The sequence below is a fragment of the Hibiscus syriacus genome, unplaced genomic scaffold (assembly GCF_006381635.1).
Source record: "Hibiscus syriacus cultivar Baekdansim isolate YM2019G1 unplaced genomic scaffold, ASM638163v2 tig00110940_pilon, whole genome shotgun sequence".
Taxonomy (NCBI): Eukaryota; Viridiplantae; Streptophyta; class Magnoliopsida; order Malvales; family Malvaceae; genus Hibiscus; species Hibiscus syriacus.
The window spans coordinates 105,427-325,947 of record NW_024062923.1 but is presented as its reverse complement, the minus strand read 5'-3'; the positions used below and the strand labels follow the sequence as shown (position 1 = coordinate 325,947).

General features: G+C 33.7%; 21 protein-coding genes and 4 pseudogenes across 24 annotated transcripts; 14 read left to right on the top strand and 11 right to left on the bottom strand.

Annotated features, from left to right (window-relative positions):
- Positions 1–21,973: 21,973 nt before the first annotated feature.
- Positions 21,974–22,836, top strand: LOC120147546 (ethylene-responsive transcription factor ERF017-like). The gene has a single exon (XM_039160895.1). The coding sequence runs from the start codon at positions 22,006–22,008 to the stop codon at positions 22,681–22,683; it is 678 nt and encodes a 225-aa protein (XP_039016826.1). The 5' UTR covers positions 21,974–22,005; the 3' UTR covers positions 22,684–22,836.
- Positions 22,837–24,988: 2,152 nt separating this feature from the next.
- LOC120147596 (DNA cross-link repair 1A protein-like) lies at positions 24,989–29,988 on the bottom strand. The gene is made up of 10 exons (XM_039160927.1): positions 29,200–29,988; positions 28,914–29,111; positions 28,065–28,490; positions 27,846–27,909; positions 27,131–27,348; positions 26,909–27,022; positions 26,425–26,530; positions 26,099–26,310; positions 25,868–25,971; positions 24,989–25,174 (listed from the first exon to the last, which is right to left on the bottom strand). Exons 1-10 carry the CDS (start codon positions 29,890–29,892, stop codon positions 25,030–25,032), a joined length of 2,280 nt encoding a protein of 759 aa, XP_039016858.1. The 5' UTR covers positions 29,893–29,988; the 3' UTR covers positions 24,989–25,029.
- Positions 29,989–35,736: 5,748 nt separating this feature from the next.
- On the top strand, positions 35,737–40,477 carry LOC120147435 (3beta-hydroxysteroid-dehydrogenase/decarboxylase-like). Of its 2 annotated transcripts, XM_039160818.1 has the most exons (12): positions 35,737–36,102; positions 36,196–36,285; positions 36,361–36,494; positions 36,593–36,763; positions 36,852–36,977; positions 37,140–37,219; positions 37,782–37,980; positions 38,233–38,338; positions 38,900–39,074; positions 39,269–39,425; positions 39,904–39,970; positions 40,209–40,477. In XM_039160818.1, exons 1-12 carry the CDS (start codon positions 35,871–35,873, stop codon positions 40,352–40,354), a joined length of 1,683 nt encoding a protein of 560 aa, XP_039016749.1. In that variant the 5' UTR covers positions 35,737–35,870; the 3' UTR covers positions 40,355–40,477. The 2 variants fall into 2 exon arrangements, with proteins under 2 accessions (XP_039016749.1, XP_039016750.1); XM_039160819.1 differs by lacking the exons at positions 38,900–39,074; positions 39,269–39,425; positions 39,904–39,970; positions 40,209–40,477 and adding an exon at positions 38,445–38,701 and having other exon boundaries at positions 38,233–38,394.
- Positions 40,478–40,996: 519 nt separating this feature from the next.
- On the bottom strand, positions 40,997–41,415 carry LOC120147545 (endoribonuclease Dicer homolog 3-like). Its single transcript, XM_039160894.1, has 2 exons — positions 41,315–41,415; positions 40,997–41,230 (listed from the first exon to the last, which is right to left on the bottom strand). Exons 1-2 carry the CDS (start codon positions 41,347–41,349, stop codon positions 41,014–41,016), a joined length of 252 nt encoding a protein of 83 aa, XP_039016825.1. The 5' UTR covers positions 41,350–41,415; the 3' UTR covers positions 40,997–41,013.
- Positions 41,416–45,741: 4,326 nt separating this feature from the next.
- Positions 45,742–48,316, top strand: LOC120147640 (fatty-acid-binding protein 2-like). 2 transcript variants are annotated; one of them, XM_039160959.1, is made up of 11 exons: positions 45,742–45,803; positions 45,837–46,279; positions 46,391–46,610; positions 46,706–46,781; positions 46,889–46,991; positions 47,192–47,260; positions 47,361–47,397; positions 47,503–47,577; positions 47,691–47,742; positions 47,934–47,978; positions 48,055–48,316. In XM_039160959.1, exons 1-11 carry the CDS (start codon positions 45,759–45,761, stop codon positions 48,150–48,152), a joined length of 1,263 nt encoding a protein of 420 aa, XP_039016890.1. In that variant the 5' UTR covers positions 45,742–45,758; the 3' UTR covers positions 48,153–48,316. The 2 variants fall into 2 exon arrangements, with proteins under 2 accessions (XP_039016890.1, XP_039016889.1); XM_039160958.1 differs by having other exon boundaries at positions 45,759–46,279.
- Positions 48,317–49,330: 1,014 nt separating this feature from the next.
- Positions 49,331–56,882, top strand: LOC120147459 (annotated as a pseudogene).
- A 6,387-nt stretch (positions 56,883–63,269) lies between these two features.
- LOC120147554 lies at positions 63,270–64,750 on the top strand. The gene is made up of 3 exons (XM_039160898.1): positions 63,270–63,650; positions 64,047–64,366; positions 64,400–64,750. Exons 1-3 carry the CDS (start codon positions 63,409–63,411, stop codon positions 64,519–64,521), a joined length of 684 nt encoding a protein of 227 aa, XP_039016829.1. The 5' UTR covers positions 63,270–63,408; the 3' UTR covers positions 64,522–64,750.
- Positions 64,751–64,858: 108 nt separating this feature from the next.
- LOC120147458 (DNA polymerase zeta catalytic subunit-like) lies at positions 64,859–65,546 on the bottom strand. The gene is made up of 2 exons (XM_039160837.1): positions 65,408–65,546; positions 64,859–65,187 (listed from the first exon to the last, which is right to left on the bottom strand). Exons 1-2 carry the CDS (start codon positions 65,442–65,444, stop codon positions 64,859–64,861), a joined length of 366 nt encoding a protein of 121 aa, XP_039016768.1. The 5' UTR covers positions 65,445–65,546.
- LOC120147457 (DNA polymerase zeta catalytic subunit-like) lies at positions 65,487–67,522 on the bottom strand. Its single transcript, XM_039160836.1, has 8 exons — positions 67,377–67,522; positions 67,221–67,303; positions 66,864–66,930; positions 66,725–66,774; positions 66,494–66,606; positions 66,344–66,386; positions 65,854–65,942; positions 65,487–65,550 (listed from the first exon to the last, which is right to left on the bottom strand). The coding sequence occupies exons 1-8, from the start codon at positions 67,486–67,488 to the stop codon at positions 65,487–65,489; spliced, it is 621 nt and encodes a 206-aa protein (XP_039016767.1). The 5' UTR covers positions 67,489–67,522.
- A 16,131-nt stretch (positions 67,523–83,653) lies between these two features.
- LOC120147609 (auxin-responsive protein SAUR76-like) lies at positions 83,654–84,175 on the top strand. The gene has a single exon (XM_039160938.1). The coding sequence runs from the start codon at positions 83,690–83,692 to the stop codon at positions 84,059–84,061; it is 372 nt and encodes a 123-aa protein (XP_039016869.1). The 5' UTR covers positions 83,654–83,689; the 3' UTR covers positions 84,062–84,175.
- A 7,253-nt stretch (positions 84,176–91,428) lies between these two features.
- LOC120147456 lies at positions 91,429–92,811 on the top strand (annotated as a pseudogene).
- A 191-nt stretch (positions 92,812–93,002) lies between these two features.
- LOC120147766 lies at positions 93,003–96,322 on the bottom strand (annotated as a pseudogene).
- A 5,206-nt stretch (positions 96,323–101,528) lies between these two features.
- Positions 101,529–101,981, bottom strand: LOC120147455 (auxin-responsive protein SAUR71-like). Its single transcript, XM_039160835.1, has one exon. It carries the CDS (start codon positions 101,979–101,981, stop codon positions 101,529–101,531), a length of 453 nt encoding a protein of 150 aa, XP_039016766.1.
- An 11,329-nt stretch (positions 101,982–113,310) lies between these two features.
- Positions 113,311–116,561, top strand: LOC120147437 (2Fe-2S ferredoxin-like). Its single transcript, XM_039160822.1, has 8 exons — positions 113,311–113,484; positions 113,737–113,817; positions 113,993–114,063; positions 114,985–115,100; positions 115,767–115,873; positions 116,048–116,097; positions 116,189–116,271; positions 116,361–116,561. The coding sequence occupies exons 2-8, from the start codon at positions 113,760–113,762 to the stop codon at positions 116,473–116,475; spliced, it is 600 nt and encodes a 199-aa protein (XP_039016753.1). The 5' UTR covers positions 113,311–113,484; positions 113,737–113,759; the 3' UTR covers positions 116,476–116,561.
- A 6,914-nt stretch (positions 116,562–123,475) lies between these two features.
- On the top strand, positions 123,476–127,961 carry LOC120147446 (3-oxoacyl-[acyl-carrier-protein] synthase II, chloroplastic-like). Of its 2 annotated transcripts, XM_039160828.1 has the most exons (14): positions 123,476–124,046; positions 124,467–124,672; positions 124,741–124,944; positions 125,316–125,426; positions 125,515–125,610; positions 125,693–125,738; positions 125,831–125,910; positions 126,223–126,291; positions 126,426–126,510; positions 126,652–126,806; positions 126,889–126,969; positions 127,186–127,245; positions 127,367–127,479; positions 127,578–127,961. In XM_039160828.1, the coding sequence occupies exons 1-14, from the start codon at positions 123,626–123,628 to the stop codon at positions 127,648–127,650; spliced, it is 1,800 nt and encodes a 599-aa protein (XP_039016759.1). In that variant the 5' UTR covers positions 123,476–123,625; the 3' UTR covers positions 127,651–127,961. The 2 variants fall into 2 exon arrangements, with proteins under 2 accessions (XP_039016759.1, XP_039016760.1); XM_039160829.1 differs by having other exon boundaries at positions 127,367–127,961.
- Positions 127,962–128,025: 64 nt separating this feature from the next.
- Positions 128,026–129,840, bottom strand: LOC120147454 (annotated as a pseudogene).
- A 10,080-nt stretch (positions 129,841–139,920) lies between these two features.
- Positions 139,921–145,804, top strand: LOC120147399 (auxin response factor 19-like). The gene is made up of 13 exons (XM_039160771.1): positions 139,921–140,263; positions 140,774–140,886; positions 140,990–141,085; positions 141,481–141,537; positions 141,668–141,823; positions 141,931–142,015; positions 142,355–142,445; positions 142,539–142,703; positions 142,810–143,005; positions 143,178–143,316; positions 143,413–145,163; positions 145,333–145,523; positions 145,600–145,804. Exons 1-13 carry the CDS (start codon positions 140,221–140,223, stop codon positions 145,778–145,780), a joined length of 3,264 nt encoding a protein of 1,087 aa, XP_039016702.1. The 5' UTR covers positions 139,921–140,220; the 3' UTR covers positions 145,781–145,804.
- Positions 145,805–153,235: 7,431 nt separating this feature from the next.
- Positions 153,236–154,032, top strand: LOC120147403 (ethylene-responsive transcription factor ERF017-like). Its single transcript, XM_039160776.1, has one exon. The coding sequence runs from the start codon at positions 153,305–153,307 to the stop codon at positions 153,908–153,910; it is 606 nt and encodes a 201-aa protein (XP_039016707.1). The 5' UTR covers positions 153,236–153,304; the 3' UTR covers positions 153,911–154,032.
- Positions 154,033–155,893: 1,861 nt separating this feature from the next.
- On the top strand, positions 155,894–157,318 carry LOC120147404 (20 kDa chaperonin, chloroplastic-like). The gene is made up of 5 exons (XM_039160777.1): positions 155,894–156,122; positions 156,400–156,579; positions 156,678–156,858; positions 156,968–157,035; positions 157,130–157,318. The coding sequence occupies exons 1-5, from the start codon at positions 155,940–155,942 to the stop codon at positions 157,301–157,303; spliced, it is 786 nt and encodes a 261-aa protein (XP_039016708.1). The 5' UTR covers positions 155,894–155,939; the 3' UTR covers positions 157,304–157,318.
- A 3,880-nt stretch (positions 157,319–161,198) lies between these two features.
- Positions 161,199–162,249, top strand: LOC120147402 (FCS-Like Zinc finger 13-like). The gene is made up of 2 exons (XM_039160775.1): positions 161,199–161,780; positions 161,908–162,249. Exons 1-2 carry the CDS (start codon positions 161,287–161,289, stop codon positions 162,065–162,067), a joined length of 654 nt encoding a protein of 217 aa, XP_039016706.1. The 5' UTR covers positions 161,199–161,286; the 3' UTR covers positions 162,068–162,249.
- Positions 162,250–171,802: 9,553 nt separating this feature from the next.
- Positions 171,803–172,973, bottom strand: LOC120147401 (protein TIFY 10A-like). Its single transcript, XM_039160773.1, has 3 exons — positions 172,783–172,973; positions 172,221–172,679; positions 171,803–172,133 (listed from the first exon to the last, which is right to left on the bottom strand). Exons 1-3 carry the CDS (start codon positions 172,907–172,909, stop codon positions 171,970–171,972), a joined length of 750 nt encoding a protein of 249 aa, XP_039016704.1. The 5' UTR covers positions 172,910–172,973; the 3' UTR covers positions 171,803–171,969.
- Positions 172,974–178,591: 5,618 nt separating this feature from the next.
- On the bottom strand, positions 178,592–181,319 carry LOC120147400 (probable polygalacturonase). Its single transcript, XM_039160772.1, has 5 exons — positions 180,704–181,319; positions 180,444–180,564; positions 179,906–180,154; positions 179,514–179,667; positions 178,592–179,289 (listed from the first exon to the last, which is right to left on the bottom strand). Exons 1-5 carry the CDS (start codon positions 181,100–181,102, stop codon positions 178,764–178,766), a joined length of 1,449 nt encoding a protein of 482 aa, XP_039016703.1. The 5' UTR covers positions 181,103–181,319; the 3' UTR covers positions 178,592–178,763.
- A 1,209-nt stretch (positions 181,320–182,528) lies between these two features.
- On the bottom strand, positions 182,529–184,033 carry LOC120147614 (CENP-B homolog protein 2-like). Its single transcript, XM_039160941.1, has 3 exons — positions 183,734–184,033; positions 183,503–183,701; positions 182,529–183,232 (listed from the first exon to the last, which is right to left on the bottom strand). Exons 1-3 carry the CDS (start codon positions 184,031–184,033, stop codon positions 182,529–182,531), a joined length of 1,203 nt encoding a protein of 400 aa, XP_039016872.1.
- Positions 184,034–184,676: 643 nt separating this feature from the next.
- Positions 184,677–185,323, top strand: LOC120147615. Its single transcript, XM_039160942.1, has 3 exons — positions 184,677–184,811; positions 184,891–185,012; positions 185,092–185,323. The coding sequence occupies exons 1-3, from the start codon at positions 184,688–184,690 to the stop codon at positions 185,308–185,310; spliced, it is 465 nt and encodes a 154-aa protein (XP_039016873.1). The 5' UTR covers positions 184,677–184,687; the 3' UTR covers positions 185,311–185,323.
- A 19,908-nt stretch (positions 185,324–205,231) lies between these two features.
- Positions 205,232–205,782, bottom strand: LOC120147650. Its single transcript, XM_039160964.1, has 3 exons — positions 205,694–205,782; positions 205,382–205,552; positions 205,232–205,311 (listed from the first exon to the last, which is right to left on the bottom strand). Exons 1-3 carry the CDS (start codon positions 205,775–205,777, stop codon positions 205,258–205,260), a joined length of 309 nt encoding a protein of 102 aa, XP_039016895.1. The 5' UTR covers positions 205,778–205,782; the 3' UTR covers positions 205,232–205,257.
- Between the last annotated feature and the right edge of the window lie 14,739 nt (positions 205,783–220,521).

Below are 220,521 nucleotides of genomic sequence, written 5' to 3'. Positions count from 1 at the left end.
GAGGATTATTTTGTTCTTATTTTACTTATCTTTTTAGTTACTGTTTTTACCAATTATCATTGCCTCAACATTTCACCATACTCAACATTAAACATCCATCATTGCCACTGCATTTCCATTTGCTACACCATCACACCATCAATCCGCATCCACCAGCATACACATATCCATTGCTGTGACATTTGTATATATCAAGACTAACTATACTTAGATAGAATATTGCATTGCTTTGGTTAGACTTTTGTGATTTCACCCAATCCCTGTGGAGACGATACTCACTCATCATTATATTACTTGAGCGATTGTGTATACTTGTACATTATTTGCGTATATTTTATAGTACTCACAACACGCGAACAAGTTTTTGGTGCCGTTGCCGGGGATTGGCAGCCTAAAGTTATTTAGTTTTGCCAGAGCATTTTATTTTGTTTTGCATTTTTATTTTTGTATAGTTTACTTGATATTTTTGTTTTATTTTTCAGGTTTATTTAGTGTATGCCTAGAAGAAATTCTGAAGAGCCTTTGGAACCAATAGAACCTGAGATTGAAAGACTCTTTAGAAGAAGAAGACGTGCTCAAAGAAATATGTATCAGATTGGAAACCAAGGCATTGGTCAAGATGACGGAAATCAGAATGCCGAGGCATTAAACAATGCTGAACCTGCTATCAGGCCTCGTGTTATTCGAGATCATTTAAATCCGATGTTGGATGATCTGAATCCTGGGATTGTGGCACCCGAAATTCAAGCTGCACATTTCGAGCTGAAACCAGTCATGTTCAACATGTTGAATTCCATTGGGCAGTTTGGGGGTATGCCAACTGAAGATGCCAGGCAACACATTCGCAATTTTCTGGAAGTTTGTGATTCTTTCCGCCAAGAAGGAGTGCATGAGGATTTTCTGAAATTAAAGTTTTTTCTGTATTCATTGCGTGACCGAGCAAGGGCTTGGTTGAGTGGTGTACCAGCCGGTTCGATGGAATCATGGGCCGATCTTTGCAAGAGCTTCTTATTGAGGTACAACCCACCGAATATGAATACGCAACTAAGGAATGAAATATCATCTTTTCGCCAGGGCGACGACGAATCCATGTATGAGTGTTGGGATCGTTACAAGAGTTTGCTTCGAAAGTGTTCAAATCATGGTTTTCATGATTGGACTCAAGTAGTCATGTTCTATAATGAAGTCAATGCACCCACGAGGATGTTACTGGATGCCTCGGCAAATGGGACATTGCTGGATAAATCACCTACGGAGGCGTTTGATATCTTGGACAGAATTGCTAACAATGATTATCAATTTCCTTCCTCAAGACTTGGGAGTGGGAGGAGAGCACCTGGAGCATTCGAGTTAGAAGCCAAAGATTCGGTGTCCACTCAACTCTCCGCTATTACTAATATGTTGAAAAACTTACAATGTTCCACTGATGTGAAGGAAGTGAAAACAACTAGTCTGGCATGTATGTTATGCCAAGGCAATCATCACGAGAGCGAATGCCCAACCAACCATGAGTCCATCAACTTTGTTGGTAATTACAATCGAGGCAGCAACAATCCTTACTCAAACACTTATAATGCTGGATGGCGTCAGCATCCTAATTTTTCACGGGGAAATCAAGGAGCCCACAATGCTAATCAACCTACTAGGCAGCAGAATCACAATGAGCCTCAAAGTTACCAAAATGCTATGCCATGGCATAATGCTAACAAAGGAGCTTCATATTCAGCGAGCATAAGTTCCTTAGAAGCTACAATTCAAGAATTCATATCTACTACGAAGACAATGCTGCAAGACCATTCTACTTCAATTAAGAATCAAGGAGCTTTACTTCATAGTCAAGGCGCCTTACTTCAAAGCCATAGCTCGTCTCTGAGAGCTTTGGAAGGTCAAGTTGGTCAGATTGCTACGGCATTACAAGAGCGTCAGCATGGACGTTTGCCAAGTGATACTGAAGTCACTAAAGGGCCTGGAAAAGAGCACTGCAATGTGTTAACTATTAGGAGTGGAACACAAATCAATCGACAAGTCAAGGATAGTGGGCCACAACAAGATGATTCTAATCCCACTACTGAAGCTGAATTACAAGATGATAGAGTTTCTGAGAATGACAAGGAGGAGGATTCTGCCAAGGTACCAGAATCTGATGCTAAGGCAAAAGAAAATTCTATTCCTACAGCTAAGGAAGCTAGACCTTCCCCACCCTTCCCGCAAAGATTGAAGAAGCACAATGATGAAGTTCAGTTCAAGAAGTTCGTAGACATTCTTGATCAGCTCCATATCAATATACCTCTCTTGGAAGCTGTTGAACAGATGCCGATGTATGCCAAATTTCTGAAGGACATCTGTACCAAGAAGAGGAAAGTAGAGACTGTTGCCACGGCAACAGAATTTTGTTCTTCATTGAGTAAGTTACCGCCAAAGAGAAATGATCCGGGCAGCTTCATTATTCCTTGTTCAATTGGAGCTAATTTCGTTGGAAAGGCTTTATGTGATCTTGGTTCAAGTGTCAACTTAATGCCAAAATAGATATTCTTGAAGCTTGGCATAGGAGATGCAAGACCCACCTCAGTTATTTTACAACTTGCCGACAAATCCCATGTTAAACCTGAAGGGAGAGTCGAGGATGTCATAGTAAGGGTGGACAAGTTTGTGTTTCCAGTCGACTTCTTAATTCTGGACTGCGAAGTTGATGCCAAGGCACCAATCATTCTGGGAAGACCTTTCCTAGCCACTGGACGTATCTTGATAGACTGTGAAAAAGGTGAACTCACCATGAGAGTGGCTGATCAGTGTGTGACTGTCAATGTTTTTAGAACGCTCAAATATGTTGATGACACTGAAGAATGCCAAGGCATTTCTGAATTAAACTCAGTGATTGAAGAAGAGACTGAACATCTTTGCCAGAACAACTTCATTCAGCTAGCAGAAAATGAATATTGGGTGGATGATGAAAGCTTAGTGGAGTCCGACGACTTTCCAATTTTGGAGGAGCAATCTAGCTTAGTACAAGTTAGATCAGGTATGAATTTTGAACCTCTGAATTTTGATGAATTCATTTCTCCTAAGCCTTCATTAGTGCATGCACCCAATCTAGAGCTTAAGACTTTGCCAGGGCATCTTAAATATGTTACTTAGGTAGCGATGAGACTTTACCGGTGATTATTTCCGCTAACCTTACTGCTAACCAAGAGCAAAGTTTGTTAAGTGTTTTGATGTAGCATAAGAAAGCAATTGGTTGGACTATGGCTGATTTGAAAGGCATTAGTCCCACGATCTGCATGCACAAGATTATGCTAGAAGATTGCCACGGTAATTCAATTGAACCACAAAGAAGACTCAACCCTGTTATGAAGCAAGTGGTGATGAAAGAAATTCTGAAATGGCTTGATGCTGGAGTGATCTACCCTATCTCCAATAGCTCATGGGTGAGCCCTGTCCAATGTGTTCCGAAGAAAAGAGGCACGACGGTGGTTACGAATGAGGATAATGAGCTATTACCCACTCGCATTGTTACCGGATGGAGGATATGCATGGACTATCGAAAACTCAACAAAGTTACGAAGAAGGACCACTTTCCTCTACCTTTCATCGACCAAATGTTGGATCGATTAGCTGGCAAAGCATTCTATTGCTTTTTGGATGGGTACTCGGGGTACAATCAAATTGCCATCGCACCAGAGGACCAGGAGAAGACTACATTTACTTGTCCCTATGGCACTTTTGCCTTTGGGAGGATGCCTTTTGGACTCTGTAATGCCCCGGCAACGTTTCAGCGCTGTATGCAAGCTATATTTTCAGATATGGTTGAGGATTTTCTGGAGATCTTCATGGACGATTTTTCTGTTTGTGGGGATGATTTTGAACGATGCCTCGACAATTTAGCAAAAGTTCTCAAGAGATGCGAGGAGGCTGAGTTGGTCTTAAACTGGGAAAAATGTCACTTCATGGTGACTGAAGGTATTGTATTAGGCCACAAAATTTCACACAAGGGTATTGAGGTAGACAAGGCGAAAATTGAAGTGATTGAAAAATTGCCACCACCAACTTCGGTCAAGGGAATAAGAAGTTTTCTTGGACATGCTGGATTTTATAGAAGATTTATCAAAGACTTCTCCAAGATTTCTAAGCCCTTGTGCACATTGCTTCAACAAAACCAACCCTTTGTGTTTGACGAATTATGCCTCGGCGCATTTACTGAGCTGAAACGACAACTGATCTCGGCACCCATTGTAGTCCCTCCCGACTGGACATCGCCATTTGAGCTGATGTGTGATGCAAGCGACTATGTCGTAGGAGCTGTTTTGGGGCAACGCCGAGGTAAAATTTTTCATGTTATTTATTACTCTAGCCGTACTTTAAATGAAGCACAATTGAACTACACCACCACTGAGAAAGAATTACTTGCCGTAGTATTTGCTTTTGATAAATTTAGACCTTACCTAATAGGCACTAAAGTTATTGTTCACACTGATCATTCGACCATAAAATACTTAGTGAACAAAAAGAATGCCAAGCCTAGACTTATTAGGTGGATCTTACTTTTGTAAGAATTTGACTTAGAGGTAATAGATAGAAAAGGAACAGAAAATCAAGTTGCTGATCACTTATCTAGGCTAGAGAACAATTCTGAATGCCATGACACTGTAGATATCCAAGAGGAATTTCCTGATGAGAAAATTTTATATGCAGCGACAATCCCGTGGTACGCTGACCTTGTTAATTTTCTTGTTAGTGGAATTGTGCCTTTTGATTTGAATAGTCAGGCTAAACAGAAGTTCAAGCACGATGCAGGGCACTATTTTTGGGATGAGCCATATCTGTTCAAACATTGTGTCGATCAGCTCATTAGACGATGTGTACCTGAAGAGGAACAAAGTAATATTTTGTACCATTGTCATTCGGCCCCAAGTGGAGGCCATTTTGGTGGAACAAGGACTGCTGCTAAGGTCCTGCAATCAGGCTTTTACTGGCCAACTTTGTTTAGAGATGCCCAAGCATTTTACAAAGGATGTGATCGATGCCAACGGACTGGAAACATCTCCAGACGACATGAGATGCCGTTGCAAAATATTTTGAAGATAGAGTTGTTTGATGTATGGGGCATCGACTTCATGGGACCATTCCCATCTTCTGAAGGAAAATTATATATTGCTTGTTGTGGATTATGTGTCAAAGTGGGTGGAAGCAATAGCAACTTCAAAGAATGACTCCAAGACCGTACTCAAGTTTTTGCACAAGTATATTTTCACTCGGTTTGGAGTACCTCGTGCTATCATCAGTGATGAAGGAACCCATTTTGATAACAAGTTGATTGCCAAGGCATTGTTGAGATATGGAGTTCGACACAAGATTGCCACGACATATCATCCGCAGACAAATGGCCAAGCTGAGATATCTAATCGAGAGATCAAGCAGATTTTAGAGAAAGTGGTGAACCCAAAGCGAAAGGATTGGTCGCCAAAGTTGGATGAAGCACTTTGGGCATACAGAACAGCATTCAAAACTCCTTTGGGGATGTCACCCTTCAAGTTAGTGTATGGTAAAGCTTGTCATCTCCCGGTTGAGCTTGAACATAAATCTTATTGGGCTATCAAGCGATTGAATTTCGATGCTCAACTAGCTGGGGAGCAGAGATTATTAGAACTTAATGAAATGGAAGAGTTTAGAGCACAAGCATATGAGAATGCTCGGATATACAAGGAGAAAACCAAGAAGTGGCATGACCAAAAACTGATGCCACGACATTTTCATGTGGGGCAACAAGTCTTACTTTATAACTCCAGACTTAAACTCTTTCCTGGGAAGCTAAAATCTCGATGGTCAGGGCCATTTGAGGTGCATTATGTCTATCCCCATGGAGCTGTTGACATCAAGAGAATAGACAATGGGAAGATCTTCAAGGTCAATGGCCAGCGTCTGAAAGCCTACAATGAAATTCCACCACCGCACAACAAGGACGTGTTACGGCTGCACGATACTGAAGCGTTCCCAGAGGAGAACCAAAATTCGATGCCTCGGCATAGAATTTGTGTCTGTGCATAAATAAAATTTAACATTCAAGTTTTTTCTTTAGTTTTATTTTATTTTATTTTGTAATTAATTTTTGATCTGATTTGTAGGGACCACACTGCTGCAAACCGTACAAGGAGCGGTTACCAAAGGGAGGAAAGGACAAAGCATTAATTGGAGAGATATTCTTTTGATTTGTTTCTTTTTAATTTAATTTCTGACATTTCTTTTCTCTTTCCACAGTTTTTATCCCATCACATCATTGCTTTTTGGCAGTTTTTCCTTCCCCATACACGCACAATCCCCACCCACTAATTTTTCTCTTTACCGTCCTATCACCCCTTTTCCCTCCTAAATTTTTAACTTTTTCTTTTATCTTTCATTATTAATTTTTCTCTTTCATTTTAACTTTTACCTTTTCTCTTTCTTTCATTCATCTTCTTTCTTTGTTATTTCTCCATAGCCGAAATACATCAAAGTTTTTAAAGCTTTTAAAAGCTTCTTCCTTTTTCATTTTTCTTACTTCAAAAACACTGAAAATGGTGCACTCAAGACCAGCTCCAACCGACACGACCGCTTGGCAACAGTTTGAGAACGATGAGGCTAAGGCTCGGTTCCAAAACTTCAAGAACCGAAAACTCTTTTTTGAGTTAGGATTTATTTTTACCGAGGAAATCGATGGTGGTTTTGGACTCGATGTTATGGACATCGTGACGCCACTCAATTGACAGAAGTTTGCTCGTCATCCTGGTTCGGTGAACGCCTCATTAGTTAAGGAGTTCTATGCGAACATTTTCAAGCCCAATCAACACTCCATCTTCGTTCGAAGTAAGCAAATCCATTTTACATCTACTGCTATTAATCGTTATTTTTATTTGCAGGATGTTGTGGATAACCATGCTATGTTCGAAGAGGAAGCAGATAGCAACACATACGATGGGATCTTGGAGGACCTTTGTTTCGAAAACACTGAGTGGAATGGTCGCCAGACGAGTAAATACTCGGTCAACCGGGAACGTCTTCAGCCGCGCGCAAAGCTATGGAATCATTTTCTCAAGCATAAATTAATGCCCACCTCCCACAACACTACGGTGCTACAGAATCGAATGCCGAGGCAAGGTTACTTGCTCTCGAGGAAGCTGTGACGCAGACTCAAGCTCAACTGCATGCTTTACACGGTGACATCCGTAACTTCTTTGGATATGTGAAGCATAGAGATGCTGTGGTGGAATCATTCTTTCAAGAAATCATTCCCCACGGACAACGGAATTTTCCTGGATTCTCAGACAAAATTCTGCCGGTATTTAATGCCGAGGCATCTCCAGAGCCTGAGCACGATGCACCTGATCCTCCTGTTGATGACCCTACTCCTGATACACACCGGTCCAAGACTCCTGAATATCCGCCCACTGTCCCTGTCGAAGAAACACCCAGCCCCGTCCCAGCACCCAATCCTTCTCCTGCACAACGTAGTGGTCGCCGCACCAAGACCACAGCTGGACGCATTGCGCACTATTACTCCAATTCATCCGAGTCCAGCCCAGCACCTATCCGAAAGCGCACCCGACGAGGAGCTGCTAGCACCTCCAAAGCACCACCATCACGTAAATATTGAGGTACCTCTTTTGCATCCATTTTCATTTAGTTGCATTTCATTGTATAACATATAGTTTATAGATAATTTAGTTCTCTTTAAAGCATTGAGGACAATACTTCCCTTAAGTTTGGGGGAGGTATTGTTCTTGGTAGGGCATATGCATGATAGCATTAGCATAGTATTATGCCATGGCATCAGTAAATGGTAGGACAGTTAGATAAAATGTTTTGAGGATGCCCGATGATGATAATTTTGTTAGGCTAGAATCTGAATGTAAATGACTGTTGAGAATGATAAAACTCACTCTAGGGCTTGATGCTTGGTGAAAAATATTTACACGATTTGTATGTTCTCTATACTTAGAAAATTTAGGAAATTTTTATGAAGGAACTTTAGTTAGTCTTGGCATTGAAATATAGTATGGTGTTTAAAAGGAAAATCAAAAACAAACTCCCTTAGAAATGAAACTGTGAATAAATGCTTAAGCATAGCTGTAGAGGGACACTCCTCTTTGCCGTGGCATTTCCTGGAACTTTCTTTAATAAATGGAAGCCTCGTGCATATGAGTGAATGAAAGAAGTCACGGGATGACTCTACATAACTAGCTCGGGGATGGAAGGTATGCTCCCTTTCATCTAGAGTGTGGGAGAGTAGGTGTGATGAGCTGACTTCCTTTGTAACAGCATCAAAAAAAATCAAAGAAAAGGGAGTAAAAATGTGCTTAATGATAAGTAAATGCCTTGACAAAAAACTAGGGGACTTGATTAGAAATTGTCTAAATTCGCTAAGTATAGATTGGATACAATCACGCACACACACTACCACAAACGATTTTGACCTAGAGAAAAGTACTTGAATTCTTGATAAGTCTAGCATGTTGAAGCCTATCGTTATGAGGGTTGAAATTCAATTTTGTCCTATTGTCTTACTATCGAACTTTGCCATGACATTATGCTTATGTAACTGCTATCCATTGCTTGAGGACAAGCAATAGCTTAAGTTTGGGGATGTGTTAACTTCCTAAAAATGCTACTTTTAAAGCCCTTTTCACTTAAGTTATTGTTTGTTTAAAAGCTCATTTTAGTCATTTTAGGATCATGTAGTTGCATATAGTTGCATTTGTGGTGGTTGTACTATTTTATTTCTCAATGGTGATGTTTGAGGGAAAGGTGCAGTTTGTCTATGGTGTGCAGGGAATAACAAGAAAAATGATTCTTTGGGAAGTAATGTCGCGGCATCACACGTTGCTAGAGCAGATTGAAATGCCTTGGCATTTCTGGCGTAGAAAAGGATAAAAAGATATTTCTGCATCAGGACAGCTGGCACTGGACAGCTGTCCCTGCACTTGTAGGACTGCTGTAACCGCCTGCCAGAGCTACCAATGGACCACTGCCACTTGGAGGATAAGATTCATGCACAAAATGTGATTCTAGGGGTATGATGGGTATTTTGCACCCAACAAACTCATCATTACCCCTAGATATTTTATTTATTATATATGACACCTCATGGGAGAGAGAAGAAAGGAGAGGGAGCACACGCATAGAGCAGAAAAATCAGATTTTTATTTTTTTTTTCCTTTCTTCTTCCTTTGAATATTCCTCCATTGATAAAGCTCCAAGGAGTGGCAAGCTAGGCGTCGAAAGGAGCTAGCGAGCTAGGTGGTTCGTGGTGGCCGAGAGGAGACCTCCGGTGGCACGTCGAAGGCTTCTTCTCACTTCCCTTTTTGCTGCTATTTCTTTATATTATTTTGTGGGTTGTTGGAACGAATTTTCATGACTTTGTGTTTGGATATTTCGAACCCCACCATGAACTAACTTATTTGGTGGTGGTTGGTTGAATGGTTGTTTAAACTTTATTTTTAATGGTATATTTAAGTTTATTTTGGTTCTTTATTTGCTTTGCTTATGAATGCTTCGCCATCTAGGCTTGTAAGAGGCATGGAAATGTCCATCTCTTAGATGAAGGTTAGGTATTCGGAAGAATCCTAAACTAAAAATACTTGTAAGTATTCGGAAGAAACGCAAGATAAGATCCTCATAAGCAATGGGTTATGGTATTTTCAAGGGGCTTTGAACCGGCCTAGGAATATTATAACTTAATCCCTTAGATCTCGGAAGACTAGGATAGGATTTCAACGACTAAAAAGGGTGTCTTTATCAATAGGGTAGGTTGTCCAACATCGTTGAGTGAGAGCAGATGCCTTGGCATCCTATTCTGTTAGGTTCTTTTGAACATCTTAGGAAAGCCCTGTCGAGTAAGTAAAGACCAGTTAGCTTAAATATACTTGAGAAATAAGTTTAGCAACCTTAGACCAATCCCTACCATTCATTTCATTGGAAGCTTGTCACGTGAGGATTATTTTGTTCTTATTTTACTTATCTTTTTAGTTACTATTTTTACCAATTATCATTGCCTCAACATTTCACCATACTCAACATTAAACATTCATCATTGCCACTGCATTTCCATTTGCTACACCATCACACCATCAATCCGTATCCACCAGCATACACATATCCATTGCCGTGACATTTGTATATATCAAGACTAACTATACTTAGATAGAATATTGCATTGCTTTGGTTAGACTTTTGTGATTTCACCCAATCCCTGTGGAGACGATACTCACTCATCATTATATTACTTGAGCGATTATGTATACTTGCACATTATTTGCGTATATTTTATAGTACTCACAACACGCGAACAATATTCATATATTTCTTTTTATTTGTTCAATTAAAAATACGAGCTAAACGATTTAGTTGGTTAAAAGGATGGTCATTATCTCTATAGGTTTTGAGTTCAAGTACCTACGGTTATAGAATATTTGTGCATTCATTGTCAAATGGTTAAACGTCTTTAAAATATATACAACTACTTGTAATTACCCTAGATTAATTTAAAAAGGTAAATTGTGTGTTTAGTACCAAAATTATTAGTTTTGGTCCATTTTAATATCTAGTCTTTCAATTTTTTTAAAATCATACCTAACATTTAGTTTTGTTTCATTTTAGTACCTCACCACTAAAAACTTAACGACACTACATTTTTATGGGTAAATTACAACATTCATCACTCAACTAACTTCTCACTCCTATTTTGTTACTAAAGTTTAAAAATTTTCAATTTAACTGATCAACTTTCAAATTGCTATTATTTTAATCACTCTAATTTATTTTATTGAAATTTTTTGACATGATATTTTTATAAATATATAATAAAAAATAGAAAAATAAATTTGAAAGTAAGAGTAATTAAATTAGGAATAATTTGAAAGTTAAGTAATTTAATTTAAAAAAAATAAATTTGTGTGACCAAAATAAGACTGAAAAAATAGTTAAGTGATAAATAATGTAATTTACCCATAAAAAGGTGTTACTAGAGAGGGCATGGGGCGGTTTGGGTCAAATTTTTTGTCCATCCAACTCGACCCAAAAACTTAAACCTTCCACCTGACCCGAACTCGACCTGAAAATTATACCCATTTCACTCTATTTGACCATAAATAATATATTTATTTAAAAATATTATTTTTATTCAATAAAAAGAGGGATTTAATTAAAAAATATATAGGGGTATTATTGTAATTATCCCTAAATATATAAGGTAAAATTATATAAAAAAAAATTGGATTAGGTCGGGTCGGGTATTTTTCACCCTAAACTCGACCCGGATTTTTTAAAAAAATCCAACCCGATTGGGTCGGAACCCGTTAAGTTCGGGTCTCATGCCCATCCCTAGGTTTCACTTACAAATGACTGTTAAACTTTTAATGACGATGTATTAAAATGAAATAAAAATCAAACGTTAGGTGTGATTTTGAACAATTGAAAGTTTAGGTAATAAAACATATCAAAACTAACGTGTAACTTACCCTAAAAGGTTAGTCAATTAATTGTTGTGTTGTGTCTATTAATCTGATATTTAAGTTTGTTATTCGTCCTGGCATGTTATTATGAAATAAGAATTAATCATTTTTGTTTGAGAAAATAACCTCAGTGACCAAAAATGCCTTATAATATACGATTTTAACCAACTTTTTTTGGATTTGCCAAAATGACCAACTAAATCGCAATGCGATCGATAATTCGCAACGCGATCTTCGGTATCGCAAATCAGTTTCCAGATTCGCAACGCGATTCTGACTATCGCATTGCGATTTCCCAAATTCGTATTGCGATTTTCCTAATTCGCATTACGATTTTCCTAATTCGCATTGCGATTTTCCTAATTCGTATTGTGATAATCGCATTGCGATTTTCCTAATTCGCATTGCGATTTACGTAATCGCATTGCGATTTAGTAAATCGTAACGAGATTCTGACTATCGCAATACTGAATTTCAAATTCGCAACAGGTTTTAATTTCGCAACACAAATGTTTTGGGTATATAACTACGCAGCAGCAATAACTCATAACCTAAATCCCTAAATCGCAACTCATTCCATCTCCATCTATCACTCTCTCTGGCGACATCCGTTCCTATATCCAACGACATCCTTCCCCATCCGGCAACAGGTTTTAGTTTCGCAACTCGTTTGTTTAGTAAATTAATTTACAATAATGAAATCATCTAATGTTGATCATGTTTGGATATATTTGTGTTTTGGAGGGTCATGGGAGAATGTTCATGGTGTTTTACAATATATGTCTTTACACATGAATCTTCAACTAAAACTGTCATTAAAAAAGTTAACTTATGAAACTCTAATGTTACGTGTTGCAAATAAATTGAATTTAGAGCCCCTAAGTGGATTTAGGCTATCTTATCAGAGAAATGGTAAAGTTTATTTGTTAACCGAAAATGAAGATGTTGAACGATTCATTGCTTATATTAGTGTTTCAAGTGATGATGTTACATTGTATGTTGTTGAACCTAGAAGTAGTGAAGTTGGGTCAGTAGCGGATAGTAATCAACTAAGTTTTTCAACCCCAGTTTATGGTGCTCAAAATTTAATGCTTCCACCACAATTTTCATCACCAAGCAAATATTGTTTCACCACATTTCCAATACCAAACACAATCTCAAAACCCACAACCTTTCCCTAATCCAAATCCCAATCAACTTTCAGCACCAAATTCTGGTTTTCGTATTGACCAGTTAGACGATGATGAGCCAACAAAAAAAATTGTGAGTACTAGTCAGTATTCGAAATTTGATCTTGGTCAATACCCGGACTTTGATCTTGGTCAATACTCGGATTTTGATGATTTTTCAGAAGAAGAAACAGACCCTGCGTGTAATGATTTTGATATTGGTCAATACCCAAATTTTGATGATGAAACAGCCGTTGTCGAGGAAGATGTTGTTGATGATAATGAGGAGGAAGTTACGACTGTAAATGAATATGTTAAACATCCATTCTGTAATTCATATAACACTGAAGAAGAAAAAGAAGAAGAAGAAATCCCCAAAGAAAAGTCCCCGAAGAAAATGCCACGGGAGTATAACTGGAATATGCCAGAATTACTTCAGATACCAGAAGAAGAGTTGGTAAAGATAGCAGTTGATTGTTACACAAAAATTATTCGTATCAAGAAAGATGATTGTTTTGATACAAAGGAACACTTGAAGATAACTTTGTATACGAAATGTGTGGAAGATGGCTATCAACTAAAAGTTAACAAATCAAGCAAAGATGGTTTCGAAACAAGGTGTATGATTGACAAAAACTGTATATGGCGTATGATTGCAAAGAGGATAAAAGATTGCGAAATGTTTCAAGTTAGGACTTTTATTGATAAACATACATGTTCAAGAACCCAAGTTTTTCCTCACCATAGACAAGCAAACAAAAAGGTGTTGGGTGGTTTTCTGGCTGAGTTAATGTTTTTGAATGGTAGGGTATATCGGGGACATGAAATTATGACTGACATGAATGCTCGGTTCAAGATTAGTATCTCATATTCTCAAGCTTGGAGAGCCAAATGTTATGCCTTGGAATATTTGAGGGGGTCGCCAGAAGCATCGTTTGCCCAACTGCCGGCTTATTGTCACAATTTAAAGCTGAAAAAATCATGGGTCGGTAACTCATATCAAAACAGATAGAGATGGACGCTTTGAGTTGCTGTTTATCGCCATTGGTGCTGCGGTTAGTAAATCAATATAATTTTGTTGACTCATTTTTGTTAGTTACATGCATTTCACATTTAAATGATTATATTTCTTGTGTATATGATTTTGTAGATTCGTTCGTTTATTAATTGCATGCGCCCAGTTATTATAGTTGACGGAGCACATTTAAAAGGTCGATACCTTGGAGTAAACTTATTAGCAGTAGCCATGGATGCTAACAATGGGATACTGCCAATAGCTTACGGGGTTGGCAAATCTGAAACCTCTGATTCATGGACATGGTTTATGGGGCATCTTAGGGATTGCATAGGTCCTATTAGCAATCTGACAATCATATCTGATAGGGCAAACTCAATTGACAACGCTGTTAGAAGGTGTTTCCCAGATGCTTTTCATGGACTTTGTGGTGTTCATTTGTATAGAAATCTAAAATCAAGGTATCCTGGTATAAAAAATCACAAATGGACATACTGGAAGGCTGTAAAAGCTTATCGGGAAGTGGATTTTAATAAGCATATAAACTGTTTAAGACGTGTTTTGCCTCAGTGTGCTCAAACACTAGAAGATGTCGGGTTTGAAAGATGGTCAAGAGTACATCAACTTGGAGCAAGATATGGTTTCATGACGTCTAATAGTGCAGAATCAATCAACGCTCTAAGTCGTCATTCCCAGAAATTACCCATTACTATGTTAATGGAGTTTTTTCAAGCCTCTATTCAACAGTGGTACTACAAGAAAAGAAACCATGCAAGTATTATTTCTTTAAATTCGTAACTTATCATATATTTTACTAAGTATTATTTATTTAAATTTACAGAAACATTGGAACATCGTGTTACACCATGGACAGAAAAAAAGATAACGAAACGTGTTGTGAAGTCAACGTCATGGAGAGTTGAACCATGTTCAAACACTTTGTTTGAAATACTGGATAATAACTTAAATGGGCTTGTCGATCTAAATGCAAAGACGTGTAGTTGTATGAAATGGAAAACATCTGGTTATCCGTGTGGCCATGTTATAAAAGTTTCTCTTCATCTAAACCAAGATGATTCAAGCACATACGCTATGGATTGCTATACTACAGAAGTATATCGACAGACTTATGGCGAGATTGTCTACCCTATTCCACATCCTTCTAAGTGGGACATACCAGATGACTTACAAACAGTTTTGCCACCAGCCATGGACAGAAGGCTACCTGACCGACCAAAAAGTCACGATCGTATACCGTCTAAGGGTGAAGAGAAGAAGAGATCGACATATAGTCGGCGCAAGGAAAGTGGTCATATAAGGTTGACATGTGGATCACCAGTGCCATCACAATCATCTTTTCCTCTACCAAAATATGGATCCTCATCAAAATCCAAAGCTCATATGGTGTCAAGCAAAAGGCAATCAAAATCGCAATCATCTTTAAAATCCCAATCACAACCGGCTTCACCTTTTGGGACTGTTAACTTAGGTGATTTTTAAATGCAAACGTTGTATTATGTGGATTTTATGTGTGAACTTTTAACATTTTCAGTTAGGCATGTATTAGTAACTTGAGTTTGAAAATTGCTATGATCTGTTCAGTTGTTATCACTTATTAGGCATTCATTTGACTATCGTAACACGTAAATGACGTTCGCAATCATCTTAATGTCTATCGCAACGCGGAAATGACTATCGCAATGCGAAATGAAAATTGCAACGAGAGAATCGCAATGCGAAATGAAAATCGCAACGAGGGAATCGCAAAGCGAAATGAAAATCGCAACGCGAATTTAGTTTCGCGTTGCGATTTTAGTTTCGCGTTGCGATTTTGTCGTTGCGATTTTCATTTCGCATTGCGATTCTCTCGTTGCGATTTTCATTTCGCATTGCGATAGTCATTTTTGCCTTCAACATAATGCAGATTGAAATCAACAAAATCAACCATTACATTTCAATCAATTAAACAATCACAAATAAGAATTATGTTCACATCAATTAAACAAATCAACTTTTATAAATCATCTTTTACAAATTAATTAAACAATCAAAAAATAAGCAATAATTCTTATTTATTTCCTCATCTACTATTGAATCAACTTTTGCAGCCATACATCATTTTCACGCAGCTCACTTCTGAGATTAACCTGCAGAAACCAAACATTTGCTCAAACAACACTTTCTACACATCTAAAACCTACAAACAGCAAATTATTGAATTCTAGGTACTTAACTAAACATTTTCAAACCAAAAGCCTATAAACTTACCAATTGTTTATGGACATTTTTATAACGCGGATGCAGGTAGGCAGCGTCTCGTATATATCGATCTAGCCATATAATGCCGAAACCATAAGCCTACTACGACTCTATCTCTATCGGTGGGAGAAAGATACTTTATACTTCCTGTGATCAAACGCTCCAACGCTAAGCATACGAGAGGACCACAATCCCCTCTGGGTCCATTCGTTTGTTGTGGTGCGGTCTCGTCTATACTAACTGTAATATTGAGCTTCTTTGGCTTCTTGTTTCCAGACTTAGTCCAATAATTAATTGCATCCAAGAATTTAGCCAAATGAGAGCTCCATCCCTTAATAATATCTCTTAAATCAGCCAATGATATGTAATTTATCATGCTGTCATATACTATTGCCTTAAGGGATGGGAGCTGAAGCTCGACGAGAAGCCAATGTTTACGTTCCAAAACAGGGATAAACACATGCAATCATAAGTAATAATTCATTCATTTGCGCACTTATTTATGAATACCTTTAAACTCAATCTAAAATAAATACTAACCTTATCGACCTCTCATTATGCAGGATAAAGTTTAGCTTGTCCATTGCCCAACGCAAATGATTCATCTCGTTGATTCTTCAAGTGAACGGCGTTAAAAGACGTCGGTATAATTGTATATCGTGTATTTCTTTTATTTTTCTTAAGTTTCCTAATTATTAGAAGACGTGACACCCACGCATCGATATGCTGTTTTACAAAAAAAAAGACATATATTAGTAACTTACATAAATTTAAAAAAAATAATCAAATTGAAATATAAGAAAAATATAAGACTTACCCCTCCATCGAAATAGCCATTGTCTTCGACCCCTAATAATACACCCCACCAAGACCGATCAAGCAACAAATAGATATCATCGTTGAGCTTGCATATGTCAATGAAACACCCCTGGCTCCGCTCATGTAGATAAAATTCAACTGCGGTCTTAGCCCAAAGGGTGTTATCCAGAATTGTGTCCGGTAGTTGTCTCCTCTCCACTTCAGATATCGGAATGGTACTGGCCGGTAACTCATACGAGAGCCAACTATCATCCATCATGTCCGGTACGTCAGAGGGTTTTTCAAGAATCTTACATATGACGCCATGTGAATCGGGCTCTTGAATGGTGGGAGGGACCTCTTCAACGATGACAGTGACCTCTTGAACGGTGGGAGGGGACTCTCGAGGAATGATATGGGCCTCTTCAACGATAGGAGTGGACTCTTGAGGGATGACAGGCTAGTCGGGCTTCTTCTTGCGGTGTCTTCGCACTATTGGGGTGTACGGAGACTTAATAGCACGTGCACGTCGTCTGATGCGTGAACTCTGTCGTGCAAGAAAAACCCGACGTAAAGCATCCACCTTATCGGGCCGCTAAATAATTAAATACAAAAATCAGTAAATAAACAGACATGATATTTAAACAGTGAAAACAAAGACAAATATGTTTCAAACTTGCATTGAATTCACCCAAGTCATTATTCTATCATGGTTCACAAAATGCATCAGATAACAAAGACAAATATGTTTCAAACTTGCAACACTATCAACTTAGTATTTGTCTTTGTCTAATGGTTGAAGTAATGCAATTCATTCAAGTTTCAATTTACAGAAGAAGAATAGTTTCTGGAACTTAAAATCGCAACGTGAAAAATGACTATCGCAACGCGAAATGAAAATCGCAACGAGAGAATGAAAATCGCAACGCGAAAAGAAAATCGCAACGAGAGAATCGCAACGCGAAATGAAAATCGCAACGAGAGAATCGCAATGCGGAATGAAAATCGCAACGCGATTATAGTTTCGCGTTGCGATTTTTGATTTCGCGTTGCGATTTTCATTCCGCGTTGCGATTTTCGTTTCGCGTTGCGATTTTCATTCTCTCGTTGCGATTTTCATTTCAACCAAAAGATTTGCTAAAATATAGTTTCAATAATAAACTATTTCTTCTTCTTCTGCAAATTGAAACTTGAATGGATTACATTACTTCAACCAAAAGACAAAACAAAGACAAATACTAACTTCAGAGTATTAAAGAATACACAGTTTAGCAGAATTGACAGCAAACAAACAAATTTACTTTCAACCAAAGGACAAAACAAAGACAAATATTAACTTCACAATGTTAAAGAATACACAGTTTAGCAGAATTGGCAGCAACCGAACAAATTTACTTTCAACCAAAAGACAAAACAAAGATAAATACTAACTTCACAGTGTTAAAGAATACACAGTTTAGCAGAATTGGCAGCAACCGAACAAATTTACTTTCAACCAATAGACAAAATAAAGACAAATACTAACTTCACAATGTTAAAGAATACACATTTTAGGCAGCAACCGAATAAATTTACTTCAACCAAAAGACAACAAAAGACAAATATTAACTTCACAGTATTAATAAACAGTTTAGCAGTATTGGAGGCAACCGAATAAATTTACTAAGCAATCTAAGTGAAATGGTTAATCTAAGTGAAATTATGAGTAAATTTATCATCAAGTTAAATATGGAAAATCTTAAACTTTCCTCGTTGCGTAGAGTATGAAGTCGTGGAGAAGAGGCTCGATGATGTGGCGGGATAGGTGATGGCTCTCGTTGTAGAGGTGTATAGTCGGGTCGATCAGGTGATGGCTCTGGGTGAGGTGATGGCTCTCGAAGTGGAGGCTGCTCATCATTCGTGCCATCAAGAAAACGCTGACTAGCTTGCCACCAATCAGTGGCAAGCTCAGCCTCCGTGGGTGCAGTCTCATTAATGGAGTGTTGGCCTCCTAAAAATATAAAAACTCAAACAAAGTTAAACATATACTATTAATAACTTGGTTATATATGATAGTATTTGTGTTAACTTACATTATTTATTGTCGCATATGGTATTAAGTCTTCCCAATCCAACAGACGTTTCCTCTTCCAGGAAATAGCCCTAGGAATATCATTTGAAGTTTTTAATGCATATGTCCGCATGCTGGGGAAAGCCTCGAATATCCAAATCTACAAACAATATAATAACAAACATTAGTAATTGTTAAATAATTAATTATAATTTTGAAAACATTATATAGAAATTCTTACCTTAAAGGCCCAAACAAAGCCTGACAAAGTGTATTTCGACCCATTGCCACGCAAACTTTTGCGGTCATCAAAGGTAGACGACAACTTAGTCCAGGTAGCTTTCCATATATATGAACCCCACGGAAACAGATTCCATGCATTTAGGTCCTCTACCAATAATATTAGCTCCTGAGGAATAGGTTGTCTGGCCTCTCTGCCTAAAAAGCTGGCATACAAAAGTACTAGAATGCATACTCGGACAACATCGACGTCATTCATCCGAGTAAAACCATCTTTCTTATTAAACAATTTCTTCAGGTCGTCGACGTGTAAGTTCGGCTTCTTTATTGACTCATCAGGAAAAACCCTGGATAACCATGATGGGCGGGTGATATGACGAGTGTACCGGCCTACATCATCGTGTCCGAATCGTAGACCAGTGATTAAGCATAACTCCTTCCGCCCAAAATAAGTATACGCCGGTGGAAAATGAAACCATATCTCTTCCTCACCACGTTGTATACTGTCGGGTAGATCGCTAGTCATGGTCTGAAGCCACAAATGGGTCAAATTAGCATCTCCACCCGGATGCTGTACTCTCAGCCATGGCCTGAAGCAGATTTCCTCAAACAATTTTCTTTGTGCAGGTGAAAGCTTCGAAGCAATTGTAGTGGCTAGGCTAACTTTATTCCTTAATGTCAATGAAGCCGAAAAAAATTCTACAAAAACAATAAACATACCAAGTTATATATACCAAAAAACTACACTATGAAGATATACCAAAAACAATAAACATAAATAGTAGTTTATTCTTGAAACTAAAATTTACAACACTGTTTTGTCTTTTGGTTGAAATGAAAATCACAACGAGAGAATGAAAATCGCAACGCGGAAATGACTATCGCAATGAGATAATCGCAACGCGAAATGAAAATCGCAATGCAATTTTGGTTTTGCGTTGCGATTTTCATTTCGCGTTGCGATTCTCTCATTGCGATAGTCATTTTCGTGTTGCGATTTTCATTTTCATGTTTCGATTTTAAGTTTAGAAACTATTCTTCTTCTGCATTACTTCAACCAAAAGACAAAACAAAGACAAATACTAACTTCACAGGGTTAAAGACTAAACAGTTTAGCAGTATTGGCAGCAATCGAATGAATTTAATAAGAAATCTAAGTGAAATGGTTAATCTATTATTGAAATTATCAGTAAACTTATCATCAATTTCAATATGAAAAACCTAAAATAATGCAAAATTTTTAAAATAAAAATAATTAAAAAAACTAACCCTCGGAGGTTGATTTTCCATTTCTGAATGATTGTGAGGGATTTCTGACCGTGAATGGTTGTGAGGGATTTCGCCGGAGATGGGGACGGAAATCTTCGGAGATGGGGACGGATTTCGCCGTAGAGAGTGAGAGATGGAGAAGTGACTGAGTTTTGATTTTAGGTTTTAGGTTATGAGTTGTGATTACGGGATATACTGTGGACGGTTCAGTTTCCGATATATTAATATATTCGTGTTTGGAATTTGAAAAAAAATACGCGTTAATACGAATGGCGCTATGAAAATCGCAACGCGAATTAGGAAAATCGCAACGCGAATTTGGGAAATCGCAATGCGATAGTAAGAATCACGTTGCGAATCTGGAAACTGATTTGCGATACCGGAGATCGCGTTGCGAATTATCGATCGCATTGCGATTTAGTTGGTCATTTTGGCAAATCCAAAAAAAGTTGGTTAAAATCGTATATTATAAGGCATTTTTTGTCACTGAGGTTATTTTCTCTTTTTGTTTTAGACAGACTTTAAGATATATAATTTAAAATATTAAAATATTGAATATTTTATAAGATAATTATTTTTTACTGCCAGACACACATATTAATACAAGTCTTTATAATTAAATTATTTGACTTATTCATAAACTCTTCTTAATTAATATCTTTTTAAAATAACCGAATTGTGGGTCCAATCGATTAAACGGGAAATCCAAAATGAATATTCAGCCGCCAAACAAGTTAGCGTAACTATTGCTTTACTCGTAGGTCTTCAAAATTATTTTTATTAATATTAAATTAACTTCCAATAACTACAAGTTAAAAAACTATAATCTATTGAGTGGTAGGGGCGTTGTAAATGAGACAAGAAGGATCGTGAGTTATTTGAGATTGATTCGGTCAAAGCTCGATAAATACTCGACTCGAATGGATTCTACTCAAACTCAAGCTCGACTCGAGTTCATAACGAGCTGAAACAACCTCGAAAACATAATGTATTAAGATTTATTTTTAAAAAAATTATTAATAATATTAACATTTATGCGTTGATTTTTTAAAAAATACAATATAAAATGTATTTAAAGTTCAAGCTCGAATTTGAGTTTGAGCTTCAATCGAGTTAAGTTTAAGATCTTTTCTTTCATTTCGAGCTTTTACGAGCTTCAATTCATGGTTAAAAATTTGAGTCGAGCTCGAAAATTTTAGGCTCGTAAGTTTTCTAGTCGAGTCAAGCTCAGCAATATTCGAGCTCGACTCAACTTGTTTACAGCCCTAACTTCAATAATAAGAGTGAATGTTGTTTTGTTCTCTTCTAAAGACTCAAGTTCGAGCAGATGCATATGAATAAATAGCATACCTTTTAATCCTTTTAATCACCTAGGATTGTTTAAAAAAACAAATTGAGAAACTAAATTTTAAAGGTCTTGAAGAGTAGAGGGACAGGAAACAGAATTAGACCAATTAAGACGCGAGGCGACAAGATTTCATGCACGTGGTTTTCGTCTCCGGTCCCCCACCGCGTTTGATAGCTGTGCTTAGACCGCCAAGTATCCGCTCCCTTTACTCCTCTTCAACACGCTTCGATTTTCAACGAAAACGATACTCACTTACTTCACCTCCGGTCTTCACTCGTCAAACCTTCCCCCACCAATATATATAATATATATTTTGTTGCAAAAATGAACAACCGAAGGGATCATTTTGCAAGTTAAAATTTCAAGCTTTTCAATTGATGGTGAAGCCGACAATCTGCAAACAATCATCTTCAGCATCGCCGACGGAGTATGTCGACATAAACGGTAGTAATGGTAGTAACACTTCAAAGTATAAGGGTGTCCGGAAGAGGAAATGGGGGAGATGGGTGTCCGAAATCAGGCTTCCCAACAGCCGCGAACGTATTTGGTTAGGTTCTTATGACTCGGCGGAGAAAGCGGCAAGGGCGTTCGACGCTGCGCTTTATTGTTTACGTGGCCGCGATGCTAAGTTCAATTTCCCGGAAAACCCACCTGATATCGCCGGCGGGAGGTCGCTTAGTCCACCAGAGATTCAGGTGGCGGCGGCTAGGTTCGCCAGGGAGGTGGAAACCGGCGGTGACGATAACCATAATAATAACAACAGGATAGGGACAGAACAATATACGTCATCTTCATCGGTGTCGGTGTCGGATGTGACAGCTGTGACAGCACAAGTGGCGGAGAGTGGTCATCATGACTATATGGATTGGTCGTTTTTGAGCATGTTGGATAATACCAATTGTCATGGGATGTCCGATTATAGCTTTTATTTGCCTAGCGTCGATCAACTCTACACTCCTACGCCGCCGCAAATGTTACCTCCTCCGCCGGTTGACGACGACTTCGACGATGGAAACGCCGGCGACGCTTTTTCACCGTCATCGTTTCTGGGATAATCTATGATTTTGGCGATTTTTAGCTGCTAAAGTCACCGGTTTTCCCCAGATATACAGTAAGATTCTGATATTCCATTGACATGGCTCAAGATTTTTTTGCACTGTATTCATGGTTCCTGGATTAATTGCCTGTTGTATACTCACAAATATACCCATCCGGACCGTATATTCAAAATAATTAAATTTTATGAAATATAAAATTACTTAATCGAACATTTTTATAATGATAAAAATTAAAGTCCAAGTTAATTTTAATAAAATTTGAAAATATTCAACGTCATTTATAAAAATTTTAGTGCCGCACTGATACTTGGACGTTTCAATACTGAGGATATTTTATAAAGCAACAAAACAAAACCTCTAATTTCAACACGTGCTCAAAACCAATATTTGTTATGGGACCATAATTGATGTCACACCCACGAGTGATTAGATTTGTATGTATTTTGTTGATAATTATTTCTCGTTGTTTATTTGATGTTATTGATTTGATTCTGTTTTTATTTGTTTTTTATATGAACTTATTTTCTAAAGACAACTATAAAATATAAAATGATGAATTTTGTATTTTTCTACTTTAATAATCGTGGCTGAAGTCACGGACACTACTATTTTCGACATGGCAGAATCTGATGATCGAGTCAGCATTTTCTAGGAAGAGACCGACAAAATTATTTAGGGATTTTAAGTTTGAATCTTTAAGATAAATACTTTTGGAATAAATCTTTTGAATTGTTATTAGGATATTCTATTTTATTTTGAATATTTTCTTTTATCTTTAGTAAGTTTATCTTGTAATTCTCTTTTAATTTATAAAATTCTTTTCGAGTTTTATTTTATTAAAAGTTATTTTCTTCATCTTTATTTGTACATTTTTATTTTTATTTTAAAAAATATTAAGTATGATTTTAATCATGTTTAGGGAAATTTTTATTTAGTTAAAAGGTTTAGCAATGACTCAATTGATATTGTGGTAATTGAAAAACATTTAATATCTTCGGATAATATTCTTGATTTTCTAAAAACTCAATTTGACAAATTTGACACTCAGTCATCTCTTGAATGTGTTTCGATTTACAGTTTGGGAGAAAGAATTGATTAGTCGTAATTCAACTTCTTATGAATAAACTTAACAACGGTCCACTAAGATGAATAGAGATCGAGTTTGATTTTAAATGAGACACCATAACCCGAGATAAACTTTTCCAGCACTTAAAATTGTATTGGTACTAACGACGATAGTCGTGAATAGTCTAAATAAATAACGAGGGTTAAGTCTTGTAAATTATAACTAACATATATCCAGAAGTAAAATCTCTTTTGATAATAATTTTGATTTAAGACAAAGTAAGACTTAAACACAATTTTTAATCTATCATATTCTTTTAAAACATGATCAAAACAATTTAGTATTAAAAACTCCTTGGTTCTTGCGGATCGATCCTTCTCTTTACTACATTTTTATTTATTTTATCTGAGAATAAAAAATATTTATTTAACAATTACAACACTTGTGACACAAACCTTAAAAAATATATGTTATTATTGAAAAAACAAGAAAAATTAAACACCTATAATAAATACTAAAATTTTATTTAAACATAATTATAAATTATTGTAATAGTAGTTATTTATCATTAATTTTTAATTAGCTTTGAATATTTATTTATAAATTCTTTAATAATTATCGATTTGCTTGCGAGTCATTAATGATGTCGCTAGGATGGCAACGGGTCGAACTATGTGGGTTTTTTTTCAACCTGATCCGACCTAAAAATATGTATCATTCACCCCGAATTTGATTCGATTCAAAAATTATTAATCATTTATCCAATCCAAACCGACTCGAAAAATATATATCATCCACCCAAGTCCAATTCAACCCGGATTTTTAGAATATAAATACAATCCAACCCAATCCGGTATAAAATAAAAATTTAATTAAAAAATAGTATTTTTTTTTAAAGAAATTACATTATTATCTCGGGTCAGATCAGGTAAAAAAATTCACCCTCTACCCAAACCCAACCCAACCTAACCTCACTCCCTTAAAAGTCCAATCCGAACCCAAATTCTTTTTAAAAATACGACTCTATTAAATCGGACCGGATCAAAACCATCATTTTCGGGCTAAATTATCATCTCTAGATGTGGCAGACAATGCAAAGCAATATTTTGTGCTTAATAGTAAGAAAACAAGCAAAACTTACGGTTCTTATTCCATCTATGAGCTATATAAGACATGCTTAAATAGTTTTACAATTGATAATATGTTAAAAGTATAAATTGGTTTTACCTTGCAAAAGACATAATGCGGCTGCTTGAGAGATTAAAGTGGAGAACAAATCAAGAGAGCAACTGGGATATCATGGCTTTAGCAGAATCTGCCCCATCATTGTTGACACTTGGTATTATGTTTTCTGGAGATACAAGTTTAACAAAGTCTCTGAGCTCTGAGAAGCTGCTGTGTTCACTATAAGGTACTTCATACCTGGAAAATAGCATCAATTCTGATAAATGAGACCCTACATTGCTTACACTGCATTTTCTCTAAAGTATCTGTGCTTGGTACTTGTGATGGGGACACATATTTGGCTATGGTCACATGAGTAGAAAGGTTTGATATTCTAAATACATATATTTTTGGTTTAAGGGTGTATAAAGCCCTCAAACTTGTGAAAATAATCAATTAAGTCCCTGAACCTTTTTTTACCCTCAATTAAACTCTCAAATCAAGAAATTGAATCAATGAAGTCCTCAAATCGAGAAACTGAATTAATTAAACTTTTTAAGCAGTTTTGATTGTTAAGCCTTAGCAGTTTTTTCTATGTTATTAATGTGACATGATACAATATGGTTCTGCCACGCAGAATTTATAATTTTTTTAAAGAAAGCTTCTGAAAAAGATATATTGAAATTTGACAACACTATGATATGACAAGTAGCATAACGGATTCAAAAAGAACTGTTAGGTTTAGCGGTCATCAAATGAATGAATGAATGAATGAATGGAATTTTGAAGTAAATAGAAAAAATTGTCCAGGGGCTTAATTATTATTTTTCTTAAAAGTTTGATGCTTTTGGTACCCTTATGCCTACAATATATGTATTCCAGTGCAGTGCAGCTTCATATTATTAGTTGAATTAGACTTTGTTTACCAACAGATATGGATGAGAGAAATACCTTATGATGGTACCCTGCTGCCACCTTCTCCCAGGAGACTTCTTTTTGCCCTTACCAAAGGACCAACCCGTAGGAGAGAAAGCAACCACTAGACTGAACCGACGCTGAGAAGAAGACTGACAATGAGAAACTAAACAAAATATTTCTAATGTTGCAGCAAACTCATTTCTCATTACGTATATTTATCTCATGAAAGAAAAGAATTAAGGTAAAATATTGGATGTTCCTCACCGCATAGTGATTAGATACATGTTTCAGTCGTTTGAAGCTTGAAAGTGTCCACATAGGGACAACATGGATCTGGCTTTCCTGATCATTAGATGTGATCCACTGCATGTCTTCCTCTGAGAACCCCAAGCATTCCAATAGACGGAGCTTTGCTGCGGTGATGTAAACCTTTCTACGAAGGACACACGCGACCTCCAAGAATAGCCTCTCCTTTCCTGTTTTATAAAACCAGAGACAGTTATAAGTGCAGGCTTTATTTAATATATATATCCACCAGAGGTGAAAGCATGTATTTGTGCAAGTCAAAGAAAAGGAAGTGGAAATTCTACCAATTGTATAGCTGCCGATTAGAAATAGCGTCTTTGGGTTGAAAGTCTCTGCTTGGATTGCCTCGATGACAAATTGTATTACATCCTCTTGCTTTGGGAAGTCATACTGATTGACATCATGGCATGAGAAATAAATCTTATTTAGTTATCGATGAGAAATATATTCTATGGAAAGTTAAAGAAAACTACATAAAATATAAAATCTTGCATTCGAAGATTGTACGTGTAAACATGTCGACTGTAGACATGTGAACTTGGTCTCATGTTGGCATAGAGAACTAAACGAGAAGAGAGGAGATTTCCATAAGTTAATACGTACATTAGCTGATCTACAGCACAGAAGCAAATCTCAAACAAAATAATCATGAAACAATCATCAATACTAGAGCCGCATCCAGTTTAAAAATACCAAACATAGAATTAAAGAGCAAGTGAGCAACCAATTATTGTCAAAGGCAATGGAATTATTGATACAAAGCCTAACCTGAGGGTTACAGTAAGTTGTATCAAGGATTAAAGTATTTATGGGACAGGTATTCCAAATAGACATGCTTGCCATTTCCTCACTGTAGCGAAAATCTCCTGTGTGTAGAACAGCCTGGATACATAAACAAATGCAGACATGTTTAAGAGGGAGAAAAGGGCAAATTAATTGCAATTTGCAAAATGATTACAAAATGTCTCAAGAATTCGGTGAAGACCACACCTTACCGTTTGGTGGTTCAAAGAGTATCATGATGGATCCTGGGCAGTGATTTGCATCCAGACATGTTATGTAAATACCAGAAATATTGATCTTTTGATTGAGAGGTAAAACTTGCAACATCGCCCATGGGATTCCAAGCTTCAAATTTACAAGCCGTGCTGTGATTGAGGAGCAGTAAATTTTACCATGACGAAAAGACTTGGTTAAACCTTGATAATCTGCCAAGGAAGAAGAGGATAAAACATATTATTGTCCATGAATGAAAGGATAAAAATCTTGCAATATAACAGTGTTCAGGATAATGGAGTTGTTGCACTATCAAATATAAAGACAGAATAGAATGAACATGGATTTGTCTGCTCATTAAGTATAAGACATTGAAAGGTAAAGGCATAATGGAAAAGATTCTATTCAGTTCACTTTTGCATAAAATCGATTAAGTAAATATATATACACCGTAGCAGGTCAGTCCAGCCTAACAGTTTAGTTGGGTGTCTCCTATAGAATGGCTGTAAAAAAAAATACGCATAATCACAGAATATAAGAATAAAGTTATCCTTGCTGCGAGTCTGCAACTATTAGAAATTCAATTTTAGTGACCACCTCTCTAATAGGAACTTATATGAAAATACAAAGCTGGCTATCACAATATAAAAGTAGCTTCCTGCTGCATATTTGAGAATATACTGAATAAGAAAATTGTCATTGAACTTACGGTCCATATGGAAGTGTGTTAGAAACCAGTGGGAACAATCTCCTCTGAGATATCTGAAAGCATCCTGAAAATGTAAATTAGAACAAACATGAGAACCACCCAAAAAAATCATAAATATCAAAACACTATGGAGGAAATTATTAAATATATCTTCTAAAGCCTGATTCAGTTAGCTATCACATAGCTCCATGAAAGAAATTATGGTATAGGGACCATTACCACTCGAAATGGTGTCCCAGGAATGCAACACCATGAAGGAATATTTTTAAGTTTTCCATCTTTAACATGATTTTTCTGCACTGGCCTTCGACCAGAATTTGGTTGACCTTTGCCTGATGTTTGCTGTCCTTTGCCTGATAAATGCTGTCCTCTTGGTGGAGCACAAACTTTCTTCCTATCAGAAACCAAGCCAGGAAAAAAATCTGTAATTAACTTGTTTGCAGCTGGCTTAGTTGTTTCATCGTCTGCAACATTAGAAAGCCCAGTTTGCATCTTTCGTCTGTTGCTTCTGGCTGATCCGCTTTCATGACTGGGATGACTCACATGTGACTCAGCTGGATGGGAACCTTCTTTTCTGAGTTCACTAAGAGCGTGCACAATCTTCTTCCTAGGGCCAAGTGCAGTAACACCTATGTTTAACAAATCCTGCAAAAATGAAGAAAAACGAGGATAGGAGAGTTTTTGTAAAGTATGAAATTCTAGGACCAACCATAAAGATGGCTTCATATTATACAGAACAATTAACTATCGTTCATGATTACGGAACATTATGAAATTTCCGATCATAAATTCATATTATTTAGTAACCCCTCATGCTTGTCATGGATAGTCGTCTAACAATAGTATCTTCGTTATATTACCTCAAGGATCATTTATTATCCACATTCATTTTAGAGCGACAGAATAGTGAACCTTATGCTATGCCTGTTCATTTTTCTATTATGTGTTCATACAAATATCAAACTTGGAAACACAAAATAAAGGGAGAACAATGAAAATTTTCTAGAGCCCCATGTGGAACTATATATACCCTATACGAGTACCCAAGTGACAATCTAAGCAGCATACCTCTTCGGTCAACCACTTTAGAGTATCCCAATCAACCTCTTCTCGGACAAAAGTTTCAGCATATTTTGCTAATCCAAGATCATTTAGCCAGTTAACAACAGGGGAGACATCAACAGCTTGTCGAGGAGACAAATGGGGAACATTCACAACCTCAGGAAGGAAATGAAGCTCTTTATCAACACCAGGTTGAACAACAACCTGCGGAAAACCATTGTTACAGTAACAAAGCATGTCAAATAAACATTACTATAAATTTAATGTATAAGAAAATTATTATTGAACTTACTGTAGGAGCCGGATTCTCCACCTTGTCGAGACAATCATTGGTGTGAACCAGACGCTGCTTTTCATTCAAATGCGAAATATCAACCCCACAAAGCGGACACGGAACAGAATCGTTGTCTAGACCATTTCTTTCCTCTTCAATGCTATTGGCTTCTTCTTGCGACTCTTCTTCTTCCTTCACTTCGTCGCATAGCTTAAGTAACTCATCAAGCTCGTTATCTTCTTCACAATGTTCACTGAATCCCTCGCTTAATTCCGATACCGGCCTTATTAATCTCGACTCTATTGAATTACACAAATAACCCTTATTCAATTCCAATGACTCATTTTTCTTCTCGTCGCATTTTACAGTTCCAGATTCCATATTTTGAGCAGAATTCAACTCCACACTACAATCCATGCTGGAAGGTATTAGATCCAGGCCGCAAGTATCGTCCAGATCGGTGATATCGTCGGATCTAGTTTCCGGAATGGTGGAAACGACGGCGTTTTCTTTTCCTGGATTAGCGGAGCGTTTGCGTTTCTTGAAGGGAGTATGAGGAGTGTTGGAGGGTTTAAGGGGGTTTTTGCGTGAGGTAGATCTTAAGGAAGCTGAAAGGGTTTGAGTTGGGAGAACCTGAAAATCGTCGTCTTCGTCAACGGCGCCCGCGACGGCGCGGTTTGTAAGCTGGGATGCCGATGATCTTGAGAGCATTGCTTTAGTGTTTGGGAGAGGACTTGGAATTTGAAATTTTCCCGGGGGACAAGTTGGAGGGAAAATGGCCTACCCTCCTTTCATTTAAAGCCGAACCAAACCCGTCAACGCGCGTTGGTATTTGAATAATCAAACTTTTGGACTCATAATTCGAGTTCAACTGAGTGAACAAGATATAAAATGGGTTAATTAAGGGTAAACTACATAAATAGTCACTAGTGCTTGGGCAAGTTTTTGTTTTCCCCATTGAATTTTCAAAAGAAACAAGTTGTTCACTAATATTATTGATTTGTAACAAATTGATCACTAACGTCATCGATTTTTAACAAATCAATCACTCGATGATAACAACCATTAATGTGGGTGACGGAAAGCTCATGTGGCACATTAAATTAGTGGCATTACACTATTTTACCACAAGTTTGACTCTCCGAACTTCTTCAAATGATAATACCATAACACAACCACCATAAAATGTTGCAAAGTTGTTCGGTACAATAGATAGTGGTCGGAAACCACCCTAACTTGTGAAGCATCATCAGCCTACATGTGCAGGTATTAAATCCTCCATTCTGTAACATTTTTACGATGATTGTGTTATGGTATTATCACTTGAAGAAGAAGAGATCAGAAAAATGCTTGTCAAAAGTTTGAGGGAGTCAAACATGTGGTAAATGATGTTAGGTCACCAATTTAAATTGCCACGTCAACTTTTCGTCACCCACGTTAACTGCTCTTAACGTTGAGTGACTGATTTGTCACAAATCGACAACGTTAGTAATCAATTTATTTAAAATATATAAATAAATACTAAAAATAATAATGATAATGTCTTTCATTAATATACATTTAACCCTTAAGCTAATATTTTTACATATGCACTCAAATGCTTTGTAAATTATTGGACTTTTTATTGATTTAAATATATTTTTTATATCTAAATTAAATATTGTTTTATAATATTCTTAAGATTTTGTTATTCAATTTATTTAAATACATAAATAAAGACCATAATAATAATAATAATAATAATAATGTCTCTCCTTACTATACATTGAACCCTTAAACAAATATTTTTACCTATTAACTCAAAAGTTTTGTAAATTATTGGACTGTTTATTGTTTTATATATATATTTGTTATCTAAAATAAATATTATTTTAAATTTATATTTATTTTTTCACTCTATTACTAGTATTTGAATTAGATACATTTTCTTAAATTGGTACTTAAATAATTTTTATTCTTAAATTAATATCCAAACTTTAATTTAATTTATTGTTTTGATATTTTTATTAACATTTGGGTAAACTAAGTATCTTATACCTAAATTATCAATTTTAGTTCGTTTTAATAGATCAACTTTCAACTTTTTTAAAAGCATACATAATATTTAGTTTTTGTTTCATTTTAGTACCCGTTGTTAAAAACTTAATGTGTTTAGTACCTAAACTTTCATTTTTTCTTCAAAACTTAATTTAACTTTTGAACAGAAATACTAAAATGAAACAAAAACTATACTTTATGTATGATTTTAAAAAAGTTAAAAGTTTATATGTTAAAACGGACCAAAACTGATTTAGAAATATGCTTAATTTAAGAGATAAGTTGGAAATAAAAATTTTAGATATTGATTTAGAAAATAATGTCTGATTCAAATACCCAACAAATTTAATCCAAATTTATTTAACAAACTTGAATAGTAAATTAGTGTTTGGCAGACCTAAAAGAGCACGAGTACAAGCAAATTAAGTATAATTATTTACCTATGCTATGATTAGACTTTATTGTAAAGAATACGTAGCCTACATTTAATAATGTCCACGTAAAGATTGAGTCCCGCGTGCTCGATAATATTCGTACGATGCTTTAACAAAACCGAAATAAAATAAGTATATTTGATAGATTAATTAAATTATTTATTTATTTTATATATTTTTAGAGCATGAGTTTTAAATTTATTAAAAATAGTCTATTTTCTCTTTCTACAATTTCTCATTCTCCTCCTTTAGATAGGATTAATATTAGGGTAAAGTATATAAATCATCCTGAACTTTTAGGACACTTGTATTTTGGTCACCTAACTTTTAAAACTTGCAATACAGTCATCAAACTTTTAGTTCGTTTTCATTTTGGTCTCTGTTGTTACCTCCCGTTAGTTTTTACTAACGTGACGCTTAATCCTGTTAACTCCCCCTTTCCTTCTTCTTCTTCTTCTTCATAACCTGTAAAAGAGAATAATATAATAAAAAAAAAATGAAGAGTATGCACGTTCATGCAAAATAGAATAATGGGATCAGAAAAATGAAAAGTCAACACATTCATGATTCTTTTTTTTCTCTTTACCCATGAAATCTAACATGATGAAACATGTATCTTTTAAGTTTTTGCGTTTGATTATGGCATGTTCGATTTGGCTAGTTAGATAGATATCCCCAAGGGGGAAAATGGTGAAACATTTGTCTTTATGATCCATTGTTTGGCCTTAAATATCAAGATCTAAGTTTTTACTCAAATATGTAAAACTTCAAATTTCCAACAAATTTCAACAACAAATCACTAGAAAAGAATACTATTTTGGTACCATAAACCTGCAATGAAATAATAATCAAATTTCACACACCAAATTTACTCATGAAATCCAATAACATTTTTTCTTTTTCACCATTAAAATGACAATAAGCTACCTTTTTCTCTCTTTATAATTGCAGAGAGGGGAAAACAACCTCAACATCCCATAAACCTTATCCATATAATGAATCAAAAACTCATTTTCAATTTCCAGAAAATATCTCGTCATTCTTATAAATACCCATACAATAAAGGGGAAAACCCCTAATCTTAGAGCTATCATATTGAGTTAATCGATTGACTGAATCGGCCAAGAGGGGGGTGAATTGGCAATACAAATTTTGGTGGAAGCTTTTGCAGAAAATTGAAAGAAATTGCATAGCGATTTAGAGTGGTTCGACTTTATCAACCAAAGTCTACGTCCACTACCTTAGCTATCCACACTAAGGATTTTCCAACAAATTCACTAATTTGTTCTTTCTTTTGAGGCCAAAGAGATAACCTTACAACTCCCTCAAGAATATACCCCAATTCTTGAAAACACTCTTTTCTCAAAGAGAAATACAAATTTGCAAACTTACAAGTAAAACCTCACAAGGCAAATATGTTTGCACAATTCTAGAACAAAGAAAAAACACTCAAGAATAAATACAATTGAGCACAATAAGTGTTCTTGAAAGCAAAATGAATATTGAATGAAAAATAGGCTTGAAATGCTCAAACTTGAGGTTTGATGCTTTCTCTTTGATTCTCTCTTGATTCTAATTGCTTGATGTTTCTTGTTGTTGATCAATGGCTTCTAAACTTGTTTAAATACTCCTTGAATCAATTCTGAACGTTGGTGATAATTAGTGGAGTTAATAGAGCCGTTATTGTGTGAAAACAATTAATTTTCTGGGTGGGAGCGTCTCATGCATCGATGCATGACCATTATGCATCGGTGCAGCAGTGTAAAATTTCAAATATTTTGACCGTTGGACTCCTAGTGCATCGGTGCACTAAGAGTGCATCGATGCATGAAGTGCATTCGATGTTTGAAAAATAGCCTGGTGCATCGATGCATGGATTGTGCATCGATGCATCAAATGCATTCGATGTTTTAATTAAATCAGAGTGCATCGATGCATGGAGAGTGCATCGGTGCATGGAATGCATTCGATATTTCAATTTATTCATTGATGCATCGATGCATGGTATTGATGCATCGGTGCATGCCTTTGAAAAATTGATTTAAGGCTTGATTTTGGTTTTAAATACTTTGAAAAATTGTTTCAAAAATAGTTTAAGTACAAATCACAATTTTACACATTTAGTAAGGATTAAAATTGATCTTCAAAGACTTGGAGTAATAATTTGATATTCGATAAATTGAATCGAATATAAATTGTAAAATCATTTGTAAAAATCTTAAAATTCATTTAACTTAATTTGTTATATCGAAATATCAAAAATGTTTTTAACATATCAAAGATTGAAAATAAAAACTTTAAACTGAAGGGTAATAAAATTAACCAGAATGAAACATACCATATTCAATATAGCTTGAGAACAATAAGAAGAAGAAAAAGGGGTTGACGGGGTTGGATTCAACACTTGTTTCTCCATTATCAAAGGAAATGCCTATGGAGAAGAAGAAGAAAAAATAACCCGGAGAAGAAGGAAAGTTAATGGGAGTTAAGGAGGTAACGATAGGGACCAAAATAAAAACGAACTAAAAGTTTGATGATTATAATGTAATTTTTTAAAGTTGAGTGACTAGAATGCAAGTGTCCTAAAGGTTTGGGAACTATTTATATACTTTACCCTTAATATTATTGAAATTTATAAAAGAAAAAACCGAAGCATGTCGAGTCAAATGTAATAGAAAGGGTAAATTACTTAATATGACGTCCAGTTATTAGTTAGAATATACATAGGTCAATCAATTTTAAGAACTTATAATGAAGTCATTTAACTATTCATTTGTCATAAATAAGTCACTAGATCATTAAATATTAACTATGATTAAATCACTCAATTAACTTTTATAACAATCAGGCCATGCTTCAACATGTTAATCGTAATTAATATTTAATTGAGTTAAATTCAACTGATTAAATTATTGAGAATATATCTCAAAATTTATAAAATCACTCTATCTTTTTAAATTTATTGAACATCGATTTATGTCGTCTACTATCAGATGATCTCATTCTCAAGATATATTCTTCCTTTCATCAATTGAAATATTTTTATCGATCAGTTCATCGAATGGACCCCAATATTTGAGATGCCCAAAACTCAAATAAATTTCATTTTTAGATTTTATTTTTAATTAATTGAATGACTCATTTGTGACTATCTATTTATAAATTTATTAATAATTAGATAATTCAATAATCTTCCTTGTTTTTGACCATTGAATTAGATATGGATATGCAACATACGGCCACAAATAATTTTCTCACAATATATGGAACTGATTTACGTTTATCGGCGATCTTTCAATAGTTGAATATCTTGTCGTAGTTATTTTATCGTAGGATTCACATCCATTCGTATCTACCTATTGTTCGAGTTTTTAGATGAATTTTCAATCTTTTTCTTGTATAGTCCTTGTATAATTTTGAAGGACTAATTTTTTGTGTTAATAATTATAAGAGAATATATTAATTATGTGATTAATTTATAATTATATTTTTTTTGTAATTTTAGATGATTCTTTTCTTAATAAATTAACCGCCTCAATTTAAAATAGACTCATATACCAAACAAGTACCTAAAGTATATCATATTTTTCATTTAAATACATAAACTAATTTTTTGATCAAAATATGTACCTAAAGTATTTATTTTTTTAATCTAAGTACCTAAAGTATTATTTAATTAAAGCCACATGTCAACTTTTTTAGAACTTAGATGAAAATTTTTGAATAGTTTAGGTACCAAGTTTGACATAAAATATATTAGGTATCTATTTTGATCAAAAAGATAAATTTAAGTATTTATTTTGATAAAAATATTTTAGATGCTTAAATGAAAAAGTTTAGGGAATGAAAATGAAATGTTCAAATGTTTGAGGATCAATTTAGAATGATAGTCATAGTTTAGGGATAGAATTAGAATGTCTAAAAGTTTAGGGATTAATTTATAATGAGGGTCATAATAGGACAAGTGATGCAATTAACTCATTTGCTTTCGGATCGAGGCAGCCAAAGCTCAACGGTGTAAGCACGAGGCTGAACCGTAAAAAAGTAGAAAGGATGGACCTGATCATAAAAAAGAAGATTTTGCCTCGCCTACAACTTACAAGTCACACTTCTCTCTTCTCAAAGTCCAGATCGGCGATCTCTCAAAGATTTTCTACTCAATTCCCATTTCTTTAGCACGTCTCATAATTTCCAGTTACTGCTGGATTTCGGGGCAAAATGACGGGCGAGGAGAGATGGTGCGTCGTAACCGGCGGCAGAGGCTTCGCCGCTCGTCATTTGGTCGAAATGTTAATCAAATACGGCATGTTCTCTGTTCGAATCGCCGACTTGCCTTCTACAATTGATCTCGGACCGCACGAGGAGAATGGTCTACTCGGAGATGCTTTACGCTCCGGTCGTGCTGACTACGTTTCAACTGATCTTCGCCACAAAGCTCAAGTACTCAAAGGTCTCCATTAAAAAAAAGCCAATTAGTTTTCGGTGGATTTATTGGTAATAGTCAAATTTAACTGTCTCTCTCTCTTTTTCAAACGAAATGTAGCTTTGGAAGGAGTTGAGGTTGTTTTTCATATGGCGGCTCCTAATTCGTCGATCAATAATTATCAGCTTCATCATTCGGTTAATGTTCTAGGTATGATATATCTAGTTTTAGTGTTTCGGAATTTATTTGAGCTTTTATAATTTTTGTTACTACACTCTGCTGCAGGTACTAAAAATGTTATCGAGGCTTGCATTCAACTTAAAGTGAAAAGGCTTATTTATACGAGCTCCCCTAGTGTTGTTTTTGATGGGGTTCACGGAATCTTTAATGGGGATGAATCTTTGCCTTATCCGGCTAATGTACTAGTTTCAATCTATTTTCCTTTCTTTAAGTAGGATTTGGTTTATGTTTTTTTTTTATTGCTTGCAAGTTGCAATTGATTCACCCTTTTTCCCAGCATAATGATTCATACTCAGCTACGAAGGCCGAGGGAGAGGAATTGGTCATGAAGTCAAATGGGATTGACGGGCTTCTAACTTGCTGCATACGTCCCAGCAGTATTTTTGGCCCTGGGGATTTGTTGTTGGTTCCATCTTTGGTTGCGGCAGCTAGGGCAGGGAAATCCAAGGTGGTTATGTTACTTGTAGTAATTGTTTTCTTCATTAATGTCTGTTTGATAATTTGTCTTCTTATTCATTTACATTTCAATTGATTAGTTCATAATTGGTGATGGCAACAATGTATACGATTTCACTTATGTCGAAAATGTGGTTCATGCTCATATTTGCGCTGAACAAGCTCTAGCTTCTGGAGGAGAAGTTGCAGAAAAAGCTGCTGGGCAGGTACTCTTTTAATTACCTTAAGATTTTTTACTGTAATTGACATCAAATGAGATGAGGCTTCAGTGTTTCAAGATATAATATGCTTTTTATATAGATTTGTTTCAGTGTTTTGTTCCTAAAGTCAATTCCTAGCTTGATAGTGGTTATATGATAATTTGGCAGGCATATTTTATAACCAATATGGAGCCAATCAAGTTTTGGGAGTTTGTTTCTCGAATACTTGAAGGTCTTGGCTATCAGAGGTAATCTGAGTTCTGACTTCTTTCTACTTGTTTTCCAGTCTTGGTTCTTCTGATATACTACTGGATTTCCCCTAAACCACATCATAATCTGTATTTTTTTCTTCTTCCATTTTCATTATATAGATTAGCTTCATTTTTTAAAGATAACGGCAACATCATGTTGATGTTGTCTCTTTGTAAAACTAGCTGTAAGTAACTTCCTTTAAGATCCAGATTGACTGTTCAGGATTAGCACTCTTCCTGATATTGTTAACTTTTGTTGCGTCTTTCTTTCTCGTCCAAACCGTTCAAATCCTACAAAATTTCGGATTAGCCAAAAGACTGCTCATTAGCACGTATATCGTTGTTGCACTATGTGATTATAGTGGATTTTGCTTTATTTTTATTTTGAGGCTGTGCACTAAGGCACTTTTCGCAGATTATGTGTTTTCTCAATATGTTTCTGTGTACTATATTAATTTCCAAATCCATTTCCCTTTGATGAAAATTTAGGAAATAAAAACGGTTTTGAAACTGCTAATACCTAGGATGTTCCTCCTTTCTGAATTCCTGTACTTTTCAGGCCTAAAATAAAGATTCCTGCCATTATTATAATGCCAATTGCACATCTGGTGGAGTGGATATATCGGCTATTAGGCCCATATGGCATGAAGGTTCCACAATTGACACCTTCAAGAGTTAGACTTTTATCTTGCAGCAGATCTTTTGATTGTTCAAAAGCAAAGGATCGGATTGGCTATACACCAATTGTCTCACTTGAGGTCCTATCATGTTTCAGCTCCTCTTTTTTTATAATTGCAGCATTTTTTCCCCATGGTTGATTGTTCCATCTTGGTGGTGGTCCATGTATTTCACCAGTCTCATTCTTCTACTCCTAAGTTCAGTGTATTGTATCAGCTGCAAATGTGGTTATAAACTGGAAGTATTGGACAACATAGACTTATTAATGCTTTTTATTGTCTGTGCAATAATTGGTGGTTTATTTATGACAACGTGATTTAATAATGCTGCAGGATGGTCTACAGAAGACAATTGAGTCGTTCTCACATTTGAGAGCTGAAAGTCAACCTAAGAGAGAAGGGCCATCTAAAGCTTCAATCTATCTAGGACAGGGAAGGGGTATTTTTATTTCTTCCTGCTGCTTTTATGATGTCTGAATATGTAATATACTGCGGATACATCCTCACAAATCATAAGGTTGGCAGTTCCAATAGATTCAACTTGATTAGTCTAATGCAGTATACTACGGTTACATCCTCGTAAGTCATGACATACTCTTTCTCCGCAACACGGTGCTGCAGCATTGCTCACATAGTCACATTTCTGTTTGTTGTGTTGTTGTAGGTCTCCATGTCATTTTTCTGCTCTTTTCTTACTAGTATTTTGGAGAGTCAAAATTAAATTGTTTTAAAGGTTAGGATTTAAGACTCAGTATGAGGCTATCCCGTAATCTTGGACCATGAAATAGATGAATTTAGTGAGTTGAAAGCTAAAAGGCAGTTGGGGTAGTGCAGAAAGGCCTGTGCAATTCTTGTAATCAATCTGTAGATATGTTATTCAACTGATGTAGTACTTAGGCTGTTACACTGATAATGATGATAATCCATGTTATAAACTTATAATGGAATTGATATATTTATTCAGTCATGTGGATGTTTTACATTCTGTGGTTTTTTGCAGTTGCTGACACATTACTTTGGAAGAATAAAAGGCAGACACTGGCAGTACTGTTAGCATTGGTTGCAATTTACTGCAACTTCATTGCTTCGGGTGCTACCATTATTACCGCAGTTTCAAAGCTTCTCCTGTTGTCACTATTTTTATTGTTCATCCATGGCGGTTTACCGAATATAATGTATGTATACCAAACCACTTGGCTTAAAAAGAAAAGATTACCATAATCTTGGTCTTGAAAAATAAAAAAAAATAACGTATGCCCCAAATCAGACACTTTTCTTGATTTTATGTACTCTGGGTCCTGATTAACAAGCAAAATTTCCCTATGCTGAGCACAAGAAATGATGTAATTGATATTTTCTGACAATGCAGATTGGGATATACAGTAGAGAAAATTCCGGCATCAAATTTCCACTTATCAGAAGAGAAATCAAGGAACATTGTTATGTTGATGGTTTCGTCCTGGAATGATGGTGTTAATGCTTTGAAATCTCTTTGCAAGGGGAAGGATTGGATACTGCTCTTCAAGGTATTTTTGTGCTTTCGAATATGCTAGATTTGTACTCTCTGTTTTCTTAACTTAAAATACTATAAATTGATCGAACCTCATGAAAAGCTGTGTAAGACAATGCCACCTCTGGACTTCATCTCTTATGTTGCATGTTCATAGTCTTTTAGATGGTGAATGATTGATCACTAAACTTTGACTGGGTCCTAAATTCTTTGCGTTGGGGATCAGTAAATATATACACAATAGGTTCACTCTGTTAAACACGAGCTCATATGCTTAAACTACCAACATTCCTTTTCTCTTCCATTTCTTTGCCAGTCATCGGCCTGTCATGCTACTATTACCAGACTTAATTTATATGAGCTCATATGCCTAAACTACCAACCTTCCTCTTCTCTTATATGTGGTTCATTGTGAAATGCCAAACACTCTTAATGTGAAAAATTATGGTGGCTGTAATCATTTTGGCTTAACTTTTTCTCTGCCAATGAAACAGGTGGTTTTTTCTTTACTTCTTCTTAGCTTCCTCGGAGCCATATCTTTTCGGACTATTTTTGTCATAGGTTCGCCCCTTCTCTCACTCTCTTTCACATTCACATAGACACTGGAAAAGATGCTTAGGCACCTGCAAACAGATATCAAGGGGAAGGTATCTGTATAATTGAACATGGAAAAAATATTTATTAATACTCTAGGGCAGCAAATGTTGCCTGTCCTACATAAAATAATCTGAAATTTCAGTCCTTCAATAAGCTTATTCTTTATAATTTCCCCCCTGCAATGAAAAACTTATTACTGCAGGACTTCCGCTCGCCTTCATAGCTTTCTATGTGTACGACAAAAAGGAGCAAGAAATTGATTCTTTCATTCTAGAAGCGTTCTCGATGGTGCGCAAATTGAAATCTGGTGTTTCCAGGAAGATAGTGGCCTCCAAGAAGACTGACTGATAGCATACTACACCATTGGGAACCCTATTTTTCCTTGACATGATGGGGGGAAGTATTATCAATTATTTTGAGGATTTTATGCATATGAACATGTAACATTGCCACTTTGTAATTTAGCCATTTCAGTTCCGGACCATTCATTTCGAAACCCAAGCATATTTAGATCTATGGTATCACTTTTGTTCACTTGTATGTATTCCCTTAGGAATGTTTGATACCTTTTACCTTTTGGATTGTATACTGAAGTTTCTTTTGGGTTTGATTTGATGAATAAATGGACTTACATTATCAATTCAATTGATCAACCTCGTATATAAGTTCTGTTTCCATTTTCAATTTTAGCAAAGAAATTCAAATAGTAGTTCTTTTGGGTTACATTTTTGCAGGTTTTGCATTACAGCGTCTACAATTGTTTATGCCAACCGGCTTCGAGCGGTATATATTAGCGAAGCCACGGCAGAATGTGAAGGCCTGATTTTCAAACGAATTGATTTGTTTGGGAGTTATAAAGAAAGAGAGAAGGTATTTAATTAGCATGGCATGTTGGACTATGGACAACATATACATGAGAAATAGGTGGATATTTTGTTGCGACTCACAGTATCGGGGCAGCAAAGATAACAGGGATCACTTTTCATGGCATTCTCGACCATCTTGAGTTAGACTTCCAAGGTTTCCTCGATGGCGATCTTCCCACGCTGTTCAAGCTTGTAAAGCATAAACAATGCTGCAGAGTCCATAGAACTTTTCTTGTCAGCTCTTGTGTCTCCGGTGCATTCAATATTGTCATATCCCGGGACATTCAAGGTGATTTTCGACACAAAGCTGGTAAACCCTTTTCTTCTCTCAGCACCTTCGCCGATTTCCATTAGAGTGCTGCATAAGGAAAGGGTAACATGAGGCTAGAAACACTGGAGAACTAGCTACCTTGATTTGTATGAATATTCATAAGACAGATACCTTGATTTATGTTCTGTTGGTTGGATTGTAGGCATGGGCCATAGCAGTTTCTTCCAAAGCTCGAAAAGTGTGCTCCTTGGTCCTCCTTTCTTTTTCTTTATCGTTACAGAAACTATAACAACAACGAGAAGAGAATGTCACAGACATGTTTGAATCCTTCTTTGCTCTACCAGAGCACACCGAGAATGTAGAAATCTTCTCAAATCTTACAAAACAATGTAGCAATCCAATGACACTAATTTCACATTTGAAGCCTATCTAATTTATCGATCATGCACCCTATACTGATATATCCGTTTGATTTCTTTAGACAATGCCATTATGTAAAGACATGTATGCTCATTTGCTAATATATCAGTTTCTTTTTTTTTCACAATCGAATGTTACATACCCGGGGCTGGGGTGGCAAGGGTAGCACCGCATGCTTCCTTCGAATCATCAAGCAACTGAGTTCCTGCTCTCTTTTGCCTCTAACGGATTGTTGGTTCTAACGATTCATCATCAACGGTTTGATTTGAATCCACACAATCATGTTTCTTTCTCTTATGGGAGATTCCTCTGTTCTGTTGACATCGAATAACAGGAACATTGCCAATGCGAATGCCAACAATCAGTTCACACGACATGCACTGATGAATTTATGACTATATACCCATATGACTAAAGCTTAAAATGAACATGATTGCATATCTAAAAGACAGAAACCTAAAAGGGAATCGAACATATCAAACGCCCCCCTACAGAAATGCAGACTAGAGATGCATATGATCACCAATAGTAAAGCATAAATGCAGACTAGACGAAGGAACCTTATGATTGTTCATAGGAAGGTGGGAACTGAGGAGTGAAGAATCATTGTGAAGTTAATGGCTTTATGTGTGTGTACCTCAAGTTGCTTCAACAGATCCGAAGCTGCTTTTCCTTTTGCTACTTTTCTACTTCTATCAAACCCCTCTCCGACCAACAAATCATGATCCAGCTGCAATAGAAGCTCGGCATGCACCACTTCCCCCAAGTGTTTACATTTTGCTTTGATAAAATATCCAAGAGAGTCACATAGCTCGTTTAGTTCTCGAAGCGGAGGCAGCTCAAGCTTATCCGGGGTCACAATTGGAGACAACGGTGGTTCAAATTTCTCCAGACTTCGTCGAGATTCAGGTTCGTATCAATCAGAATTGCCCCAACAATACTTTCAACCAGGTCTCCAAGAGCCTGTAACAAAGAAGGTAGCATCATCAATAATTGCCTCGACTGAACGAGCCGTATGGTATACACGGAAAGTGTATAAAAAACAATAATAAAAAATAATAGAGCTATACGATACATCTCTAATTCTACTTATTGTTGAGTTGATGGCAAAAATAAATTACATTTTGATGATTAGGTCTACTTTTTGTTGGAATTAAACCAAGTGTCTCTTGTCTTTATTTATGTTTGAATTCAAGCATTAAACTCGTGTTCGGTGTTAATGCTTATGTGTAAAGCATTATGTTCGATACTATGATACATTTTACGACTGTATCCGATCTATTGATCGATTAATTCAGACCAGACACTGTAAAAATAAGGGTAACCCTCCTGACTCAATTAACTCTATTCTCAGTTACCAAGATTCGAATTCTTAACTTTACTTAAGGGATTTAGTATCTCATCACATTAGACCAATTGATTATTGGTACTAAAATACTGATATTTGCTTTCAAGTATTTATCATGTTTAATAAAATGTCACACACCGTATTCATGACTCTTCGTCTAAATCCAGAAAGATAAATTATTAGAAGTCATCAAAGTTATTATCGTTATCCACGTTGACCATCCACTCTAATATACGTATTTTTTTTCAAAATTTTTATTGGTTAAATTATATATTTAGTACCTAAATTATCAATTTTGATATGTTTTAATACAAAAACTTAACGTTTTTAAAAAAATAATACTTAACGTTTAGTCATCATTTCATTTTAGTACCTGCCGTTAAAACATAATGTGTTTAGTACTTAAACTAGTTGGTCAGTTTTAGTACCTAAACTTTCATTTTTTTTTCAAAACTTAACGTTAAATTTTGAACGGGGCATTAAAAGAAACAAAAACTAAACTTTTTAACAATATAATACTAAAATGAAATAAAAACTAAATTTTAAGTATGATTTTGAATTTTTAGAAAGATTAAGTTCTAAAACGAAATAAAATCAATAATTTAGATATTGATAGTGTAATCTACCCAATTATATTTTACCAATGCTCTCTCGTCACCAGAGTACTCATTTTTGCTTTCGAATATCGTCCATATCTAAAGTTCCATGTTCTATATTTGTTATTCTTTATTTAAATTAAGAAAATTTTTCATGTATCATACAGGTTCTTCTCTTGATATTGACTATCAAAAAGTAAATATTTTAATATGAACTTTTATAAAAGTATATTTTTTTACCATATAAATAAAAGGGTAAAGAACGTAAGTGGTCCCCAAATACATGTACTATTTATTAGCTCCCCGAATATTAAAAGTTACAGAATGATCACTCGACTATTCATTATGTTACAGACTTATCTTTTTTTATTAAAAAATTAGTGGTTGTTTAATCTGGACGTTAACGTGATGATCAAAATATGATAGTCATTTAAGATTTTTGGATCAAATTTTATCATGTCACGTTGAACAAGTTAACGTTCAACTCATAACATTGTTCATTTTTTAACGATGCCTCGAAAAATCATGAATAGTCGAAGAATTATTTTGTAACTTTTAATAGATGAGGGGCTTGATAAAATAATACCCTATAGATTTTTTAATAGTCGGTGACCATTTTGTAACTTTTAATAGTCGAAAGACTTAATAAAATAATATCCTATAATCGAGACCATTTACGTTCTTTACCCTAAATAAAAATATACTTAATATAAAAATAAATGCTTAAACTATGCCTCTAAAAATATTTTAGTACTTAAACTATGATTCGAAAAATATTCTAGTGCCTAAAGATTTTTCGCTAAAATTAGGTGCATAACATTTTCTCTATTACTATTTTAGGTGCGTAACGTTTTCTCTCTTATCATTTTAAGTACCCAGACATTTACTGTCATTAAATAATCAGTTAAGTTACACTTGTCACATTTTTTATATTTTTAATTTTTTAAAAATATTTTATATTAAAAAAACTAGCACATGTGTGTTTCTCCCCCTTCCCTCCCCCTTCTCCCTCCCCGCTTTTCCTCTCCCCCTCTCCTGCCATGACCAATTGCCACGGTCAAACACCGACTGCTACAACCGATCACCACATCTGATCAAATGATCGATTATTACGACTGATATAAGGTATTTTTATAGTTTTTAAACCCTAAAACAAATATTTTTAATTAAACTATTTTTGGGCGTTCAATCAGTTGTGAAAAGCATGGGGTTTTAGTTGTGGGTGGTTGACCGACCACATGTTGTTGAGTGTTCGACTAATTGATGGTGCTAGTGGTGATCAACAGTGACAAAGGGATTAAAATGAAATTTTTAAAAGTTTTGAAGATTTGAAAAAATATTTTTAAAAATTATATTTTTTATTTTAAATTAAATTTCCTAAAATTATCAAAACATGACATGTGTCACTTAAGAGTGATTTTTAACAGTGATTGACGTTAGACACTTAAAAATGTAATGTAAAATACGTTAATCACCTAAAATAGTAACTGAAAACATTAAATATTTTTTTAACAAAAAAAAAATTAAGCATTAAAACCACTTATTTTTATATTAAGTCTTAAAACTATAATAACATATACTTGATTTTGTTTATATAAATAAACGAGTTTTAGTTGAAAATAAAGCTAAAATAACTGAACCGTCGCTAATTAATTCAGTTTGAACTTTTGGTTACGATTCAGTGGGGCCAAAGCCGTCAGCGTCACCAGAAAGTTCACGATAAAGAAATAATAAGAAAATTCGTTTTCCCAGTTTTGCCCTTCCAAAATATTAATGTGATTTCCATCTTCCTCGCTTAACAGGTCGCCCGGCATATTCCTTTCCTCTCTCGATCAAATCAAAGTCTCACTTCTCTTTCACATCCAAAAGGTTTAAGGAAAGAGAAAATTTTGAGAAGAACCCTAACTTCCTTTATCAGCAATTTGAATATCTTGATCAACACGCGCATGGTTTTTTCCTCTTAATTTCAGGTACGTTTTTCGTTGCATTTTTTTTGAAATTTTTATTCACGGACATGTTGTTGATTTCCTTGGCTTCCAATTATTTGAACTTAAGATTTGTAGATTTTTATTCTTTTCATCTTTGGGTGCTTTTACTTATTGATTATTTTCTTTGTTTGTTTTAACTGGATCGTCATTTTCTTTTTTCTTTGTAGGTGCATTATTTCGAATTGGGTGGTGAATTTGACCACCCAATTTGCTCAGTTGAGGGTTAAGGTTGATGAATTGGGCATTTAGCTGAAGTCTAAATTATGTCAAATAATTGGTTCTTCTTCGTGGATTTAGATGGTGGGTCTCCGGATGTTTTTCCAATGGAGAACTTTGTTTCGAGTGGTTTGGGAGCTCATTTGTTTTCGCAGTTTAGTTCGTTTGTTGACAGCTCTTTGTTCCATTCTAAACAATTGTATGTGCCTGGTAGTCTCGCATTTCGAGAAGCTTTTATTAGCATGTCGAAGTTTACAGGGGCTGTTCTGTTTTGGTTCTCTACTATGTCGACCTCGAAGTCGAGCAGGGACATATCATCTGGTAATCAACGCGGTTTGAAATCTGGGAGTTGCAGATCTTCAGCTCTTGTTAAGCACATTGCTTCTTGTGAGAATAATATTGCTGGATTTTACTTTGCTTCTGGTTCAAGAGGCATGTTTGTCGCCCCACTTGTTATTGGTAAAATTTCGAGCTATGCAATGAGGAACTTCTTTGGAGAAGCAGAAGCATTCCAGCACATTCCTTTACTGTCATTAGCTGCTGCTGTGATACCACCATTAGATAACTTGTGAGTTATTTTATCCCCCCACAAATTACATTGTCTTTTTATCTTTCTGCGTCGTGTTTGTCTGTTAACTTTGTTTCTCATTTATTAAGCTATTTGATTTCATGTGATCAGATCTTCGAAGGTACTAGCTGTTCCCCTTGATAACACAGAAGTCCAAATGCCAGAATGCATGGACCGAAGGCCTTGTGAAGTTGGTCAAGGATGTGGCAGTCTATCATTTCTAGATTTGAACCGAAGACGACATGCTGTTGAACCCAGGACTGGCATTGAGTTCCCATCAATGTTGGATAACATATTTGATACATGGAATAATTCCAGTTTAGCTCCCGAGGTAAAACATTGAGGACAATGCTGTATCAATCCTCTACAATATGCTTTTTATCTGTTTTTTATTCAATAACTTGAGTAATGTCTCTATGCTTATAGGTGCTTGTAGGTACTGGTTCCAGAACCATGAAGATAATCAAAATTAAGTCTTTGAAGGTGTATGCATTTGGCTTTTGTAAGTACTTGTGGATTTTGCTTCATTCCTCCTACCTTGTGTTATTAATGATGTGCTTTTCCATGTGCTTCAACAACTCATACTTGTTTTTCTGTTTCCTTCCATAGATATTCATCCGTACTCTGTTTGCCAGAAATTGGGTGCAAAGTATGCTTCTATTCCAGTGGGTGAACTAAACAAACAAAATGATTTTTATCAGGATCTTCTTAGGTATTTAAGATATTCATGCTGAACTGATGGTAAATTATATATTTTTATAAGGACTTTGAACATTCATAAGTTGTGTGTTCGACTTCAAATTCAAGAGTTGGGACAGGTTTTAGGCTCGGTCCTATATTCTTGTTCCCTTTATCTTTGCAGACTATGTCTTTTCTTTGTCTATTATATCATGAATCTTTTCTTATATGCAGGGAGGATATTGGTATGACCGTTAGGCTAGTGGTAAACTGCAACGGGATGAAAGTCAATACAGTTAGAGAGTAAGTTCTTTTTCCCCATTTCCTGCACCCTTTAAGATTTTGCAAACTCGATGGTCTAATTGCATGCCCCTTTAAATGACTTCAATCATGTATGTTGCAGTGCTTTTGAAAAATCTCTTCGTGCTCGTTTAGTAAAGGTAAGCGACTGAAGTCAGTGGATTTATTTCCTTTCCCCATTTGTCTCTTTCTCTTTTCTTTTCTAGATATGCAAGAATTCTAACAAAGTTATTAACTTATACCAGACAAATCCCAACACAGATTATCATTGTCTCAGTACATTCGGTTCCTACTTCACTCAAGATATTCCATTACCTGCGGTAAATCCCCTTCATCCTTCATCCTTCATCCTTCATCCTTCATCCTTCAACTGTCTTTTCTCTATTTGATCTAATGTAGCAGCAAGTCAACTTAACTCTATCGGATATTGCAGGGAACAATAATTGACTTTCAAAGGACAACTGATGGACAACTAATAACCAAAAGTAAGTTTCTTTCTTGTTTTGTTTATCCCTTCTCCGACAATAACAACTTTAGCAAGACAATCATCTCAGGTTGTTTGTGCCATGTTAAATGAGTTAAACAAATGATCCAACTATTAGAAAATTGGCATTTTGTTTCCGAAATATTGTAAGAAGTATACCTGTGTCTTATAGCGAAAGTATTATTTTTGCAGTCGGAGGTAACCAGATTGGACCTGTCCACAGCAAGGATTTATGCAGTAAGTAAAATCCCTTCGTCCTGGCATTCCTTTACACCTTCAACTGTGTTGACTCTAATATTTGGTCGTGTGCCAGGGGCATTCTTTGACATGTACATCGGAGATTTCCCAGTGTCCGAGCAAGCAAAAGAGGATATTGGCCGAAACGTCGCGAGCATCATAAGGAGATGCTGAAGTGGCTCTTGTTTTTCATCACTATTTTTTTTCAGTTTTTTAGATGAGCAAAATGGATACCGGCACGAGGAGCTCGAGTCTTTCATGGATGTTTATACTGTACTTTCAGGGGGGGTTTGGCTGATGAACTAAAACAATGGGGAGAATCAGGAGAAGTCAATGCAGAACATTGCAATGGTTTTTGTTAGGATAGTTTTAAACACATGTTCTTTGTAGGTTTGGGATAATCGTAGGTTGAAATAGATGCCCCCTTACACTATATATTGTTGAAACAATATATTATATATATTTGTGGGAATGTTCCACTTATGTAAAATTATACGCGACTCCAAAACGACCTAAGTATATGAAAAATGAATCAAAAATCACAAGGATCGTACCACAATAACAGAGAAAATGTATCACAAAAACAGAAAAAAAAAGTATCGCAAGGACATAAATTTTTATTTAAAATTTTAAAAACTAAAAAAAGACATAATATATAAAAAAGAGAACTAATAATCGTCGACAGTCGACAATCAATATTAAGATTTAAAATTGGTGCCGTCGTCGACTAAACAAAACTAAAGAAGAAAGAAGAAAACGACACAAAAATATTGAAAGAAAATTAAGATGAAGAAAAGGAGAGGCAGTTTAGGTTTATTTTAATGATATAATTTCATAATATAATCTTGTAAACATTATTTGTAATTTATATTACAAAAATAAAACGTTATTTATAATATAGATATATTATTTTTATAAAATACATTAGTTGTTTTGGTGGGATATCAGATTGATAATGTCATCTATGTCATCGTATCATTACTTAATTAGTAGTTTAATGATATAATTAAAACAAACTAAAATTTCAATGCTTTCATCGAAACAATTGAAAGTTCAATTATTTATATACACATATAAATTATGGGAAGAATGCAATGTATTGTTTTAAGTTAAGTTTTTGCAGGCAAGAAGATGAGGGGTGGAGCTTTGAGCAAGGGGGAACCCCTCGTTACTCCACAAACAAATCACGTTCTTGATAATCCATGTTTAGTGTGCCTAAATACGGGTAGGCCTTCTTCTCTCCGGAGATGAACTCGACCTTTAAAATCACATTTTGGCTCATTCCATAATCGAAACCCAATGCTTAGAATTGGTTTTAGATATTAAATTGTTTTTGGAACGATTGTGTCTTCATGGGATCTGTTGTAGCATGGTTGCCTCTTCTTCTAGTGTACATAGTCGCTGTTAAAGGCCATGATTTTGACTACAGGGAAGCTCTCTCGAAGTCACTTATTTTCTTGGAAGCACAAAGATCAGGGAAACTGCCTCCCAATAATAGGCTAGCCTGGAGAGGAGACTCTGGTCTCGACGATGGCAAAGATGCAAATGTACCCTTTTTTGTCTCTTTGGTCTGCATGCATGTTGGTTTTGAGTGTTAGGTGTTTGGTGTTTGATTTTATGATTGAATGAATGCAGGAGGACCTTGTGGGAGGATATTATGATGCAGGAGACAATGTGAAGTATGGGTTGCCGATGGCATTCACGATCACGACCTTGGCATGGTCCGCCATTGCTTTCAAATCCGAGCTAAAATCTGCTGGTGAGTTGGAAAATGTTCGTGCTGCGATTCGTTGGGGCACTGATTATTTCCTGAAAGCCGCTGCTAAACACGACAGATTGTATGTGCACGTAAAAATGATCATCGAATATGCCAATTTCATTTATGTTCGATTGCATAAGTTTAAACTGATCCTCGTATTGTTTCAAAATGTTTGATGATTTGTTTCCATGTTGTTGTTGGGGGAAAAAGGTTGGTGACCCTGAAAAGGATCATCAATATTGGGTAACACCAGAGGATATGAAGGGTCCAATGCCTGTTCTGCAGATCAATAGCGACAACCCCGGAACAGAGATTGCAGGTGAAACTTCAGCCGCGATGGCCGCTGCTTCAATGGTCTTTAGACGCATCGATGCTCCCTATGCGCGTCATCTCCTTAGCAAAGCCAAACTGGTACCTATGTATTGGTAATGCTCAATTTGTAACAGACTTTTAATGGTTTTTAATTCTATGTTTAATAGAATTAAATTGTGATTTAGAAGTGATTATTTTACCCTCATTATTTAGCTTATAAATAGAGGGTAATTTCATTCACTTTGTGATAATCCCAAGCAATCATTTGCTTTGAAACACTCCTCTCTTTTGAGTGTTGTTTGAGTTGAGAGAAGAGCAATACCACCAAGTCCACTCTGGTTTCGGGTGTACGGAATTCGGAGCGACCATGTTAACCTCGGGGGACGGTCCGCCTACTGCAGCGATTATACACATCGGGGCGAATTCGTTTCTAGGGCAGTGGTTAATACCACGACACGGTTAATCGGTTCTTTATTTATATATTTCAATATATATCTTTCCTGTCAGTGCTAATGCCTCGTTTTGCAGTAGTCTATTTTACCAACAATTTAGAAACGAATTTCTACTGCTGTTGAAAGAATACTTGTCATGATTGATCATCGTTACAAGGATCTTTAATCCGAATTCAGGTTTGATCTATCTTGTTACTGGAAGCAAAAATGTTTTTATATGTTTTACCTGCCTACAAAATTGCTAAAGAAATATGTCGAGTTTAATCTTTAGTGCGAAGGCTATAAAACAGTGAGTAATTCTTTGCAATTTAAAAAAAAAACGCATGATATGCGTTAAAACCAAATGTTATGAGTTTTTTATATATTGAATAAAAGGCCAAATAGTTAGTCGGTTATTGCTTTTAAACGTCAACAAACACCATCTCTTAGCCCGAGTTTAGGTGGCGTTGGGGCTTTGGTAAGTTTTTTTTTTTTGGTGAAATATTTAATATCATTATTAGTATGATTAAAACTTCTGTTTTAATGACTTTTAAAATTTTAAAGTCGTTGAAAATCTCTTAATGTTATTAATTGTCTTAACGTTTGAAATGGTATTGACGTTAAGATGAATTAATATTCAACGGATTTATAATCATAATTAAGACAGTTTTTAATGCTAATTATGGTATTAAAGTTGAACGATATTTATAATAAAATAGTGAGAATTGTTGTTTATACTTTGGTAATTGAATTACATTCAAGTATGCACTTATGAAAGAAATGCAGGTAAGAATTGCAATTTCTGTTGGAAGTATGTTACATTTTCCATAGTGCAATGTTTTAATATGGTAAGATATATCCAATTGCAAGGTACATTATTAATATTTTGGGTTATGTTATTCAAAACATTGGAATGGTCGAATGGCAAAAGTTTTAATTTGCATGTATAATATTTGGTTCATGTGGAGATATAAAATAAATTATTCCCATGTGGGGTAATATAGTTCCTGAAAACTAAGGTGAAAATAATTATATCTATTTTTTACCGTACTAATAATTTCTTTTGAGAAATTTATAAAGATAACAGAATGGTAGCAATTTTGGAGAATCATGAAGATGATGATTTTTTGAACGAGAAGATTCTTCAAAATGATGATGCAAAGAATGATGTTGTATGCATGGTGAACAAGTCTATTTGGAAATTAAAATTATACCTGCGAGGTCAGACTATTTAGACTTGTTACTTATTAATTTGTGCTTATAATGATGCATGACTTAGTATAGATGTGCCTTTGAGTTAGTCTGTAAAACTTAGTGGAAATACTACGAAATGACATAAACCACTAGCAAAGACTAAGGTAATACTACTAAGGCTAAGGTGGTAGTGTGAGCCCAAAAAATATATATGCTTAATAAGATACTATTGTGAGTAAAAGTATCAAGCATAATTCTTTAAAGAGATCTTATTTAAAGAAAGAGGAAATTCACAAATAATTTATTGGAAAATAGTGTGATGAGTATGAAAGTGCATGTCTAGGATTGGTTCTATGAAGACTTGGTACTTAAGCGTGCCTAGTGCACCACCTCTCTTTCATAGAAACCTACATGGTGCATTGTTCATTACTATGCTCACTATTCCAATTTATAAAATACTATGACAAGATAAAAACTCTTAAAACTTAGTGCAGAAGTTAAAAGAGTATAGATTAATTTGGTTGAGTGGAATACCAAATTTAGTCATAGTAAATAAAATATATGATGATCTCTTTAAGGCTAATATGTTGAATATCATGAATGAAAATATGATAGACACTATTGCTACTAAGAGTGTGTTGTAGCTATTAAATCTCTTTAAGTGATTTTCCTAAGTAGAGGAAAGAAAAGAGATTATTTATTTCATAATGGTTTATGCATTTTAATCTTAATGATTTGTAACTTCTCAAAACTTTGAGAATATAATTATGTGTAAACAAAACTTGAGTTTGTTAAAATATAGTTTTATGGCTAAAACTCATAACAAACTTTACTCTAGTATGAGTGAGTATTTGTTTACAAGTTTTACAAGACACTTATGGATATCCTAAAATGTTAGAAATGTGGGGGGTGTCTTAAAATGTAGATTAAATGCTTAAACTTAAATAGAAAATATTCTATCAACTTCTTCTAGTATTTCTGCTAGGTCTTCTCAAGAAATTGATTTCGAGACTAGAAGAAGTAAAAGGCTATTTGGACCAAATTTTATCACTTCCTTTATTTCTGAGATAAATGATTTAGACTCTCTTTCTGATCATATAGCTTAAATATTATAAGAGGATCCTAAAAGGCTATAAGATCTATCGATACTAGTTCTAGAAAAGCGCTATTAATGATGAACTAGAATAGATAATGTCTAATCATACTTGAGAATTAGTTTATTTGCCTAGAGGATTTAAACCAATCTGTAACAAATGAATCTTCCGGAAGAAAATGAGACCAGATGGTTTGATCCAGTGGTATAAGGCAAGGCTAGTTGTCAAAGGGTTCACTCAAAAGTTTGTTTTAGACTACTTTGATCCTTACTCTCCTGTTATGAACATCTCAATGATCCATGCATTATTTGCACTAGTCTCCATTCATAAGTTACAAGTACATCAAATATATGAGAACAATGGTACAAGAAATTTCATAAAACTATACTTAGTTTTGGTTTTGTAGTGAATGGTTCGGATGCTTGCGTGTATTCGAGAATGTTTGATACTGATTGCGTCATCATAAGTTTTGTATGTTGATGACATGTTGATTTTCAGTTCTAACATTGAGTCCATTAACAAAACAAACGGTTTCTTGTCCATTAAATTTGAGATGATGGATTTGGGAGAAGTTGATGTAATCTTAGGAGTCAAAGTTACCAAAACTGAGAAGGGATTTTCTTTATGTCAAGCACATTATATAGAGAAAGTGCTAAAGAAATTTAACAATTTTTATGTCGTCCCTGTTCGAACTCCTTATGACCCTAGCATACATCTAGTTAAGAATAAAGGAAGTAGTGTTTCCCAAACTGAATATGCTAAATTAATCGGAAGTTTAATGTTCTTAATGAACTATACTCGGCCTGATATTGCTTATGATGTGAGTAGACTAAGTAGATATACTCATAATCCGAGTGGTGAGCACTGGATTGCGCTTAAATGCTTACTGAAGTATCTTAAGGGTACTGTGGATTGGAAACTTGAGTTTGTTGGCTTTCCTGCGGTACTTGAAGGATATTGTGATGCCAACTGGGTTTCTGATAATGATGAGGTAAGCTCTACGAGCGGGTATGTTTTTACTTTGGGTGGAGCAACGATCTCGTGGAAATCATCAAAGCAGACTTGTATTGCTCGTTCTATCATGGAGTCAGAGTTTATAGCTCTTGACCTAGCTGGGCAAGAAGCCAAGTGGCTCAGAAGCTTGTTAGCAGATATTCCGTTGTGGGGAAGACCGACTCCTCCAGTTTCATTGTTGTGTGATTCACAAGCTGCGATATGTGTGGCTAAGAACCAAGCTTACAATGGTAAGAAAAGACACATTCGTATAAGACATGAATCAGTTAGACACTTGATAAAGAATGGAGTGCTCTCTTTAGAGTATGTGAAGTCGAAAAGGAACCTAGCAGATTCACTTACCAAAGGGTTAAGTCGGAAGCTGGTCTTAGATTCATCGAGGGGATGGGTCTAAAGCCCATTGGTTAAGGAATTCATGGTGGATACCCAACTTAGTTATCTAAGTTCCATGTGGTCAAACGAAACCATGGAAAGACTCATAGTGCACATTCCTACTGCCTATCCCTATGATGAATAATGTGCATGCCCAGGATGAGCTTAATTGCTCTTAATAAATTCATAGCCCAGGCTTTGGGTGGTCTTAGTGAGAAAGACTTGATGAATTTACCGATTTTGGTTGAATATCTATTCTTAATAAGTTCATAACCCAGAGTGAGTGGGTAGGAAATGATGAACTTACCGACAGAAAGGTTGAGTTTGTTAAACTCTTAATAAATTCAAATCCAAGTATTTGGATGGTTCTAGTGAGAAGGACTTATTGAATTTACCGATAAATGAGGTTGAATATTTATTCTTAATGACTTCTTAGCTCAGAGTTTGGGTGGTTCATTTATAATGAACTTGAAAAAAGTCACCATACCCTTTGTGAGGTTGAACTATTATAAAAGCTCTTAATTATTTCATATTCCTTTTTTAAAGGGTGGTTTATGTTGAGATAAACTTGATGAAATAACCTATGTAAGTGAGAAGGGTTAGCCGCCTTCTATGAAAAATGTTGGGCCATTTTTCTAGCACACTTACTAGAATCCTGAGGTAAGATGGCCAAATATATACTTTGGTATATATATATCTTACACATCGAGGACTCAGGTGGATGAAGGGGTTAGTTGTGTGTTATGAGTTTACCCTCATCTTAGAAAGTTCCAGACTAGTTTCACTTATCTAAGAGAAAGATTGCTCATCATCACTATGTACTAGTTCCAGATACGTTCACTAGTGCTTAAGCAACTGATCTCGCTATTGCTCTTCTCGTGTTTTAACTTCATTGCTCTCATCTTTACGAAAGAATTCTTTCGCATTAGTGGGGGAATGTTGGTAATGCTCAATTTGTAACAGACTTTTAATGGTTTTTAATTCTATGTTTAATAGAATTAAATTGTGATTTTGAAGTGACTATTTTACCCTCATTATTTAGCTTATAAATAGAGGGTAATTTCATTCACTTTGTGATAATCCCAAGCAATCATTTGCTTTGAAACACTCCTCTCTTTTGAGTGTTGTTTAAGTTGAGAGAAGAGCAATACCACCAAGTCCACTCCGGTTTCGGGTGTACGGAATTCGGAGCGACCGTGTTAACCTCGGGGGACGGTCCGCCTGCTGCAGCGATTACACACATCGGGGCGAATTCGTTTCTAAGGCAGTGGTTAATACCACGACACGGTTAATCGGTTCTTTATTTATATATTTCAATATATATCTTTCCTATCAGTGCTAATGCCTCGTTTTGCAGTAGTCTATTTTACCAACACTATGTATATGCGTTTTCGTTCATGACCATTTCTCATTTCCTGTTTAACTGCAAATTCCATGACCTTAAAATTGTTTTCCTTCTCGGCAGCTTTTTGAATTCGCTGACGAACACAAGAAAACTTTCGACGGAGAATGCCCCTTCTATTGCTCCTTCTCCGGCTTCCTTGTAAACCTCTCGATCGATCAATTCCATGTGTGTATATATATATATATATACCTCAATAACCATAACTTCATGGTTGTGGAACACATTCAGGATGAGCTGTCTTGGGCGGCAGCTTGGCTTTACACAGCAATCCATAGTGACACGTATTTTAAGTATATCAAGGAAGAAACAGTTCCTGCAGTTGTGGATGAATTCAACTGGGACCTCAAATATGCCGGAGTCCAAGTCCTCCTTTCTAAGGTCCCTTAAACCCTAAACGTTATTTACAAATCTTCCATATTTAGCATTGAACTCGAGTATCTCACCTATATATGTTCTGCAATTATGCTGTCTTTCTTTCAAGGTACCCACGAGTTCCATACATTCAAGGAACATGCTGATAGTTATATTTGTGCAGCACTTCCCAAAAGTCCTTATCGAAGAATTCCCATGACTCCAGGTCTCTAATGGCCTCCTCTGTTATATATGTTTCGTTCTAATGAAAATGATATATATATATATATATATATATATTGGAGAACTGATTTGATTTGATGTAATATCAGGTGGTTTGATTCATTTGAGAGATGGAGCCAACCTTCAGTATGTTACTGGAGCTTCTTTCTTGTTCAGTATCTATGGCGATTTGCTTAGGAAATTCAACCAGAAGATCGATTGTGGAGGCAAACCTTTCGAGTCCAATCACGTGTTGGATTTTACTAAGCAGCAGGTGAATGAATCCGACTTAATTCGAATCTAAAATGACCCGAGCTTTAAATGATTTGAATAGTAAATTATTCTAAACAGGATCGGATAAAATCTTGTTCTACTTAGAGGGGTTGTTTTAAAACTATGCAGATGGACTACATATTAGGACAAAACCCACGAGGAAGATCATACATGGTCGGGTTCGGTAAGAATCCGCCGACACAAGCGCACCATCGGGGTGCCTCGGTCCCGTTATCGGAAGCCAAAACCGACGTCAACTGCGGCATGAGCTTCGCTCGATGGTTCAACAAAAATGCACCCAATCCTAATGAGTTGACCGGCGCCATCCTCGGTGGACCGGACATGCAAGATAAGTTCAGTGATTTACGTTGGACATCCGTCTACACCGAGCCATGCACTTAGGTTAACTCTCTAGCAGTCGGGCCCTGGCCAAGCTTACTCGCCATCATAACAAGTCATAGTTTTATTTTGGGATAAAACAATTTCTAATCACTAAATTTGACCGCTTTTTTAATTTGGTCCTTTTTCTTCACATTAATCCTTCATCTTTGTATTTATCTTCATTTTAATCACTTTGGTGACATAAAATTTTAAGATTATGTCACATGGAACTCTCAAGAGTGTCCTATCTTTAGTTTTATGTCTAGTTAAGTACAAGATTAATCCAAAATATTATTTAAATTTGTTTTTGTGATGGGCCTATTTAGATTGGTTAATAAATTTTTACTATTTTGATTTGCTTTTCTTTTTCTTTTATTTTCTTATTCATATCCAAATAAATACTTATTTCGGGTAAATATTAATTTATGTTTAAACTTTATTTAAATTCATTTAGGTACTAGAGAAATTTAATAGAATTAAAGGTACAAAAACTTAAAATTTTATATAATTGATATATTTTATTTATATTTTTTATTGATGATTTAATTTTATATCTTAAATTTCGTATTTCTTAAAATCTTAATATAACTTTTTAAATTTATATTCCTAATAATTTCTCATCTTCACTAATTTAGAAAAAAAATTGTATTTTCTCATTTCTTTTTTGTTTTTGTTGATTGGCAAAGTCATCAACTTTAATGTTGATTGCTGACTACTAGAATTCTTTATTGTCATTTTCTTTTTTACATTGCTTCTTTATTTTCTTTTATTTTTTTTATTTTCAATAAATCTACTTATATGACACGTTTTCATATGCCTTTGTAGCACACTTTCTTTTATCTTTTGACATATTTTTAGGTCATTTGGTTGTTTTTTTCATTTATCTTTTTTAAGGGTTGATATGACATCACCACGATTAATCAAGAAGACGTTTATATGATATTTTGTTGACATTCCTTGTTTTGGACTCTCGAATTGAATTCGGACACCCGATTTGTATTAGCGAATAGTTTTTCACGTTGCTCGAGTCTGATTAGCGATTTATCAATGGTCGTTCAATAGTTTGATCCCTTTTTGTGGTTCATTTACCGATACGATCAGATCTATTTGTATCTATCTTTGTTCGAGTTTCTTAATTATATTTTTAATCTTTTCTTGTATGGTCCTCAAATGATCTTAAGTTACTAGTTTTGTTTTAATGACTATAAAAATTATCCTAATTATGTATTTAACCTATGATTATGATTGTAAATCTTTATTATAATTTGAGATATTTTTTATTTTAAATCAAATTGATTACTTCTATAAAAAACATTTAATTATATTATTTACTCAATAATATATATATATATATTTATGGGTGTCGCCTACTTTCACTTCCCTATTAATTATAACCATTAATTATCATATTTCAAATACCTACAATGTACCTATCAACCACCGAATAACATTTTTGACATTTCTTCTCTTTTTATTTAATTATCCATTGAATTAATTATTTAAAAAAAAGCAGTTCAAATATTTAACGATTTTTTAATTTTCAAAATATTTATATTTAATTTTGTTTATACGTAAATATATGTATTTTAGTTTAAATATATTTTAATTTAAGTTGCATCATTTGTTATATTTACAATAGAATATCGCTGTAAATAATAATTAATTGAATTTAACGAGTAATTTAAGGGCATTTATTAAGTTGTTAATGAGTTGATTAGATGACATAAATCAAATTTTTTTCAATAAAGAAAATGGATCACAAAGTCACTTTGGATAAGGTTACCGTTCACTTGCAATATTATTATTTTGGGTAAAGTACACAAATGGTCCCCCGAGTATATGATATTATTTTATTAAGTTTTTCGACTGTTAAAAGTTACAAAATGGTTCTCCGACTATAGAGTATTGATTTGTTGAGTCTCTTGACTATTAAAAGTTACGAAATGGTCACCCGACTATTCATTATGTTCCAAACTTGTCATTTTTCGTTAAAAATTAACAATATTTTGAACCGAATGTTAACTTGTTGACTGTGATATGATAAAATATGATATCAGAATCTCAAACAATTATCATATCCTAATCATCATATTACCGTTCAACTTAGACAATTATCAATTTTTAACGGAAAAACGACAAGTTTGAAACATAATGAATAGTCGATGACAATTTGTAACTTTTAATAGTAAATGGACCCAACAAATCAATATTCTATAGTCGAATGACATTTTATAATTTTTAATACTCCAATGACATAATAAAGCATTACCTTATAACGGGGTGATCGTTTGTGTACTTTACATTTTTTTAATAATTTTTATTAAGAAGATAAGCTTAGCCTTAAATTGTAGGTCTAAGAAGATAAGGTTAGCTTTAAATTGTAGGATTAAAAAGATAAGCTTAGCTTTAAATTGTAGGGTTTAGGGGGTTATTTCTTCAATCAAATATTACTTTATATAATTAATACTTGATCTAAATTAATTGATAAATATAAAAAATATTATATATAATATTTTTTTCCCTTTCAAAAAAGGAAATTTCTTCTCTTTTTTCATGGAAAAAATAAAAGGGAAATTGCATTATACAATAAATTGGATCCATAAAAGCATTTAATGTATTTAACAAAAATTTGTACGGATATTTAAACATCACTTTCCTTTTCAGTTTTATAGTATAAAAACTCCAAGTAGATAAGGTTTGGTTTTATTCCATTTTTGACCTTTTTTTGTAATATGAATTTTAAGTAAAATTAAAAAAAATTAACTTATTCGATTTGAAAAATTAAAATTTTATTTGATTTTTTTCTAATTGAGTTTATAAAATTCGTATTGGGTCGAATTGTTTAGACTTTTATAAATTTAGCTATAAGTAGTTATAACATTATGATATTATTTGATTTTAATTTAAAATTAATATATAAATTATTAAAAGTTTCAAATTATTTGAATTTGAATTTATAGCTTAACTTGAATTTAATTTTTTAAGTTATATCGAGTTCATAAAATTATAAATCAAATTAATTAGAGTTAATTTTTTTCCGAGTCCAAAGAGGTGGGTTCCATGCAAGAAATGTGGATAAGGATGAGGCAGAGAGCACGGGGAGTTATAGCGTACTGCATCCTTAATACAGCACTAACGAAATACGTTATTGATTTTATTATTATTTTTTTAATAAAATCGATAAAAAATTATTTAAAATATTATTATTTTTATCTAAAATATTAATATTTTTTAATATTTTCAGTAAAGTGATTAATAATAACAAAATCGGTAGAAAAAAATAATAAAATTGGTAGTCCTTTATTATATATGTTAACAAAATCGGTAAAATGCCTAATAATAACAAAATCAATAAAAATAATAATGTTTTCAATAATTTTTTATCAATTTTATTAAAAATAATAATAAAATTAATAATATATTTTTTTAATCGTATATTAAAATTATCGTACGAGAGCGTGATACACGTGGGAAGAAGCAGGTCTTTGATAGACATCTTTCTCCGACTATAGTAAGGGGACACCTTCTTCAACGTGTCGTCATCATCCTATTTTCTCTTACATTCCTCCACGTGGCCTTTCACTTCACCAATAATCCACCTATTTATTATTAGATTTAATATAAAAATAAATACTTAAATAATATCTAAAATTAATTGTTTTGGTGTCTCAAGATTTAAAAAAAATAGGTATATAATATTGTTTTCGTTATATTTTAAATATTTATTATTAAAAAATCGTTAAGGGTTACGTGTTATGTTTATTTTTTTAATTTTTAAACTAAAAATATTTATTTTGAAAAAAAAATTAGAAACTCCTGTCGTGACCTTTCTTCTCTCGTTGCCTTCTCTTCCTCTGTCCACCCTACGTTCTCTCCATCCATCTCTCTTTTCAAACATCCTCTCTAATGACAGAAGAACGGGTTCTGACAACAGATGAATGGAGAATCACTGAAATCATCGATCAAGGAAAGAATCGTGACATTGTAATCATTCATGCGTCATGGGTAAGACTCGTCCCATGAAATGCACCTTGTTAAATATGTAAAAAATTTAAGTTTGATTGCTTGGATGTCTTTGTTAAACATATTACTAACTAGAGATCGGCTCTTCAAAATGAGTATTTCAACAGAATGGACATATGTAAACTGCAGAATCGATCAGGAAACAAGAAATCATATTTTCTGTTAATGCAATCTTGCTGTTCAACTCCGTCTTATCGCTTAATGGCTTGAAGAATACATTCACTACATGGGAAGAAATGGTTAATCAGGCTACTTCAACATGGAAAGGGAAATCCTTACTCATCACAATTCTGAAGATTTTTTGGACAACCTATATTTACACATTGTGGGAGGAAAGAAATCACAAAATTTTAAAAAGTCGTCACAGATCTTCAGATGAATTGCTCAAGGTTATTATTGAAGCTGTGCGAATCCAACTAAAGGGTAAAAATATTAATCGAGCTGATAGAATTAATTAATATTTGTATTGCATGGGGTATTACTTAACCAATCTTTGCCTTTTGTAAGCAAGTTGTGTATAATTATTTTGTATTGATCGGTTGATTGTATTTTGTAGCAGAACTCTGCTCTTTTGGAAAATAAAATTTGATTTATCAAAAAAAAAATTCAAGTGTTAATTTTATAAATATTTTTAAAATGATGTTTAATATGTTATTAATTTCTTTTAAGATGATATTTGTGTAAAAATGTTGACTTTATTTATTTATTTTTGTGGGAATTTTGTTTATATTAAAATCTTTAAATATTCTTTTGCAAATTATTTTATAACTCGATAAATTTTAATTTTTGCATGAAATTAAATAATACGTATAATCTAATATAAAAAATCTTTAAGGGTAAGTATTTTAAAATATAAATAATTTTATAAAAGTTGTATAACTATTATTTCTTTTTCAAAATGATGATGATGATGATCAAATGAATTATTATTTATTTTAAAAAAAATCAATAAAAATGCAATAAAAAAGAATTAAAAGTGAATAAAATTTAATAAAAAAATAATATAAAGTTAAAAAAATATTACCTCTTTATTTGAAATATTCTTTCTAATATTAATTTTAAAAAATATTAAATAAATATTAAATTCTAATTTTATTAAAAATGAATAAATATTATTAATTTTAAAAGTTTATTTTAATATTTTTTATATTTTTAAACAATTAATTTTAAAAGTCAAAATTTTTTCCAAAAATATATAAAATTTATAAATCTTTTAAATTATAAAATATTTATTATTATTATCATCATCATCATCATTTTGAAAAATAAATACTAGTTATAAAACTTTTATAAAATTATTCATATTTTAAAATACTTACCCTCAAAGTTTTCCTATACTAGATTATATATATTGTGTAATTTTATGTAAAAATTAAAATTTGTCGAGTTATAAAATAATTTGTAAAAGAATATTTAAAGATTTTAATGTAGAATGTTTTTTTTCACACACAAAAATAAATAAATAAAGTTGACGTTTTTATGCAAATATCACCATATTAGAAATTAATTACATATTAGGCACCATTTTAAAAATATTTACAAAATTAGCACCTGAGTGTTTTACACGTTTAGCAAGGATGTTATATCGGGAAATATAGTCTGAACGGTGTCTAACAGGGGAAAATTAGTGGGTAATTGTGATTTTTTGGGAAAATCTCCTCAATCGAATCATAGGTTTAATTGTTGGGTGTAAAAAAAATCAGATGCGATCGAGATTTTGACTGATTGACCGTAATTGTGATGGTAATAAGAGGATTGAAATTAAAGTTTTTCGAGATTTTGAGATTTTTTTTTTATAATTTCAATTTTTTTGAGTTTTTTAGAAAAATAATAATTTTATTTTTTTTAAATAATTTATTTTAAAATTTTATATTATTAACATATGTTATATAACAATCAAATTTAATGATAATTATAATCCATAATTTAAAAGTATAATTGAGAAAATCTAGACACATATTTTTAATAAAAAGAAATTTAGACAAGATAAGTAAAATTTGCATATAGTTTAAGAAATTATTTTTATATTTAGTGTTATGTTATTATTATTATTTTGGTGGGCCCGGAGTTTCTTCGTTTAATTACCTTTCCACCCTCGATTTAAAGCTGTTGCCACCAAATACCTTATCCAAATGTAATTTTATTTTAGAAAAAAAAAATAAAGTTTGGTTGTGGATTTTTATATTTTAATTCATAAATTATTACTATTCGATATAGCAATTCATTTTAATTATTTATAAATACATAAAATGTGTAATAATATATAAATATATTTTAAAAATTATTTTTATGGCTGTTGTATAAATACAATTCAATTATCAATCATTTAAATAATAAATAAAAAAATATAAAAAAATTATCCAAGAAAATGGCATATAAAACCTTGGTATCTACTCTTGTTTCCATTCTCTCTTTCGTTAATTATTTTTTCTTTTCTTTCTGTCTTTTTCGGTGGCTTCGGTTGTTTTGTTGTGTTTTAAGGAAGAAAGGTTTCTGGAATCATTCGTTCTTTTTCTCTCTGCTTTCGCTGTTTGTTTTGAGTAGCCGAAGGTACTCTGCTCGAGGAGGGATTTTACGCCGACTGCATTCGGCGACGGTGATGGAGTGCGCCACCTTTACTTTCAGATTCGAATCCACGGCGCCGAAAGGAAGGAAAGAGGAGGCGGAAGATGATTGGAGGAGCTCTTCGTCCACCACGACCTCGTCTTCGATCGGGAGGAACAGTGATGAGGTGTCCGGAAGATCATCGGACGGTGGAGATTGCGACGAGAATGAGGTTCAAAGCCGTTACAAAGGTGGTTCGAACATGATGGATTCGCTCCAACAGGTTTTGCCGATGAGGTTCGTTCGCATCTCCTCTCGATTTTTTTAGGATCAGAAAAGCATATATTTCTTAATCTTGAGTGATAGGTGTAGATCTGTGTCATATTAATTAGTTATTTATCATAATTATGAATTTCACGAAAAAAAATGTTAAATGAGTTATTTATCATACTTTGTTAGATTTTAATCTCATATTTTAGAAAAAATTAAGAATTTAATCCCCGGAATGGTAATTTTTTTTATTTAGTCCCTTTAAAATCTTTAAGTTTTCAACTAGAACAATGGTATAAATCCATTTATGCTATGCTCCCATAAACAATAAAATTAAAATAATAATAAAATTATCAATTACATATTCATATAATTAGATGAGATGTTAAATTCCTTAAATAAAACCAAAATTGGGTGTTACAGAAGAGGCATCTCGAGTTTCTACAATGGCCAATCGAAGTCATTCACAAGTTTAGCCGATGCTTCCTCAGCAGCATCGATCAAAGAAATGGCAAAGCCTGAAAACGCTTATACGAGGAGGAGGAGAAATCTATTAGCGATCAACCACTTATGGGACAAAAGCAGGCACAATAAAAGACCCATCAGGCCGCCGATCGGCTCGAGCACCAGCACATTGGCTCTAGCCGTTGCGATGAGTAGCTCCGAAAGCATCTCTAGTACAAGTGATGACTCCACTTCTGCATCGAGACCTCGGCTTCCTCTGTTGCACCCGCAAACCCGAACATCTTTCAATAACAACCACACCCCGTCTATGTCGCCATCGTCATCTTCGAGTGGCCGGAATCCCTCTAGTTGGCGGTCCTTCTCGCTGGCTGATGTCCGGGCATATGGTACGGTTATAGGAAGCACAAATCCAGACTGTGCTTTCATTTCATGATGAAAACCGACTTTTGGGAAACAGACTTGACAATAATTTGTTATGAAGTTTACACGTAGTTTGATGTTTATGCTCAAAGGGATCTAGGTGCATGTTTTATGCCTTTTTGTTGTCTAAAATGTTGCCCCAAGTTTCTGTATATTTCGTATTGACAATAATTTTTTTGGGTAAATTGTTTGTTTAGTACTAAAATTATCAATTCAAATCTGTTTTAGTATTTAAACTTTAATTTTTTCAAAATCATACCTAAAGTTTAATTTATATTTCATTTTAATATCTGTTCAAAATTTAACATCAAACTTTAAATTTTTTTTGAAAGTTTAGATACTAAAATAGATCAAAATTCATCCTCTATTATTGCATCTTCAGTGACAACATTATCAGCAACCAATGGCTGAAGCAGCAATTCATCTTCTAAACCCTTCTCAGAAGTGTTAGTTTCTTCAGCTTTTATCTTTGTTTCAGATGGTGTCCTTGATATTTTATTAAGCAATCCTATGCCGAGATATGAAGCTCTTTCAGCTAGAAAACCGAGAGAACAACCTTGTACATCCCAACCCATTAAAATATCAGGATCAAGAGAACATAAAATGTCCATACTGACCAAATAAGTGTTTTTCCTCATCGAAAACAAACACTTTAAACCCAAATATCCCATCATGACTCCTGCAATAAAATCAAGATGAGTATGAAAAGTAAAAAGGACAGAAACTTGATATGTGAATAAAATAGACAAAAAGTTTGTGGTGAAACTGATGTTGGCATTATTAGAAGGTAAATAAACCTTTCAAATAAAAGAAGACAATGACATCCAGAAACAAACTAATAACATGAAAGGATGCAGAATAAACCAATCAACGTGCTATTAAATCACAAACTAGCAAACCTCTGACAAAATCCAGCATTGCTATACAAAAGCACATAAACTTCAGTCACATAATCATAATCATTCTGAATTGCGAGAGCTATGACATTGACGGCATCAAATCGAGGATCAGGTCGTGGATCTCCTCTAGATTCTGCGTGAACCTGTCAGAACAGAGATCAACCTCAAAAAAGTATGGTAGATAGATTTCCAGCATCCCCATAACAACATTTTTAACACACATTTCTGCTGTAACATTGCATTCCTAAATTTGTTAAGCAATGGTACAAAACCATTTACTTGTTGTGGTATTTTAACAAAGTATTACAAAGCACAGTCTGTGACTCAGATTTGTGGAATGGTAGAGTATGACAAACAAAAGGGAAGTTCGCAACACATATGTACATGCATCAACGCGCACGCACATGATAGAGAAAAAGTAATTAGTGATTAACTGCAGTACTAACATCCACATAAAAGTACTTACAAGAAACTGGAGAATAAATGGAATGTGCGATTCATGAGGCTGTAAGATTTTATCCAATAAGGAACCTGCCTGAAAAACCATAGCCAATGACCTATGAGTTTGTTAAGTAAATTCCTAGATCAAAACTGATAAGAGCCTAAAATGTAAAAGCTTAAGCAGAAAGTGACAATCAAATGTTATCTACGAATTTCTAAGTGCCATGCAACCTAGGGAACAATTTCGAATTTGTTTTCTTTAAAATATCGAAACAAAGAATAAAAAATTTAACAGAGAAACATCAATTGATAAACATGATATTCTAATTAATAGGTATGCTAAATATAATAGACAACTTATGACTAAAATCATTTTACAGGTCAGCACAGATCTTAGAACGGATGAAAATAGTCCAAAACATTAAATCAAAGCAAATATGAAGTCCATGAATGAAAGTGACAACAAAACATTGAATAACATTAACAAGTCCCTACCAAAAGAAGATTGGCAGCACGAGAGACATCGTGAGGATGGTAGCTTTGATCACGTCAAGGTCCTCAATATCTAGTCTAAGTGAATACTAAACATTTTTTGTTTCAAAAAAAATAATGATAATAATATATTATAATATAGTCTTTGGATACAAGTGAATCTTCACAAATAGCTCTTCAGATGAATGATAACCATAAAATTTCTTTGCTCGTACAAGGGTGCAACCATGGACATGTTGCTGTTTTGAACCAGCAGCACCTTTCAGCTACAAGTTCAATTCAAAACAAATTCACATCAATCTGCTGCACCAGCAACATAGCAATCGAAAAAAGGCCAAAAGCACAAATCAACAATCACAACTCCATGAATTTAACTGAACATACCTTCAAGGCTTTTTCTAAGGTAAGAGCTAAGGCATGTGTGCATGCATCATCTGCTATAAATTAGATAAGTAATGTAATTTAAATCAAATATTACCCATACAATAGACAAAATGAAAAGAGTATCAAACATGCTCAGTACCTTCCAGGTGTGTAGGAGTGCTATCAGGTAACAGATCCGCCAATGGAGCATATAAATAAGGCAAAGCCTAGGAGAAGGAAAATGCAACAATCAAGACCTCATAAACAAGGAAGTAATTACAGTTAAACAAACTAACATGTAACAAGCACTACAAATGGTTCTTTCTCATTCATACTTAGAAGGCTCGATTTATAATACATGCAAATACATGATGAAGGCTGATAAGCTCCATTTGCTTGTCAATCTCCAATTACAAAACAAATAACAGCTCGACCATTCATAAAAAGACAACAATATTCTTAATTAATTACAAACCCAAGCCAATAATCAAGAAAGAAAGGAGAACAAGAATCTTACTCTATGAATATGCAAACAAGTCTTCTGACCAGCCGGTGTCGAACCATAAACTCTTATAACTGGAACTTCATCAACTTTTCCACCTTCAAAAATTTCAGCAATTGTAGCGTTATAAAAAACAACAGTAGCTGAACAAAATTGAAAAGGAAACGGTACCTTGAAAGCTACTGTAGCAAATATCGAAGTCGGGGATCGGCGGTGCCATGTAATGATCGATGGACACAATTCGAACGCTGAAAACGCTCGACTCCGACTGCGAGTTTGACATTTCGATTTCTCTTGTTTTCCATGAAAAACAAAATTAACAGAGCGTGAGAGATTTTGATAGTATCGTTTTAGCAGTTTAAAGAGCACAATACAGATACAATCAGAAAAGATGAAGAAAATAATATAATCTCTCTTGATTATATTAATTTTGTCATTTTTATTATAATTTTAGATGAAAAAATATTTAATAAAAATTATAGTTATAATTAATATATTAATAAATAAATTGTTGGAGTAAAGATATTTTTATTTATAATTAGATTTAAGTTTTGTTTGAAAAAAAATAAATTGATTAAAATAATAAAAATAAGCTATTTAAATAATTATAAACAAAATATAAGATTAAATTATAGTTTAAATACTTAAACGAACTTAATTTTTTTATAATTATATATTTTGGTAATTGAATTTATGTTAATCAAATGAATGTTGAAATTAATATTATTAATAATAAGATATTTGAGGAAATTTTATATATCACCTAAAATTAAATTAAATTCACAAATAACTCAATAAAATATTTTTTCTGGTGAAGATTGTGAGGAGTAGGGGTGTATTCGGTTCGGTTTTTTACCAAAAATTGAACCGAACCGAAATAAACAGGTTTTTAATATTTAAACCGAAATCGAAACCGAATAGTTAAAAAATTAAAAAAACTGAAATCGATTTTTTCGGTTCGGTTTGGTTTTTTTAACGGTTCGGGTTTTTCGGTTCGGTTCGGTTTATCGATTTTTTAATAAAAAATCACTTGAAACTATAATTTTTTTACAAAAATTGCCTATTCGGTTCAATATGGAACAAATGGGTTCCATATGAAAAATCCGAACCGAACCGAATCAAAAAAATAAAATCTTTAAACTGAACCGAAAATCAGACCGTTTAAAACCAAACTAAACTGAACCGAACCGTTTTACTCGATTCGTGTCGATTTTTCGATTTTCTCAGTTTCGTTGCTCAGCCCTAGCGAGGAGGCCAAAAACTTGTCAAAGGAATTGAGTTTTTAGCCGTAGGAACTTGGGCAATTTATCAGGAACGCATCCAAACTTCTTAGAGTTTCTGAAAAAAACATTAAAGTTTCACGCACATTCAATTATGTCCATACATTTTTCTAAATCTTTTAATTAAGCCACCAAATTCCGAATTTAATTAATTTTAACCCTATAAGTTTTACATTTAAGACATTTGGATCGAATAATTCAAATTAAACTGTTGTTCGACCCTCTAAAATTTAGAGCTAACTTTTTGCCCCGGGTTTGCAATGTGAGAATGAGTCTAGAGACAACGGGCCTCTTGAGACCCTATTCATTTCATCAGAATTGGGCCTCATTTGGCAGGCCGCCCTTACAAAGCATAGATTCAAAGTTGGTAAAATTGGCCCAATAGACCAAGCGAGTTAAACAACTATGTTATTAGGTTGTTTCCAAAATTAATTTAAATCTACTGCATTTATTACAGTAACATGAAACTCGTCGTGTTAATGTGTTAAGCTTCAATAAAATATATTTTTATTAAAACTTATTGCATGACAATTTCAATAAAATATTATATTTTATTAGAACTCATCACATCGACATGATAAAATTAAATAAAAAAACTATTATTTGGGCAAACTCATAATGTGAGCGTGATGAGTTTACCTGTACTATAATATTTGTCGTATATGCTAAAATAAAATCTGAATTGATCTAATGGATTACTTTTTTTACCTGCTTAACTTATCGGATAAATTTTACTTATTACATCCATTAATTTTAAAATAAATGACGTAGTGAGCCGGTTCATCTAATTTTTTTTCTTCCTGACACAGGCAGAAAAGTCATATCGAAAGGGGCTTTTTGAGTCCGGGTCACATGCTTGGGGTGGTTACATCACGAATAAAGCTAATTTGTTTTTTTTTTTTTAAAGATTCCTAATCAGCCACGTCACACTTCTCGTTTAACTTCTTTTGTTGTTACCAAATTAAATGACCAACTGCAGACCAATCCTCCCAAGTCCAAAAGGAAAGCAAGCTTTGCTATAAGTGGACTTGCCTTAATTAGGGATGAGAATAGGTCAGGTCGGTCTATAGGGGTTTACAATATGGCCTATATAAATTATGGTCTAATTTGACTTATTTAATAAAAATGTCAAGTTCTGGTTTTTTTTAAAAGTTTATTAAATTAAATAGTTCAGACTTAGGTTTATTAAAAAGCCTTATAAGTTTGATAGGTCATCCTATTTAAAGTGACTACTTTGTAAAATACGCTAAATTAGAGTGACTTAATAAGAATTTTACTCTAAAATTAATGACTAAACTGAAAATATTAAATGTTTATTATGAAACAGACTTTTATACAGGTCAGACCGAACTTAAATAAAAGCCTTTGACAGGCTGGCCTATTCTCATCCCTAGCCTTAACCACCCTTTTTCATTATTTATTAATTTAAATCAAATCCACCCTAACCATATCTTATAATAAAAATAAGATACTGAAACGTCATAGATGAGTAAATTAATAATATTTTAATTATTAATATGTTTGTTCATATATTTATATAAAGGATAAACTATGAAGATAATCTCTTATGTTTTCGGTCAGATCGATTTTAGTCATTAATTTAAAAATTAAGGGGAGAATGGTCCCTAATGTTATCGATCTATTCGATTTTAGTCTCTAACATTATCGATTCGTTCGATTTTAGTCCCTCAACCATTAACTATCGTTCGATTTTAGTCCCTCAACCATGTTAAGGACTTAAACAAAGGAGTTAATGAAAATTAATGACTTGGGGACTAAAATTAAATGGATCGATAATGTTATGGATCATTTCTCTTAATTTTTAAATTAGCGACAAAGGTCGAACATACCCTAAACTTAAGAGACTATTCGCATAGTTTACCCTTATATAAAAACACCTTATAGTTTTTTTGTGCTTAAAGCCGAGACATTTGGGAATAACAATAATTCTTTTTTTTTTTGTCCTCCAGATTCAAAGGTTTCGACCTAACTAATTCAAATCGACCTGTATCGTACACCTGCCTTTGGTAGGTGTGTCTCCCAATAGGGAATTTTTTGCATACATACTTAAAATCGAGACATTACTTAAACGGTATTAATTTACTTACCACATGAATTTATCCCGTTGGTACAACAAATTCTTTAAATATCGATGTAGCCTGGTTTGTGCATCGATACTTCTAATTAATAAATAATTTATTAAGTATTATTTTTAACTTTTTATGTGATCAGTGGCATAATATTTTGAATAAAAGATTTAATTCTAATTTTATTGGGGAAAATATAAGGAAAAGTTTAGAAACATCCTAAACATAATATAAAGGGCAAAGTAATGATCGTCGCATAGAAATAAGCGTAATTATGATATGTGGATGTGGCGGTCACCGAGTGGTTTTCATTTGCTCATACGGAGTTTTTCTTTTTCCACTAATTGATTAATTTCCCCTATTTTTTTTTAAAATAGTTTAGGGTAAAATATAATGTTAGTCACAAAGTTTAAGTTTTGTATTTATTTTAACACCTAATTTTAGAATATTTCAATATAGGCACTGAGTTTTGGTTTTGGATTCAATTTGATAAATATTATTTTGAAGATTTGAAAGCGTTCTCGAATTCAAGTAATTTGATAAATATGTTTGAAAAATGAATGATATGTGTGTTGTAGCGTAGTAAAAGAGTTCTTAGACTTCGCATATACCTTAAGAATAAAGGTGTTTTATTTTTTTTTCCTTTTTATTACTAAACACATCCCTCACGGCCTCACCAAAAAGGAATAATTCGTATAGCTGCAGTGATGGGTAATTTCATGGAAGAAAGAGATGTAAAGTTTATATGATTCTATTTGTTTAAAATTTTAATTCTAAAGATCACACTTTATATATCGATCCTTGAATGTTAAATCCTAAATTCTAAATTTTTGAAAGGAACATATAATCTTAAATTAGACAAATATATGTAAATTAAAATTTAAACAATCTATATGTCTCACAATTTCCCTTAATGTATTTGTTTGACTATAAACAGAATTATTACTACAAGTAGAATAATATTGGATTGAGCTTACACATAATAAGTTTTACACTAAAATAAATTTAAATTGGGAAATCTTCCATGATGAAAATCAGATTATACATATAGTAAGATTACACATGAATGAATAGGGATGAGCATGGGTCGGGTCGGATTTTTTGTTCATCCGACTCATGCCCATCCTTATTAATCGATATTGCTTTGTACTTATTCCAGATTAATAAAAAATAGCTGAATTTTGATTATGTATCATTATTTCAATGGTTCAATGGTTCGAGCACCATAGATGTAAAGTGTGTGAGAGTTCAATATCGAAAGGTTGAAGGTTATCTTTGAATATATATTGTATTGTACTTATCCCAGATTAATAAAAAAATAGTTGAATTTTGATTATATATCATTATTTCAATGGTTCAATGGTTCGAGCACCATAGATATCAGGGGTGTGAGCGTTCAATGTCGAAAGGTTGAGAGTTATATTTGAACATATATTGCCTTGTACTTACCCTAAATTAATTAAAAAAAGTTTCATAACTTTAAAACTGATATAATATGCTTGATTTAAAAAAAATAACTCTCAATCATTTGACATCGAACGCACACACTCCCGGTGTTTATGATGCTCGAATTCGGAACTTTAAGAAATAAAACAATTTTTTTACCACAAAAATTACTTGATTCGTGCTCTAAATAAGATAGATTAGCCAAAAAAATGTGACAATTTAATTTAGTTGCCAACTTCATCTTGAAATATATTCTTCATCATAAACTATTAAAATATTCTATGGAAAAAATGCAATAAATCATCAAACGGCAAAGGGCAGTTTACTTAAAACGACGAAAAATGTCAGGGCCCATTATCCTTTGGGTTAATGTAACATCTCAAACTACGGGTTAGTGATCAAATTATAAAATTTTAGAATTTGGGGATAAAAGTAGAATAGTTGAATAGTTCAATGATTTATGTGGAGATATTTCCTGAAAGTTGTTAGTAAATATTAAAGGAGTCAAATGGAAAATGAGTAACTGAACAAGGAAAATAATTAAATAATAATTAATATGTATTATAATACCCATGTGGAGAATAATTGAAGAGATAAGCTTCCAAGCAATTCTCTTCTTCATCTTCTTCTCTTCTCCACGTGAAAGCTCAAGCAAAAGGTAAGTTTCCTCATTAGTTGATTATTTGTTAATTTAAAGGTTGGGTTTTGATCTTTAGATGATAACTAAGCTTGAGGAAAGCTTAAGTTATCTTAAAATCAAAAGATAAAGGAGTTATGATAAATTAAAGAAAATGAGGTTTTAAGTGAAATTTTGAATAAGAAGGTTTAACTGAATTTGGAGGATAAATTTGACTTGTCATCTATGAGAATAAGAAGTTAGAAGTGTTAAAATTAAGTTTGAATAAAATGGAAATTTTGGTATGATTATTGATTTCTATATGAAGAATAGAATTTTGAAGTTTAAGATGAAATAAATAGATATAAATGAGTTAAGCATGTATATTTGAGTTAAGAATATGAAAGGGAATGAAACTTGAAGAATTGAAATTGAAAGAGTGAATTTTCATGCAATGAACAGTGATTTCTGAGTAGGTGCATCGATGCATGGATATTTCGAAGCTATTATGTATACCGATGCACCCATAGTGCATCGATACACTCTTAAAGGAAAAGCTTAAATTTGGTTTATTAAATTAGCCTGAGTTATTAACATCAAGTTATAAGGTTTAGGCTTCTGATAATCGTCTCAAAAATTATGCTTATGTAGAAATTGAACCTAAACAAGTTTCGGAACAATCAAAGAATTAGGATCAAATCAAAGCAAGGCTAAGGTGAGTGCAATTTAAATTGTACTTATGTGATTGACCAAACATTGGCTTGCGATGAGCCAATGATGGAGTTACTATGGTAAGAAGTAACTTATAAAATGTTATGTGATTACTATGTGTGCATTAGTATATAGAAATGATAAAAGCCATATGAAATGATCTATGTGAATACATGCATTTATGATACGTGTTATATGATATTAGATATATGTTTATACAAACATGTGGTATGTGACAGAAGAGAATGAACATGTGATTATAAGATCAATGATTACACGTACATGTGATACGTGACTGAAAAGAAAACGGTATGTGTTTATAAGAGAAAATATATGAATAAGTAATGTGAACTGTTATAAATGATAATGCCCGTGTTATGTGATATGAGAGCTAGGGGTATAGTTGACATGCCAAGGGTCAAGGGTTTACTTTTGTTCTTCGGGACATATGGACTGTTTACCTATGTTCTTCGGGACATATGGACTGTTTACCTATGTTCTTCGGGACATATGGACTATTTACCTATGTTCTTCGGAACATATGGACTGATTACCTAGGTTCTTTAGAACCTATGGACTGGTCCTTCGGGATAATTATTCGAGCTGTGCTGATAGCATAATAGTGCACAACCTCTGTAACACCCCCAACCCGTACCTGACCCGGCTACGAGTCTGAGATGTCACATTGACTTTTCAAAACCTTTACTTGAACAAAATAATGAATAATTTTTAAAACTTTTACTAAATACAATTGACTAATTTACATAAATTAGTATCATATGATTTTACAAAAAAACAATTCGAGTATATCGAATTCAAATTTTTATTTACATGCCAAATACATATATTTTCTGATTTAAACTTTGTAAAGGAGATACTGACATGTCTTGCTCCCCAATGCTCTCTATATTTTTCTCGAACCTACGTGTGAAATAATTACACGCTAAGTCGATGACTTAGTGAGGCAAATAAAACATATAATAGAAATCATAAAATATTCCATATAACAACCACATGAATATTTAATACTAACTTATCATACAAAATCATATAACAATTTCATACAAAAATCACACACCTTTTTATATAACAAATACACTCATGTACATATATCATCATCTACTTTCTTAGCATTATCATATATATTATTATAACTATTTCTATCATTATCATCTAATTATTTATCACCTGATCTTGTACTTATCATTTATGTATATCATATCACACATATATCATTTCACCAAGAAACACCCATAATTCATAATTCATGTAACCAAAAGCATATACATTATATATATATATATTGTATTCATGTTATCTCTTTGATTAGCCCATGGTACACTTGTGAGAACTATAGATATGTGAGTCTATAGAGGTTGTGCAATAATGTTGTCACCACAGCTCATATAAATGCACCGAAGTGCCGCGTAGAAATGCACCGTAGTGTCATATAATGTCCATAAGGACCACATATAAATTCCTTAAGAATCATATACATATACCAATGACCAAGTATGTGTCTCAAAGACCTCATAAATGTTCCAAAGAATATACAAATGTCCTGAAGGACCGCGTAGACCCTCGACTCTTGGCATGCCAACTATACCCCTAGCTCTCATGACACATAACATGGGCATTATCATTTATTTCATTTCAAATATTCACATAAACATGTAATTCACTTTCACATATCACGTATCACATAGCTTTTCACATAACTCATAATCATATGTCTTATCTCATAACATATACATGTTGTCGCCTATATAATTCATATCATTTCTTATACCATCACATAATTCATTTAATATACATAGATATCATGTAACATTATAATAGAAATACCTATAAGTCATATCACTTAGATTTCATATACATCTAGTCACATAGATCACTTTTGTATAGCTTATATCCACATATATTATCTACATGTATACCCAGGAATCAAATGGCATATACCAAATCATATAAATATATATATAGTTTATGCAATCACGTTACTTATACTCACATGGATCCATATCATAGAGCTTAGTTCCCTTGTACATGTTATCACACCGGCATATAATCTTATATCAATCCTATAGGTAAAAGATATTTATCTTTATCTCATTTTCCCTTTGTATCAGCTTACATGATTTATTATACTAACATGTACAATAACATATAACCCTTATCACTTATCTCACGTTATTTAATTATGAATTATTCTATCCATTTAATTTAGTTCTATATAGCTCCTATAACCTTCTCATAAGGTTTTATAGTTCTTCATTTTATAACTTCTATATCATAGTTTTCTTTTAAGCATATCATTTTTCCTATAGTGTTTATCCTATAGGTTCGTATCATCATTATGCTCATGTCCCCTAATTTATATATATACCATTTTCATAAAGTCTCTTAATTTATTATCTTCTGATTTATATATTATTCTCTTAAATATTCTCATATTACTCTATAGTCTGGTCTTATTTAACTCATCACCCATCTCATGTAGTCATAAATATATTATACTGATTCTCATAATTAATCAACTATACCCTGTAACATGTATGGTCATTCATCATATAACTTATTTCACTTCTCATGCAATCATATAGATCATTTATATTAGATCCTATAACTGATCACACTACATGTATTCACACAAATCATTTAACACCTACTGTAATTTATATCATATATACTCAAATCAAACATATACATATGATCATAAATTCATACATTCTAATATAGGAAATAAACTCGTCGCAAGTCTTATTTCCATTAAACATCATAAACTAACTTGTATGCACTCACCTGGGCCTCGTTTGCTTCGAATCAATCCTAATCCTTAGTTTGTTCCGGAACAAGCTTTCATTCTATATCTACATAATCATACATTTATACTTATCAGTATATTAATTGATATATTCAAAACTATCACTCCTTAGGCTAAGAGAAAAGCCAATTTCATCTTTTAATGAAGGTATGCATCGATGCACTGCACAGTGTATCGATGCATTCCCTAACGATGCATCGATGCACTACTTGTGCATCAGTGCATAAAATACATTCGATGTTTGTATTTTTGAGAGTGCATCGATGCACATTGAATATGCATCGATGCACACAACCTAGAAATTCCATTTTAAGCACGAAATTATTCAACTCTTCATTCAATTCTTCTATTTTAAGCCCCTATCATGTCCTTAAACTCAACTACCATTACTTAAACCAACTTATATCCATATAAACCATATTTATCTTCCATATTTCATCATGATTCTTAAAATTAAGAATCTTACTAAATTTTCAACTTTGTTATAAATCCTTTCTAACTTCATAAATCTCTTATTTTTATTGATAACAAGTCAAATTCCTTCTCAAAAATCACTTATTAACTCTTTTCCAACATTTCCTTTAAAAACTCATTTCCTTTAATCTTTCATAACTTCTTCATCTTTTGATTTTAGGACAACCTAAGCTTTCCATAAGCTTAAATATTACCTAAGGATCAAAACCCACTCTTAAAATTAACAAATAATCTGCTACAAGGAATCTTACCTTTGCATTGGAGCTTTCACTGGAGGAAGAAGAAGATGAAGAAGATGAAGAAGAAAAAGAGAGAAGAGATTTCTGGAAAAATCTCTCATCCTTATCCATATATATATCATTATTTTATTCATCTATTGGTCAAATGACCCTTTTGCCCTTTAATACCTTTTATAATTACTAGCATCTTCAAGGTAATATTTTCAAATAAATCATTGAACTTTTCAACTATTCCACTTTAATCACCAAATTCTGAAATATTATAATTTGGTCACTAACCCGGTATTAAGGATATTACAACCTCAATGTACTCATATACCTTAAGTTCTCACTGGTGTACATGGGCTAATAAAGAGATTAAACAAATATACTAAAGGTGATATGCATATGTGATTTATTATATGGAATAAATTACAGGATTCATGTATTGGTTATATGAAAGCATATATGTTTTAGTTATATGAACTGTATTACATGAAGTATATGGTGTTAAGTGTATTTCTTTATGAAATGTTTTGTGATTTTTATTATATGTTTTATATGCCTCACTAAGTCGTAGACTTAGTGTGTGATTGTTTCACGCGTAGGTTTTGAGAAGATGACGATTGATAAGAGTTATGCAAGAGAGGTCAGTTCTCATTTCCAAAGATTAGATCAGAAAAGAAATGTATAGTATGTATTTTGTAATAAAGAAAGTGGTTGGCATGTAAATAAAGGATTAAATCCAATATGTTCTAATCGGTTTTGAAAAGTCATACGATTGAGTTTTGTAATGTTTTAAATGTGTTTATGTAAATGACAATTGTATAGTAATGAACGGTTAAATTTTTACGAGTTTTATGAATGTTTTACGAAAGTCACTGTAGCAGTGCATCGATGCACAATTTTGCTTCGAATTTTTGATGCATCGATGCACTGTAGCAATGCATCGATGCACTGTAGCACTGTTCATGGCACTGTTCATAAATACATTTTTATCTCAAAATTTTATACCAAACACAATTGAACAATATATGATTGTATTTTCTTAATATAAGTTCAAATGTTCTGTTATTTTACAAGAATAAAGGTTTTGAAATATCAATGTGACATCTCGGACTCGTATTCGGGTCGGGTACGGGTTAGGGTGTTACATTTAATGGTATCAAAGCTACGGTTTAGCCGATTCTAGGCTAAAAACGAAGTCAAAAGTATTTTAAAAAGTATACATGCCAACACAAAGTGGAAAAAAATTCTGATCTGATAGTGTAAGGAGTATGTTGTCTTATTAATAGAGTTAAATTGTTATGTTATATAATAAGTGAATGTCTGAGAATGATTTATGAGATATATATGTTTATATGATATGATAGATGATATGTGAATATATGTAAATGACATCTATTATATGATATGAATTAGATGATCATATACACCCGTGATATGTGATAAAAGAAATAATATGAGCACATGAACATATGAGAGCTTTCAAGTGAAGCAGAAGATGATAGACCTGAAGGCAATAGCAATTCACCTGCCCTGGCCAGGTAGGGAGAAGAACTAACACCTCAGGGAGTGCCTGTATAAGATTAGAGAATGATTCATGATGTTAAATGATATTCTGATGTGTTTTCAATTTTATACTTCTATAATTCATAGAATGAATGTATCGAAAAGAGTTAAGAGCGCCCGATTTTAAGGGTGAATTTGAGGAAGGTTCTGTTGTTACAAACCTTTGGTTAAATGATATGAAGATAATGCTAGAAGGTGTTCATTTCTCCAAAGTGGAGAAATTAAATTGAGTAGTTTCGTTACTACGTGGGCAAGCTAGAATATGGTAGACAAATGTCACCATAAGAACGTTAAAAGATCAAATGAGGTGGTTAGAATTGTAGAAGAGTTCAAGAATAAGTGTATCAGTGATAAGTTTATAAGATGAATCAAAGTTATAAATTTGAAACAAAATGATAGTACTGTGTATAAGCAAGAGTACGGATATGATAAGGGTTTGTATTATAGAAGGAAAGAGTTAACGTTGGCTAACAAGATTTTGTGATAAAAATGTATTGTATACAATTGTATATTTTGATCTTAATAATGTGATATAGTGAAGGAAGTGAAGATTTGTATGGTTGAGTAAAGTTGAGGATTGATAAGAAGAGGTTAAGAATGAGTATATTGGTGATCAGTTTATAAGACAAAAGAAGTTACAACGTTTGATTTTGAAACAGATAAATAGTACTATGTGTGAATAAAATTTTGAGCTTGAAAAATTGAGTATGATACTGTGGAGAAAAATTTCGACGGAAAAGAAGGTATATGATTGGATGATTAGGGTTTGTGCCCTAGATTGAACAGTTGATGTTTATTAATTGTAATAGTAAAGGTGATAGAATATTAAGATTTGGAAAAGATATAAGGTTAAGTTAATTAAGTATGATGAATCTGAATTTGGTTGTGTATTCTGATCATATATATATGATGTAGACAAAGAAATAAGTATTTGTATAAGATTAAGGAAGAAATTATTAGTACAAGAGATGGTAAAGGAAGAGGTTTTGTATAAATAAAGGGAATTATCAAAGTTACAAAGATGCGATGAAGATCGATAATCAGTAATAAGTATAAGCGATATGATCAGAGTATGAGAGTCTGAAGAAAAGATATGATATATGTTACAAGGAGATTTTGATTTATGGTGGAGTAAAGAGATAAGGAAATTAAATGGAAAAAAGGAAATTAAAGGGTTAATTATGATAAAGGTTATATGGAAGTGTAGATGATAAGTTCGATATAGAAAAATGAAAAGTATGCAAGGTGATGAAAAAATTGTTTGATTTTATAAAGTATATGTTTAATCACAGTTGAAGAATATTTAAAGTTGTATTTTGGTCAAATGATGATGGAATAAGAATTTGTTTACTGTTATGAGGAATTAGAGATGGATTTATAATATTGAGTAATGAAAATGGATGTTACTGTTTATGTGATAAGTGACATGATATGAAGGTATAAAGGAAAAATGCAGAATCGAATGAGAAAAAGACAAAAATATATGAGGTTAATGGTTATTGTTTATATGATAAACAACAGTAGATGAATGAATAAAGGAAAAAGTTAGTTGAAGAACTAAAGGAAGGAAAGAGTAAATAAAGGAGACAACATAAGAACATTAAGAAATATGTTCTTATCAATGTATGTAATGAAAATTCTAGGATGAATTTTCTTAAAAGGATGGGAGATTTGTAACATCTCAAACTATGGGTTAGTGATCAAATTGTAAAATTTTAGAATTTGAGGATAAAAGTAGAATAGTTGAATAGTTTAATAATTTATGTGGAGATATTTCCTGAAAGTTGTTAGTAAATATTAAAGGAGTCAAAGGGAAAATGAGTAATTGAACAAGGAAAATAATTAAATAATAATTAATGGGTATTATAATACCCATGTGGAGAATGATTGAAGAGATAAGCTTCCAAACAATTCTCTTCTTCATCTTCTTCTTTTCTCCACGTGAAAGCTCAAGCAAAAGGTAAGTTTCCTCATTAGTTGATTATTTGTTAATTTAAAGGTTGGGTTTTGATCCTTAGATGATAACTAAGCTTGAGGAAAGCTTAAGTTATCTTAAAATCAAAAGATAAAGGAGTTATGATAGATTAAAGAAAATGGGGTTTTAAGTGAAATTTTGAATAAGAAGGTTTAACTGAATTTAGAGGATAAATTTGACTTGTCATCTATGCGAATAAGAAGTTAGAAGTGTTAGAATTAAGTTTGAATAACATGGAAATTTTGGTATGATTATTGATTTCTATATGGAGAATAGAATTTTAAAGTTTAAGATGAAATAAATAGATATAAATGAGTTTAAGCATGTATATTTGAGTTAAGAATATGAAAGGGAATGAAACTTGAAGAATTGAAATTGAAAGAGTGAATTTTCATGCAATGAACAGTGATTTCTGGGTAGGTGCATCGATGCATGGATATTTCGAAGCTATTCTGTGTATCGATGCACCCATAGTGCATCGATACACTCTTAAAGGAAAATCTTAAATTTGGTTTATTAAATTAGCCTAAGTTATTAACATCAAGTTATAAGGTTTAGGCTTCTGATAATCGTCTCGGAAATTATGCTTATGTAGAAATTGAGCCTAAAAAAGTTTCAGAACAATCAAAGAATTAGGATCAAATCAAAGCAAGGCTAACGTGAGTGCAATTTAAATTGTACTTATGTGATTGATCAAACATTGGCTTGCGATGAGCCAATGATGGAGTTACTATGGTAAGAAGTAACTTATAAAATGTTATGTGATTACTATGTGTGCATTAGTATATAGAAATGATAAAAGCCATATGAAATGATCTATGTGAATACATGCATTTATGATATGTGTTATATGATATTAGATATATGTTTACACATACATGTGGTATGTGACAGAAGAGAATGAACATGTGATTATAAGATCAATGATTACACGTACATGTGGTACGTGACTAAAAAGAAAATGGTATGTGTTTATAAGAGAAAAGATATGAATAAGTAATGTGAACTGTTATAAATGATAATGCCCATGTTATGTGATATGAGAGCTAGGGGTATAGTTAGCATGCCAAGGGTCGAGGTTTACTTATGTTCTTCGGGACATATGGACTGTTTACCTATGTTCTTCGGGACATATGGATTGTTTACCTATGTTCTTCGGGACATATGGACTGTTTACCTATTTTCTTCGGGACATATGGATTGTTTACCTATGTTCTTCGGAACATATGGACTGATTACCTAGGTTCTTCGGAACCTATGGATTGGTCCTTCGGGACAATTATACGAGCTGTGGTGACAGTATAATAGTGCACAACCTCAATGTACTCACATACCTTAAGTTCTCACTGGTGTACATGGGCTAATAAAGAGATTAAACAAATATACTGAAGGTGATATGCATATGTGATTTATTATATGGAATAAATTACAGGATTCATGTATTGGTTATATGAAAGCATATATGTTTTAGGTATATGAACTGTATTACATGAAGTTTATGGCGTTAAGTGTATTTCTTTATGAAATGTTTTATGATTTTTATTATATGTTTTATATGTCTCACTAAGTCGTAGACTTAGCGTGTGATTGTTTCACGCGTAGGTTTTGAGAAGAGGACGATTGATAAGAGTTATGCAAGATAGGTCAGTTATCCTTTCCAAAGATCAGATCAGAAAAGAAATGTATATTATGTATTTTGTAATAAGGAAAGTGGTTGACATGTAAATAAAGGATTAAATCCAATATGTTCTAATCGGTTTTGAAAAGTCATACGATTGAGTTTTGTAATGTTTTAAATGTGTTTATGTAAATGACAATTGTATAGTAATGAACAATTAAATTTTTACGAGTTTTATGAACGTTTTACGAAAATCACTGTAGCAGTGCATCGATGCACAATTTTGCTTCGAATTTTTGATGCATCGATGCACTGTAGCAATGCATCGATGCATTGTAGCACTGTTCATGACACTGTTCATTATTGTTCATAAATGCGTTTTTATCTCAAAATTTTATACCAAACACAATTGAACAATATATGATCGTATTTTCTTAATATAAGTTCAAATATTATGTTATTTTGCAAGAATAAAGGTTTTGAAATATCAATGTGACATCTCGGACTCGTATCTGGGTCGGGTACGGGTTGGAGTGTTACAGTTAATGATATTTTCACCCTCAAACCTTTTAAAAAGTTATTTTTGTCCTCAACTTTTTCCGTCAAATTTAACTCTTAAAATTTTATTTTATTTTTGTCAAATTGATTAAAGTGAAAAAAAAGACAAACTCATTAAATTGATGATAATTATTTTATATTTTTTTTCAATAACTATATTATTATTTTTTCCCTTTCATATAAAAATAAAAATTCAAAAAAAATATCTAAAATACTTAAAATTATAAAATATTTTTAAAAATAAATGACTAAAAATTGTCAAAATAAAACATATGAAACTTTGTAAAAAATATATAAGGTATTAAAAACTTTTTTCAGTTAATTTAATTTAATAAAAATTAAATTTACTTAGTATTGTTAGAGTTTAGGATAAAGTATACATGGACCCCGACTATAGGAATTATTTTATTAAGTCCATCGACTATTAAAAGTTACAAAATGATACCCCGATTATAGATTGTTACTTTGTTGGGTACCTCAACTATTAAAAGTTACAAAATAGTAACTCGACTATTCATTATGTTCCAAGCTCGTCATTTTCTATTAAAAATTGATGATATTCTAAGCTTAACTTTAACTTGTTGATTGTGATATGATAAAATATGATCTTAGAATCTTAAACGACTATCATATCTCAGTCATCATGTTAACGTCCAGCTCAGACAACCGTCAATGTTTAATGGAAAAGGACTAGTTTGGAACACAATGAATAGTCAGATGACTATTTATAACTTTTAATAGTTGAGGGACTTAATAAAGCAATATTCTATAATTAGAAACCTATTTTATAACTTTTAATAGTTGAGGGACTTAATAAAATAATATTCTATAGTTAGATAATCGTTTGTGTACTTTAACCCTAGAGTTTAATACCGAAAATCAAATTTAAAAAGAGATTTTAATATTTAGATTTAATATTAACAGAAAATTATAAATTAGACCCGTTGCCATGCTTATTCACATCTTATCCTAATGGTACAATCACATTTATAATGCAATTGACAATTTTATCCCTCCCAACTTCCTTTATAAACGAACCTTCTTCCCCTTTGCATAGCGCTCACAAAGCACCTGCTTCCTCACAAAAAAATCCTTATACCTCCCAATGGCAAAAGGCATCAACAAGCTGATAAAGCTCAAGTCAATTCTCAAGAAGCTAAACTCATTCAACCAAAAGCAAAGCCGTCCGCCGTCTTCCTCCGTAGTGGCTGCTTCCGATGTTTACGAATCGTCATCGGACGACGTCAACCTCCAGCCAGTCTACGTCGGAAAATCCAAGAAGCAGTACCTCATCAGCTCCGACGTCCTCGAGAACCCTCTGTTCCGCAAACTCGCGGAAGTGTCGGGCGAGGACGCCGACGCCGTTATCAAAGTTTCGTGCGAGGTTGTCTTGTTCGATCACTTGCTTTGGATGCTCAAAAACGGTGATCCTCAGTCGGAGTCTCTGGCGGAGCTCGTCGAGTTCTACGCTTGTTGAAAGATTGCTCCCGCGATCGATTGAAGGACGGTTCCCGTGGGATCGTTCTCATGGTACACAAATTTGTACATTATGTAATGAAAACAATGCATGTGATTAGGCGGTGTAGATTAAGAAACCAGGGATTAATAATTGTAGAGAAATGTTGATTTCGACGGTGAGGATTTAACCGAGTTCACGCCGGCTAAACTATAAGCCTGGCCGAAGATTATAGCAGCGTATCTACTGGCGGATGCATTAAGGGTCTGAAATTCGAATTTTCTTCTATTAATATTTATTTTATTAATAGTGTTTATCCTGAAAATTTATTATACCCACTTTTAAATATAAAATTTCTTCGATTATGACCTAGTTTATTGATGATATCAACCCAAATATTTTATTTATATCTATCTCGTTAAAAATTTTATATCCTTAACAAATTTGTTTCTACCTCAAAAATATTTCTAGATCCGCCACTAAGCGTATTGTTGTTCATTTTCAAATTTTCTTATATAACAACATAAGAGATTAATGTTTCATTTTTGCTACTATAATTAATCGCATTTTTAGGTTATATTTATGTTTTATTACACAATAACCCCTTTTTCATTTGTTTGGTTTTGTGTCTCACTTTATTTGTCAATTTCTAGTTTGTGACTCGAATCTCATAAGTTCAGCTCGAAAAGAATTAAAAAATATATAATTATTAGAGTTTAGGACTCGGATTTCATTGATTCGGATTAAAATGTTCGTAGTATGACATATTAAAGAAATAAATTAAGAGAAAAATTATCATAATTAAATGAAAGAATCGGCTTTCTCACTGAAAATACACATTTAAACAAGTGGATGAGCTATAGCCTATAAACAACTCAAATTAAAGTAGGATGCCTAGATTTGCCAATAACACAAACTATGAGGACCTTCTATATTATTTAACCTATTTTATTTAACTTACTAGATTATTACCGAATTAACCTGCTGGCATAAGCAGCACCCAGCCTTGCTTTGAAATTGCACCCAAATTTAAATAAGCATAATCAAAAGCCCTGAAATGTGAATTTTCCGTTACAAAACATAAGAGAAAATTAATTGGGTAAATTCACATTTAGTACCAAAACTATCAATTTTGATCCGTTGTAGTACCTAAATTTTAAAAAATTTAAAACCATACCTAACATTTAGTTTTTATTTTATTTTAGTACGTCGTTTTAAAAACTTAATAGCTATGCATTTTTATGGGTAAATTACATTATTCATCACTCAATTATATTATCGCTTCTATTTTGGTACTAAAGTTTTAAAAAAATTCAAGTAGCTACTCAACTTTCAAATTGCTCCTATTTTAATCACTCTAATTATTTTATTAATATTTTTTTGTGATATGACTTTTTCTTATTATTATTTTATTAATATATAATTAAAAATTAAAAATAAATTTGAAAGTTAAAGTGATTAAATTAGGAGTAATTTGAAAGTTAAGTAATTAAATTAAAAAATTTAAACTTTAATTACTAAAATAGGAGTGAGAAGACAGTCGAGTGGTGAATAATGTAATTTACCCATAAAAAGGTATCACTTGCAAATCACCCGTTAAGTTTTTAGCAGCGTGATGTTAAAACGAAATAAAAACTAAACATCATATATGATTTGAAAAAAAATTAAAAGTTTAGATATTAGAACGAACCAAAATTGATAATTTTGATACTAAACGCGTAATTTACCCAAAATAATAAGAAAAGGGCATAGCAAAGAAACGTGGTTGCAGAAAAACAGTGTCCATACCATGTTGCGAGACAGGAAGCCGGAGCCAGGAAGACGAGAAGAAGAACTTTTTAATTAAAAATTATGAGAGTTGATTAGCCATATAATTTAATTAAAAAATTGATAATTTTGATACTAAACCTTGTGGTCGTGGTATCGAGTCCCATGGTGGGCAATTCATAATTCTGACTACCGGAGGTCTTTCACGGAAGTTGCTCTCAACCTGGCGTTGGGGACAGCCTACTACCCTACCTCCCCCTTATCCCATTACATATGGGAATAGAGTTAGCTAATTTTTTATGGTGTTCAAACTGGTAATGATCGGGATATGTCAATCCTAAATTATGTAAATGTCGTGTATTATTTTCAAAATAGTTTATAATAAAAACTATATATTAAATTTAAAATTATGAGAGATTTATGATGTTTCTTATCAAAATTTATCATAAAAAACGATTAAAGATATTGTCAAAATCTTCGTTTATAATTTTTTTTAGAGAATTAAACGAAAAGTTTCACACTAATGATTGATTGCACCTAACCTCATGGCTTATTTTTTTCCCTTTCCTGAATCGATTTAGGTCTCACATTTAGTTTTCTAAGTGAGTCTTCCAACGAAAATTTTCTGCATACACAAGAATTCGAACTCGAGACATACTCAAGTAATATCAAACTACTTCTCACTTGAACCAACCCTATTTGGTAACTTCATAACTTATCTGACAGGTACATTAATCTTCTTATTTAGTTTTGATTTCATTGTACCACATATCCTTAAACTATGATTCTCATTTAAAAGTGATCCTTAGATTTTTGAGTATGCCAATTTCATCCCAAACTATAACATGCATTCTAAACTAATCAATGAACTTTTGAATATTTCAAATTCATCCCCAAACTGTGGCCCTCATTCTATATCACTCCCTAAACTTTTGAATATTCTAATTTTAACCTCAAACTTTTGAATGATTTCGAGGGGATGTTATTGGAACTTTCAAAAGTTCAGAGATTAATTTAGAATGAGGGTCATAGTTTGAGGATCGATTTGGAATGTTAAGAAGTTTAGAGACCAATTTAGAATGTGAGACATAATTTGAGAATATGTGTTATAATTTACTTTTTATATTTCGGTCCACTTTAGAATTACTAGAACTAGGGGTGCTTGATGAGTTGACCTCTATTAATACTCGACTCGGGTTGACTTGATTTGAACTCAAGCTCGACACGAGATCTTAACGAATTAAGGCGAGCAAATTTCAACTCGACTCAATAAGTTCGCGAACAACTCATTAATTTTTTTTTGTAATTTGGTGATTGCAAACAATAATGAATGGAGTGAAGAGGTGCTCATTTCATTAATTTTAGGATTGATTATTTATCATCGAACTTTTTTTAAGAATATTTTTAATATGTTAGCTTGACGTGTTTGTGGATTGTCACTTTAGTTTTAATATATTAGTTTGGTGTATTTGTTGATTGTTATTTTAGTGAACTTAACCAGCAACGAACTTAACCAGCAACGAGCTTAACGAGTCGAGCAACGAGCTTAACGAGTAATGAGTTGAGTAACAAGTTTTTTTCATGAGCATGGGCTGACCAAAGTTTTAACGAGCTTAACAAGAAACGAGTTGAGTCGTGCAACAAAAATTTTTAACGAACACGAATCGAACACTGCTCCACTAGTGATTGACTCGCTTGATAAGCACAGCTAACTAGAACATGCTTCTCGTTATATTTCGCATGGTGTTTATATTAACGAATGGGTGTTTAAATTAAATTTAGATTAAATCGATTAACAAATAAAAAATAGTTTATTTAAGATGATCCCACGTGAGAGGTGGTCGTGGAAATCGGATATGAAGTAATGATAGGCCCATGTTACACGAGGAATTTTTGTCCATATTTTTTCTTAATTATTGCTCTCCCTTCTGACATATATTTTCCTCTGTCTCTTACTCCCACACCCCCATGAACGCACATGCAACAGACGAGAGAGTTATGTGAACTTTCTTCTCCTCAATATTATATATATATATATATATATATATATATCATTGTTTCATCCGGTTGGTTTGGTCCACTCCCAAACATTATTTATACATATACACATTGAACCTTGTTTACATTATTATAACAAACGTCTCTTAATACGAGCAAAGGGTCGTTTAATGATTGAATTTAAGGTTAATATGATAAAGATATGTTCAATCGGACAACTTTATTTTACATGGTATATCGAATCAGAAGGTAATAAAAGTTTCGTTGGATAACATGAAAGGTGTGGATGATTGAGTGTTTATTCACGAATTTAAATTTATTTTAAATTCGATACACATACATCATTTTTCGATCCGATTAATGCTCGTATTAGCCCCACACCACATGTGTTTCTTCTCATATTTTCATTGGACCGTATCTATAGGAAATGAAGAAGTTAGGGTTTAGTGTTTATCACATTAAGTCCAACGGCATTAAGCCAAGAAGGCATGGGCATTGACAACCCTAGCTCCGGGTATGTTGTTACTCATGAAAGCCAAAAAACAATACTAAAAAGAGATCGGAAAACCCATGTTTCTTACGTATGAGGATGATTCAGACTAAAAGAGGTGCACATGCCATCGACAATTTGAACCGATAATATAAAATATAAAAGGTGAGATACGTTTATGTATTTAGGAAACTGACCCGAAAAGGACAAATCGGTGAAGGAGCAGATACACATGGATATGAGTCTTCGTGCCCGTTCTCTGCACTCAGATGTAGCTAAGAACCCATGTGATGAACTCCACATATCCATCATTTGCATGATGCAACAAGTTCTGATAATGTATGGCTACGGTTCAATTAACTTGTAAACAAATATTAGGGTACAGTACATAGATGGTCCCCGAGTATAGCGCATTATTTTATTAAGTTTCTCGACTATTAAAAATTACAAAATGGTCATCCGATTATTCATTATGTTTCAAACTTGTCATTTTTTTGTTAAAAAATTAATGATATTATGAGTTGAACATTAACTTGTTACTGTGATGCGATAAAATATGATCCTAGAATCTCAAACGACTATCATATCGCAGTCATCATGTTAAAGTCCAGTTTAGACAATCGCCAATTTTTAACGTAAAATGATGAGTTTGGAACATAAAGAATAGTCGGGTGACCATTTTGTAACTTATAATAATCGAGAGACTTGATAAAGTAATATTCTATAATCAGAAGACTATTTTATAACTTTTAATAATTGAAACCTTAAGGGTGCGTTTGATTCACGGAATGGAAGATTATCAGTGAGAATGTAAGATTACGAGAGAATATGATTACTGGGAATGTTGTATTTTGTGTTTGGATGGCTTAGCATGAATGTAAGATTAATGTAAAAAGGTTTAATGAAAGGGTAAAATTTTATTTTAACCCCTGAACTTCATATAAAATTTTAATTATAGACTTTTTTATGTAAATCTAAAATAGTTTAAGGATAAATTTGTAATTTAACATTCGTAGAATTTTTATTATTCAATGACAGAAAATGGATATTTAAAAAAAATTAAGGGCATTTTAGTCCAAAACACCGGGAATCCAACAATACCTAAGGAAATGAAGGTGATGACATTCCCGGTAATATATTCAAAAAAATCCACTATTGGTAATCTTACATTACCGGGAATGAAATTCTCGGGCTAACCAAACGGGGAATGTGAGATTTCATTCCTATGAGAATCCTACATTCCCCCATCCAAACACCCCCTAAAGGATTTAATAAAATAATACCTTAAATATTATAGGTAACAAGTAAACGATATATATATATATATATATATATATATATATATATATATATATATATATATATATATATATAATTTTAAGTAAAAGAATCTTAAATAATATCAAACATTAGAACTTTATCTACATCCTCCACGTATTTCTATTTTCCTTTTAATTTATCTTTTCGTTAAATAAATGACACCATAAAATTTTTAATTTAAACGAGACAAAATTCAAATCATAATCTCTACCTATAAAATTGTGTATGCCCTCTATTGTTAAATGCTATATAATTAAGGGTGTGGGTCATAACATAAATATGCTTGGGTCCTAAAGTCTTTGGCATTAAGTATTCAAGCATGACACTGGGGCCCAAATATGCTTGGGTCCTAAAATCTTTGGCATTAAATATTCAAGCATGACACTGGGGGGACAAGAAACATTGTATTGTAACAGTATGGTATTGGTTGTAGGCACTAGAATCCAAGAGTTCAACGCCAATTGAACCGCATGACATGTGACATGTTCCCAATCCCAAAATCCCACGGTTTCCCACCCAACAAAACTATGGGTTCTTGTATTCATTCTCTTTCAATCAAAAACAAGGCATAAATAAAATTATATGTATATATAGGATGGCAACTCAACCCGAATCCGACGGGTTCCGACCCGACTCGATCCGATCGGGTCGGATTTTTTTTAAAAAAAATTCGGGTTCGGGTCGGGTTTTTTTTTAATGCGCTGTTCGGGTCTGGTCGGGTCGGTTTAGGGTAAAAAAATCCGACCCGACCCGAAAAATATATATATAATTTTATCTTATATATTTAGGGATAATTACAATAATATCCCTCCATATATAATTTTTTTCAATTAAGTCACTGTTTTCATTGAATTAAATTTTTTTATTATTATTTCGGGTCGGGTCGGGTCGAGTTTCTAAGTCATATATTCGGGTCGGGTCGGGTCGGGTGAAACATTAATTTTGTCGGGTCGGGTCACGGGTGGAGAACCCTTTCTTCTCGAGTCGGGTCGGGTGGCCCAAAAACCCGACCCGACCCATTGCCATCCCTATGTATATATATATATATATATATAGGAATATTTTATTTCATAAGTCGTGAATGATTCATCTATATTCATTTGGATGGAGAATTACGGTCGATGAGAAAATGATTGTCAATAAGTTATTGAATGAAGAATAAGGTAGATTATTACAAGGAAGAATGAAGTGGGTTGGTTGAAACAATTCATCATTTCCGGTTTTGATCGGGGATATTTATAATATCTTTTAGTGTGTGTCGATCGTAAAATCATCATGTCTAATTATAGGTCTGTAATATCTTTGTACCTATTTTGACCGAAAATATACTTTAAGTACCTATTTTGACCAAAAAATATAACTTTAGATACTTAATTTGACTAAAAAATACTTTAAGTACTTGAATGAAAAAAATGATATTCTTTATATACTTATTTGTGATATAAGCTCCCTAGAGTCTACTTTGTCCAACTTATACTTCAAGCAAAAACTTAAAGAGTCAAAGCCCATCGTTTCCTAAGCAAAAGAAAGAAAGCCCACCAATCATATTCACCTAAACATGGCCTATAGATAATGATTTACCAAATCCATAGGCCCAAACCCATCTTCCTAAAGCCCTTTACCGAGCCGACTCAGTTGCCCCATTTTCCGAACTCAGCTAGTAACCGTGCCTGTCATGGCAACTATCTTCCACCACAAACATTACAGTTCCCGGAGAACACAGCCGACTTTGCCTTCGAACCATTTCTTTTGCATTACGATCCTATAAAAACCAAAACCATCTATTGATTATGACGAAATAATCAATCCAGAAATGTGTCAAGAAATGAAAACCACCCTCTTCCTCTGCTTCCTCACTACTGTTTCTGCAACTTTCCTCGTTCCCGGAGTAACTTTCGGCCCCAACTACACCGCAAATTCACCGGTTGCACCCAATCTCGAGTCATGGATCGCTGCCAACATGAAAGAACTCCAAGAAAGGCGAGCCAACGACGTTGCTGATGCCTTGTTCAGCGGCACCGTTCTGGATTACGTCCTGGTTAACGCCGAGGAAAGGGGGTTTAAACTAATCGTCGTGAAAAAAAACAGAACCGGAGACTTTGAAAAAGTGACCGCGGCCGTGGATAGCATCCCTTTACGGAACATGCAAAGGGTGGTGATTTGGATAAGCGGAGGCTACTACTTCGAGAAGTTCACCATTACTAGGACCAAGAATTTCGTGACCCTTTTCGGAGACCCTCTTGATATGCCAAAGATAGTGTTTAATGGTACGGCGGCGGAGTTCGGTACGTTGAATAGTGCGACTGTGGCGATGAACAGTGATTACTTCGTGGCTGTTAACATTGCTTTTATGGTAATGTTTTTCAATTTCTCATTTATTACTCAGTTTCCTCACTGGAGAACGTTATATGGTAGGTTTTCTTGGTTTCTTTTTCTTGGTGAATAGAATTCAGCTCCGATGCCGGACTGCTGGAAAGCTTTGGCGCAAGCGGTGGCTATGAGAATATCGGGAAACAAAGCTGCCTTCCACAACTGCAAGTTCATAGGGTTCCAAGACACATTGTACAACGATAGAGGCATGCATTTTTCAAAGACTGCTACATTGAAGGCACCGTTGATTTCATCTTCGGAAACGGCAAATCTCTTTATCTGGTAAGTTTCCGAACCCTCTAAATCGTACCAAATTCATGTACTGATCTATGCTTCTTTTTTACAGAACACCACGATTCATTCGGTCGCGAAATACCCGGTGTGATCACAGCACAAGCAAGAGAAAAGGTTGAAGACGACAGTGGATTTACATTCCTTTACTGCAACATTACTGGTTCGGGCAACGGCACAACATACCTCGGTCGTGCATGGAGGCAAAGGACGAGAGTCATCATTGCTTTCACTTACATGGGCAACATCGTACACACCGAAGGCTGGTCGACTAATAAGCACCCTGAGCGTAGCAAGTATGCATGCATATATTTCAGCTAAGTTCACGTATTGTTTCCAAATATGATTTGGTTTAATGATTTTGCAGGACCGTGTACTATGGCGAATACAAGTGCATGGGACCGGGGGTTAGCTCGACTGGTCGAGTTGGATTTGCCAGAATTTTGAGCGAGGTTGAAGCTAGACGCCTAGACCTTTTCAGAGCTTAGCGTATATCAATGGCAGCAATTGGCTTCTACCACCTCCTACAATGTGACCATGTATATACATTGTACAAATATGTTGTTTTGTAAGTCCGATGGTGTGGATGATAATAGAAATTCGGATTTAAGGATGAATTTCGAGACCATAAACTAAACGAAAACGAAAAAGTAAACCATTCTTTATTGCAATCAATGGGACAAACCCCAAAGTTCAAAACATTCCAAGGGGAAAAGGAGGAAACTCGCAAACAACATTTATGAGAAACAGTTTTGTTTACTCAACAGCAAGAGGAACAGTTTTGACCTGAAAAGCACCACACAAGGAACGGATTAAACAATGTTCGAACATGAATATTTCGAGAAAAATGAAGAATCCGAATAATATACCTGCTTGTTATACATCAATGCATGCAACATCTCGATGTAACGCTTGCGGCCGCGTTGTTCGAGATAAGAAACATGTTTGGAGAAGCCATAAACACTAGTGAGAGTCAATAGCTTCTCAGAGTAAATCTGCCATGTATACCTACAAGGCAAAAGCAAATTAGAAATGGTATATGGTTTAATACGTAAAACTTTAAGATCATGCGAAAGCTTATTGCCTACTTCTCCTGTATGCGTTTCAAGCCTCCCTGAGAGATCTCCTCCCAATAGGACGGATCAGCCTTGCATTTTTCGAAGAAATTAACGAGAGTTTCGGCAGCTGCATCACTGTTATAAGGGTTGATGTTGAACCCCGATTTGCCGTGGACAATAATCTCAGCAGGGCCTCCATAGCATGTTGCAAATGTTGGTAGGCCACATGTCATTGCTTCAACCACAGTCAAGCCAAAAGCCTCGTATATAGCAGGCTGAACGAATGCGCCCTTGGTGTCGCAAATGTAACGGTAGAGCTCGCCATTTCTCACTCGGTTCATCTGGGATGACATCCATCTGAATTGTCCATTCAGCTTGTATTTCTCGATAAGTTCATACATCTTCGTCATTTCAGCCTTCTCTTCTATGTCCTTGGATTCCTTTCTCCTATCTCCACCTACAACAACCAAGTTAACGAGTTCCCTCAGCCGGCTGTTCTTGGCGTAAAACTCGACGAGTCCGGTTAAGTTCTTCACACGGTCCAACCGTGCCATGGTAAACAGAATCGGCTTGTTGCGATCTTTTAGAACACATCTGTAAACAACAATGTTATCATCCTGCAGATAATCTTGTGAAAAAATGGTGTAAAATAGGATAAAAACTCACAAGTGCTCTGCATTCTCAACAGGGCTGTAAAGAAGCTCTTCGATATCCGGGTGGAACTTCTTCAATCTCCGTTTCTCTTCCGTGTAAGGGAAGTATATGTTCATATCAGCACCGGGAGAGACAATATTGAATTTGGGATCGAACACGTCGATCCCATCGACAACACGGTAGAGCCCCGGAAGAGTGAACGCCATGTGACTTTTGTATTGGTCGAGTGTGTCCTTGCTGATAATCACGGAACGCCGACGTCGTTAGCGTCTCAAATAGGTACCAAGTACCGACATTATATGAAGTATAGTATAGTGGAAGATATATATGTTACCTTCCTGCAATCTCTTGGAAGGTGCTGGTGATGATAAAATCAGTTTGGTTCATTGCAATAAGGTCAGCAGTGAACTGACAAGAGAAGTGATACTTATCCTCGAGCTGTTTCCAGTTGATGTCCGAATCCGGGTACTTCGTCTTCTCGAGAGCATGAGCAATGGTGCACTGCATTCGACATCCAAGAACAAGTTTATAAACTGTATGTGAAACATCACAATACATCAAAAGAAAGTTGGTTAATGAATTGGTTTTTAACAAACCTGTGTGACATCAAACTTATGTGCTAGTAAAGAAGCAACAATGTTTCCATCATTGTAGTTCCCAATAAACAGATCAGGCTTGCCCTTGAACTCTTTGGTAATCTCAGCTGCAACATCCTCGGTGTACGTCTGCAGGTAGGGCCAGACTTCAAATCTCGAGATCCATTGACGTACGATTCCTTTCTCGGTTATGAAAGGTACACGAAGTATATCGGAATACTCAGTTCCGTAAACTTTCCCGAGACCACAAGTTGTTCCTATGGCATCAGGGAGGAGACGAGTAATATGGCATAAGAACAGCCAAAGTAAGCATCAAACATAGTGAAATACAAATTCTGATAAAAAGGAGAATTGAAACCGATATTACATTCGGATACTCACGATAAGGATACGCGGGGTAATGTCGAGTCCTTGCAGCTTGAAACGGTGAAGCATCTCTTCCTCCAAGGCCCGGACTTGATCCAAAATGTAAACAACCTGGCCACCAGTGTCAGGGTATCCCAAAACATTGTCTTGAGCAAAGTATCCATGAGGAGTCATGATAACTACATTGGTGACCAATGGGATTCTTCCGAGGAAGGTCTCGAGTGTCACGGGATCTGGCGCCTGCAGGAGTTCCAGAAGTTGATGGATCATCTCAAGAACATGCTCAGCATTGTCACCCCATCCTTTCTCCAGACCAATATCCTTGAACATTTTCTCGAAAACCGAGTATGCGGTATCGGATGGTACGGTATTCAGATACTCCTCTGCCTTCCTCAATGCACGTCAGAGCGAATTCACATCTTTGATTTTGTCATTCAAGAGCATACCCTGTGGCACAACAGTGAATGATCCTCAAGTTCTGATGTACTAAAATTTACAATGAAAATCGAACAACAGATACCTTTCCCTTTTGGCAATGAATTTGTAGAAATTCAAGCAACAAGTTCAAGTTCTCCTTGTCTTGGAATAGCTTAGCAGAAAGGTGGCGATTGAGGAATTCCATGCCATTGCCAATGGACTTTGAAAGAGATGGACGAGGAACAGAATTGTTGAATGCACCAAAGTCCAATTCCAACGTGAACTCACCGCCATTGGAGCTGAATCACATCATCGAGCATCGTTCAACATAAACTCGATATGAACTCGAAAACTAGAAAGATCTTAAACTACCTACCTTCCATCAACAATCTCCTCCTTCAACTTCAAGTACTCAGAAACCGGCAATTCCTCCGCAAAAAGCTTTTGGACCTCCACAGCAATGTACTCCCAAACACCGGGAGCCGAACGAATTGCGAGGGCGACCAACAGAGACGACACCACAGCTTCCTATTACACAACATAAAACGTATCAGACCGATATTCACATCAAAATAACACCAAGAAACATAAACAAAAAAAGGGTTGTTCATTGTCACCTACCTGAGTGGACCTGAGGACATCGACAACAACCCCATCAAGCGCTTGATTTCCGGCCTCCTTATCGAGAACCGAGAGCAGCTTTTGTGACTTATGAATACCCTTTCCGATGTTTTCAATACTGCATTATATATGAACAAATGCAATCAAAATTAACAAACAAAAAACCCCAGAAAGATCATGGCAGGGCTTATTTGCTACATACATACATACATATATACGTATATATACCTTGAGATGATAGATTTGGCTAGCTGTGGATGAGTAGCTAGAGATTCACCCAAACGTTCACAGATGGTAACAGCAGCCATTGTTTCTTTGTTCCTGGAACGGCAAAGGAGAAGAAATGTATGGAAAATCAAGCTATGGAAAAAAAAATGAGAAACTGCAAAGCTGTTATATAGCACTGGAAAAGTTGGTGAAGAATTCAACTTGTTTAACAGGCAATTAATATTTAAAAAACCCCAGAAAAATAAAGAGTCGAAGATTGAAGGACCTACCCAAGAAAAAAAGAATTGAGTAAAGGAGAAATGACGGAGAAGTGTAGTCTAAGGAAGCATGAATTGCATTGAATATACAGGAGAGCGACTATTGAGCTAAAGATGATAACTTTTTGCCCAAGAAATTAACATAAATGTTGACGTTAGTTCTTAGAAGGAAATGTTATTATGTTGAGATTTAGTTGCATTGATTGATGTTTATAAGACTGGAATTATAACAAATGCATTGTTTTTCTCTTCTATTCAAGAAAATAATGTGTTAAATGTTAGGGTAAAGTATACAAATGGTCCCCCGACTATAGAGTATTACTTTATTAAGTCCTTTGACTATTAAAAGTTTTAAAATGATCTTGTGACTATAAAGTGTTACTTTGTTGAGTCTCTCAAGTATTAAAAGTTACAAAATGGTCACCCGACTATTTATTATGTTCCAAACTCATTATTTTCCATTAAAAAATTGATAGTATTTTGAGCTGAACGTTAACTTGCTGACTGTGATCTGATAAAAATTGATCATAGAATCTCAATGACTATCATATCTCAATCATCATGTTAACGTCCAACTTAGACAATTCTAATAATCGGGTGATCATTTTAATAGTCAAGGGAAATAACAAAGTAACATTCTATAATCAGAAATCATTATTAAAAGTTACAAAATGATCCTCTAATTATAGAGTGTTGTTTTGTCTAGTCCCTCGACTATTAAAAGTTACAAAATGGTCACTCGACTATTCATTATGTATCAAACTCGTCCTTTTTCATTAAAAATTGACAGTATTCTAGGTTGAATGTTAATTCGCTAACTGTGATATGATAAACTCAAAGACTATCATATCTCATACATCATGTTAACTTCCAACTTAGACATTCACCAATTTTTTAATGGAAATGGACGAGTTTAATAGTCAAGGGACATAACAAAGTAACATTCTATAAGCAAAGAATCATTTTATAGTTTTTAATAGTCTAGGGACTTAATGAAGCATTACCCTATTTTGGGGGACCATTTGCGTACTTTATCCTAAATGTTATATATTTTTCAAACGTAATAATTAAATAATTTTGATGGATACTTATAAATATCTTTGATTTTTCTTCAAAATTATAATTGGGTTTGGAGGAAGCTGGGTTATCTTTTTGGTCCCACGTCAACCAACCGACCAATCCACCATCAATATGCATTATTTGGTAAGAACCCTAATAATTAAAAATATATTTATATTTTAAGGTATATGGTGGCACCTTAAAATTTAGGGTAAACTACGCATTTAGTATCTAAACTATCAGTTTTAGTCTGTTTTAATGCTTAAACTTTCAATTTATTCAAAATTATAGCTAAAATTTAGTTTTTATTTCGTTTTAGTACCTTGTCGTTAAAAATTAATGCATTTAATACCTAAACTTTTAATTTTTTTCAAAACTTAATGTTAAATTTTGAACATGGTACTAAAATGAAACAAAAACTAAAATTTAGGTACTAAAATAGATCAAACTGATAGTTTAAGTATTATATGTGTAATTTAACCTATAATCTATCAAGTTTAGGTTTAGGAAAAGGGTTCGTTTCCCCCTAACGTCACCAACACCAATTAAATTTTAGATAAACTACAAGTTTGGTATCTAAATTATCAATTTTGATCCATATTAGTATCTAAACTTTCAGTTTTTTAAAAATCATACATAACGTTTAGATCTTGTTTCATTTTAGTACCATGCCATTAAAAACTTAACATGTTTAGTACTTAAACTATTGATTATAGTTCATTTTAGTATCTAAACTTTCAAAAAAAAATCAAAACTTAATGTTAAGTTTTTAACGATGTACTGAAACGAAACAAAAACTAAATATTAGGTATGACCTTAAAAAGAATGAAAGCTTAGATATTAAAATAGATTAAAACTGATAGTTTAGATACTAAATATGTAATTTACCCTTAAATTTTTTGTCACTCTTCGTCCCATCCCCATCGGGCTAAAACATATGATGGTAAACCGAACGAGTTAAGGATCATGTTTTTTCATCTCTTAAACGTCGTAAGACTAAAACAATACAATAGGTAATTTTTTGAAACAAAATAGAATGTTTATATATATTTAATGTTCGAGTTTGAGTTTAAATTGAACTCGAGTTTAAGCTTTAATCGAATTAAATTTAAAATGTTTTGAGTTCAGGTGTTTTTTAGCTCAAGCCTAGCTTTATTTTTTTATTTTAAGTTTGAGTTGAATTTAAAAATTTTAATCTCATTAATTTTTAATTGGCTATCAAATAGCTCGTGAGCTTTTTAAAATATATATATATAAATTCATGATATTTCGAATTGAGTCAAGCTTCAATTTTTAATTTCGAACTCGAGTTGAACTTGATAATTTTAGACTCGCGAACCTACGATTCGAATCGAAGTTAATTTTAAATTTTTTGAATCGAATTAAACTTAATAATATTTAAATTTGACTCGATTCGTTACTCATCGGGCTAATACGATAAGTAGTATTTTGTTTAGATGCGATTCATAGTTCAAAGCTAGTTGTCAGTTGATGGGCCAGCCTTAGAATTGCTCTTAGTTGGATTATGAATCAGTATCTAATTTGATCCAACCTGAAAACAAATCGAATTAAAATTAATCTAAGTTAAAAATAATCTGAATTTTTTTAACGAAAGCAACTAATTTTATTCAAAATAAGAAATATCTTAAATCACAATAAAAATTAAGCACACAATTAGGATAATTTCCTATAATCATTCAAACAAACTAGCAGCTTAAGATCATAAGATTTATACGAGGAAAGATTAAAAATCTAACCAAGAAACTCAAACATAGATAGATGCAAATATATATGATAGCATCGGCAAACGAACCACAAAAGGAGATCAAGCTATTGAAAGACCATCGAAAAAATCGTAAATCAAACTTGAGCGAAGTGAAAAGCTATATACGAGCACAAAACAGGTATCCAAGTCCACTCCGAGGGTCCAAAGCAAGGAAGTTCAACAAGATATTATATAAACGTCATCTTTTCAGTCGTGGTGATGTCAAATCAACCCTTAGAAAAAGATAAATGAAAAAAAGTTCAAACGAACGAAAAATATGCCAAAAAAGAAAAGAAATCGTGTCACAAAGGTAAATGAAAACGTGTCACACAGTCATACTTATTGAAAATAAAAAAACAAAAGAAAATAGAGATACAATATAAGAAAGGAAAAAAGACAATAAAGAAATACTGACGGTCGACAATCAACATTAAAGTTAATGACGTTGCTGATCAACAAAGACGAAAAAAAAAGAGATGAACGACACACCAATAAGAGAAAACTGGGTTTTTCAAAAATAGAACAATCATGGATTGATTTTAACTTGATAATTGAGTCAAAAATAAACAAATAATTTTTTTTTATTATCTATTTCTCAATAACGTGATATATAATAAAATGTTGTATATTTTATTCTCCTTTTATATTATATTAATAGTTAATCAACACACTTATGATAATTTAATGACTCGATATTATTATACAACCATCATATTTGGTGATAGTTTTATGGTTCAATATTATTATACTACTAGTAAGTTAACCATCATCTTTTGTATTAATTTTTATTTTACCTGAAGATCCAAAGGTTAATCTAAACTAAAATCTGACTAATATGATATTAACCCGACTCAAAATTTGATCAGTTTTATATTGTCTAGGTATTATGATATCTAACTTAATTCGACTTACCATAGTTCTAAAATAAATTTGAACGAATCAAAATTAAATGTAATCTGAATTCAAAACCCGACTCGATTATTACCTCTAAATATTCTTGTATAGATATTTCATTATTTTTTTCGTATCACGTTATATATATAATATATAATCAAATTCCCCAAAGTTTTATATATTTTAATTATTTATTTATATAATTATTTTAGGGCTTTAAGAGTGTATAGGATGTTATTTTGTAATTCTCTTGTCCCCTTTATCGTTATTCCGTCTCTGTATTAAAAAATCTTCATCGGTTCATGTCTCTAAGACTAACCGTAATGTCAAAATTCCAAGCAATCGCATTGAACATTTCACGTTACGAATTATATTTGTCAATTCAATTGTATGTTATAATATTTAGGGTAAAGTACATAAATAAATGTCTTCTGACTATATGTATTGCTTTACTAAGTCATTCGACTATTAAACGTTATAAAATGGTCATCCGACTATAGAAAGTTGATTTGTTGAGTCCCTTAACTATTAAAAGTTACAAAATGGTCACTCAAATATTCATTATGCTTCAAACTCGTCATTTTTCGTTAAAATTTGATGATTGTCTGAGATGTACGCTAACCTACTGACTGAGATATGATAAAATTTGGTCTTATAATCTCAAATGATTATTATATCTTAGTCAGCATGCTAACGTCCAACTCAGATGACCGTTCCTTTTTTTTAACAAAGAACGTCCACACTGCATGCAGTACCATGTGCTTCTTCATCAAAGGTTCCAACTTCACAAATAAATAATAAACGAAAATGCTTGCATGGTGAGCTTGCTTCAATGTTCAACTTCACAATTCAGGTGAATCTGCAGCTGCAAAAATGAAAAGAAAATTTTGTATTAAGGTGAAGTTTGGAGAATAATGTAGTGGAAAATTGAAGGGTTAAGTACACAAATGGTTCCCCGATTATAAGGTACTATTTTATTAAGTTCATCAACTATTAAAAGGTACGAAGTGATCACCCGACTATTCATTATGTTCCAAACTCATCATTTTTATTAAAAAAATTGGCTGTTGTCTAAGTTAGACGTTAACCTACTGATTATGATATGATAAAATATGATCCCAGAATCTCAAACGACCAACTTAAATAACTGTCAATTTTTTAATGAAAAATGAAGAGTTTAGAATATAATGAATAGTCGGGTGACTATTTTATAATGTTTAATAGTTGAAGGCTTAATAAAATAACACTTTATAATCAAATGATTATTTTATAACTTTAGTCGAGAGACTTACCATTTATGTACTTTACTCAAAATTGAAATGGGCTATGCAAAGTAATTATGCAAATGCCTGCTCGGGAGGATGACTCTCTATGCACTTGAGGAGATACTTGAACGTCTCGATCTCGCAGGGGAGGGTAAGTCCGCCGTTATGATCGTACCCGAATTCCTCCTCCGCCTTCTCCAGCAAGACCGTGAAGGCCGGATGGCTGAGGTAGCTTGTGGGGATGATAAACCTTCGAAGCTCCGGTCCCACATAAACCGCCAGATATCCCTTCGAGACACCGGCCGGTGGCTCGGGACCGTGGCTACTGTCCTCATCGGAATCATAACGCATAACCTCTTTTAGCCTCATGTTGGTCGCCGGTGAGAAAAACTCTGACTTTTCTCCCGAGTGCGGGGTATCCGTTTCCGGCATCGAACACAACGTGACTGCCTGCCACTTTTGAAGGATTTCTTTTAATCTCATGAACTGCCGGATCCCATACTTGCTCTCGCCTTGATCATCCATTGTCGAATCTTCTGGTTCTTCTTAAAACCGACGATGAAAAACTGATACGAGGAAGAAGAAGAAGATGAGAGAAAAAAAATACCCGAAAAGACAAAATAAACGTTAGTGAAATCGAAGTTTGGTAGTTCTTCTGGTTCTGGGTTTTAATTATTTCGAAATGTTTTGCTGTTTCGTTGATTGTGGCAGAGCAACATCTGCTTTGGGTAAAGCGACTGTGTCGGAGGTTGGAACTTTCAGCTAAATAAAATGCAGTACGGTGTCCATTTCAATGGATTTTAAAATTTAAAGCACTATTTATCAGTTCATCGGATATTAATTACCCTTAAATCAATTATTTTATTCAATTAAATCTATAACTGATGTTCATCACGTGTTTTAATAAAAAGTTGGGTAAACCTAGAGATGGTCACCCAAACTTTTAAAACTTGTAATACAGTTATTAAATTTTTTGTTTATTTTCAGTAAGGTCCCTAACGTTATCTCCCTTTAGTTTTATCTGACGTGACACATTACCCTCCGTTCCTTCTTCTTCGAAAAGAAAACATGTAGTTGAGTCACAAATTGACTCGGTTGAAAGAAGAAGAAGAAGACTATGAACGACCATGGTTTCAATCACTTTGGATGACCATTGCTATTTGTGATATAGAATTTTTGTACCATAACTCGAATATATTAATGAGTCTAATATATGTGTTGGTTCCCAATGTTTAAACAAGATTGCTTCTTCCAAATGACATCTTGAAAAGGTATGGGAAAAACTAGGCCAAACACAATCTATTAAATTACTTCAGTCGATTCTGCAAAAAACAACTGTCATACATAACATCAAAGTTGTCAATGGTTCTGAAATAAGAAAATTGTTTAATCATGTACTTTTTGATCATTTCCATTTGAGGAAATAAAGGAGGATGGTCCCATCCAAATGGCTTCCCCATAAATTTCCTGTCGTAAAGGATAAGTGCAAGCCATATTGCTCAAACTCTAGAGTACCCATATTTGATACATTATTTCGAGAAGGGTACGGTAGTATGATCCTTTATGGTCTCATCAATTACATATAAGAAAAATGAACATATCTTTGTACGATACATATTCTTATCTAATAAGAGAATTGATTTTTTTCATTGTTGTTAAGAATTATCGAGTTTTCGAACATAATGATGACTTTTTATGTCTATAAGTCCAAACATTGTAGGTTTTGGTAGATGAGAAGCAATTCGACGATGTTGCATAGAGGGTTTTTTTTTGGAAATAGAGAGTGAAAAAGATGGGTTACGTAAGACAAAGCTAAGAAGAGGGAGGAGGAGGAAGAGTAAGACGAGAAGAAGGGTTAACAGGAGATAACGTGTCACGTCAGATAAAACTAACGAGAGGTAACGTTAGAGACCTTACTGAAAACGAACTAAAAGTTCAATAATTATATTGCAAGCATTTAAAGTTGGGTAACCAAAATGCAAGCACCCTAAAAGTTTGGTGGCCATTTATGTAGTTTAGCTCATTAAGTGAATAATGGTCATTCTCCTTTATTATTAAAATATCAAATTATGCTTTGGTCTCTATATTACGCTAAAATAAGAAATTTAGTCACTATACTTTAATTTGTTTCAGACCCTATTCTTTAATTGTTGAATAAGTGTTTTTAAGAAAAAATTCAATGTCAACATCGTAATCGGAATGGTCAACGATGTCAATTATTTGGACTAGCTAGCTAATGATACTATTGAAGTAAATAAACTCAATTACATCAAATTAAAATATTAAGATTTAATTATCAATTTTAGGATAGTAGAGGGGTCAAATCATAATTTGACCTTATTAAATAGAGGTATACTTTTTTAAATTTTTTGGGGTGATTAAGTAATTTTCCATTGCATCCAAAAGTAACAAGATAACTTGCTACACTAGAAATTCATGAACAAGTCCAATTGCATCTAAATACAATGTAAATGACGTATTTTCTAAATCAATTTTAAATATTCAAGCACGGTTTATTTCTATGATAAAAAATTAATAAATATAAGAGTATAAAATGATCCTTCAACTATAGAGTGATGTTTTTTTGAGTCACTAACTACTAAAAATTAGAAAATGATCATCTGACTATAGAATATTGTTTTACTAAGTCCTTCGACTATTGAAAGTTACAAAATGGTCACCGATTATTAATTATGTTCCAAACTCGTCATTTACTGTTAAAAATTAATGACAATATGAGTTGAATGTTAACATGTTGACTATTGTATGATGAACTAATCCTAAAATCTCAAATGACTATCATATTCTAGTTACCACGTTAATGTCCAGCTCAGACAACAATTGATTTTTTAACAGAAAATGACGAGTTTAGAATATAATAAATGGTCAGACGATCATTTTGTAACTTTTAATAGTCAATGGACTCAACAAAGTAACACTATGTAGTCGGAGGACCGTCTTATGTAATAGTTGAGGGACATAATTAAGTAATACTCTATAATTGAGGGACCATTTGTGCACTTTACCCTAAATATAAATAGATTAATACATAGTAACGTATATTTTATACCTAAAAAAAAGTAGGTCTAGATTCATTTAATGAGTGGTACAAAATGTTTAGGAATTTTTAAAGATATAATTGTTAAATCTGAACTCTAATGAGGTTCGAATTCATGTTGTAAGGTATATAGGATATTTCTAGGGGCAAAGATATTAATTGGACTGATTTTTTATTATTGATAATTTTTTTCCATTTTTGAGAAATATTTATAAAATGTTGTTCGTCGAATATTTGATTGAAAATCTCAGCAACTATTTTTGACATAAAGATTGAAGGATAATAAATATATATATATATATATATATATATATATATATATATATATATTTGAAACTTATCTTTATTTTTTGACGAGTCATTTTTGTTCCGGTAATAGACTTAATTTATTATTTTTGTGCATGTTATATTTTCGCATCAATTTAACCTTTAAAGTTATTTAATTGCATCATTTTATACTTCACCTCTAACTTAAAACCTTCATAATACGTATGATCGATTATAATTAGAATAAATAAATTGATAATTAGAATAAATAAATATATGAAATTAAAGAAAAAAAGATTTCAAACAACGCAACACGGTTCGATTCGGACAAGGGAAGTGATTCTTTTGTGTTATTAAGAGAGGGAGAAACCGAAGTAAAGGGGAAGATTAGCACAACTTTGGATGACGTGTCACCCGCGATTGGGCCAAACACCGCTCTCCTTTTGTTTGCTTTTTGGGTGCACGTGCTTCTCTCATTCTCAGTGGGCCCAGCCTTGTCCCTTATGTTCCTTTTATTTATTTCTATATTTTATTCCTTCCTTTAGAGTTTAGACAATCACACCGCCCTAGTTTTTTATATATAAGAAATAAAAAGGTGTCTCAAACTAGGGCTCTCTTAATAAATTAATTTTAAAATTTTAAAATGTTTTATATTAATTTTAAAGTTATAGTTTTTATTTTTAAATTGATTTCAAAATTTTATAATATTGTATGATTTTTTAAACTCATAATATCATTATGTTTCGATACTTTTGTTATTGTATGATTAATTTTATAGGTTAAAAATAATCTAACATATATCTTAATAGGATAAAAGTTGAACTCATAATTTTTTAAAAAATCCATCAATCCTTTTTGTTATTTTTATCTTTTAATTTTAAGGTTTCGTCTCGATTAATCTGAATCAATTATAGTCGTACATTTGATTTTGGTGGGTGAGTTTTCCATTGGAGATTTTCTGTATATACAAGAACTCGAAACTGAGACATTACTTGAGATATCAAGTTATTTATCACTTTAACCTTGTTAGTAAAAAATTATCAATTATTTAAAATTATATATTTTTAAAAAAAATTATTAAATTTTCATAATCTTTAAAAATAAACTATTTTTGAATCAGTAAAATTAACAGTAAGTTAAAAAAAATAAAACTGATATTGATAATGTTAAAATTAACAGTAAGTTAAAATTAACAGTAAGATTAATCTGAGTATTGTAACGCGATTTTGACTGTCGTAACGCGATGCTGACTATAGCAATGCGATTTTCAAAGCGTCATTATTATCGCAACGCGTATTTTTTTCAAATTCCAAACACGAATATTAATATATCAGAACACTGAACCGTCTACAGTATATCCCGTACTCGCAACTCATAACAACTTGATGATAAATTTACTCGTAATTTCACTTAGATTAACCATTTCACTTAGATTGCTTAGTAAATTCATTTGGTTGCTGCCAATACTGCTAAACTGTTTATTCTTTAACCCTGTGAAGTTAGTATTTGTTTTTTGTTGTCTTTTGGTTGAAGTAATGCAATCCATTCAAGTTTCAATTTGCAGAAGAAGAATAGTTTACTTTCGCAACGCGAAAATGACGATTCTCTCGTTGCGATAGTCAAATTCGCGTTGTGATCGTCATTTTCGCGTTGCGAAAGTCATTTTCGCGTTGCGATAGTCATTCGTGTTGCGATTTTAAGTTTCAGATTATATTCTTCTTCTGCAAATTGAAACTTGAATGAATTGCATTACTTCAACCAAAAGACAAAGACAAATACTAACTTCACAGTGTTGAAAATTTAAGTTTCAAGAATAAACTACTACTCTTTATATTGTCATTGAACCTGCACTAAACCTATATGTTGTCCTTTTAAATGTTTATATAAGTGATTACTTCTGGAATATTATCTGATGCATTTTGTGAACAATGATAGAATAATGACTTGGGTGAATACCGTGCAAGTTTGAAATATATTTGTCTTTGTTTTCACTGTTTAATATCATGTCTGTTTATTTACTGATTTATGTATTAATTTATTTTTAGCGGCCCGCTAAGGTGAATGCTCTACGTCGGGTTTTTCTTGCAAGATGGAGTTCACGCATCAGACGGCGTGCACGTGCCATTACGTCTCCGTTAACTCCAATAGTGCGAAAAATCCGTAAGAAAAAGCCCGACTCACCTGTCATCGTTCAAGAGGCCTCCCCTATCGTTCAAGAGGCCCCTATCATCCCTCAATAGTCCCCTCTCACCGTTCAAGAGACCACTGTCATCGTTGAAGAGGTCCATCCCAACATTCTAGAGCCCGATTCACACGGCGTAATATATCGAATTATTGAGAAACCCCCTCACGTGCCGGACATGATGGATGACTGTTGGCTTTCGTATAAGTTACCGACCAGTACCATTCCGACAGATGAAGTGGAGAGGAAACAACTACCGAAAACAATTCTGGATAATACCCTTTGGGCTAAGACCGTAATTGATTTTTATCTACATAAGCAGAGCCAAGGGTGTTACGCTGACATATACAAACTCAACGATGATATACATTTGTTGATTGAACGGTCTTGGTAGGGTGTGTTATTAGGGTATGAAGACAATGGCTATTTCGATGGGGGGTAAGTCTTATATTTCATTTTGATTAATTTTTTTAAATTTATGTAATTCACTAATATATGTCTTTTTTTTGTAAAACAGCATATTGATGCATGAGTGTCACGTCTTCTAATAGTAAGGAAATTGAAGAAAAATAAAAATAAAAAAAATACGCGATATACAATTATGCCGACGTCTTTTTCACATAGTTCACTTGAAGAATCAACGACAGGAATCATATGTGTTGGCTAATGGACAACCTAAACTTTATCCTGCATGGTGGGAGGTTGATAAGGTTAGTATTTATTTTTTTTAATATTTTAAAGGTATTCATAAATAAGTGCGCAATTTGAATTATTACTTATGATTGCATGTGTTTATCCCTATTTTAGAACGTACTCATTGGCTTCTCGTCGAGCTTCAGCTCCCATCCCTGAAGACAATAGTATATAACAGTATGATAAATTACATATCGTTGTCTGATTTGAGAGATATTATTAAGGGATGGAGCTCTCATTTGGCTAAATTCTTGGATGCGATTAATTATTGGACTTATTCTGGAAATAAAAAGCCAAAGAAGTTCAATGTTACAGTTATCAGAGACGAGACCGCGCCACAACAAACACCGGAAGCCAGAGGGGATTGTGGTCATCTCGTATGCATGCGCTTGGAGCGTTTGACGATAGGAAGTATACAGTTTCTACCTCCCACTGATAGAGATAGAGGTGCAGTAGGCTTGTGGTTTCGGCATTTTATGGCTAGAGCGATATATGCGAGACGCTGCCTACCTGCATCCGCGTTATGAAAGTGTCCATAAACAATTTATAAGTCAAATGCAAGTGTTGTTAAGTACCTAGAATTCAATAATAATTTGTTGTTTGTTGGTTTTAGATGTGTAGAAAGTGTTATTTGAGCGAATGTTTGGTTTCTGCAGGTTAATCCTGAAGTGAGCTGCGTGAAATTGATATATGAGTGCATAAACAACTGTCTGGGGTATACTTTTTTTGATTATTTAATTGATTCTTAAAAGTCTGATTTGTTTAATTGATGAGGAAAATAAGAATTATTATCATTTTTTGCTTGTTTAATTGATTTATAAAAATTGATTTGTAAAAGTTGATTTGTTTAATATTGATGTGTAAATAATTCTGATTTGTGCTTGTTTAATTGATTGAAATGTAAAAGTTGATTTGTTGATTTCAATCTGCATCATATTGAAGGCAAAAGACATGTTGGAGGTACACTTTCACAATGCTAAACTCAAAATCACAATGCGAAAGACAAAATCGCAACGCGAAAGTCAATTGGCGTTGCGATAGTCTAATACGCTTTGTGATTTTCTCGTTGCGATAGTCAAATACCCTTTGCGATAATCAAATTCGCGTTGTGATACTCAAATTCGCGTTGCGATAGTCAAATTCGCGTTGCGATTTTATCGTTGCGATAGTCAAATAGCCGTTGCGATAATCAAATTCGCGTTGCGATAGTCAAATTCGCGTTGCGATAGACAAATTCGCGTTGCGATAGACAAATTCGCGTTGCGATAGTCATATTCGTGTTGCGATAGTCAATTTCGCGTTGCGATTTTTGAGTTGCGATAGTCAAATTCGGGTTGCGATATTCAAATGAATGTGTAATAAGTGATAACAACTGAACATATCATAGCAATGTTCAAACTCAAGTTACTAATACATGCCTAACTGAAAATGTTAAAAGTTTACACATAAAATACACATAATAGTCAAATTCGCGTTGCGATATTCAAATGAATGTGTAATAAGTGATAACAACTGAACAGATCATAGCAATGTTCAAACTCAAGTTACTAATACATGTCTAACTGAAAATGTTAAAAGTTTACACATAATACAACGTTTGCATTTAAAAATCACTTAAGTTAGTAGTCCCAAAAGGTGAAGCCGGTTGTGATTGGGATTTTGATTTTGATTGCCTTTTTCTTGACACCATATGAGCTTTGGATTTTGATGAGGATCCATATTTTGGTAGAGGAAAAGATGATTGTGATAGACTGGTGATCCACATGTCAACCTTGTATGACCACTTTCCTTGCACCGACTACATGTCGATCTCTTCTTCTCTTCACCCTTAGACGGTATACGATCGTGACTTTTTGGTCGGCCAGGTAGCCTTCTGTCCATGGCTGGTGGCAAAACTATTTGTAAGTCATCTGGTATGTCCCACTCAGAAGGATGTGGAATAAGGTAGATAATCTCGGCATAAGTCTATCGATATACTTCTGTAGTGTAGCAGTCCATAGCGTATGCACTTGAATCATCTTGGTTTAGATGAAGAGCAACTTTTATAACATGCCCACACGGATAACCAGATGTTTGCCATTTCATACAACTACACGTCTTTGCATTTAGATCGACAAGCCCATTTAAGTTATTATCCAGTACTTCAAACAAAGTGTTTGAACATGGTTCAACTCTCCATGACGTTGACTTCACAACACGTTTCGTTATCTTTTTTTAGTCCATGGTGTAACACGATGTTCCAATGTTTCTGTAAATTTAAATAAATAATACTTAGTAAAATATATGATAAGTTACGAATTTAAAGAAATAATACCTGCATGGTTTCTTTTCTTGTAATACCACTGTTGAATAGAGGCTCGAAAAAACTCCATTAACATAGTAATGGGTAATTTCCGGGAATGACGACTTAGAACGTTGATTGATTCTGCACTATTAGACGTCATGAAACCATATCTTGCTCCAAGTTGATGTACTCTTGACCATCTTTCAAACCCGACATCTTCTAGTATTTGAGCACACTGAGGCAAAACACGTCTTAAACAATTTATATGCTTATTAAAATCCACTTCCCGATAAGCTTTTATAGCCTTCCAGTATGTCCATTTGTGATTTTTTATACCAACAGACCTTGATTTTAGATTTCTATATAAATGAACACCACAAAGTCCATGAAAAAGCATATGGGAAACACCTTCTAACAGCGTTGTCAATTGAGTTTGCCCTATCGGATATGATTGTCAGATTGCTAATAGGACCTATGCAATCCCTAAGATGCCCCATAAACCATGTCCATGAATCAGAGAATTCAGATTTGCCAACCCCGTAAGCTATTGGCAGTATCCCATTATTAGTATCCATGGCTACTGCTAATAAGTTTACTCCAATGTATCGACCTTTTAAATGTGCTCCGTCAACTATAATAACTGGGCGCATGCAAGTAATAAACGAACGAATCTACAAAATCATATACACAAGAAATATAATCATTTAAATGTGAAATGCATGTAACTAACAAAATTGAGTCAACAAAATTTTATTGATTTACTAACCGCAGCACCAATGGCGATAAACAGCAACTCAAAGCGTCCATCTCTATCTGTTTTGATATGAGTTACCCACCCAAGATTTTTCAGCTTTAAATTGTGACAATAAGCCGACAGTTGGGCAAACGATGCTTTTGGCGACCCCCTCAACAATTCCAAGGCATAACATTTGGCTCTCCAAGCTTGAGAATATGAGATACTAATCTTGAACCGAGCATTCATGTCAGTCATAATTTCATGTCCCCGATATACCCTGCCATTCAAAAACATTAACTCAGCCAGAAAACCACCCAACACCTTTTTGTTTGCCTGTCTATGGTGAGGAAAAACTTGGGTTCTTGAACATGTATGTTTATCAATAAAAGTCCTAACTTGAAACATTTCGCAATCTTTTATCCTTTTTGCAATCATACGCCACGTACAGTTTTTGTCAATCATACACCTTGTTTCGAAACGATCTTTGCTTGATTTGTTAACTTTTAGTTGATAGCCATCTTCCACACATTTCGTATACAAAGCTATCTTCAAGTCTTCCTTTGTATCAAAACAATCATATTTCTTGATATGAATAATTTTTGTGTAACAATCAACTGCTATTTTTACCAACTCTTCTTCCGGTATCTGAAGTAATTCTGGCATATTCCAGTTATACTCCCGTGGCATTTTTTTGGGGGACTTTTCTTCGGGGATTTCTTCTTCTTTTTCTTCTTCAGGGTTATATGAATTACATAATGGATGTTCAACATGTTCATTCACAGTCGTAACTTCCTCCTCATTATCATCAACAACATCTTCCTCGGCAGCGGCTGTTTCATCATCAAAATTCGGGTATTGACCAATATCAAAATATTACACGCATGGTCTGTTTCTTCTTCTGAAACATCATCAAAATCTGAGTATTGACCAAGATCAAAGTCCGGGTATTGACCAAGATCAAATTTCGAATACCGACTAGTACTCACAATTTTTTCTGTTGGCTCATCATCGTCTAACTGGTTAATACGAAAACCGGAATTTGGTGCTGAAAGTTAATTGAGATTTAGATTAGGGAAAGGTTGTGTGTTTTGAGATTGTGTTTGGTATTAGAAATGTGGTGAAACAAAATTTGTTTGGTGATGAAATTGTGGTGGAACCATTAAATTTTGAGCACCATAAACTGGGGTTGAAAAACTTAGTTGATTACTACCCGCTACTGACCCAACTTCACTACTTCTAGGTTCAACAACATACAATGTAACATCATCTTGCGAAACACTAATGTAAGCAATGAATCGTTCAACATCTTTATTGTTGGTTAACAAATAAACTTTACTTTTTCTCTGATAAGATAACCTAAATCCACTTAAGAGCTCTAAATTCAATTTATTTGCAACACGTAACATTAGAGTTTCATAAGTTAACTTTTTTAATGACAGTTTTAGTTGAAGATTTATGGGTAAAGGCATATATTGTAAAACACCATGAACATTCTCCCATGACCCTCCAAAACACAAATCTATCCAAACATGATCAACATTAGATGATTTCATTATTGTAAATTAATTTACTAAACAAATGAGTTGCGAAACTAAAACCTGTTGCCGAATGGGGAAGGATGTCGTTGGATATAGGAACGGATGTCGCCGGAGAGAGTGATAGATGGAGATGGAATGAGTTACGATTTAGGGATTTAGGTTATGAGTTGTTTCTGCTGCGTAGTTATATACCCAAACCATTTGTGTTACGAAACTAAAACCTGTTGCGAATTTGAAATTCAGTGTTGCGTCAGTCAGAATCGCGTTGCGATAGTCAGAATCTCGTTGCGATAGTCATAATCGCATTGCGATTTACATATTCGCATTGCGATAGTCGGAAAATCGCAACGCGAATTTGGAAAATCGTAATGCGATAGTCAGAATCGCGTTGCGAATCTGGACACTGATTTGCGATACCGGAGATCGCGTTGCGAATTATCGATCGCATTGCGATTTAGTTGGTCATTTTGGCAAATCCAAAAAAAGTTGGTTAAAATCGTATATTATAAGGCATTTTTTTGTCACTGAGGTTATTTTCTCTTTTTTAAAAAATCCATCAATCCTTTTTGTTATTTTTATCTTTTAATTTTAAGGTTTCGTCTCGATTAATCTGAATCGATTATAGTTATACATTTGATTTTGGTGGGTGAGTTTTCTAGTGGAGATTTTCTGTATATACAAGAACTCGAAACTGAGACATTACTTGAGATATCAAACTATTTATCACTTTAACCAACCTTGTTAGTAAAAAATTATCAATTATTTAAAATTATATTTTTTTAAAAAAATTGTTAAATTTTCATAATCTTTAAAAATAAATTATTTTTGAATCAGTAAAATTAACAGTAAGTTAAAAAATAAAACTGATATTGATAATGTTATGGTTGATATAAATTTATTTACATAAGTGTAATATCAATTAGGGGATGTAGCTCGAATGGTAGAGCGCTCGCTTTGCATGCGAGAGGCACGGTGTTCGATCCCCCGCATCTCCATCCTCCTTCAATTGAGGTTATTTTTTTCTTTTCTTTGTACTAGTTTGATACCTTCAAACGGCGCCGTTTCTATTGGGTCTGGTGTAGAGCACTCATTCTTTCTCCTGTGTCTCTCCCGACGGCGCATATTATTCAAAACAAAATTGTTCATCTAACTTCAGCAAATTGCCTTCGCCGGTGGTTTCTCTTCGCCGCCGACCCTAGTCGGCTTTCTCGGCTTAAAAAATCCAGCAAAGCTCACCGTTTCCATTCTCTCTTTTATCTCGTTACAAAAGGTAATATATATATATATACTTTAATCGTTATTTCTAAAGTTCTTCACTTTAATCGTTATTTCTGCTTTTTGGGGATATTATTTTTTTGCCTATTATCAATAAACAGCCGCTTAGATATTAGATAAATACTCTGTTGAATCTTCTTTTATTAATTCGCTTTGAAAAGCAAGTTATTTTGGAATTTGATACGTTTGCCAAAGGCATGGAGTTTTTAAGCTCTAAAGCTATATTGTTTCCCCATACTCTTCACAGGGCCTATCTTATCACTTCAAATCATGTTGAGTTCTAGGCTTTGTAGAGTTGGATTTCGGGTTGCCCAAAAGCTATCAAGAGGTATGCTTTTATTTTCAATTTAGCTTCATTTGTTATGCTTAATTGCCATTATTAATATTAGAGAAATAAAAAAAATGATGGACTTGTAGTTTCTAAGTAGACATGTTTTTTTGATAATTGTGTATATGTAACCTTCACATACGGACTCGACTTGAAATTGTACTATTTTCGACAGGTGGATGTACGCATACGTATAGAACAAGATACTATACACAAGGGCCTTGCAGGCGATATCGGCAGTCTCTGGTTCGTGATGGTATTTCTTTTTTTCTTTGTATATTTCATTAGGGGAAGATATAATTTGACATGCTTTACCTATCCCTTTCATGTCACTGAAAGTTATTGATATGCTTGACCCTGTCTTGAACGGTGATGTGCAACTGTGAATGAATTTAACTGGAAAATATAGCAGTTTATTGGGAATTAAGTGGAAGGTTTAGTTGTGAAATGTATATGAGATTAGCCTCTTTAGCAGTAACTAGTTATGTGACCCAATAGTGGATAATCTTATACCTTTTTAGGAGATGAAATGTGTTGATTACTCTAGTCAATGAGCTAATGATACGATTAGTCCTTGCCCCTCATTCAAGTTTAGAAGATGATTAGTTGTTAACATAATCGAATTATCATGATTTTTGAAGAGCTCATAGATGACTAAGTGTGGTCTAGTTTTCATGTGAGAAGAATGGTCTCTTGTCATATCTACCAAAAGGAAATGGTGTGCCATTGATTTTGTTTCCTAAGGGGATAGAATGGTTTCATTAATGTTAGTTCTGGTGACAATTTTTGGATTTGTCAGTGGTATAGCAAAATAGTGCTAAACTTATGGGAGAGTTGCATGAGAAAAAATAATTGAACTCAGACGCATTTGATGAGATCTGAATAGTAATAAGATGGAGGTGACAAACATCTTGTTGCGAGGGTATTTAGGAAATAATTTCCGAGATATTGAAGTATGGCACGTCTATGGTTGGTATCGGTATAACCATTGAAGAATGATACGATGTCTCCATATTGTTGATAACTTGATATTACCCATCACAGATTTGAATAAGAAAGGATTTCACTTAGAGCTATTTATCTGGAAAAATATGTTTTTGTGTTCAACAAACTATCGGTGAAATTTTCCCATCATCCTTTTCTTGTTTCTTCAATTTTTTTGGACAGCTTGAATTACTGCCAGAAACTAGAGCCTTTCAAGGTGCCGTATTGCAAAAGTGTCATGGTTTTTCTACCTCAGCTTCTGACATTGCTTCTGCAGGAGGGGATGAGGAGAAAGAAGAGTAAGTTCTTTAAATAAAACTTTAATAGCATGGTGTTTATGACTGTGGGATGATGTCATGGATCTTTCATTTAATGCTAATCTTATTAGATTGGTGAATTTTTTATTTAGTTCATATTAATTCTCAACGCCCTGATTTTTTTTAAGGATACAATGCACAAAAACGTTAAAGAAATACACATACCTAATTTCAATTTTCAAGTTCTTGGAGTGATGGTGATATAACTTCAATGCCATTTTAAGTTAGTCTATACTGCTAGTCCGATACTACATAGGAAAAGAATTTCTTAGTCAAGACAGAAACATTGTTCGACATAATTTGGCATTCTTCGAAGTAAACATGAAGTTTCAACTAAGGCCTCAGCTAAGATGTAGGTAGGATAGCATCCTCCCATTCGTAGGAGGATATGTATCTATTTTAGGCACGTGCCTATAATTGGTTGTGGATTTTGCTGGTGTGCTTTTCTGGTCTACTGTCTATCTCTGCATGATGTGCCTCTTGCACTTTTTTAGTTTGTGCGAGATTCAGATTGCAATTTAGTTTGTGGAGTTTGAGTGCCCCACAACATTTGCTCTTTAGACACTTGACTTAATAACTTCATACATAATAATCTAAAATCGATTTTTTTTGTTCTTTTTTTTCACTGTAAATTGCCTTATATGGCAGGATATGTGTCACATTTGTTTCAAAGGATGGAGAAGATATCCCCATACGAGTGCCTATTGGAATGTCTATGCTGGAAGCAGCTCATGAAAATGACGTAGAGCTCGAAGGCAAGGATCATTATTCATTGTTGAACCCATGATTTTCTAGCTTTCCTTGAATCTTTCATGGTGTGTCTTAAACATATTGCATTTGCATGAAGAACACGCTCAAAATTTACAGGTTAATTACTTTGGTCAATTAATTTATAATCCATTGCTAATATTTAAAGTCGGTCATTTCAGGAGCATGTGAGGGTTCACTTGCTTGTTCAACATGCCATGTCATAGTGATGGTATGCTATTGCCATTATATTTATCAAACATGATGTTAATATGTAGTATTCTTTGGACCTATTATCTACCAACTATCGACTCTTTTGCCAGGACATGGAGTACTATAATAAATTACAAGATCCAGCTGACGAGGAGAATGACATGTTGGACCTGGCCTTTGGACTTACAGAAACGTGAGCTCCTTCGTTGTAATCTGCCCGATGATATATATGTGTGTGTGAAATTTAATCAAAATGGATTGCCTATTCTCGAACTATTTCAGGTCTCGTCTGGGATGTCAAATAGTTGCACGTCCGGAACTCGATGGAATTCGTTTGGCAATCCCTGCTGCCACTCGGAACTTTGCGGTTGATGGGTATGTTGCAAAACCTCATTAGACTTAATTGAAACAACAGCTAGCTCTATTTAAATGAGCATAATAAAGGATCCGATCCTCCATTTTTGTAGCTCCCAGTATCATATTTGAATCGACGAGCATAGATTACGCTCAGGGCCGGCTCTGGGCAGGGGCAAGAGGGGCACCCGCCCAGGGTCCATAATTTTAATTTATATTAATTTATTATATTTTAATATACTAAATTAAAAATAAGACTTATAAATATTAATATACCATTTTCTTATATTAATATAAGAGGGCCTAAAACTTATTTCTTATTGACTTATTGTTCTCATCATAACGTTAAAAACTATATTAATATACTAAATTAAAAGCAGGGCCCATAGACTTATTTCTTATTGACTTATTAAAAGAATGTTGTAATAATTTTAAGATTATTTTTTCTCATAATAATTTGTCGGATGTTGATGCAGATGATTTTTTTCTGAAAATTAAGTGTTGCAATTGACTTTGCCAAATGTATTCATGTCAGCGCTTGAAGTCCTTGAGTTTGTTAAAGCCATAGATTGTTATCTTAATGTTTCAATTGATTATCGAATCTTATTAACAATGCTGGTAACGGTAGCATCAGCGGAAATAAGTTTTTCAAAGCTGAAATTATTGAAGAATTACTTGAGGTCAATAATGACATAAGAAAGATTGAATGTGCTAGTTATGTTATATATTGAGAAAAATATGTTGGAAAACATTGATGTTGACACTATCATAAATGATTTTGCATCAAGAAATGCTCGAAAGCAATATTTTTTATAAGTATTTATATGCTTAAGTATGTTTGACATTTTTGATATTGTAATGAATTAATATTTTCTTAATTTAATAAAAAATTAATTAAAATTTTATATTGTATATTTTTTAATATTCTTTTAAATTAAGGCTTAAATTTTTTAATTTTACCCCAGGTAAAAAAAAAGTCAGAACCGACCCTGATTAAGCTCAAACGATTGTTTTTTGTATCGATCATTGCTTCCCAATAATCCGATGTGGCATTGATTCTGTACTTCCCATTACCCTACTACTCTCTTGTGCACCATTCTATATGCAGACCATGAAGCTTAAGTTAATGCCGGTTATGACTGGTTGAATTCATTGTGCTGACTGATGAATCACATATATATATATATATAACGAACAGTCTCATTAAAATTTAGTAGGGTTCATTTTTCTAACTGGTCAGGTTAAAATTGTCTATATGATAATTATAAATTCATTTAAACTTTGTTTTACGTATTTTAAATATATGGGTAAATTACACATCTAGTACATAAACTAATTGTTTTGATATATTTTAGTACCTAAACTTTTAATTTTTTTAAAACTATACCTATAGTTTAGCTTTGTTTCATTTTTAGTACCTGTTATTAAAAGTTTTAGTTTTAGTTTCATTTTAGTACCCTGTTGAAAATTTAAAGTTAAGTTTTGAAAAAAAATTTAGGACCTTAAGTACTAAAACGGATTTAAATTGATAGTTTAAATATTACACGTGTTAAGTTTATAACGAACGAAAAATAAAATAAAAACTAAACATCAGTTATAATAATTTAGGTATTATATCTAACAGTTGAAGTATTAAATGCGTAATTATCTCGAATATATTCCATGTTGAACTAACATTTAATGTGAAAGGTGACGCTTGAGCTGATGGAAGATTGAACTGATTCGAGTTTTTGTTAAGGTTTTTCAGCAACATCGGTGGCGACATGAGTAATGAATGGAAACCCATGCATTAAATGAGAAAGGGCATGCAAAAACATACTCCAACTGATTTTCTTCACCAATAGTAATAGATGGACATATTATGATAAATATCTATAAATATATAGTTAGGTTGAACTTAACGTACACATATATGTATATATATATGTATTCGATAAAATCCGTGGTAAAAGAATTATTGTTATTTCTTGAGGATTCGGGTTCGAGCACCATAAATACTGCCTTGTACTTACCCCATATTAATCAAATAAAATTATGAGATTTGAACTTTATTGAAAATAAATCGTATTACAACAAAATGAATCGTTAATACTGACTGGAAAATAAGACAATAAGATCAAAGTATAATTTGATTATGTCTTATAAGTAACATTGTCATTATTGGTGTAATCCTTGAAGAGGACGCATCCCTCTAAAATTAACACGATCCTTTGAAAGTACACTTAAAATTTAAAGTGAAAATCGACGGCACTATTCTTTTCGAAAGACAACATTTAAAAGAAAATAAAAAAAGAAAAGGACTCAAAAGGACCAGTAGATAGATAATTTTTGTTTTTTTTCCCGTAAGTACACATGGTTTTGGTTTCATAATTCACAATAACTTAAACTTGAGACATGCTTAAGCGATATCAAACTACTTACCGATTGAACAAACCCGTTGATATAATTTTTGTTTTTTTTCGTAAGTACACATGGTTTTGGTTTCATAATTCACAATAACTTAAACTTGAGACATGCTTAAGCGATATCAAACTACTTACCGATTGAACAAACCCGTTGATATAATTTTTGTTTTTTTTCGTAAGTACACATGGTTTTGGTTTCATAATTCACAATAACTTAAACTTGAGACATGCTTAAGCGATATCAAACTACTTATCGATTAAACAAATCCGTTGATATAATTTTTGTTTTGATAATGAGGCAACAACACCAAAACCTATAAAACACATTAGCTTCCTATTTATCTTATCTCTCGTATCGGCTAAGTCTCTATAAAACACATTTATACGATAATGTTAGGTATTAAGTGTTAGGTGGAAACTTGATTGTTACACAAGAAAACATGAACTTGAATCCAAGGCTGAGTAGTTAGTCTTTTGTGTTGTCCTTTTCGATGACATCTCTTGTACGATGAGCTAAAAGCAAGCAGTTGTTATACTCACAATAAACCTATAGAAAAAGGGTTAATTTTTCTAGACATTCTCCGACTATGGTTCGAGTTTTAAATCAGTCTTCAAAAATCAAAACACTTTAATTAATTCTTTAGTTTATATGTTGAGGAGAAGCTAGAAGTTTTTTTCAGTATCTGTTCAAATAGGTCAAACCATTTGACATGAACATCCACACTTCTAGTATTTACGGTGTTCGAATCCGATACCTCTAGAAATAACAAGTCCCTTAACATCCTTTTATTGTATTTTAAATTCGATGAGCATGTTATAAATTTGATTCATGTCAAATTTAACCTAACATTTAACGTACAAATGATGATTAAGTTTACAACAATACATAATTAATATGATACTAATACTTTAGGGACTAAATTATAATATTATTGAAATTCGAAACTAATTTAGAATCTGGGTATGATTTGAGTATGCCACTGCAATTATGCCTCAAAAAAATCCCTGAATTAGGTTGAGAAAATGCAGTGTGGGTGACCAATTTCTGGCTAATTGAGCGGCACGTCAGCGCTTAGAAGAAAAGTAGCCTGTTTCTTTAATTTTTTTGAGTTAATTGCCTTATATGTCCTCCAACTATAACTCCATTTAAAACTAGTCCTTAAACTTTTGAATAATCCGATTTCATCCTCAAACTATGACTCTCATTCTAAATTAGTCCTATATTGAACATTTCAATTTTATCCCTGAATTACAGACTTCTTTCTAAATTGGTCCCCAAACTTTTTGAGTATTCCAATTTCATCCAAATATATAATTAGCTTCATCCATAATTTAACCTAATTTTTTTTTCAAACTTATAATAATATAGCTTGTCTTTTTGATTTTATTAACAAGAGATGTGGTAGTATATATGTATAATTTGAGATGAAATTAGAATATTAAAAAAGTTGGGGGACCAGGTTAGAAAGAGAGTCGTAATTTAGGGATAAAATTGACTTATTCAAAAGTTTAAGGACTAATTTAGAATGATAGTCATAATTTGGGAATAAAATTGAAACATATAAAAGTTTGAGGATCAATTTAAAATAAAAGTCATACTTTAAGTGCATACGATGTAATTACCTCATATTTTTTTTGGCCACGGCCCTGTTTCTTTGATAAGTTTGGCAAACCAAGCACCAACCTAAGTGTGCGTACTCATAGGCTCATAGCCTATTTGGCCAATGAAACAATATAAATGAAATTCTTTTTCTTGGCTGCCAAACACATTTAACAAACTAATAATATAAGTAGGAGTAGATATGGTAAATTGATGGGTAGATGAGGATACCTTATCCTCATCCTCCTACTTACCTAATATTTTTTTAATTCATCACATATTTATCATCGACGACGGATAAATTTTTTAAATTCATACTCATTCACGCGGGTACATTCTTAAATATATCACCACAAACACTACCTGATTGGATACTCACCGCTCATCTCGTACATGTCTGTACATGTCTATACCCACCGATTTGAGATAGGAGAAAGTACATACTTCAATTTTAAAAATGTTTATACCATAATATTTGGTTAAATTACATGTCATGTCTGATAAAATCTTAGTATTTACAAAATAGTCTTTGGAATTATACATAAATTTATAATGATCCAAATTTTATATGGTAGATAGTTAGTGGGCAGACGGATTTGGGATGGATGGATGGGGAGCGGGCGGATGCGAGGGGGGTTAGGACTTAAAACCATCACCTACCCACTACCCACGGCGGATATGACTTTTTACATCCACACTCGCCTTCTACCCATTAAACTTATACCCATTCTCGCCCAAATTGGTATGGATATGGTGCGAAGTCCACGAGATTATACCCGTCTACTATCCTAAGTAGGTGTGAACAAAATTTGAATTAATTCGAAAAATAAATAAATTTTAAGCTAATAAAATCAAATTATTCAAATTACATCCGAATTATTTAAAATTTTAAACCCAATATTACAAGTTAAATAAATTAACAGATAATGTAAAACATCATCTCAACTTCAACTAAATTAAAACCTTATGTTTTTAATAATCATATTAACTCGAAAAATAATAATTTATAAAATAAATTTAATTATTAAAATAAATACAAATTTATCGTCGATATTTTCTCCATTATATGCTAAAGAAAATAAACAAATAATTCATTTAAAATAATTATTTTATATAATTATTAAAATTTAATGTGTCGATTAATTAATTTAAATTAAATATTATAAAAATCTTTTATGAGATCGACTTTAATATCTATTCTTTTTTATCCGTAATGTTAAAATTGGAATCTTTCATCTTATTTTAAAGATTTAATGAAGTTTCATCTCTAAAACAATTTAATAACGTACACAAATAACCATTAAATTAAGTTAAATCAGTTTTATCAGTAAAATTGTAGAAAATATAAAATAATCATTATTTACAAATAATTATTAGAATTTATTAAACTATTGTAAAATAGTAGTCAAATTTATAAAAAAAAATTATAATTATTTTATAACATATAATGACTCTTTTATAATAATTATATATATTTAAATATCATTATATAATTTTTTAAAACTTCAATGTCTTAAAAAATTACTTTAGTATAATATAATGATGTATTTTACCCCAAATATTTTTACTCACACGTAAAAAAACACAGATTATAAAAATGAAAATGAGAGGCTAAGATGGCATTTAAAATAATTAATGTTTTTTTACTAAGAAGTTGTTTGTTTGCCTCTTAATGGAGTCATTCAACGTTGAATGCTAAATCGTTCAGCATTCAGCGCGTTTGTTTCGCACATCTGAACGATTAAGTGCTGACTGATTCAATAAAACAATGCTGAATGATTTAGCACAGAAGTACATTATAAATCATTCAAAGCCAGTTATCAAATATCATGTCACATTCATAGTCAAACCATTCAGAGTCTCTGAATCATTCAGCATTTGAATCATTCAACGTTTAATCATTCTGAAGTAAACAAACAGATGATAAAAAAATAATATATGACAAAGTGCTGGAGCGTTCATTATTAAATGATTGAGAGTATTTAAAATAAATAGTATTTTTTTGAATATAACCACTGATATCCGATTTAATGATTGATTATTTCGGATTGAGTATTGCAGATGCAAGGGTAACCCTTCCAACCTAATTTCCTCCATTCACAATGACCAGGATTCAAACCCCTGACTTTGCTTAAAAGGTCTAATGCCTATCCCATTAGACCAACTGATTATTGGTGAACATATATTACTTTGTAATCAAATTAATTTAATAAAAAATTAATATTTTTTATTATTAACAAAAATAATTAATGTTTTTTAATATGAGTGGACGTCACCCTAACCTCAAATTAGGAGACCAATCTGATGGTCCAAAGAGTCATTTCCACAACCAAACCAAACAAAAATGAACAATTAAGATATTAAAAATATCGGCATTATTAATACTATTATTTTTTAAGAATAAAAAATAAAAATTATTGTTCGTAAATCTTTGTCTGATAGCATCTCTATTTCTCGCAATCTTTTTTATTTTGTTTGTTCTATTTATAATTTATGGGTAAAGTACACTAAAAGTCTCTAAATATATGTTTAAATATTTTTATAGTCAACTTTTAGAAATTTATAAAATGATCATAATATTTATCGGACTATTATAAAATAATAATTATGATATTATAAAATAGTCACTAAAATATTAAATTATTAAAAAAATGTTTATTAAATTAATTAAACTTTCCTATATAATATAAGTGATTAAAGAAATTATTGTTGTTCTTAGAGGTCACGGATTCAATAATTTTCATGCATTAAGGGTTATAAAATAATTATTAAAAATAATGAAATTATTATAATATAATTATTAAAATTGTCAAATTATTATTATTATAGTAATTATTTTTGTAATAGTTTGAATAATTTAGTGGTTATTTTATAACTTTTGAAAATGAAATTGCTAAAAAGATTATTTGAGTATAGTTGAATGACTTCTATATACTTCACCCTTCATTTATTTCCGTCGAGAGTAGCCTTTCTGCTATAAAATCTTCATTTCTGAGATTGCCCGCACTTACAAAAGCTCTGGGTTTTTTCTCTCTCTCCAAATGCCCAGTGCGTTCTGACATTTTTTCTAAGGATTTTTGATTGATGGAAGGCTAGATTTTGATTGATCTTACATAAAAAAAAGAACCCTATAACCCAAATTTCGACGTTCCTTTGAATTTGCAGTTTTTTGGGTTGATTTTCTGGGGATGGCATCTTCATCAATGGCGAGTCCGCTATGTACGTGGTTGGTGGCCGCTTGCATGTCTGTCACGTGCGGAAAAGACCAGTCTCAGTCGTCAATGCTCCGTTTACCAACTTCTTCTTCCTCCTCCTCAAGGAGACTCGGCCGTTGGGCTCGCACTAGAAGGAAAGCTCTTCTTTCCCAACGCGACGGCGGCTCGGACAGCAACCTGAACGGGGGCTTGATTTCGTCGTTTTGTGGATCCGGTATTCAAGGCTTGATGACCTCGTGTTTAGCTTTCGAGCCCTGTGATGAGTACTATTCCTCCAAAAACAGTAGCCTTTTTGGTCAAAATGGAGGCTTTTCTTCTTTATTTGGATCCAAAAGCTCTCCCTTCAATAACAATCGCAGGCAACGCAGACTCAATCGAGCAGCTAACCTTTCAGGTGAAAATTGTTCAAATTTTGTATTCAGTTTCTGTAGATTATATAATCATCATTTTTAATTATGAATATCATAGATCTTGCTCTGCCTACCCCCTTGCCTTCAGTTCTTATTTTATCTCTGGCTAGATCTGTAGGCTGATATTGTTCTTTCTTTCTGTCTTGTGTTGTCTTGTCCATATGAACATTTTGTAACAGTCTCTCATGGGTTTTCTGCCACTTTCGATATAAAAAAGAACATATTTGTCTAAGCACACAAAATTTCTGGGGTTTTTCTGTATACATGTGATTGCTTGTTTGTGTGTACATTATCTGCTAAATTGTGGTGATAGAGAAAATATACACTTCTTCATGCACATAATGTCATATAAATCACCGGTTAAATCACATATGGTCTTTGGGTTACTTTATATGATAATGTAGGAGAAACCATGGCTGTAGCTGTGCAACACACCAGAGAAATACCAACAAAGAAGAAACCTCCTACGAACAAAAGACAAGTAGTTGTGACAGGGATGGGAGTGGTGACTCCGCTCGGACATGATCCCGACATCTTCTACAACAACTTGCTCGAGGGTGCTAGTGGTATAACTGAAATTGAGGCTTTTGATTGTGCACACTTTCCAACTGTAAGTATCTCTCAGCTGCTTTTCGTTTGCACCGGTGCTTGTCCTTATTGCTCTCGTTTTCTCTCCAGAGAATCGCCGGAGAGATAAAATCAGTCTCAGCGGATGGTTGGATTGCACCGAAACTTTCCAAAAGGATGGACAAATTCATGCTTTATATGCTTATTGCTGGAAAGAAAGCCTTGGAAGACGGTGGATTAACTGAAGATGTAATGGACGAGTTAGATAAAGCGAAATGCGGAGTTCTGATTGGCTCAGCAATGGGTGGCATGAAGGTAAATTTGCAGTCTGTAGAACATACGCCTTCATTTTAAAGGTGATTCATGCTTGGATATAAGAAATAGCTGATAAACCCTTCTATTCATAAGCATTAAACTTGACGCAAGTAAAACACGAACACTAGCAGCTGGGCTCATTATTTTAGTATAACAGAACATGCTGACAATCCTGCATACTTTTAAATGAGAGTGGTACGGTTTTGTAATACTAGCTTTGTGTTTAAAGCCACGTAAAATCTCTTGAATCATAAGTTACAGTGTATGTAGCACCCCGCATGAAGGCCTACAACCTTAAGAAACACTGTTTTTGCAGTTGGTTTTCCTTTTTCTGTCCATTGATTCATATAGGTGGCTTTTGGAATGAAAAGGTTTTCAATGATGCAATTGAAGCTTTGAGGATCTCGTACAAGAAGATGAATCCTTTTTGCGTGCCGTTTGCTACTACAAATATGGGTTCGGCAATGCTTGCAATGGATTTGGTGAGCTTAAATTTAGAATTTTCAATGGTAAGATGGATTTTGAAATTTGAACTTCGAGCTATTAAGTCTAAACTGATGATTTTTTCAGGGATGGATGGGCCCTAACTATTCAATCTCCACTGCATGCGCAACAAGCAACTTTTGCATATTAAATGCAGCAAACCACATCGTTAGAGGCGAAGCTGTAAGTTAATGAAAGATCAAATCCAATATATTGTGGTCTGTTTTTATTACCCGTATCTGAGGTATTTGAAATAAAATCGCAGGATGTGATGCTTTGTGGTGGCTCAGATGCAGCAATTATACCGATTGGTATCTCTTTCCCTGTTTTGTATTTGTCATCATTTACAATTTTTCCAGTTGGTAGAAGCAGGATATACTTGATTTTATGTTTTTTAATTCAGGACTGGGAGGATTCGTGGCATGCAGAGCACTCTCTCAAAGGAACAATGATCCTACCAAAGCTTCACGCCCTTGGGATGCTGTAATATTTCAATTACTCTTGTGCTTCCAGAGTTTCATTTTTCTTTTGCTGTTGTTTTTTATCGAGTTCTTGAACAAAAACAGTAAAGCTGAGAATGAGTTAATGAAGTAACTTGGTGGAAAGCAATGGTCATTAGTTTTATCATTTAAATAAGTAAGCAACCCTGCTATTTTGTCTGCCTCTGTTGTTCTCATGTCTGTTCATGGTACTTCGACAAAGTGGCTATTTCTCAAGTACTCTTTAATCGTAGGCGGTTTAAAGGCAATTTTTTCGGTCTTCATCATGAGTGTAATTGTTCCAACTTTTATACAGAATCGTGATGGATTTGTGATGGGGGAGGGTGCTGGGGTTCTGCTTTTAGAAGAATTGGAACATGCTAAGGTACACTTTCTTCGACCCTACAAGCCTTGTTTGAGCCATAGGTTTGTACCTAGTGGTTTATGGTGAATTTTCGGGGAATGCACATCTGTTTCCCCTAGAAGATAAAATTATCAAGTTTAGATTTGATTTTGCAGAGGAGAGGTGCGACCATCTATGCAGAATTTTTGGGTGGAAGCTTCACTTGCGATGCTTATCATATGACCGAGCCACATCCTGATGGTAATGAGCCATGTCTTTACCACTGGAATTCTTTCTTCTTTAACTCGAATGTTATTTTTATCCGGTATAAGTATGTCTTTTCTGAATATGCTACTGTAGGAACTATTAAACTAAAATTCATCTTGTGAAACCGGAAAACAGGAATTGGTGCCATTCTCTGCATAGAGAAGGCCTTGGCTCAGTCTGGTGTACTGAGAGAAGATGTAAATTACATTAACGCTCATGCTACATCTACACCATCTGGAGACATTAAAGAGTACCAGGCTCTTCTCCATTGCTTTGGCAAGAACCCCGAGGTAATTTTGGCATGTTATTCTATTCAATCTGCTTTTCTTATTTCTCAATTGTTATTAGTGATATGATCTCCATTATTTGCAGTTAAGGGTGAACTCTACAAAATCAATGATCGGTCACCTATTGGGAGCTGCTGGTGCTGTGGAAGCTGTTGCAGCAGTTCAAGTATGTAGAGCTTTGATTATGGTTTATGTTTGAATTTAGGAGACAGACTTCATGGGCATAATTTGTGCTGAATGTTTGTTATTTCTGTACTATTCTAAAAAATGCAACTCGTTTCTTCTGGCAAAATACTTTCCGTTGCAATTGCGTGTTTGTATCTCTTTTCCTATTCTTTTGATGGGACCTGAGCATCGGCATGACGATGTTTATTTATTGTAGGCAATACGGACTGGTTGGGTCCATCCGAACATCAATCTCGAAACCCCAGATGGAGGAGTGGTATGTTGCTGTTGTATCTTCCCTCGTTTTATTTTTCATTGTTTTTTTTCTTCTTTAAACAGTTATATTCCCCTGGGTTAACCAATGATACTATCTTATATTTCCGACACATCTAATTCAGGACATGAATGTGCTGGTGGGGCAAAAGAAAGAAAGATTGAACGTAAAGGCTGCATTGTCTAGTTCTTTCGGGTTTGGTGGTCACAACTCCACCATCATTTTCGCGCCATACAAGTAAAATTGTTCAGAATATAAATGTATATTGTATCTGTATCACCTGCAGATAAATATAACGTCCATCGGCAATTTGGTTGGTCACTTTGTTAATGCAGTTGGTACAGTATCAACAAAGTATATCATTTGTCGACAAACATCAGTTTGAAAGGGTTATTATACAAAGTATAGGTGGCCGAATAGTCAGAGCTTCGGAGTTGTAAGGAGAGAACTTTATCGCCGTGGTTACGCTGTTGTTTCTGATATTTCGTTTTCTCCTGATATCTAGCTACAATGGAGCTTTTACTCGTGTTTTTTAGTTGACATGGGCCGTTGAACCAGTGGATGTGGTAGATGTTTAGTTTTGGTTATCATTTACAAGAAGATATTAGCGGTTTGATATTCAATTTGTAATGAAATTTGAGCTGGCTGTATTGCCAGCTACGCTTGTAGCTACATCATCATCATTATTATGATTATCCCTAAACTGTCACCACCACCAACCACCATTACAGCACCTCAGTTTGAGCTTTTATTTTTCTCTCCTACACTTGCATGATTGAACTATTACTTATATGGCGCGAAAATGATGGATGAGTTGTGGCCGCTGAATTGAAAGAATTAGACACAGCAACCTCTACGTTCAATCTTTTTCTTTTGCCCCACCAGCACATTCATGTCCTGATATGATATAGTATCATCGGTTAGGTTAACCCATGGAAATTTATGCGTTAAAGGAAATGAAAACTAATACATACCACTACTACATCTAGGGTTTCCAGATTGATGTTGGGATGGTCCCAACCAGCCCGTATTGCCTACAATAAATAAACAGCATCATGCCGATGCTCAGGTCCCACTGAAAAACGAGTTGCATTAAAACATATACTGAAACCATAATCAAAGCTCTGCATACCTGTACCGCTGCAATGGCTTCCACGGCACCGGCAGCTCCCAGTAGGTGACCGATCATTAATTTTGTAGAGTTCACCCATAACTGCAAATAATCACAAATGCAGTAACAGAGAATAACATGCAAAATTTACTCAGGGTTCTTGCCAATGCAATGGAGAAGAGCCTGGTACTCTAATGTCTCCATATGGTGTAGGTGTAGCATGAGCATTAATGTAATTTACAGCTTCTCTCGGTACACTAGACCGAGCCAAGGCCTTCTCCATGCACAGAATGGCACCAATTCCTGTTTTTTCGATTTCGCAAGATGATTGTCAGTTTAATAGTTCCTATAATAGCATTTGTTGCCTCAGAAAAGACATGCTTGTACAGGATAAAACTAACATTCGGGCTAAAGAAGAAAGAATTCCAGTGGTAAAGTCATTACCATCAGGACGTGGCTCAGTTATATGATAAGCGTCATGAAGCTTCCACCCAAAAATTCTGCATAGATGGTCGCACCTCGCCTCTGCAAAATCAAATCTAAACTTGATAATTGTCTCTTCCAAGGAACTTCACCATAAACAACTAGGTACAAACAAACCTATGGCTCGAACAAGGCTTGTAGGGTCGAAGAAAGTGTACCTTAGCATGCTCCAATTCTTCCAAAAGCAGAACCCCAGCACCCTCCCCCATCACAAATCCATCACGATTCTGTATAAAAGTTACTTCATCAACTCAGTTTTACTGCACTTGTTCAACAACTTGATAAAAAAAACCAAGAGCAAAAGTAAAATATTACAGCATCCCAAGGGCGTGAAGCTTTGGTAGGATCATTGTTCCTTCGGGAGAGTGCTCTGCATGCCACAAATCCTCCCAGTACTGAATAAAAAAAATCAAATATATCCTGCCTTTACCAACTGGAATTAATTGTAAAAACAAATACAGAAAAAGAGAAAGAGATACCAATGGGTAATTGCTGCATCCGAGCCACCACAAAGCATCACATCCTGCGGTTTTGTTTCAAATACCTCACACACATATCCTAAACCCTGAACCTGAACCCTAAAGCAGAATATATATCGGATTTGATCTTTCCTAAACTTGCAGCTTCGCCTCCAATGATGTGGTTTGCTGCATTTAGTATGCAAAAGTTGCTTGTGGCGCGCGCAGTGGAGATTGAATAGTTAGGGCCCCTCCTTCCCTGAAGAAATCATCAGTTCAAACTTCAAAAGCTCAAAGTTCAAATTTCAAAATCTAAATTTAAGCTCACCAAATCAATTGAAAGCATTGCCGAACCCATATTTGTAGAACCAAAGGGTATGCAAAAAGGACTGGCCTTCTTGTACGAGATCCTCAAAGCTTCAAATGCATCATTGAAAACCTTTTTCATTAAAAAACCCCCCACCTATATGAATCAATTGGACAGAAAAATCGCATAAACAGTTTGTTTCTCATGCGCCACGTTATGAAACTAACGAAAATCAACATCTCAGTGACCAAAACTTAATAAAATAATAACGCAAGTGATCAAAAATTAAGTTTTCTGAATTCAGTGAGAAAAATGTTTAAATATTAAGTGAAGTAACAGATCATGTAATTTATCCCTAAAAATATTAAATTTATAATTAAACGTCTAATTGAAAATTTAATTAATAATAAAGTCTATAATTATTTTTTTCATCAAATAGACAAATTTTTTTGGACCGAACCAGTATGAAAAAGGTCACAAACTCTAACACGTTGTCACGATGAGGGCAGACTTAGGGTTCAATGATTGTGAATTGGAGATTCGAGTGGAGGAGGAATTGGGGGACCAATTGAAGCCACGATCAGGACAAGAGTTAGGGATTTCAAAGAAAATGGGAATTGAAGAATACGAAGGGAATTATATGGATAAGTCAACCGGGCTGATGGTGGATCTTAGTGGGACTGTGATGGGTCATGAGATGTTGGACACGGGAGGAGAGGCCCAATTCCTTTAAATTTTAATTAATTAGGCCTTCAATTTTGTTTAAAAAATCTTATTAAACCTCTTATTTTAAAAAAAACAATTAGACGTTCAAGTTTTATTGAAAATATTAATTAGGACCCTTAAATTATTTCTCCAAATTTTATATTTTTTAAGAGAGAAAAAATTAAATTAAAAATATATATTTTCAGTGATTGAAGGAGGGTTTATTCTCTTTAGAAGTTCAAAATTCAATATTCATCTGTAGGATTTGTGTGCGTTATCATTTATTAATAGTTACGAAATATTATAAAAAATATTATCTTATAATTATTCTAAATTATTTAAAAAGATTAATAATGAAAATGAACTTAAATATAATGAAAAAATATTTTCTAAAAGATTAATTATACATATATGTAAAATTTAGACTTCACAATTCTTTTAATTTTAATCTTAGTACCGAAATCTCTAAACTATTAAGTATTAAATAAAACAAATTATATTCCCCATAGACTGTCCTATTTTATTAATTTTGTTTTCGGACTGTCATATTGTGCCAAAAAAACCAAAAAAAGTATGTATGTGCCCTTTAATTTTTTGTTGGTTTAATAGTAATTCATGCCCTATAAATTTAAATGTTGTATAAATTATTATCAAATATCAAATTTAAATATTTTATTTAAAAATTTTGATAATTTAATTCTTCTTAATATTCAATCAAAATTAAATTGTTATCATGTAATATATAAAAGAAAAAATAACCTCAGTGACCAAAAATCTCAGATAATATACGATTTTGATCAACTTTTTTTGGATTTAGGAAAATGACCAACAAAATCGTGATGCGATCTCTAATTCGCATTGCGATCTCCACTATCGTAAATTCGCGTTGCATTTCGCGTTGCGATTTTCCAGTTCGCGTTGCGATAGTTGAAAATCGCGTTGTGATCGCAACAACAACTGTAGACTATCGCAACGCGAAATGCAACACGAATTTACGATAGTGGAGATCGCAATGCGAATTAGAGATCGCATTACGATTTTGTTGATCATTTTCGCAAATCCCAAAAAAATTAATCAAAATCATATACTATCTAAGATTTTTGGTCACGAGGTTATTTTCTCCGTATAAAATTGTTTAATTTTCTGGACTATAGAAAGAAATCATTATCGACATCCGACACAGTCATCAGCTACTTTGAGACCGTCACTTTCCGACCACAAAAACCTGTGCCCAAACAGGTGTACGGATTACTCATCATAAACGTAGCCTTCATTTTTCTTCATATCTTAGCACACGACCAAATTTCAATAAATTGGTCATACTTCCGCGTATCACAGATTCTTACCTTTATTATCTTATGGTTGGGATTAAAGCCCGGAAGGACAATAGAGTATGGGACCGTCTATGCCTCATTTGGCTATACTCCGGAAAAAAAATCGACCTAAGATTTTATGTTAAGAATAAATTTAAATTTATAAAATTTTAAAGTGATAAAAGAAAACTTTTAATAAAATAAAATATAAAAAATTTAAAATATATGATAACTTTAAATTTATTAAAAAACGACTGTTCTCATCTACCGTGAAAACATCTTCCTATCCGCTAATTATATATTGCCTTTTTATATGTTTATTCTAGTTGATTTGTTGGAATGGGATTTTAAATGTTTTAAATAAAGCTATAAGTATGAATTTTGATTGTGAATAAAAAATTAAATATAATAAATATTTATAATACTTAACTTAAATTATTAGATCAATAAATAAAACACTATTAATTAACTATAAAAGGTTTAAGTTCGGTCGAGTATTTTGTGCGCGTTGACGATGGGCGGCGAAGAGACCATAAACGCACCGGCGAGGTATAGAAGCCCCCACGTCAAGTGGTTGCACCATCCTTTTGGGCCCCACGCCTCATTGTATTATTTGATTGATAGCAAAGTGGGCCGATGGTTTTGAGTTCAGGTCCATTTCATTGTAACTGCCCCACTTCGCTTCCTTCCTGTCGGTGGTCGCCGCCTACTCCAAATCATGAGTCGGATCGTAAAATGGTTCAAAAAATATCTAAGCTCAAATTTAAAAGGATAATTATTCCTTTTAAATGTTTCAAGTTCGAATATATTTTTTTACATATATGAGTTGAACATTAATAAGTTGACTAAGATATGTTAGTCATATGAGATTTTGATATTATATTTTATCATATCTCACTCAATAGGTTAACGTCCAACTCAGGCTGCCATCAATTTTTTAACATGAATGACGAGTTTAGAATATAATGTATAGTCAAGTGGCTATTTTGTAACTTTTAATAGTAAAGGGATTTAATAAAGCATAATCCTATATCCAAGACCATATGTAACTTTTAATAGTTATGAAACTCAATAAATAATATCTTATAATTAGGGGACCATTTGTGTAATTCACCCTAAAAATAAACCTATTGCATGAGTACAAGTAAACTGCAATAACAAATAGTAATATATAAACGTACGTACACAAGGTTCCAGCAATGCATATAAACCAAGTTGGCTGCACCAGCTATTTACTATTACTACTATTCTTGTCGGCGTGATCAGGGATGGAGGAGAGACGGGGAAATCGTCCTAAAATTTTAAAATAATTATATATTTTAGATTTTTATACATATTATATTAAAAATTTATTTTTATTCCTCTAAAATTTTATAAATTTAAATTTACTTTTAAAATTTTAAAAATTCAAAATATTTGCGTCTGTCGCTGAGTGTGACAAAACAGAAGAAACGCGAAAAGATGGACTGTGGGGCTGTGGCATAGGGAGGAGACAAAAAAGCAATTATATTACTGCTTCCCTTTTTTTTATTTACTTATTACAATAAGCTCTTGAAGACAGAGTTTGGTGCTACCGAAAGGGTGTACTTAATTTTGTCAACGCCGTGAACCTCGGATTCTTGTTCCCAGATTAGGGTTTCATGTATGAGTTTTATACTCACATGCATGTTCACCTCACGCTGCCAGTGTTGATCTCGAAGAACCATGCATCAGCTTCCTTTGTTTACGGGTACTGTACCTAAACTTGGGGGCTTTTTTTTATCTAATCTTTATGATTTCCATGCCATTGACACCTCAATATATACTACCTTGATCAGTGGGGCTTCAGCTTCTGCCCTTGTTTAGGGTTTTTCCTCATTATTTTGTAGGGTAGACTTTTTCTACAATTTGACCTGCAATTGATGAATAGCATCTGCAATCTTCTATGCTTTGAATTTGAACATACGTCTTCCCATACAATATTTTTTCAATACTTTGAGATGGATAAAAAAATATACCATATTGTTTATAAATATTGATGTAGTAATATTATGAGAGTACTAACTAGGGACGGATACAAAATTTTATATGAGAAAACAAACTTCTAAAACTTTATCCTTTTTCTTATGGGTTTCTTTTTCGATTTCAAACTTCTATAGGATACGCTGAATTTTAGCTGTCTGGGGACCATGAGCACCACCATCAAAGAGAGAGATGTCCACGTCATGTCCATGTCTGTAGATGTACTAACATCTTCATACATGTAACATCCCATTTCCGTGGTATATGCGATACATGAACAACAACACAAATACACAATTCATAAGCTTGCTTATACATATTAAAGGCACGCCATTGAAGAAAGACAACCCTCAATGATATTATTCCTTTGCTTGTCTTCCTCCTTTTATTTCAATTAATTAATATTAATCTCCTCTCTCTCTGTCTGTCTTTATGTCCTTTGATGATCAATAATGATCCGCATCTTCCTTGACCATGTGCGATCATGCATGCCAAGATTACACATGCATCATTTTATGATTAACCCCAATCATTCCATTTGCTTGTTTGCACTGCATTCAGAGATTATTTCATGTTTGGATTTATTATATCTCTTTCTACGTATTTTTTCTACAAAATTAATCTTTGTTTCGTACATTATGATTGATTTTTGATAAACTTATTTGTAGTTCAAATCCCATGAGAACATCTCCGAACATAAAAATATCGGCAAAACTTTCGAGATAATGTTCTGGAAAAAATTAATTCACGAGATAAAACACTCCTAAGATTAATTGCTCAAATAAGGTGAAATTCACAGTGTTGGCCGTAGGTCGCCATACCTTCTGGGCGACCTACTAGGTCGCCATGTCTTCCCGACGAGCTACAAGAGATTGCATGTGCCATGCACGTCCCAACACGCTGGGCATCCGAGGCCATCCGACCGAGGCCATCAGAATGAGCTATGCGAGGGAATCCGAGGCCATCATAATGAGCTATGCGAGGGAATCGCCAACAAAGTTGTTGGAAAGCTTAAGGACGAATTTTAAGCCTAAGGGGAACATGAAAGATGCTTAAAGATCTTACCTTGGAGTTATGCCACTTGGGAGTAAGAGTGGAGAAGAAAAGATGAAAAAAATGAAGAAGACAATGATGAAAGCCATCCGCTTTTCAAAGCTTCCCCACGTCACTCAATCCCAATAAACTTTGTCATCAACAAAGGTCTAGATGCACTTTTAGTCCTTTGTGTTTTGTCTTATAAGTAAAAATCCTATTTTTATAGATTTTTGGGTTCAAATCCAACCCAATTAAGTTCAAACTTGGCACAATTTGACTTTAATGACGAACTCCACAAGGTCCACATATATCTCGAATTAACCCTAAACTACTATCCCGAAATTTGAGATGTTACAATATATGTATATCACATTCAATATAAAAGTTAATGGGTCATAGTTATGGATGAACATGGGATTTAAACCTAATAAATTATGATTTAACATAATTTTATAAAGTTGAATTAAAAAATCGAATCTAAATTAAGTTTTTTGAAAGACAAAGTCGGTTGAATTTCTTAATTAGGTCTCTCAAAAAAATAATATATATCCCAAGAATCAGGTGAAATTTTGAATTATATAAACTCTCCCTAAATCAGGTGAAAGAATATAATATTCAATCAAACTTATATCAACTAAAATCTGACTCGATCCTATACATAGATGTCCCTAATTATGATTCAATACTTTAGAACATATTTATGAAAAGAATAATAAAGATTAAGCTAAAATACAATTCACCCTAATATAAGCTATATATTTATCAACTAAAAACTATATATTATTTAATACTTTTTATTTTTATATATCGAGTATAGTTAAAAAAAATTAAATAAAAATCTTATAATATAAGCTACAATAATTCAATTCGTAGAAGTATCAATCATTATAAATCTAAATTAATATGAAATAAAAAAAATTAGAAGGACCTTCTCATAATCGTTATCCTTTTTGGAAATCATTCGTTCATATAATATATATATATATATATATATATATATATATATATAAGGTTAAATAGTATTATAGTCCTTGAAGTTGTACCTCATTATTATTTTGATATATAAAGAAACTTTTATTCGGTTTAGTTTTTTGAAAATTTCAATTATGACAATCTATTATAATCTCTGTCTCGTTATAGAAAAAAAGAGTTAATTGCATCATATGTCCTCAAACTATGACCCTCATTTTAAATTAGTCCTTACTTTAAATATTATAATTTCATCATCAAACTATGAATCTCATTCTAAATTAGTCCTTCAACTTTTGAACATTTCAATTTCATCCTCAAATTATGAATCTCATTCTAAATTGGTCCCTAAACTTTTAGATCTTCCAATTTCATCCCCAAATTCATCCAAAATCCATTTCAACCAAAGTTTAACCTAAATGTTAATTTTTTTTCAAACATATAATAATATAGGCTGGCCTAATGATTTTATTAACAAGAGATGTGATTAATATATATGTATAATTTAGGATAAAATTGAAATATTCAAAAAGTTTGGGGATCAATTTAGAATGAAGATCACAATTTTGGGATGAAAATGAAATGTTCAAAAGTTTGAGCACTGATTTAGAACGATAATCATAGTTTAAGGATGAAATTAATATGTTTAAAAGTTTAAGGACTAATTTAAAATAAGGGTCATAGATTGGGGATGCATGTTGCAATTAACCCTAGAAAATAACGTGATACTCTAAAAACCTACTCTATAAAATGGCTGACCCTTTTTCCCATATATATGAGGTAAGGGGGAGGTAAGATAGTAGGCTACCCCCAACACCAGGTTGAGAGTAACTTCCGTAAGAGACCTCCGAATTATGAAATGCCCTCTGTGGGACTCGATCCCACGACCTCAAGGTTAAGAACCTTGTGCTCTACCAACTGAGCTGGATGGTCATTTAAAAAAAACATACTCTATAATATATATTAAATTTGAAAAACTTTAAAAAGCACAAAATATTTAAAAATATAAAAAGTATTAATTTTAATTAAAAATTAAACGAAAAGACAGGGTCCTATGCCATTGTGGATGCTCAAAATCAGGATCTTCCCTTGTCCAGATTAATTGTAAGAGCACTTCAACTGCTTTGAAAATGATCAAAATGTTAATCAATTATTATGATTATTATTTTGCTGGAAAAAAACAATTAATTATGTAAAAGTTTTAGCTTTAATTGAAGTATAATGATATATGTCCGAAGAGGAATCAATAAAGCAAACTTTGTGACATGTGAAGATCTCCTGTTTTTGCGGCTAGTGGGCCCTTCCCATTGTATATACAGAGAAACATCATTTTCTTAGCCCTTCTTATAGTCCAAATATTATATCAATGTTTTTATAGTTCAATATTAACTAAAGAAAGGTGGGGTTTCTTTTTATTTGATGTTTAAATTACTGGCACAAATCAATTGATCTTAGTGATCGAAATGACCGTTATTATTTTTAGAGGTCACGAGTTTGAGTACCAGTAATTGCAGCCAGGATAATTGAGTGTTTATTATCAAATAGTTAAGAGTATTTAGAATATATGAATTGCCCGTCTAACTCACTTGGTAGAGCGCAAGCCTCTTAATCTTGTGGTTGTGGGATCGAGTCCCACTGAGGGCAATTCATAATGGAGGTCTTCCACGGAAGTTGCTCTCAATCTGGTATTGGGGGCAGCCTACTACCCTACCTCCCCTTACCCCATTACATATGGGAATAGGGTCAGCTAATTTTATTTATAATTATATACTACTTTATTATAATTATCTTAGCTTAATAAAAAAATGTTTAAATTACATGTAAATTATACATTGTTATCATTAAACTTCTTTTTATCTCTATTTTAAAGTTTAATTTTTTTATTTCACTCAATAAATTTCTAATTTGCTTTTGTTTTCTGTTATTACACTTTAAAAATTATGAACGGTCTTATAATTTTCTTTATTTTTATGAAAAAAATTATAGTTTTGAATTTGTTTTGATTTTTCGACGATGAAGCATCTTCTTTTAAATCCTTACAGTGAAGAGGTAGGGGAGGAAGCGAGCAGTATATCTTGATTCTATATGATCAGATGGTGGGTATTAAATATCATAGTGATTTAAGATTTTACGAGTTTTAGATTTAAGGTTGGGTTTATGAGTTTTAATTTTTTTGTAGAATCTAAACTGATATAATGATAGGAGAAAACGACGAGTTTTTCAATATCTTAAGTGGTCAAAAAAGAGGTTCAAGAATGGTAATTACAACGCCGTCATGACACGGGGATGGAATTGTAAAATTTTCATATGTGAAGGAAGAAGAAAAGAATAAAAAAGAAGAAAAATGTCATAGATCACACATTGATTCCATATCAATAAAAATAGTCCACAACAACATACGTGACTGCCATGTTGCCATTCCATTTAAGATTTAACACTTGGGTGATCAAAATAGGAGCAAATTGAAAGTTTAAAGAATTAATTAAATTTTTTAAAATTTTAGTGACTAAAATAGGAATAAAAAGAAAGCTGAGGGACAAAATTTGTAACCTAATCTTAAATTATTTATAATCTCTATAAAATTTGTAATATCACAATTTATTTACCTAACTGGAAAGAGTTTATTATTTCTTTCATGTTCAATGAACAAGCTACTTGCCCTGATTAAAAACTAATTTTATAGTTATACCTAACTGGAAAACAGTTGACGTATTTCATTTTCAATAGTTAATTTAAAAAATAGTATAAATTACACGTTTAATATTTAAATTATCAGTTTTATTCTGTTTTAATAAACTTTCAATTTTTTTTTAAAATCATATCTAAATTTAGTTCTTATTTCATTTTAGTAACTCGCCGTTATAAGCTTCAGTTTTTGTTTCGTTTTAATACTCATGATCAAAATTTAACGTTAAATTTTAAAAAAAAGTGTATGTACTAAAACAGACCAAAATATATAGTTTAGGTACTAAACGAGTTAAATTTTTAACGAATGATACTAAAATGAAATGAAAACCTAAATGTTAGGTATAATTTTAAAAAAATTGAAAGTTTAAGTATTAAAACAGATTAAAACTAATAATCTAGGTACTAAGTATATAATTTACCCTAAAATATTATTTTGTGATTTTTGGTCATGAGGAGATTATGATGACTATGATCCTAAAAGGATAAATCATGGAAATGATGTTTTTGAGATGGTGGGCCCTATCACCAAAAAAGAAGCCCAATCTACGGCGTACAACAGTTGTAAGCTGGAGAGAGGCACCAAGCCACGTCATCGAGCATAATTATATGGAAAACTTAAAAAATAATAATGAAAAATTTGGCGAAAACGCATAAGAGGTCTTTGTATTTATAAAAGTCAATGTAATCCTTATATTATTTTCTATCATATCGGCCCTTCAATTGAGATAACAAACTCAATGTGATCCTCTGATCAATTTTTTTCACTATTGACGGTTACAGTGTTGATGCGACAGTTTACAGTGGTTGATAACGTAGTGGATAACATAACAGATGCGTTAAATTATTAACTCAAACACGGCAAATGAACTACCATATCAACACCGTGAACTGCCACGTTAGTACTGTAACTGACAGACGATGAAAAATGTCGATCAAAGTACTATATTGTGTTTGTTTTATAAATTCAAGGGCCACATTAAAAGAAAAACTAATAGAGAGACATATTTTTTTCCCCAAAAATCAGGACCTCTAATATCTTTTTTCCGAAATGTTTCGAAAAGAATGACGTATTACTATTACATTTTATAGAGTAACTATTTTTTAATGCTAACATTATAAACTAGTAAAGTGAGCATCTAATTAATTTATTTAATATATAAAGTAATATTTTGTTCCTAAAAGTTTATTTTTAATAATATAATTATTAAGTTTCTTTAATCCAGTAGAATTTTAAGGACTAAATTAAAAAAATTATTAAATTCAAGTACTAAATACTAGTTTATAAAAAAATTACTCCAAGTCCAAGGAGACAGAGACATACGCACGGCCACGACGCCGCACGCGCGCACCTCCAAATTCCGAACGGTGAAAAGGATCTACCAATATAAACCGTCTTCCTGTTAACAGACTAGCACCACGCGCGCGAAATCACACGCGCAACAATTAAAATTAAATTTAAAAAGGTTTTAGCTTTTCTTTTCTTTTCTTTCGTTGAATTTACCACGGTGTGATTGCTTCATTGTTCAGCCTTCACAGTCCATTATAAGCAGAAGGAAGAATAGAAAAAAGAAAGCTGTTACTTTTGATTTGGCTTTGTCCGGGAAAATAACAAGGTTTTGGTTTGCTGTCTAAGTTGGGCCTTCTGATTTTTCTGGGATTTGAGTGTTAATGGAAGCTGCGGCGTTTGCTTAAGCGCGTCTGTAGAGATTTTCCGGCAAAGGGTTGCTGCTGCAAGAATGGATGTTTCTTTTTGAAGCTTTGTCGTTTCATAAGCTGAAAGAGTTTGAAGTGATTATATGGGGAAGAAAGTTGATGTCATTTCAGTGTTTTGTTGGAGGAAAACAAGTAATTGGATTCCTTGAGAAAATTTCCTTCTTTCTTTTTTCAAATTGATCCAAGATTGTAAGCATGAAGGCTCCACCAAATGGATTCATGGCAAATTCTGCAGAAGGTCTGATTTCTCTCAATCCATTCACTTTTTTCTTCCTTTAACTTAGTTTCAATTTTTTTTTGGAGTCAAAATGGTTCTTTTGTTTTCCTCTGTTAACCATACCCCTCTGACTTGTTTTTGGTTTTGGTATTAGTTTGGTTTCAGTGCTCCACATTTTCAATATAAAATGTCAAATATTTTTTGAGAAATCATATAAAATCCCATTTTCATAAAAGTAAAGGTTATGGTAACTGAGTATCAACTTTACTCATTTTAATGGAGGAAGGTTTGGGATCAGTCATTATGCTGTTATACATACATACATACATATGTGTTTGTGTGTGTCAAGTTCAAATATAAAGTGTTATATAAGAATATTCATGGTAGCTTTTCAACTGGGGACTGGGGAGTTTATGGATATTGGGAATACATATATTGCAAGTTTGTACTTTTTAATAGTTTCATGAATTTATCGTTGTATTTGGTTTCCTGGGATCTTTGATTAACATTCTAGTTGGTTTTTGGAAGCATCAGAAAGGAAGAATATCAATTCAGAATTATGGCATGCTTGTGCTGGACCACTTGTTTCTTTACCTCCAGTTGGAAGTTTGGTTGTTTACTTTCCGCAAGGCCATAGCGAGCAAGTGAGCCGTTTTCCTCATTCGTCCCCGTTGAGTGTTTTTTTTATTTCCCTGAACCTGGCCTTTTATGGAGTTTTCTCTAATTATGATGTATATTTTTTCCCAGGTTGCAGCATCAATGCAAAAGCAGACTGATTTCATACCAAGCTACCCTAACCTTCCTTCCAAGTTGATTTGCTTGCTCCATAATGTAACATTGCATGTAAGCAAAACCGCAGCACCGTTATCCCGGGTTTCTTGTATATTGGATCATTGAAGGGGAAAAGGTTTTTTCTAATTGAGTTTTGTGCATGTATCAGCAACTTTGGATTGACCATATCTCTTTCATATCTTAGACAATCTTTCGATCTAACTGCCAAGTCATTTTTCGGCATAGGTACTTGGCGCATCCATGTGCTATCTGGTTAGTTTGTGATTGTATTGGCTACTTCTAGGAAGTTATTGTTGGGTGCTGAGTCATATTACAATATGAATAGGATCCTGCATGGTTAGTGGATGACGATAACTTCGTGATGGTCAAAATGGTGTATGCAAGGGAAGTTTTATGATTATTATATGAAGTTGCTAATTAATTCGATTATTTAAACGTTGAATCAGGCTGATCCAGAAACAGATGAGGTGTACGCCCAGATGACTCTTCAACCTGTGAACAAAGTAGGTCAGCTATTCGATTCGAGAATTAATTCATGGATATTACAGAACAACCTCTTTTTTTTTTTGGGGGGGGGGGTTCAATTTTCACACGTGAAATATGGGATGAATCTTTAAAATAATTGGTGTGCAGTATGACAAGGAAGCATTACTGGCATCTGATATGGCCCTCAAGCATAGCAGACAGCCTGCGGAGTTCTTTTGCAAGACTCTTACAGCGAGTGACACTAGCACTCATGGTGGATTTTCTGTGCCTCGACGCTCAGCTGAGAAGATCTTCCCTCCTCTGGTCCTTACAAACTTCCAATTTTAGATTTCTATTTTAGGATTTAAGAGGTCTTATGGAAGCAATTTGTGTCTGTTTTCGCTAAAATCTAAATGATGATATTTTGGTAGGATTTCTCGATGCAGCCACCTGCTCAGGAGCTGGTAGCTAAAGATTTACATGACAATACATGGACATTTAGGCATATTTATCGAGGTATCGTTCTTTTCAAGATACTGCTAAGTAATCAATACTTTCTTTTCATTAGTGTTTCTTATCAACTCCCATGCTACTTAGAACTCTTTGGTGTAGAAGAAATTCTTGTTCTTTTGGGAAGTAGTCAAGTTAGTAATGGCCATTTCCTTATTTTTCCTTGAACATTGATGGTAAAGATTCGACAGTTTCGTTGTTCACTTAAATTTGATCTTCATTAGTAATTTTTTAGGGTGGTACTGATAATTCATAGCATTTTGCTTTTCATATTAAGGTAGCTTACTTATTTAATGTTATCGGCATTTGAATAACCTATCTAAATGCATAATGGCTTCTTTGCAGGTCAACCAAAGAGGCACCTTTTGACTACTGGTTGGAGTGTCTTTGTTAGCACGAAAAGACTCTTCGCCGGTGATTCCGTCCTTTTCATAAGGTGTGATTCATATAAAATATACCTACAAACACACACATGCACAAACACTCTATTCATTTTTCTGCTTAACTGAAATTCTTTGCTTAAATGTAGAGATGAGAAGTCTCGACTTCTCTTGGGTACAAGGCGTGCAAATAGACAGCAGCCGACTCTCTCTTCGTCGGTAATTTCTAGTGATAGCATGCATATTGGGATCCTTGCTGCTGCAGCTCATGCTGCGGCAAATAACAGCCCGTTTACTATATTCTACAATCCAAGGTATTGGTATACCACATTTGGTTGTATATAGATTCATTGTTATTTTTCTAATCATCAAAGAAGGATATTAATTGAAGGTCTAAAAAGATTTTATTAATTTTGACAGGGCGAGCCCTTCTGAGTTTGTGATACCCTTAGCGAAGTATAACAAAGTTATGCATACCCAAGCTTCCCTTGGCATGCGGTTTAGAATGATGTTTGAAACCGAGGAGTCTGGGGTACGTAGGTACATGGGTACGATTACCGGTATCAGTGACTTGGATCCCGTGAGATGGAAAAATTCGCAGTGGCGTAATCTTCAGGTATTTTTACTGACATCCTTAATGCCAATATTAATTTACATCATGGTTCATAATACATCACTTTATCATGTGAACTTGCTACCTATTGGGGCTTGTATAGGTCAAGGTGGTGTTGCACAGGGAGGAAACACCACTTAATTTTTAATTTTGGCTACTTTTTTATTCTCAACAGGTTGGATGGGATGAATCTACAGCTGGTGAGCGGCCAAGCCGAGTTTCAATTTGGGACATCGAGCCTGTCATAACTCCTTTCTACATTTGTCCACCTCCGTTTTTCAGGCCCCGGTTTCCCAAGCAACCAGGGATGCCAGGTAAATCATATTTGCCATACATATCTTACTTTAAACATCGACAGACAATAGGAAAATCCAAGAACTTTGTTTTTAATATTGTAAGAGGTTTTGCAGATGACGAGTCTGATATGGAGAATGCCTTCAAGAGAGCTATGCCCTGGCTCGGAGATGACTTTGGTATGAAAGATGCCCCTAGTTCAATCTTCCCTGGTTTGAGTTTAGTTCAGTGGATGAGCATGCATCAGAATAATCAGTTTCCAGCTGCTCAATCAGGATTCTTTCCGTCAATGGTTTCTTCAAATCTGCTCCATAATAGCCTTGGCACCGATGATCCTGCCAAATTATTGAATTTCCAAGCTCCCGGATTACCTGCGTCGAATATGCAATTTACCAAAGCAAATACAAACCAAGTCAACCCGTTGCTTCAGACGCCTATGGCATGGGCCCAGCAGCAGCAACTTCAGCAGTTATTGCAGACTCCTTTAAATCAACAGCAGCAGCTTCAGCCTCAGACTCAGCCGCAGCCACAATCACAGGCACAGGCACCTCCACAACAGCAGCAGCAGCAGCTACAGCCACAACAAAAACGGCAACAGACGCAATCACCGCAGCAGCTGCAACAGCAGGCATTCCTCCCGTCTCAAGCAAATAATGGAATCATTGCCACTAACCAGATCCCAAATCAAAATCTGCATCAACCAGTTGTTTGCTCGCAGTTTCAGCAGCAACAATTGCTGACGAGCAATAGCACTGCCCAAACTATCCTCTCCGCCAATAAAACTTCATATCCTTTGATGTCATTATCGCAAGATACACAGATTCAGCAACAGATGGATCAACAAACTAACCTCATACAGAGACAACAACAGTTGCAGCAGTCACCACTACAATTGTTGCAACAAAGCTTGTCCCTGACGACACAGCAGCAGCCACAGATGCCGCAATCGTCTCAGCAGGGCTTCTTGGAGCAGCAGCTTCAATTACAACTGTTACAGAAATTGCAGCAACAGCAGCAGCAGCAGTCATCTCAACAGTTACTCTCCCCAGCTGGATCACTGCTGCAGCCTCCAATGGTGCAGCAACAGTCGACCCATCAACAAAACCAATCGTTGCAGCAATTGCCACTTTCACAGAGCCCATCACAACCTCTCTGCAGCAACGGCTTCTCAACATCAATGCCTCAAGTTCATAACAAGCCTCTTACTGCTATGAGAACCCATTCTTGTCTTACTGATGGAGATGCACTGTCGTGTTCAACCTCACCTTCTACCAATAATTGTCAGGTTTCCCCATTGAACTTTCTAAGCAAAAACCAGCAAGTACCATCCATGTTGGCGACGGATCCACTTGTTGAGCCTGCAAGTTCCCTGGTTCAAGAGCTTCAGAGCAAGCCTGATATAAGAATCAAACATGAACTACCGACCTCTAGAGGATCAGAACTGTCGAAGTACAAAAGTACTGTGACAGATCAATTAGAAGCATCCTCTTCTGGAACATCATACTGCCTAGATGCAGGCACTGCCCACCAATATTTCTCCCTCCCTCCCTTTCTAGAAGGTGATGTTCAATCACATCCTCGGAACAATCTTCCTTTTATAGCTAACGTTGATGGATTGGCGCCTGACACTTTGTTATCAAGGGGATATGATTCTCAAAAGGATCTTCAAAACCTACTTTCAAGTTATGGTGGCGACCTGAGAGATATTGATGCAGAGTTGTCTACTCCTGCAATAAGCTCTCAGTCGTTTGGTGTGCCGAACACACCTTTCAAGACCGGGTGCTCTAATGATGTCGCCATCAATGACACAGGAGTCGTAAATGGACTGTGCGCCAACCAAACTCAACGTATGCGAACATATACAAAGGTATGTAGCATAGCCCCCATTGATTATGGTTATGCTTGTTACCTCTTTTATTCTATTTCTTCTATTCCTCTGTCAAATTTCTCCTCCAGTATTATTATGCGTCTTGTAGTATAAATCTACAAATTTCATCATGTCTCTAAATGTATGGTGCTGGTTCGAAATAATGAAGGTGCAAAAGCGTGGCTCAGTTGGAAGATCAATTGACGTGACCCGCTACAAAGGGTACGATGAAATCAGGCACGATCTAGCTCGCATGTTTGGCATCGAGGGGCAGCTGGAGGATCCACAGAGTTCTGACTGGAAATTAGTTTATGTGGATCATGAAAACGACATATTACTCGTCGGTGATGATCCTTGGGAGTAAGTAAACAACCCCAATCTGAACTCCTTTTAACCTTTACTTGTGGTTTCTATTCATCCTCATTTCTCTTTGCAGAGAATTTGTAATCTGTGTCCAGAGCATAAAGTTACTGTCATCGGCCGAAGTACAGCAGATGAGCCTGAATGGTGATCTCGGAAATGTGGCGGTTCCCAATCAAGCTTTCAGCGGTACCGACAACGGAAATGTGTGGAGAGGACAGTACGATGATACCTCAGCCGTTCCGTTTAACAGATAAAAAAAAGGTTTCAAGATTCACATAGATAAACAATTTGATAGCATATCTTCAATGAAGATGCAATGATTAGCCTGAGTGAGTAGATCATAGGTGTTAAATTTAAAAAATCACTGCCGTGAAGGTGGCAGGAAGATCATGGTAAGGGGCCATTGATGTACAATCTATGAAACCATTATATTGATAGAGCTGATCTGACATTATTATGTCCTGTAAATGGCCATCTCTTGTACAATTAGCATGATTTTTTGTCGCAGTCGATGCTTCCTTTTTTGTTTTAAGAAAAAAATCATTATTTAATAATGAATACGTTAACGGGTTTCAACCCAATCTTATTGGGTTATTTTAAAAATATATATATATGAGTTCGGGTCGGGTTAGATTATTTTCAAAGGATGAGGTTGCGGATTAATTTAGTTTAGGGTGAAAAAATTTGATTCGAGATAATATAGTTATCTCTTAAATATTTATAGATAGTTGTAATAATGATCTATTTATATATTTTTAATTAAAGTAGTAAAGTACATAAATGTTCTTCCGATTATATGGTATTGTTTTATTAAGTTCATTGGCTATTAAAAGTTACAAAATGATCATCCGTGTAACATCCCAAAAGGCGGGCTAGTGACCAAAATGCAAATTTTGAAAGTTTGATGGTCAAAGTAGAAATTTGGGAAAAAATTAAAGACATAAGTGGTATTTTTCCCAAAAAGAATTTATTCCATAAATGGATTATTTAGTGACCAAGGTATAAGATTTTGAAAGCTTGGTGACCAAAGTATAAACTTTGAAAAGTTTAGGGGATCAAAATGTAATTTTTAAAAAATTACAAATGGGTCACGGAAATAGGAAAATAAAAATATTATTTTCACTTTTTTTTTTAAATGTTGGAAAATAATATTTCATGGATTTAATTCCATATTTAATTTTGACTGTTGGATTAAAGTGACAGAATTGTAAGTTTTGAAAATTGCAAGGGAAAAATGGTAAAGTGAGAAAATATTTTGTACGTATTTAACTGTGGAAGATGATAAGGTTACTATAGCTTGGTATTAATGTAAATATCAAGTTCATTAAGGGTAAAATAGTATAGATATTTTGAATTCAAAGGTAAATTGGTAATTTAGCATTTAATGAATTAAATATTCATTAAATATTAAAGAAAGATGAAGAATTGTCAGATGAATTCATTCATCTTCACCAGCAACAACGTGAGCTTCTCTCCAAAGGTAAGAAAACATTTGTTTTCAATTTTTGAGCTAATTCCTTTGGAATTCGAGTTATGTCGTGAAATAGAAAAGTGATATACGCGAAAAACGCTATCGTTTGGTACCAATATTTCTTTCTTATCTTGCTGGATTTCAAAGATCCCAAATCTAAGGGTTTATGTTCATGATAGGATTCATGAAATTGATGATAAATCTTGATGATTTAGAGGTTATAAATTCATTTTCAAGCTTGAGTTATGGTTAAAACATGTTCAATCTTTCTAGAAATTATTATTTGAAAATTTGAACATGATGAATTTGAGTGAGAAAAATTATGGAAAAATTATATAAGGTCTGGAAATGATGTAGGAAATATTCTACAAGCTTTAGAAAATTTGGGGACCATTCTATAATTTTTGAAAAGTTGGGGGATCAATTCATAATTTTAGAAAAGTTGTAAATGGTTGAATAATTGTCTAATAGTTATGTACTATGCTGGAAATTGATGTTTTGAGATTGGAATGAGCATTTAGATGTGAAATATGACCATTTTGGAAGTTTAAAAAGATTAGTGATTTAAGTGCAACATTCACATAGTTAGTGTACCGATACACTAAGGAAGTGTATCGATACCCCTCTTAAAAGGAAAACTTTCGAATGTAATTTGTGTACCGATACATAGGTAGTGTATCGATACACCAGTGAAGGGATGTACCCATACCCTATAGTGGGTACCGATACACTGAAAAAAGGAAATGTAAATAGATCTTTATTTTAGTTTAAGAAATGAAGGATCGAATAATAATATTTGGAATGCTGATATGGATATTATATGTATGATTGTGTAGATATCGATCAAAAGCAAGTTCTGAAACGACCACAAAGTTAGGACCAATCCTAAGAGATAAATCATAGAAGTGGATTGGATATATAAAGTGTCAAGGTGAGTGCAATTTAATTTGTACTTATGTTATTGAATAAACATTGACTTGCGATGAGCCAGTGATGGAGTTACTATGGTAAGAAGTGACTCCTAAAATGTTATATGATTGATGTGATTCTTATGTGTGCATGAGTACATGAAAATAGGTATATGTTATTATATGTGGCATGATCTAATGATTACATGTATATGCGATATGTGATACTAAACTACATGAATTTATGAAAATATAATACAAGTTATGTGGTATTGACTTAAGTGACTATAGGAACATGTAATATAAGATATGTGAATCTAATATATGAAAATACATGCCTATGTGATAAGCTATGTAAAGCTATGAGATAAATTATATAACATTGATATACAAACTATATGAAAGTATGTACATGAATACATGTATAAGTTTATATGTTATTTTATGTGTTATGTGATATATATATATATATATATATATATATATATATATATGAATATATATGTGAATAAGATATGATATACATGTTTTACATGAACCCATGAGAAATGATATAAGTTATATGATACGATCTATGTGATTATATGCACATGTGATATATGTTACATGATATGAGCCTATACGATATATGTTATATGATATGAGGTATATGTTTACACATACATGTGGTATGTGACAGAAGAGAAGGAACATGTGATTATAAGATCAATGATTACACGTACTTGTGATACGTGATAGAAAAGAAGAGATATTTGTTTATAAGATAAATGATATGAATAAGTGATGTGAATATGTGAACTGTTATAAATGATAATGCCCATGTTATGTGATATGAGAGCTAGGGGTATAGTTGGCATACCAAGAGTCGAGGGTCTACGCGGTCCTTCGGGACATATACAAAGGTCTTTCGGGACAAATACATAGGTCCTTCGGGACAAATTTCACATGCCCCTAGTGGGACCCCATAAGAGCTGTGGTGACAATATATGTGCACAACCTCTATGTACTCACATATCTTTAGTTATCACAAGTGTACTATGGGCTAATAAAGAGATAACAATGAATACAATGAATGTTATGCATATGCTTTTAGTTATATGAACTGTATTACATGAATTATATGATGTTATGTGTATTTGTTTATGAAATGATGTATGATGTGTATAAATGATAAGTATATGATTATACGATAAAAGGTATTAATGATAATAATAGAATAATGATAAGAAATAAGATAATCATATATGTACATGTGTGGATTTGATATATGAATAGAAATATGCTGGTGTATGATATGATAGTAGTAATTGTTCATGCATGATTATAAGTTAGAGTTTTTATTATATGTTTATATGCCTCACTAAGTCGTAGACTTAGCGTGTGATTGTTTCACATGTAGGTTTCGAGAAGAATAAAGAGCAATGTGGAGCAAGACAGGTCAGTTGCTTCTTACCGAAGATCATATCAGAAAAAGATTTTTGAATCATATGTATTTTGGATATTGAAAGTAGTTGGCATGTAATTAATGTTTTAAATGGTATACACTCTGACAAGTTTTGTAATGTTTTAAACGTATATATGTAAACGGTAACTTTATACTGATGAAAGATAAATTGTCATGAGTTTTTATATATGGTTTGTCGAAATTACTGTAGCAGGGTATCGGTACACTGTAGCAGGGTATCGGTATACTGTAGCAGGGTATCGATACCCCTGTAGCATTCTGAAAAATTTTTAACATCGATACTGTTCATTACTGTTCATGGTACTATTCATACAGTATAATACTATTCATAAAAATGTTTTTCTTTAAATTTGTTATAATGAAACATAATTCAAATGTATATTATCGTATTTTATTAATATAAGTCCAAATGTTATGTTATTTTGTAAGAATATTGTTTTAAAAAGTCAATGTGACATCTCAGACTCGTATCCGGGTCGGGTACGGGTTGGGGTGTTACACTCCGACTATAGAGTGTTGTTTTGTTGAGTCTTTCGACTATTAAAAGTTATAAAATGATCATCTGACTATTTATTATGTTCCAAACTCGTCATTTTTTGTTAAAAAATTAATGTATTTTGAGGTGAACGTTAACATGTTGACTGGGATATGATAAAATCTAATCCTAAAATCTCAAACTACATTCTAATAGTTTGGAACATAATGAATAGTCGAGTGATCATTTTGTAATCTTTAATAGTTGAGGGACTTAACAAAGCAACATTTTATAGTAAGAGGATCATTTTGTAACTTTTAATAGTCGAGTGATTTAATAAAGTAGTACCCTATAGTTTGGGGACCATTTGTGTACTTTACACTAAAAATATATATATTTTATCGGATTAGGTACGAAATTTATCGGGGGAAAATTGATTCAAATTTTGGATCGGATAAATCTTCCTTGAACTCGAGTCGAATGGAGGGATACGATGCTCAAATCAGAATTGAGTGGATGAAAATTCGACCCAACTCGAACCCGACCTATTTTTTCCTATTTATCGGATCTGTAGAACTAGGGCATTTGTGTTTATTAGTACATATTTGACCAAACACAAATAAGGAAGATTTTGAGAGTTTGCTTTGTCTTTTATCGATGTTTTAGTCATACGTCAAACTAATTTCCAAGAAGTCGAGGATTTTAAACATTGTCTGCCTGTCAACAACGTTGAATCCATTCATCAAACAGTCGGAATTTACAAGGCAGGAAACATCCTCGTTACGTAGAATTAAGGACTTGCTAGAACGGTGGACCGACTCATGTCGCACACTTAATTTTGATAGGTGAATTTTTTTTGTAGAAATTTTGTTTACCACTTAAATCAACCCCTATCGCTGAAACGATTTTAATTAGTAACGGAATTATAATTAAATATGTTTTACAACTTATTTATCTGTGTTTATGAAGTGAATGTTTAGTGTTGACTTTGTTTACGTATGTACATAGAGCGGAAAGTTCTGATGTGTGATAGTCTAATTTAAAGGTACAGAATTGTAGAAGATAGATATAATCGAAAACGTTATAAAAATATAATATTTTTAGTTGAGTGTAACATAAATTATTAATATTTTAACTTTTTCAATGATCGAAAATGTTGCGAAGCTTGTGTAAAACCGAAAAATATTAAAAAAAATTAACATTTTAAGTTGCATCCAACCAATAATATTATATTTTTTTATAATATTTTCGATTATATTCGTTTACTATAGTTTCTTAACCTTAAATTACGAGTGGTAGGTGGATTTGTTAGACCTGTTTTTCTGTTCATTGATGTGAGGAAGGAAGGTAAGCAGATTGACTGATGATAAGTTGAACTTCGTCTCTCGTGGCCGTGGGATATCATGCATGACGTAAAGCATAAGCGCGTGGTGCCATCAAAGCAGACATCCCCACCGTTGGATTCTCTACCCCAAGACCCCAAGTTTCTTCGGACGACGCTGCTTTGTCCCCTCACGTTCCATGATAACGATACTAATTTTAATTAGGGTAAATTTTATAACAATCGTCTTCACTCACTGTAATTTAAATTTGTTCAACTTTTTTTACTGAATTTAATACAATTAATATTTTTTTTCACTCAATCTTTAAATATTTAACGGCGTTAAAACAATGTTGCTTTAAAAAATAAAATTTTCACCAAAACGACGTCATTTTGCATCCATATAACAGTTCATGCATAACGCCGTTTAGTGAAAAAACGACTGAGTGATCAAAAATACTAATTGTGTTAAATTCAATGAGGAAATTAAACGAATTTAAAGTACAGTGAGTAAAATAAGATATACAATAAAATTCAGTGATGATTTGTGTAATTTAACTTTTTAATTATTAAAGGGGTTCAAGTATAATGTTTTCATCTTACAGGGAACGGAATGCAACTTTAATTATAAAAATAAAAATAAATGTATACACGTGTTCTTATTTTTTTAAAATAATATATTTTTTGAAGTTATTATTCCATTTTTATTTAAAATTACAAAATCCATCCAAGTTGTGGTATATAAAATTAATTTACTGGGTGTGTCAGGAGACCAGTGCATGCATGTGGTGTTAAGTGGTGCAGCAACATGTTTATAAGGTTTTAGGAATGTCAATAAACTATTCATTGCTTTATACTTTTCCTCTACTAAATTAATTAATGACAATTGTGATTTAGTACTTGAACTATCAGTTTTAGTCTATTTTAATATCTAAACTTGCATTTCTTAAAATCATATTTAACATTTAGTTTTTGTTTCATTTTAGTATTCCGTCGTTAAAAACTTAACAGACGAGCTCACTGGTCGTTGCATCTACAATCACCGATCATTGCATCCGTCGGTAGATGGAGCCCAAACTTTTCGACCCTTGAACGCAATTTTGGTCTCCATTTCACCGGAAAACACTTCAATCTTCCCAGATCGATGATGGACTCTTCGATTTCTTCATCCTCCGATCTTCATTGTCCATCCTCCGATCTTCATTGTCTATCATTCGATGAGCCTAAAACTAGTCTATGTTGGTTGACCCGTTATTCTCTTGTGGTCTACCATTCGAATTAGTCGTTTGTCCACCAGAGCTATGCTACATCATCTCATCTGTTAAGTTTTTAACAACGGTGTACTAAAATGAAACAAAAATTAAATATCAAGCATGGTTTTGAAAAAATAAAAGTTTAGGTACTAAAACACACCAAAACTAATAATTTAGGTATTAAACAAATAGTTTACCTATTAATTAATATTTAAAAGGGGTCAATTACGTGTTTAGTATCTAAACTATCAATTTTGGTCCGTTTTAATACATAAAATTTTAAGCTTTTCAAAATCATACCTAAAATTTAATTTTTGTTTCATGTTAGTACCTCTGTTCAAAATTTAATGTTAAGTTGTAAAAGAAATTGAAATTGTAGGTACTAAAACGAATCAAAAATGATAGTTTAGATACTAAACGTGTTAAGTTTTCAACAGTTGGATATTAAAATGAAACAAAAACTAAGCATTAGATATGATTTTAAAAACCTTAAAAATTTAGATACTAAAACAGATCAAAAATACATGTTTAAATACTAAGTGCGTAGTTTACCCTACCTAAACAAAATTGTACCAGTAGTTCTAGATGTGGAATTTAAGCACGTATATAATAAAAGTGCCACGTGGTGAACGGATCACCTGGGACAAACTCCCCGCGTAAAGACGACATCGCTAAGCTCTTTGCGGTTTCCAAACGCTTAAAGCCAACGCGTCTCTCTGCCTTTGACCGCTCAGTTTGAGTCAGAAACCATGGCTTCCCTTGCATGCTATATATAAGCCGCAAGTTCACCTTCATTTCTCAGTCTCAAAACAACTACAATAATCAAATTTATATAATTAAAAAAAAAAACACTCAAACGCCACTCTCATAGAACCCTGATCAGCAATGGTGAAACACATAAGCGAAAAGCCTGCGGCGGAGAGAAGAGATTTAAAGTTCAAGGGTGTTCGCAAGCGGAAATGGGGGAAGTGGGTATCGGAGATCAGACTGCCAAACAGCAGGGAAAGGATTTGGTTGGGATCTTATGACTCCGCCGAGAAAGCAGCCCGTGCTTTCGACGCCGCTCTTTTTTGTTTACGCGGCCAATCGGCGAAGTTCAATTTCCCCGATGCTCCGCCCGAGATCGCCGGCGGTAGGTCTTTGACGCGGACCCAAATCCAAGCCGCCGCAGCCCGTTTTGCGAAATCGGAGCCTCCGAGGGTCGTCCAACCGGAGGAATCCAACTCCGGGTTTCAAACGGAATCTCCAACGCCGTCGGTTTCGGACGGGACGGTACAGTTGGACAGTGAGCTGGCCATGGATGGGTCGTTTCTGGATCTCTTGGCAAGCGGTTCGGGTAATTACGGGTCGGATTATGGAATGAATATGATATTCCCTGGTTTTGATGATTTCTCAAGCGATTTTCTCGGATCCACGTTGCCCGAAATCGGGTACGAAGACGAAAATTTTGATGGGATTTTAGTTGCAGAATCTTTTCTTTGGGATTTCTAAAAACGGGTCAACCTGGGCGTTTTAGTATCCAGTTTGGATCCGAATATTTGCCGTGCCCAACATTTGTACGGCCCGGCCTTTTTGCTTATACTTTGAGAGATTAAATTATTATTTTTATATAATCAATCAAAAGACTAAATTCAATTGTATCTGATTTCATATTTTTTGTATGTTACACAAGTATTTTGTGTCAATCCATTAATTTTAAAACATTAAAATTTGAGATTTTTTTATGCTTATTTGAAATTATATTAAATCAAATATGTATTTTTTTTGTTAATCTAGAGTAAATATAAGGTAGTATCGGTTAAAAGACATTTCGACATTGAACGCTTGTACTCTTGACATCTATGATATTTGAACTCGAGTCCTCAAAAATAACAACAATTCATTTACCACAAAAGTCAATTTATTCGTGCTAAATCATATATATGTATAAATAACGACATAGATTTAAATTACGGGTAAAAGTGCCAAAATAATGATGTGAGAATTTTTAATTCCCAAAATAATTTCTGATTAAATCATCTATAATTTTTAGGCGTGTTTAATGGGATTACAGAAAAAAAAATGACTATTTTACACAAATATCACCTTAACAAAAATTAATTACTTGTTAGACACTGTTTAAGAATATTTTACGGATCTAGCATATTTTTAAATACTTTCTATAAAATTATTCATGCATTAAATTACATAATACAATTATATCTACCAATTACCACTTGACACTTTCTGATGCGTTTTTGACCCTTTCAAAATCATATACGTATAGTATATTCTAGGAAACTTTGAGGGTAAGTAATTTAAAATATAAATAATTTTATAAAATATTACATATCATCATCATTTTGAAAATAATTTTGCAAAGACGCGGTACATGTACCGCATAGGATTTTGAAAAATATTTATAAAAGTTTTATAACTAATATTTATTTTTCAAAATCCTATGCGGTGAATGTGTCGCGCCTTTCTGCAAAATCCTAGAATATACTATACGTATAGGATTTTGAAAGGGTCAAAAACGTATCAAAAAATGTCAAGTAGTAATTGGTAGACATAATTGTATTGTGTAATTTAATGCATGAATAATTTTATAGAAAGTATTTAAAATATGCTAGATCTGTAAAATATTCTTAAACAGTGCCTAACAAGTAATTAATTTCTGTTAAAGTAATATTTGTGTAAAAATGCCAACTTTTTTTTTAATGCTAAAGACGCCGAGATTTCCACAATTAAAATCACCCAAAGACGCCGAGAAATCTGGTCCACCTCTAAAAACATCGAGAAATCCCAAAACCCTGTAGAAAATACCTTATATCATAAATTAATCGGGTGACTACATTACTTTGGGAATTAAAAATCCTCACATCATTATTTGGGCACTTTTGCATGAAATTACGACAACAGTTAATTACAATTACAGTAAAGTTTTATATTTATTACGATGATACATGTAACAGATACTATTACGAGTATCCCTACAATATAATAACAGTTTTCGAACGATACTAAAACCCTGCTACTATTATTTAAGTCCCTGCTGCTGAGCATGATCAAGGCCAAAATGAGGCAACCAGGTGAAGAAACTGCTGAGCATCGTGTTCATCTTGTTCCCCTGTGCGCGTGGGATAATAGTTATTCATATCCGTAGCCTATTATTTTGGCGGGTTTAGCTCTTTCTTCGGAGTCTGGTGTAGTGGGAGTCCAACTCAACTGCTTCGGAGAGTGAGGCGCGTGCTTTTCAATATTTCCCCGAAAACGCCAATATTCTAGAAGTTTCTAATGAACTATTAAAACCCATTTTGTAGCACACTAGGGTTTTTGTCTTCCAAGCAACCAAACCAACCCTAATCCTTTCCATAATCTTCCCAGAACCATCTTCTTCAAAGGTACAATCTTTTCTATAATCTTCCCAGAACCATCTTCTTCAAATGTACAATCTTTTCTCTCCTCTTTAAAAGTCTAGGTCTTCATTATCAATCGAACTCGAATTTCTTTGCTTCTTGGGCAATTTCGAATACAGAGAATGGCTACATCTCAGCTAACAGCACCTTCAGTGACAGTATCGGCAAGGAACTTGGCTTCATTTGAAGGCCTTAGGCATTCATCTGTGAAATTCGCTTCCTTTGGAACATTAAAGCCTGGGACTTTGACCCACAGGTCCTTTAAAGGATTGGTTGTTAAAGCGGCTACCGTTGTTGCTCCTAAGATAATTCTTCTTATTACTCTGTTGATGCTATTGCATTGTTGCTTTCTGATTAAACTTGACATTGTTTTCTGGGTTATTTGTCAAATGTTGATGTATTGCCTTGTGTATTCTCATATTTGAATGAGACTTGACATGAATTTGTTGCTATTGGCTTAATTGAATTGTGAAAATTGATTAATCTAATACAAATTAGTGTAGCAGAGCTGATCATTTGTTCATCTCCTTGTATGTACTTTGCTTCTCCGCTTGCATGAATTCGTCTTATTGCTATGCGCAGTACACTTCGATTAGGCCCTTGGGTGATAGAGTGTTGGTGAGGATCAAAGAAGCGGGGGAGAAGACCGAGGGCGGCATTTTTCTTCCGACGACCGCTCAATCGAATCCTCAAGGAGGTGAGGTTGTTGCAGTTGGTGAAGGGAAGACGGTTGGGAAGACCAAAGTCGAATGTTCTGTGCAGGTGTGTTTCAAGGATTCGATATGCTTTCGAGTTTTTCCCCCCCCCCTCTAATTGTTGCTCCATTATCATACTCTTACTCAATTCTATGGTTGTATTAGTCTGGAGCTCAGGTCATATATTCCAAGTATGCCGGGACGGAGATCGAGTTCAATGGCGCAAATCATCTTCTCCTAAAGGAGGATGACATTGTCGGGATTCTTGAGTCGGATGACATCAAAGATCTCAAGCCTTTGAACGAAAGAGTTTTAATCAAGGTTTGCCTCCTTTCAAAATCTGTATGTTTGGTTGCTTCTACGATGTTATGTCGAAGTTTCGATTAGCTAGGGTCCATTAATTTCCAATGCATCTTTGATCGCCATTCACAAATGGTTCTTACACATTCGATTAGCCGAGGAGAAAACCGCCGGAGGTTTGTTGCTGACACAGACGACCAAGGAAAAACCTTCCATCGGCACGGTGAGCAACAGTTATATGTTTTGGGATCAGGGCATACAACCCTGTGCTAATGGTGCAAAAATGTATTACTCATCCCCTGCATTAAATGTAACAGGTGATAGCGGTTGGACCGGGAACTTTAGATGATGAAGGTAACGCCAAACCACTATCAGTCGCACCCGGAAACACGGTCCTGTATTCAAAGTATGCCGGGAATGACTTCAAGGGCAACGACGGCAGGGATTATATTGCTCTGAGAGCATCTGAAATAATGGCTGCAGTCTCTTAGATGTCTAGCAGGATTTTGAGCATCTGAATTCACTTTGAATTTTCAGATTTAGAATAGCCAAAAATTTAAGAAAATAAAATGTTGTCCTTTTTTATAAAAAAAATGCAATATTATGTTTATTTATAGATCTAATTTTTATGTGATATAAATCTTATAATATATCAAAATAAAATAAAATATTATAAATGTAGAGGACATGTTAGGTTAGATTCGGATTTCAAATAATTGTAACATGTTATTTATATATATATATATATATTTGAATACGTCTGTGTAGAGATGGGCATGAGACTCGAACCTGACGTTTTTCGATCCGATCGGATCATAATTTTTTTTAAAAAAAATTTGGGGTCTGGTCGGTTTTTTTTAAAATGTGATGTTCGGGTCGACTTTGGGTTTAGGGTGAAAAATATCCGGCCTGACCCGACCCAAAAAAAATATAATTTTATTTTATATATTTAGAAATAATTATAATATTACCTCCTTTATATATTATTTTTTCAATTAAGTCATTGTTTTTATTGAATAAAAATAAATTTTTATTATTATTTCGGGTCGGGTCAAGTAAAAATTTATTTTGGTCGGATCTCTGGTGGAGAACTCCTTGTTCTTGGGTCGGGTTGGGTGGACCAAAAACCCGACCCATGCCCATTCCTACCTCTGTGTGATTGTAATAATATTTATTCATGATTTCTTTTTAATGACTATGTAGTAATTTTTCATGACTTCTACTTTTTATATGTTTTTTTCATTGGAAATTATGAAGGCTTAAAACTAGAGTAGCGGAGTAATATTGCCTTAGTTTAGGTTTTTAACTCATTTGAATTTATTCCTTCTCGTAGCTTGCTATTGCTGACTTCTGTGCGTGCATCCTTTTCTTCATGTTTTCTCTTTTTAAATTTAGCTGTGACTTACGTTTATGTCTATATGCATGGATTTATTTGCAGGGATTACTTCCTATTACAGACGCGCATATGAAGACTGCATATGAATACTGTTCAACTATATATTTATTTATTTATACATGCATTGTATTTTATCTTTATTTTTAATTTTCTGACTTCTGGAGGCCTTCCACGGAAGCTGTTCTCAACTTGGCGTTAGGGTCAGCCTACTACCATACCTCCCCTTACCTCATTGCATATGGGAATAGAGTTTTGTTGTTGTATAGTTTTTTTGGGTAAGTTACAATTTTAGTATTTTTATTAGTTTTTGTATGTTTTAATATCTAAACTTTCATTTTTTTTAAATCATATCTAAATTTTAGATTTTTGTTTCATTTTAGTATCTTGATCAAAATTTAACATTATTTTTTTAAATGAATATTTAGGTATTAAAATAGATCAAAATTGATAGTTTAAATACAAAACGTGTTTAGTTTAGTGGTTACTAAAATGAAACAAAAATTAAACATTATATATGATTTTGAAAAAAATTAAAAATTTATACACTAAAATAGACTGAAATTTATAGTTTATGTATTAAATACATAATTTATCTTAATATTTTTAGTAATTGAAATTTGCATATACATTTTGCATATGTAAATTTTACATATGTAATTGTTGTTATTCTTTGATGACCCGAGTTTAAGTACCATAGTTGGTAGGGGTGTGAGCGCAGGGACGGAGTTAGGATTAGATATTTAAACTTAAAATTCAATAGGTAATGTCTAATTTATCTAATATTTAAACTTATAATGATTAAAATATTATTCGGCCAAAAAATTGATAACATTGAATTATGATTCTTTAGTCTCTACTTGATTAAATATTTAATATATTTTAATATATTTTTTTGACTTGAATACTTATTTTTAGATCAAAATATATTGAACATAATTTTTTTACAGGGTCGAGGTCCCTTTGGACCTCAAGATTCAATGTCAAACAGTTGAATATAATCTTTTAAAAAAAATATCGTCTTGTATTTATCTCAAATTAATAAAAAAATATTCAAAGAGGATATTTTAAATATAATTATTTAATTTAATATTTTAATATATATGATAAAATAATAATAATAATAATGTCTCTATTCCAGTTTTTGAGGTATCTTGTTGGGTTGTCACTCGAACATTGATTATCAAATAGAAACGAAAGAACATATATTATCAATAAAATTCCAAAAAATATAAATTTTATAACAATTATTAAAACCGTTTATAGATATATCGATGAAATTCCTAAAGTTATCATCTTATATGAATAAAAGAAACTTTATATCTGAAACCATATTTAAATTTCATTTTCTATATTATAAGGACCAAAATAATTTGTTTTAGAAAATTCTATAATTTACCCTTATTTTATTCATCATACTTTCAAATTTTTTAATTTACTCACTTAACTTTCGAATTGTTCTTGTTTTGATCATTCCAAATTTTTTTACTATTATTTTCGTGTGGTGTGGCATTTTTTTTTATTATTTAATATAAAATAAGTTAAAATATAAAATAAAAACATAAGGTGGTCGGATACCACCTTCGGTTGTCGTCGACTGTCGTAGATGGTGGTTGTTCGGTCCTAAATTTCATGGGTCGCTTCGCCTCGACATCGTCAGTATGAATATTACCTCCATTTTGTCGGAACTTACTCCTAAGTCCACGAATTGGAGATTGAAAGTGAGGAAGCCGGAATGTTTCAATCGAGATTTAGAGTTTTGGAATATTTTTGGATGAAACAACCATCATATTCGGACACATGGATCTAAATGAACCTATCAATGAAATTTGGAATCGAACAACCATCTTTAGTTTTTATTTTATATTAAATAATAATAAAAATACATTGTCATACCAAAATAATAATAAAATAATTTAGAGTGATTAAAACAAAAATAATTCAAAAGTTCAGTGAATAAATTAAAAAAATACGGTGAGTAAAATATGAGATAAAATATATTTCAATGTGAAATGTTATAATTTATTATGCTGTAAATCCCTAAAAAGCCAAATACTAAATAAAGAAAAATAATGAAAAATCTATGAATATCAGCAATAATTGAGAGGGAATCACTATCCTTAGATCTGCGCCACGTGTGAGAAAATAAATGGTGATGGGGGAGAATCTTTATTGTGGTAAGTGCAGGATGTGGGCCATAGCCTTCGTGATCAGGTATCAATCATTGGACAATATACAATTATAAATACTGGCCCCACCACAAAAGCGACCCTTCTATTAAATCATATAGGGTTAATTCTATCATAAGTCCCTATACTATATAGAATTGTTTTTTTCAGTCTAAAATTTCAAAACATCCTAATCGAGTTCTCTGAAATATATACATCACACCATTTAAGTCCTTTATTTTAGTTAATTCGTTAGTTTAGACATTAGATATTAGTTCGATTTTGATTTGAAATTTAGATCAAAGCCAAAGATGTTTGACATGATTAACTAGATTATTTTTAGGGTAAACTACACATTTAATATATAAAATATCAGTTTTGATTCATTTTAGTACCTAAACTTCTAATTTTTTAAAGTCATACCTAACGTTTAGTTTTTATTTCATTTTAGTATCCCATCTTAATAACTTAATGCGTTAGTACTTAAATTATCATTTTTGATACGTTTTAGTGCCTAAACTTTAAAAAAAAATTCAAAACTTAACGTTAAATTTTGAACATGAATACTAAAATGAAAAAAAATAGGTATGATTTTGGAAAAAATTGAAAGTTTAGGTACTAAAACAGATCAAAATTAATAATTTATATACTAAATACATAATTTACCCTTATTTTTAATTATATTAATATAAAGCATTCAAAATAAATAATTGAATTTTGATAATAGCAAAGCACCAATAATGACACAAAAAATAATAATATAATTCCAAACTAAACCGTGGGCTAAGTCTACCATCCTCCATAAATTTATGCCAGTTTTCAACATTGGCTACCTTCTGTGGAGGAGAGAGACAGCTTCAAATACCTCTCCGATTCTCCACCTCTTAGCTAAGGCTTTGATCATTTCTTAGTTATGCCAGGGAGGAGACCACGTCCGATGATCGGAAAATTGTCTGAACTATTTGTGGCCGGCAAAAAGCCCGGATTTTTCTTGGATGCTGCTGCAAGCCCCACAGGTTCATCAGACATCAAAACTCCATCACCAAAAGGTATGAAGAGATTTGATGCTGGTGGGGTTGGACTAGGAATCGTTGCTGCACTTGATAAGCATTCTGTTTGTAGCTCAAATTTGATTGTTGTCAATTTTTGCAAGAATCGTGATGGATTTAGGGGAAGACATGAGGATTTAGAGATGGAAAATTTGGAGGAGATTACTTATGTGATTAGCCATGGATCAGGGAAGTCATCATCATCTACAAAGGTGTATTATGATGGTGGTGAACAAAGGAGAAAATGTAATAATGGGGCAAGATCTGTGGAAGATTTTAGTTACCCAACTTCAGATTTTCTCAGTTGTTGTCATCTTTGCAGGAAACAGCTGCATGGCAAAGACATTTACATGTACAGGTAAAAAAAATTTAAGAAAAAAAAAATACCCTTTGCCTCTTTTGTTATGCTGTTGCTTTTAGTTTAGTCATTTCTGGATTCATTTTCTTGTTGGATTTATGGTGATTTCGGTGGTTGTTTTTCTCAGGGGAGAGAAAGCTTTTTGCAGTTCAGAGTGTAGGGCAACGCAAATAATGACGGATGAGAGGAGAGAACGGTGCAGATCAGAAGTTTCAAGGTCTGCAAAAGTATCAACATCTTGTGCTTCAGGGGAGATCTTCTTCTCAACTGGTATTCTTGCAATTTAGGCCTCACCAACCAAGCTTATAACGTACATCTACCGGAAAATACAGTAACTTCATGAGGATTAGTAAGAACTTTTATTTAAAACAAAAAAGGAAATTTTGGTCGGATTGGAGCAGTGATGTATAGGTTGTAATGAGAATAACTATGGAATTTGATGAAGAAATGAACTTCCTTTTGTACTTTACATTCATATTTTGTTCTTTTGAAGAGAAGATGATTGTTCATGTACACGAAGCCAGTAAACTGGAAAATTTTGTTCATTAGCCATGAAAAAACCAGCAAACCTGTTCATTAACTACTTGCTTGTTTGACTATTGTTGTTATTAGAGATACACGTGTCAGTATCTTAGTGGCTATAGCGTTGAGTAGTTATGAGGTTAGCAAATCTGTTAGCTAGCGATATGAATGACGGACTGTACAACTTGTATATAAGCAAGGTTAAGTCAATGAAGAAAACACCCTTCTTGTGCATTACAATTACAAACGCTTTTCCTAATATGGTATGTTTCGCCAAAGGTCTTGGGTTTCCTCTTTAGCCTCGGTTTCTGTTGTTCCTTTTCGGTTGGTTATTGAGTCGTCCAAAGGCTTCTTGCATAAGAAAGTTAACGTCGTTCTCGATGAGATGAACTTACTGCTATGGAAACAACAAATCCTACTGACTGTCCGTAGCCATCGTCTAGAACGGTTGTTGACCGGTGCCTTGAAGCCACCACCAGAGATGGTTATTGGTGATAACGGCGAGGTGAGTGTTAATGATGTTTTTGAGGATTTTGAGGTGCAAGACAGTGCACTTGCATCATGGCTTCTTTCCACCATCAATTCTCATCTTCTTCCTCAGTTTGTTAGTGTTGAATCGGCTGATGTAGTATGGACTACGGTGCAACAGCTATTTGCCAACAGATCTATGACGGTTACCATGAGCCTACACTGTAGCTACAATCCCTCAAGAAAGGTAATGACAACATGCGTGTTTACCTTACCAGAGTAAAGGAAGTGTACGATGCACTTGCCTCGTGTAATAGTGCAGTTACACACGTCGTTCATGTTGCTAGCATCTTGAAAGGATTGCCCAGGGAGTACCAACCATTTATGGCAGTTATCACCACGATGAAGGATACACTCTCCTTGAATGGCCTTTATACAGTTCTTTTAGATGCTGAAGCTCAGTTAGCTGGCTTCGATGAACAATTAGATTCACTTCTATGAGTGATAATGTTGCTCAGCGACAGGAAGATCATGACTCCATTGAAAGTGGTCGACGTGATTCTAAGATTCCTCGATCGTCCTCAATAGTCAGATCTGGCAGTCGAGGTCGTGGAAGAGCTAGGAGTCAATGTCAGCTATGTGGAAAACTTGGCCACCTGGTTGATCGTTGTTGGCATCGCTATGATGAGGATTTTATGTGTGTCACCTCTGATACACAATCTCACAAAGGTCATTCTGTTAATGCTCATTTTTCAGTTACTGAAACTCTTAGTATGGGTTGCGAGTGTTGTAAAGGATGTTATCAAGGAACCAATCAACCATAGGCTGATATGGTCTCCAAAGCTGCTTATCATTGGGTAGTCGACTCAGGAGCAACACACCACATTACTCCTGATGTAGCCAATGTTTCAAATCCAGCTGAGTTTAGAGGTTCAGGTAAGCTCACTGTGGGAAATAAAGTTTCTCTTGATATACATAACATTGGTAGTACGGTTGTTGCTTCTTCTTCAAGAACTTTTGTTGTTAAAATGAGTTATTACACGTGCCTCAGATAACCAAGAATTTGCTTTCAATCTCTAAGCTTGCTAGGGTTAATGTTGTCTTTCTTGAGTTTCATGCTGAGAAGTGTTACGTTCATGATGAGTCTTCTAAAGAAATTCTTCTGCAAGGTGAAGAGAATGGAGGGTTTTATACCTTTACACTTGGTTGTAAGCATATGGAAGGTCGTGATGATGCAGCTCATCTCGTGTCTGCTGGCTTGTCGCGGTCTGCACTTTGGCATCACCGCTTAGGGCACCCAGCTAGTTATGATATGAATAAAGTAGCTAAAGAAATTGATGTAAAGCTTGATTCAGATGTTAATAAAACTTGTGTGGCTTGCTTTATGGGCAAAAATCATAAATTGCCATTTTCTTCATCGAATACCCAGCACACTACACCATTTGAGCTTGTTTTCTTTGATTAGTGGGGGCCTCCTCACGTTAATCATGGATTTATCTCCTCAAAGATAAAGCACAGGCTTATGTAGCATTTCAGATGTTTCAAAAGCTCATATATAATCAGTTTGGAATGTCAATCAAGGCAGTTCAGTCAGATTGGGGTGGTGAATACCGTGCTCTCTCATTGTTGCTAGCCAAGTCTAGAATAGTGCATCGATTATCTTGTCCTCACACGTCGGAGCAAAATGGCATTGTTGAACACAAACATCGTCATATAGTGGAGCTCGGTCTTGTTCTACTAGCTCATACATCCTTGCCCATTCGGTACTGGTCTTATATGGTGGTGACTGCTGTCACCTTGTTAATCGGTTACCTACAACAGTGCTTGAAGGAATGACATCGTTCAAGAAACTGTTTCAAAAGAATCCAGAATATGCTTCACTAAAGGTCTTCGGGTATCAATGTTTTCCACATTTGAGACCCTTTCAGAATCATAAATTATCATTTCGATCAAAGGCTTGCACTTACCTTGGCTTCAACTCTCAGCATAAGTGATATTAGTGTCTTGCGAGTGATGGTAGAGTTTATATATCTCGCCATGTTGTGTTTAATGAGATGGTGTTTCCTTTTGCAGAAAAAGTAGTGGTTAGCTCACAACATCATTCACCAGGGTTACAGTCTCAGGACATTCCTATTGTTGTTGATATAAGAAATTAGCCAAACAGTGTTATTCCAGCTGGGACAGTTAGTAGTATACAGTGTGAAGGGGATGATAGGGCTATATGTCAGTCACAGCTGCAGATTCCTAATCAGTACGGTAGTACACCACTTGTTGCTGAGGAAGTTACAATTGGTGTTAAAACAGATTATTTTTTGAGTCCAGTTATACCTTATAGTATATATAGTACATATGGATATGTTGAAGCAGGAGGAGGTACAAACACAACTACGTGCAGTAGGTTGCCAAGCAATTCGTCATAGAATTGTCACCCCATGCTGACACGTAGCAAATGTGGGGTGTTTAAACCTAAATCATAATCTAATTACTTTGAAAATGAAATACCTCTACTGTTCAGGAAGCATTACAGTCTGTTAGCTGTGTAATAACTAACCAAGCTTATAACGTACATCTACTTAAAAATACAGTAACTTCATGAGGATTAGTAAGAACTAATAACTTTTGTTTAAAACAAAAAAGGAAATTTTGGTCGGATTGGAGCAGTGATGCATAGGTTGTAATGAGAAAAACTATGTAATTTGATGAAGAAATGAACTTCCTTTTGTACTTTACATTCATATTTTTTTCTTTTGAAGAGAAGATGATTGTTCATGTACATTTATTGATCATGCTATCAGAAGACACTAAAATTCGTCCGTTTAAATTATAATATATATATATATATATATAATTATATAACAACTTATAGTATACGTATATATTATTATTTCAGGACCAGTGCTACATATGGCCCAAAGCCATTACAAACAAATCCAGTAGCCCGTTTACGAGACCCAGTAGCCCAGCAGAGACCCAACAGCACGTGACCCAGCAAGCTAGGGTTCCTAGAACCCTAACGTCCCTCCTCAGCGCCGCAAGCTTCATCCAATAAGAGTCTCCATACCTCACGCCGCCGTTGCCATTTTCCACAGCATCACTCCAACAACCCGAACTCCACGCCGGTTTCCTCGGAACAGTCCAACACGCCAGCAAACATGAAGCGTTAGTATTCTACTAGGAAACAAACACAAAAAATAGGGGTATTCAAACCCTATAAATAAATGTAATCATCTATTTATAACACAATGATTGATACAAGCAAATATTTTATGAATATTTCAGTGTTACGAGCAACTCATAGCATGAAAAAACATAACCATTAAAGCGTTTCTTTTGTAATACTTCGAAAGAATATAAAGGTAAAAACTTCTTACCAGTTCGGTTTTTGACATTGTGTGTGGGGGGCTTGTGTTTTCTTTTTTTTTTCTTTTTAGGGTTGGTTCGAAACACCAATGACAACGGGGGAGGGTATCGAGATATTTATTCTCAGATCTAGCCCTCCCCTAGGTGTTTTTGAGAAAATCGTTCAGATTTTCGAGTAGTGGGTAAAAAAGGGTTTCAAAAACACAAATTTTTTTTAGGATCATCGCTGATGAACGGAGGTCGGTGAGGTGGCTACGGTGGTCGTTTTCTGGAAATGGGGCTTGTGTTCTTCATGGTCGAAAAATATGGAGAGAAAAGGAGAAATGGGGAGAGGGCTCGTTTGGTGAGTTGAGAGCAAATGAAGCTTTCACACTTTCTTTTTAACTCTTATACTGACCCATAAGCGTGGCCCGACCCGAGCGGATCCCCTAGGGGATCTGTGTGTTTTAAAACAGAATGGAGAAATCTCCATTTGGTCACTCCGTGTTTTAAACTATTCAATTTCGCCCCTAAATCAATTTTAATCCTCAATTGGCTTCAAATTTGGCCACTAATTTTGCTTTTATTTTATTTTAGTCCCCTATTATTATATATATATTTAATTATATTTTTACTGTTATTATTTTTTATATTTTATTTTGTTATTCATATTTTTGTATATATCATTTTTTATTTTACATATATATATATATATATATATACTTATTTTTTTCATTTACCATATTTTCTTTATTTATTACTACTATTATTATTATACATTTCGCATATCTTACTTTATTTTATCTTTTATTCTTATTTTTAATACATCATTTTCTTTTTTATTTTTTTCTCTTGAAATTTAAATTCTTGGCATAATTATTTTGTTTATTCTTTTTTCGTTTTATTTTATTTTATTTTATTTTATTTTATTTTTCTTTCTTTTGTACTTAATATCTATTTTCCCTCTCTTGCATTTATATATATATATACTTTTATCTATTTTATTTATTTGTTTTTATTTAGTATATGCTATTGTTTCACATATTTTTTTATCTACTTTAACATTTGTATATATATATATATATATATATGTATATGTATATTTTACCTTTTGTTTATATTTTCATGTTTTTTATTTTTTCAGTATTTTAGCCTCTATATATATACATACCATTATCTTCCTTTTTATTTCTTTTATTCTTTTATTATTATTTTTCTTTATCCTTTATCCTTTTTTCTTTTATATTTGTTTAATTAAATCTAACATTCTTTTTTAAGGGTACAAATTCAAATTCGTCAAAGGTAAGTAATTTAGCTCGTTATTTTACCATTTAGTTTAAAACTACAATTTTCTTAATTTAAGACAACTGAAAATTATATAGTACCGAAAGGGCACTTCAAGGGTGCTAACCCTGCCTTGACTGTAATCGATTCCCGAATCCGACACATCTTTGGTAAGATGTATATCAGGTAAGATGGTGTCTGATTTACCTAAATATCATTTTAAAATGATCGGTGGCGACTCCAACCCATTTTCTAAGTCAAAGCCCAATTCCTGGCCCAGCCGAAAGACGGTTCCGATAACTTGGCGACTCCGATAGGGAAACAGGTAAGTGAGTCAGGCTAAGGTAATTTCCAGTTGTCTTTTTAACAAAAAGGGTAAGTTTAAATTTTAAGGTAACATTTTGATCCTTATTGTTTACTTTTGATTATATTTTTCGAGTAAATAGTTGTGCTAATCGTTTTCTAATGATTTCAGCCCCTAAAGAATTTTCATCTAAGGCTCTAAACCCGAGCTCCAAACCTGTTTTAAGTGGGGGTGAAAGCGACACCTTCGTGTGAATTTATTCACCGTATGGGCCTAGCAAGTAGCCTTCGGGATTCATATACCTTATGTCTTCGTGTGAATTTATTCTCCGTATGGGCATAAGGGAATCTTTCCTCCCGAGTTTAACTTAGTCCACACAAGCTTATAATGGGCTTAGGACTAAAGGTCTGGTAAGCCCAAGAGGGCGCCGGCAAGGAAAACTCGGGTACCGTTTCTAGAACCTAAACCGGGAGACTATGGAGAAATAGAGCCTACCCCAAAACCCCATTTCAAGCCCTAAGACATTTTTGCCCTGACCATGTTGTTTTTTTTCCTCATGCTCTTCTTTCTTTCTTTTGTCATTTTTTTGTTTATTTATTCACTAATTTGTTGCCTTTGTGTTTATTTTCTTAGCATTTGTATCATAACAAGAGATCATTGATCCCTAAAAAGGTATTTGCTACACACAAAATAATCTAAACTACTGGACAAAGGGTTTGTAATAGAAGAGATGAAAATGCAGAGGACAGTCTACAAGGCGACTATGTGTCATATTTAATCCAAAAGACGTGGTGCCCACAATTGAAGATTATATCACTCTATTGCATTATAAAGGACTCAGAATGAACCGGGTCTACATCAAGCACAATGAAAGTTTATCTTGGAAGAACTAACTGGCAGAGGTTGCATGGGAAAGATGAAGGTTATTGATCTTGGGAGTCCCTTCAAAGACAACAATGGTAAAACGATAACTGAAGTTGGAGACCATTACTGACGAACTCAAGAAACATACAAATGAACTTTATATAGTTCCTATAAGTTAGGGGCTCCGATGACGTATTCATGCTCAACAAAAGATAAATGTCCGAGATGCAGTCATTCGAGACTTCTTGGGCAAGTACAAAAAGCAACTCAACATTTGCACGGTTCATCCAGAGAAGTCGGAGCAGTTCGACAGATTATTCAATCGGTGACTGAAGAACGCAGAAGACTAGTCAGCATGTCAAAAGCTGTCATGATATTTTTGGTCTCTTAATAGATAAAACACTCTTGTCCCCAATAAGGATTATTCATAATAACATACACATTTTTTTGGATCAATGCCTCAGACATTTCATGCATCATGTATTTAGACATATTTTGTATTTTGTTATTTTCTTTGCATTCGCATTAACTAACGAAAGAATGGTTCAAAAAAGGAATAAATACTGGATACACCACCTCAAGCGTTGGACACACCCCATCCGCAAAACACCCGCTTGAAAAATAGGCGAATGAAGACCAGAATCATACAAATCGAAGAGAACATGGCAATGCTGCATAAAGAATTGGAGGACAAAATGGCTCAGAACAGTCAAGGTATCATGGAGTCCATCAAGAAAAGCACGGAGTCCTTAGTCGACCAGATCGTGGCTAAGTTGTCTGGTTTACAACAACAAGCAAGTGTACCCGGAGTAGGTGTATCTGAGGGGATAACCATACCACCGACCCCACAAGTGGTTGTCTCATCCGGGATCTTGCCCGGACTTCAAGGTGACTCATCTGCCGCCAAAGGGAAGGTTGTATCGGTTGCAAATTTACATACTTCTTCAGCAAATCTTGATAGTCATCCAGATAATTGCCTTATCCCGGATTTTGACGAGGAGAACAAGGCAAAGAAGATGGAAGAAAAGATCAGGATGTTAGAAGATAAAATGAAGATGGTCCTAGGGAACCATGATTATTATTGAGTGAACCCAATGGAGCTAAGTCTGGTGCCAGATTTGGTGCTTCCACCAAAGTTTAAGGTCCCTGAGTTCGAGAAGTTTGATGGGAATAGTTGTCACTCAGCCCACATCACTATGTTCTGTCGGAAGATGACGAGATATGGGGGAAATGACCAACTCTTGATTCACTGCTTTCAAGAGAGCCTGTCCGGTTCAGCTATCTGGTGGTACAACCAGCTCAACCGAACTCATATCAAGACATGGAAAGACTTAGCCAGGTCTTTCTTAGAACAGTACAAGCATATCAATTATATGAGATCAGACCGAGTTATACTGCAAAGCCTGAAAAAGAAGCATAACGAAAGTTTCCGACAATATGCACATAGATGGAGGGATCTGTCTGTAGAAGTTCATCGACCTTTGGATGAAAAAGAAACTAGAAAACTGTTTGTACAGACCTTGAAGACGCCTTACTTCGGGCACCTGGTGGCAATTACATCAGGAACTTTCTCAGATCTAGTTATGGCTGGTGAGATGATCAAGCTAGCCATAAAACAAGGAAAAATCGAAGGAGAGAACTCCAGTGATAAGCCTCCCATGAAGGACAAAGAGCTAGAGATCAACAATATCAACACCTACAATGCTAACAAAGGTGTTACAATTTCAACCACTGTAGTTGTATCATCCGGTATTTCTAAACGAACTCAAAGAGAACCAAGGAACAAAAGGGAATCTTACCTGACTAATTTGGGGATTAGACCTCATAATGTCTTTCATAAAAAGACTCGCATCAGTCCAATCCCAATGATATATGAGGAGTTTCTCCCAACGCTAGTTGAGAAGAATCTTGTGACTCCGGTTCAATCCAAACCTAGAGAGGCCACATATCTTGAAGGTCATTATATTAACGTCATATGCAGCTATCATATTGGGAGCTCAGGGCACACCACTGATAACTGTAGGGCACTGAAACGTAAGGTCCAAGATCTAATCGATTGCAGACAGGAACAGCTTAAATCGAAACTTCGAAACTTCGATGATCCTAATGAAAAGAAATAATAATTAACTGATCACCCATGTAGTTTATCTTTTTTTTTTAATTTATTAGTCTAAGTTCGTCTGTTAAGATTTATGTCTAATTTGAATATATATATTGTAAAAAAGGATGACGAAGAAGCAAAGGGAAAATTAATAAAGCAGGCAGGCAGGCTGCATAATTGTTGATAAGAAAGTAGCATACGACTAGACCAGGATATGACACTGATTTGATATCAAATTCAAAACTCATGCCAATGCCTCAAGAATCAATTTACGTTGCCTACTAAAAATTTCGAATTTGAACTCCGACGACAGCAATTATTATTTTTTAAAATTTACTGATTTAAACATTAACGATTATATTAAAATAATTAAACATGTATTATCAAATAATTAAGGGTGTGTTTGGTTCACGAAATGTAAGATTATCAGTGAGAATATAAAATTAACAGGGAATAGGATTACTGGGAATGTTGTATTTTGTGTTTGGTTGGTTTAACATAAATATAAGATTACCGTATTTGGTGAAAGGAATAAAAGATTATTTGAATGTATATTTGACCAAATTGTCCTTATTATATATTTGTTTTTTTAACAAGTTAGAAAATATTTATATATTTTCTTTAAAAAATTTAAATTCATAAAATATATATATATATATATATTTTATAAAATTGAAAATATAAAAAGATTTAATGAAAGGGTAAAATTTTATTTTAACCCGTGAACTTCATATAATATTTTAATTATATATTTTTTATAAATTTAAAATAGTTTAAGGATAAATTTGTAATTTAACCTTCGTAGAATTTTTATTATTTAATGACAGAAGAATTATATTTTTGAAAGAAAACAAAAATTAAATACATTTTAGTCTAAAACGTCGGTAATCCAACAATACCTAAGGAAAATGAGATAATGACATTCCCGATAATATACCTCAAAAAATCTATTATTTGTAATAAAACATTACCGGAAATGAGATTTCCGACCAACCAAACATGAGAATGTGGATTTCATTCCAATGAGAATCCCACGTTCCTTAATCCAAACACCCATAAGCGTATTTTTACCAATCCCCAGTTACTTCAGCTTTTTTATTACTTCAACACCAAGTTCGTAGTTCATACCATCATCGAAGTGAAGATCAATAACTTTTGATTCATTAACTAACAATGTAATAGTGGAGAATAATTACAATTAAACTAATGATGGGATTTTGATCGAGAGTTAGGGTCTAAGGGAACAGCTAAATGAAACGGCAAGCTGAAAAACAAAAATCCATAGGAGGCGTAACAATAAACCTCAACTATTGCGGGGTTTGGGCAGCCAAACCGAGCCAAGATTTGTCGTCGGCGGGCTTGGAAGGCGGAGCTGCCGGGTTAACAATCTGGTACGGTGCGCTTGTGGTGATCCTGTCCTTTCTCTTCTCGAGGAAACGGTGGAGTGAAGCTCTCCTCGCAATTGGCAAATCTGCAACGGACAAGTAACCAATAAGAAACCCGGAAATATGAACTTTACTCCGACTATTGAAAGAACAAAGAGGACTGCAAGGCTTACCGCCACCGGGAATTGGTCGCAGAGGAGAGCGTACGCAGTCTTGTGTGGCGGTGTGGCTGAAACTAGCGGTAGGTGGAACTCCGGTACCGGATTCAACCGGTCTTCTAGCCATGCTATTGCTTCGAGAGTTCCCCTTGCCAGCTAAAAGCATGATTTCCTTAGCTTTATCGGCCGGGAAATCGTTGAACACAATCACTTGTCCACCGTAAAAGATTGTCATCTGTGCAGTTTGAGGCTCCGCCGCAGCCGCTTTGTTCACGGTGGTAACACTAGAATCAACCCTTTTCAGGCCATCGTCCTTCGGAACCGGTGGTGATGGAAAACCAGCTTGATTAGCGAACAGATCCATCGATCTCGATTTCCGAGCCGCCCCAACGTCGCGCCCACAGTCGCCACCGGATTTCTCAGTGACCGGAAACAAATTCATGGTGGGACAAGGACGCAGCATCTCCGGATTCCCTGCATACAAACGCACATGGTTCAAAATTCAAATTAGAATAAAATACACGTTTTTACTGTTTTGAGATCTGAATATCAAACATCTAAAAAAGAGAGAACTTACCATTAGCTTCAACATTGCATGTCATTCCCAGAGTCAGATCTCCAAAACTACCTTTCTCCTTCAAGTACTGACTCAAAAGGCTACAAGTTTGGCTAAACTTCGGCTTCTTCTCCGGTGAACAAGACATCCTTCAAAGTTCAAACAAAAACAGAATCCGATCCTTCGCTCCTCTGGGTTTTTTTCAGAGAATGATTTGGAAAACCAAATACCCTCGATTCTTTAATACTCAACAGCTAAAATCAAGCATCTGTTGGGAAATTATGATAGTTGGCAAAGCAAGAGCCTTTATTTATATGAGAAGACCGAAGCCGGCTTTTTTTTTATGTGTGAAAATAACAGGTAGAAGAAGAGGAAGAAGGTGGGTTAAAAGCACGAGGAATAAATGATGCTTTGTTTAAGCTTTGCAGCTGCCCTACAGCTTCAATTATCTTATTGTCTCCTCTGTTCCGGATTCTCAACGCGTGTTGTTTTGTTCATTCATTCTTATTAATCACTTAACCTAAATTATATCTTACAATTGTTTATTGTACAAAATATAAATGGAAAATCACCAACAAATGGTATTTTAGTAAAACAAGTGTATTGATTAAGCACGTATCATATAGAGTCGAGGAATTTGACTCAAAATTAAAAATTAATCTATTAATTATTAATAATTTCGAGTTATTCGAGTTGTATTTTCCTATTAGATTTGAACTTAAATTTTATTTGAATCGAATCGAATTTATAAAATTATAACTCGAAATTAATTCTAATAAAAAATTCTTAAGTCAAATAAAAAAACCAATTTTTTGAATTGAAATGAGTTTTGTTCGTTCCTAAAATACCGTTGTGCCCTCGCTTCCTTGAATCTGAAAAATAGCGGCAAGCGCATGTTCATTCCTCAAATAATATTTGGACACGTGGTAGTCCAGACTCTCCCAATTGTGCGCTTCAACTTTGGGTGGGTCCTACATCTGATTTCTTATGCACCATGTTTATCGTATCCGGACTAATTTAACATATAAATTAAGGTAAATTACATGTTTAGTATCTAAACTATCAGTTTTTGTTCATTCTATTATCTATTCTTTTAATTTTTCAAAATCATACTTAAAGTTTAGTTTTGTTTCATTTTATTACTCCGTTCAAAATTTAACATTAAGTTTTGAATTTTTTTGAAAGTTTAGGTATTAAAACATATCAAAATTGATAGTTTAGATACTAAAAGTATTAAGTTTTTAACGACATGGTACAAAAATGAAATAATAACTAAATGTAAAGCATGATTTTGAAAGAATTGAAAGTTTAAGTACTAAAATGAACTAAAAGTAATAGTTTATAAATTATATCATATGTCACCAAAACTTTGAATAGTGTATTATTTTATTATTAAAATATTAATTTGTTTAATTATAATGAATTTATTATAATTTAGAAGGCGAGAAAACATGGACAAAACGTGTTGCGATTATTTGTGCTTTATTATTTTAGTATTTAACTCTAGAAGTATATTAATTTTGTCACTAAATCTCTAAATGATCTACTTTTAGACACGATATTTTTTATCGATGTTGGTAGTGGATCATTGCTCATCATTGATCACCATTCGCTGTAAGATTAATATCAAAACGTTCACATTACACTCATATTTCTTTTCATGATATGAATTTTTCACGAAACTCACTTAATATCGATGAAATTAAACAAACAAAATTACCATTTTAGGGATTTAATTGTCTTTTTTGAATTTGGGGATTTGAGGGTTTTTTCAAAAATTTGAATGGTGAGAAGTATTACTTCGAGGAGAGAACAATATACCTTAAAATTAATCTCATCAAAAGAGATCAGAGTTGTTGACTTTGAATGAAATACATGAAAAATCAATTAGATAAAAAAAGATGACTGAAATGTAAATATGTTAATGTTAGTATTGACGGGTATTACGGCCGTAACATAAAAATTCAGTGGCTAAAGTTGAATTTTTTAAAATCTAGTGACTCGTAGTGAAAGTTGGTGTAATTAACCATTTAAATTAAAAAAATGGGAAACAATTTGGGAATTTGTAATTAAAAAAGAGAAAGGGCCGTGTGAAACTCGTGTGAGAAATTTTGTTAAAGAAAAGGCGGAAAAAAGAAGGCTCGTGTGAGAAATGCAGATGAGAAGAAAAGGTATGGTTGTAGTGGGTGCACATGCAATGCACAACTCTTGCATTTACACGTGGCAGATAATCAGAGGCGGTAGTGAACATAGCATTTTTCTCGTGGCGGTGCATGATAATTGCCGCCTTTTCTTTTGTTAATATTTTTAATCTATATTTTCTCCAACCAAAGTGGGTCCCTGTTTCGTACACCAAATTGAATTTTTTTTAAAAAATTATTGAAATAAACAAAAGGTTAAACTATGAGTTTAGTACCTAAAGTATCATTTCTGGTCTGTTTTACTATATTTTTTTTTTCAAAATCATATATGTCGTTTAATTTTTATTTCATTGTAGTATTTTTTTCGTTAAAAAACTTAACAGACGAGTTCGTTTATCACCGCGTCTACAATTGTAGACCGTCATATATGTCAACTGATGAAGCCTGAACTTTTCAATCCGCACCTGTTCGACCCTCTGAACTCGATTTCAACCTTCTGAACTCGATTTCAAGCTTCATTTATTCTGGAAACACCTCGATCTTCTCGAATCGACGATGGACTCTTTGATTTCTTTATTTTTCGATCTCAGTGGTTCACCTTCCAGTGGGCATCAAACTAAACTATGTTGGTCGATTCATCATTCTATCATGGTCCCCCATTCGAATTTGTCATCAGTCTACCGAAATTATGTCACGTCAGTCCGTCTGTTAAGTTTTTAATGACGCTATACTAAAATAAAACTAAATTAAATGCTTATTTTTTTAAAAAATAAGCATTTAAAAATTAAGATATATTAAAACTTATAATTTATATACTAAACGCATAATTAATCCTAAATAAGAAGAATATTAGAAGAACAGCAAGGAAAAGGAGTCACGGGGGACTCCGACTCGACAGACGTGTAGAAGGAAGGAGCATCGAACACGCGATTGGCGTGTCGGTTCTTTAGTTATTTGACGAAGTAACCCTTCCTTTTTTGGGGAAAATAACGGCACCGTACCTAGATGGTTTTTTTAGGACGGTTTGAGGGACAATTGGATTTGATAAAAAAAATCTATTTTTTTTAATTTCGAGTTATTTAAATCAAGTTATTTGAATCAGTTCAAATTATCTATTCGATGTTTAATTTGAATTGAGTTGAAATTTTAAAATTTTGAGTTATTCGAAAAACTAAAAATTTGATTAACTATTTTAGTAATTTTATGATTTAATCCACGCTTTCTATATTCCTTAAACTTCTCTTTCATTTTAAGTAAATTTCTATCAAATTTGAATCTCGTGCTCCTAAACCATCATAGAATATTTATGTACTTTTAATTTCTATTTTTGATGACAAGTTTTCTATTTTTTTAATTTAGTATGTAAACTCTTCACGATTTCTTTGTTTCTTCAATTCATCATTCATTTTAAGTATTTTTTTCAAAATTTAAACCACATGCTCATACACCATTATAGAATACATGTGTAATTTCAATTCTTATATTTTACTAAGAATGTACACTTTTTTATTTGGTCCCTTAACTTTGAATTTTATTCAATTTAATCTTTTAACTACAATTGTTTACAAATTCTTTCTTTACATTAATTCTTTGACTCATTTATATTCTCATCAATACTTTACCTCAAAATACATTATTTATATATAATATCATAAATATATTTTATAACTTTAAGTTATATTTGATATATTAAATAACATTATAATGTAAAAAATATAAAATATATGTATATATATTATATGGTTAGAGAAAGTCAAAACAATTATAACCAAATCATACTATAAAACTATAAACAACTATAATAAAATTTATATAGAAACTCGAATAAATCGCCTTAACTCGAAAATTTTTTAAGTTAAAATTAAATTATAAAATACCACTAGTGAACTCAAATAACTCAAAAATATTTATTCAACTCGACCGGACTTAATCGAAAACTCGACTATATTGCTAAGGAGGGTCCACTTTGGGAATACAACACTGAATCCTTGGAAAGTTGTACATCCCAATAAAGGTACGAACAGTTGTTGGGGCTACTATAGGAATGTCAGGTGGGTCAAACTGAGCGGCACACTGACAAATTTTAATGCAACATAATAGGTCTGTCTAATTTAAGATTGATAAAGTACGTGATCGAAATTATTATAAAATTATAGTATATTTTGTTAGATATAATTTAAAATATTAATATTTTTTATAATATTTTTCGATTAATAACAAAAAATGTTACTTTATGTATAATATTTGTAGTTAAACTGAAAATGTTAAAAATCTACATTTTAAATTGTGTCTAATAAAAAATTTATAATTTTTATAACATTTTCGATCACGTTATTTCATTATTTCCTTAATCTTGAATTAAACTATCCTAAGGCAGAACTACCCTCGATTTCCATCTGAAGTACCCCACACCATGTGATATTCCTTCTCTCACAAGGCCAATGGACCACCTTGCAACAAATCTTGAATATCCCCACACGTCTTTAAATGATGTAGTTTTTGTTTACGCAACATTTACCATGTATATCGTGTTTCACTGTCGTGTCATGTGAGTTTTGTAGTGGTTGATGTGTCGTTTATTCACCAAATAGGATTTTGGGTATCAAATTATTGTAAGAAATAGAATGGCGAAATCTTTGGTCATAATCTACAAAAGATATGCTACCTCATTTACATTACATTCCAATTCGTCTAAGGATGATCATAAATCTGAATCGGATTAAGTTTTTGACTTGTTTAAATTTGACTCGAATTTATTTCTTTATCGATATATAGTCGACCTGAATATAAGAAAGTTTAACTCGACTTTAAAACTACACTTGATTTGGAGGTAAAAGTTCACATCTGATTCAATCCACCCTACCTGACATACATATATACATAAATTCTTATTTTTATTTGATAAAATAATGATCTAATTGAAAAAATATATATATATATATAAAATCCCGAGTTGAATAATGTATTTTTTATCTTAAATTTGAACTTGATTTGACTTGACATTACTTTTAAACTATTGGATAAATTACGCGTTTAGTATCTAAATTATCAGTTTTGGTTTATGTTGATTCCTAGAATTTCAGTTTTCAAACTATACCTAAAGTTTTGTTTTTGTTTCATTTTAGTATCTCATCGTTAAAAACTTTAGTTTTTTGTTTCATTTTAGTACCCTATTCAAAATTCAACGTTAAGTTTTGGAAAAAAATTGAAAGTTTATGTACTAAAATGGACCAAAACTAATAGTTTAGATATTAAACATGTTAAGCTTTTAATAGAGGGGTATTTTTACTATCCTAGTATTTCCCAAATTTTATCTTAGTACGTAGTTAACTCGTTCTTTTAATCATTTCACCAAGTTGAACACTGAATATCAATTTAAATCTAACGTGAATTATGTTATATACACGTGTGTTTTTTAATTAATCACTGGTATTCGATTTATTGGCCGACTAATCCAGATCAGGTACTGCAGAGGCGATGACGACCCTCCCAATCTAATTTGCTCCATTCGCAAACGTCAGGATTTGAACCTATGAGTTTGCTTAAGGGACCTAGTGTCTCATCTTACTAGACCAACTAGTTGTTGGTTAAACACGTGTTTATTTACTATACAAATTGTCTTGATCCAACGTGCATGAACAATGTCTTTAAGAGATAAAATTTCTTTGGGATTCCCAATGAGACAGTGGGAGAGAGGCGATCATATGATCATGTTATAGAAAGAAATTGGAGCCAAAAGGGGCAAGATTTGAACAAGCCCCACTGCTCCAATCTTGTTCCTCATTTCAGATATACAGTTTTAAGCCTTCCGATTTTGATCCCACGAAGAACGGTTGCCGGAGATGATGATCCACCGTCTTGTCAGACACCGTAATCTATATCTGTTGCATTCTGGGCAGTTGAGAGCTTTACGAGCCTTTCGTCTTCATCGTATATATCAAGGTTTTCACAAGGAGCGGGGAATATGGTCCCGATCACGCGACCTTGAACGAATGCACATTGGAATACGTGCTTCTTCTTATACGTAATCCCCACGTTCATATCCCTAAAAGTCACGTTCCTGACCGGGATGTCTTCGCTGCCGTGTATACGAACGGGCACACGGACTCCTTCACCGCGTACCCCGGTGAAGCTTATGTTCTCGAGTACCGGGAGAGCGTTCTTGTCAAAATCTAAGTCGGGGTGCTCGTTGTAGTCTGTCTTGACAACGATTCCGACTCGAGCATCGTTGAATGTCAGATTCCTGTACGTTATATCTCTTACATATCCACCTCTTCCGGCAGCGGTCTTGATTCGAACCGCACGTCTGGAACTCCAGACAATGAGGTTCTCCACGGTAACATTCGATACCCCACCAGACATCTCGCTGCCTATCGATACGCCGGCACTGTGTATATGTTCAGCCAAGAGTCAAAATGTTCACTTAACCAAATACAAACAGGGGCTGATAAAAGGTACAGTAAAAACGCATTCTAGACTTGTGATACAAGAAATGCAGAGCAATTTCCTCTGTACATCAGTGAAGATGATATGCACAGTTAAACGTTCAAAAACTCCGGTCGTGTAACAGAACGGGGAGGACAAACGAATAGAAATACCGAGAAACTTCACCTGACCATAGAGCGGACAATGAGGTTCCGGATGAGAATGTTTCGAGAGGGTCGTCCATAAGCTATGCCATACTGATCCCAGCCACTCTTTATTGCAATTGCATCGTCACCGACGCTTATGTAGCAATCCTCTATCACCATATCCTCACACGAATCTGTTTATGCCGCATACGACTTGCATTTAGTTACATTCGGAATGAACTAATAACCATTTTTCCAGTCTCGAATTCATTCTACGGATTATCGACAAATCTTGCACCGCAAGCAACTTAGATGTGGAACAAACACTTCTAAGCAACTACTAATTGTATGCATGAGAATTGGGTCTACAGCCTTGGCTACCAGAAACTTTCACAGACAAGTGTTTAATTTCTATTGTTAGGGATTACTTACCAGGATCGATTCCGTCGGTATTCGGGGCTTCAAATACGGGTGCCAAGATGGTAACGTTCCGAACTGTTACGTTCTTGCAGTCGTAAGGATGAAAAGTCCAAAACGGAGAATCACGTAAGGTTATATTAGCGATTACGATGTCGTTCGACCACATTATCTGCACAAGAGGACCTCTGGTGTGGTTGAGTAGCTTCTGACGATACTTTTTCCACCATGACTGACCCTGTCCATTTATGGTACCATTATTCCCTGTCCATTTGCAAAGATAAAGGGTACAATCAGACTCGACGGGCGACGACTGATCCATATAGAACAAGGATTGCAGTGTCGATTCGTAAAGAAAAACGGTAAACCGGACTCGAATATACATTACATGTGTTGCTTGCAGCCAATCAAATTTCCCTATTAACCGATCAGATCCACATTACATGTATTACTTGCTGTTTAGTTCTTTTACTGAAGATCACACCGAGACTCATTTGATCAGCTTAAGAAGAACTATTGCTAAACGAATCGAAATTCGAAATCGCAAACCAACCAGTTATAACGACATCTGTGAGGTTTTGGCCGTGGATTAAGCTTCCGTACCGAGGTCCTCGATGCTCTCTTCCGTATCCGTAGGACGGCAACGGAGGCATTAACGGCCACCGGTTCTCATCCTGTATAATGCCAGACAAAGAATCCAACAAGATTTCCGGTGTCTTAGACAAAACAGCTGAATAATTGGCTACAACAAAGAAAATTCACTTAAACTAACATCATTATACGTTCATGATATGATATTTTGAGGAAACCAACCTGGATTCCAATAATCTCAGCATCCTCGGCCAGAAATAAAGTCATATGACTAGTGAGATTAAACGGCGCCGTGAGCCATTTCCCCGGCGGGACATTGAGCCTCGCACCGCCTTTCTTCCCGAGCTTCGAGATCGCCGAGACAGCCCTCTCAAACGCCGCCGTATTATCCGTAACCCCATCCCCAACAGCACCAAACTCAGTCATGTTAAAATCGAAAGCCCGACCCTCGGACATAGTCCGACCCGGCCAAACTTTCCCAAACATCGAGAACCCAGCTCCAACAATATCCCGTTGCCATAAAAAGACAGAACCGAAAGCCGAGATCCAAAGGACAGTGAAGAGAGTTTTACGCGAAGACAGGAACGCCGGGAACCGCCCCACCGGTAAAACCTCCGCCATTTTTGGTTGAAGAAACGATTTTTAACTGTTGGGTTTGAAACATGGAAACAAAGGAGAGATCCTTTTGTAAGAGTAAGAGGGCCAAAGGGTGTATTTGATTTTTGGTGAGATGTTAGTGATATGTAGCCGCTGGATTTGTTGATCGGAAATGGAGTAGATTTCAATTCAAGGGGGAAGCTTTGATGGTCAATGGAGATGGTTGAGCGAGTACATAGATTCTAGTTTGGGCAGGTAGAAGATTTTGACTTGATTTATAAGACTATGATTAATTGTAAGAGATGTAAATGTCATTTCCGACAAGAAGGAAGTGAAATCCGAGGCTTCATTTTACGGCAACGAGAAGCAATGTCACATCATCCACCAGTAAGCAGCGGCAGCAGTAGGTGAACAGTTGAGGAGTTGCAATCTATCAGTTAAATAAAAGGAATTTTTTTTAAGAAAACCAGTAGGTTGTAGATTTTATCAAGAAATTTAATTTGATTATTATTAATTTTATATTTTAAAAATTTTATGTTTATCAGCAGATTAATTTTTAACTTGTTATTTTATTAGTTTATATACTATACGTAAGTTATAGATTTAATTTTATCGTAAAATTTAATCATTTTTATTTATTTTATTTAATCATGTTATTATTATTATATTAACACTATTTTTTTTTATCTTTCCGATTCTCAAGGCTTCGCTTTGATTAATTTGAATCGATCCGGGTCACACACATGTTTTTGGTGGGTAAGTCTCCCAACAGAAATTTTTATTCAAATATTAAACTCATTTTCTATTCAGACATTTTTATTAAATTTGATCGAATTATAATTTTTTATTTTTCAATATGGAATTAATATTTTATTTTATCTCTTTAACTTGTGACATTCTTTTTTATTTATTCCCATGACATTCTCGTCATCAATTATCGTCACAATTATATACCCTACTTATTCTATTCATTGGAAGGCTTGACGTAAAATTAGATAGTTAAAATATCGTTTTAATATCATTTGACACGAGACCATTATATTTAAAAGAAACATATATGACAAAATTTTCAATACTTTGTAAAATCCAAGACTTTTTTAGGATTAATTATAAAATAATTGTCTAAATTTACTTAAATAGGTGTTTAATTTTTTTTTCAAATCATCTCATTATCTAAAATTAATGTTTGTAACATTATACACACGAGTGAATCGAAAAAAATTCAACTCTTATTTTGAAAAAATGGTATACAGTAGAAACTCTTTAAATTAATACTCGGTAAATTAATAAACTCTCTAAAATAATAAATTTGTCCGGTCCCGACTTGGGCCAATGTAAAATTTAAAAATCTCGATAAAATTAATAATTCATGGAAACTGAAAAAAATATATTACACTCTATTGAAATATGATTCAATAGTTGTCTGTTTTCCTTTAAAGTTCAAGTCTATTTAGAGCTCATCTCTAACTTTTCTTTTTGCATCCAATAGCTCAAGTGTTGTATTTTTGTATTGTATCATAAAGTTGTGAAGAGTGTTCGACGCCATAAGTGCTTCCTTTCGCGTAACAGGCTCCAAAGACACCGTATCATCTTCGCTGTCATCCTCTGCATTGTTCTCAATGATAGTACCCACAATATCTTCTAAACTCTGAACCTTCGAACATGCTTCATTTTCACCTGGGTAGTTCATTAGATTGTCGATATCCATCTTATTACGATAGCCACATTGATTGATCATAGGTTCGAGGTCTTGAGTTTCTTCATCAAAAGTGGATTCATCCAAATTTCTTGCAACGTCACTAGCTGAACGAATTTTACAGTGTCGGAAGCAATTCACTATTGTTTCTTTTCGAACATCTATCGTCCAAGCTGGGATTGCCAAATTGATAGCATCAAGGACATTTATCTTCCCTGGATCAGATTGTCCCACCTCATAACCTTCCAATATTTTGCGGTAAAACCTTCTACGGTAATACATCTTGAAAGCTCTTATTATCCCAACATCGCAAGGTTGAATCTTTGATGTCATGTTGGGTGGCAAGAAGAATAACTCAACGTTTATTAGCCCTTCAATATTTCTTGGATGTGCTGGACAAATATCCACCACAAGTAGAACCCTTCTACCATGCATCATTTGGTCAAATGAACGAACATATTCATCAAAAAGCACACTAGTCATCCATGTTTTTCTGTTAGCTCGATACTGACAATCCAAGCTATTCATGTTGACATTCTTGAAGAAATGAGGCTTTGCATATTTCCTAATAATCCATAGAGGGATTTTTTCAGATCCATCTTCATTGCAACAAATAACTACCGTCAGCCTTTCTTTATCTTATTTTCTTCCTTCAAGTTGTTTTGTTGCCAGTGAATGATCAGCTTGTAGCCTATAAAACAACCCAGTTTCATCCATATTGAAAACATCTTTCATAGGGAACTGATCAATTTTCTCCCGAATCGATACCAATTTCTGCTCCATGTCTTGTACATCAACAGACCCACTCTCGCCAAAACGACGAAATGACTTTATGCCATGTCGGTGCTTGAATTTCCCAAGCCATCCTATAGAGAAGTTAAAATATGAATCATCATGAGGGTACACGAGTTTCATTATATCTCTTGCCTTCTGCAAAATTAATTCTCCTGTATATTCACACGTTCTTGATGTTGGAGAAACCACTCATAAACAACCTTCTCCATGTCAGGATATTTTATTGGTTTGTGTCTTTTGATCTCTGCTCTTCCCTTTTCTATTTCAATAGAGAGATAGTCATCTGACCGCTTAAGTGTGTTTGATATTGTTCCTTGACTAACTTTCAACTGAAATTTTCCCTCAAGCCATCTCTGCAAGTCTTTTTGTGTGCTTGTAGGATTATCTCTCTTGTACTCACACAACTCCTTACTTATTTGATCTGACATAGTTGATTTTGCAACACCTTTTAGATGAGAAGCCATCTTGTGAGATATGGTTTGAATACTCTAACACATTCATGTAATTTATATATGCCAAACTTGCTTAAGAATACATTGAACACATTTGCTCCTCTTGTTTACATTTACTGTACTTCAAAAGTCATTATTGATTTCCAATGCATATGAACACAGTAGTTACTAATTTACGTTGAGTCCTAAGGTTCGCTGTAACGTAATTCTAAGAGGCATAAACTAATTTGCCTTTTTGTTTGGTATGTACAGTATAATTACTTAAAAACTCTTTAAATTAATAATTATTAATTTATCGATAAATTAATAACTCTCTAAATTAATAAATTTATTCGATCTTGACATTATTAATTTATAGAGTTTTAGCTGTAGTTAAACTTTTTTTAATGCAAAAATGAATGTCCTTTATCCTTTCAAAGCATTACACGTACACCTTTGTGGATTCCACTTTTAGGGTTAGGGGATGCTTGACTTTCATTTACCCTGAATTTTATCTTATTCGTGTGAACGTCATGGGTGACAACATAACCACAGGAAGCAGTTGAATTCAAACACGAGAATGAAGCCAAAAGGTTTTTTGCTTGTCTGAACTCTGAAACATAGTCCTTTCTTTGTCAGTTAAATCAACCAGATAAATCCAGTATCCAAGAGCAAGGAAAACCAAACATGGCATCTGCATCAGAGATTGCAGCCAAGTTGAAGCTGGTCCCAAACCCTGAGGGCGGTTTGTTTTCTGAACCTTTCAGGGACACCTCCATCTTCCTCTCCAAATCTCATCTTCATCCTCAATGTAACAACCTTATTCATTTTGTTTATGCTTCATCTTCTTAAATGAATTTATCAAACATATGACAGTAGTTTCATTGCAGACAAAGTCGATCGTGAAGTAAGCACATGTATCTACTTCATGCTACAATCCAGAACCGTGTCTCGTCTTCATAGGACACCATGTGCCGAGACCTGGCATTTTTATAAGGGAGAACCTCCTACGGTAATTGCCGGTCACGTGAAATTTCTTGGTCTTTTGTTCCTGAATGTGTAATGAGAACATGTTTGAATATTCGATACAGATCGTAGAGCTGGACGAGAAAGATGGGAAGGTGAAACTAACATGTGTTGGACCTGATATAGTAGATGATCAGAGGGTGCAATATACTGTACCTCCATATGTTTGGTTCCATCAAAGGCACATTTCCGGTGATGGGGGAGTTACCAGAGCTGAACCGAGAGATCCTGAGGCTCACTACTCCCTTGTGAGATGCACCTGTGCACCCGCCTTTCAGTTTTGAGACTTTCCAGCTCGGTTAACGGTCCGAGCTCGTCGCTAGATTTCCCTATTACGAGACTATCGTTTCTTTCCTCTCCCTTCCTGATTGAAGGCTTGTGGATCTTTGGTGCTAACAAGCTTTTCATATTTTTGATTGCTGTTTGTTGTGTAATAATTTGTGATTAATTTGTTACTTTTAAAACTTCATTAGATAAAACAAAACTTACTCTAACGCTTCCACCTTGATATTTTTTGTGTTCCGATCTGAATCTCAAGAATAACAATAATTCTTTTACCAGATCGTTCGATTTATGCATAATTGATTGTTTAATGAATGATACTTCAAATATTTATGTTAAAAGTGTTGAAACTCTCTTGATAATATTAGTGGTGTATTGTATAATCGAGTAAAATTGATAGATATTATTTAATGATGAAACACGATATCAGCATTAACTGATGATTTACAGCTCTTGAGAGAAAAGATGATGAACAAGTTCTAGTCTAAAAAACTCTCAATTATCATCCTCAAAAACACCAAAACTCAAAACATTTAATAGGGAGGATTCAAAACGAAGAAGCAACACTGAGAGAAGATCAGTGCAAACATGTATTTCCCAAAGCTATGGCTGTCATCTTCATGAAACAAAGCAGATTATATTTCCAAAACAATATCTGCAATTAAGAACAGAAAGAATCAAGTTAAACATTCATTGATTTCAAATTAAGATTTGAGTTCTTCAAGCGTATATGTTTGTTTATATCAACTTACATTCAGAATCTGTTTTCACCCATTTACTTCCATCGTCTGCCTTTTCTGTCTTGTCATCTCCATTGACAGTCCTGGCAAAATTAGCACTGCTCTCTAGGGATTTCTTGGTAGTCAATTTGGTGCCATGATTTTGTGGATATATCTTCTTGTGAAGCATAGTTTTCAACATCTGGAAACAGCTCAAAACGTTTAATTATACTTGATTAACAATGTGATTTACTGCTGTGATTGATGTGTTTTTTTTAAGTACCTTCTCCATTCTTGACTCCATGGCTGGATCCCTTAAACTAATGGGAGCCGGTGAGAATCCATTTCTACAAACGAACATCTTCTTTAAAAGAAACGGCAATGATTTCTTCCCTATTGCAGCTTTGGAGTTATCCAAGCTTACATCTTTCCCTCTACTGTGGACTAAACTGGTGCAGCGGTAGTCATCGGAGAATCCAGTATTGCAAACCCTTTCTTCAGCAGGAGCTTCAGGATCAGCCGATGACGGTGATGGTTCGACGTGTTCTTGAAATATCAAGAACTCTTTCTGAAGCTTCCCTACTTCTTCTGGTGTAAGACCGTGTAGATGATTAAAATGAATATCTTGTTGTGTATTTGGTTTCTCCGGTTCTTGTTTGATCTTGTTGCCGAATGTTCCGATTGCTAGCAGTCCATGAGGCCAGTCGCTGAACTCTTCTTTGCAAGGCTGTTGCGGGGTGGTGTCTGTAAGATGACGACGACGACGATGATCAGCAACGAAGATCAAACATGTCAGAGACAAAAACATGTATGGGGACCAAACATGGAATCAAAATGTACTTACGATTGTCTGGTACGATGTTGGTGGTGGGTTTCTTGCCGGTGACCTTGTTTTGGACCCAGCTGAATATCTGCAAACAAGAAAACAAGACAACATATGAGCTTAACCAAAAGGAGAATGGAGAGAACCCAGACTGTTTATGTAATTCTGATCTTAGTTCTTCTAACCTTCATTTGGGAAATGGCGTGTGACAGTGAAAGCTTAGCTTATCTGCCATGGAGTGGTAGAGATTTGATGTATATGAAGGTGGTGATACCGCAACTGCGCCGAGTCGAGACATGGTTCAAGTTCCCAAACACAGACTTTGCCACCTCAGTTCCCCTCCAATCTCCTATTCTTTGACACCTTCTTTTTCCAGCTAATTATGTCTTTTTCCCATTAATTTAAGTTTTTTCCCCTTACACTACAAGTAATAAAATAATTATTGTTATTTTTTTGAGAATTTGAGTTCGAATACTATAAATGTGAGGTAAATAATTAAAATTTTATCTTTAAATATATATTGTTCTGTACTTACTACAAATTAAACAAATTTCTTTTATAAGTAGTCTTATATAACAAATAATTACATATAATTTATCACCTTTCTCATTTAAGTATCTAAAGTATTTTTTAGTCGAAATAAGTATTTAAATTTATATTTTTGGTCAAAATAGGGACATAAAGTATTCAATTTATTTCATCCAAGTAATTAAAATATTCTTTAATTAATGTCACATATCAACTCTTTTAGAATTTAGATGAAAAAAAATTGAATAGTTTAGTACCAAATTTGACATAAAATACTTTAGGTATATATTTTGACTAAAATATATATTTATTTTAATTTAAAAATAATTGAATTATTTAAATGAAAAATAGAATATAATTTAGATATTTATTTATGATATAAGTCTTGTAAGTATATTAAGTTTATTATTATAAGTATATAAATGTTTTTTTCATTAATTTATAAGTATGTAATTATTATACATAATTATAAGAATATATGACTTTTTTCATTTAAATTAGTATGGGTGGTCATAAAGATATATTTAAAATATTTTTTTAATTATTTATAACCTGCATATATTTTATAGATATGATTATTTATTTTTTTAAAATAATACTCTTCTTATTCAATAAAACTACTCTTTATGAGTTCAATATATAAAATTTATTAAAAACATCTTAAGTTGATTATTTGAAGTGATGATGGGCCATTGAAAACCATGTTCTCGTGGTCATGTCTCTCACCTACTGAACCACCAAGGATCTACCTCCATCTCGCAACCACCACCGCCGCCGCCGCTAAGGACACCCTGATTTGGAAAACATCCCATTTACCCCCCACAAAATCCCCTAAAACTATATACATGTACACATATAATGATATGGGTAAATTACATGTTTCGTACCTAAACTATCAGTTTTGATCATTTTTAATACTTAAACTTTTAATCTTTTCAAAATCATACATAAAGTTTAATTTTTGTTTTATTTTAGTACCATGTTCAAAATTTAACGTTAAATTTTAAAAAAATTGAAAGTTTTGATTCTAAAACAGACCAAAAACTGATAGTTTAAGTATAAAATGTGTTAAGTTTTTAACAGTGGGATGCTAAAATGAAACAAAAGCAAAACTTTAGGTATGATTTTAAAAGAGTAAAAGCTTAAGTACTAAAATGGACCAAAACTGATAGTTTAAATATTAAGTGCGTAGTTTACCCTATTTATATTTATATTCATCATATGTAAATATTAGCTTAATACAAAAATAAGTGCATAAACTATACCTCAAAATACAATTTGATGTTTGAAGAAATTTTCACTAAAAATAATTACTTAACATTTCTAACGTTATACTTTTAGGCGCATGGATCGTAACGACTGTTAAATTTAGCCGTTATTTGAAACATATTAAGCATGAAAAATTTTAAAAAAATATTTATTTTAAATAATTAATATTATAATTAAAATAACAAAAATACCCCCAAATTTTACATTTTCGATCGTCGGTCGACCATCGTCGGTCCGTGTTCGTCATCGTTGACACCATCAAAACCGTCTTGCCACTGCGACCAAAACGCATTCCCCCACCCATTGTAAAAATGCGTCGATCGTCGTGAAAAATGCCGCGAAGGGTCGCCGGACTTTTAGGTTTTTCGACGGTTTCGATGACTACAGTCGTTTGTACGTTACATGGCTGCCACCGTTATATTCCTCGTCGTGCTCCGAACAAAACCCCATCGAGCCGTTGGAGGTGGGGCGACGGGAGGGAGAGGGACGATAAAGGGAAAAAGAGGGGTTTTTTTCTTTTGAAAAAAAAAATATTTTCATGATTGAAAAAAAATTAAAAAATATAATGGTGGGCTCCTAGTATAACCGATAAAATATTAAACACATATTTTTAATAAAAAAATTCTTTAAACACCAAATTATATCCGATATCTAGATGAATTCAAAGCAGATAAAATATATAATTTTTAATCAGAATTAAAATAACAGAAAATTAGATTCTAACCGACCAATAATCGATCTCCAATATAGAGTTGAGACGATAACTTTATATAATACGAGTTGTTCTCTTTGTGCTTAACGATCCGTCTTTTGACGAGTTTGTTTTTCCAACTGAATCCTAACAAATTCCCAGTTTCATGCATTCCAAGACAAAGACTGACCCAAGCCAAACCGTGATTAGGGATTATTAACTAATTAATCAAGACTTTAAACACTAGATTCGTATAAAGACCACGGTCAAGTATACAGATGGTCTTCCGAGTTCCGATTACAGTATATTATTTTATTAAGTCCTTAAATTATTAGAAGTTATAAATCAGTCCCTTAATTATAGGACGCTGTTTTGTTGAATATATCGATCAGTAATAGTAGAGGTGAGTAAAATTCGACTTGACTTTAGAAAACTCGATTTGAATTGATTTCGAGTTGTAATTTCATAAAATCGATTCGACTAAAAAATTTCAAGTAAACTTCGAGCTGTAAAATATGACTCGTCAACTCGAATAAATCAAATTTTTTTTACTCGATTTGACTCGATCGAAGCTCACCCCTAATTAAAAATTATAAAATGGTCACTCGATTATTCATATTTTCTAAGCTTTTCCTCTTCCGTTAACACCCAACTTAGATAGTCATCATTTTATCATACATCGGTCAGTAAGTTAACGTCCAACTTAGATGATCATCAAATTTTCAATAAAAAAAGAGTTTAGAACATATAAATATTCAGATAATTATTTTATAACTTTTAATAAGTGAGTAATTCAATAAAATAATATCTTATAATCAGAGATCATTTTAAAAATTTTAAAAATTTTAATAATCGATAGACTCAACGAAACAATGCCATGTGTCCTGAAGACCATTTGCTTACTCTACCCTCAAAGTAAAAAATGAATTAATTGTGGTGAACCGGGGAAGGATTCGGGGTTCGGTCGTGGTCGGAGTGGAAAAATCAACCGAGGAAGGCTCGTGAAGTTGTCGGTGCACATCGCTCAACGCATTACATTACATCAGAATCAAACAGCCCAATCCGACGCAAGTGAGCGGACTCGGCCAGATGTCCCATGGTTACCGAAACTACGGCCGTACCGACCAACACGTGTCTCTAAGGGCTTGGTCTTTACACTTTATTTTAACCTCTTAAGAACCTAAAAAATGTTGGGTAAAGTATTTAAATGGCACCCGACTATAAGATTATACTTTATTAAGTCTATTTATTATTAAAAGTTATAAAATAATTTTCTTACTATAAAATGTTGATAGTCTTCTGATTATATAATGTTGTTTTGTTGAGTCATTCAACTATTGAAAGTTACAAAAATGGTCACCCGACTATTCATTATGATACAAACTCGTCATTTATTGTCAAAAATTTGATGGTATCCTAAGTTAAAAGTTAAATTTTAATATGTTAATTGTGATACGATAAAATCTAATCCCAGAATCTCAAAAGACTATCATATCTCAGTCATAATGTTAATGTCCAACTTAGACAATTGTCAATTTTTTAACGAAAAATGACGAGTTTGAAACATAATGAATAATCAAGTGACTTGACAAAACAACCTTTTATAATAGAATAATCACTTTGTAACTTTTAGTAATCAAAGGACTTAATAAAACATTATTCTATAATCAAGAGACCATTTGTGTACTTTACCCAAAAATGTTTAATGCTGAAAAATATTTTGTTGTAATATATAATTTGCATACATTTATTGTAATATGATATTATTTATATGATTGTTATTTGATATATTAATAATTGATTTCTTTATTTTATAAACAATTTAAATTCATTGCAGTGTGTATTTAATTATTAATTAAGTAATAATAGATTAAAATATTATTCAAAATGTATGAATTTATAAACACATCAATTTATTAAAAAATGAAGCATCTTAATATCGCTTAAGTAAGGTATCGAGTTCGAGTCATTGTGTATATAGAAAACCAGTGCTTGGAGATTCGACCACCAAAACCAAGTGTGCAACGCGAGTCGGTTCGGATTAATCAAGGCGAAGCCTTGAAATCGAAAGAACAACAAAAGAAAATTATTAAAATTCAATTATAAAATATAATACAGATTTATTGATTAATTTCTACGCATCTAGGGAAGTAATCCTCGAAGAAGAACACAAATGCCTCATAAATCCCCAACCAAAATCTTGGTGATCATGCAATTGGAAGGCAAGCCCGAGGAATCCCCTTTAAAAAGGTTTAATTGCAATGGAGCTAAGAAACAAATCTACACTAAGGAAATTTCTACCCAATTTACGATGTTGATTATTCAATTGCTTGTTATAATTTTAACTAGGGATAGTAATTTAACCCGAAATTAATAGATTCTGACTCGACTTAATTTGATAAGATCAAATTATTTTAAAAGAAAATCAGATTCGGGTAGGGTCAAATTGAGTTGAGTCGATTTGGATTCTTTTAAAGAGTGAGGAAAGGTCGGTTTGGGTTTGGGTTTGTGTTTGGATGGATAGCCAAAAACTCTCCAATCCGATTCGACCTGAGATAATAGTATAATTTCTTCAAATACATTTATGGATAATTGTTAAAATACCCCTCTATCTATTGATTTTTTTAATTAAGTCATTTTTTTATATTGTGTTAGGTCAGGTTGGAACGGATTTATATTCTAAAAACCTGGGTTGAGTCAGAATCAGGTGAACGATATATATATTTTTTCAAGTAGGGTTGAGGGAGGATGTATATTTTTCGATTGGGTCGAATTCGGGTGGAAAATATATATATTTTGGATTAGGTCGGATTGACAAAAAATCTGATCCTTCCCGACCTGTTTACTTCCCTAATTTTAACTAACCTCAATCAATATATTATTTAATACTTAAATTTGTTTTTTTTTGTAAGGGTATATTACAAGTTTCATCAATTAACTCTCTCATCCTCCTGTTTTGGTTACTAAAGTTTATTTTTTATTTACTCATTTAACTTTTGATTTATTTCAATTTTAGTCACTCCAATGTTATATAACAGGGTCAAGATTGAATATGTCTTATAAAAATTAGAAAATGGCTCCAAATCTTTCTTATTTTTTAAAATAGCATATTTTCAAATTTCCTTTAATTTCTTGATGATGAATCATCTTCTTTCAAATTCCAACGACATAGAGTGGGTTTCATGAGTATAGGATATTATATTAGAGAAGTTTGAGGTTTCACGAGTTTCAGCATAAGGTTAAGTTTTAAAATGTTTGGGTAAATTCTAAACTGATAGAGTAGTTGGAGATAATGAGGTAAGTTCATCGATATATATCTTGAATGGTAGGAGAAGACATTGGATAATTATAACATAAACGTGACTCGGGGCTAAAATTATAAAACTTTCATATTTGAATGAAGAAAATAAAAGAAAACAAAGAAAAAAGAAAGAAAAACAATGTGCATAACACATAGATTCCATGTCCATAAAAAGCCATCCACATCAATATATACAACTAATGTTATGTCACTCTTCCATTTTTGATTTAACACATCAGTGATTAAAATAGGAACATATCAAAATTTAACTGAATAAACTGAAAAGTTTAAAACTTTAATGACCAAATTAAGAGTGAGAAGAAAGTTGAGGGAAGAAATACACAATATACCCTAAACACAAATATCAAATGAATCATATTCTATAATTCATTATAATACCATATTTGGAAAATCTTGGTGTGAATTACCAAAAATGGCAAGTTCCTAACTTGATAATTGAAGCAGCAACACGTGGAGATGTGATTGAGAATTGAGACATGTATAAACAGCTTCTCTATTCAAATCAATCTTTTATGTAGAAAAAGTATCAATTTCCCAATTTCCATAGCCAATTTGTTGTCTTTTTTTACATTTTTTAATTTATTTTTTTATTTTTCCAAAAAAAAAAACTCAAGTTTAGTCAATAAAATTGGCGGTCTATAAAATATTAATTGATTAATTAATTAATTAAACACACTTGAACCTATGGTTTATGAGATCCAATAAGCTAATGGTGATGAGATCTCGTGCAATTAAACAACTTTGAGTGTTAAATTGATGCGAAAATACAATAGAGACGAAAATAATAAATTAGAACGATAACAGAGACAAATGTGACCCTTAAACCATACGATAATAATGTTCCATTTGTTTTTATTCATAATAATGTTATTTTTCTACTTAAGATGGATGTTAATGATTATCTAATTATGTTAATTAAGATGAGAAAAATATAATAATATATTTGTTATAAAAATAATATGATAGGACTATAGTGTTGTTTCAGAGTAAATTTAAAATTTAATTGTCAGAAATATATGTAATTATCTTTATGTAAAACTGTTGTTTATTAATTCTATAACATAGACCTTCTTATAATTAAAATAAAATAAAAGATAAATATTATATTATTTTTAAAAAAAGAAATATTTAAAATAATTTTGTTTTTACTTTTTATAGAAAACTATTAATTCATGATTTTATTTGAAAAAAATAATTAAACAACATTGAGTTGGTTTGGAAAAAGAAATTGTGAGTAAAGGACATCTGAATTTTATAAAGAGAAATAGTAAATTTGAAAAATAAAAGACGTACTTAAGGAATATATCTTATGATTTTATAAGGACTATTATATAATATATTAATAGTAAAAAATAATTTTATGAATAGATGCTATCGAGTGTTTTACTGTTTATTTTTAAATTTCTTAAAAATACTATTTATTTTTAAATATATTTAAAATATTATTTAATATCATTTAAATATTATTTGTATAATTATTCTTTTGATGTTAATATATAAAAAATAAGCCTCATGTAAAATGATGTTTAGTAGCATAATAAGATATTATTTTTTGTTAATACTTTTTTTAAAAAATGAAATGTAATAATTAATAGGGTAAAGTACAAAAATGGTCTACAATTATAGGGTATTGCTTTATTATGCTCCTCAATTATTAAAAGTTACAAAATAATCTTTCAACCATAGAATATTACTTTGTTGAGACACAAGACTACTAAAAGTTACAAAATGATCATCTGAATATTCATTATGTTCCAAATTTGTCATTTTTTATTAAAAGAATTATCGATCATTTAATAAGACACAAAAAGAACAACATAGAAAAACCTAGTTTTCTCTCATTGGTGTGCCACTCATCACTTTTTTTTGTCTTTGTTAATCGACGGCGAGACTAATTTTAATGTTGATTGCCGATCGCCGATATTTCTTTATTGTATTTTCCTTTATTATATTGTATCTTTATTTCTTTTGTTTTTTTTATTTTCAACAAGTCTGTATGTATGTATGACACATTTTCATTTGCCTTTGTGGTACGCATTCTTTTGTCTCTTGGCATATTTTTCTATCGTTTGACCTTTTTTCCATTTTTTTCTAAGGGTTGATTTAACACCGCCATGACCGATAAGATGATGCTTATCTGATATCTTGTTGTTTTTCCTTGCTTTGGACCCTTGGACTAGATTTGGATACCCATTTTGCGTTTGAGGATAACTTTTTAAGTCGCTCGAATTTGATTTACAATTTTGTCGATGGTCTTTCAATAACTTGATCCTATTTTGTGGTTCGTTTGCTGATGCAATCAGATCTATTTGTATCTATCTTTGTTCGAGTTTCTTGGTTAGATTTTTAATCTTTCCTCTTATGGTCCTTATGATCTTAAGTTGCTAGTTTTGTTTGAATGATTATATGAAATTGTCCTAATTATATGTTTAATTTACGATTCAGATTGTAAATCTTTATTGTAATTTTGGATATTTCCTGTTTTAAATAAAATTAGTTGCTTCCGTTCAAAAAAAAATTGTCGACCATTTGAGCTGAACGCCCAAACTATGGGTTAGTGACCAAATTGTAAAGTTTTAGAATTTGGTGACTAAAGTAGAAGAATGGATTAGTTCAGTGATTTATTTGGAAGTATTTCCTAAAAGTTGTTAGTAATTATTAAAGGAACTAAAGGGTAAAATGGTCATTTGATCATTTAAGGAATTAAAAATGTGATAGTGGGGATAAATATATTTTTACACGTGGGAGTGTAGGAAACCAAAAACAATGTCTCCAGAATTCTCTTCTCCTCCTTTCTTCTTTGTGCGTGAAGCTCCAGCTCAAAGGTGAGTTTCTTAATTAGTTGGTTATTTGTTGAATTAATAGTTAGGTTATGATTCTTAGGTGATACTTAAGCTTAAGGAAAGCTTAAGTTATCTTAAGATCAAAAGATAAATGAGTTAGGGAAGATTAAAGATTTGGAGTTCTTGAGTGAATTTCCAGAATGGAGTTAATAAGTTGAACTTGAAACTAAATTTGACTTGTCATCAGCTTAATTAAGAAGTATTAAGTGTTAGAATTAGATTTGAAACATGTGGAAAATAGGGTATGATTCTTGAAATTCCTAAAGAGGAGAGGATATTAAGGTTAAAGATGAGATAAATGAATATTAATGAGTTTAAGTATGTATATGTAAGTTAGGAATATGAAAGGGGTTGAAATATAAAGGATTTAATCCAAAAAGAATGAATTTTTGGGTTCAAAAAGAGGATTCTGGGCAGAGTGCATCGATGCATATTCATAGTGCACCGATGCATCAAGGTTAAAACCCAGAAATTGTTTGAAGGTGTATCGATGCACAGGTAGTGCATCGATGCACTCTTTTAATCTAAAAATATCGAATGCAATTGGTGCATCGATGCATGCCTTATGCATCGATGCATCCCAGTAATAAACAAACATCGAATGTATTTTATGCACCGATGCACAGGTAGTGCATCGATGCATCGATACATACCTTCATTAAAAGATGAAATGGGATTTTCTTTTAGCCTAATAAGTGACAATTTAGAAGATATCAATTAGTATACTGATATGTATCAATGTATTATTATGATGTAGATATAGAATAAAGCTTGTTCCGGAACAATCTAAGGATTAAGATTGATTCAAAGCAAACAAGGCTAAGGTGAGTGCACATTCTATAGTATATGAGGTTCAAGGGAAAATAAGACTTGTGATAAGTCTATTTCCAATAGTGAAAAACATGAATTCATAGAAGTATGTATTTGTTATGATTTATATGTGTGCATGAGTATATGTGTTATTGATATGAATATGGTAAGTAAAAGGGATTAATGGTGATGATAAGAATAATAATAAGGATAATGAAATGATAGGTATATGTGAATATAGGTATTGATGTGTTTTGTATGTATTGTAAGATGATATGTTTATGTGATAACATGATAAGATGACAATGATTTACATGTCATATGAACACATGAGAAATGTTATGAGCCATATGAAAGAGAAAGTATATGTGATACATGAGGGTGAATCCTATGTTTATATGAATATGAACTCATATGAGAATTGACATGAACTACGTGATTACATGTATATGTGAATGAAACCATGAGCTTATATGAATATATGATATGGTTACATGAATATGTAAAAGGATATAAAAGATAATGCCCATGTTATGTGTCATGAGAGCTAGGGTTATAGTTGGCATGCCAAGAGTCGAGGGTCTATGTGGTCATTCGGGACATATATGTATTCTTTGGAACATGTGTGAAGTCTGGTGAGACACATACTTGATCCTTGGCATATGTATATGATTCTTAAGGAATGATATGTGGTCATTCGGGACATATATATATTCTTTGGAACATGTGTGAAGTCTGGTGAGACACATACTTGATCCCTAGTATATGTATATGATTCTTAAGGAATGATATGTGGTCCTTATGGACATTATTATATGGCACTACGGTGCAATTCTACGCGGCACTCTGGTGCAATTATATGTGGCACTTCGGTGCAATTATATGAGCTGTGGTGACAGCATTAGTGCACAACCTCTATGTACTCGCATATCTTTAGTTCTCACATGTGTATCATGGGCTATTAAATAGATAATATTAATAAAGTGATATGATAATATGTTTGTTTCCTTGTGGAATTTCATGTGTGATATTGATTTGTACAAATGATAACTTATAAGACCATATGATGAAAGGAATCAATGATAGTATATATATATAGTTTACATGACATGATATGTATATGTGCAATTGGTTATGGTATATGTTATATTATATGGACATAAGAGATCATAGGAACATGAGATAAGAGATATGAATGATAATGACATATATGTATGCATATATTTGTTACATGTAAAAGTATGAGTGGTATGAAATGATAGTAGTAATTGTTTAGGTATGATTATTAGTTACCGTTTACCTTATATGTTTATATGCCTCACTAAGTCTTTGACTTAGCGTGTAAGTGATTTACACGTAGGTTTTGAGAAGAGTAAAGAGCAATGTGGAGCAAGACATGTCAGTTCTCCTTACTAAAGGTCAGATCAGAAAAGATGTGAATAATATGTATTTTAGTATATAAAGTTATAGTTGGCATGTTTTCAAAAGAATATATTGTTTAAGCTATGAACAGTTTTATAAATGTTTCGAATAGTTATATGTAAATAAATAAGTGAAATATACACGCTCTGATTGGTTTTGTAATAATGAAAATGTCTTTTATGTAAATTAGTCATTTATATGTTATAAAAGTTTTAAATTACTCACTATTTTATACAAGTACATGTTTTAAAAGGTCAATGTGACACCTCGGATTCGTATCCGGGTCGGATACAGGTTGGGGTGTTATATTTAATGGTATCAGAGCTACGGTTTAGCCGATTCTAGGCATCAATCGAAGTAAAAAGTGTTTTAAAAAGTATACATGCCAACATAAAGTGAATAATTTCTGATCTAATAGTGTAAGGAGTGTATTGTCTTGCTAATAGAATTAAAATGTTATGTTATATTAGATGTATTATCATGAGAGCTTCCAAAGTGAAGCACAAGGTAATAGACTGAAGGTAATAGCATTCACTTGCCCTGGCCAGGTAGGGAGAAGAGCGAAAAACCTCATGAAGTGTCTGTATAAACTTAGGGAATGTCTTCACCATGTTGAAGAATATTCTGATGAATTTTCAATTTATATTTTTTTAACTCATAGAATGAATGTATCGAATTAGTTGAAAAGTTAAGAGCACCCGAGTTCAAGGATGGATTTGAGGAATGTTACAGACCTATGGTTAGATGATATGATAGAAGGTTTTTATTTCTCCAAAGAGGAGAAATTAAATTGAGTAGTTTCGTTACTACTTTGACAAGTTAGAGTATGGCGGATAAATGAAGCTCGAATATATGAGCTTGAAGAAAGGGAATTACCCATGCATGTGTATGAAAGTAAGTTTGATAAGTTAAGCAGATTTATTGTTGAATTGATTCTGATTAAGAAGGATAAAAAGGATGCATGTGATTGATTGTTTAAGACTTGTGCCTTAAATTAAAAGAGTTTTACTGGTTTTGAAATTGTTCTCATTTCAAGAAATGGTTGATCGTGTTAAAGCTCTAGAGAGAGCTAAGAATAAAAGGATTGGAAAAAAAATCTCAGATGATTAAGAGAATTAGTGCTTCATAGAATTTTAGCACCATCAAAGAAAGGTAGAGATTCTGGTTCAACTTTAAACTAGACATGAATTAGTTGTATTCTCCGTCAGAGAATCAAATCAGATGAGAGTTCGATAGACTCCAACAGTAGGTTTGATCTTGAAAGATTAAACAAAGAATTAATTGAGGATAAGTCAGGGTTAAAGACAACCCTTGTGAATTGGGTTAAAAGCTCTTTTAGAAGTTATGTGAATCGAAGCAGAAAAAGTATTTTAAATGGATTAAATGAGTATTGAAATCTGGTGATTTTTTTGAAACAAGTGGAGAAAACATAAGTATAAGAATGGTAAAGAATAAAGTTTTGTGCAAGTAAAGTTGACTATCAAAGTAATGAAAATGTGATAAGGAGTGATAGTTAAGGATAAATATATGTGATATAAAAGAGCATGGGAGTATGAAGAACATGATATGGTTTAGTTATGTATAAGACAATGCGGATTATAAAAGGATAAATGGATAAAGACCAAGGAATGGATTAAGTGTTTTGCTAGAAATTAAATAATGTGAAGGATAAGAAGTATTTTAAATGTATCAAGTGAGGTAGATACTGTTTTTGTATTTAAGATGGAAAGAGTTAGCGTGGGCTAACAAGATTATGGGACGGAATGTATTGAAATTACAATATTTCAAGATATGGTAGGTTATGATAACCAAATATGAAGTGAATCTAGATACAGTTGTATACTGTGATTATAGTAAAGTGATAGAGTGAAGGAAGTGAGGATTCAAATGTTTGAGTAAAACTAAGGATTGATAAGAAGAGTTTAAGTATGGGTACATCAATGATCAGTTTATAAATAAAGGAAGTTAGAATGTTAAGCTTGAATAATGGAAATGACATGGTGTATGAGATTGAATGTTTATTTGATTAGTTGAGTAAACTATTGTTGAAATAATTCCGACTGCAAAGAATGTATATGAATGGTTCGATGAAGGTTTATGTTTTAGATTGGAAGAATCGATGTTGACTAACAGAGTTATAAGATGTAGTGTATTAAAGTTAAAGGATTAGAAGATGATTTCAGGGTAAGCTAATTATGTATGGTGTGGATTGAGATATGATTATGTATTTTAATCATTGAAATGAAAGGTAATAAAGGAGACAAGACATAATACTGTATATGAATGAGAGTATGGGTTCAATAAGTGAATTACACTGGGTTGATTTTAACTGAAATGATGTTTATGATTAATTTGATCAGGGCTTACGCCCTAGATTGAAAAGTTGTTATTAATTAGTTGTAATGGCATGGATGTTAGAATTATCAGATTTAAAGGAAACATAAAGTAAGTTAATCAAATGAGATACGAATCTGGATGTGGTTGTGTATTTTGATCATATAGATATGATATAGGCAAGGAGATAAATATTTATGTGTTTTAAAGAAAATTTTGAAGGAAGAAAATACAAGCAAGATACGATAAGAATGAGGTTCTGTATAAGTGAAGTTGATTAGTAAAGTTATAAAGATATAATAAAGATTGGTAATCAGAGATAAGTTTAAGTGATAGGAATAGAGTATGTGAACATAAAAGAAAGATATGATTGGTGTATAAGAAGATTTTGATTTATGAAGAAAATGAAAGGATGAAGTTTAAAGAATTAGATGTGATAAAGATTATGTTGAGATATAGGTTATAAGTTTAACCAGAAGTAAGAAAGGTATATCAAGTAATATGAGAAATTGTTTAGTTATGCAAAGTGTATGTTTAATCAGTTATGATGAAGATTTAAGGTTATGTTTCTTGGTCAAGTGGATGTAGTCAAAGAAATGAATAAAGATTTATATGTATTAATGAAGTTTTGGAGTCAGTCAAGTAAAGATGAAATAAAAGTTTGGTGATTCTTGAAAGACAATTGAAGATTGACAAGGAATTTGATTGATTTATGAGTTTGAGTAATAAGAATTAATGTTATTGTCTATCTGATAAGTGACATGATAGGAGATATAAAGTAAAAAGGTAGTCGAATAATTGAAAAGATAAGAACCAAGTTATTAAAGATGATACAAAAGATTAAGTTCAGAAAGCAACATGAGAACGTTAGAAGATATGTTCTTCTCAGGATGTGCAGTGAAAATTCGAGGATGAATTTTTAAAAGGAAGGGAGATTTGTAACATCCCAAACTATGGGTTAGTGACCAAATTGTAAAGTTTCAGAATTTGGTGACTAAAGTAGAAGAATGGATTAGTTCAGTGATTTATTTGGAAGTATTTCCTAAAAGTTGTTAGTAATTATTAAAGGAACTAAAGGGTAAAATGGTCATTTGATCATTTAAGGAATTAAAAATGTGATAGTGAGGATATATATATTTTTACACGTGGGAGTGTAGGAAACCAAAAATAATGTCTCTAGAATTCTTAGGTGATACTTAAGCTTAAGGAAAGCTTAAGTTATCTTAAGATCAAAAGATAAATGAGTTAGGGAAGATTAAAGATTTGGAGTTCTTGAGTAAATTTCCAGAATGGAGTTGATAAGTTGAACTTGAAACTAAATTTGACTTGTCATCAGCTTAATTAAGAAGTATTAAGTGTTAGAATTAGATTTGAAACATTTGGAAAATAGGGTATGATTCTTGAAATTCCTATAGAGGAGAGGATATTAAGGTTAAAGATGAGATAAATGAATATTAATGAGTTTAAGTATGTATATGTAAGTTAGGAATATGAAAGGGGTTGAAATATGAAGGATTTAATCCAAAAAGAATGAATTTTCGGGTTCAAAAAGAGGATTTTGGGAAGAGTGCATCAATGCATATTCATAGTGCACCGATGCATCAAGGTTAAAACCCAGAAATTGTTTGAAGGTGTATCGATGCACAAGTAGTGCATCGATGCACTCTTTTAATCTAAAAATATCGAATGCAATTGGTGCATCGATGCATAAGGCATGCATCGATGCATCCCAGTAATAAACAAACATCGAATGTATTTTATGCACCTATGTACAGGTAGTGCATCGATGCACCGATAGGGAATGCATCGATACACTGTGCAGTGCATCGATGCATACCTTCATTAAAAGATGAAATGGGCTTTTCTTTTAGCCTAAGAAGTGACAATTTAGAAGATATCAATTAGTATACTGATATGTATCAATGTATTATTATGATGTAGATATAGAATAAAGCTTGTTCCGGAACAATATAAGGATTAAGATTGATTCAAAGCAAACAAGGCTAAGGTGAGTGCACATTCTCTAGTATATGAGATTCAAGGGAAAATAAGACTTGTGATAAGTCTATTTCCAATAGTGAAAAACATGAATTCATAGAAGTATGTATTTGTTATGATTTATATGTGTGCATGAGTATATGTGTTATTGATATGAATATGGTAAGTAAAAGGGATTAATGGTGATGATAAGAATAATGATAAGGATAATGAAATGATAGGTATATGTGAATATAGGTATTGATGTGTTTTGTATGTATTGTAAGATGATATGTTTATGTGATAACATGATAAGATGATAATGATTTACATGTCATATGAACACATGAGAAATGTTATGAGCCATATGAAAGAGAAAATATATGTGATACATGAGGGTGAATCCTATGTTTATATGAATATGAACTCATATGAGAATTGACATGAACTACGTGATTACATGTATATGTGAATGAAACCATGAGCTTATATGAATATATGATATGGTTACATGAATATGTAAAAGGATATAAAAGATAATGCCCATGTTATGTGTCATGAGAGCTAGGGGTATAGTTGGCATGCCAAGAGTCGAGGGTCTATGTGGTCCTTCGGGACATATATGTATTCTTTGGAACATGTGTGAAGTCTGGTGAGACACATACTTGATCCTTGGCATATGTATATGATTCTTAAGGAATGATATGTGGTCATTCGGGACATATATGTATTCTTTGGAACATGTGTGAAGTCTGGTGAGACACATACTTGATCCCTAGTATATGTATATGATTCTTAAGGAATGATATGTGGTCCTTATGGACATTATTATATGGCACTACAGTGCAATTCTACGCGGCACTCCGGTGCAATTATATGTGGCACTTCGGTGTAATTATATGAGCTGTGGTGACAACATTAGTGCACAACCTCTATGTACTCGCATATCTTTAGTTCTCACATGTGTATCATGGGCTATTAAATAGATAATATTAATAAAGTGATATGATAATATGTTTGTTTCCTTGTGGAATTTCATGTGTGATATTGATTTGTACAAATGATAACTTATAAGACCATATGATGAAAGGAATCAATGATAGTATATATATATAGTTTACATGACATGATATGTATATGTGCAATTGGTTATGGTATATGTTATATGATATGGACATAAGAGATCATAGGAACATGAGATAAGAAATATGAATGATAATGACATATATGTATGCATATATTTGTTACATGTAAAAGTATGAGTGGTATGAAATGATAGTAGTAATTGTTTAGGTATGATTATTAGTTACCGTTTACCTTATATGTTTATATGCCTCACTAAGTCTTTGACTTAGCGTGTAAGTGATTTACACGTAGGTTGCGAGAAGAGTAAAGAGCAATGTGGAGCAAGACAGGTCAGTTCTCCTTACTAAAGGTCAGATCAGAAAAGATGTGAATAATATGTATTTTAGTATATAAAGTTATAGTTGGCATGTTTTCAAAAGAATATATTGTTTAAGCTATGAACAGTTTTATAAATGTTTCGAATAGTTATATGTAAATAAATAAGTGAAATATACACGCTCTGATTGGTTTTGTAATAATGAAAATGTCTTTTATGTAAATTAGTCATTTATGTGTTATAAAAGTTTTAAATTACTCACTATTTTATACAAGTACATGTTTTAAAAGGTCAATGTGACACCTCGGATTCATATCCGGGTCGGATACGGGTTGGGGTGTTACAGAAAGCTAATATGATGACTGGAATATGATAGTCTTTTGAGATTTTGGGATCATATTTTATCATATTACAATCAACATGTTAATGTTCAACTTAGAATTTCGTTAATTTTTTAACGAAAAGGACGAGTTTGTAACATATGAATAGTCGGGTGACTATTTTGTAATTTTTAATAGTCGAAGGACTCAACAAAGCAATACTCTATAATTGAAGGACCATTTTGTAACTTTTAATAATCGAGGGACTTAATAAAGTAGTACCCTATAACCAGAGGACCATTTCTGTACTTCACCATTATTAATATATTTTAAAACCAAATATATATTATTCGAATGGGCCCGACGTACGTGTCTTAGGTGACTTTCACGGTAAAGGAATTGTTGTTATTCCTTGGGGATCATAGGTGTAAACGTTTAATGTCGAAATATCGAGAGTTATATTTAAACATATACTGCCTTTTACTTACCCTAGATTAATAAAAAAATAAAAAGAATAGAATCCATCCATCTTTCCATCTTATTTTTTTAAGGTGAATCTTCACATGTTTCCTACATGTAAATAAGGGATGTGTAGCTATTTGAAAGTTATTTTAAAATGGATAGATCCTATTAGTTGAAATCATAGATGATGGGATCACAAATGAATTAGGTCATCTAATAATTTCTCCGTAAACTTCGTTTCGAAGAAGACGACATTCTGTGCATTAGTAGCACCTGGAACAAGCATCAAAGAGGGTGTCCAAGACATAGTTATATATGATTTTTTACACAAATTATAAGCATAAATATACAACGATCGATGTTTCCAACTCTGTGGATGAGTTTCATCATCCTTCTTCAGGGAAGCAAAGTGCGCAACATTGACAGCACCCGATGCAAGCTACGGCACCGAGCACTTGCGTTAATATGACCGCACATTGGTTATTCATCTTTGAACAGCAGTCGAGGCAGCACACACAACAGCAGCTTTTACACTGCTGACCAGACAAATTTGAACTTGTCTTGTTCAGAATTTCCACCACTTCCTGTAAATTCTCTTCGTCGGATCCCGGACGGATGTTCTCGGCACTCGCGGCCAGATTGCCGAAGCCGACTGTGAGTATTTGAAGCAATATCCTTTTCGGCTCTGCCTCAGACTCCAAAAGCTTGCGTGCACTGCCTTTATTCGATACCTGTACTCATACAACACTTTCTCCTCATAAGATATTGCAAGTTGCATGGAGTGGATGATACTGTGGTGTCCTATAGCCTACCTTCTGAGCTCCGGCGACTTCGGTTTCGTTGTCGATTTTAGTTTTCTCGATTAAGAATATACGTGAATACTCAGAGATATTGCAAGTTCTTATGCTCAAAATGACAATCTGCCATTTACAAACCAATAATATCAGAGACGGTCATTTAGCCTACTAATTGTGGGAGGAAGAAGTCGAGAATACTGAGAAACAACCTGCTCCTCGAGCTGTTTATTTTACGAAAACCATGCCTGCGCCGTGAGTAGATCGATCTGCTGCCTCGCTATAACCTGCAAGAGAAGAATGAAAACATATATACAAATCCAAGAGCAAATCATTGGAGGTATACAGGCGCCTTACTTTGTCAAGAAGTATGTCCTTGGCCTTTTCTATCTTCAAATCGATAATGAAACTACTTGAATCTCCTAGGACGCCTTTAGCTTTAAGAGTGTCGGGGAAACTGCCTCGGTACCTCCCGCATATTATCAGTGGCGTATCCGATGAAAGGTCGGGAATACATAAAGAGTACACCTATACGGAGGTATACATACAGGTAAAAAATATACATACCCGTATCAGATACATACTCGTATCAGACACTTATATTCAAGTTCATGTAACATAATGTCATGGATGAATGAAGCTTATAAAGGCACTCAGACATGCACATACCTCTATTTGCTCATGATCATCAAATGCATCAATGGATATGTTTGCAAGAACAGTGGATAAACCATTATTAAATAGTTTCTGCATCCGAAACTCGATCGAATCTGACAAAAAAAGAGGAACGTATAATACCAGTAAGATTGATGATATACAATGCAAACGTTCGGATACCGTTGTACATACAAACCTAGATTAAAAGCAGCAGCATATCCTCCCTGGCTAATCATGGACAGCATGCGCAGGAAATGGTGATTGCAGAATGATCCTGCAATGTCCCCATACAAGTTAAACAAGAAGCTATGGTGCAACTAATACTGTGTCAGTAGCTGAAAATATAGGACTTAGTTTACCTATGCCAAAAGTACGTATCAGTGGGGAGAATGACCCTCCATTTTTCACAACCTTATTCATCCACTCACAGATTTTTCTCTCATCTTCAACAGCTCCATCAGTAACAAGAAAAACCACGGGAATCGTACCGTTCGTGTTTGACAGCATATCGACCGCCTGACAAATATAAGTTTTAAGATCATAGGGTGCATTTTCTCTTCTCTTGAATCAATACAGAAAAAAGAAACAAAGGAAGTGCATAAACACCTTTTGAAGAGGAATAAAAATATTTGTACCAGCCCCATCACAATGGTTCTTGGCTATCCATTCGGAGGCCCTTTCGACTGCTTCGTCGGAAGCCGACACCATGGATTTGCAAAACAGAAAGGTCTCATCACTAAAAAGTATGATGTTAAATGGATCTTCCGGACTGAGCTTAGACAGGGCTGTGTTTATTGCACGTTTGGTACTCTCAAGTGACTTCCCTCGCATGCTGGCACTTACATCGACAACAAATATGACCTTTTTGAATACCTGTAAATCCAGTAGGCTAAAGATAGATATACCAGAAGGAAGAACCAGACTAGAAACCGAGGAAGGAAACGAATGCTATACCGACCTTTGTATCACGCTGACTTCCGGGGAAAAGATACATATAGAATGTCGTAACTCGTTTTCGTCCGGGCACGAAATATTTATTTGGCGGGAAAATTGATGTGAATAAATGGTTTTTGAAAATAATTTGAGAGTCGCCATCGGCCTTTAGGGTCAGGTAGGTCGAATACCTAAAAATTATTTTTTTAAAAGAGTTTTAAGAAAACATCAATTAAAAATTGAACTGATCTACGTTTATAACCAAAAATTCGTTCTTTTTAATAATAAAAAGGGATTCGTGGTCGGTTACGTTTAGGGAAGGATTAGCACCCCTACAACGCCCAAAATTGGTACTTTTTAATTATAAATTGTCTCTATTATTAAAAATTTAAAAATTTAAAATATATTTAATTTATAATCCTATTATTTCAAAATTATATAAAAAATATTTAAAAATATCGGAAAAGGACTTCTAGGTGCCTTAAGACAGCTCTTTTCTTTGATATTAATAAATATTAATTTGAATAAAATTAAATAATAATTTTTTATAATATTTAATTTTAAAATACCAGAATAGAACATCCAGTTGTATTAAGACTGCCCTTTTCTTCGATACTGAAAAATAAATGTTAAAAATAATTTATTAAAAAAAAATAAATATTTATTTATTATATATATATTTATGACTACATAATAATAATAAAAATATTTAAATATATAAACAAGTAAAATTAAAATAATAAAAATACAATTAGAACTATATATTTAAAAGCAATAAAATAAATAAAAATATTTAAAATTATTGACTAAATTATAGTAAATTAAAATTAAAAACCTAATTCAATATTAATCAAAATTATAGGGATTAAACATGCTATTTTCTTATTTATTAATTTAGTGACTAAAATAAAACTATATAGAATTCGGATATTAGAATAAAATAAATTAAAACATACTATTCAGATTAAAATATTAATTATTAAAATTATAGGACTAAATCTGTTATTTACCCTATATATATTATTTTAATATAAAGGACTAAAATAAATAAAATTGAAATTAAAGAACCGAATTAAAAGGATTATAAACTCGATTTAGTGACTAAAATGGAAAGTTTATAAACTAGGATGACTGCGGAAAGGATTTAACTATTAATAATTACACAAATAGCCCTCCCCGAAACGACGTCGTTCGGGAAGGGCTATTTAAAGCCAGAAACGGCTGGCCCTTCGGGCCAGCTCTCTCTCATTCTCCATTTTTCATTCTCTCTCTAACTGAGAGAGAATGAAAAAGCTCTCCCTTCTCTCTAGCTTCCCTCATCGGAGGGAAGCCGGTCACCGGACGGCAACCGTCTGCCGCCGTGACCCTCACCGCCGGCCACCGCATCCGGTTGCCGGAAAATTTTATTTTTACATCATTAGGTAGATCGGACCGTCCTAAGGACGGTTCCGGTGCTCTTTTCTCCTAAATAGCTCCCGATCGGAGCAAATCTAAAGAAATACCTTCGGTTTTCGAAGGTTTTGGTGAAGTTTGAAGAGGTCCGGTGGCTTCCTCGGTAAGCTTCTTTCCTTTCTTTTCGTTTCTGTTTTGGTTTACTGCGGATTGTGGGTTATTGTTCTTTGTTTTTGTTCTCTGTTTTTGCTGGTCTCTCTCTGTTCCTCTCTCCTTTTTTTTTCGCAGATGGGGTGATGGCTTTATAGCCATCACCGGTGTGGCCATCGGACCGGGTAAAAGAATACCCTTCGGTGAGTCACCGGACTCCCAGTGGTGACTCACCCCATAGCCATAACGTGGACGGCTGGCGTTGGAGCTTATGGAGCCTTCGGTTGGGGCGTGGCAGCGGCTGGAGCGACGTGGAGCGGCGGCAGCTGGTGTAGTCCCTAGGGTATCATAACCCTAGGGTTTCATCTGGCGCCATCTGGACCGTTGGATCAATGCTAGATCCAACGGTGGAGAAGCAAAGCGGCGACAGCTGGATAGAAAACCCTAATTGGGTTTTAGGGTTTTTGATTTGGGCCAGTTGGGTCCTTTGTAATTGGGCCGGTCCAATCTGGGCCTGTTTGTAATTATTTTTTAATAATAATAATAATAATAATAATAATAATAAAATGAGTAAAAAAAAATTTAGTATCTTCAGCTGCCCCTCTTTGCTCATTCTTGTGTTAACAAGAATAGGGCAAAGATGAAAAGATAATTTTTTTTATCCATTTGGCTTCACTTGATTAGTATGGAGATGTTGAATAAATTCTTCTTTTTCTTTCAGATGAGTTCTTCTCATTATGAACTTTCCACTGGGGATGATGTTGACCTCTTTTCTTCTGTGATAGAGTCATTCAAAAGGTTGAATAAGCTCTTCTTATTATGAACTTCTTCTTCAGATGAGTTCTTCTCATTGTGAACTCTTTCTGGAAATGTTGATGATGATATATCTCCTTTTATGATAGGGTTATGCAAAAGGTCGAACAAACTCTTCTCATTATGAACTTCTTCTTTCTTCAGATGAGTTCTTCTCATTATGAACTCTCTTATGAAAAGTTGATCTATCGAATGATGAATTCGAGCGAAAAATTGAACAAGTTCTTCTTATTATGAACTTATTATTCCTTCTTCAGATGAGTTCTTCTCATTATGAATTTTTTCTGGAGAAGCTGATCCATCAAATGATGGATTTGAGCAAAAGATTGAACAAATTCTTCTCATTATGAATTTCTTCTTCTTTCTTCAGATGAGTTCTTCTCATTATGAACTTTCTCTGGCAAAGCTAATCCATCAAGTGATGGATTTGAGCAAAAGGTTGAACAAATTCTTCTCATTATGAATTTCTTCTTCCTTCTTCAGATGAGTTATTCTCATTATGAACTTTTTCTGGCAAAGCTAATCCATCAAGTGATGGATTTGAGCAAAAGGTTGAACAAATTCTTCTCATTATGAATTTCTTCTTCCTTCTTCAGATGAGTTCTTCTCATTATGAACTTTTTCTGGCAAAGCTAATCCATCAAGTGATGGATTTGAGCAAAAGGTTGAACAAATTCTTCTCATTATGAATTTCTTCTTCCTTCTTCATATGAGTTCTTCTCATTATGAACTTAACTGACACTGTTGATCCATTGAATGATGGATTTAAATCTTTGCTAAAATCTTTGAAATTCCTGTTAAAAATTAAACATGGATGAAAATGAATGAAAATGCACCTATTTTTGCAAACGCCTAAAATATGATGCATGAATGTTAAGTTATTTGATTTCAGATTGGTGAATTGAGTATTTCTTCAATTGTAAAAACCCAATAGATATTTCTTCTTCAAATCAGAGAATCTATCATCTTTGACAAATGTAGATGTAGATATAATGTCACAAAACCTCTTGAGAATAAAACTCAATAGTATAGGCTCTTGAAAAGCTTGCATTCATGCAACATGTTGATTCTGATAACCACTCATCTGATTATGAAGTGACCTTTTCAGATGATTTCACAGATATCGATAGTTCTTTTAATATCGAGAAATCTTGAATTCTGATTCTGATGAGGAGAATAAACTGTTATACTTGACAAAAATGGAATTCTCAGAGGTTGAAGCTTCAATAGCCCTGGAGAAATGTGGTCCAGATTCATCAATTGCAGAATTGATAAATTTTATATGTGCTGCTCGAATGACTAAGGTTACTGACACATTTCTTCCGGTAAAAGATGGGAAGCCATTATGCGATGATCCCCATTACAAGAAAAGGCAAAATTTGGGCTATGATTTTTGAAAAGGAAGAAGTAGAGGAAGCTTGAAAAGAAGCTTCTTAATGAAGACGATCATGCAATTCATCTTTTAATTCCAATGATTGTTTCTGGGTTTTATATCAAACCAAATCAGATAACTCAAAGAATACTTCCAGAAGATGCTATTGGATCTCCTTATTTCTACTATGAACAAATTCATCTTTCAAATTTAATGATTGGTTATGTGGTTTCATATCAAACCAGATCAGATAACTCAAAGAACACTTCCAGAAGATGCTATTAGCACATTCCTCTTCCAAATTCAATAACTGGTTTTACCAAACCAGATCAGATAACTCAAAGAACACTTCCAGAAGATGCTATGAGCACATTTATCTTTCAAATTCAATGATTGGTTTTACCAAACCAGATCAGATAACTCAAAGAATACTTCCAGAAGATGCTATGAGCACATTCATCTTTTAAATTCAATGATTGGTTTTACCAAACCAGATCAGATAACTCAAAGAACACTTCCAGAAGATGCTATGGGCACATTCATCTTTCAAGCTAATGTTTGGACTGGGATATCACAGTACTTATTAGATGTAAAGCCAGAATTTGTAGATTCGAAGCATTTTCATGCTACTACACTGAAAAGGGCTATATTCATAATTCTGCCAATTAAGAACAGATTTTCTCTTTATTCTGCTTCATCCATGTGCTGATGCTTTTCCATTGACAAAGAAATGATGGCCTTCCTGGGATCCAAGAACAAAGTTGAACTATTTATAAATATGTACAGGAAGTGCCAAATTGATAGAAAGGATCTGTAAGGCTCTTAAAGCTTATGACAATGAATCACATTCGAATGTCCAAAAGTATGTTCTTGATGAGTGCTGAAAATGGAATCTAGTATGGGTTGGAAGGAATAAAGTTGCTCCACTTGGATCTGATGAGGTGGAAATGCTTCTAGGTTTCTCTAAAAACCATACACAATAATCTGTATAGAGACATGTTCCATGGTGGTATCAATGTCCTGTCTCTTTTCTCTGGGATCAATTGATGCAGAAGTTGCCTTTTACTGTCTTGGCATACTTTTGAAAGCAGATGTGCAAGAACTGAATGATGATCGATTGGAGCAATTGATGAGTAGATTTGTCGAATTCGACCTTGTTGTCGGTTGTATCTAGCATAACAACCTTATTGTTCATGGCTTTAAGATGGTGATGATTTGCTTACTTTGTATTCCGTGTATTTAAAAGTATTAACATAAAGTGATATTCAGAAATCTTTAACTTATTTCAAAATTATGTTAATTCATAGAAGAATAAATTGAATTTTCGAAAATAAATTGAATCTCAAATAAATTGAACTTGAAATAGATAGAATTGTATTCAAAGTTATGGCAAGCATAAGAATGATACAAATTCAAATGTCTCAACAAATTATTAGCATAAGTATTTCTAAATTAATCAAGTTGACACAATTTAGAGAAATGATGTAAGCTTTTGTCTGGAAGATCTCAAACGTTGTCAAAATGCTTGTAGATGTGAAGTTTCTCCCAAACTGTCAAAATCTTAAGAGGGTTCAATTGCCAGATGCCTAATATCAACCTGCATTTGAGCCGCCTTTTCAGGTTTTCAACTCAAATCCTTCCTTTGGTTACAAGATGCCCTTTGCGGGTTTTCACCTTGACCCCTTTTTTTCTTTTTCTCTTTTTTTTTCTTTTTCTCTTTTTTTTCTTTTCTTTTTCTCTTCAAGCATAATATTTCTTGATAGAATCTGAGTTTATTGGATTTCTCAGAATTTTTCCATCCATTTCTGCCAAGATCAACGCTCCTCCGGAAAAGGCCTTTTTCACAACGTATGGCCCTTCCCAATTAGGCATCCATTTCCCACGGAAATCTTTATGTATAGGCAAAATCTTTTTTAGTACTAGATCACCCTCTTGGAATTCTCTTGGATGTACTTTTTTGTCATGAGACTTCATCATCCGTTTCTGATACATCTGTCCATGGCAAATAGCTTTCAATCTTTTCTCCTCAATAAGGTTCAATTGATCAAATCTAGCTTGGATCCATTCAGATTCATCCAATTTTATTTCTCTCAATATTCGAAGCGATGGAATCTCAACTTCAATTGGTAAGACTGCTTCCATCCCGTAGACTAAAGAAAAAGGCGTTGCCCCAGTAGATGTTCGAACAGTAGTTCGGTATGCGTATAGAGCAAAAGGTAACTTCTCGTGCCAATCTTTATAAGTTTTAGTGGTCTTTGTAATGATTCTCTTGATGTTCTTATTTGCTGCTTCAACTGCCCCATTCATCTTTGGACGATACGCCACTGAGTTTGCATGTTTGATCTTAAACTGTGCACAAAGTTCGGTCATCATTTTGTTGTTCAGGTTCAGAGCATTATCTGTAATGATCCTTTCTGGTAGGCCATACCGGCAAACTATCTCTTTCTTTATGAATTTGCAGACTGTGGACCTCTTAATATTGGCATATGAAGCAGCTTCAACCCATTTGGTAAAATAATCAATTGCCACAAGGATGAAACAATGTCCATTCGATGCTTTTGGTGTGATTGCGCCAATGACATCTATTCCCCACATAGAAAATGGCCAGGGTGATGTCATTACATGTAAAGGAGATGGGGGTACATGAATCTTGTCTGCATATATCTGGCATTTATGACATTTCCTTGCATAATCAATGCAATCAGTGTTCATGGTAGCCCAATAGTATCCATATCTCATTATTTTTCTGGCCATGGAAAGACTATTTGCATGTGTTCCACATATTCCACTGTGTACTTCTTCAATGATGCTTTTAGCTTCGCTGGTATTTAAACATCTCAATAGCATTTGATCATTGCTTCTTCTATACATAATATCTCCATCAAGAAAATATCCAGCAGCCATTCTTCTCAAGGTTCTTTTATCAATTTCCGATGCATTTGGTGGATATACTTTGATTTTTGATATATTGCAGAATATCATGATACCATGGTTTACCATCTACCTCTTCTTCCACACTATAACAATGTGCAGGAATTTCATATACTTGCATTTGGATTGGCATCATATCAACTTTCTTAGTTGCTTGAAACATAGCAGCTAATGTAGCCAAAGCATCTGCCATTTGATTTTCTTCTCGAGGGAGATAATTGAAGGTAACTCTCTCAAATTCTTTCACTAATTCGAGGGTAAAATTTCGATATTCTAACAATTTGGGATCTTTTGTTTCCCATTCTCCTCTCAATTGATACACCACTAACGATGAATCTCCATATATTTTGAGACATTTGATTTTTCTTTCTATAGCTGCTTTCAATCCCATGACACAAGCTTCATATTCCGCCATGTTATTGGTGCAAAAGAACTCCAGTCTACTTGTAAAGGGATAATAAATATTTTCTGGAGAAATTAACACTGCCCCGATTCCTCGTCCCAAAGCATTAGATGCTCCGTCAAAGTAAAGCTTCCAAGTTACAAATGCATCATTTGTTCTGACTTCTTCATTCATGGATATGCACAACAAATCTTCATCGGGAAAATTGAAACTCAAAGGTTGATAATCATTTGATACACGACTGGCCAGAAAATCAGCTATGACACTTCCTTTTATCGCTTTTTGGTTGACATATACAATATCAAACTCAGATAATAACATCTGCCATCTAGCCATTCTGCCTGTCAAAGCTGGTGATTCCATTAAGAATTTTAAAGGATCAAGTTTTGATATCAACCAAGTAGTATGGTATAACATATATTGTCTGAGTCTTCGAGTAGTCCACACCAAGGCACAACATAATTTTTGTATTGGTGGATATCGAATTTCACAATCAGTAAATTTCTTACTCAGATAATAAATAGCTTTTTCTTTCCTTCCAGATTCATCATGTTGTCCCAGTACACATCCCATCGAATTTTCGAAGATCGTCAAGTAGAGAATTAATGGTCTATCAAGCATTGGTGATACTAAAATTGGGGCATTGGATAAATATTTCTTAATAATATCCAAAGTTTCCTGACATTCTTCATTCCAGACTTCAGGATTATTCTTTCGAAGTAATTTGAACACTGGATCACATTTGTCAGTTAATTGAGAAATGAACCGAGATATATAATTTAATCTTCCCAAAAAGCCTCGAACTTCTTTTTTTTGTATTGGGTGGTGGAAGATCTTGAATTGATTTTACTTTATCTGGATCAATCTCGATTCCTTTTTTACTGACTACAAATCCCAAAAGTTTCCCGGAAGTTACCCCAAAAGTGCATTTAGCGGGGTTGAGCTTTAATTGATACTTCCTCAATCTCTGGAAAAGCTTTCTCAGATTTTTAATATGTTCTTCTTCAGGTCGGGATTTGGCAATCATGTCATCTACATATACTTCAATCTCTTTGTGCATCATGTCATGAAACAAAGTTACCATGGCTCTTTGATACGTTGCCCCTGCATTTTTCAATCCAAATGGCATTACTTTATAACAGAATGTGCCCCACATGGTTACAAATGTTGTTTTTTCCATGTCTTCAGGATTCATTTTTATCTGATTATATCCTGAAAAGCCATCCATAAATGAAAACCATGCGTGTCCTGCAGTATTGTCTACCAATGTGTCTATGTGGGGTAATGGAAAGCTATCTTTCGGACTAGCTTTGTTGAGATCTCTGTAATCCACACACATTCGAACTTTCCCATTTTTCTTTGGTACGGGAACAATGTTGGCTACCCATTCTGGGTATTTAGATGCCTGTAGGAAACCTGCATTGATCTGTTTCATCACTTCTTCTTTGATTTGCAACAACATTTCTGGCCTCATTCGTCTAAGCTTTTGTTGGACCGGTTTATATTCTGGATTAATTGGAAGCTTGTGTATCACTATATCTGTGCTTAAACTAGACATATCTTGATAAGACCAGGCAAATATATCTTTGAACTCTTGAAGGAGATTTATCAATTCTTGTTTTATCTGGATTGTCAGAGTAGTACCAATTTTCACCTCTTTCATTTCTTCATCTGTTCCCAAATTCACAGTCTCAATCTCTTCTTTGTGGGGTAGAATTTGTTTGTCTTCTTTTTCTACCAATCTTAATAGTTCAGTAGGAACATCACATTCCAGTTCATCCTCACACCCATTGATTTCTTCCAGACATATGGGTTGCTCTAAATTTATCTCTTGATTAAATTTAGGAATAAACATGCTATTAACATGGTGACACCTGCAAATTTAAGTCGGACATATTTCCGAAAGAATATAGTAAATTTATGAAATAAATAAATGTAAAAATGTAAGAAAATGTAAAGAATGATTGCCATCTGAAAATTTTAAAGAAAATTTCTTATATTTAACATAATTTCCTTTACAAGATAACAAAAAGTTTTCATATTTTTGAGCTAAACATAAAGATTAGTTCTGAATATTACTTTGCGTTAATATTAAAAACTATAGGAAGATCTTCAGTGGTCCAATTGTTGAGTGTTTCTCCAGGAAAACATGGGCGAATCCTATCCAAGTATTTGCCAGTCTTGTTGTCATTCATGATCATGTTGATAAATAATCCATTCATAGCTTCTTCAAATATGCTTTGATCTTTCATCAACTTTTCTTCTTTAAAGGCCTCAACAAGTTGTTGTTCTACATTAATTGTTCCCCCTGATCTGAATGTGGTCTTTAACTGTGGGAAAAACATGTGTTCCCAAAGGATTTCTTTCCCTTTCAACCTTGCCTTTCTGTCTTCACATCTTCTTTTCATCTCTTTGTTCTTTTGCTGAAAATTGGGCTTAAACCCAAGCCCAAAACGACCTTTCTTCGTCTTTATACTTACAGGAACTGAAATCCCTTGAAGATTCTTTCCTAAACCTTTCCCAGCTTTAGCTCCGATGCCTAAAGTTTGTCGTACCATCATCTTGGTGCAATCAGATAATATGGGATATAGAATTTTGCTTCCTTCTGTAATAAAGGTTGCATTGACAAATTCAAGAGCTCGGAAAGAGCATTCAAGTGCATCATCATTGGTTTCAATATATGGAACATCACTTATTATAGACGCAATGATTTCTTCTTCAGCTCCTACGCATATTAGTTGTCCATCAACAACAAATTTCAATTTCTGATGTAATGAAGAAGGAACGGCTCCTGCTGAATGAATCCATGGCCTCCCTAATAAACAATTATATGTAGGGTGGATGTCCATCACCACAAAGTCAATATTGTACACGACTGGTCCAATTAACAACGGTATTTCCATTTTCCCGAGCACCTCTTTTTGAGTACCATCAAAGGCTCGCACTACATTCTGATAACTCTTCATGTGTGATTGATCCATAGGCATTCTTTGAAGTGTGACTAGAGGCATCAAGTTGAGAGCGGATCCATTGTCAATCAATACTCCTGGCAACACATGACCATGACAATGTGTCGTGATGTTCAAAGCTTTTACTGACCCCATTCCGCCTTCCGGTATTTCATCATCCGTGAACGTTATGTAATTGTCAGCGGCTATATGTCCCACAATTCTGTCAAGTTTATTGAGGGATATATCCTCAGGGATAAATGTTTGATTGAGCATTTTCATCAAAGCATTTCTATGTGCTTCTGAATTCATCAATAGATCAAGAATAGAAATTCTCGCTTGTTGTTTGTGTAGTTGTTCAACCACACTATACTCACTATGTTTCAGGAATTTCAAAAATTCTTGGGCTTGTTTTTCTGTCACAGGCTCATTGAATGCTGGAGGGGATTCATCATCAAATACCTTCTGAGGTATTGCCATGGCTTTTCCTTTTGCTTTCACTTGTTCTGAAGCATTGGATGTTTCGAGAGAGTAACATCTCCCACTTCTTGTAAAGAACCCGACTTCGCTTACTGCTTCAGACGTCGATGTTGTACCCAAACTCTGTATTTTCTCTTCTGTTTTTTCTAGAGAAACAGATCCTCCTACCATTGAAACATTGGTAGTATAATTCCAAGGTACCATGCGGGTATCTTTGTATGGAAATGGTAGAGGAGTGGTGATAACTACTTTCGGCTTTATTGGTGTAGGAATCACCGTAGATGATTTCACATTAATGATCACAGGATCATTTATTCTTTGACTAGGTTTAGAATCCTCTGATGAGCAAACATCATCTTCTTTTTTTCATGGTTCTTCTTCAAAGAGTTCTATTTCTCTGTTGTTCATCAATTTTTGCACCAAATCCCTAAACTCAGGACATAGTTGAATTTTATGCCCCTTCTCTTGATGATATTCACAATAATTCTTGCCTTCATTCTGCTTTGGCCTGAATTGTTGTGGAATTATACCGGCTAAAGAGAGTTGTTGGAATACCCAAACAAAAGGAGATTTAATTTCAGAAATGTCAGTTTTTGCTTTCTTTCTGTTCTCTTCCTGAATTGCATTCACGTTTTTATCTCCATGATTTGGCAATGGATGATTTGATGCAGATGGTGTATTGAATTCCAACTTTCCAGTGTTGATCAAATTTTGAACCACCCTTTTGAATGCCAAACAGTTTTCAATAGAATGACCCGTAATTCCTTCATGGTAAACACAGTGTGCCTTTGTATCATACCAAGGAGGGAATGGTGGTTGCATGGGAACCAAAGGATAGGGCCGTATGACATCTGCTTTTAACAGCGAATCATAGATCTCCGCATATGGTACTGGTAAAGGTGTAAAAGACAACCTTTCATTTTCCTTTCGAGATCCTCTGGACTCTGCTCGATTAGTGTTTGTTTCCTCTTTCTTAACCCTTGGCTGGGTTATTGTAACATTTTTCGATGAATCCTTGTTGTAAGAATTTGCATTGTTGACTTCATTCTCTTTTTTCCGGTACATAGGTCTTTTGGAACTAGACCCCTCATTTGATTCAATTTTGCCACTTTTCAAGACATTTTCAATGAGTTCTTCAGAAATGACCAAATCTGCAAAATTTCTGGTTGCATTCCCCATTAGATGATTTAAATAAGGAGCTTTCAATGTATGGACAAATATTACTGTGGCCTCTTTTTCTGACAAAGGTGGTTGAACTTGGGCTGCTGTGTCACGCCATCTCTGAGCATACTGTCTGAACGTTTCGTTATTCTTTTTCTCCAAATTTTGGAGAGTCCATCTATCAGGGACCATGTCTGTTACGTGGCGGTACTTCTCTAAGAATGCTTTAGCCAGATCTTTCCAGGATCTAATGTTGGCTTTGGTCAATTGAGTATACTATTTTAAAGCTGGTCCTGTCAAACTATCTTGAAAGCAGTGAATTAACAATTTCTCGTCTTTCACATATCCTGCCATTCTGCGACAAAACATAGTAATGTGGGATGAAGGGCATGTAGTACCGTCATATTTATCAAATTCGGGAGCTTTGAACTTGATGGGGAGGATTAGGTCTGGAACCAAATTCAACTCACTAGCGTCAAACCCATAGAATGATTCAGTTATTTCCACGGATTTCATTCGTTCTTCTAAGCTCTTGATCTGTCTGGTCAATTCTTCATTTACTTTTTCTTTCTCATTCAGCTCATTCAAATCTGGGATTAACTCAGTATTAAAATCCCCTATTTTCACATCTGATATAAGCGGATTTTTGCTTGAAGATGCAGGATCCTCTTGTCGATTTTCATGTGGTTTGGCTTCTTGAAATGCTGATGTACGAGCATTGATCTGTATAGGTGTAGTACCAGAGTGATAAATTGGTTCTGGTGGAAAACCTAGAGGATACATAGGTTCTTGGTCGAAAGATACAGGATTTTCATGCATTTTTCCAATGATAGCCTGCCTTTTAAACATGTCCTCTATTTTCTGCATCATACTGTCTTGTGAATTTGCAATACTGGCTTCAATTTTCTCCAGCTTCATTCTCATTTCTGCTTGTTCTTTATTATGCTGTTCCTCAATACGTTGTATTTTATCATCCATAATTCTCTTAGTAGCTTGTCTAGTACCGTAGTGATGTTGTATTTCTCTTTTGGCCAGAATAACTGCGATTGAAAAATCTTTTGATATTATTTTTTCCAAATTTTAATTAATGAATTTTATCTTAATAATAAAAATTATACATAAAGAAAATCATGAAATGAATAATGAATGTATGCAAAATGCATGTATGCAAAAAGGTATTGATCCCAAAAAGTTAACTGTCATAGAACAACTTTCATCGGCATACAAAAGTTTCTTTATAATAGTTCATAACTACAGATAAGGCGTAGCTTTCCTATTAAGCTCTATAATTTCTTTCATTAACCATGACACCTTCTTTCCGCACTTAGAAACTGGATCAACGTGATGCTCAATTATTTTGGCTTCAACAGCTAGTTCCCCAACATATCTAGCAACTTCGCTCATTTGTACCATGGCCTCGAACACCATATTACTTCTTTCTTCACTTCTTTCAACATAGAAATCATTTGACTTTTGCCATTGTTCATTCGTTCCTTCAAGAGTTTGCTCTAACTCAGTGATTCTGACTTGACAATTGTACAGAATTTTTTCAAGATCTCTAATGTGTCTTCGCAGTGAAGCACTTTCCTCATTACTTTCTTTGAGATCATTAGGTCCTAGACGAACCTTTTCTTGAAATAATGATTCTTCAAGTTGCAAAATGTAAGCGTTAAACTCTGAGTTTTTGTTTCTAGACTGATCCAGATCTTCTTCAAGTTTTGTTCGTGCTTCTTGTGTTCTTTGATTAATCTTATGGATTTGAACATTCTTGTTTCTGCATCTTTGCATCCAATTGCTAGCCACTTCTTGCTCTACCTCAATTTTGGTGTTGAAATTCTTTCTTTCCAACTCCCATTTTTCTTTTTCAATATTGAACTCTTCAATCTTTTGGCCCCTGACTTCAAGTTCAGCAATCAGCTGGTTCATTTCAGATTCAAATCCCTTGAACATGATATTTTTCTCACCTTCAAATTTATCAAAGATGTCATTCTTCAGTTCTTCTAAATATTTGGCTTGATCCCTTTCTCTTTGTATTTCATTCATGATCTCGCGGTGTTCAGCCTTGTGTTTTATAATTCGCTCTCTTCTGTCAACCTCAAAATCTTCCATTTTTTGCTTTCCTTTCTCAAGGCTTTTGAGTAGACGGCTATTCTTTCCTTTCAGATCTTCAACTCGACTTTTCTCGATGTTCAATTCTCTGCTTATCTGTACTGTTGATTGGCTTGGTCCTGATGCTTTCCGGGATTTATATAACTCT

Excerpts from the sequence above, each read along its gene's own strand:
- LOC120147546 (XM_039160895.1), top strand. The coding sequence starts at position 22,006 with ATGGTGAAGCCGACAATCTGCAAACAATCATCTTCAGCATCGCCGACG.
- LOC120147596 (XM_039160927.1), bottom strand. The coding sequence starts at position 29,892 with ATGCTCTCAAGATCATCGGCATCCCAGCTTACAAACCGCGCCGTCGCG. Across the intron at positions 26,531-26,908 it reads CAACTTACTGTAACCCTCAG|TATGACTTCCCAAAGCAAGA; the intron begins GTTAGGCTTTGT and ends GATGTCAATCAG. Across the intron at positions 26,311-26,424 it reads AATCGGCAGCTATACAATTG|GAAAGGAGAGGCTATTCTTG; the intron begins GTAGAATTTCCA and ends TTTATAAAACAG.
- LOC120147435 (XM_039160818.1), top strand. The coding sequence starts at position 35,871 with ATGACGGGCGAGGAGAGATGGTGCGTCGTAACCGGCGGCAGAGGCTTC. Across the intron at positions 36,764-36,851 it reads CTAGGGCAGGGAAATCCAAG|TTCATAATTGGTGATGGCAA; the intron begins GTGGTTATGTTA and ends TCAATTGATTAG. Across the intron at positions 39,426-39,903 it reads ATTGGATACTGCTCTTCAAG|GTGGTTTTTTCTTTACTTCT; the intron begins GTATTTTTGTGC and ends CCAATGAAACAG.
- LOC120147545 (XM_039160894.1), bottom strand. The coding sequence starts at position 41,349 with ATGCCTACAATCCAACCAACAGAACATAAATCAAG. Across the intron at positions 41,231-41,314 it reads CCAACAGAACATAAATCAAG|CACTCTAATGGAAATCGGCG; the intron begins GTATCTGTCTTA and ends TTCCTTATGCAG.
- LOC120147640 (XM_039160958.1), top strand. The coding sequence starts at position 45,759 with ATGTCAAATAATTGGTTCTTCTTCGTGGATTTAGATGGTGGGTCTCCG. Across the intron at positions 46,611-46,705 it reads ATTCCAGTTTAGCTCCCGAG|GTGCTTGTAGGTACTGGTTC; the intron begins GTAAAACATTGA and ends CTATGCTTATAG. Across the intron at positions 46,782-46,888 it reads GGTGTATGCATTTGGCTTTT|ATATTCATCCGTACTCTGTT; the intron begins GTAAGTACTTGT and ends TTCCTTCCATAG.
- LOC120147554 (XM_039160898.1), top strand. The coding sequence starts at position 63,409 with ATGGAGTGCGCCACCTTTACTTTCAGATTCGAATCCACGGCGCCGAAA. Across the intron at positions 63,651-64,046 it reads CAACAGGTTTTGCCGATGAG|AAGAGGCATCTCGAGTTTCT; the intron begins GTTCGTTCGCAT and ends TGGGTGTTACAG. Across the intron at positions 64,367-64,399 it reads GTTGCACCCGCAAACCCGAA|CGCCATCGTCATCTTCGAGT; the intron begins CATCTTTCAATA and ends CCCCGTCTATGT.
- LOC120147458 (XM_039160837.1), bottom strand. The coding sequence starts at position 65,444 with ATGTGCTTTTGTATAGCAATGCTGGATTTTGTCAGAG. Across the intron at positions 65,188-65,407 it reads AATGCTGGATTTTGTCAGAG|GAGTCATGATGGGATATTTG; the intron begins GTTTGCTAGTTT and ends ATTTTATTGCAG.
- LOC120147457 (XM_039160836.1), bottom strand. The coding sequence starts at position 67,488 with ATGTCAAACTCGCAGTCGGAGTCGAGCGTTTTCAGCGTTCGAATTGTG. Across the intron at positions 66,775-66,863 it reads CACTCCTACACACCTGGAAG|ATGATGCATGCACACATGCC; the intron begins GTACTGAGCATG and ends AATTTATAGCAG. Across the intron at positions 65,551-65,853 it reads GTAAGTACTTTTATGTGGAT|GTTCACGCAGAATCTAGAGG; the intron begins GTTAGTACTGCA and ends CTGTTCTGACAG.
- LOC120147609 (XM_039160938.1), top strand. The coding sequence starts at position 83,690 with ATGGCAAAAGGCATCAACAAGCTGATAAAGCTCAAGTCAATTCTCAAG.
- LOC120147455 (XM_039160835.1), bottom strand. The coding sequence starts at position 101,981 with ATGGATGATCAAGGCGAGAGCAAGTATGGGATCCGGCAGTTCATGAGA.
- LOC120147437 (XM_039160822.1), top strand. The coding sequence starts at position 113,760 with ATGTTGAGTTCTAGGCTTTGTAGAGTTGGATTTCGGGTTGCCCAAAAG. Across the intron at positions 115,101-115,766 it reads GGGGATGAGGAGAAAGAAGA|GATATGTGTCACATTTGTTT; the intron begins GTAAGTTCTTTA and ends CTTATATGGCAG. Across the intron at positions 116,098-116,188 it reads CATGCCATGTCATAGTGATG|GACATGGAGTACTATAATAA; the intron begins GTATGCTATTGC and ends CTCTTTTGCCAG.
- LOC120147446 (XM_039160828.1), top strand. The coding sequence starts at position 123,626 with ATGGCATCTTCATCAATGGCGAGTCCGCTATGTACGTGGTTGGTGGCC. Across the intron at positions 125,427-125,514 it reads CAATGCTTGCAATGGATTTG|GGATGGATGGGCCCTAACTA; the intron begins GTGAGCTTAAAT and ends TGATTTTTTCAG. Across the intron at positions 125,611-125,692 it reads ACATCGTTAGAGGCGAAGCT|GATGTGATGCTTTGTGGTGG; the intron begins GTAAGTTAATGA and ends ATAAAATCGCAG.
- LOC120147399 (XM_039160771.1), top strand. The coding sequence starts at position 140,221 with ATGAAGGCTCCACCAAATGGATTCATGGCAAATTCTGCAGAAG. Across the intron at positions 141,086-141,480 it reads TCCATAATGTAACATTGCAT|GCTGATCCAGAAACAGATGA; the intron begins GTAAGCAAAACC and ends ACGTTGAATCAG. Across the intron at positions 142,446-142,538 it reads GATTCCGTCCTTTTCATAAG|AGATGAGAAGTCTCGACTTC; the intron begins GTGTGATTCATA and ends GCTTAAATGTAG.
- LOC120147403 (XM_039160776.1), top strand. The coding sequence starts at position 153,305 with ATGGTGAAACACATAAGCGAAAAGCCTGCGGCGGAGAGAAGAGATTTA.
- LOC120147404 (XM_039160777.1), top strand. The coding sequence starts at position 155,940 with ATGGCTACATCTCAGCTAACAGCACCTTCAGTGACAGTATCGGCAAGG. Across the intron at positions 156,580-156,677 it reads AAGTCGAATGTTCTGTGCAG|TCTGGAGCTCAGGTCATATA; the intron begins GTGTGTTTCAAG and ends TGGTTGTATTAG. Across the intron at positions 157,036-157,129 it reads AAAAACCTTCCATCGGCACG|GTGATAGCGGTTGGACCGGG; the intron begins GTGAGCAACAGT and ends TAAATGTAACAG.
- LOC120147402 (XM_039160775.1), top strand. The coding sequence starts at position 161,287 with ATGCCAGGGAGGAGACCACGTCCGATGATCGGAAAATTGTCTGAACTA. Across the intron at positions 161,781-161,907 it reads AAAGACATTTACATGTACAG|GGGAGAGAAAGCTTTTTGCA; the intron begins GTAAAAAAAATT and ends TGTTTTTCTCAG.
- LOC120147401 (XM_039160773.1), bottom strand. The coding sequence starts at position 172,909 with ATGTCTTGTTCACCGGAGAAGAAGCCGAAGTTTAGCCAAACTTGTAGC. Across the intron at positions 172,680-172,782 it reads ATGCAATGTTGAAGCTAATG|GGAATCCGGAGATGCTGCGT; the intron begins GTAAGTTCTCTC and ends GTTTGTATGCAG. Across the intron at positions 172,134-172,220 it reads GCGACCAATTCCCGGTGGCG|ATTTGCCAATTGCGAGGAGA; the intron begins GTAAGCCTTGCA and ends TGTCCGTTGCAG.
- LOC120147400 (XM_039160772.1), bottom strand. The coding sequence starts at position 181,102 with ATGGCGGAGGTTTTACCGGTGGGGCGGTTCCCGGCGTTCCTGTCTTCG. Across the intron at positions 180,565-180,703 it reads CTGAGATTATTGGAATCCAG|GATGAGAACCGGTGGCCGTT; the intron begins GTTGGTTTCCTC and ends GGCATTATACAG. Across the intron at positions 180,155-180,443 it reads CACAGATGTCGTTATAACTG|GGAATAATGGTACCATAAAT; the intron begins GTTGGTTTGCGA and ends GCAAATGGACAG.
- LOC120147614 (XM_039160941.1), bottom strand. The coding sequence starts at position 184,033 with ATGGCTTCTCATCTAAAAGGTGTTGCAAAATCAACTATGTCAGATCAA. Across the intron at positions 183,702-183,733 it reads TTCTCCAACATCAAGAACGT|GCAAGAGATATAATGAAACT; the intron begins GTGAATATACAG and ends ATTTTGCAGAAG. Across the intron at positions 183,233-183,502 it reads TGATCAGTTCCCTATGAAAG|ATGTTCGTTCATTTGACCAA; the intron begins ATGTTTTCAATA and ends TTTTTGATGAAT.
- LOC120147615 (XM_039160942.1), top strand. The coding sequence starts at position 184,688 with ATGGCATCTGCATCAGAGATTGCAGCCAAGTTGAAGCTGGTCCCAAAC. Across the intron at positions 184,812-184,890 it reads ATCTCATCTTCATCCTCAAT|ACAAAGTCGATCGTGAAGTA; the intron begins GTAACAACCTTA and ends GTTTCATTGCAG. Across the intron at positions 185,013-185,091 it reads ATAAGGGAGAACCTCCTACG|ATCGTAGAGCTGGACGAGAA; the intron begins GTAATTGCCGGT and ends TATTCGATACAG.
- LOC120147650 (XM_039160964.1), bottom strand. The coding sequence starts at position 205,777 with ATGCAGAAACTATTTAATAATGGTTTATCCACTGTTCTTGCAAACATA. Across the intron at positions 205,553-205,693 it reads ATGATCATGAGCAAATAGAG|GTGTACTCTTTATGTATTCC; the intron begins GTATGTGCATGT and ends ACCTCCGTATAG. Across the intron at positions 205,312-205,381 it reads AGGACATACTTCTTGACAAA|GTTATAGCGAGGCAGCAGAT; the intron begins GTAAGGCGCCTG and ends CTTCTCTTGCAG.